Source organism: Erpetoichthys calabaricus, chromosome 3 (assembly GCF_900747795.2).
Source record: "Erpetoichthys calabaricus chromosome 3, fErpCal1.3, whole genome shotgun sequence".
NCBI classification, from domain to species: Eukaryota; Metazoa; Chordata; class Cladistia; order Polypteriformes; family Polypteridae; genus Erpetoichthys; species Erpetoichthys calabaricus.
The window spans coordinates 296,834,043-297,121,263 of record NC_041396.2 but is presented as its reverse complement, the minus strand read 5'-3'; the positions used below and the strand labels follow the sequence as shown (position 1 = coordinate 297,121,263).

The following is a 287,221-nucleotide window of genomic DNA, read 5'->3' as shown; positions in this document are numbered from 1 at the left end:
TCTCTGTATTTGCCTCCCCAGATATACCATCACTGACCCACCACTAAACCAGTCATGCTGAACAATGTCACAGGCAGCATAACGTTCTCCACGGCTTCTCCAGAACCTTTCATGTCTGTCACATGTGCTCAGGGTGGACCTGCTGTCCTCTGTGAAAAGCACAGGGTGCCAGTGGTGGACCTGCCAGTTCTCATATTCCATGGCAAATGCCAATCGAGCTCCACATTGCCCAGTAGAGGACGTTGGGCCCTCAGACCACCCCCGTGAAGTCTGTTTCTGATTGTTTGCTCAGAGACATTCACACCAGTGGCTTGCCTGCCTGTTGGAGGTCATTTTGTAGGCTCTGCCAGTGCTTATCCTGTTCCTCCTTGCCCAGAGGAGCAGATACTGGTGGGTCCAGCTGATGGGTTAAGGACCTTCTACGAGGGGCCCTGTCCAGCTCTCCTATAGTAACTGTCTGTCTCCTGGAATCTCCTCCATGCCCTTTGACACTGTGCTGGGAGACACAGCAAACCTTCTGGCAATGCCACGTATTGATGTGCCTGCCATCCTGGAGAAGTTGGACCACCTGTGCCAGCTCTGTAGGGTCCAGGTATGGCCTGATGCTACCAGTAGTGACACTGACTGTAGACAAATGCAAAACAAGTGACAAAACAGATGAGGAGGGGAAATGTCAGTGGCCTCCCTCCACCTGTTAAACCATTCATTCCAGTTTTGGGGGGTCGTCTCATTGTGGCCCCTCTAGTGCACCAAAGCAGCTGAAACTGATGAACAAGCCCCTCTGCTACTTCACTGACCAGATCAACAGCCCACAAGTGTCATTGACTTGATGCTATACTCGGATTAAAAAGGGGTCCTTTCATTTTTTTTTAGCAGTACACAATGGCTGACCCTGTGCTCTGCCCACACTCCAGGGTTGTGCAAAAAGACAGTTTCCTCTCAGACCAAATTCTATTAGATGGCACCCTGTTAACAAACCAGGATAGTGAGGAAGTGGAGCCAGGAGACTGAAATGACTCTGAATAACTGCTTCCAAATGACAGACTTGGAAATGATTTGTGAGATTCATGGGGACAATATTGAGGGACTCGGTCACTGCGTCCCAGACTTTATTAACTTGTGTGTTGACATGGTGGTCCCCTCAAACAAACAAAAAGCCCAGAATTACCAAGGAGCTAAAAGGTCTCCTGAATGAGAAAAAGTGAGCATTCGAATGTGGTGACAAAGAGGTCCTGAAGAACACACATCAAGTGCAAAAGAAAAAGCTGAGAAAAGGATAGCATCCATGTCTCACAGACAGGGAGCACCAGGACTCTAAAGACTTGGACCTTCGTCCTTTTGCAGAGATATCAGGACCACCACACACCCCTTTAAAGTGACCTCATGACCCCCCATGCTCTCCCAGTCCATCTACTGACTTCATAGGAAGAGTCACCAGAGTCATGAACATCACTGCCGAGGTAAGTAAATATCTTGACGAGGTCGACATTCTCTCCGCAGACAGACACACTGCTGATGTCTGTGCCCAAGAGGTCATTAAAGGCCTGGATGTTGGTTTTTATCAGGACACTCGCCAGCCCAGACACTCGGACTCTCGAGCGCCCCAATCAGAGCCTCCATTGACTCTACAAAGATCACAGCATCAACAGCAAAGTCAAGATCAGTGAATCTCTCTTCACCAACAGATGCCCCCCCAGCCGCTGGACCCCACAACCCTGACCAACACACAGTCCATAGAAGCACTGAACAGACCCCTGATGGACCCCAGAATCAACTGGGAAGAACGCAGAGGCTCCGCCTTCACTCTGCACAACACTCACAGTACCAGTGGACAGGCCGGCCATGATATCCAACATCTTTGGGGGGATCCAGTGAAGTCTCAGGATGTCCCACAGGGCAGCTTGATGAAGTGAGTTGAACGCTTTACGAAAATCAACAAAGGCTGCAAAGAAACTGCCGATATTTGTGTTTGCAGTCCATGAGAACCCTCAGTGTCAGGATGTGGTCGATGGTCAACTTCTCGTCGCTGGTAGGTCCTATTGAGGACGACCCTAGTAAGGACCTTACCTGGCACAGAGAGCAGTGTTAGCCCCCTATAGTTGCCACAATCCAGGCAATCACCCTTCCCTTTCTAATTAGGGATGACAAGTCCCATTTTCCAGTCAGTTGGGATGATGCCCGTCTCCCAAATGGAAGCAAAGATTGCTTGCAATGCCAGGAGGACAGCTTCACCACCAGCCTGGAGAAGTTCACCTCAGATACCACAGACCCCTGCAGCCTTCCTCCCCTCAGCTGGTTCACCACCTGTGCAATCCCAGTGAGACTGAGGGGTTCACAGCTAATTGGGAGATCAGCCTCAAAGATTGTGGACCCAGAGATATCCAACGTCCTAGCTGGAGGATCAGCTGCTCAAAGTAGCCTGCCCAGCGGTCACAACTGCAGTGTCATCCGTAAGGACTGTCCCATCAGGCCTGTCTCCTTTTCTCCTCCAACTAGAAATATAACAGCAGGTCATGTCGCTTGCAGAAGTTCTCAGATGATTCTGCACTAATGGGATGTATTGTAGGAAGTGACCAGGCAAGCAGACAACTCTGAGAAGCCAAGAAAGGCTGGAGTACCACCTTGGTATCCCTGATTAATAATAACTCAAGAGAGACAGCCTCTAACAGGAGTTAAGTTGTGAATTTCTCTGGCAGTGGTCCACTTCTTCCTCTAGAATAGTTGGTTTTACATCTGACTCCACCTTCTATGACCAAGCCGGCCGGCATAGTATTCTTGGGATCGGATGGGACGGAGTTTCTCGGGTGGTGGGCGAATTCAGTCGTCCCTCTTGGGCACTTCATCTTGGCTACGGAGGAGGAAGGAGAAGATAAGGTTAGTGTCGGTGCATCCTCTCGTTTTGGGGTGGTATTGCTTACCTCATCAGAACCAGGAAGATGGTTCCCAGACTGGCATGTGTGACAGTATCAATAAGGGGGATGAGACAGAGGAGAGGAATCGGGTGGATAATCCTGAGAATTGCCTTCAAGTTAACATCAGCAAAACCAAGGAACTGCTTACTGACTTTGGTGTGCCCCAGGGTCTCTATGTCCAGTCACTACTCAGGGAATAGGTGGTGCACTGCTACAAGTACTTGGGGGTCCACATCAATGGCCGTTTGGACTTGTCTTGTAACTCAGAGGAATTCTGAGCAGACTCCTTTTTTTTGTTCTTAAGAGACTGTATTCTCCTTTAATGTGAGTAACAACATCCTTCACATCTTCTACATGTCTGTGATGGCCAATGCGATTTTCTATGCAGTGGTGTGCTGAACTGGGAACATCACTTCAAGAGAGGCCCACTGAACCAACAAGCTAATTAAAAGGACACACTCTGGACCCCCTGAAGGCCGTAGAGGAGGAGAGAATTAAAACACAACTGAGTGCCATTATGAACAACGCTGCACATCCTCTCTCTGACACACCAACTCTCGGGACTTTGAGCCAGCAAATTATTCAGCATAAGTGTGTCATGAAACACGACAGGGGGCCTTTATACCAACAGCAATACACCTATATAGCGCCTCACTGGGACAGGGACTGCCAAGTCAGAAGTTTACTTTCATTTTAAATTTTCTTTCTTTTTAGTCATTCTGGTGTGTGATCAGGCTGGTGTGAAGAAAGCTTGGCGGAGGTGGTGGGGAGTGAGACTCCGGCACCCCTCAACGAGCACTCGACTTTCCCCCTACTGTGCTGTGTTCTGAAATTCTCTTAAAACAGACAGGAACTGGTTATCTGCTGAGTTCATAGGGTCTTTCGCCCGATGGTTTTAAATCGGCCGCTGACTCACCGGGCCGTGTGCTCACTTTCTGTAGTCTTCCCCCCAGAATGAACCTGCTTGATGAAGGAGGCTTTCTGTTCTTTTCATGTGAAGAACGAAGCTAATGCATGATGACCACCAGTGTCACTGTGAGTTCGAGTGCTGATGTGACAGCTGCAGTTTGGTGAAATGCTTAAGACTGTTCCTGTCTTCACGACAATAAAGCTGATTTTACATTGCAGATTTGGCTGATATCTTTATCCAAGAAGATATACAATATTTATGATATAATTAGTTACATATCTTTTGGTTGTCCAATTGGAGCCCAGGCAGGTGAAGTGACTTTCTCAGGGTCACACAGTGTCCCTCAGGGTGTGAAGTCCAAATCCTTAATGTTTGCACCACTTAACCACACTGCCTGCTAGATTTTCATAGAAATCTGGACTTACCTCCTTCTCTTCTCTCTCTCTCTCTCTCTCTCTCTCTATATATATATATATATATATATACTGTATACACTGCATATATATATATGTATATATATATATATATATATATATATGGAAGAGAAGGTGTGTGATACGGTTTGCATATATGCAGCTGGAGATCCACAAAGGGAGAAAAAATGAATCACGTATCATAAAATAGTTTTTTATTCCTGAGCTTTTAACCCCTGCTACCAGGGGTCTTCATCAGAGGATAATGCTTAGACTTACAAGAATCAAAGGCAATGAGTCTTGGCTATCAAATGAAAACGCCATCAACAGACACTTGGATGAAATAGTTTACTGTCAAATAATGCAAAGAGTACGCGACACGTGTTTTGCCCTCATTCTGGGCTCATCAGGCATACACACTCCACTGCACTCCCTCTCGGGAATCGAACCTCGGCGCTAGAGGCAAAGCCCCTAACGTTGTGCCACGGCATGTGGTTCATTTATTTGACAGCATGTAGATCGGGGTAATTACATTCATGGCATTCATAGTCGAACCACGGACGTCAGCGCCTGATGAGCCCAGAATGAGGGCGAAACACGTGTCGCGTACTCTTTGCATTATTTGACAGTAAACTATTTCAACCAATTCTATGATCTGCTCCTCACAAACTGAGGGCACCGTGGCGGATGTTAGCAGATTGCTGGCCAACCACAAGCGTTACCTGGTAGGTAACCACCCACACTATCAGATTGTGACACAGACTACGAATGCTGTGAATATATATAGTGTGACGTGTCTTGCCATTGCATGGGCTATAGGGAAGGGAAGCAGTGTTGGGGTGGAGTCTTGAGGGAACCCTGTTTGTAAGGGCTTGGGGCACCTCCCTAGAGAGAGATGAGTGACAGGGATCTGGGTTAATTAATGGGGCGTGATAAAAAGGGGTGTGTGGCTGGAAGTTTGAGTGGTTGGAGGCTGGAGAAAGTGAGGAGAACAGTATAAGGTGTAAAGAAGGGAAGTAACTGTTTGGAGAGTAAGAGAGGTAGATAGGACGAAGGTGATTAGTCTTTGTTATTTTGGAGGTGTCCCCGTGACCCAGACAATGGGCGGCTGTAGGGCACCATTTATATCGCAGCAAATTGAATAAAAAGCCAGTCGGCATTTTGGAAGACTTCCCCGGACAAGCGGCTCCTGAGTGTGTTGTTCGATGGGACGTCACAATATATATATATATATATACACCTCCTTCTCTCTTCTGCAAGTCTGTGACCCATACTTCGCCCTCGGAGTAGTGAAACAGGGCAGTGAGGAGGCCCCGCCCCAACCAGCTCTCTACTCCTGACGTCACCCTTGCCCCTCCCCTCAGCCCGCAGCCTCCATCTCAGGTTACTGTACTGCGAATATATCGATCCTGCAAGCGAACTCTGATTCTTAGCGCAATGAGAGAAGTCGCAGAATGAACCGGAATGTTCAAGCAAATTATAGAAAATGAAAGATCTAAATTTGTTAAGTAGTTCTATCGTTCGCTAACTAAGCGGAGTTAAGGTTACGCCCCGTGGCAGACGAGTGAGTGAGGAGGGATACGCCCCCCCCCCCCCCCCCCATGCCCGCAGTCCGATGAGTCTGTCTCGGATTCACACCAATAAATCGGTACCGCAAGCGAACTATGACACTTAGCGGGATCAGAACAGGCCCGCACCTAGGAAATTCTGGGCCCCAGGCAGCCAGTCGGCAGACATCCACCACACCCTCTCAGGTGCAAGAAGCAGATCACAGGGCCTGCAGGTCATGGAGCAGGTGACCTGCAATTTTTTATTAAACGCTCTCCTAGATTTTCTCGCCCAGCCGGTCCGCAGACAGGCGTATAAAAACATGGACACCTTCATTGGAACGTTGGAAAGACATAGAGTAGCAGCCCAGTTTGAGTGTTCATAGTAGTCTGTGTGCCAAAGCCAACAGGGGCACATTGCCCAGTCCCAGCCTACCTGCCACAATATGGAGTCCAGAGCCCATCCCAAGGAGAAGTGCACATCCAGCCCGCACTTGAGGAACACCATCCAAAACTGTCCACAACTCAGCAAGCTGATGGAGTGCAGCCGGGCTCGAGGTGAAAGGTGCTGTGCTTTCTATAACCCCTTATCTGTATCTTAGACAGGAGTGGTAGTAGAAAAAGGGCACAGGGTGACCACACTAACTGATACCAGTAGCAACATTTGCATTGTAGCTCACCATTATGTGTTACCGCGACAATGGCTTACAGTGAAAACCAGTCTAACCTGTATTCATGGCGAAACGCAGTGGTATTGATCTGCCTCCTGTATCATCATTTATAAGAACTCTGTAAGGACATTACAGGTGGTGGTGGTCCTGGGTAGAGACTGGTCAGAGAGTAAAAACAGTATCACAAAGATAGATACGAAAGACACCATATGATAGATAGATATGAAAGGCACTATATGATATAGATAGATAGATAGATAGATAGATAAATAGATATATAGTGCCTTTCATATCTATCTATCTATCTATCTATCTATCTATTTATCTATCTATCTATCTATATCATATAGTGCCTTTCATATCTATCTATCATATAGTGCCTTTCATATCTATCTATCTATCTATCTATCATATAGTGCCTTTCATATCTATCTATTTATCTATCTATCTACCATATAGTGCCTTTCATATCTATCTATCATATAGTGCCTTTCATATCTATCTATCTATCTATCATATAGTGCCTTTCATATCTATCTATCTATCTATTTATCTATCTATCTACCATATAGTGCCTTTCATATCTATCTATCATATAGTGCCTTTCATATCTATCTATCTATCTATCTATCTATCTATCTATCTATCTATCTATCTCTTATATAGTGCCTTTCATATCTATCTATCTATCTATCTATCTATCTATCTATCTATCTATCTATCTATATCATATAGTGCCTTTTATATCTATCTATCTGTCTATCATATAGTGCCTTTCATATCTATCTATCATATAGTGCCTTTTATATCTATCTATCTATCATATAGTGCCTTTCATAGCTATCTATCTAAGAGATAGATAGATAGATAGATAGATATGAAAGGCACTATATGATAGATAGATAGATATAAAAGGCACTATATGATAGATAGATATGAAAGGCACTATATAACAGATAGATAGATACTTTATTAATCCCAAGGGGAAATTCCCATACTCCAGCAGCAGCATACTGATAAAGAACAATATTAAATTAAAGAGTGATAACAATGCAGGTATAACCAATAGTAACTTTGTATAATGTTAACGTTTACCCCCCCGGGTGGAATTGAAGAGTCACATAGTGTGATGGAGGAACGATCTCCTCAGTCTGTCAGTGGAGCAGGACGGTGACAGCAGTCTGTCGCTGAAGCTGCTCCTCTGTCTGGAGATGATCCTGTTCAATTGATGCAGTGGATTCTCCATGATTGACAGGAGTCTGCTCAGCGCCCGTCGCTCTGCCACAGATGTCAAACTGTCCAGCTCCATGCCTACAATAGAGCCTGCCTTCCTCACGAGTTTGTCCAGGCGTGAGGCATCTTTCTTCTTCATGCTGCCTCCCCAGCACACCACCGCGTAGAAGAGGGCGCTCACCACAACCGTCTGATAGAACATCTGCAGCATCTTATTGCAGATGTTGAAGGACACCAGCCTTTCTTACACAGAGCATCAGTATTGGCAGTCCAGTCCAATTGATCATCCAGCTGCACTCCCAGGTATTTATAGGTCTGCACCATCTGCACACAGTCACCTCTGATGATCACGGGGTCCAGGAGGGGTCTGGTCCTCCTAAAATCCACCACCAGCTCCTTGTTTTTGCTGGTGTTCAGGTGTAGGTGGTTTGAGTCGCACCATTTAACAAAGTCCTTCATGAGGTTTCTATGCTCCTCCTCCTGCCCACTCCTGATGCAGCCCACGATAGCAGTGTTGTCGTTGGTGGACTTTTGCATGTGGCAGGACTCCAAGTTAAATCATTGTGCCTGGTAATGGATGGAGATAATCCACCCCAAACCATCTCCTCACCGTATACACAGCTGGCAACAAGGAATTACGTGGCTACCTGATGTGATGTAGCAGAAGTCGTGACGACAACACTAGAACCTTCAGCGCCCGGGCCGTTGACACTCTGCCAACTGAAGTCAGCCCGGATTCACTTAACACTTTACAGTTCCAGTTTAGGCAAATCCCATCATCCTTTAAATGGGAACAATTGAACGATGATTCCCTTCAATTTGCCAAAAATACAGCAGTCTCAATAAATGGTCAACGCACCTTACATCCGGAGCCCACTTTGTTATCAACGATTATTTATTATATTGGGTAGTTGAGCATGGCAGGCAGGTGAGGTCACCGTTATTAGCACTGCGGATCTTCCGGCAGCAGATCTGTGAACCTGTGCTGACAAAACATTAGAGAGTGTCACAACAAACAGACGCAAGAGGGGCAGCCACCCGTCTAATATTCCCTGAGCCAAAGCGTTACACCGCGTCATGTTCTCGAGCCAGAAATTGGTGGAGAGGAAAATGCAGGTCTGCAGCGGTGGAATGGAAGGCCTTGGTGATCAAATGGGCAGCAATACACCTGAGGTACTACCTCTTGGGCCACGAGTTTACCCTCGTCACTGATCTGTCACCGATCAAGACACTTTAGAGTGGATGGCAGGGCACAAGGAGTTCACTCGTTGGTTTCTGTCCTCTGTGGTCAAAGTTCTCTCAACGCCAATGCTGATGCTCTTCCTCGCATTCACGACCTCTCGGTTCAAGCAGCTCGACCCGATGAGTCTGGGTTTGTCATGTCACACACGTGCGCGTGGGACTCGGTTTACACCTCTATAGACCGGCCGAAGACCGCGCCTCTCAGTGACATCACCACGGCTCCACCCACTGATGATGTCACTTCAGGCACCCAGAACCATCTGACCATTTGAGTCACCAAAGCCAGAAAACGCTCAGACGTCGAAGTTCAGAGCAAAAGTCTCTCCCCCCCCCAAAAAAAATGAAGGCTCGCAATTAGCGCATCCCATCTTGTACGATATGAAGTTGCGCCTGCCGACGACGTCACCGTTGTGCAGTTCCGAAGGATCCCCATGGCAACGGGTGATGTGTGCACCCTTAAAATGGTAATTAGCAGAATCAAAAGAGGAAAATACGAGAAAACAACGCGGAACTTCAAAATAAAATACTTAACACCAGAAAACAATGGTCTGGGGAAGAGAGCTCAGCAGGCATAGAGAGATCATTAGTACCGCTTCATTTGATTCAAATCCGATCCACAGCTGTAAGAAAAACTGCAAACACTCGTGGATGTGGTAGTAGAAAAAGATATGATAAGAAGAGTCTGGGGGCGGCACGGTGGTGCAGTGGGTAGCGCTGCTGCCTCGCAGTTGGGAGATCTGGGGACCTGGGTTCAATTCCCGGGTCCGCCCTGCGTGGAGTTTGCATGTTCTCCCCGTGTCTGTGTGGGTTTCCTCCCACAGTCCAAAGACATGCAGGTTAGGTGGATTGGCGATTCTAAATTGGCCCTAGTGTGTGCTTGGTGTGTGGGTGTGTGTCTTGTGTGGGTTGGCACCCTGCCCGGGATATGGTTCCCTGCCTTGTGCCCTGTGTTGGCTGGGATTGGCTCCAGCAGACCCCCGTGACCCTGTGTTCGGATTCAGCGGGTTGGGAAATGGATGGATGGATGGAAGAAGAGTCTGGAAATCAACAGATTAGAAATCATATGTGCTGACAATGTCGAAGGAAGCAACGAGTCCTACCTGCAAAACTTTGGTGAAAGGAGCAGCCCCAGAGCAGTTTATACAGGTGCTGGTCATAAAATTAGAATATCACGACAAAGTTGATTTATTTCAGTAATTCCATTCAAAAAGTGAAACTTGTATATTAGATTCATTCATTACACACAGACTGATGTTTAATCAAATGTTTATTTCTTTTAATTTTGATGATTATAACTGACAACTAATGAAAGTCCCAAATTCAGTATCTCGGAAAATTAGAATATTGTGAAAAGGTTCAATATTGAAGACACCTGGTGCCACACTCTAATCAGCTAATTAACTCAAAAGCCTTTAAATGGTCTCTCAGTCGAGTTCTGTAGGCTACACAATCATGGGGAAGACTGCTGACTTGACAGTTGTCCAAAGGACGACCATTGACACCTTGCACAAGGAGGGCAAGACACAAAAGGTCATTGCTAAAGAGGCTGGCTGTTCACAGAGCTCTGTGTCCAAGCACATTAATAGAGAGGCGAAGGGAAGGACAAGATGTGGTAGAAAAAAGTGGACAAGCAATAGGGACAACCGCACCCTGGAGAGGATTGTGAAACAAAAATGTGGGGGAGATTCACAAAGAGTGGACTGCAGCTGGAGTCAGTGCTTCAAGAACCACCACACACAGACGTATGCAAGACATGGATTTCAGCTGTCGCATTCCTTGTGTCAAGCCACTCTTGAACAAGAGACAGCGTCAGAAGCATCTCGCCTTTGGACTGCTGCTGAGTGGTCCAAAGTTATGTTCTCTGATGAAAGTAAATTTTGCATTTCCTTTGGAAATCAAGGTCCCAGAGTCTGGAGGAAGAGAGGAGAGGCACAGAATCCACGTTGTGTGAGGTCCAGTGTCAAGTTTCCACAGTCAGTGATGGTTTGGGGTGCCACATCATCTGCTGGTGTTGGTCCATTGTGTTTTCTGAGGTCCAAGGTCAACGCAGCCTTCTACCAGGAAGTTTTAGAGCACTTCATGCTTCCTGCTGCTGATGAACTTTATGGAGATGCAGATTTCTTTTTCCAACAGGACCTGGCACCTCCACACAGTGCCAAAGCTACCAGTACCTGTTTAAGGACCATGGTATCCCTGTTCTTGATTGGCCAGCAAACTCGCCTGACCTTAACCCCATAGAAAATCTGCACAGCAGCACCCCAAAGTCCAGGCGGAGGTCCTGTGTGGTCCAATGAGTTTAACTTCTGACTGATCTGTTTTCATTTCTACTTGTAGAATGGGGAAATTCTGAAGGACTGGAAAATGGCAAATATCATCCCATCATATAAAAAGGGTGACCAGGGAGATCCAAGCAACTATGGGCCAGTAAGCTTAATGTGCATCACAGGGAAAATTAATGGAAGGAATTATTAAGAAGATTGACAAGAGTTTAACTAAACAGTCAGCATGGGTTCAGATGAGGGAGGTTGTGTTTTACTAACATGCTGGAATTCTATGAGGAGGCAACAAAAGGATGGATGGATAGATGGATATGAAAGGCACTATATAACAGATAGATAGATAGATAGATAGATAGATAGATAGATAGATAGATAGATAGATAGATAGATAGATAGATAGATAGATAGATTCTTTTCCATCTTAGATAGATAGATAACTTTATTAATCCCAAGGGGAAATTCACATGGATACGACCAGAGTAGAGCAGATGAGATTATTGATGTGGACTTTCAGAAAGCATTTGATGAGGTGCCACATGAGAGGCGGGCATCAAACTAAAAGAAGTGGGAGTTCAGGGTGTGGGGTGTAGGTGAATGTACAATTAGCTCAGACACAGAGGGTGATGGTGTGAGGGGCCTGGTCAGAATTAGGAGATGTTAAGTGTGGTGACCAGCAGGGGGCAGTGCTGGGTCCGCTGCCGTTTCTAATATACAGGGTGTCCATAAAGTCCATGTGCAGTTTAAAACAGTTGTAACTTTGGAAGTATATGTGATAGAAAGAATTCGTAAAAAGGATTAGAAAGCTTGATGTATCTAGTTTTTTTTGTCTTTACAAGTTTTATTTTTGCCCTATTTGGGGAACTGAAAAGCCACAGGAGTCTGCTGAACATGAAAGTGATTCTCCCAGAGTTAATGTGTGGTGTGCTTTGGGAAAAAAAAATCGAGTCATCGGGCCAGTCTTTCTTGAAGGGCATGTTGTTAATGGTGATAGCTATTTAGAAAGGCAGCAAAATGACTTTATTCGTCAACCTGAACAATCAGGACTGATAGACAATACAGTCTTTCAACAAGATGGTGCTCCTTGTCACTTTGCTTTGCATGTTAGTTTCTACAGGAGAAATTCCCTAACAGATGGCTTGGAAGAGGTGGACCATTTTCTTGGTCTCCATGTTCGCCACATTTGACGCCACTGGATTTCTTTTTATGGGGATGTGAAAACGAATGTTTATTCAACCAAACCTCGATCTTTAGAAGACTTTGCAAGTGAGGATAACCGATGTGATCGCTGGTATTACTGACAATCAGCTTGAAAATGTTTTACCGAGAACTACAGAATCGTATTACCCTTTGTATTAATAATGAGAGTGGACATGTTGAAAATTAACAAGAACAATAAAAAATTTAAGTGTCTCTTCTTTCTAATCCTTTTGTCAGATTCTATCACATATACTTACAAAAAGTTACAACTACAGTGACACCAAACTTATTCCGTTCCAGAACCCTGTTCAATTTTTCCCCTTTAAAACAAGAGAAATTGGATTAATCCGTTTCTGGGTCCCACAAACTCGAATTTTCAAAATGATTTTAACAGTAAATACACTGGATTGTAAGGTAAAATATTAAATAATATTTGAATAAAAATGTAAATTAATAAAACGAAAAATATAAAAACCCCTGTTTTTCATTAATCTAAACTAAGAGGAGTTTTTCTATCTCTTCCATACTTTTCGATCTCCTAGAGGTCAGTGTCGTAACCCCTTTCACCACACCAGCTGCTTTGATAGCTTCTTTATTTTTCAAAAATCGTACAAACAGTCAATTTAGGCATCCCGAACATAGTAGCGAGATCAGCCACACGTGTACCACTTTCATGCTTAACGATAAGATCTTTTCTTAACTTCAATTGTAGCTCTAACAGCTTTCCTCTTACTCTTATTTTCCTCACTACACTTTTTAGGACCCATGGCGAATACACCAAGTTGTTGTTATTAAAAAAAAAACCAAAAAACACACAAAACAGGCACAAAAGCATAAAATTAGCAGCAAAAATATCACACGAGATGCTTTCACTGCAGCTTCTGACAACGAACTGAACGACAAAGCGTATGAGTGGCCCGAGCGCTGGGGAAACGTACGCACAAACACACACGAACAACGTGCTGGGCATTCAGATTCCGGTGCAAAATTTGCTTGAATTCTTCATTCAGATTCCCAGTTGTTTGAGTTCTGGGGCGTTCGGATTCCAGGGGCAATACTGTATTTTCAATTGCACACGGACTTTATGGACACCCTGTATAGAAATGATTTGGATAGGAATATAAAGAACAAGCTGGTGAAGTTGGCAGATAGGTGGATTAGCAGATAATTTGGAATCCGTTATATCATCACAGAAGGACTTGGACAGCAGACCGGCTTGGGCAGATTTGTGGGAGATGATATTTAATGTCATGCCAACGTGGAGCTACCCGGGTTTAGCACAGTTAGAGTGGACAGAGATGCAAGTACCTGTGGTAAGCACAAAGGAGGAGGACTCGCTCTCTATGTTAATACACGGTGGTGTCACTCTGGACATGTTAACGTCAAAATCTCCACTTGCTGCAGGGATATCGAACTGTTGGCCGTAAGTTTACGTCCCTACTATTTGCCCAGAGAGTTTGGACATGTCATTGTTGTTATTGTATACATTCCTCCTCGGGCAGACGTGGAGTCAGCGAGTGACATCATCCATTCCGCTGTTGCTAAATTACAAACGCAGCACCCTGAGGCGCTTGTGCTAATTGCTGGAGACTTTAACCATGTGACGCTGGACAAAACATTGCCTGCATTCTCCCAGTATGTGGACTGTAACACCAGGGGAAATAAGACTATTGATTTACTTTATGCAAACGTTAAAGATGCATACAGCGCCACCCCGCTGCCTGCGCTTGGGAAAGGAGATCATAACCTGGTTCAGCTTCAGCCTCACTATAAACCAAAAGTTAGAGTCCTACCTGTAACCACACGATCATTCAGGAAGTGGACCCCGGAGGCTGAGAATACTCTGAGAGAATGTTTTGGAACTACAGACTGGGATATCCTGCAGGGATCTCATAGTGAGAACACTGAGGAAGTTGTTGACTGCACTACTGACTACATCAACTTCTGTATGGACATTGTAGTTCCAGTAAGAACAGTACGCTGCTATGCTAACAACAAGCCATGGATTACAAGTGACATCAAGGGCCTTTTGAATCAGAAGAAAAGGGCTTTTAAAGACGGTGATCAGCATGAGCTCAAGCGCGTGCAGAAGGAACTCCGAGTCCAACTCAGGGCGGCAAAGGAGCAGTACAGGAGAAAGCTGGAGCAGAAGTTGCAGAATAACAGCATGAAGGAAGTGTGGGATGGGATGAAGATCATCACTGGCTGCAGCTCGAAGCGGGGTACCACCATCGAGAGAGACGTGAAGAGAGCAAACCAAATGAACAACTTTTTTAACAGGTTTGACCACCCTAACCCACTCTCACTCTCACCTCGGAGTACTGCACCCTCCACACATCCTTCTGCTGATACCAGCATAGGAAAGACATCCCCACCCATAATTACAACAGCGCAAGTGAGCAGAGAGCTGAGGAGACTTCGTGCCAGCAAAGCAGCGGGTCCAGATGGAGTATCGCCACGACTGCTGAAGGTCTGTGCATCAGAGCTGGGGGGTCCTCTACAGCGCATCTTCAACCTGAGCCTGGAACAGGGGAGAGTCCCGAGGCTTTGGAAAACATCTTGTATCACCCCAGTCCCAAAGGTATCACGTCCTAGTGAGCTGAATGACTTTCGGCCTGTTGCTCTGACATCACATGTGATGAAGACCATGGAGAGGCTGCTGCTTCACCACCTTAGGCCACAGGTTCAACACGCCCTTGACCCTCTGCAGTTTGCATATCAGGAGAAGGTGGGAGCGGAAGATGCCATCATCTATATGCTACACCGATCCCTCTCTCACTTGGACAGAGGCAGTGGTGCTGTAAGAATTATGTTTCTAGACTTCTCTAGTGCCTTCAACACAATCCAACCTCTGCTCCTTAGGGACAAGCTGACAGAGATGGGAGTAGATTCATACCTAGTGGCATGGATCGTGGACTATCTTAAAGACAGACCTCAGTATGTGCGTCTTGGGAACTGCAGATCTGACATTGTGGTCAGCAACACAGGAGCGCCACAGGGGACTGTACTTTCTCCGGTCCTGTTCAGCCTATATACATCGGACTTCCAATACAACTCGGAGTCCTGCCATGTGCAAAAGTTCGCTGATGACACTGCTATCGTGGGCTGCATCAGGAATGGGCTGGAGGAGGAGTATAGGGACCTAATCAATGACTTTGTTAAATGGTGCGACTCAAACCACCTACACCTGAACACCAGCAAAACCAAGGAGCTGGTGGTGGATTTTAGGAGGCCCAGACCCCTCATAGACCCAGTGATCATCAAAGGTGACTGTGTGCAGATGGTGCAGACCTATAAATATCTGGGAGTGCAGCTGGATGATAAATTAGACTGGACTGCCAATACTGATGCGCTGTGCAAGAAAGGACAGAGCCGGTTATACTTCCTTAGAAGGCTGGCTTCCTTCAACATCTGCAATAAGATGCTGCAGATGTTCTATCAAACAGTTGTGGCGAGCGCCCTCTTCTACGCAGTGGTGTGCCGGGGAGGCAGCATTAAGAGGAAAGACGCCTCACGCCTGGACAAACTGGTGAGGAAGGCAGGCTCTATTGTTGGCATGGAGCTGGACAGTTTAACATCTGTGGCAGAGCGAAGGGCGCTCAGCAGGCTCCTATCAATTATGGAGAATCCACTGCATCCACTAAATAATGTCATCTCCAGACAGAAGAGCAGCTTCAGCGACAGACTGCTGTCACTGTCCTGCTCCACTGACAGATTGAGGAGATCGTTCCTCCCCAAACTATGCGACTCTTTAATTCCATCCGGGGGGGTAAACGTTAACATTTAACATTATACATAGTTATTGTCTGTTTTTCACCTGCATTATTATCATTCTTTAATTTAATATTATTTATTGTATCAGTATGCTGCTGCTGAAGAATGTGAATTTCCCATTGGGATTAATAAAGTATCTATCTATCTATCTATCTATCTATCTATCTATCTATCTATCACATGAAGTAAAACTGTGAGGTGCGAATACACAATGGGTGGTCGGAAAATCGAGAGTCCACCTTAAGAGAAGGATTTAGGAGTCGTAGTGGACTCTAAGCTATCGACTGCCAGACAGTGTTGAGAAGCCATTAAGAAGGCTAACAGAATGTCAGGTTATATAGCGCCTTGATGTGTGGAGTACAAGTCACAGGAGGTTCTGCTCAAGCTTTATAACACACTGGTGAGGCCTCATCTGGAGTACTGGGTGCGGTTTGGGTCTCCAGGCTACAAAATGGACATAACAGCACTAGAGAAGGTCCAGAGAAGAGCGACGAGGCTGATTCAGGGCTACAGGGGATGAGTTACGAGGAAAGATTAAAAGAGCTGAGCCTTTACAGTTTAAGGAAAAGAAGATGAAGAGGAGACCTGACTGAAGTGTTTAAAATGATGAAGGATTGAGACGGTGACTTTAAAATGAGTTCATCACAAGCACGGGGACACAGTTGGAAACTTGTGAAGGGGAAATTACTCACAAACTTTAGGAAGTTTGTCTACACAGAGAAGCACAGACACTTGGAATAAGCAACCAAGTAGTGTGGTAGACAGGGGGACTTCAGCGATCTTCCAAGCTCAACTTGCAGTGTCTGCATATTTTTGATTTTAATCCAGTTGCTTAATTAAGACACCAATCCTCACCATTAACAGATCTTACTTAATTATCATGGCTTGTTAGTGTTTCAACTCTGCCATATCAGGTCATTCTTAAATCACAAGGGGGCTCCGCCCCCTGCTCGCTTCGCTCGCCTACCCCCGGCGTTTTGAACCCGTGCCCACCGCACAGCCGTAGGTTGCTTTTGTATTGGCCTCTCTTTCAACCTCATGTAGCATTTTTATAGACTTAGCTAATGGGTGATTGTTTATGACCTTAGTGACGTTTCTCATTATAAGCTCCGTGCATTGTTTGTTTTCAGGAAGGTTCATTCATTGATAGATTGCGTAATGTGGATCTAAGATGTATATTTCTGCAAATTTGCATTCGTGATTTGTTTCAGGGTGCACTGTTCCAATGCGATGTAATATTTGTCCACATACGCGAAAGCAGTATGGGCCATTGCCAGCTGGTGGCCTGATATTTACTCCGGTAGATGCAAAAGCAAATGAACTATTGTAGGATCTAATGCAGTTCATAAAGTTTTTACTTTCAGGTACATCGTTAGTTAGAAGCTTCCGTAGATATTCAGGATATGAATGTAAAGGAGGCAGTCTAACTTGACCGTTTTGACAACAACGTGCAAACTCATTAGTTGTATTGCCAGTTGTTTCTTCAGGGAAGTTAAGTGAATGACAATGATTGCAAATGACATTCATTAATTCCAATAAATTTTCATTAATAGTGGACTCATTATAGAACGCGTTGTCAGCCAATTGGCGGAATTGTTTAGCAGGTGTTTGTCGTTACTGTCTTTGACGTTTATCTTTTGCCTGTGCCGTTTGAGAGGCGCGTTGTTGTATCTACAGTATTTGGGATGTGTTGTTTTGGAGCTGTAACTGCTTTGCTTGTGTTGTGTGAGAAGCGCGTTGTAGTCGCCGGCGTTCATTGTTTTTTTTGGAGCCGGGCCCATTTTTGTATCCCAGTCAGTCGAGCTCTCTCTTTTTGGAGCCGTGCCTGCTTGTTTTCCGGCATTTCAGACGCGCGTTGTAGACGTCTGCGTTCATTGATATTTTCCCGTCGGTCCTGTTTTTGTATGTCTGTCACTCGAGCTGTTTCGTTTTGAACCCGTGCCTGCGGGCTCGTTTCTGTACCTGTGTCAGTCGAGCTTTTCATTTTTGGAGCCGAGACAGTTTTTCTTCCGCGGTTTCAGAAGTGCGTTGTAGGCGCCTACGTTTGTTTTTTTTTTTTCCATGCGGGCTCGTCTTTGTGGTCCCGTTACTCGAGCCGTATCGTTTTGTACCCGTGATCGTGAATTCATGACTTGTCTGTTCTTTATCGTTAGTAATATGGGTAAGTAATAAGGATGATCGCACTTACTGTTAATATGGAGCGTTTTCTGTGGTTGTACGGTTAATAGTGCATCACTGTAATGAGATTGACCTATGTTGTATAGTTTGTACGTGTTAAGATGACGTATGTTTAATACGGAGCGTTCGTTTCTTCTTATCATCACCCAACAGGTGTTGCGCCTGTGTTATCTGTGGTTGTCCTGTTAATATTGCATCACTGTAATGCAATTCCAATATGTAGTGTAGTCCGGTTTCTTGTTGTTTATGTATGACGTCGGCTGTCTGCGTGCGGTTTTTTAGAAGTGCGTGGATTATGCTGTGTAGTGTGTACGTTGATTTCAGATGCAGGTTGTAGGCAAATGCTCCTATCGTAGTATTTGCCGTTTTCCGTACAACAATTCGCTTTCCGTACCATCTCGGGCTTGATTTGTGAACCTTTGTGGACTCCATAGTATGTCCCGTTTTACTGTGGGGCGGGGATAATGTGATTCAAATATGTTGTTTTGTCCGTATTTGTGGGGTTTCTGTATGATGTCGGGTGTTCGCTTGCGGTTGCTCTTTCGTTTTTGATTGGTAATCTCGGGCTTGATGTGTGACCCTTTGTGGACTCTGTAGTGTGTCCCGTTTCACTCGGGGGCGTGGGTCTGATTCCTCTTTTTTGTGTGCCATGGGCGCGTTGCCTCATTTCTTATTTATGTTAGTGTGTGTACTCCGTAGTCTGTCCCGTTTCACTCTGGGGCGTGGGTCTGACTCCTCTTTTTTGTGTGGCGCCTGCGTCTGACTTTTTTTTTGTGTGCAATGGGCGCGTTGCCTCATTTCTTATTTCTGTTAGTGGATGGGGGCTTTGTGTGGCGCCTGTGCACCATGTCTCCTGCGATTTCTGTTAGTTGGAGGGGGGGGCTTTGTGTGGCGCCTGTGCACTATGTCTTTTGCGTCCACGGGCAGGTCCCTGCGTCCATATCCGGTTTACCATTCTCGTTTAGTAATATGGATATATTGTGTTTCCTTTCTAAGGATATCATCCAAGTGATTTGAAGCCTAACACAGATGAGTAATTTCCAGTTCTTCGTTTTCTCTTCAGTTTCCTTCCGAGTATTTAATTAAACTAAATAGTGAACGATGAATACATACAGGTGGAAATGGAGACGAGTTAGATGGAGGACTGCTGGTTCCTTTGTCATTTGCATCCTATTGCTAATAAGCAGTTAATACAATGAATGCAACTGTATAAGACTAAAATGATCAAATAAGGTTTCAAAAATCTTAACAAGCGAGACCACTACAATGAAGCAGAAAAAGCCACTTGAGTAAGAAGTGCTTCATCAGCAATAAATGACTTCTCATGAAGCAACCAGGTGGCAACAAAAACCTACAGCCACTGCGGCCCTCCAGCCCTGATTTAAAGGGTCCAAGTCTTAATTTAGGGCGGAGTGGTGGCTCTGAGGCTAGGGATCAGCACTGGCAATCGGAAGGTTGCCAGTTCGAATCCCGTAAATGCCAATAGGGACTCTGCTCTGTTGGGCCCTTGAGCAAGGCCCTTAACCTGCAATTGCTGAGCGCTTTGAGTAGTGAGAAAAGTGCTATATAAATGCAAAGAATTATTAATTAGCAAAAAATAAATAAATTAGGAGCAAAAACTAGTCACTAATTAAGAAAACAGCCACTGTGGCTCTCCAGGATGGGAGAGCTGACCACCGCTGTTCTATAGGCAGTGAGTATGGTACTCTCTCAAGGACCCAGCAAGTGATTCCACAGGTTTATCTTCTCCAACACCCCATCAACTACCATTTTTATCTTCCTGTCCATCTGACCACACTTTATAATTATGCCAGACATTAATTAAGATTCTCTATTATTGTTCATTTGTTTCTTTCTTTCTTTCTATTATCATAAAGCACTTTGAGCTACTTCCATGAGAAAATGTGCGCTAGAAATAACTGCAGTTGTTGGCAGTTACTGTAAACGATATTTTAACCTGTGAACAACCATGATGGCACGGTTTTGGGCCTACTTAATGGTGTCATACCGAGATCCTTTGCACAGACACTCAACAGTGGGCAGAGAGATTCATCGAGTGACATCATCGCTTGCCTCCAGCCTCAAAGACTGCAAGCCACCCAATCGAGATCCCAGATGGAGAGACAGACTGAAGAGGGCTCTCCCGCCGAGTCATCTTTGGGATGGACCTGTGCCTCCCTTTGGTTGCTATGTGGCTTTTAGGTAAAATACATTCCAGCCACTGAAGAGCTCTGCAAAATATACTGAAACAATTTCAATTTAGCAAAGCTTTCTGGTTTACTAGGCGGCTCCGCTCCCTGCTCGCTTCGCTTGCCAACCCCTGGTCTTGGGTAACCCGAAATACATTTGAAAGAGATTACTGTCTGTGTTGGTAATTGTTACATATGTATCATGTCCACTGTCACGATATCTGTAGGTCTATGTAATATATGTAAATGAGAATAGCAGTCTAAGTGTTATGTTATGCAAGTATAGAATGTCTTTGAGTTTGCGCAGATCTATGTATGAGATATATTGGAGTGTAAAGGTGTAGATGACGTACATAGGATATCTTTACACACAACATTTGTAGTAAAGATGGCGTGTTGTCCTTGAGTGAGTATTGAGCCTGTGTTTTCTGTGGTTGTACTGTTAATATTGTATTACTGTAATGTGATTCACATATGTTGTGTTGCACTTACTGTTAAAATCACTTATTTACGTTAGTTGAGCTCTTTCGTTTCTGAGCCGTGGGTACCTCGCTTGCGGTGTATAGGCGCATGTGCCCTCCGTACTGTCTCAGGTGTGACTATGCTGTGCTTTGTGGACGTTTAGGGACTCCGTACTTTGTCTGGTTTGACTGCGGGGTGGAACGCCAAAGCCTCTTCTGTTTGTGTTTTCTGTGAGTACATGGAGCCGTGACCGTGTCTCCATTAGTTATACGTTGTTTACCGTTAGTAATATGGATATTTGCACTTACTGTTAATACGGAGCGTTTTCTGTGGTTGTACTGTTAGTAATGCATCACTGTAATGTGGTTCACATATGCTGTGTAGTTTGGACGTGTGAAGATGCCGTATGTTTAATACGGAGCGTTCGTTTATTCTTATTACCCATCTGGTGTCGAGCCTGTGTTTTCTGTGGTTGTACTGTTAATATTGTATTACTGTAATGTGATTCACATATGTTGTGGAGTCCGGATCTGTGTGGTTTATGCTTGCGGTGTGTTATGGACCATGCTGTGTAGTGTGGACGTTTAGTTCAGAAGTGCGTTGTAGGCGCCTGCGCCTTTCGTACTTTCCCGCGCCTTCCGTACTATCTTTGTGGACCTGTGGGGCCTCCGTAGCCTCTTCCGTCTGACTCTGGGGTGCAGCGCAGAATCCTCTTTTTTGTGTGGCTGTGTCGTTAGTTGTTAGCTATGGGCATGTTGTTGCTTCATGTCTTATTTACGTTAGGTGAGCTCTTTCGTTTTTGGGCCGTGACTCCTTCATTCGCGGTGGATCACACTACGCTTGAGGTTTATGAGACGCACGCCTGCACACTATGTCTCATGGTCCCATCACCGTGTACCTGCGTCCATATCCGGTTTATTCTCAGTTAGTAATAAGGATCAGCACATCTAACTGATTTGGAGCAAAGATCACAGAAAGCCAGAATCGGAGCGATTCCAAAGTCATCTGCTGGGGTCAAACGCCTGCCTCTGAGATTTAGAAAGGGATAAGAGACTTCAGATCAGTCACTTTTATGCTTTGTCAGTTTGTTCAGCTTAAAACCCACTGCTCTTACTTCAGGTGGACTCTGTCATGGGACCCTCCTTTTCATTATTTACTGTGCCTCCTTCCCCTTGACAATATCTTTTGTAAAATATGACATTAGCTTCCACTGTTACGCTCATGACACCCAGCTCTACCTCACTAGCAAACCTTATTGATTTCACAGCAGAAATTAAGTCCTGGTTTTCTTCAAATTTTCTTATATTAAACGGTGACAAAATTGAGGTTCTCTTCATTGGTACAAAATCAGCATTATCCTAAAAACTGATCATTTTTTGTTTTTATTGATAACCTGTGGGGAAGGGGAAACAGAGGAGTTAAGAGTCTGGGAGTCATCCTTGATATTATCTTTGTCTTTTCAGTTCCAAATCAGTAATATCTCCCAGTCTGCGTAACATTAATGGCATTCTCCAAACAGCACTGCTCTCCTTGTTCATAACCTTGTTACTTGTCTCTTGTTGTAATTCCCTTTTCTTTGGTCTTTCTTGCAAATCCTTTTATAGGCTTCAACAGATCCAGAATTCAGCTGCCCGCCCACATCATTACTAGAACCCCCTCTATTCACCATATCCCCTCCCGTCTTGCAGCTGCTTCACTGGCTTCCTGTTAAATCCACATTCAATTCAAAATTCTCCTGTTAACGTTTAACACTAGAATTACCAGAGCCTACGAAAAAACTCGTAAATCCGTCCCACCTTAAATCGCGTCTTAAATCCGTTTGCACCTCTCCACTAGAGTCCTTTGTCATCTAAATGTGCTGATAAACAAAAGCTACTAGCAGCCAGCTATTCCATCCCCCCCACCGACTTAGAACGAATTTCTCCTAGCTCATGCCTTGCCTTGATTTGATTATCTGGGATTGAAGTGGAGTTTTAGAGTGGAAATAATATAGTGTTATTTGGAATACACGCATTTCATGTGTGTTCCGTTCCGTTCAGTAGTCTGTGAAAACACATTTTTAAAACAAACGTTTTTCATATTCTAATAGTAAATGACAAAATGTAGGCATAAACTATATAACGTATGAAGCCTGAAGTCCATATATCAAAGAAACACTTTCACAAAAGGTACAAATAAGAGAACACGTGCGCTGTTATTCAAAAATATAACTGCAAAAAAAAAAAAGCCACCTCACCCCTCCATATCTGTCCAACCTCCTCCACGCTGCCATTCCCTCCCGTACCCTTAGATCCTCTTCCTCCATCCACTTGACTGCCCCCTTCGTGTGTCTTACCACCATGGGGAGCTCTGGAACTCACTACCATCTGAGCTTAGAAATACTGACTCATTCTCACTTTTCAAATCTAAACTTAAAACTCATTTGTTTAAGACTGCTTTTTCTCTTTGACTCCAATTGCTCTGTCCGATTTTAAATTTTGTATTTTAGTGTTGCTTATAATGTGTGTTTTATCTATTGTTCGGTGTGCTTGAGTGTTTAGAAAGGCGCCTATGAATAAATAAAATGTATTATTAAAGCTTAGGGCAACAGGGACACAATGAAGCACTGGGCCCTTTCTTGACAGAAGAGGTGAACAAGCTCGGAGCTGAAGGAAACAACAATCAATGCTGTCCAATCGACAGATAAACACACTCCGGGAAATTCGTTTGTGAAATAAAGTCTATTCCGGGGTAGCACATTGGCAAAGGAGTTCGTGCTGCTGCCTTACTATCCCAGCATTCCCAATTCTAGTTGTGTCTGAGAGGATTTTTTGTTGATGCTCGGGTTTTTTTCCTATGTCCCTAAAGACGTGCTAGTGAGGTCTAAACTGGCTCATTGTGAGCGAGTGCCTGAGTGAGTGGTGGGCACCCTACAAATTCACTGTCACTTTGTTCCTAGTTGTTTCCTGCTTCATGCCTACAGCACCCAAGTGGGCCTAAACTGAACTAAGCGGGTTTAAGAAGGTACAGAAAAGCAATCTGTATATGCCTTCTTCCAAGAAAATGGCCCCAGTTGCTGAAACACAGTGGCTTTATTCGTTTCTCATGTCCCACAATTCAGTGCTTAAATACAAAATACAATAAACCTAACAGGCACACCGCTGCAAAACATTACTGGTACTGCAAATGAACATTACCTTTGTTCCTAACTGCTTTTAAAACAAAGTCTTTCCTTAAAAAAAGAAATGTGTTCTCAGGGAATGAAAATCCAAAAAAAAAAAAAAATAAATAATTCAAATAATTCATCATTCTTGTCTTGTAGGTTGAGTTTTTGTTGTCTTCACTCTCCCTTCAGCCGAGTGGGAGATCAACCAGAAGCTCACTAGAGTTTCCCACCAGTCCTGTCTTTCCAAACGTACTGGCATGTTGATCTTAAAAGAGACATTCTATGCTTTAGCTGTGCTGGACTGAGGGTTCTGTGTTGCATGCAGTTGCTGGATCTTCATGTTCATCACTTCAACAACAGCTGAAGAGGGGGGGGGGACAAAACAATATATTATTAGCCATTTTCCAGGTTTACTCAGCTCAGCCAGTTACCCTCAAATCTTTTCTTCCAGTTACCTGCTGTCCTAGGCTTTGAGGTGAGACCCATTCTTTTCCTATCATCTGACACCACTGGCCAATCACGTCTTCTCTGGGCCTCACCGCCCCCACCCCACCTATCTCGGTGTACACCTTTTCAACCAATCATCTTCTGCCTTTCACTCCACCTGTCCAAACCAGTTCAGTCTATTTCTCCTAACGTATCACCATCACGTCAAATGCTTCTCTCGATATTAGAGGGCCCAAAAAAAGAATTGTACTGTAGAAAAGACAAGTGTGAGTTCTTGATGAGTTGGCTGAGGTGCTCAGGACTGGCCTCGTCTATGACTGGGTTATAACTGACTGGACCCTCGCAGACTTTGATTTTCTCCAGAGATGCTGCTGTCTGGGGTTTAGGTTTTCACCCTCCATTAACAGCTTGGCTTCTCACCAGATGTTCACCATCTATCTTCCCAATCTTTATTAACCATCAGAGATAGAAACATATGCAAAATCTCAGGAAGGCAGCTGGAACCAATGTGTGTGGCACCATCATAACTGGTCAGTCACATTCTCCATTTTAATGTCTAGTCATTCAACAACAGCCTCTTCAGCGTGTCTGCATAATATTAGATATACAGGTGCTGGTCATAAAATTAGAATATCATGACAAAGCTGATTTATTTCAGTAATTCCATTCAAAAAGTGAAACTTGTATATTAAGATTCATTCATTACTATCAGAGAAACATGGGCTCTCATAACACCTGAGCAGTGCCACAGACTGATCGACTCCATGCCACGCCGCATTGCTGCAGTAATCCAGGCCAAAGGAGCCCCAACTAAATATTGAGCGCTGTACATGCTCATACTTTTCATGTTCATACCTTTCAGTTGGCCAACATTCTAAAAATCCTTTTTTTGCATTGGTCTTAATTGATATTCTAATTTTCCGAGATACTGAATTTGGGACTTTCATTGTCAGTTATAATCATCAACATTAAAAGAAATAAACATTTGAAATACATCAGTCTGTGTGTAATGAATGAATCTAATATACAAGTTTCACTTTTTGAATGGAATTACTGAAATAAATCAACTTTTGTCATGATATTCTAATTTTATGACCAGCACCTGTAGTGCCAGCTACATGATTGGCTGTTTGCATTAGAGAACAACACACAACAAATGTCATGTTTTTCCAATATTACTTAGAATAAATTCAGAAAGTATTCAGATCCCTTCACTTTTTCACATACTTTGCATAAATTCAGAAAGTATTCAGATCCCTTCACTTTTTCACATTTTGTTATGTTGTACTCACATTAGGTACAACTGCTAAGTACCGTGCCCAAGCGTGACTGTCCCCCCATCCCTACCCCAAACTGACCTGCACTCACACTGCGCTTAATGTTCTGGGCCCGGGCTTGCTTTCATAATGGTCACGTGACTTTGTGTAAAGTCAAAACAAGATCTGAACACGGAGTGACAGCATGCTTGTCAAAAGTATTTTCCTTATTTTGTGTTTTTTTTTTGGAGTTGTGTAGGGCAGGATGACGCTCTACCATCTTATAGACTTAAGAGTGTGCAGAGAAGCGTTTTGCTGATAATTGTGCTGCACGTATGAGAAGATTCTTACAGAGACAAATGATATTAAGGGGGCAATTTGAAGCTTTTCTTGCCAACTACAATTCACGTTCATCTGTAAGTGGACAATAAAAACCGGTTTACAACTCAAATGGTATTGAATAAAATGAGAACCTGACTTGTTGCATCACTGACATCACTTCTGTTTTCTGTACTCGGGTACATTTAGCGACCACACTGTTCCGGAATTCTACTGTACCATGCCAAGGAACACCTCTTCCAAGTGGGCCAGGGCATGGTACAGTTGGCCCCGCACAGAGCAATCACATTAATCAAATGAACTAGAATTTGGGAGGTTACATTCAGACAAACGTGCTCAGGCACAGAACAAACCGTAAGTGTGAGTACATCCTTATACGAACATCGATTAAATTATTATTTTCCCCAACATCAAGCAACACTCGTTACCATGGAATGAGAAAGTAAGAACAGGATATTAGACATTTTTGCAAATTTATTAAAAAAAAAAAAATAAAATAAAAAAAAAATCACACTGGCACAAGTATTCAGAACCTTTGCTACAACACTTGAAATTGGGCTTTGGTGCATCCCACTGAGATGTCTGGACTAAACCTGATTTGGCCATTATTAGGAAAGGCACACGCCTGTCAACAGAAGATCTCACAGTTGAGCAAAAACCAAACCATACAGCCAAAGGAATTGTCTGCACAGCTTAGGGACAGGATTGTGTCAAGACACTGATCTGGGGAAGCCTAAAAAAAATTCCTGGAGCACTGATGGTTCTCAGAGCACACCGGCCTCGCATCTTTTTTAAATGGAAACTTTATAACAACCAGGACTCTTCCTAGAGCTGGTCATCCAGCCAAACTGCAATTGTGGGAGAAGGGCCTTGATAAGATAGGTGATCAAGAACCTGTACGAAGATGGAAGAAACTTCCAGAAGGACAACAATCCACTGCACCACTCTACTAATTTGGGCTTTGTGAGTGGCCACACAGTAAATGTTGGATCAGTACTAAAATCTTGACTTTGGACTGGACCTCAGTACCACTACCAGAATGGTTCCAAAGCAAATAATGGATAACTCCTAACGAACCCTTACGCCAGACTCCCTGATCCACTGCACAGTTGCTTTCCTCTTTGGTGCACTGCCCGATGGCACCAAACTAGGCATTAAGTCCCTCTTGACAGCCAAGATATCCCATTTCCAATTTGGGGGAATGTCTTGTGTAAAGTTCTGGGTGCACTGAAGTAAATAAGGGGCGAGATGCCCCACCATCACCACTCCCTAAACCTCCAATGAGATTCACCAGGCGGTGCAGATATTGGGAATTGAGAGGGAAACTGACATTTACTTCTGTTATAGAAAATTTGGAACTGCTGTTACCGCATTTTAAAATTTTCTATACTTTTTCAGTACCGGTATACTGTGTAACCGTACCAGACAGAAGCCTCTCCTTATTAAAGACATGGAAACTTGCCTGGCGTCTGCAAAAAGGCACCTGAAGGATTCTCAGACTGAAAAACAAGATTCTCTGGACTGATTAAACCAAGATCAGCATCATGTCAGAAGGAAACCAGGCTCCGCTCATCACTTGTGCAATACTGCTCTAACAATAAAGTATGTTGTTGGCAGCTTCATGCAATGGGGTTGTTTTTCAACAACAGAGGCTGGGAGACTAGTCAGATATGAGAAAAAGCTGAACAGAGCAAAGTACAGAGATATCCTTAACCCCTTAACCGCCCTGTGCCGGATATATCCGGCACCGTTGTTTTATTGCTAACGCCATACTGCCGGAATTGTCCGGCACATTTGCCTGTGGTTATGTGAATGCCTGGCACGTAGTACAACTGACAGTTTGGCGTGGGTATTATTACTACGTTTTATTTCGACAACTCTGCGCTTGTATTGGCCGATCACGTGATGTGATTCGAAAGTGAAAGCTGTGAATATGGCGAAAAGTAAACTGACTTCAAGTGAGGCTTTGCAGGCGATTTTGGACAGTTCTGATCATGATTGTAGCAGTTCTGAAGAAGATTTTAGCGACAATGATGATCAGCAACGTGCGCTGCATGATACTGTGAATGAAGACGCATCGGATAACGGCGATGAGTGGGTGTATCCCCAGCATCTCAACTGGACTGCTGCCCGAGGTGAACTACCTTTTCTGCATCCGTTTGAGGCAACGTGTGGCTTTACTGTTGATGTAAACAATTACACTGCTGAGCAGTTTTATGAGCTGTTTGTGTCACCTGATTTGATCAGACATTTTGCTAATCAGACAAATCTGTATGCAGCACAGTTTATTGAGAAAAATCCCAATTTACCTCCACATTCCCGTGTTCGTGCTTGGTTTGACACTGATGAAAACGAATGAAAAAATTCATTGGGATTTTTGATGTTGATAGGAATAATCAGAAAACCAGATATTGAGATGTACTGGTCTACAGATCCTATGTATGCAACACCTATTTTTGCAGCTGTCATGACACGTAACCGATTCTCTTTGCTGCTGAAATTCTTTCATTTGAATGACAACAGAAATGAGCCAGATAAGAAAGATCCAAACCGCGACCGCTTGTTCAAGCTACGTCCTTTGATTGATCATTTATTTGAAGCATTTCAGTTGCCCTACATGCCAGGACCGTCAGTTGCAGTTGATGAAAGTTTATTGTTGTGGAAGGGTCGCTTACAGTTTCGACAGTATCTACCATTGAAAAGGGCACGGTTTGGTATCAAGATGTTTTGCTTAGCTGAGAATTCAGGTTACATTTATAGATTTCGTGTATACACTGGCAAAGAGGATCCTATGAGTAGTATTTCAGCAGTGTTGCCAGATGAATGTAAGGACTTTGGACTTTCAGAAAAACGCTGTGGTGTCTGTTCAAAGAAGGGTCAGCGTAGAGACGTCAGGACCTTCTGCTCAAAGTGTCCCAGCAATCCGGAACTTTGTGCAGTTCCCTGCTTTGGCCTGTGGCACAGCAAACTCAAATACTGGGAATGAAACTATGATTGACTGAACTACTTTTGACTTTTGAATTACTTTTGACTGTTCCGTTTTGAAGTAGACAATAAATCCAGAAGCCTGAGAAAAGGTACATTTTGTGTTTTATTATGTGTTTGCCCATTTCTAGAACTTACACAACATTTAGTGGTCAATACTGCTTGAATAAATGTAAAAAATGTAAAAAAGTAAAAAAACAAATTGTTCAGATTTCGCCTGGCGTGGGGAATATTTAGGGAGTTGGCGGTTAAAGGGTTAAGGAGAACCTGCTTCAGAACACGCTGCACCTCAGACTGAGCTAAGTCTCCCATTCCAACAAAGACAATAACCCTAAGCACAAAGCAAACACAACACAGGAGTGGTACAGGGACAACTCTGGGAATGCCCTTGAGTGGCCCAGCCAGGGCCCAGACTTGAATCCAATGCAATGTCTCTGGAGTGACCTGAAAAACAGCTCTCTACCGACAATCTCCATCTACAGGTAAGCTGACAGAGCTTGAGAGGATCTGTAGAGAAGAATGGCAGAAAATCCCCAAATCCAGGGGTGTGAAGCTTGTGGCGTCAGACCCAAGAAGACTTCAGACCATAATACCAAGGGCTTCTATGAAGTACGGAGCAAAGGTCTGAATACTTGTTTTTTTTTTTAATTTTTAATAAATTTGCAAAAATGTCTAAAGACCTTTTTTTCCCCCCGCCACTTTGTTGTTCTGGGGTATTGAATGCTGTTTTAATGAGGAAAAAATGAGAAGTTTAGCATTAAAATGAGTAGGCTGGAATATTAGTCTGAATACTTTCTGAATCCATTCTATGCTCAGTATAAAACAGTGTCCAGATACAAAACTGACATTCTGTACTTTAGTCTCATAGTATTCTTTTCACCTACAGAACACATGATAACATACAGCCAGGTCCACAATTTCATAATTTTGTCTTTGTATACCACCACAATGGATCTGAAATGAAGAAATGATTAAGTGACTGACGTGTAGACTTAAAGCATGAATTCAAAGGGTTTAACAGAAATACTGTATGAGCCCTTTAGGAATGACAGCCATTTTTATACCTGGTTGCACCATTTACAGGGGCTCAAAAGTAATTGGACAATTGACTTACAAGCTGTTCCACAGCCAGAAGGGAGCAGGTCCTTTATTATTTCATTTACTATTAAGCTAGTTAATTCTCAATATGAACTCTTAATATGATGTCCAAAGAGCTGTCCGTGCAAATTAAAAACAGGCCATCTGTTGGTAGAGAAGACAAAACAAACCCTTTAGAGAGACAGCAGAAACACCAGGAGTGGTCAAATCAACCATGTGGTACATTTTTTAAAGAGAAGGAATGCACTGGTGAGCTCAGCAACACCAGAAGGTCTGGAAAATCACAGAAAATAACTGTGCTGGATGATTGCAGAATTCTTTCCTTGGTGGAGAAAAAGAAATTCATGACATTTAGTCAAACCAAGACCACTTGTCTGGGAGGAAAACCTGTCAGTGCCAAAGTCTACAATCAGGAGAAGACTTCATGAAAGTAAAGTAAGAGGGTTTGCAAACCACTGGTAAACCTTAAGCATAAGGAGGACAGATTGGACTTTACCAGAAAACATTAAAAACAGTTTTGGAGCAGTTTTCTTTGGACAAATGAAACTAAGAACAATATGTACCAGGAAGATGGATAGAGAAGAGAGAGAACCGCTCATGATCTGTAGCCTACTACATCATCTGTGAAACACGGCAGAGGCAGTGCTATGGCATGGGTGTGTGTGACTGCCTCCGGAAGCCGGTCACTGATATTGACTGATGATGCAGTATGAATGCTGGCAGAAGTAACAGGATGAATTCTGAAGTGCACAGAGCTGTCTGTACTGTATGCTAAGATGCTACAAATGCTACAAAACTGACAGGACGACACGTCACAGTACAGATGGACAAGAGCCAAAACAAACCGTGACAGCAAACCAAGTGCTTTCAAGGAAAAAAAAAAGTGGAATATTTTTCAAATGGCCAAGTCAATCAACTGACCTCAACCCAACTGGAAATGCATTTAGCGTGCTGAAGACAAAACTGAAGGCAGAAAGTCCAACGAACAAGCAGCACCTGAAGACAGCGGCAGTGAAAACCTGGCACTTGGAGATGGTCATGGGTTCTGACTTCAGGCAGTCATTGACAGCAAATGACTTTTAACCAAATACTGAAAATGATTTGTTATACTTGTGATTATGTTAGTTTGTCCAAATACTTTTTGAGCCCATGGAAATGAGGGAACCATGAATAAAAATGTCTCATACAATGTTTTTGTTAAACCCTTAGAATTAAAACTGTAAGTCTATACATACACTATAATGACATCTTGATTGCTTTGTTTCAAATCCATCATGGTTGCACACAAAGCCAAAATTATGTAAATTGTATCACTGTCCACATACTTATGGACCTAACTGTGTAAGAAAAGTAACCCATGTCATTACCCCAGAATTTCAGCCTCTCACTGCACAAAATGCTTAGTACTCTACAATAAAAACCTTAGTTTAGCAATTTCTAAATTCATTCCAAAACACACAAACTGGTAAAATACAGCTGACTCGATTAGGGTAGGAGTCCAATTTAAAACAGAAATTGGAACAAAAACCTGCAGCCACAGGGAGTCTCCAAAAGAGAATTTGAGAATAGCTGCACCAGTGCAACTGACACAATTGTCACCTCAGAGGTGCCTTCTATGTGGCATGTGTGTACCTTCTCCACATTCATAGGAGTTTCCTCCATCTCTGAAGCGAAGTTTGGCTCGCATTTAGTACAAAATGCCTTTAACAGTTATATGCAAACTTAAATTATTTATTACTGCATTGTCTTTGTGATTAAATCACACCAGGTAGATGGATCTATCAACTTATTCTAGAATGCTAACTAGAGAGAGAAGGTTTTTAATGAAGCTTGTCCTACAAACCTTGCTTCATGGCATGCTTCTCCTGTAGTGCGGGTTGAATCTTCTCAATTTGCTTTGTAAGGAAATCAATCTTCCGCTTGAAGAAGTCTTTTGATTCGTCAACATTCTGGGCCAAGGAGAACAGTAAAACAAGTTAGGGATTAGAAGCAAAATGACTCCCTGCTCTCAAGGTTTCTTTATTTAGTCATGTTTATACAAGAAAACATGAAATTTACCTTTCGAGTTGCATCTAATAACAGGCAGAAAGAAATACAACCAACACTCTGTCCTACATACACTCACATCTGTAAGAACCATACCTTCAGACTCTCAAGAAAGAAAAATACCAATAGGACTTGCTTTATGTATTGGTGTCTGGCAGGTGTAACTGTTATGAGGCTTTTGTCCAACATGGCTTCCCATCTATGACTCCCCAACTGCAGTTACTAAATGGTTTCCAATCGATGTGCGAATCAGTGGTCAATTCCTCTACTGAATCCAGCTTTGTTAAAATGAGATTACTCACTTCATTTATCAATGCACCAAGTGTAGATTACTTTTTAAAGAAAATATACAGAACTATAAATATTAAATTACTAACAGATGCAGACTAACCTCATGTCTGAAAGACATGGTGAAGATCTTGTGCGGTTAAATGTGAGAGTTTCTAACCTCTCCACAAGAGGGAGCCTGAAGGCTGTACAAGGCATTCTACATTTATGGATTAACTGCATAGGCAAAACCAAACTGGCAAAATGGTTGCTGACAAGCTTCTCATTTTCATACATTTACCATATTTATGCCTCAGAGATGTGATCAGGAAAAATGGCTGAATCATGCAGGTTAGGCTGACTAGAGATTTCAAATCGACCCTCTGCAAATGTGTGTTTGTGCATGAATAGGTCCTACAATGACTGATGCCCCATTCAGGGCTGTTTCCTTTAACTTCATCAAGTGCTGCTTGAATAGGCCCAGTTCCTTGCAGCCCTGAAATGATTAAGCAGTTCTGAGAATGTTATGCTCTTTGCAGAGTACAGCCTCAGAGCACCACAGGTTTCCAGCTGTAATGCAATGCCAGTAGTTGTTAATCCACTCATCATTTACATCTATGAACACAATAAAAACACAGTGGTTTCAATCCAATTAAAATAAACTGATAATTTCTTCTCTTGGTGCCACTGCTCTACTGCCAAGCTGTTTAGCTGCCTATGGAAAAGTCATCTTAAAGGAGCACTGAAATCTTAGGGTAGAAGAGTCCTGTCATCAGATTGGTCGGCCCAGCACTGACTCCACTACAGAACGGCCAATAGGGAGAAGTGTCTTGTTGGCCGAGGTTTCTAGAACTCTGTCTGGCTTGTCTGACTTTTTCTACAACATGGTTCTACAATTAACCGATGGACAGATATTGTTTTTATATTTGTGTTCGTTAGTTCCTACTTTGTTTTTAATGTGTTTGAACAGATCTGTATCCTCATATGTGACAGTTCTGTATTTAGTGAGTGGTAGAATCTATTCTTGCATTATGCCTTGTAGATTGGACTGTTGTATTTATGAGGTGGCCATGACAGACTGGCCATCTAGTTCTGTGAAGAGGGTTACTTGTGTTCCGTTTTGCGTGTTGCATTTACCCAATACATTGATATCCACTGCGCGCCCAACCTACTTGCAAGGGGTCTCTCTTTAAATTGCCTTTCCCAAGATTTCTTCTGTTTTTTTTTTTCCACACTTATATTAGCTTCACCTGTTTGCTGTCTGGTACAAATCTTGTAATCGATATTTAACCCACTTCCTATTGTCCAAATGACTTGAAATTTTGCACGCTTACTTCTGATGACAATACATGAATCAATAATTAGTTTCACTAATTGATCGATTAATCCATGTTAAGACATGAAATTTTCATATGAAGGATACTTCAAGATTTCACCAATAGATGGCGCTAGTAACAGAAATATAAAGGTAAGGTCCACTGATTCGGTCTATCCTTTTTGCATCTTGTATAAAGATGTGTGCATATAAACGCCAAAGGAAGTGTTAAAATATTGATTACAAAATTATACTAAAACACCCCAAGACTAAAAAGTTGAATATATATATATATATATATATATATATATATACACATACACATATACAGTGGGTACGGAAAGTATTCAGACCCCCTTTAATTTTTCACTCTGTCATATTGCAGCCATTTGCTAAAATCATTTAAATTAATTTTTTCCCTCATTAATGTACACACAGCACCCCATATTGACAGACAAAAAAAAGAATTTTTGAAATTGTTGCAGATTTATTAAAAAAGAAAAACTGAAATATCACATGGTCCTAAGTATTCAGACCCTTTGCTCAGTATTTAGTAGAAGCACCCTTTTGAGCTAATACAGTCATGAGTCTTCTTGGGAAAGATGCAACAAGTTTTTCACACCTAGATTTGGGGATCCTCTGCCATTCCTCCTTGCAGATCCTCTCCAGTTCTGTCAGGTTGGATGGTAAACGTTGGTGGACAGCCATTTTTAGGTCTCTCCAGAGATGTTCAATTGGGTTTAAGTCAGGGCTCTGGCTGGGCCATTCAAGAACAGTCACAGAGTTGTTGTGAAGCCACTCCTTCGTTATTTTAGCTGTGTGCTTAGGGTCATTGTCTTGTTGGAAGGTAAACCTTCGGCCCAGTCTGAGGTCCTTAGCACTCTGGAGAAGCTTTTTGTCCAGGATATCCCTGTACTTGGCCGCATTCATCTTTCCCTCGATTGCAACCAGTCGTCCTGTCCCTGCAGCTGAAAAACATCCCCACAGCATGATGCTGCCACCGCCATGCTTCACTGGGGGGACTGTATTGGACAAGTGATGAGCAGTGCCTGGTTGTCTCCACACATACCGTTTAGAATTAAGGCCAAAAAGTTCTATCTTGGTCTCATCAGACCAGAGAATCTTATTTCTCACCATCTCAGAGACCTTCAGGTGTCTTTTAGCAAACTCCATGCGGGCTGTCAGTTGTCTTGCACTGAGGTATGTGTGGAGACAACCAGGCACTGCTCATCACTTGTCCAATACAGTCCCCCCAGTGAAGCATGGCGGTGGCAGCATCATGCTGTGGGGGTGTTTTTCAGCTGCAGGGACAGGACGACTGGTTGCAATCGAGGGAAAGATGAATGCGGCAAGTACAGGGATATCCTGGACAAAAACCTTCTCCAGAGTGCTAAGGACCTCAGACTGGGCCGAAGGTTTACCTTCCAACAAGACAATGACCCTAAGCACACAGCTAAAATAACGAAGGAGTGGCTTCACAACAACTCTGTGACTGTTCTTGAATGGCCCAGCCAGAGCCCTGACTTAAACCCAATTGAACATCTCTGGAGAGACCTAAAAATGGCTGTCCACCAACGTTTACCATCCAACCTGACAGAACTGGAGAGGATCTGCAAGGAGGAATGGCAGAGGATCCCCAAATCCAGGTGTGAAAAACTTGTTGTATTTTTCCCAAGAAGACTCATGGCTGTATTAGCTCAAAAGGGTGCTTCTACTAAATACTGAGCAAAGGGTCTGAATACTTAGGACCATGTGATATTTCAGTTTTTCTTTTTTAATAAATCTGTAACAATTTCAAAAATTCTTTTTTTTGTCTGTCAATATGGGGTGCTGTGTGTACATTAATGAGGGAAAAAATTAATTTAAATGATTTTAGCAAATGGCTGCAATATGACAAAGAGTGAAAAATTGAAGGGGGTCTGAATACTTTCCGTACCCACTGTGTGTGTGTATATATATTATATATATATATATATATATATATATATATATATTTTCACGGCATTCGAAGTCTGTGTCACAATCTGATAGTGTGGGTGGTTACCTACCAGGTAACGCTTTGTGGTTGGCCAGCAATCTGCTAACATCCGCCACGGTGCCCTCAGTTTGTGAAGAGCAGATCATAGAATGGTTGCAATAGTTTACTGTCAAATAAATGCAAAGAGTACACGACACGTGTTTCGCCCTCATTCTGGGCTCATCAGGTGTACACACTCCACTGCACTCCCTCTCGGGAAACGAACCTCGGACGTCAGCGTCAGAGGCGATGCCCCTAACGTTGCGCCACGGCGTGTGGTTCGTTTATTTGACAGCATGTAGATCGGGGGTAATTACATTCACGGCATTCGAAGTCTGTGTCACAATCTGATAGTGTGGGTGGTTACCTACCAGGTAACGCATATATATATATATATATATATATATATATATATATACACACACACACACACACACACCCCTTACAAGGTTTTTTTTTTTTAGGCATTTTTTTGTTGTCTTCATAGGGAGTGGAGGCTGGTGGGCTGTCAAAACAGGGCCTGTTAAAGCCCACTGAGACATTCCTTGTTAGATTTTGGGCTATATGTGGTGGTCATGGTTTCAAACCCATTAACACTGTAATCTTAGCAGTTTACATTTGATGGAGGAAGGAAAAAAAAAAAACAAGACAACAATATTCCTGCAGAAAAGAAAGCTCTGGAGAGTTAGGTAAGGTTTATCGGACCAAAGCACAAATCTGGCAAACAAGGCCAAATTACCTATATACACTATATGGTCAAAGGTATGTAAAGACCCCTCCAAAATTTGTAAGTTCAGGTGTTTCAGGTGCATTCATTTTTAACTGCTGTAGAAAATCAAGCTTGGAGCGATGCAGTCTCCATTGACAAACATTTGTTTGTACTGAAGAGCTCAGAGACTTTAAGCACACTGTCACAGCATGCCACCTTCGCCACAAGTCAATACATGAAATTCCTACTCTGCCAGACAAGCTGTGGTCAACTGTAAGTTATATTATTGTGTACTGAAAGTGTCTAGGAGCAACAACCATTCAGCCACGAAATGGTAGACCCCACAAACTGACAGAGAGGGGCCACCAAGAGCTGAAGAGCATGAAAATCACTGCTCCTAAATTGCATCAATCACAATGGACTTCCAAGCTGCCTCTGGAAGGAACATCTGCACAAGAACTGTGTAAAGTACAGTGGGTTTCCATGGTAGGTCAGCTGCACACAAGCCTAAGATAACTACAGTGGAACCTCAGTCTGCGAGCATAATTCGTTCCAGACACGTGCTTGTAGTCCAAAGCACTTGTATATCAAAGTAAATTTCCCCATAAGAAATAATGGAAACTCAGATGATTTGTTCCACAACCCAAAACTATTCATATAAAAACGATTAATACAAAATATAAAGTAAAAATACATAAAACAAATTAACCTGCACTTTACCTTTGAAAAGAATCACGGCTGGTGTGAGTGAATTTCTAAACTCTTGTGAGATTGCACCCAACGGGACGACACGCAGAAGAGCATCCCAAAGCAATCGCAGTCTCCCAGCGCTGTAGCAGTTCGGCGTAAAAGCGAATCCGAAAAGATCGCGGACATGCTGTAAGCGCCTGCCGTCGATGGGTGATACAATGAACAAGGAACATTATAAATGTGCAGGGCCCTGCCTGACTGCTGTGTCTGTGTATAAATAACCGCGCTGTTGCTGTTTCAAGCTGAATAAAGATGGTGTTGCTAAAGTACTGAGACTCAGCTTCGTGTTTTAGGGTGCAAGACGGGGACTCGCACGTCACAGCATGCGCATGCACTCACACACACACACACACGTGAGTGAGCGAGCACATACACACACCACACACACACGCGAGTGAGCGAGCAAATACACACACCACACACACAGTCACAATGCTAATGCTGTAGTAAACAGTATACGCTTGTACGGATGCTGACTATATGAGTGAGGCATGCCAACTCAGACAGAGAATAGGAGACGATTGCCCACAATCCCGCAGAGAGAGAGAGAAGAACCATCAGCACAGTTGTGATCACGACGCTCAGCAGACAAAGCGTATACATACTACTCGTACTGCAAGACCTTGCTCGTTTATTAAGTTAAAATTTATTAAAAATTTTTGCTCGTCTTGCAAAACACTCGTAAACCAAGTTACTCGCAAACCGAGGTTCCACTGTATGTGTAATGCAAAGCTGGTAGACACTGGATATATGAAGCAGCGGAAGTATGTTCTCTGCAGTGTGCAGTGACGTCTCACACTTCCCTACCTGGCAAACCGATGGACCAATCTGGGTTTGGCTGATGCCAGGAGAATGCTTCCTTCTGGGTAGCATACTGTCTACTGTAAAGTTTGGAGGACGAGGAGGGTTAATGGCATAGGGCTGGTTTTAGTGGTATGGGCAAGGACCCTTGGTTCCAGTGAAGGGTGCTGTTAATTCTACAGCTTATGAAGGTCCTATTCATGCATGGCTGTGCTCCTATGTACAAAGCTAGGTCCATAAAAAAATGGTGGAACTCGAGTGGGCAGCATGGTGGCACAGTGGGTAGTGCTACTGCCTCGAAGTAAGGAGACCTGGGTTTGCTTTCCGGGTCCTCCCTGCGTGGAGTTTGCATATTCTCCCTGTGTCTGCGTGGGTTTCCTCCCACAGTCCAAAGACATGCTGGTTAGGTGCACTGGCGATTCTAAAATTGTCCCTAGTGTGTTTGCTTGGTGTGTGTGTGTGTGTGTGTGTGTACACTGCGGTGGGCTGGCGCCCTACCCGGGGTTTGTTTCCTGCTTTACGCCCTGTGTTGGCTGGGATTGGCTCCTGCTGACCCCCGTAGTTAGGATATAACGGGTTAGATAGTGGATGGATGGATGGAACTCGAGTGGTCTGCACAGAGCCCTGAACTCATCTACTGAACACAATTGCAATGCAATGAACTGAGAGTGTTGATTGTGAGCCAGGTCTACCCGACCAACATCTATGCTTGACTTCACAAATGCTCTTTTGGCTGAATGGACACAAATCCCCACAGATACACTTCAAAATCTCGTGGAAAGAACAACAGAAGCTATTGCTACAAATGGATATCCAGCTCCACATCAGGTGTATTTCTACAACATGCACTTTGTTTTCAGGAACCGTTGCGTTTCTGTATGATGTAGGGTTCGGGCCACTTGTGGTCACTGTCCACTTTCATGTGTTGCTTTCCCATCGCACAGCAGGAATTGCAACATTTATGCAACATGATGTGACGAGTGGTGCAAATGGGTGTTCACGGGGGACGTATTGCATCAATGCGGTGCACCATGAAGAAGGGTATGAAGAGTGTTATGGTGCGAAGTTCATATTCACGGGGGGAAGACTATTTGCTTCAATATGGTGCATAGCACCGTGCACCACACATCCAGCTATGAAGAGTGATGCAGCGCATCAAAATGGTGCCAGTGCTTGTGGTCAACCAATCAGCACAATTCATCGGCCGAGACCTCCCCACAATAGTTCCTGGTTGAACAAAAAAGTACATAACCTGGAACAGGAGCTTAAAAACAAAAAAAAAGTACCAGGAACTACAAATTGCATAAGTTCTTATGGTGGGAATGCTAACAAAGTTTCTGTGTTTCTAAAAAGTCCCCTTTTCCTGAGGTGGGTATATTAATGCCCTCGGTTTTAGAATGAGATGCCCAGCAAGCTCATACGGAAGTGATGGTTAGGTGTCCACCAACATTTGACCATATAGTGTATATGATTGCCTTGTAAAAAAAGAAGTGACAGTAGTCTATCAGCCTTCAAGTCTTCCTTGCATTGGTACCACATTCTAAATGAGTGCCGACCCACAAGAGTTTTAATTTGTTAGTGGAAATTGACCACTGCCACAGGCGATTCCCACATGCTAGCAAAGCCAACTCAGATTTGAAAACACTTCACTCAGTGCAAGCAGATTATTTAGATAGGATTAAGTACAATTAAGCAGATGCGAACGTAAAAAAATAAAATAAAAAAAACTCACCTTTTCCACATAATAGCCAGTTCCAATATCAACTAGAACATGTTCAACATCATTTAGTACTCCTGGTACATACATCTAGGAAGTGGGAGAGCAGTTAAGGAGTCAACAACCAAGTGAACAGACAGATGATGACACGCTGCCCTACTGTGCGATTCTCATCCATTCCCAGAACACTCCTTTGTTAGGTGAATATTATTAATGTCATCACATAATTACTATTAATTTAAATGAGAAAAAATTTTTATATGTTACCCTGGCTCCAGCAAATTGACCCCTATTTTTGTTCAAATAAAACCAAACTCTGTGAATACTGACAGAATTTAGAAACAATTTTTTTTTGTTTGTTCTTTATTTTGTCTTATACAAGTATCTTGTATTAGGAATTTGTTAGTTTTCGCATACCCCTTGGGGTCAGAGCGCAGGGTCAGCCATTGTACAGCACCCCTGGAGTAACTGCAGGTTAAGGGTCTTGCTCAAGGGCCCAGAAGAGTAGGATCTATTTTGGCAGTGACGGGGATTCGAACTGGCAACCTTCTGGATACCAGTACAGATCCTTAGCCTCAGAGCCACCACTCTGCCCCTAGATGTCATCAAAACAAACCCTAATAAGACATTTCCCTTTAATAAGCTCCTTAGTGTTACGTAAACCCCCAGGTAAAACAAGCCAAAAACAGAATTTTTTTCAACAAGAAACATGTTGGCATGTGTAACATTGTGTAATTTCCCCCTACTTTCTCCTGTATAAATCTATGGCTAACACAGTACAACACTACTGCTATGTGTAACACAAACATGTACATATCAAAATGTCAACTTAAACACAGTAGGAAAGGCCTTTCTGGTGTTCACTGAGTACATGTCGTCCATGTGACATGTTCTGAACAAGTCTCCAATACACAACCCGGTGTTGCAATGGGGACAGTAGAAATGTGTTTCTTTGCACACTTTTCCAATTTCTTTTTCTTCCTTGTGCACAAGTAGGTAGAATGTCAGTGCCTGATTCACATGATGAACATACCCCACTGTACTACTGTAGGCTACCACAGCACACGGTTCAGTGGCTTCCACATTTCCTCAAACATGAACACGGACAGTTGCTGCATTGTGAAAAGTGCTTAGGGTGCCAGCATCTTTCATGTCCTTTCAGTAGATCACAACCATTTTGCCATGCGCCTAATTGCACCACGGTGAGCCTTCTCGCAAACAAATTGACCAGGCATATCACAGCAGTTCAGTCATACAGTGCCGTGTATGCATGTTTCACTATCCATGTCAATATCTGATAACCAATTCACCTTGTCAGCACCATTACTTTATTCAACTAGTGGCTCAGTTTCTTCTCAACTTGGCTTTACAGCTCCTCATTGTATTTTTGCCTGAAGACTCCACCCCACTTGTGAATACTGATGAGTTACCATAGAATGGGGTAAAACCTATACTAACAGGTTGGCAGCATCATGTAATTTTAATCGACTAGATGGTGGCAGTATACTGTACCATGCATTATTCAGGCTTAAAACTGTACATTGGACCATGTTAGCTATATTCTGAGGGGCATTCAGGGGGTGGTAACCATTTTTACATAGAATTCTGAGGCCAAGAAACACTTGGGGTTAACATCCTGGAGATGAAGTAACATTTATGTGTGGCTTATCACTCCAAAACTCACCACCTTTAAACAGAATGTGCTTTTGATTTGTGACATGTGACAGCTGGCTGCCCCACAGACTAAAAATGAAGCATCAGCAGTGAGTACAACAAACAGGCCGTTCAATTATGCAGGCTGAAGTTGGGTGAACTTAGAAGGACTAAAAAGATGCAAGGGTGTTAGGGCTAACAGCTACAGTTCAAAAGTCATTCCAAAAGTCTTCATAAATACGATAATTCAGCTTCAATGTGGTTCACAAGATAAAGTGTTTTTTATTGTTCAATTACATGATGTTTCATAAAATGGTTGTTCATAAAGAAGTATATGCAGTGTACATCAAATCTGACATATAAAGTGGCATGTGCAATTGACTGGTATGCAATTCTACGATGTTGATCCTCTTTTAGGCCGCCAAACTTTGCACAGATTTTCCATATGAACAGGTGAAGCCCATAGACCTCTAGGAGGCATTTTTAGGATTTGACGCTGATATGCAAATTTGCTTTACACTTTAAGTTTAGGTACTAAAATCTTGAACACTGAGAAAATTAGAAACATCTGTACACCTGCTTATCCATGCAGTTACCTAAACAGTTAATCACGTAGCTCACGTGCACGCATAAAATCATACAGATATAGGTAAGAAGCTTTAGTTCATGTTCACATCAAACATCAGGATGAGGGTAAAAAAGGAGATCTCAGCAATTTCAATCGTGTCATCACTGTTGGTGTCAGTCAGGCTAGTTCTAGTATTTCGCTAACGGATAATCTTTTGGGATTAACACGTACAGCAGTCTGTTTGCTCAGAATAGCGTGAAATACAAACATTACCAAATGAGTGGCAGCTCTGTGAAGAGAATCACCTTGTTGATGAGAGAGGTCAGAGGAGAATGGCCATTGAGGTTTGAGCTGACAGAAAGGCTACAGTACCTCAGATAACCACTCCTATACAATGATATTGAGCAGGAAAAGAATGCACAACATGTCTAACCTTGACGTGGATGGGTTACAACAGAATAAGACGACACTGGGTTCCACTCCTGTCAGCCAAGAACAGAAAGTTGATGCTGCAGTGGGCACTGGCTCACCAAACTAGACACCTGGAAGACTGGAATAATGTAGCCTAGTCCGATGAATCTTGATTTCTACTGAGATGTATAGATGGTAAGGTGAGAATTTGGCACCAACAGCATGAATCCATGCAACCAACCTGCCCTGTGTCAACATTCCAGGCTGGTGGTGGTGTAATAGTGTACAGAATCTTTTCTTGACACACTTTAGGCCTGTTAATACCAAACAAATGTCACTTGAATGCCATGGACTATTGAGTATTGTTGCTGACCATGTGCATCCCTTCCAGCATGATCATGGCCCATGTCACAAAGCAGAAGTCACCTCAAACGGGTTTCATGAACATGACAAGAAGTTCAGCATTCTGCAGTGGCCTTCCCAGACAATGGATCTGAAACCAACAGAAGAAATTTGGGATGTGGTAGAATGGGAGGCTAGTGGCATGAATGTGCAGATAACAAATCTGTAGACGTTGTGTGATGTAATAACCTCAACATGGACTAGAACCCTCCAACATTTAGTGGACTCCAGATACAAAGAACTGAGGGTTTTCTGAAAGCAAAAGGAGGCCCTACCCAGTATTAACTCTTTTAGGGCGGATGTCGACTTTTGTCGACAGGAGGGGTTGAGGGCGCATGTCGACAAAAGTCGACATCCAGGGATAGAGGGCGACAATCAGCTGTTAATGGCGACAAATCTCACTGTCACGTCACAGGCATTCCCTCTGTGCTTGGAGGAATGCTAGACTCGTTGACTCGGCAAATAAACCTTGCGTGTGCGTGAGTTGCGAAATGTAAACAGGCAAGATGGCACCGACATGTGAAAAAGCAGCGAAGCAAGTGCAGAAAAGAAAACACTCGCATTATGCGCATTTGCGCATTATCGCGGAGTCGGACTCTTGATTTTTCAGAATCGGACTTTATTGGCAGTGATCAGGAGATCGAGCAAGAGAGTTAGAAGCAGGCATCAGCTGATCAGACACCAGCCGATGCCGCGCTAGCGGATCTGCTGCCAGTTGCGTGCCTTCGCGCAGCCGATGCATCTACGGCAAGGTTCGCATGGGATAAATACACAGACATTGATCCGTTGAGAGCTGATCTGGCTACCGGAGTTTACAAGACGGCATGGCTTGCTGTTGGACACGACAGATCACCAGCTGCTGTACTTCAGGCTGCTGTCTCCTGATGCTGCTTTTCAGCTACTGTCAGACGAGACAAACAGGTAGGCAGAGATTTTTTTGAATCGCGGGCTGCGTTTGCATCGCATTCTCGTTTTTCAAAGTGGAAACCCACAACGAAAGACGAGATGAAGCGCGCTGTGGCATTACAAATAGAGATGAGACAGAATTGGTGATATAACTTCAGGGAGCATTGGTCCAAACGTGTTTTGTCCCCTGGTGGCTTAGGTACGTGCTGCTGCAAAGTTTTATTCACTTCTGTAATAAACAGAAGCATATCCCATGGGGTGAGCCAGGCTATAATGCCATACATAAAGTTCATAAAGTTTCAGAAGATGAAAAGAGGTGACAATACGGTTTTCATGCTGGCAGAAAACTTGGTGGCAGTGGCATGGCATGATGGCAAATGGGTGACTTGTCTCTCTACAGTACACACTAACAATATATGTTAGAAAGTGCAGCAACAGACAATTGAAAAGTAGGCACCAAAGCAACACGTATTGTAAGGAGTGCAATGTGGCAATGACTGAAATTGGCTGCTTTGAGCGAGATCAGACTTTGCTGTGTAAAATGTATGTGATATGTATGTGAAATCATAGAGTATGCAGGCTCATGCAACATGCAAGACAGTAACATTTGTCAAAAGGAAATATTTTTTGTTGATTTGATATGTTAAACAATTGCTTTGTGTTCTTTTTTAAAAAATGTTAGTTTTTGGAAAAATATTCAGCCCTGGGAGAAAAGAAACAAAAAAAAAATTAGCCCTAAAAGAGTTAATAAAGTGGTCGTAAAATTTGATCAGTTAACGTACATATTTCTGTATATATAAAACATTATACACATACACCCACAGACAGGACCAAAACTATCAGTACTCTTCCACAATTTAGAAAGAATAATTTTCCATGAGTACTAGGGTTGTTGTACCATGTTAGCCATTATGAATGTAGTAAGAAGTCAAGCAGAATGACACCTTTTATTGGCTAACTATAAAGATTACAATATGCAAACATGAAAGGGGCCAAAGTTGCCTCATGTTTGCATATTGTAATGTTTTTAGTTAGCCAATAAAAGGTGTAATTTTTCTTGACTTCTCACTACAATATTCCACGAAATAAGAATCTGACAAAAGAAATTGTCGTCCACAATTGTTTACTCTATAGAGCAGACACTTCGCTTTTAATTTATGACTTAACAACATATTTAAAAAATAAAACAAGTTAAAATGGCCCAGACACAATTATTGAGACCCCTTATAGGTTAAAATATAAAACTGGATTGCAGTCATGTCTTGAGCAGGCTAATTTAATTATTTTCATTAGTATCATAGGTGCCTTCAATCGTATAATCAGTCATTCAGCCTGAATGGAGCAAAATCATCACTCAGCTGTGCTGCATCATTGTGTGCGTCACACTGAACATGACCATGAAAAAGACAAGCAGAGAGTTGCCTAATGAGGAAAGGAAGACAAGCAGAGAGTTGCCTAATGAGGAAAGGAAGAAGGTAACAGTCAAGCATGTTCAAGATAAATGCTACAGTACCATCTCCAAAGAGCATGTTTTTGTGACCATGGCGGCTAATATCAAGATGTTTAAGATTCATGGGACTGTAACCAACTTCTGTGGAAGTGACCACATAAGACAAAATGATCTGTTTGAACAGAAGGACAGACTGAATGATGGAGAAAGCACCAAGAAAGACATCTAGATGGATTCAGGGTGAACTCCAAGATCAAGGTAAAAAATCAGTTGCTGTCTGAATGAAAGTGGGCTCCTTGTTAGAAGACCCAGGAAGATCCCACTTCTTAATGACAAACAGAAAAACGTTCAACTTAAGTTTGTTTAAATGCAAGTTGACAAGGCACAGTCCTTCTGGGAGAATGTTCTTTGGGCAGATGAAAGTAAATAAGGACCTTTTGGTATGTCACGGCAGCTCTATGTATGTTCACAGAAGGAAAAAAAAATCAAACACGAAGGAGGCTCATTAACATTATGGGAATTCTGTGCTTACTCAGGCGAATTGAGTCATAAAATCAGAAGACTCTCAAAGGAAATCTGGGGCAAAACATATAGCCCATGGGCAGAAAGCAGGTGCAGACCACGGTTCCTCCAGCAGGATAATGTCCCAAAACATTCTAAGAGCAGCTGGAAAGAAAACATTGTAATGTCTCAAAGTGGCCTACTGATCAGTAACTATGAGAAGAGCTGAAACTCACAGTTAAATCCTAAGAGGACAGGAGCAGTCTTCTCAGAGATGGTCAAATTGCCAGTTTAGAACTCACATTCACAGCTATAGAAAGCTCTTGATTGCAGTCATTGCCTCAAAATGGCTTGCTACAAAATATTAGGATAGGGTCTCAATTTTGCCATAGCCACTTTCAATTGTTTTCATTTTTAAAATAATATGTTAATCCCTAAATCAAAAACAAAGGGTCTGCTCTAATTAATTTTGTCATTTTCAACTTATTTCACGGGAAACAGATTCAATTTTAAATAGTGGAAGGGTACTACCAATACTTTTGGCAACATCGGTAAAGTATGGAGCTCAAATTGAAAACGTGACCAAATGTTTTGCCTTAATACCTTTTCAGAAATAAATGGGAGCTCTAGGCCTTCTAAATGTATGCATTTTTTTCCCACTGTAACCTCGAGAGACAAACCTTCTCATATTTACACTCAGTAGACTATCTTCCATGCTTATCAATCTGCAAACTAGAAGTCCACATCTGGCTTCATGGAGAGATTCATAAAGAAAAGGATACTGAACTGGTTAATGGAACCAAAAGCTCTTTCCCTAAAAGAAAAGGAGAATAAGCAGTTAGTGGAGGATTTTAATAAAAAAAAACACACAAAACCTCTGTATACATAGATCTCCAAAGCACAGCAGCCTTTAACTACAGGTCCCCCAAACTATGGTAACGTTTGCTTGCTACACACTGGTAGATTAAAAAAAAAAAAAAAAAGGCAAAAACAGTAGAATTTTCTTGAATCATTCTAACGCATTCCAGCACATCAGGTTGCCACCTTTGTTACTTGTCTGACAAAGCACAGCATACGCCAGTACAGGTGAAAGTTCACTTGGTCTGCAACTTGCTATAGCTAAATTTGAATCTTTACATGCAATTGAGTATAACTTGTTTTAACAGTGTTTCTTTCAGCGACTTAATTTATATAAACAAGTGTGTATTGTAGAAAATGCATGCTATAATAGTAGAAGAAAGCAAAAATCAGATAGCAGCTACAGTTACTTTGTTAAAACAATAAGATGCTGCAGATGTTCTATCAGACGGTTGTGGCGAGCGCCCTCTTCTACGTGGTGGTGTGCTGGGGAGGCAGCATTAAGAAGAAAGACGCCTCACGCCTGGACAAACTGGTGAGGAAGGCAGGCTCTATTGTTGGCATGGAGCTGGACAGTTTGACATCTGTGGCAGAGCGACGGGCGCTCAGCAGGCTCCTATCAATTATGGAAAATCCACTGCATCCACTAAACAGGATCATCTCTAGACAGAGGAGCAGCTTCAGCAACAGACTGCTGTCACTGTCCTGCTCCACTGACAGACTGAGGAGATCGTTCCTCCCCCAAACTATGCGACTCTTCAATTCCACCCCTTTAAACGTTAACATTATATAAAGTTATTGTCTGTTTTTACCTGCATTATTATCAATCTTTAATTTAATATTGTTTTTTGTATCAGTAAGGTGCTGCTGGAGTATGTGAATTTCCCCTTGGGACTAATAAAGTATCTATCTATCTAAAATCTGTGTTTTGCGTTTTAATTGTAGCAACTCGACTTGGGAGTGAAGGGGTAGCCGTACACACTGAAGGAGCTTAAAAGGAGGTGTGGTGAACAGCGTGGCAGGTCAGACAATCTTACTTGGACTCGTATAATAAAAGTGTTTCTCAACCTCGGTCCTGGGGGCCACTGTGGCTGCAGGTTTTTGTTCCCATCAGATTCCTAATCAGTGACAACATCTGATAACACTGATCTCATTTAATTAGCTGGTATTTTTCATTTAATTCTACATTCAGAAAAGCACAGCAGCATGACTTTTACATTTATAAGACATTTAGAAATATTTCTGCTATTGCTATAGATTTAAATGCTGAATCTCTTTTGTTGATTTCATTATATGTTGCCCTTTCTCTGTACAGTTTTTCCCCTTTGCTGCATTTTATTAATGACAATTAAAAACGAGCAGTGCAGACATGCTGGCAAACAACACTGAATAATCAAAGGCTGCAACTACTTTAGCATCAGACACACTAATTAGTCAATGGATTAATTAAACAATTAGAAAACCTGGAAAAGTAGAATGAAAATCAAGATGAAAATATCGTTAAAAAGAAAAAAATACATTATTCCCATAGAACTGCTTGGTACATTTTAATATATATATATATTTTTTTACCTAACAGATTTCTAATTTCTATATTGTTCCCAAAACACAGAACTTGGTAAATAGCACATCACTTAATTAGCCCAGGAGTCCAATTAAAAACGGACGCTGGTTGGAACAAAAACCACAGGGGGGCCACAGGACCGAGGCTGGGGAACACTGATATAAAAGGAGGCATCTGGTATGACAGGAAGGGGAGCGGCGTCTTCCAAAACTTAGGCTCGTTTATACTTCACGCTCAGAACGCAGACACGCACGCATCATGGCTGCCATGTGTTCCCAGCGTTCATTTGATGCGTCCTCTGAGCAGGTCCTCAGAAATTAACACAACACACGCGCGAGTTGCAGTACCAGCAAAAAGTCGGGGGTGCCGTGTGATAAAAGTTGGAACATAACTTCAGAGTCTCTATTCACTATCTACATGTGACAGAAAGCCGCTATGCGGAAATTAGTAGGTTCGATGTGCGCACTTCGATGTGGTGAAGCAAAATGCTGACATACAGATGCATTCATGGTGCTTTTATATTCAACCGTCGCATATTCCCCATCGTAATGACACGATACATTTTAAAAGTCTCACATACCATCTTCTGTGCCGTCTTTTTTTTCCTGGGGCTTCCTCCAGACCGCACAGAACACATTAAATGTATCATATTCCAACTCTCTCCACATTTAAAATCCTTAAGATTTATACTTGATATCACTTTCATGATGAAATACATTAAAGTATGTATGTTAAATTTTACAGATAGTTAATTTTGTTTAAATAATGAACACTGTTAATAATTAAACACATAGGGTGACACGGTGGCAGAGCGGTAGCACTGCCGTCTTGCAGGGAGGCACGTCACTGGTATTTCTTGCTGGGTTTCCACAGTGTGCTCCGGTTTCCTTCCAAAGATATGCAGATTTGGCAACACTAAAATGACGCCAGTGTATGTGTGCGCTTGTATTCACCTTGCGAATGTACAGGTTATTGTTTGTACCATTTTGTTTGCCTGTTTTAAAATAAAAATTAAAAACTTCTCTTATTGCTCCATTGTTTAATTTTGTTCTCTTAAAAGTTAAAGAGCTACCAGTCTAGCCAGTGACAGCACAGAATAAGTTGTTTATTTGTCTGAAGTGAAACAGCTTGATAATTTGCTACTCGTCACACTCCATTCACTTACCTTTCGTACCATTCTGCTACAAGGACCTAACTAATTCTCCAAGTTACTGAATTATACCTTAAGAGTGGCTGTGAACACTTTCAGTGGTGGCACACTTATTAGACCACTACAACAGTACACCATTCTGCCCAGCTGGCAAGGTTCAGACAGTCTATGGGTTCATTCCAAAGGGTTACGGCGCCCCATGATGTTCACCCGTCTTAGATGTGGACAACTGTTGATAACTGGCCACAGCTTTACTCTCATTTTTTGAAGTTTTATTCAGTTTAGAGCTTTACATTATTGGTTTAATTTTCTATTGTTGTGCTAAATGATTGAACACTGAGGCTTTCTTAGAAGAATAAGACAAATGCAAAGTTTTGATCAAAGGAAACTTGCTATAAATTAAATATTAAAATCTTGCTGCATTATGAACTGGGGAAGAAAGAATAAATAATAATAATAATGCATTTTATTTATAGGGGCACTTTACTTTAGCAGTAAATCTCAAAGTGCAACATAAAAAGATTAAACAAAGGCAAGGCAAGATAAAAACAGATAAAACAATAATTATAGCATTCTTGTTAATAAGCTTTCCTAAATCGAAAAGTCTTTAGCCGTTTTTTTAAAACATCCCACAATCTGCTGTGTTCTTAGGCTCTCTGGTAGGCCATTCCAGAGCCGTGGAGCAGCGGCTGCAAAGGCTCAGTCTCCCATTGTATGAAGTTTGGTCACAGGGGGCGAAGGCGGTGGGTAATTGTAAAATGGAGGTTTCTTGTAGTGGATTGTAATATAAGGAGTTCTTTAAGATATTGTGGAGCATTTCCATGGATACACTGGTGAGTAAACAAACAGAGTTTGTATTCGATACGGAGATGGATAGGGAGCCAATGAAGTGACCGAAGGATTGGTGAGATATGTTCATATTTCCGCACCCTCATCAGGATTCTTGCAGCACAATTTTGAATTTGTTGGAGCTGTTGAAGGCTCGTTAGGTATCCCAATGAGGAGTGCATTACAATAGTCCAGTCTGGATGAGACAAAGGCATGAACCAGCATTTCAGCATCACAGAGGGAGAGGTAGGGACGGAGTTTGGCTATGCTTCGGAGAGTAAGGAATGCAATTTTACAAAGGTGATGGATATGTAGAAAGAAAGGGATTGATCTGAACTTAGCAACAAACAGAGAGGAATGGTGAGGAACAATAAGATGACCCATTCATCCAGCCAGAAGTCCACATGACCATCATCATCAAATTCTTCTGTGAGAACCCTGACTACAATGAGGACTGATTGAGGTCGTTTATGTTAGGTAGAATGCCTACAGGGGGCTGGGTGGTCTCATGGCCTGGAAACCCTGCAGATTTTATTTTTTTCTCAGGCTGTCTGGAGTTTTTTTGTTTTTTCTGTCCTTCCTGACCATTAGACCTTACTTTTATTCTATGTTAATTAGTGTTCCCTAATTTGAATTATTTATTTTGTCTTTTTTCTCAATCTTCATCATGTAAAGCACTTTGAGCTACATTGTTTGTATGACAATGTGCTATAGAAATAAATGTTGTTGTTCCCAAACAGGAAAGGGGGAAGGAGGAGGAGCTGGATGTGTACAGGACAGCTCACAGGTGGCCAAACTATTTTTGATACTTTCAAAGGCTAAGCACTTTCAACCAGCACATCATGATATTATTGGAAGGACCTCAACAACACAAAACACCACATCACTGGGTATGACAGGCCCTTAGGCCACCCGACTTGCCTTCATTCTCTTTGCTCAGGACGTTTACACACTCTTTAGCTTCCACATACTTCGTCTGGACCACCTTGAGCTGGGATATGGATGATGTTAAGAATTCTGTCTCCTGCAGAAATAAAAAGGAAATCTTGTTATGGGGTGGGAACAAAAGCAGCTTAAACAAGAAAACACCTTTTGGCCTACTGCGTGTATTACATTACTTAATGATTAAATAAGTTTAGACTATGCTTTTAACAAAATCTCCCTAACTAAAGGCTGAATATCCTGCAGCTATGGGTAAATAATTCTATTTATTTATTTCCTTGTGACTAATGTCTCAGAGGACAAGCACACTTAAGCTGCCAAACCTCTAGGTGTTGATTTTCAAAGGTAGTCCAAACTCTGACTATGTTACATTGAAAATCCTTTCAGTTTAAGCAAATGCAGATTAAGAGGGGACAGGACGGAAGTTTTTCAAAGTAATAAAAGAAATGAGTACAGTGGTTTCATACTGTTACTTTAAAATGAAATTTTTAAAAAAGGGCACAGATGGAAACATATGAAAAGGCAAGTTTTGCACAAAGGTCAGAAAGGTTTTCTTCACAAAGAAAACCGCAGACACATGGAACTAGTGATCCAGTAGTCTGGTGGAAAGTAGGATTCGACTTGATGTTGATTTGGAGAAATTAGGTAGATAGGATTGCCGATTCTTTTGGTTGTATGGCTTGTTCTTGTCAAAATGTTTCTAATATACTACTGTAAAAACTTCCAAAGGGTTCAAATAAAAAACAAGGAATAGCAGACAGGAAGAGATAATTAAAGGGAATGAGTAATTTTCCAATAAGAGGGTACAGGAAGTTTCAAAGCACATGATCTTAAGGCAAATAGCTGAATAACAGGAAATTAGAGCAAAGTAAAGTCTAAAACCAGAAAGATATGAGGAAGAATGCTAGATATACAGTGGGGCAAAAAAGTATTTAGTCAGCCACCAATTGTGCAAGTTCTCCCACTTAAAAAGATGAGAGAGGCCTGTAATTTTCATCATAGGTATACCTCAACTATGAGAGACAAAATGAGAAAAAAAATCCAGAAAATCACATTGTCTGATTTTTGAAGAATTTATTTGCAAATTATGGTGGAAAAAAAGTATTTGGTCAGTAACAAAAGTTCATCTCAATGCTTCGTTATATACCCTTTCTTGGCAATGACAGAGGTCAAATGTTTTCTGTAAGTCTTCACAAGGTTTTCACACACTGTTGCTGGTATTTTGGCCCATTCCTCCATGCAGATCTCCTCTAGAGCAGTGATGTTTTGGGGCTGTCGCTGGGCAACACGGACTTTCAACTCCCTCCAAAGATTTTCTTTGGGGTTGAGATCTGGAGACTAGCTAGGCCACTCCAGGACCTTGAAATGCTTCTTACGAAGCCACTCCTTCGTTACCCGGGCGGTGTGTTTGGGATCATTGTCATGCTGAAAGACCCAGCCATGTTTCATCTTCAATGCCCTTGCTGATGGAAGGAGGTTTTCACTCAAAATCTGACGATACATGGCCCCATTCATTCTTTCCTTTACACGGATCAGTCGTGCTGGTCCCTTTGCAGAAAAACAGCCCCAAAGCATGATGTTTCCACCCCCATGCTTTACAGTAGGTATGGTGTTCTTTGGATGCAACTCAGCATTCTTTCTCCTCCAAACATGACGAGTAGAGTTTTTTTCATCTGACCATATGACAATCACCCAAATGCTCTCTAGCAAACTTCAGACGGGCCTGCACATGTACTGGCTTAAGCAGGGGGACACGTCTGGCACTGCAGGATTTGAGTCCCTGGCGGTGTAGTGTGTTACTGATGGTAGCCTTTGTTACTTTGGTCCCAGCTCTCTGCAGGTCATTCACTAGGTCCCCCCGTGTGGTTCTGAGATTTTTGCTCACCGTTCTTGTGATCATTTTGACCCCACGGGGTGAGATCTTGCGTGGAGCCCCAGATCGAGGGAGATTATCAGTGGTCTTGTATGTCTTCCATTTTCTAATAATTGCTCCCACAGTTGATTTCTTCACACCAAGCTGCTTACCTATTGCAGATTCAGTCTTCCCAGCCTGGTGCAGGTCTACAATTTTATTTCTGGTGTCCTTTGACAGCTCTTTGGTCTTGGCCATAGTGGAGTTTGGAGTGTGACTGTTTGAGGTTGTGGACAGGTGTCTTTTATATTGATAACGAGTTCAAACAGGTGCCATTAATACAGGTAACGAGTGGAGGACAGAGGAGCCTCTTACAGAAGTTACAGGTCTGGGAGAGCCAGAAATCTTGCTTGTTTGTAGGTGACCAAATACTTATTTTCCACCATAATTTGCAAATAAATTCTTTAAAAATCAGACAATGTGATTTTCTGGATTTTTTTCTCATTTTGTGTCTCATAGTTGAGGTATACCTATGATGAAAATTACAGGCCTCTCTCATCTTTTTAAGTGGGAGAACTTGCACAATTGGTGGCTGACTAAATACTTTTTTGCCCCACTGTAATGGATACTAAAAAAAAAAACAAAAAAAAAACCTGGATACATCACAGCAAAAAACGAACACTAGAGGGCAATCCTACAGCATTAGAGTGCGTTTGAGGACCAAGAATGACAGTCAGGGTCAAAGATCAGACCCCAGGCCTATGGTTTGTGTGAAATAATATAAAATACAAATGATGAACAAGCTTGAATTGGGTCCGTTGATATTTTGCCTACCAAAGATGTTTTTATTAAAACTAAATTCTATTAAGCACCTATACAAAACCTACACCTATATTTAAAACCTATACAGCCAAAAGTAAGTGGACACCCCTCCAAAGGTATTGAGCTCAGGTGTTTCAGCTGCACCCGCTGTTTTCGGTGCATAAAAATCAATCACACAGCCCTGTAATTTCCACTGCAGAACACTGTGGTGTACTGAAGAACGCATGGACTTTAAACATGGCATTGTCATTGCTACCTTAAAAACAAGTCAGTTTGTGAAATGTCTGCTCTGGTAGATCTGCCCCAGTCAGTTGTACCTGCTATTATTGTGAAGTAGATGTATGAAGGAGCAACAGCTGCTCAGCCATGAAGTGGTGCACCATACAAACTGACAGAGCAGAGTCGCCGAATGTTAAAAAAAAAAAAAATGGAACAATGGCCTCTCCTCTGCAGCATCAGTCAACAGAGTTCCAAACTGCCTTTGAAAGCAACACAACAACTGTGTGTCAGTCAAGTCAAGTTAGGGAGCAGGCACTGGCACAGCGCATTCATGCACCCACCACACGACGAAACAGCTCAGGATCCTGGTTGGCAACCCCCCAAGTAGACAAGCGGTCCAGTCCCACCCTCCGGAAATGACCTTCTATCTGCCACAGCCAGGTGTTATGTGGGTGACCCTTTGGCCTGGTCCAGTCACTCGGGTCCTCAACAATGACCTGGATCACTCTCAGGGAATCGTGCCACATGGCCGTAGTACCGTAACTGACGCTCTCTCACAATGCCGGTAACGTGCCTCTTTCGGGACTTGTGACGATGAGGGTTCGCTCCACGCTCCCATTGTCCTTCCTGGAGCCCTGAACCCGACACCATTGGTAATGTCTCTGATGAGCTTGGAGTGAGGCACAACAAAGCAAGGGGATGGTGCAAAAAGTACAAAATGCTTTTAAAACAACAAAAATCAAAACAGTGTCCGAATAAATAGTGCAGTGTATTCAAAAATATTCAAATAATCCATTAAAACGGGTGAAAGGTGGAGGCTAAAACAATGGCTGGAAGCAGTCTCTTTAAAAACACAAAGCACGGTGCCTTCTTTTTTCTACCTGGCGGCTCCCCTGCTTCTCCCATCGGGCTTCGCGACAGGGGAGTTGCCCTACCTGCAGGTGCAGCTGCCTTCCACACTGGTCCGGTAGCCCTCCGATCCCTGGCTAGGTCGGGCACCATCCTGACCGAGACTTGGGTTCTTTCCCCAGCGGCCAGGGTGCTCATGCCGGGGCTAAACCAGCCGAAAGCCTCCACGACTGCCGCTGCCTTTCAATGGCCGGTCGTCTTCAATACCGGTCACTACAGCTCCGTGATCACTCAGCTGGAGCGACCGCTTTCTTCAGCCCCACCGAGTGTGGGTCAAACACTCCTGTGCAGGGGCTCACCTCCCAGCCGCCTGCCTTTGCTCCACCGAGCCTGCTCTCTCTCGCACCGTCTATCCTCTCCCTGCAACGTCCATCTCCTTTTCTTTTTCCTCCCTACTAGTTGCCGCGCGCTTCTATATATCACAGGGGCGTGGATCAGATGTGGCAATCAGCAGCTCCCAGGAACAATTACGGATGCGGACAACTTCTCACCTGTGCACTTAAGTGAGAACCGCTCGCATTACGAATTCCCCAGGAACCGCTTGGCCACACACACCACACCCCCGCGCTAATTATTTATTTTAAAAGTGGTCTTTTTGATGTGAGCTGTGGACCCGCTACACCACAGGACTCCATGAGCAATGCAAGGTCACACCAACGGTACCCAAGGATTCTCTGGAGAGACACATGGAGTCCAATCTTCATCTCGGGTCACTGGATAGCGTCCATGTCTCAGAAACAGGAAGCACCAGGACTCTAAAGACTTGGACCTTCATCCTTTTGCATAGATATCAGGAGTGCCACACACCCCTTTCCAGCGACCTCATGACCCCCATGCTCTCCCAATACATCTACTGACTTCACAGAAAGAGTCATCAGAGGCATGAATGTCACTACCAAGGTAAGTAAACCTCTCGACGAGGTCGACACTCTCTCCACAGACAGACACACTGTTGATGGCTGTGCCCATGAGGTCATTGAAGGCCTGGCTCTTGGTTTTGATCAGGACACTCGCAAGCCCAGACCCTCAGACTCCTCACTCAGTCTCGAGAGCCCCGATCAGAGCCTCCATTGACTCCGCAAGCATCACAAAATGGATTTCTATGGTCAAGCAACGGCACATAAGCCTGAAATCACTATGCACAATGCCAAGTGTTGGCTGCAGTGGTGTAAAGCATACCGCCATTAGAATGATAAATCCCACTTCACTATCTGCAGTCTGATGGACGAATCTGGGTTTGGCAGATGCCCAAAGAACACCACTTTCTGAACTATAACAGTGCCTACTGAAAAGCTCAGGGGAGGAGAGGAGTGATTAGGCTCAGGCCTTTGGTTACAGTGAAGGGTACTGTTAATGCTACAGCAGACAAAGACATTTGAGACAATTTTGCATTTGCAACCACTGTTTGTGGGAAGGCCCCTTTCTGTTCTAGGAGGGCTGTACCCTTTGCACAAAGCCAAGTCCAAAAAGACATGGAAGAACTCAAGTGGCCTGCACAAAGCCCTGACCTCAACACTACTGAACACCTACAAGAGGAAGTTAACACTGACAGTGCACCAGGGTGTCTTGTCCAACACCAGTAACTGACCTTACAATTGATCTTTTGGCTGAATGGGCACAAATTCCCAGAGATACACTTCCAAATCTTGTGAAGAGAAGAGTTATAGTTGCACAGGGTTTGGTTTTGGAATGGGATGTCCAACAAGCTCATACATGTGACTGTCAAGAGTACACAAACATTTGGACATATGGTGAAAGTTGCCTTATGTAACACCAGTTTCCTACTAGGTGAGTTGTAATTTTTCCCCTTCTTATTACTGACCATAATTTATTCTTAGATGGTTCTAAAGAATAGCTTTGGCATTTTTCAAGTTACAGTGGGTTGAAAAAGTATATGACCATCTCCAGAAAGCCACCGTATTTCCATCTTACATCTTTACAATGTATAAAAATCACAAATGCAGAGTATCACAGTAAACAATTATTTCTCGGTGAACATATTTTGAAACATTTAGAGCTTGGTGAACTACATAATGTAAATTGATAGTCATGTTGTGAAAAATGCTGCTGAAAAAGTAATGGAACCCTTCACATGACACACAGTCGATACTTGGTAGCAGCACCAATTACTGCTTGCAATCGCCTTGGATAGCCATCAACAAGCTTAGCACACCTGGATGGAGGCAATTTTTCCCCATTTTTCCTTGCAGAACTGCTCCAACAGGGCAACATTTGAAGGCTTTCGTTTGTGAACTGCAATTTTGAGATTACGCCATAAATTTTGAAATCGGACTTCAATCTGGCTAGGCCACTGTAAAACCTAGATCTTTTTGTCAAACCATACTTTGGTTCCTTTTACACGGTGTTTTGGGTCACTGTCCTGCGGAAAGTGGTAGCGTCATCCGAGTCCCAATTTCATAGCTGACGTTTAAAGGTTTTCTTCCAAAATCTGGATATACTTCTTACTACCCATTCTTCTTTCAATACGGACAAGGGAGCCAGTGACTGCCCTAGAAAAGCAGCCCCAAAGCGTGATGCTCCCCCCCACCATGCTTGATGGTAGGTATGGTGTTTGCCGGGTCATTGGCAGTCCCTTCCATCTGCCAGACAAACACCTTTGAATTTTGGTTTCATCAGACCAAAGTACATGACTCCAGAATGCAGGACTCTTGTCAAGATATCGGTTAGTGAATTTGAATTGAGCTTTCAGATGACATTTTTTTTAGTAGTAGCTTTTTTATGGCAACTCTGCCATATAGCCCCTCTCTGTGCCAAACCTTTGATATTGTAGTCTTGTGCACATCCACAACAGCTGCAGAGACTGAGCTTTGCAGGTCACGGAGAGTCACTTTAGGATTTGCTCTTACTTCTCTGACTAGATTTCTTGACATTTTCTTTGTTATTTTAACAGGGCGGCCTGACCTAGTTTGGTTCACTATGCTTCCAGTTGTCTTCCACTTCACTATGATGGCCTTTTCACAGTGGACATACTGAGGCTAAGGAGCTTGGCAATCTTCTTGGCACCATTGCCATCTTTAAACTTCTTAATCACAGTGGTTCACAAGCCATTACAAAGTTCGCTTGTCTTCATTTTTGTCAGTTTTTGAGGTTTCACCAAATAAGCCACTTGTACTGATTTCTCAGTTGTACGTTCCTAAGAACTGGCCTAAATAATCACTTAGAGACCAGTCAACAAGCTAGAGGATGCATTGCTTGACTGTTTACACCGGTTTTTCATTACTCTTATTGCATTGTTAACAATCATAGTCTCCAAGCCATTAGGGGTCGAATACTTATTCAACAGCAGATATGTTCTTTATCGCTGCATCATCATTTGATTTTCAGTGAAAATGTATTGTTCAAAAGGCCCTCATTTACATGTAACAGTATGAAACTGAAGATGTATTTTCAAAGTAAAATATTGCAGGAAATTTAAACTTTGTCTAGGGGGTCAAATACTATTTCAACCCACTGTATTTTTCACAATAATTGTATACATTCATTTCCATGGGAAACTCTTAAGGGAAGCAACTTAAACAAACAAAAACTGTGCCTGTTCTTTTAGTTTAAAATGGGATGTCCAGAGAATCAGTGTGAAAGTGACACATTATGAGCCTTTAAATCTTTTGGAAAACATTTGGTGAACAGGGCTACACCAGGCTGTGGGGCCTGTTCTTCTCAGGACTTCACTCGTAAAATAAAAGCGTGGGCGCTTTTGCTAAGATTTTATTGACCGATGAAAAGCGCCTACGATTTTATTTTACGAGTGATGTACGAGAGACTTATTTTTTTTACTTTTTAGTACACTTTCTAACTTAATATAAGCGTGGTTTTTAAAAAGTATTTTATATATATATATATATATATATATATATATATATATATATGTTATTTTCAACTTTTTAGTCTTGGGTTTGTTTTAGTGTAATTTTGTAATCAATATTTTAACACTAACTTTAATATTTCTATCCATTACTAGCACCATCTATTGGTGAAATCTTAAACTATTCTTCATATTAAAATTTCATTCCTTAATTAACAAGGATTAATTGATCAATTAGTGAAACTGATTATTGATTCATGTATTGTCATCGGAAGTGAGTAAGTGTGCAAAATTTCAAGTCATTTGGACAATAGGGAAGTGTGTTAAATATTAATTACAAGATTTGTACCAGGCAACAAACAGGTGAAGTTAAAATAAGTGTGGTAATAAAATAAAAAAAAAAAAAAAAGACCCTGAGAATAACCGCTACAAACCTGAATAACTTAATGGAAAAGATAAACACTTCCATTCACAAGTCTAGCATACACAACACTGGGTCCATGGCAGAACATGGTGCAGGGAGCTGCTATTCTCACGTCAGGTTGGCAACCCCCTATACTAGGCAGAAACGAGGACCTGTCCCACCCACCGAGAAATGACCATCTATCTGCCTTAGCCAGGTGTTACGTGGGCATACATGGACCTGGTCCAGCCGCTCAGGTCCTCAACAATGAGGGTCCTGTGAGCCGGACCACCCTCAGGTAATCGCGCCACATGGCCATAGTGCCGTAACTGCCGCTCCCTCACAATGCAGGTCATGTGCCTCATTCAGGACTCCATGAGCAACACAAAGTCAAACCAGTGGCACCCAAGGATTCTCTGAAGAGACACACGTGAAGGAGTCCAGTCTTCATCTCAGGTCACTGGATAGCGTCCATGTCTCACAGACAGGGAGCACCAGCACTCTAAAGACTTGGACCTTCGTCCTTTTACAGAGATATCAGGAGCGTCGCATACCTCTTTCCAGTGACCTCATGACCCCCCAGCTCTCCTGACTTCATAGGAAGAGTCACCACAGACATGAATGTCACTGGTCGACACTCTCTCCTAGACAGACACACTGCTGATAGCCATGACCATGAGGTCATTAAAGGCCTGGATGTTGGTTTTTATCAGGACCCTCGCCAGCCTTAATCTCTCAAGAGCCCCGATCAGAGAGCCTCCATTGACTCCATGAAGATCACAGCATCGTCAGCAAAGTCAAGATCAGTTAATCTCTCTTCACCAACAGATGCCCCCCAGCTGCTGGAGCCCACAAACCAGACCAACACCTAGTACATGCAAGCATTGAACAGAGAAGGAGCAAAAACAGACCACTGACGAATCCCAGAATCAACTGGGAAAAACGCAGAGGTTCTGCCTCCATTCTGCACAGCACTCACTGCCCTGTTGATTGCTGTCAAAAAACACTTCATTGCATGTCTTAAGTTTGCCGAAGACCACGTTGACACTGCGCAATACCATTAGGAAAATGTTTTGTAGACTGATGAAACTAAGGTTGAAGGGCATCCCACACCAACATGAAAACCTCACCACCGCAGTAAAGTGCAGTGGGGAGAGCATCATGATTTGGGGCTGCCTTGCGGCAAAAGGACCTGGATAGCTTACCATCATTAGGCAGTATACGAATTACTTCAAGTTTATCAAGGAATCTGACAGGTTAATATACAATTAATTTTTGTACAGCCCAAAATCACGCAAGTAGTGCCGCAATAGGCTTTAATGGGCCCTGCCTTGAAAACTGTTGTAGGGAAAAAATGGAAGAAACCTTGGGAAAGGCAGTTCAAAGAGAGACCCCTTTCCAGGTTGGGCATGCAGTGGATGGCAATACAATACACAGAACACAAGTCATCCTCAATACAATACAATAGAACAATAGAAATATTACAAGTACAGAGCAGAATTCAACAGTAGATGACTTCACATAATAGAATTTGGATTTGGTGGCAGTCTACCAGCTGATGCTCAGCAGAACTTGTGTGATGCAGCAGGACAAAAACCCTAAAGATCCAAGTACATCTACTACAGAATGGCTTTGTTCTGCCTTTTGGAGTAGCCAAGTCAGATCAGAGACCTTAACTCAATGGAGACATCTTGGAGTTGACCACAAGCGAGCCATGCGCTCTAGACAACATCCTGAAAGTGTGGCGAAGCTGAAGCAGTTCTGTAAGGAAGAATGGCCCAGAATTCCTTATGAACATTTAGCAGGTCTTCTGATCCGCAACTACTAGAAGTGCTTGTTTGCCATTATTAGTGCCAATGGAGGTTCGACCAGTTATTACATCCAAGAGTTCAATTACTTCTTCATTGTGAACGTTTGACGGGTGTGTTCATTAAAGACATGACAGATAATTGATGAGAAGATGGGGCCCGAGTTGCCCCGAAAGCTTGCATATTGTAATCTTTTTAGTTAGCAAATAAAAGGTGTCCTTTTGTTTGACTTTTCACTACATTCATAATGGCTAACACGGTACAACACCCTAGTACTTCTGACTTCGATGATGAATACCAGATCATTCCAAAGGGTTGACAGTTCTTCTTCCCATTGTACGTGAAGCCGGGAGTACATGTTAGGTGCTAAATTCATTTGGAGTAGAAAAATTCATAAATTTGTATATTCTGTATGTGGCTTTAACGTTCACTGGTATAACGCATTCCTTGCCGTTTCGATGAAAAACACTGAAAATGGGTGGGTGGGTGACATGATCGGCCTTAATACTTCATACTCTTAACAGGCAAAATTAAGAGTTGCGGTTTAATCAATAACATGTTAAAAATGTCTTAGGAAAAACGCTTTTAACGAGTATAACATAAACGTCAACAGCATTTATTTACATGTAGCGTTTACTTATAGAAAGCATTACGTTTAATTCGTCATTTCATTTTTGGATACAAACGGTAAACGAGTCACGTCATGCTAAAGTCCAGACGCTGCTTTATCTCGCATACATTTCTTACGGCTTAAAACAAAATAATCTCAACACCTGTACCTACATGTGGGACTTCAGCAGAATGTTAACGCCCCTTTCAATTCAACGGTCACCGGTCCTAATAAGGCGTCTTTTACCAAGCGACAAACCACACCAAGCGCCTCGCTGCTCTTCGCCCACCTGTGCCTCGTCCGTAAATGAGGAGAAACCCTCACCTCGACAAGCCCTGTGCTACTCATAAAAGCAACAGATATCATTGATAGAAATGTGACTCAACGAGCGTTCAGAGAACACTCACCTGATCCAACTGCCCCTTCAGCCCCTCCAACTGCGGCAAAGAAAGATCCGCCACATTCACCGCCATCTTGAGATCGAGAAGCCGGCGGAGGAAGCCGCGCTGGAAAGAGAGGAACTTGAGGGAACGCATTGGTGAGAGCGCCACCTTCACGTGGAGGACCTGAACAGTTAGTGGATGAAAGCATAACTACTGGTATAATACTGTAATATATAATGATATACATATAAAATCTTGGTATTATAATACTAATGTTTGATTAGATTTAAAATTCATAAATACAGTAATTGAATTAATTAATCAATTCACTGATTTATTCACCCATTCATTATTCAGGCATGCATACATTTGCATAGTGTAAGAATACAAGCCTTTCAGGCACATCTGCAGCTCTTGATTACACTGAACTGAACAATACATAGTAACAAGTAATACAAGAAATAAAAAAAATTCTTAATTCATACCTCTATCTATCTATCTATCTATCTATCTATCTATCTATCTATCTATCTATCTATCTATCTATCTATCTATCTATCTATCTATCTATCTATCTATCACATTATATAGTACCTTTCCTATCTATCTATCTATCTATCTATCTATCTATCTATCTATCTATCTATCTATCTATCTATCACATTATATAGTACCTTTCCTATCTATCTATCTATCTATCTATCTATCTATCTATCTATCTATCTATCTATCTATCTATCTATCTATCTATCTATCTATCTATTATTTAGTGCCTTTCACATCTATCTATCTATCTATCTATCTATCTATCTATCTATCTATCTATCTATCTATCTATCTATCTATATAGTACCTTTCCTATCTATCTATCTATCTATCTATCTATCTATCTATCTATCTATCTATCTATCTATCTATCTATCTATCTATCTATCTATCACATTATATAGTACCTTTCCTATCTATCTATCTATCTATCTATCTATCTATCTATCTATCTATCTATCTATCTATCTATCTATCTATCTATCTATCTATTATATAGTGCCTTTCACATCTATCTATCTATCTATCTATCTATCTATCTATCTATCTATCTATCTATCTATCTATCTATCTATCTATCAGGGCCGGATTTATATGAAAAGAGGCCCTAGGCTATTCCACTTATGAGGCCCTTTCACCTTCCATTTTTAAGTTTGTAAATTACATGAGAGATAATAAAATTTTGCTAACAATTTGAATGTAGGCCCCTCTTGATCTTGAGGCCCTAGGCTGAAGCCTAGTTAGCCTATAGGAAAATCCGGCCCTGCTATCTATCTATCTATCTATCTATCTATCTATCTATCTATCTATCTATCTATCTATCTATCTATCTATCTATCTATCTATCTATCTGATTTGCATAGCTCTATCATTATCAGATATACCAATGTCACAACCTGTATGGGTACCTGAAAGACCTGGCTGTGGCTCTTCTGAAGAAGGTTTAGGTTTATTTGTCATATATAGGTTAACACAGGGTCAACATACAATGAAATGTGTATGACGAGAAAAACAAGTCACTCAGCCTAGATCCAATAAAGCTTAAAAAAAGATTACAAGTTAAAAATAGACAAGTCATATAAAATAAAATGTGTATGTTTTAAAAGAAGTTATAGAGCAATATGAGTTGAATGAGCAGCAAGTACAAATGACAGTTATTGCACAGATAATGTTTTATAAGTGCAGATGCATATTACATAAAGTGCAGATGCATGTTCCAGTCAGTATTCAGAGTGTGTGCAGGTACAGTTTGTGTGTGAGTAGTGCAATGTAGATGTAATGTAAGTGTGTGTAAGTGTTCAGGTGTTGCTGTTGAGGAGTCGAATGGCCTGGTGGTAAAAGCTGTTCTTAAGTCTTGTAGTCCGAGCAGCCAGACTCCTGTATCGTCTGCCGGACGGTAACAAGGAGAACAGCTGGCGTGCTGGATGGCTGTGGTCCTTTATGATGCTGCTTGTCTTACGCAAGCACCGATGGAGGTAAATGTCTTCAATGGCAGGAAGACTCTTGCCCGTGATGTGCTCTGCTGCCTTCACCACTCTCTGTAGTGATTTCCGGCTGCTGGCAGAGCAGCTCCCATACCAGACGGTAATGCAGCCCGTTAGCAGACTCTCGACCACACTCCTGTAAAAGTTTGAGGTGATGTTGGCATTCATGCCAAACTTCCTCAGCCTCCTCAGGAAGTAGAGCCGCTGGCGAGCTTTCTTGACCACAGTGTCTATGTGAAGGGTCCACGAGAGATCCTTGGTGATGTTTACTCCGAGGAACTTGAAGCTGTTGACCCTTTCAACTTCTATGCCACTGATGTAGATGGCCTGGTGTTCTCTGCCTTGTTGTTTTCGATAGTCCACAATCATCTCCTTGGTTTTGCTGACGTTAAGAGACAAGTTGTTATCTAGGCACCAATTACTCAATGCCAGCACCTCCTCTCTGTAGGCCATCTCATCATTGTCTGTGATAAAGCCTATGATGGTTGTGTCGTCTGCAAACTTGATGATGGTGTTTGTGCCGTGTTTTGCAACACATTCATGGGTGAACAAGGAATACAAGAGGGGGCTAAGCACACAGCCCTGCGGCGCTCCTGTGTTTAAAATGAGTGATGAGGATGTGTGTTTGCCGACTCTCACCACCTGGGACCTGTTTGTGAGGAAAGAGAAAATCCAACTGCAGATGGTCGTCCCCAACCCAAGGTCGTCAAGCTTCAAGACGAGTTTTGAGGGGATGATGGTGTTGAATGCCGAGCTGTAATCTATGAACAGCATTCTTACATATGTATTTCCTCTTTCCAGGTGGGTGAGGGCAATGTTTATTGTTAGGTGTTGGTTTCTTCAGGATTATGTCTAATGTGGTTAGCTTAATTTATTTCCCCCTTTCTTCCAACATTTTCCGATTGCAAGCCAAAGTATCATTCCCTTTCTTCTCTGCTAATAAATAACGTTCTGCATTGGGTCTTTCATGTCGGCTGCTGTCTTTCCCAGTGCGTTGTTTTGGCACCTCCTCTGGTTCTTCTTGTTCAGCTTTCTTTTTTTCTTGCTTCTTCTTCTGCAACAAACTGCTCTTCCAGTTTAAGCAACTCTTCATTGGTCAATTTTCTCAGAACAACCAGATTATAAGAAATTTGTCAAATGAGAGGTGACCATTCAGACCATCAAGCCCATCTGTTTAGCTAATAGCTAAGCTGTCTCAACATCTCACTCAGATTCTTTTTAAAGGTTGTTGAGGTTTCTGCTTCAAGTCCACGTCTCGCTGGTTTGTTCCAGAGTCCCACAACTCTTACTGTAATGTGCTTCCTGGATTCTGCCCTAAATGCATTTCCACTTAATCTCCACTAGGTGTCCTCAAGTGCCTGATTCACCATCACACTGAAAGAATTCTGATGGATCTCCTTTATTGATTGAAGCCTCTGAGGATTTTAAACACCTGGATGAGGTCTCCACACGGTCTCCTCTGCTCAGACTAAACAGGTTTAATTCTCTGAGTCTGTCACAGTAGGACATGTCTTTCAGTCCCATGATGCACTTAGATGCACTCCTCTGCACAGCTTCAAGTATTGCTGTCTCTTTCTGGTACTGTGGTGCCCAGAACTGCTCACATTGGTCGTCTCACCAGTACATTATATAGTTTGAGCATGACATCCCTTGACTTAAACTCAGCAGTTTTTATGATATAACCCAGCGGTTCTCAATATGTGGGGCGCGCCACTGAAGTAACAAAAAAGGGGGCGTGAATGTTGCCATATGTGGCGGAATTTTGCTATTCGTAGGGAAATTTTAAACTCGGCAGCAAAAAATATAGGAATAAATTTTATTAGGGTTTCAAAAAAACGTTAGGGGGGCACGATTAAAACTTATGAAAACTCGGGTCGCAAATACTTAAAGGTTGAGAAACGCTGATGTGACCTAACATTTTATTTGTTTTTTAATCACTTCTGTGCATTGCTTAGTTAATGAAAATGTTATGCATCAACATAAACCCCTCCATCTTTTTCAGAGGTCTCATCTTACATTTATAATTGAAGTTCCTGTTGCCCCCGTGTAGCATTTTGCACTTTTCTACATTAAACTCCATTGTCCAGGTGTTTGCGCAGATCTGAAGCTTGTCCTGGTTGTCTTTTTGGATTCTTTGTGCTGCCTCCTCAGTGTCTGCCAGCCCTCCAATTTTATTGTCATCTGCGAATTTGAAAAGTTGAAATGCTAAGATCTGCATTGGGTGCGATGAGGATGGATAGGATTAGGAACGAGTATATTAGAGGGTCAGCTCAGGTTGGACAGTTTGGAGTCAAAGTTTGGACATGTGCAGAGCAGACATGCTGGGTATAATGAGAGAAGGGTGCTAAGGATAGAGCTGCCAGGTGTGGGGAACAGAGGAAGGCCTAAGAGAAGGTTTATGGATGTGGTGAAAGAGGACATACAGGTGATGGGTGTGACAGAACAAAATGATGAGGACAGGAGGATATGGAACAAGATGATCTGCTGTGGCAACCCCTAACGTGAGCAGCTGAATGAAGAAGAAAAAGAAGAACAGACAAATGACAGACCCCTGAGGGACTCCACTGATGACCTCACTCATCCTCCTCTTATTTGTACTCTATTCAGAACTATCTATTTGTGTATTGTAGAGCACCTTTCAAATGTATCTATTGTGATGAACAACCAGGACTCCTACTTGGCTGGGACGCCTTCGTAATGGAAGGACCTGGGGAAGGAGCTTGCACAGGACCACAGAAGGTAGCCCCCCTGGCTTGCTACGATGCTATGGATTTGCAGCATGGAAGATCAATTCTGTTGGGGCCAGTGGCCACCACCAGGGGGTGCAAGAGGAAAGGCTAAACCCTCCTTTGCAGAGCTGAGGAGATTGTGGGATACCTGGAACACTTCCGGGTGCTCTCTAAAAGGGGCCGCCTTACTTAATTTGGAAGCCTGAGTCGGGAGGTGGAGGATGAAGCTTGAGGGAGGGCTGGAGGTGGAGGAGAAGAAAAGGGACAAGAACAAGAAAGGGACTGTGTATTTGGTGCTTGTTGGTACCGTGCTGGAGTGGTGGGAAATGAGGGAAAAACGTTTCCCACTCTTAATAAACGTGTGATGTGTGCTGGACTTGGGCTCTTTGTCTTTGTGTTGAGTGTTTGGGGAGCTGTGCGCCCCTGGTGGTTGACACTATCTACCAAAACAGCCTCCGACAGCAACTTCTCCCAGCCATCCAAAAATAGTTTGGTGACCAACAATGCCTTGACGGAGCACTGGGCCATAAGGCAAAAGTGAGAACTAAGTGGCTTGGGAAACAAAACATCAAAATTTTGGGTCCTTGGCTAGGAAACTCCCAATTGAGAACTTGTGGTCAATCTTCAAGAGGTGGGTGGACAAACAAAAACACACCAATTCTGATTATACAAGAATGAACGGCGGCCATCAGTCAGGATTGGGCCCAGAAGTTGATCAACAGCCTGCCAGGGCGAATTGCAGAGGTCTTGAAAAATAAAGAAGGGCCAATAGTGCAAAAATGGACTCTGTGCGTAAACTTCATGTCATTGTCACTAAAAGCCTCTGAAACTTCTGAACTGCTTGTAATTCTACTTCAGTGTACCAGAGAAACATCTGACAAAAAGATCTAAAAACACTGAACTTTGTGAAAACCAACACTTGGGTCATTCTCAAAGCCTTTGGCCACAACATGTACATCTAGGAGAGTGTGGAGGAGACGCTTAAATTGAGAGAGGTTCGCCATCATTTTGGCTGGCTTGAGTGTCCATCCAGATTAGCCTTCCATCATGGGACCAAGATGAACACTCAATGCACTAAATGACTCCAGTCTGGAGGACTATGGAGGTGAAGATGGCTGAAAGCTCCCTCAGGTTGTGTTTTAACTCTGATGAAGAGCAGTCAGTGTGATGACCTCAATGACAGAAATTTAGGATAAGAGGACTACAGAACTGAGATGGCTGCTGAATGCTCGTGATGTGCACCTCGTTTGGATTACACAAGCAGCGCAGTGACAAAGTGAGAGGGGAAGGCCAACAGCAGCAAAAGAGGAAAGGTGAAGTGTGGGTGGCCAGCAGGTTGCAGCCAAAATGTGAGACTCAAAGAAGAAGAAGAAGAAGAAGAAGTGAAAGTCAGAGAGAGAGAGCGAGAGAGCGAGACGAGGAGGAAGGCCATCACCTTTTATCTTAAAGATGGGTTTCACAGTCAGCCGTGGGAGTGCTACATATTCAGAATTTCATCATCGATACGTCTGAGTAAAAGCGGAATCCACACAAGTGTCACCATCAGGCTTTGGACTGGATTTATTAAAAATGACTTGAGTATACGTTATGAAGTTTTGAAGGTCAAGAAATCCTTATTTCTTCTGTTCCCTCATATTGAAAATGATTCACATTTTCCTGTGGTGCTGTCCTGTTTTGCGTATGGGAGAGCTGTGTTCATGCCAATTCAGTTTATGGTTGTATAGCGCTATTCACTGAGTGTTGGCACAGAGTGGTGGGGAGAGTTCAAAGGGGGATACTGTGAGTACCATATGGGATGGATTGACATACTGACCTGAATGGATGATGGCTCCTTGCCCGGGAGGGAGGCCGTAATGGAAGGACAGAGATGGACTGACATCCTGACCAGGATGAGTGTTGGTTCCTTTCCCAACGGAAGGTCAAAGATGGAATGGCGTACCCACCGGAATGAGTGTTGGGTCCTTACCAGGACAGAATGCCAGAAGGTGTCTGCTGACTGGGGTTATGTGTTTCCCCCGGTACACATGGTGGCACCATCCCACTGGAGGAACTACTATATGAATATCTGCAGGGCAGGCTGGGAATTGTAGTCTCATGGGACAGCTCTGTCTGGGTTCCTGGAGGGTCGCCCCTTCTTTGAAGGACTTCTGCATGACCCAGAAGGGCTTCCAGGGTTGCAATGCTGTGACACTAGAAGTACTTCTAGGTCCAAGCATAAAAGAGCGCGTCTTCTCCTATAGATCAGTCAGAGTCAGGAGGAGAATGGACGAGACAACATGGATAGTGTGGAAGGAGACAAGAAAACATATTATTGTATTAGACTGTTGTGGATGTCCTGGCTCGGCAGGAACAGATAACTCAATTTATTGAGCTGAATTAAGAGTTGAGTGCCAAAGGCAAAACAAAACAAATAAAATATCAACAAAGCGACCACAACCCAAATGAGGGGCAAAATTCAGGCACAAAGTTGAAACCCATGGCAAGCCATGAAAATCAATCATAAGGAGAGAATCTCAATAAGAGTTTAAAGAATTTATCTTCAGCTTAGTGCAACCACTAACCTTTTATCTCATCTTGCTGATGAACTCGAGGTCACGTCCCCGGAGACCACACCCCTAGAAACGCTGGACGAACAACAGTTACGCGAAAAGGTGTCTTCTATAGAAGATGGCTATAAGACCCCAAAATTCAGCCCTGATCAAGACAGTGGAAGAGGATGTGAAGGTCTGTGAAGGTATTGTAAAATATAAACATCTTATGTTTGAACCCAGGACTGGTCTGTGTAGTTGTGTCACTGAGATTAGGAGCTTGGTGGTGCCCCCTATTGGTCAGAATACAAATAAAATCTTCACAAATTACTAAAAAGCAGGGACACAAATAGGGGGGATGCAGGGCAGGTGATGAATGGGGTCCATAAAGCACATTGCTCATAACATAGTGACCACATCTATTATCTGGCTCTTGTGGACTAAACTAAAGTGCTCCATCTTTAATCATACCACTTGCACCTTAGAACGGGTCATCCACCTGAAGCTAAGCATGTTCGGGCCCGGCCAGTACTTGGATGGGAAAAGCTTGGGTTGCTGCTAGAAGAGGTGTTGGTGAGACCATCAGGGGTGCACTTACCCAATGGTCAGTGTGTGGATCCCAATGCAACAGTGCAGTTACGAGGCCACTGTGCTGTAAATATGACCCCGTCCTTTGGATGAGATGTAAAATGGAGGTCCTGACTTTCTCCAATGGATCTTTCAGAAAGAGTAGGGTATAAATCGATGTCCAGGCTAATTTGCCCACCACCACATCTCTAAAGGGCTAACTATCTCTCTCACACTTTAACAGCTAATGTGTGGTGAGCATATTGGCCAAAAAATGGCTGCCGTTACATCATCCAAGTGGTGGATGCTGCACATTGTTGGTGGTTGAGGAGGTTCCTCACTCCCTAAAGTGTTTTGAGCCTAAGAAGAGAGCTATATACTGTCAATGTAATTAATTAATTAATTAATTAATTAACTCTTTCAGGGCTGATGTCGACTTTTGTCAAAATTCAGGGGTAGAGGACGGTGATCACTGGTAAACTGCAAAAAACTCACCCTTATGTTTTAGTTCGACTCTCATTGCTAGAAGGAAAGTTGCATAGCTTTGTTAATTTAAACTCGATTCCCTACACGTGTATGAGTAGCGAAGAGCAAACAACCTCTAAAATGGCACCGACATCTGGCGAGAGACCAGATGCAAATTTGTGCAAAGCAAAATACTCCATGGACATTTTACGTAATTTCGTTGAATAGAACTCTGACTTGTCAGACTCAGAGTTTGATGCAAGTGATCTGGAGATGGATATCAGAAATGAAAATGAGGTACCAGCATCATCTGATTGGTCCCCAGATGATTGTGGGGCTGAACACTTTCATGGGAGGGCCACCACATATTGCATTATACTACAAACACCACCACAACCCACCTGCTGTGCAAAGACAGCCATGCAGCAGGCCCACTGTGCATTCCTGCTGTCCATTGAGGTGCCCCCATGCAGCCACTGCCACCAGAGATGTAACAGACTTTTTAAGTTGATTTATGTGTGAAATCCATTGCTTTGTGTGCTTTTCAGAAAACTGAGTTTTTTGGAAAAAATATTCAGCCCTCAAAGAGTTAATTAATAAGGGTGGGCACACCTTCCCCCAGTTGCAACAGGGTGCCCCCTACCTGGTGCCCACTGGCGCGGCTGATCAGAGTAAATCACTCAGCTTTACAGGGGAGGGTAGGTCGTGGTGGGGCCAAAAAACGAATCTTATGGGAACCTCATGGGTTTTGTGTAAAACTGGTTAAGAAGTACATTTTAACTTTTTGAATCTGTTTGCCGATGGTCTCTGCTTTGTGGTTTTCTTGTTCTTCTTCAACTGGCTTCCTATTTTTCAAGACTCGGCCATAAGGGCTGTAGGCGCTGTAGTTTTCTAAGCAAGTGAGCGGAGACGTCTTTATTTTCAGGCCTTGAAAGTCTTTGCCTGAGCATATCATCAGGTTCTATGCTGTAAAGACTGGCGTAGGCTGGAGGTTGTTTCTTGCAGGGGTGTAACCCACCAATATAATGATAAACTTGGTTATGAATTATGAACACACAGGCACCTTGTCCTGGGGATTATTGATAGGGGCTTCCATGGATGTAAAAGATAAGGAACTACCGATAAGCCCGGTCAAAAAATTAGTCACCCCTGGCTAAATTTACTTTGACATTTATTGGCTTAGCAGATGCTTTAATCCAAAGCATCTTACAAAGGAGGTCAAGACAATGGAGTAACATCAGTCTAGGGACTGTTTTGAATTAATGTTGAAGGACAGGTTACAAAAGTTGATAGCCACAAGGGAGCAGCTGTGTCCAGCAGGGGAAGCTCTTTCTCCACTGGGATGTGTTTCTTAATGCAGAACAGACTCGAGCCAATACCACCGCTTTTGTACCCATGAGAGACAACAATTATGAAAGAAATATGGTACAAAAAGATACTATATATACAGTGGTGCCTTGGTCTGCGAGCATAATTCGTTCCAGAAAAGTACTTGTAATCCAAAGCACTCGTATATCAAAGCGAATTTCCACAATAAGTAATAATGGAAACTCAGATGATTCGTTCCACAACCCAAAAATATCCATCCATCCATCCATCCTCTTCCGCTTATCCAAGGTCGGGTCGTGGGGGCAGCAGCTTGAGCAGAGATGCCCAGACTTCCCTCTCTCCAGCCACTTCTTCTAGCTGTTCCGGGAGAATCCCAAGGCGTTCCCAGGTCAGTCGAGAGACATAGTCCCTCCAGCGTGTCCTGGGTCTTCCCCGGGGCCTCCTCCCGGTTGGACTTGCCCAGAACACCTCACCAGGGAGGCGTCCAGGAGGCATCCTGATCAGATGCCCGAGCCACCTCATCTGACTCCTCTCGATGCGGAGGAGCAGCGGCTCTACTCTGAGCCCCTCCCTGATGACTGAGCTTCTCACCCTATCTTTAAGGGAGAGCCCAGACACCCTGCGGAGGAAACTCATTTCAGCCGCTTGTATTCGCGATCTCGTTCTTTCGGTCACTACCCATAGCTCATGACTATAGGTGAGGGTAGGAACATAGATCGACAGGTAAAATTGAGAGCTTTGCCTTATGGCTCAGCTCCTTTTTCACCATGACAGACCGATGCAGAGCCTGCATTACTGCGGATGCCGCACCGATCCGCCTGTCGATCTCACGCTCCATTCTTCCCTCACTCGTGAACAAGACCCCGAGATACTTGAACTCCTCCACTTGGGGCAGGATCTCGCTACCAACCCTGAGAGGGCACTCCACCCTTTTCCGGCTGAGGACCATGGTCTTGGATTTGGAGGTGCTGATTCTCATCCCAGCCGCTTCACACTCGGCTGCGAACCGATCCAGAGAGAGCTGAAGATCACGGCCTGATGAAGCAAACAGGACAACATCATCTGCAAAAAGCAGTGACCCAATCCTGAGCCCACCAATCCGGACCCCCTCAACACCCTGGCTGCGCCTAGAAATTCTGTCCATAAAAGTTATGATCAGAATCGGTGACAAAGGGCAGCCCTGGCGGAGTCCAACCCTCACTGGAAACGGGTTCAACTTACTGCCGGCAATGCGGACCAAGCTCTGACACTGGTTGTACAGGGACCGAACAGCCCTTATCAGGGGGTCCGGTAAACCATACTCCTGGAGCACCCCCAACAGAATTCCCCGAGGGACACGGTCGAATGCCTTTTCCAAGTCCACAAAACACATGTAGACTGGTTGGGCGAACTCCCATGCACCCTCCAGGACTCTGCTAAGGGTGTAGAGCTGGTCCACTGTTCCGCAACCAGGACGAAAACCACACTGTTCCTCCTGAATCTGAGATTCGACTATCCAATGGACCCTCTTCTCCAGAATCCCTAAATAGACTTTTCCAGGGAGGCTGAGGAGTGTGATCTCTCTGTAGTTGGAACACACCCTCCGGTCCCCCTTCTTAAAGAGGGGGACCACCACCCCGGTCTGCCAATCCAGAGGCACTGTCCCTGATGTCCATGCGATGCTGCAGAGACGTGTCAACCAAGACAGCCCTACAACATCCAGAGCCTTGAGGAACTCCGGGCGTATCTCATCCACACCCGGGGCCCTGCCACCAAGGAGATTTTTGACCACCTCGGTGACCTCAGTCCCAGAGATGGGGGAGCCCACCTCCGAGTCCCCAGGCTCTGCTTCCTCATTGGAAGGCATGTTAGTGGGATTGAGGAGGTCTTCGAAGTACTCCCCCCACCGACCCACAACGTCCCAAGTCGAGGTCAGCAGCGCACCATCCCCACCATATACAGTGTTGACACTGCACTGCTTCCCCCTCCTGAGACGCCGGACGGTGGACCAGAATCTCCTCGAAGCCGTCCGAAAGTCGTTCTCCATGGCCTCCCCAAACTCCTCCCATGCCCGAGTTTTAAAAAATATTCATATAAAAATGATTAATACAAAATATAAAGTAAAAATACATAAAACAAATTAACCTGCACTTTACCTTTGAAAAGAATCATGGCTGGTGTGAAGGAGATGAGAGAGAGGAGAGGAGGAGGGTTATTGTGTAGGACGACTTTCACTCAAACTAACGGAATCCCTGCTCTCTGTTGGCTCACTGGAATCTTTTTCTTTTTTTGCGACTTTAACAAGGAAATCTATCCAATGACAGTTGCTTTTGCCTCCTTTCAAGGATTTTGCAGAAATGTGACTTTGCATTGTCATTAAACAGAGTCATCACTCGCACGGCTACAACCTTATTGGAACACAAAATAAAAGAATGCTTAAGCCAGCCACAGGGGATGCACAAACCAGTGTGTTTCTTCGTGCCAGTCCCAAGCCCGGATAAATGAGGAGGGTTACGTCAGGAAGGGTATCCGGTGTAAAATTTTGCCAAATCAATATGCAGACAACAATACAAATTTCCATACCGGATCAGTCGAGCCCCGGGTTAACAACGACCACCACCAGTACTGTTAGCCAACAGGGTGCTGCCGGAAATTGGGCTACTATTGGCCAAAGAAGAAGAAGGAGAAGAAGAGGAGGGAGACGTGTCCGGAGGCAGGAGGAGAGGAGGAAAGTAAAGAGAGTGGAACTGAGGGTAGGAACTTTGAATATTGGCAGTATGACTGGTAAGGGGAGAGTTAGCAGATATGATGGAGAGAAGGAAGGTTGATATATTGTACATGCAAGAGACTAAATGGAAGGGGAGTAAGGCCTGATGGATCAGAGGTGGATTCAAATTGTTCAATCATGGTGTGGATGGGAAGAGAAATGGGGTAGGGGTTATTGTGAAGGAACAGTATGTCTAGAGTGTTTGGGAGGTGAAAAGAGTCTCAGACAGAGTGATGATTATGAAGCTGGAAATTGAAGGTTGTTAGTGCATATGCACCGCAAGTTGGGTGTACAATGGGTGAGAAAGAAAATTTTTGGGTTCTATTCAATAAGGGCGCGCACAAAAAGGCGAGCTTCAAAAGGGCGACCTCAATTGGGCGCAGCGAATAAAGGCAAATACAACAAAATTATTACAGAAAATGTATTAGATAAAGGCAATGATTGAACGTATAAAAAGGCAAAAGCAAGAATATTAAAACATCCAATTAATTAATGCATGAACTTCTAACGAACTATTTCTAAAGCTCTCTATATTTCGTTGTTTTCTGCTCTTACTCATTGTTGTGTTACACTTGAAGCTGTAGATTATGTGCAATGCCACGTAGATATTTTATTATTATCTACTATTATTATCTATCTATTATTATCTAAATTATCTACTCGCCGCGTTCAATTGAGGTCGCCCTTTTGAAGCTCGCCTTTTTGTGTGCGCCCTTATTGGAGGATACTAGATTTTTGGAGTGAGCTGGATGAAGTGATGAACAGTGTACCCAAGGGACAGAAAGTGGTGATTGGAGAGGATTTCAATGGGCATGTTGGTGAAGGGAACAGAGGAGATGAGGAGGTGATGGGTAGGTATGGTGTCAAGGAGAGGAATGAAGAAGGTCAGAGGATAGTGGATTTTGCCAAAAGGATGGACATGGCTGTAGTGAATACGTATTTTAAGAAGAGGGAGGAACACAGGGTGACATACAAGAGTGGAGGAAGATGCACACAGGTAGATTACATCCTATGCAGAAGAGTTGATCTGAAGGAGATTGAAGACTGCAAAGTGGTGGCAGGGGAAAGTGTAGATAAGCAGCATAGGATGGTGGTCTGTAGGATGACGTTGGAGATCAAGAAGAGGAAGAGGGTGAAGGCAGAGCCAAGGATCAAATGGTGGAAGTTGAAAAATGAAGACTGCAAGGTTGAGTTTAGGGAGGAGGTGAGACAGGCACTGGGTGGCAGTGAAGAGTTACCAGACAGCTAGGAAACTACAGCAGATGTAGTAAGGGTGACAGCAAGAAGGGTGCTTGACGTGACATCTGGAAAGAGGAAGGAGGAAAAGGAAACCTGGTGGTGGAATGAGGAAATACAATAGAGTATACAGAGGAAGAGGATGGCAAAGAAGAAGTGGGATAGTCAGAGAGATGTAGAAAGTAGACAAGAGTACAAGGAGATAAGGCGCAAGGTGAAGAGAGAGGTGGCGAAGGCTAAAGAAAAAGGCTTATGATGAGTTGTGTGAGAGGTTGGACACTATGGAGGGAAAAAAGGACCGGTGGGCTACAGAGGGACCGAGCTGAGAAAGATGTGCAGCAGGTTAAGGAGATAAAGGATAAAGTTGGAAACGTACTCACAAACGAGGAGAGTGTGTTGAAAGAGTACTTTGAGAGGCCGGTGAATGAAGAGAACGAGAGAGAGAAGAGGTTGGATGATGTGGAGATAGTGAATCAGGAAGAGCAATGGATTATCAAGGAGGAAGTAAGGACAGCTATGAAGAGGATGAAAAAAATGGAAAGGCCGTTGGCAAGTGGAAGCATGGAGGTGTTTAGGAGAGATGGCAGTGGAGTTTTTAACCAGATTGTTTAATGGAATCTTGGAAAGTGAGAGGATGCCTGAGGAGTGGAGAAGAAGTGTACTGGTGCCGATATTTAAGAATAAGGGGGATGTGCAGGACTGCAGTAACTCTTTGCTCTGAGGATGTTGATGGAGAAGTTTAGAGAAGGCCAGAAGGAGTTCCATTGTGTCTTTGTGGACCTGGAGAAAGCACAGGACAGGGTGCCTCGAGTGGAGCTGTGGTATTGTATGAGGAAGTCGAGAGTGGCAGAGAAGTACGTAAGAGTTGTACAGGATATGTACGAGGGAAGTGTGACTGTGGTGAGGTCTGCGGTAGGAGTGACGGAGGTGGGATTACATCAGGGATCGGCTCTGAGCCGTTTCTTATTTGCAATGGTGATGGACAGGTTGACAGATGAGATTAGACAGGAGTCCCCGTGGACTGTGATGTTTGTTGATGACATTGTGATCTGTAGTGAGAGTAGGGAGCAGGTTGAGATATGCTCTAGAGAGGAGAGGAATGAAGGTCAGTAGGAACAAGACAGAATACATGTGTGTGAATGAGAGGGAGGTCAGTGGAATGGTGAGGATGCAGGGAGTAGAGTTGGCGAAGGTGGATGAGTTTAAATACTTGGGATCAACAGTACAATGAATAGTATGATCACCCCCCCCCCCCCTTTGATCATACGGACTTAGTCACCTCCACCCACCCCCCACTGAATGTGTTGCTATATATTGCCTTTGATTCTTGTAAGTCTAAGCATTATCCTCTGATGAAGACCCCTGACAGGGGTTGAAAGCTCAGGAATAAAACTATTTTATGATACGTGATTCGTTTTTTCTCCCTTTGTGGATCTCCAACTGCAAATATGCAAACCGTATCACAGACCTTCTCTTCCATTCATACATATATATATATATATATATACATACATATATATATATATATATATATATATATATATATATATATATATATATATATATATATATATATATATATATATACTGTATATATATATATATATTGTGACAGGCGACCGGCTATGGACTCCGGTCGTCACCCCCAGGCCGCTAGGAGGAGCCCTCCGGACAGCATATTTGTGCCCCGAGTTCCAGCAGGGCCTCATGGACTTTGTAGTGTTTTGACACAGCCCTGCTGGATACCCTGGGGGCCGCCAGGAGTCGCTGTAGGGGGGCTAGTGGGCTCTGTCATGCCCTATAACCCGGGAGTGCATCCCAGTCACGTGACTGGAAGAAGCGATGTGCTCCCGGGATGAAGAAAAGGACTTTGCCCTGACCCGGAAGGAAAACAGACTTGTGGGTTTGGCTTGGGGCCACTTCCGGGTCAGGGGCTATAAAAGGACTCTGGGTGAGCCCAGACATTGGAGCTGAGCTGGGAGGTAGGGTGGCGACGTGTCTGGGAGAGGAGGAGGATTGTATTAGAGAGAGAGTTTATTGTTTAATGAGTGTGGAGTGGAGGGTGCTTTGTGCACAGTATAATTATAAAATAAAATATTATTATACTTTCACCTGGTCCGAAGAGTGGTACCTGAGGGTTCGAGAGGTGGACGACACGCTTAACTGCTACACTGGCGTAGCCGACAGGATTCTCTGGCCGTCTGGAGGCAGAGGATCTGCATCAATAATCAAATTCGTTGTGGCAGAGAACCCTACAAAGGTCCCGCTAGTAACCGCGGAGGTGAAAACTCCACCTGCGACCAAGAGCGCTGCAGCTGAGAGCCGTCCTCTACAGCAGGCGAGTATGGGGAAGAAGACTGGGAAGAAGGCTGGAGTTGTCCAGAAGACTTCGGTCCCAGACCCGATGGAGACGCTGTGGACTTACCTAACAGGCGGTGAGGAGGATCAGGCACGGCTCAAAGCCGAGCAAACCCGAGCGGACAGACAACCGGAGCCGCGTAGAATCGCGACTCCCGACGATTATTACCGGGAGTTGGAGCGGGATCATCTACGGGCCGAGGTAAGTGCTGGAGGAGCACTCAAACCGCCGGAGACTGTTTATTCTCTGTTTGCAGAGGCCTGCCTGCACAAAGCGGACAGCGAGCATGCCTGCCTCAGACCCAGGCAAGATGGCCGCGACAAGAAGACGGCGAGCCAGTCTGGGAAACCGCAGAGGGGAAGCCCATATGCCGATACCGTCCACGTGACCTCGCGCGATGGATGCCGGGATGGGAAAGACCTCCTCGGTTCCTTAGGTGAGGACACGTCTTCCCCGACGCGTCTGAGCTCCCTGAAGGGGAAGGGGGCGGCGAGCGAAGCGGCGCCATTAATTAATAAAGAGGGACGGGACGTGACTGTAGTGTCTGCCGGCAAAATTAAAAAGGCAGACCGCAGCCAGCCGCAGGGGGCTACCCGTTCCTCTAAAGACTCCAAGTCCCAGAAGCCTTCGCGAAGCCCAGCAGAGCACGTGCCCGGAGGGGACGTGCTCATTGGTTCCCGGTCGGTAGGTGACCAAAATACGGAAATGTATGTCCCTCCGGCCGAATTAACTGACTATATGATACGGGATCTCGAAGAGATACTCGAGCCCGTACTGGGTTTCTTTCAGGGGATCGAGGACCTGAGGAGACGGATAGAGGAGCTGGGAGCCACGGTCGAAGCGCCGCTGAGGAAACTACAGGAATACCTTCGGCGGTTAGGCCGTGAAGCCCCGGCCTCGATTGATTCGGCGGTGCAGGTGAGTAAAATCTGCGCCGTATATAATAAGGGGACGCAGTGTGAATCGGCACCGCGTTTAATAAGTTGCGGTTGCCAAAGCGCTGTGTCTCCGACAGTTGAATGTGGCACGATGACGGAGTGCTCGGGTAATTGTCCGTTAGAACCGGAGCAGCGGTATCAGACGCTGCTCGGGACTAAGGCGGACGTTATAAGCCCGACCCGTGTGATAAAGGGGTTGCCGTTGGTTACCGATGAGGCGGGGGAAGCACCGATCGTCCCGAGACAGCTGAATAGTGCTGTTACCCGGAGCGATACGGTACTAATGACGCCGCCTCTGAGTTTACATAGGACAACGGGCGTGCAAACAGCAAAGAGGCTCTCTTTTTCCCATAGAGAGCCTCACGTTGTGCACAAGCCCCAGAGAAAGCAGGAGATCCCCACACAGAAATGCGGGTCTCCTAACAGGGAAGAGGATAGGGCAAAGAGCAGCAAAGCGGCTGTTAACCCCTCCTTGGCGGAGGACAGGGTGGAGCTGACAGAATTCCCGAGGTGCTTCAGGTCTCGGGAAGAGAGGCCACCAGGAGGACGTCGGCGGTGCTACAACTGCCGGCAACCGGGCCACGTATGGCGTAGTTGTCCCCGGAGGACAGGGGAGCGGTGGAACAGCAGATACACCGTCCCTCCAAGGTTCGCCGGGGGGTCTAGACAACGGAACCATGGCCCGGATCCCGCGCCCTCCTGGAGGAGGACGTCCCTCGCGGGAATCAACGCTCCGCCCCACTGCTCGTCGCTAAGGGGGAGGGACTGTGACAGGCGACCGGCTATGGACTCCGGTCGTCACCCCCAGGCCGCTAGGAGGAGCCCTCCGGACAGCATATTTGTGCCCCGAGTTCCAGCAGGGCCTCATGGACTTTGTAGTGTTTTGACACAGCCCTGCTGGATACCCTGGGGGCCGCCAGGAGTCGCTGTAGGGGGGCTAGTGGGCTCTGTCATGCCCTATAACCCGGGAGTGCATCCCAGTCACGTGACTGGAAGAAGCGATGTGCTCCCGGGATGAAGAAAAGGACTTTGCCCTGACCCGGAAGGAAAACAGACTTGTGGGTTTGGCTTGGGGCCACTTCCGGGTCAGGGGCTATAAAAGGACTCTGGGTGAGCCCAGACATTGGAGCTGAGCTGGGAGGTAGGGTGGCGACGTGTCTGGGAGAGGAGGAGGATTGTATTAGAGAGAGAGTTTATTGTTTAATGAGTGTGGAGTGGAGGGTGCTTTGTGCACAGTATAATTATAAAATAAAATCCAGCAAGGAATGTTGGCGGCAGAGTGAGACGCTTCTGACGTTGGGCTGGATCCTCACCATTATAAACACTCACATATTTACATATTCATACAATTCTTATCAGATATGGGCAACTTGTTTTACCAACTTGAAGCTACACATGAAAAGAGTATGGATTGAGACTTGAAATTTGGTATCACCAGACACCGTTTATCAGTGGGTGAGAAGGAACACAGCACGTGACCAGTGTCTTCATATACACAGGTGCTGACCCATTGACTACTCTGTTTGCAAGCATCAAGGGTTTGAACTTAATGTGTGTTGGTAGAGGGAGACAATATAGGAACCTGAACAGAGGAGTGACATGTGTCCATCTTGGCAGGTTGAATAATGGGCAGCTGCATTTTGGACCAACTACAGTGGCTTGGTAGCACATGCAGATCCTCCTGGTAGTACATGCAGGTCCTCCTGGTAGTAGTAAATTACAGTAATCCAGCTGTGGTAGGACCAAAGCCTGGACGAGAAGTTGTGTAGCATACTCAGTCAGATAAAGTCTGATTTGCGGATGTTATACTACGGTGTGCATGGACGATCTTATCTAACTCCTCCATGAAATAAAGCACACCTGCTGTTTGATCTAGCATGAACACCATCAGTTAGTATGGTCCTCTCATGCTCCTTAGCACATTGGGCAGCAAGTATTCTCCAATGGACACCATCAGCTGCAGTGAGTTCAGCTTCATCCAAGTGGTAGGTTGACAGTTTTTAGGTCCCCCAAAAAAGTTGTCCTCCAAGTGGTATGTGGCCTGCCTGGTTTTTTGTGTCTTCTTTGGTGATATCCAGCGTATGGCGAGCTTTGAGAATGTGTTGAGTGTGAAGACTTAGTATCTGTCTGGCTAAGTGCATCCTGCATTCTGTTATGATGTTTTCCAATGAGCACAGGCTACTCCGCTTCAGCACCTCATCGTTTGTATCATACTCTCTGTATGAGATGCTGAGGCATTGCTGGTGAAAGATATTGAGCTTGTGAACAATGCGCTTCAAGTTCTTCCGGGTGTAGCTCACAGTTGGGATACTAATCGTGGTGTACCATCAAGTTTTTAAAGCTATACTAACAGATGAGGATGACCAGATGTGGTGTAAACGCTGGAACACACCAGTCGCCTTACTGATCTTATATGTCATGTCCCTTTCCACATCACCATCATTTGACACTGCGAAAGTATGTGAATTTGTCAAATTAATTGATTACATGCTGCCCAACGGTTATTTGCACCCTGGATTTACTGTTAACCCACATGACCTTAGACTCATCCAAGCTGATGATTAAGCTGTTTGACGTTCAAGGTTTGCAGCCATAGCTTGTAGTGCAGGTTTAATTACGGCCAGTAGTATCCTGTTTTCGATAAAATCAAGATGTCTGAGTCCATTGAACACCACCTTGTGTGTCTGTCATTGCACTCCTCATAATGAAATCCATGAGAAGGAAGAACAGAAATGGTGAAGGAATGCAGCCTTGCCGTATGCCAGTTTCAATGACAATGAAGTCATCCTCTGTCTATCAACTGGAGTTGATATATAAATCCCCGAAGATGCTGACATACTGCATGAGGATTCTATAGGATCACATCACCTCCCATAGTGACATTCGGTGGACGCTATCAAAGTCCTTCTTGAAATCAATGAAATTCAGGACAAGTGGCTGTTGAAATTCAAAGTATTGTTTGACAATATCCCTTAAGGACCCCCTGCGCAAAACCCAGTTTGTTCCTCACACAGCAGCTGGTTCAAGGCATCCTGTATGCATCGCTAAGGACAACACAAAAGACCTTGTCTGGAACAGAGTTATGTGATGCCTCGCCAGTTAGTACAATCAACGAGATTGGCCTTCTTTGACAGCTTAACTATCACGCCCTTCCGCCAGCTGCTGGGGACGTGTTGAGCTTTCCAGCACTCGTTAAACAAATTGGCAAGCATAGTCACTATGTCGTCTCCACCATTCTTCAATAGGTCTGGTCGTTTGCGGAAGTAGGTGACGTCAATTTTCATCGACTCTTCCAGCACCAAATTATGAAGTTCGGTCAGATTGGATAATCATTCTACTAAATCGTCCCATGGAATTTTGGATGATTTTGGATGAACGCTTCAAAATGTTCTTCATAGAAGACTGGTATAGCCATTCTTAGTTCCCTTCTGGAGATGAAACACAAAAAAAATAACACATAGTCATCCAGTAACCCTTCTGGTTCAAGTGTGACATCACCTCAAGCCAAAGGACCAAAGTCCTTGTAACTGGAACACCTGAGAACATCAGAGAGCCGCTGACTCCCACATGAACAGCACCTTGCACCTAATCCACATACTGTATGATATTTAATGCAGTTTATAATGCAAGAAGAAACGTGACTCATCAGACCAGATAACACGTCTCCAGGTGTCAACAGTCCTGTGTTTGTGGCTCATTACTCATTGTAACCATGCATCCTTGTGAACAGCTGTTAACAAAGGCCACCACCGAGGTACTCTGCTCCAGATATCCATGGCATGCAGTTCCCTTCTGAGTGTTTGCTCGGACTGCATTGGCAGTCAGCAGCAGTTCTTGTCTGATTGTATTATCGTGGTATTACCTTGACTTACTCAAGTTCATTACCAGATGAGGGGGCCCTGCCTGGCCGGGACACCAGCTGGTTGGAAGGTCCGGAGGAGAGCATAATTAGGGCATTATCTTCCCTGGGACGCTAGAGGGCAAAACCTAACCCCCCGCGTTGCTGTGGGTCCATGGATTCCCGCAGGGCACACTGGGAGGTGGAGTTTGCTGCAGCCCTGTTGGGTTCTGTGGATGCCACCAGGAAGGGCTGTGGTAAGAGTAGAACCCTTTATGGCTGGAATGCTGCCACACCCGGAAGTGCTGTCAGAAGGAGATCATGGGACACCTGGAGCACTTCCGGGTCCTCTATAAAAGGAGCCAGCTGCCACTACTCTGGGAGTCAGAGTCGGGAGGAGTTGGATGAAGCATGCCGGAAGAGGAGTGGAGGCATGAGAGAGAGAAAGAGAGAGAAGAGAACGGAAGAAGAAGAAGGAAAAGTAAAAGTAAGTACTATGTATTGGTGCTTGTGTATTGTGTAGGGAGCGAGAGAAAAGCTCTTTCCCAACATACGAGGGCAATCCAAAAAGTAAGGTCTCCTATTTTTTTAGAAATACAAACAACCGTTTATTTTCTATAATGTGTACATCATTTTAAAGGTTAACAACTTATTTGTTTTTCTGCATAATCGCCATTTCGGTCGATGCATTTTTGTAAACGCTGTGGTAGTTTTAGAATGCCCATGTCATACCAGCTCGCCGCCATGTCCTTCAGGAAGTGTTGAACCTCATCTTTCACCTCTTCGTCGGAGCAGAATCGCCTTTCTGACAAATGTTCTTTCAACTTAGGGAACAGGTTGGTAGTCACTGGGTGCCAAGTCCGGACTATAGGGTGGGTGGGTGATGAAGTTCCAACCCCCGATCTTTACGCATGTTTTCCTCAACCTTCGCGACTGTCTCGTCGGAAATTGACGGTCTCCTGCGCGAACTTCGCACTTGGTGGTAGCGTTCAACGGGAGCTCCATTTTCAAGGACTGCCAAGCCAAGATTGAGCATCCCAGCAAAGCCGCACATGCTTGTTTGGGAGTGGAGGAAGCACCAATCACAACAGTGTGGCCAACAGCCGTACGAACAGTTTCTCTACATCCCCACTGCTTTGGAGACCTTACTTTTGGGATTGCCCTCATAATAAACAAGTGCTACGTGGAGAAACTTGTGCCTGGTGTCTGCTTGTGTCGGGTTTGGGCGGCTGGAGCGCACCCGTCAGGTCACAACACACACACATAGCTACTGTAATAGATGGCTGGCAGCTCAACCCGGCCAGGACGTCCACAGACTGGAAGGAATGGGAAAGGCAAATATTTTAGGACATTGCCTCCCCCGAGACTCTAGATGGCTGCTTCCCTACAGTATAGTGGTGCCCCGGATTCCCGCAGGGCACCATTGTATATGGAGTTCAGCATCTCATCCCTGCTGGGTACTGTGGGTGCCACCAGGGGATGCTGTAGGACACTGGGTGGCAAGGTTCTCACCGAGCCTGGAAGCACTAGTAGGTCACGAGGACAGAAGCTCCGAAGTACTTCTGGGCTGATTTAAAAACTTGAGTTCTTCATCTGACCCGGAAGTGCTGGCAAGTCACATGGATGGAGGAACAGAAGCACTTCCGGGTCGGGGACTATAAAAAGGACTACTGGGAACCCAGCAGGCGAGCCAGAGTCGGGGTGGATGGTGGATGAAGCTTGCTGGGAGAGGTGAAGGAGAAACTTATCGTGCTTGTGGGTTACTTGCCTGTTTACTGTGGCTGTGGTGCTTGGAGGGCACTGTTTAAAGAAGAAAAAGAATTAAAATATCTTCTTGGTGCTTTTACCTTCTGTCCTGCGTGACTGTCTGTTGAGTTTAAAGGGCAACAGTGACCCCTAGTATCCACACTACATACATACACTCAGACCCTAGCCCAAAAGTGCCATATTAATGATGTATACCCAGCCCGCCACTCCCTAGCACTCTAACCCCATAAGTGCCGTACCTGCACCTGTCCCTTCCCTGATATTAGAGACGCAACTGTCATGGTTATGTGACGCATTGCACAAACATCAAAAAACAAGGTGAAAAAATGAAATCAAACTTAAAAATGAACCTCAAAAATTAAATCTTGATAATAAAATCACCAAAATTACGGACACTCTGAACCACACAACGAAAAAAATTATGGGATAACCCTTATCTCGTACATACGTGCAAATATCTTGTACGTATGAGATACTTTTACGTATGTATGAGATACTTTCACGTACGTACGAGATGTTTTCACGTACATGCGAGATGTTTTCACGTACGTGCGAGATGTTTCACGTACGTACGAGATACTTTCACGTACGTACGAGATACTTTCACGTACGTACGAGATGTTTTCACGTACGTACGAGATACTTTCACTTACGTGCGAGATGTTTTCACGTACGTGCGAGATGTTTTCACGTACGTGCAAGATGTTTCACGTACGTACGAGATACTTTCACGTATGTGCGAGATGTTTTCACGTACGTACGAGATGTTTTCACGTACGTACGAGATACTTTCATGTACGTACGAGATGTTTTCACGTATGTGCGAGATGTTTTCACGTATGCACAAGATAAGGATTATCCCATAATTTTTTTTCACTGTGCAGTTCAGAGCTCTGTAATAGACCAACTTACATGTATGCAATAAGTTGTATATCACAGCATGAAGAGATGTAGCCAATATAAACAGGCAAAGTTCAAAACCAGAAGGTCAAAACACGCTACTATTCTAAATCAGAGTTAAACTGTTTGTACCTGTTAATGCTCTTTTTAGCATTCTTCGGAGTGCGTTTTATGTACAGTAGAATCTCAGTATCCGCAAATTTGGTTTCCATGGTTATTCAGTTAGGTGGTGGCTTACAGTGGCCAGAAAATATTAAATTGAAAATTCCAGACATAAACAATTCATAAGTTTCAAATTGCACGCCATTCTGAGCAAAAGTTTTCACCACCTTGGATACACAGCGCCGCATCCGTCTCACCGCATTCTGTGCAGAGTGCATGAAGGAAATCCAGCATGGAAACATCTGTTTGACGTAATTTTCACTGTTCAATTGAAAAAGAGAGAGCACAATTATAATAATGTAGAATTTGTTTTGTGTTAGAGACAGCATGCTAGGACTGGCATCCTGGCCGGAGCAGAACTGGGATCCTTACCTGGCAGGGATGCCAATAGTGTGGAAGGACATGGTGTCACAAGAACGAGACATACTCCGATAAAGGTTTGGGGCTCCCACCCGTATAATCTGGTATCCTGGCTGCAAAAGTCGTTTTTATGCAAATGAAAAGCACTGATGTGCATACGATTGAGTCCAAGACAAGACTGAGGAATTACAATACAATACAATACAATACAGTTTATTTTTGTATAGCCCAAAATCACACAGGAAGTGCCGCAATGGGCTTTAACAGGCCCTGCCTCTTGACAGCCCCCCAGCCTTGACTCCCTAAGAAGACAAGGAAAAACTCCAAAAAAAACCTTGTAGGGAAAAAATGGAATAAACCTCAGGAAAGGGAGTTCAAAAAGAGACCCCTTTCCAGGTAGGTTGGGCGCAGAGTGGGTGTCAAAAAGAAGGGGGTCAATACAATACAATGCAGTACACAGAACAGAACAATTCCTCAATATAGTAAGAAATAAAAAATATAAATTTTAGAAGTACAGAGCAGAATTTAACAATAGATGGTATATCCCCATAATAAGATTTGGATTTGTGTAGAGTCATGGAGACCTCATCCTTTATGCTGCCTCCCCCATTTGGCCATTCCATGGCTGAAACAGTGCTGGGCCAGCCAATCCGATGAAAGGACCCCTCTTTCCCTCGATTCCTGCAATCCTCCATCTGGGGTGACTTTTCCTTAGGCAGGCAAAACAACTTGGCAGGTGGGCCGTGGCACCAAGTGCCACATTTGAGTACCGAGAAGAAAAACAGAATAAGTGAGGGTTAGTATACAATTATAACTGTCATGTTACTTATGACTTAATGACTAACAACAGAGATGCAGTCTGTACAGTTAATCAGCAGCTCTAGTCAGGGTGTGCTAAACTGAAGTCGTGAGTCTTCAGCCGGGATTTAAAAGCTGAGACAGAAGGGGCATCTCTTATAGTAGCAAGCAGACCATTCCACAGTTTAGGGGCCCTGTAACTAAAAGCTCAACCCCCCACTGTTATTTTATTAACCCCTTAACCGCCCTCTGCCGGATATATCCGGCACCGTTGTTTTATTGCTAACGCCATACTGCCGGAATTATCCGGCACATTTGCCTGTGGTTATATGAATGCCTGGCAAGTAGTATAACTGACGGTTTGGCGTGGGTATTATTACTACGTTGTATTTCGACAAGTCTGTGGTTGTTTTGGCCGGTCATGTGACGTGATTCGCATGTAACAGCTGTGAATATGGCGAAACGTAAACTGACTTCAAGTGAGGCTTTGCAGGCGATTTTGGACAGTTCTGATCATGATTGTAGCAGTTCTGAAGAAGATTTTAGCGACAGTGATGAGCAGCAACGTGCACTGCATGATACTGTGAATGAAGACGCATCGGATGACGGCGCTGAGTGGGTGTATCCCCAGCATCTCAGCTGGGCTGCTGCCCGAGGTGAACTACCTTTTCTGCATTCATTTGAGGGAACGTGTGGCTTTATTGTTGATGTAAACAATTACACTGCTGAGCAGTTTTATGAGCTGTTTGTGTCACCTGATTTGATCAGACATTTTGTTCATCAGACAAATCTGTATGCAGCACAGTTTATTGAGAAAAATCCCAATTTACCTCCACATTCCCGTGTTCGTGCTTGGTTTGACACTGATGAAAACGAAATGAAAAAATTCATTGGGATTTTGATGTTGATGGGAATAATCAGAAAACCAGATATTGAGATGTACTGGTCTACAGATCCTATGTATGCAACACCTATTTTTGCAGCTGTCATGACACGTAACCGATTCTCTTTGCTGCTGAAATTCTTTCATTTGAATGACAACAGAAACGAGCCAGATAAGAAAGATCCAAACCGCGACCACTTGTTCAAGCTACGTCCTTTGATTGATCATTTATTTGAAGCATTTCAGTTGCCCTACATGCCAGGACCGTCAGTTGCAGTTGATGAAAGTTTATTGTCGTGGAAGGGCCACTTACAGTTTCGACAGTATCTACCATTGAAAAGGGCACGGTTTGGTATCAAGATGTTTTGCTTAGCTGAGAATTCAGGTTACATTTATAGATTTCGTGTATACACTGGCAAAGAGGATCCTATGAGTAGTATTTCAGCAGTGTTGCCAGATGAATGTAAGGACTTTGGACTTTCAGAAAAACGCTGTCATGTCTGTTCAAAGAAGGGTCAGCGTAGAGACGTCAAGACCTTCTGCTCAAAGTGTCCCAGCAATCCAGGACTTTGTGCAGTTCCCTGCTTTGGCCTGTGGCACAGCAAACTCAAATACTGGGAATGAAACTATGATTGACTGAACTACTTTTGACTTTTGAATTACTTTTGACTGTTCCGTTTTTGTAGTTGACAATAAATCCAGAAGCCTGAGAAAAGGTACATTTTGTGCTTTATTATGTGTTTGCCCATTTGTAGAACTTGCACAACATTTAGTGGTCAATACTGCTTGAATAAATGTAAAAAATGTAAAAAAAATGTAAAAAAGTAAAAAAACGAAAATTGTTCAGATTTCGCCTGGCGTGGGGAATATTTAGGGAGTTGGCGGTTAAAGGGTTAATCCTTGGAACTATAAGCAGGCCGGCATCTTGAGATCTTAATGTGCGCTCAGGTTTGTAAGTCATGATAAGTTCAGACAAGTAAGCCGGACCTCGACCATTTAATGCTTTATATGTTAAAAGAAGGATTTTGAAATCTGCCCTAAACTTAACCGGGAGCCAGTGTAAGGATTTAAGAACTGGAGTTATGTGTTCGTATTTTCTTGTTCTTGTAATAATTCTTTATTAGGACAAATTAGGACAAAGGGCAGGGTTTTAAAGGGGAAGACAGGAAGTGAGGTCATAAGGGTCAGGGACGTGTTCGTTCTCCATTGGTTCGGGCCCGGACGTGACGTCAGAGGGGCCGGAGCCAGTAAGGTCTCCTTCCATTGGCTCGGTCCCGGAAATGATGTCATGAGAGCCAGGTGGAATCTCCTGGGAATGGTCTGCAGGCAAGAGAGAAAAAGAGTCAGTGTACTCTGCCACTTCCCGACATATCTCAGAACTGCCATCACTCAAGCCCTTTAGCTGCCTCCTATGCGCATGTGTGTGACAATGGGAAGACACTTTATTCAAGACACTGTCTCCCCTAACATCCTAGGTAGTAGCCCTACCGAGCTTTGGTACTGCTATGGAGAGTCCACAGGGCATACTGGGAATTGGAGTTTTTTTGGCCAGCCCTGTTGTGTAATGTGGGTGCCTCCAGGGGGTGCTGAAAGGATTTACAAGCCCTATACTTCGATGGGCTCCAGATGTACCCAGAAGTACTCCCAAGCCACGGTATCGGGACACCGGAAGTGCTCCTGGGTTATATATAAAAAGAGCAGCCTCCTTTATCCAGGTGATCAAGAGTCGGGAGTAGGAAGACAAAGCGTGCTGGAGGAACGAAAGAGAGACGACAGAATTGCAGAGAGAGAATAAGAGTTGTGGTTGTGGTGTGAGAAATGCTTACATGTAAGAGTTTCACAGAATAAAACCCTTTAGTTTAAGGAGAACTTGTATCCGAGCCTTTGTGTCGGGAGTTTGGGGAACTGGAACTCCCCCCAAGGCCGTCTTAACGCATGAGCATTCTGGGCAGTTGCCCGTGGGCCCCATGCTAATCTATGTATGTTGTGACTTGCTGAGCGGTTGTGTAGGTAGGGTCCCCAGTACACTGCTTTGCCCAGGGCCTATAATGCTGTTAAGACGGCCCTGAGTCCCCTTGGTGGTCATATCTTTATATATAATACGCTACTGTGGCTGTCCGATTGACTGTCCAGGATTTTAAATCACCTGTCGCTTGCAAACCGTTTGAACTATTGACCTGAAATTTGGTACACGTATACTACGTGACGTCTACTATCCACTTTCGGGGTGATGATTGACCTCCAAGGTTATTCCTCTTTTTATTTTTATTTTATTTTATTGTAGAATCAACTCTCGACAGTGACCAGCAGGGCGGCCGTGTGGCGCATGCGTACGGGCGCCGTTCTAATTCCCTACCACCTTCCCCTAACTCTTCATATCTTAAATCATTCTTGAGGCAGATTGAAGGCTTAAGTGCCAGCTTAAGTGAAAAAATGAAGTAACTACATCACAAACACTGACTTCATCAGTTTTAATGCAAAAAGATGCCGACGAACGAAGAGAAGAAGCGGGGCGCTAGGGTGGAGAACAGAAGAGCTGCTCAGGAAGCAGCAAGCGCATCAACCTCTGAGCAAACGAATGATAAACGTACAGAACAAGAAAGAGGATGACAACTAGAAATGCTCAAGTCAAATCGTTACTGGTTTGTTAATATTTGATGTTGGAAATGTTCTGAATAATTTATCAATTAAACTTTATCACAGGTATGTAATAAATGAAAAATGGCTTATAGAGAGGGTTTGCTACTATCCATGGTTTCAGACATGTGCAGTAGGCCTTGGAATGTACTGTATTACCTGTAGATACGGGGTTACTCCTGTATTAGCATTTACTGGTTTATGGGTCACCCTTTTAATAATATTTGGATCACCTGTTCACAACAGCTACATAGAAATGCAAAAGCCAAGAGCATCATAAAATTTCAAAAATACAAAGACAAAACAAAGCCAATAACAGAATGATTATCACGACACAGAAAAAGGAAATACAGTGGGGCAAAAAAGTATTTAGTCAGCCACCAATTGTGCAAGTTCTCCCACTTAAAAAGATGAGAGAGGCCTGTAATTTTCATCATAGGTATACCTCAACTATGAGAGACAAAATGAGAAAAAAATCCAGAAAATCACATTGTCTGATTTTTGAAGAATTTATTTGCAAATTATGGTGGAAAATAAGTATTTGGTCACCTACAAACAAGCAAGATTTCTGGCTCTCCCAGACCTGTAACTTCTGTAAGAGGCTCCTCTGTCCTCCACTGGTTACCTGTATTAATGGCGCCTGTTTGAACTCGTTATCAATATAAAAGACACCTGTCCACAACCTCAAACAGTCACACTCCAAACTCCACTATGGCCCAGACCAAAGAGCTGTCAAAGGACACCAGAAATAAAATTGTAGACCTGCACCAGGCTGGGAAGACTGAATCTGCAATAGGTAAGCAGCTTGGTGTGAAGAAATCAACTGTGGGAGCAATTATTAGAAAATGGAGGACATACAAGACCACTGATGATCTCCCTCGATCTGGGGCTCCACGCAAGATCTCACCCCGTGGGGTCAAAATGATCTCAAGAACGGTGAGCAAAAATCCCAGAAGCACACGGGGTGACCTAGTGAATGACCTGCAGAGAGCTGGGACCAAAGTAACAAAGGCTACCATCAGTAACACACTACGCCGCCAGGGACTGAAATCCTGCAGTGCCAGACGTGTCCCCCTGCTTAAGCCAGTACATGTGCAGGCCTGTCTGAAGTTTTCTAGAGAGCATTTGGATGATCCAGAAGAGGAATGAAACCAAAATAGAACTTTTTGGCAAAAACTCTACTCGTCGTGTTTGGAGGAGAAAGAATGCTGAGTTGCATCCAAAGAACACCATACCTACTGTAAAGCACGGGGGTGGAAACATCATGCTTTGGGGCTGTTTTTCTGCAAAGGGACCAGGACGACTGATCCGTGTAAAGGAAAGAATGAATGGGGCCATGTATCGTCAGATTTTGAGTGAAAACCTCCTTCCATCAGCAAGGGCATTGAAGATGAAACGTGGCTGGGTCTTTCAGCATGACAATGATCCCAAACACACCGCCCGGGTAACGAAGGAGTGGCTTCGTAAGAAGCATTTCAAGGTCCTGGAGTGGCCTAGCCGGTCTCCAGTTCTCAACCCCATAGAAAATCTTTGGAGGGAGTTGAAAGTCCGTGTTGCCCAGCGACAGCCCCAAAACATCACTGAGATCTGCATGGAGGAATGGGCCAAAATACCAGCAGCAGTGTATGAAAACCTTGTGAAGACTTACAGAAAACATTTGACCTCTGTCATTGCCAACAAAGGGTATATAACAAAGTATTGAGATGAACTTTTGTTATTGACCAAATACTTTTTTTCCACCATAATTTGCAAATAAATTCTTTAAAAATCAGACAATGTGATTTTCTGGATTTTTTTTCTCATTTTGTCTCTCATAGTTGAGGTATACCTATGATGAAAATTACAGGCCTCTCTCATCTTTTTCAGTGGGAGAACTTGCACAATTGGTGGCTGACTAAATACTTTTTTGCCCCACTGTATAAACAATGGCAAAAAAGGCTCAATAAATGCGAAAATAACCAAGTCAGGGCAGCATCCCCGCCTGTATCATAACACAAACCTCCTTCTGTGTCTTCAACTACAGCAATGGGTCGCCTTGGCTTCACTCAACGATTAAAAGGAGCTTAGTGCCACTGGCAGCTTCTCACAGGTCCTGATAGTGAAACACACACACACACACACATTCTGCAGACCACAAGCATCAGCGTGAAACCACAGGCGCCTCCTGGTTCCTGTCTCTTAATTTGCTCAGCCGTAATGTTCCATTCGTCACGTCTTTCACCAGAAACTTTGCCTATGTGAAAGGCTGCCCAGAATCGGGTGACTGTTGGAAGTCCACAAATAGGCAACGCAATCTGACGATCGGCCAGATAAGTGAGTGCCAGCCGAATCTGCTTTTGTGGTGAGTCACTTCCGGCAGCCTTTTGTCACACATATAGTATCGAGTCACTTCTCAAAGTGTCACTGGCGCTTGAGTATTGAGTTACATCTGTGATTTTACATGGGCTTTGTCAACTGGTAGGTCTCCGACTGACACCATTCATAGGTGTATAGCGTCCTTATCGTCATGTGAACTGATTCAGTGAAATTCTTACCTGCATGTGCCAATTAAAGTGTAATACCTCATCAGTATCTGGTGCCATCATAAGGGAGCAGAACTGACCAAAATCTAAATTTCTGTCAATTCCTTGCTGGAAAACGGTCCATCCATCCATTATCCAACCCACTATATCCTAACTACAGGGTCACGGGGGTCTGCTGGAGCCAATCCCAGCCAACACAGGGCGCAAGGCAGAAACAAACCCTGGGCAGGGCGCCAGTGCACCGCATACTGGAAAACCCTAATAACATATTTGTCATAAATGCAAACAGCATAACTTAATGGTAAATGATAGTGAAGGCAAGGTGGAGAAGAGTGGTGAATAATGCAGAAGGCTCCTCCACAAGATCTTTTTATATAAAGCCTGTGACTGGAAGGGGTGTGGCTTCATGGACAAAGGAAGTGACCTCATTGGTCTTCTGGGATTTTCTGTCCTCACTGGGACTATCCCTGTCACTGCAATGTCTGGTCACCCTAGTAAATCATAGTGACAGTAAAAGAGTGAATCATTTGTAAGTACCATGGAGGACAAGTGGGCATGCCAGGCTGGAGGAGACACATCATGAATGGACCAGTGGAGCCCAGAGGCCAAGAACAGTTCCATTCCCCCATACGACAGGTGGCAGTGGTCCTCCCAAGACATCTTGTTTTGGACACCCGCAGGGGTACATGGGAATTGGAGTCCAGAAATGCAACCCTGTCTGGGGTCTTTGAGTGCTGTTAGAGACCGCTGTCAGGGGAGGAGGACGTCCTTGGTTTCCAGTGCTTCCAAGAAGTATACCCAGGTCCAGTCTTGACTTATAACCAGATGAGACGCGCAACAGGAGGAGTGGAAGGAGTGAACAAAGATATGCTTTATAATTATGGTTTGCTTGTTTCTGCACATTTGGTGATTTGTTTGTAATAAAATCCTTCATTTGAAACTGGGACTGTGTTGGGCACTAATGTGTCTGAGGTTTGGGGCTCAGTGGTGCCCCTTGTGGTCACACATTATAAACTGCAGATAATGGTTTAGTGTAAGGGCAGCACCGGGTAAATGTTTATTTGCTCTGCGCACCACTACTTACATGCCACAGGGTACTTCATTCATATCCTGACAACCTTTGGTTTTTCATGTTTCCATTTTACACTTTTATGGTTAAGGTGATCATTTAACTTACCTGTTACGACATAAACCTCTAGAGTAGTGAGATTCTGATCCACAGTTTCCCTTCCATTTGCACTCTAGCAACTGAGACAACTTGCTGATGCAGAACAAACAGCCAATGACATTAAATTCCTACCAGCGCACGCCGTCTGCTGGTGTTTCATTAACTTGTACTGGGGATCTGTTTGCCATCAGTAGCATTTCTCAGAGGAGAAAAAGAGGAAAGTTCACAAGTTGGTGTAGGAACCATCAAGGTAAAATTGAAACAGTGAAGTAATTCATAGTTGGAACAGCACAGAATGTTTCTCCGTTGTAAGGTAGACGAGTTTGCAAATTTGTTGATGCTTATTTTGAAATTTCAAAACTTTATAGTGTGCGTTCTGAATGAAAATTGAACTGACTCAACAAATTTCATGATAGAATAAGTGTGACAAAAATATTGGTCCACAGGGAGCCGAGTTGTTTCTTGCGGAAGGACAGACAGACAGCCACCTGGACGGGAGGCTCCTAACAGGCAGATAGGCATCCCGGCCAGGGAGGCAGATAGGCATCCCGGCCAGGGAGGAGAAGGGGATCAGACCCAGAAGGAAAGACCAGAAGGGATGGACGGACAGCCCACTAAAAAGGGAAGATGTCACTGGGAGTTTTTTACTCCCCCAGCACGCTAGATGGCAGCAGCCTGGGATATCAGTGCCCAGTAGGAAGCCAGCAGGGCATGCTGGGGGATGTAGTACGGCAGAGCAGCCCTGCTGTGGTCACAGACAAGCTCCCTGTTATAATGGACTTTCGCATGACCCGGAAATGCTTCCATCAGGCAGTGGTCCTGGCACCGGAAGTACTCCCTGGTCCTTACCCAAGTGAGTCGGAGCTGGGAGGATGTGGAGCAACACTCAACTGGAGGAGGGCAGTGCGGTGGTGAGAGGAATTGGAGAGAAGAATTGGTTTGTGGAGAGAGAAACCTGTCCTTGTGTTAACTTGTGGAGGTATTGTGTATTGCCACAAACTCGAACAAGAGCCATAGCAAGGTTTGGGGCAGCCACCCATATATATCGTTTTCCTGGTTGCAAAATTGCAAACAAGTGATAGCACTGATGTTCACAAACCAGAGTCCAAAACAGAACTGAGGGGATAGGGGAAAGGTGGAGGCTTTTAAAGGTCAGTATAGGAAGTGACGTCAACAGGGCCAGGTGGAATTTCCTGTGAATGGTCTGCAGAAATGCGAGAAAAAGAATCAGTGCACTCTGCCACATCCTGGTCTGATTCGGAATCGCCCTCATTCAAGCCCTTTATGGTGTAATGCACACACCTTTATTTGAACCCGGGGCTATGTGTAGTCATGTTGGGGGTTTGGGGCTCGCTGACACCTTCCTTTGTATCAATTGTGTAAGGATAATTAAATACCTTTTATTTTATATACGAAACTACCCATCCCATGTGGCTCCACCCGCGTGGTAGTGAAACAGGACAGTGAGGAGAGCCCCCCGCCTGGCTCCCCACTCCTGATGTCACATTTTCCCCCTCCCCTTGACCCGCAGCCTCTGTCTCGGATTCACGCGAATATATCTCTCCCGCAAGCCAACTATGATCTTAATGCGATGAGAGAAGTCACAAAATCAACCGGAATGTTCAAGAAAATTATAGAAAAAACCTGATCTAAATCCGTTAAGTAGTTCTTTCGTTCTCTAACTAAGCGGAGTTAAGGTTACACCCCAGAGGCTGACGCATGAGTAAGGAGGGCCAGCCCCCCTCCCCTTGGCCCGTTGCGTCTCTCTCGGAATCGCGCAAATAAATCGGTACCACAAGCGAACTAATAGCGCGATGAGAAAGGTCGCAAAATCAACCGGAATGTTCAAGAAAATTATAGAAAAAACCTGATCTAAATCCGTTAAGTAGTTCTTTCGTTCTCTAACTAAGCGGAGTTAAGGTTACACCCCAGAGGCTGACGCATGAGTAAGGAGGGCCAGCCCCCCTCCCCTTGGCCCGTTGCGTCTCTCTCGGAATCGCGCAAATAAATCGGTACCACAAGCGAACTAATAGCGCGATGAGAAAGGTCGTGAAATCAACCGAAATGTTCAAACAAATTATAGAAAAAAAAAAACAATCTAAATCCGTTAAGTAGTCAGTCATGTCATCAGTATCCACAGGGTCACGGGGGTCTGCTGGAGCCAATCCCAGCCAACACAGGGCGCAAGGCAGGAATAAATCTCCGGGCAGGGTGCCAGCCCACTGCAGGGCACACACACACAAAAATTTTTTGAATCACCAATACACCTAACCTGCATGTTTTTGGACTGTGTGAGGAAACCGGAGCACTCAGACACAGGGAGAACATGCAAACTCCATGCAGGGAGGACCCGGGAAGTGAACCCAGGTCTTCTAACTGCGAGGCAGCAGCGCTACCCACTGCACTGCCGTGCCGCCCCCGTTAAGTAGTTCTCTCGTGAAAAGCAGTCAGACATACAGACAGGCAGATTTTATATATATAGAGATGTGCATTGGAGTTTACTGTGGCTCGGGTTTGGGGCTCAATCCACAGGTTACAGCAGGAAGTACAAGTGTAACTGATGAAGCTTGATCTGGTTGACCATCAACATCGTATACCGGAGCACACATTGACATGGCAAATGGCTTCAAACAGAGGAGACCGACGGATTACGTTGTCCGCTGTTGCTGTACAGTTGGATATCAGCTATCAGTCTCCACAAGATGGGAACCCAAACAGCTTACTGATCTGCACAAAGAACAGACACCATTCCTGAAACGTTATGAAGAAGGGTTTTGGAGCAGACTGTCACCAGAGATGAGAGCCACAAACCAAGAGACAAAGCATGCAGTGGAAACACCCGTGGTAGTGCTGCTGCTTTGCAGTAAGGAGACTGTGGAAGATTGTGGGTTCGCTTCCCGGTTCCTCCCTGTGTGGATAGCGCTTTGAGTACTGAGAAAAGCGCTATATAAATGTAATGAATTATTATTATTAATTCCGGTGAAGAAGAAATTCAAGGGACAGCCCTCCGCCAAGAACATTGCAATGAACTTCATTTGGGACATGAAGGCTCCTATTCTAGAGCATTGTCATAAACATGGACACTCAGAGTACTGTGCTATGTTCAAAGCAGACTTGCTGCTCCATGGCAATGCACGTTCCTATGCCGTTCCTCGGTGCAAGCAACGAAACAGCTGTGGTTTGAACGTCTTCCACATCCCCCCTTGCAGCCCTGATCTAGCAACATGAGACTATCACATCCTCATGTCACTTAAAGAGGTTCTTTGTGGTGGCAGGTCCACCTGTGATGATGAAGTTGAGGAAGTGGTGCAGACCTGGATTTTGGAGAGAAAGCGTCTTCTCCCAAGGAATGAAGAAGACAGTGCAACGATACAAGAAGCACATTGACTGGCAGGGAGACTTTGTGGAGAAGTGACAGAAGTGACGTGGTCCTCTGCTCACACTTACTGGGGTTAAAGTGTAAGGTACCTTTACTTTTTGTTTCTCCCTCGTTGTGTAAAAAGGCTGCACTTGAGTCAAGGAGGATGAGGATGGAGAGTTGAGTTGAGTCAGCTGCACAAAGAAGGTCATTACTGATCTTAGCCAGGGCAGTTTCAGTGCTGTGTTTGGGGGCAAAAATTCAGTCTGGAATATTTCAAAGCAATGATTATGATGCTTCTTTTAAATGAGAGTAATTCCATGGCAGACCTGGGGATGACGGAGTGCGCTGACCTTTTTTTCTTGCTTTCCTGCAGACGGTTCATGGGAAATTGCGCTCTGATGGCATCACTTCCGGTTTCGGCCCTTCTGAATATGTCACTTCCAATCCTGAACCCATGGAGGAGGACCCTTCCAGTTCCGGCCTTTTTAATGATGTCACTTCCAGTTCCGGCCCTTCTGATGATGTCACTTCCAGTTCTGGCCCTCTTAATAATGTCACTTCCAGATCTGAGCTTTCTGGATCCGCCCCAAACCGTTGACATCATATCCTGTTTTGGTCTTTAAAACTGCCATTTAACAAATAGTTGATCAGTTCTGTTTCGAACTCCGTTCTGAGCACATCAGTGCTACCAATTTACCCTTTTGCAGCCAGGGAATATTATACAGGTGGCTGCCCCAAACCATTTTATGACCCTTGCATCTGCTTTTTGTGACAATGGTCATTCTAATAAATGAAGTATACATCCCTCCAGTAATAAAGCCACTTAGTGGGCGGAGCCTATCCCTTAATCATTGACTACAAGGCCAGAGCCCCCCCTGGACAAGGTTAGCAACCAGCCCTGGAAGGCTACCAGTCTGCTGCAGGGCACAATCACTTATGCAGGGCCAAGTCGCCAAATAAATTAAGGAATTTGAGAGGGAAACTGAAGATCGTTGTGAAAAGCCCCCCCAGAACACAGGGAGTACATGCAAAGGGTACACAGACACTCACCTGGCTGGGGTTTGCTTGCAGTCTCCTGGAGTTGTTAAGCAGTTGTTGTGAACTGGAGTCAGGACCATAATGAGAAAGCAGTGTGGGGCCTTCACTCCTGCTGCATGATGGGAATTGTAGTCTCCATGTCTGACCAGACTATATTTTTTACTTGGGCTGATGGAGAAGCACATGCAAAGTTTTATGAAAATCAGTTTACAGTAATCCCTCGCTACTTCGCGGTTCACTTTTCGCGGATTCACGACTTTGCAGATTTTATATGTAAGCATATCTAAATATATAACGCGGATTTTTCGCTGCTTCGCGGGTTTCTGCGGACAATGGGTCTTTTTACTTCTGGTATTTGCTTCCTCAGTTGGTTTGCCCAGTTGATTTCATACAAGAGATGCTATTGGCGGATGGCTGAGAAGCTACCCAATCAGAGCACGCAGTTAAGTTCCTGTGTGCTGCCGCTTGGTTCAGCGATGGAGTGCTGCATTAACCAGGAAGTTTCATCTCACTCATTCAGCATTAACGTGCTCTTGCTACTGCATTCGGGGGATTATCACCTTCATCGTCATCATTTTTACTGCGCAGCATATTCATCACCATCATCACGTCATATATAGCTACGTGTACTTCGCTATACAGTAAGTGTAAACTTATCTACCGATTTCATATTGCTTAGCAGTTGTCCCTATTATTAATAGAGTAAAGGGTGGGTTGTAAACAATACAGGGAGGGTTTAAAAACGTCCAAATACACGTTAAATAATTTAATAAATATGGTGTCCCTACTTCGCGGAAATTCAGTTATCGCGGTCGGCCTTGGAACCTATCTCCCGCGATAAGTGAGGGATTACTGTAATCATTTTTGTCTGATTGGTGAACAAAGAGACGTTAATCAGCTTACAGTTTTATTTATCTGGCGTAAGTGCCCAAGAGGACGGGCAAGAAGTGATCCAGAATGGAACGACAGGCAAACTTGCCAGCTCTGTGCCTGGTTGGAATAATAAAATGGATGGACCCGCAGAAGGCAGAGGCTAGGAACAGTTCCATCCCCTATACAGCAGGTGGCACTGGTCCTCTGGTAGCATCCCTGTTTGGACACCTACAGGGGTGCTTGGGAGTTACAGTCTGGAAGTACAACTCTGTCAGGGTCCCTAGGTGCCAGTAAAGGGTGCCGTTTTGGGGGGACAGACCTCCCCACTTCCTATACAGCCCAGAAGTGCTTCACGGCATTGGCACAGGAAGCATTCCCAGGTCTGCAACCTCACATTGGGGAGTCAAAGTCGGGAGACAGCAGGCAACACTCAGCTGAGGACAGAAGAAGGAAGAATTTGTTTATTTTGTGTATTGTGAAAGGGTGATTGTTGGTTAGCTGAAAATTGTGCTGGGCATTACTGTGTCTGAGGTTTGGGGCTCACCAGCGACCCCTGGTGGTTACACTAGATTTGGGAATGGATTTGTCTGTGACGAGGTTGCTGAAGTGGTGGAGGTCTCCAAGCTTGAGCCACGCTCCACTGCAGTTCTCTATGGTACCCCATTCCACCTCCAAGCATGCAGCCCCCTCCAAAGAGTCCTTGTCCCGAGTAAATTTCCTTTAAACGTCTGTTTTTATCTCCTAAGATGTGCAGGCTGGGTGATTTTGAATTGTGAATTTGAGTATGGATGTGGCGTCCTGTCCAGGTATGATTCCTGCCTTGCACTCAGTGCTGCTGTGATGGGCTCCGGCCTCCCACGGCCTTGAACTGGAGTACACATGCTATGCTATTGCGTTTTTCACTAAAATCAAGAGTAAAGATGTTAAGTTTCCAATTTATTCATTGCAGTGTGTAACAAGGAACTCTCATATCCACAATATGAAGAGAAGTAGAAGAAGATCTTCTCAGACGTCACAGAATCTCCACATCTCTTGCTTTGCTTTGTGGTTGGCGCTTCATTTTGCTTCCTCTTTGTCTGCCTTTGGTAGTTCGTCAGAGCGGCAGGCCGGAGAGAGAAGAAGAGCAGCACGCGGCACCCTGAGAAAGCGAACAAGAGAGCAAGTGGGTGAGTGAACCTTCCTCACTCAACGACCGGTTGGTGCTGAACTGGAGTTGTTTGGATTGTGGGGGGTGAGGGAGGATGATGAGGGTGAGAGGAAGGTGGTAATTGTGCTTACCATCAGGAACCCCCACCCGGCCGCTGATAGCTGAACGCAGGTGTGCTACTTAAAATTGGGAGCGTCTCGATCTCAGGCTGGGGGACCGGCAAACTTCCTTTCATAGCCACAGAGAAGAAAGCGAGGAGAGGATCGATGCCAGTGAGTGACTCGGCGGGTTCACGGGTGACGAGATGTCCACTGTCTATCCAGGGAGATCGCTTGGCTTTCTTGTTATTTTCAGATGCACCCGGCGTCTCACTACGAGGTGGGCTCATCCAACAGGTCCCACCACGCAAACTCCTCTCTCTCTCCTCCAGCTCTCCTCTTCTGCCTCGTTGTTTGTTCTCTTCTACCATCTCCTTCTGCTTTTCCCCACTTTGAGTCCATCATGGTGACTCATCCTTTGGTCGTCTTAGCACTGGGTGCGGCCGATTGCTTGAGGTGCTTCTTTATGTGACACGCTGTGGCAAAGAAAGGAGACGTTGTGGTGAGAGCAGCTCAGGCCATGTGTGGCTTTTTAAACAAAATGGCTCAAGTCCTGCCCATCTTTGGACTTTGTTGAACCCTCGAGGCCGGACATATCTCCTTACCCTCTGTGGCTATGAACCGTTTCAGTTTTTACATTTACACGTTGCCATTTTTAGCCCCTTTATGTGTCTACATGTGGCCTCGTCTCTGCCTGTGTGAGGTGGGCATGTTCTCTCTGGCCTATGTGATTTCAGATTCTATCATGGCAAGTGCTTATGTCAGTTCTCTCTGTGTCTATATGGTGTAATAACAAGCAGGGACCACCAGACTTGTACCCCGTACACTTGAAAATATTCAAAACAAAAAAAATCAAAATGACGTCTGTACAGGCAACAAGTTCAAAACAGAGGTGACATAGACAGGTAAGATGGTGGGTATATACAGTATGTTGGAGACAAATGATGTCATCAGGAGGAGGGGTCTTGGTAGGTGGAAGTGTCGTCATTAGGTGGTGGGTTCTGTTGGGGGTCTGCAGAGTTTTACTGGGCAGCGCCACCCCTTGGCTCGGCTGAGAAACACTTATTTGCAAGCCTGTGTGTGTCAATGGGTTCAAATCTTGATCAGGCATCGCTTGTGTGGGCTGTGTGTGTGTGTGTGTTCTCATCTGTGTCTATGTGGGTTCAAATTTCATCCTGGACACTGTGTGAGGTGTGCAAGTTCTCTCCACGTCAATATGGGTTCAAATCCCAGTCTGGGTATTGCTTGTGTGGGGTGTGTATGTTCTCTCGGTGGCTATTGGGGTTCAAATCCTGGTGTCGGCTCTGTTTGGGTGCAGTGTGCAGGTTCCCCCTGTGTCTGTGTGGGCTCAAATTCCAACCTGGATGTTGCTTGTGCAGGGTATGAATGTTCTTTCTGTGTCTGTTAGAGTCCATACTAGGGGGCTCCACCTCCTGCTCGCTTTGCTCGCCAACCCCTGGTGTTGGGATATGACAAAGAGTGAGATGTATGAATGAGATATAGCATAGTGTGAAGGGGTGGATGATGCATATAGAAAGCAAACAATAAAGGGTTTGGCACAGTGTAAAGGTTTATTGGAAAATGTCCTTGTATACAACATTAGTAGTAAAGATGGTGTCTTGTCCTTGAATGAGTTTTCCTTGGCATGGAGCACTTATAACCTTAACTTTAACGTCAGATGAATGTCAAACACGTGAGAAGGCCACATAAAGTTGTCCATGTCCAAAAATGGGTTCAGAGAGGTAGATGCCAACCTTGTTTATGGTTTGGCCTTGTGATTTGTTGATGGTCATGGCAAATGCAGGTTTAATGGGGAACTGTTGCCATTTAAGTGTAAAAGGTAATTCCAGGTCAGAACTTGTAAGGTCAATTCTAGGAATCAGAACAGTATTGTTAGCATGTGATCCTGTAAGAAGTGTTGCTTGAATAACATTGTGTGTTATGGTGTTGATGACTAAACGTGTGCCATTGCATAAACCCTGTTTAGTGTTAAGGTTTCCTAATAGCATGATTATTGTTCTGTTTTTAAGGCTAAGATTGTGTTGTGGTAATCCGGCCGGGTAAATAGTGTTTAAATATTGTAAGGGGAAATTAAGATGTTCATTGTCGTCATCAGAGTCAAGTTTGTCAGAGCTTAGAAAGAGCCGTGCCTCTCCAGGAAGTAATGCAATGACCTGGTTATTAATGTGATCAACATTAATATTTTTTGGACATAATATAGTGCGTTGTGTTAAAAGGGGTATTTGGTCTAATGAGACCGCTGTTCCAAATATTTCTGTAACTAAGTCGTCGCAGATGAAGGGTTGAGGAATTGTAATAATATCTGGGTGAAGTCCATCTGTATTGGTGAGTGTACCATCTCCCAGTTGTAATAACCAATTGTTATATTCTGGATCTGGACATCGCATGTTTTGTACCAAGTATATCTTTAGAAAGCAATGCCAATTGTTTGCGTAATATTTTTTGTTCCGCGGTTTTAGAAGCGCGTAGGCGCTGACGTGAATTTTTTTTTTTTGATGCGGGTTCGTGTTTGTGGTCCCGTTACTCGAGTCGTCTAGTTTTGTACCTGTGATCGTGAATTGATGACTTGTTTGATCTTTATCGTTAGGAATATGGATAAGTAATAAGGAGGATGGCACTCACTGTTAATATGCGGACTGTTCGTTTCTTTGTATTATTACCAATCAGGTCTCGCGCCTGTATATGTATTGTAGTTCGCTCTCGTGTTGTTTATATGACGTCGTCGCGTATTTTAAGGTGGACTGAACAATAGCTGAGAGCATAGCATGTGGAGCAATAGCTAAGCACTGTCTAAAATGTCCTTTTAAGAAAAGTCCCTTTCCTCCAAAGGGAATATTATTATTCATCAACGTTTGTAGAAGTTTATGAATGGTGTTGAGTAAGTGACTGGATGCCATTGTACATTCATCTATAATTAATAGTGTGGCAAGACGGATGTCACGTGTATTGTTACTGTGCATTGTCATAGTGGATACCGATGTTTCTGTGATTGGGACCGGTATTTGGAATAATGAGTGACATGTGTTTTTGGAGCCGAGACATTTTTTCTTCCGCGGTTTCAGAAGCGTGTTGTAGGGGCTGACGTGATTTGTGCATATTTGCGTTCTTGATTTGTTTCAGGGTGCACTGTTCTAATGCGATGTAATATTTTTCCACATACGCGAAAGCAGTATGGGCCATTGCCTTTTGGTGGCCTGATATTTACTCCGGTAGATGCAAAATCAAATGAACTATTGTAGGATGTAATGCAGTTCATAAAGTTTTTACTTTCAGGTACTTCGTTAGTTAGAAGCTTCTGTAGATATTCAGGATATGAATGTAAAGGAGGCAGTCTAATTTGACCCTTTTGACAACAACGTGTAAATTCATTGCGTCTACGTTCATTGTGTCTGTCCATTTGGGCTCGTCTCTGTAACTGTGTTAGTTGAGCTTTGCGTTTTTGGAGTCGAGACATTTGAGATCGACCTATGCTGCATAGTGTGAACGTGTTGAGATGACAAATGTTTAATACGGACGGTTCGTTCAGAAATGGGGCTTTGTGTGTCATTTCTTATTTATGTTACTGTGGTCGTGGGTCTGAATCGTTCTTTTTGTGTACGTTTCGTGTGCTATGTCCGTAGTGTGTCCCGTTTCATGTCCAATGGGCTTTGTGTGGCGCTCGTGGCTTCTTTTTTTTGTGTGCTGGGGGCTTGTTGCCTGAGTTTTTATTTCTGTTAGTGGAGGGGGTGTTTGTGTGTCGTGGGTCTGAATCGTCTTTTTTGTGTGCGAACCGTTTCGTGTGCTATGCAGCGCCTGCGTGCGACTCCTTTGTTTTTGGTGTTCTAGGGGCTTGTGGCCTCATTTCTTATTTCAGTTACTGGAGGGGGATTTGGGTGTCGTGGGTCTCAATCCTCTTCTTTGTGTGTGTCCCGTTTCATGTGCAATGGCTTCGTGCGTTTACGTTGCATGTCCCTGCGTCCATCCGGTTTACCATTCTCAGTTAGTAATATGGATTGCAGCTTCGGCTCTGTTTGTGTGTGGTGTGCTTGTTTAGATTTCAACCTGGGAAGTGCTTATGTAGCGGTGTGTAGATAGATAGATAGATAGATAGATAGATAGATAGATAGATAGATAGATAGATAGATAGATAGATAGATAGATAGATAGATAGATAGATAGATAGATAGATAGATAGATAGATAGATAGATAGATAGATAGATAGATAGATAGATAGATAGATACTTTATTAATCCCAAGGGGAAATTCACATTCCCCAGCAGCAGCATAGTGTATGTTCTTTCTGTAACTATCTGGGTTCAAATGCTGGCCTCGGCTCTGTTTGTGTGTGGTGTGCAGGTTCTCTCTGTGTCTATAAAGGTTCAAAGGTTCTCTGTGTCTATAAAGTCTGCGCATGGCATGCGTCAGGGTTGCTTGTTCTTTCCGTATCAATCTGGGTTCAAATTCCAACCCTTGGTGTTGCTTGTGTAGGTTGTGCGTGTGCTCTCCATGTCTGTGTCGGTTCAAACCCCAGCCTGGACTCTGTGTGTGAGGTGTGCAAGTTCTCTCTGTGTCAATGTGGGTTCAAATCCCAGTCTGCGTATTGCTTGTGTGGGGTGTGCATGTTCTCTCTGTGTCTATAAAGGTTAAAATCCCAGCCTGGACACTGTGTGTGGTCTCTTTGTGTCAGTGTGGGCTCAAATCCCAATCTGGGTAGTGTTTGTGTGTGGATGTTCTCTCTAGGTCTGTGTTTATCCTTCCACATCCCAAAGATTACAAATTTGGCTGGCTGATAGCTCAAAATTACACCAGTGTGTGTGTGTGTGTGTGCATGTGTGTGCGTGTGTGTGTGTGCGTGTGTGTGTGTGTGCTCTGTGTCGACCAGCCTCCCTTGAGGATTGGTCACTGCTGCAGCCTTAAAGTTGAATTAAGTAGGTTTACAAAATTAGTGAGCAGACAAGACATTCTGTGTGCTAAAAGCCACACTTCATAATGGCTGATCCTGCACCTTGTCACTTTCATCACTCGACTGGCTGCATTGTAACAGCTTTTATATCCTTCAGTTTTTAGGGCTTTTTTGAACTAAATCAGTAAACTAAAACACTTGGACACAGCATCTCTTCACAAAAACTGAGGCTGAGCACCCCAGAGTGCTCCTCTCCTCTCCAAGTTCATCCAAAAAACCCTGAAGTCGTAAAATATGTCGTGTCGTCTGTGAAAAGCTTGAATGTGAAACGCCTCGGCCACACCTCTGACCACACCGTCCACATGCTTTCTGGGCACGCCCCCTATTTGTGGTTCCCTAGCAACTTGAACTGCAGCAAAGTCACATGATGAGAGAAGCACATGAGCTTAGCCTCACTCTGACAATGCCAGTGCCGAGCCCCACTTCATAGTGCCTTCCAATTCTATCTGTCTCTTATGTAACGCCTTTTCACATTTGTCTGTCCATCTGTTATATAGTGCCTTTAAAATATATCAATCAGACCGTAGCCTTCGGAGACTTGGTTAGTCTGCTCTCTTGAGCATCTATCTATCTATCTATCTATCTATCTATCTATCTATCTATCTATCTATCTATCTATCTATCTATCTATCTATCTATATATAGTGCCTTTTCACATCTATCTATCTATCTCTCTATCTATCTATCTATCTATCTATCTATCTATCTATCTATCTATCTATCTATCTATCTATAATATAGTGCTTTTCACATCTATCTATCTATCTATCTATCTATCTATCTATCTATCTATCTATCTATCTATCTATCTATTATATAGTGCCTTTCACATCTATCTATCTATCTATCTATCTATCTATCTATCTATCTATCTATCTATCTATCTATCTATCTATCTATCTATCTATCTATCTATATTATATAGTGCCTTTCACATCTATCTATCTATCTATCTATCTATCTATCTATCTATCTATCTATCTATCTATCTATCTATCTATCTATCTATCTATCTATCTATTATTATAGTGCCTTTCACATCTATCTATCTATCTATCTATCTATCTATCTATCTATCTATCTATCTATCTATCTATCTATCTATCTATCTATCTATCTATCATATAGTGCTTTTCACATCTATCTATCTATCTATCTATCTATCTATCTATCTATCTATCTATCTATTATATAGTGCCTTTCACATCTATCTATCTATCTATCTATCTATCTATCTATCTATCTATCTATCTATCTATCTATCTATCTATCTATCTATCTATCTATCTATCTATCTATCTATTATATAGTGCCTTTCACATCTATCTATCTATCTATCTATCTATCTATCTATCTATCTATCTATCTATCTATCTATCTATCTATCTATCTATCTATCTATCTATTATATAGTGCCTTTCACATCTATCTATCTATCTATGTATCTATCTATCTATCTATCTATCTATTATATAGCGCCCTATAGAGCGTTTAAGTCGACTTTTTCTTGTTTGTTTTCTGCCCTCCACTGACTTCCCCACAGCCCCTCGTCTCCTAACTGGTGATGCAGTGGTATTGTCCACCACCAGTCTGCTTGTTCTGTGAAGGCCTCATTCTGCCTTTATGGGATGTATTAGTTACAAGTTGTCATTGCTGAGTTACTCTGATTTACTGTCACTTGCACAGCCTTACACTCTGTCGTGCATCACTTGAAAACACTCCAACTCTTTTCATGGGTATCCTCGGAGGCCGTGCTCTATTTACGTAGCGTGTGTCTATAATTAAACCTCTGGGGCTCCATAGCTATCTTATGCCACCTCAGAGGCTAAGTGTCATTTCGTTAGTGTGTGCCTTAGAATAAAACCTCAGAGGCTGTCGACCTCAACATGCGTCACATGGAATTCCAAGCCGTCTCACCAAATATGAATATTCAGTCTGCAAACCTAAATCCCAGCTTCTAATGTGTTTCCACAGAAAAGAGCTTTAGAGTTTTAACTGTAATGATAGCAGATATACAGCGGCATTCAAAAGTTTGGGCCCCCTTGCTTAAAATGTCTGCTACTGTGAATACTTAAGTGAGCAGAAGATGAACTGATCACCAGAAGTCATACAGTTAAAGATGTTTTATGCCAGATTTGTGATTTGTTTTTGTTTTATACAATTGTACAGTTAAAAAAGGAGTGGAGCACCATGCAAATGTTTGGGCACCCCTAGATATTTGAGGTCTCAGATCACTTTTCTCACAGGTGGTCTCAGACCTTCATGAGCTCGGTAGGACAGCCATGGCTTGGTCACAGTCATCATTAGGAAACCCCCAGTGATGCAAATGTCAAAGCTGTAGAAATCCTCAGACTCCTCAAACCTTGTCTGTGCAATCAGCAGCCATGGGCTCCTCTAAGCAGCTGCACGGCACTCCAACAAATAAAAGAACTGAGGCTCACAAAGTAGGAGGAGGCGACAAGAAGACAGCACAGCGTTTTCAGGTCACCGTGTCCTCAGTTTGTAATGTTATTAAAAAATGGCAGTGAACAGGAATGGAGGAGGCCAAGTTGAGGTCTGGAAGATCAAGAAAACTTCCTGAGAGATCTGCTCAGTGGATTGCTAGAAAGGCAAATTAAAAACCAAAGTCCTTCAGGAAGATGGTGGTGGTGGTCCACTGTTCTACTGTGCAGTGACACCTCAACAAAGAGGACCTTCATGGCGGAGTCAGCAGAAGAAAACCTCTCCTGAATTCTCGCCTGAAGTTTGCCAATGAACATCTCAACAAGCCTGACACATTTTGGAAAAAGAGTCCTGTGGGCTGATGTCGTCAGAATAGAACTTTTTGACCACAATGTGCAAAGAGAGCAAAAAGAGAACTGAAGTCCAGGAAAAGAACACGTCTCCAACTGTTAAGCATGGCAGCACATCCATCAGCTTAGGTCTTTCGTTTCAGCCAGTGGCACAGGGGGCACGTCATTGGTGGAGGGAAGAATGGAGTCAAATAAATATCAGCAAATTCTGGAGCTAAACATCACACCATCTGTAAAAAAAAAAAAAGCTGAAGTTGAAAAGAGGATGTGGGTCCTACAAACAGGATAATGAGCCGAAACAGACCTCCAAATCTACAATGGGATACCTCAAGTGGCACGAGGTGACGGTTCTGCCATGACCCTGTGAAGCCTAAGGGTGCGTACGGCGGCCCTAACCCGACACAGACAGACACGGGAGGCACAAGTGCAAGCACACGCTTTATTTAGTCTTCTTCTTCTCGTGGGAAGCGAGCCCAACACAATCTCTCAGTCTCACACAATTCTTCTCTTCTTCCTTCCTCCTCCACTCAACAGCAACTTTGATTTCTGGAGCACGTTTTCATACAAATACTGGAGCTCAAAGTGCATACAGGATGAAGAAAGAGAAAATGTATAAAAACTAGGGGGCTCTGCCAACCCCCATGTGCACGGGCCCACGCGCTCGTCATTTCCCAGATCTGCCACTTGCGACAAATCGTGCTTTACTATTGGATAAACACAAATGTCAACTCAATATCAATTTGATATCCCCGTCTTTCGAAACTATTATCACTGACAATTCGTCACACGTTGGTTTATTATAAATGCGTGCGTGATCTTTCAGATTCATATAGAAATCCAAGAAAACTTCTTTGTCCGTGATTTTTAAATAAATTTTGTATAAAGTGCGATACTTTTGGACGTATGGATTTATATTCATTATTGGATGTAGAATTTCTAATATGTCCAGTCGTTTAACTCTATGTTGCATCGCTTCTTCATGATCATAAATATAAACCTGACTAAATTGTGGTTTCTTTGAAATTAAACTTGTCATAGCGTTAATTGTTGCGGGAACACAGATTCTCATAGCATTTGGTCCATTACTGTGTAAATCTACGTTTTGAGCATTGAATGATGCGAATGCGAGCAGATTATTGTCGATTCGGATATTTTGCCTGTAGTGTTTGTGGATTTCACTTTCACCCAATAACAAATCATTTATTTCTCGCGGATAGGCCTCTTCATTGGTAGGCAACACTACTTTTCCCTGATTGCAACACAAATTAGACGATCTACACGTCTCCGACTTAAACTTTAAAGCCAAATAATCTCTACATACTTCTGTCATATCACCTATGTCCATACATTTGATTTCTTTTCGCTCTTCCGTTATGTCACCGAGTAATAATTTCCGTTTGTTGCCGCTAATACAATCTTTACTATCAGTTTTTTGAGACTTTTCAAATTTTAGTACTTTCATTATCTCTAAACTGCTCTGTATGCGTATCACGCCACCATTTTTGAACCCCTTAAGAATAGTCTACTTTGTCATCTACTCTTTGTCTTTTATTTCCGGCCCCGGCACAGTTAAATCTCTTGGCACAAAAGTGGGACTTGAAATTATCTCTCTGAAAAAGTCACGTCTTGTCCCAGGATTTTTTTATATAGTGGAGAGATAAGATTCGGCAATACTAATTCCTGCATATATTTGCGTATAAGTCGGGTCTTGAAACCTCGAAAAATCGATCATAAAATCAGACCCCTACTTATACACCCATTCAAAAATGCGGCACTTAAATTATTTTTTTTTACATCTTTTTGCCTCCTCCAATCTCGCTCCAGTTTCTCAGACGCATCGATTTTTGTTGCAGCAGTGCAGTTACCAATATATTTCGCCACTTCAATGACTGTTAATTTAAAACCAGCTTAATACTTTCTTCTGATCGTACGCTACATCGCAGATAAGGGATGCTCTTACGATAAAGGTGTATGAGGGTGTGAGATACAAAAAACACAAATCAGTGCAAATGTCGCTTCAGAATAGTTCAGGTATTGCTGTGTGGTCACGTAGGCACAATACGTAGAAATTAGGGCCGTGTGCTCCGTGGTGACTCTCTCAGGTGGGTGTTAGCATATCGTAATCTCTTGGACCAATAATGTGAGTTTTGCGCATTCCACTTATACAGCCGGCATTATAAAATAGAGGAAATTATACAGTAAAATGAAGCCCTGACTTATCCGCGGGAGAACTTAAACGTGAGTATACAGTATATGATAACATAGAATAAAAGTAAGGTAGGGAGGACAGAAAAAACAAAAAAACAGAAACTCCGGGGTGCCGAACAAAATCTGCAGGGGTCCCGAGGCCACGAGACCACCCAGCTCCCCCCACTGGCCATTCTACCTAACATAAATGATCTTAATCAGGCTCCGTGCAGAAGAATTAGATGATGATGGTCATGTGGACTTCTGGCCTTTAATCCATCAATGGAGGGACTGCATGGCACCCTGATCAGGTGGTGGAGCGCAGACCACAGAAAAACTGGAAAAGAACAGCAGAGAAAGTAGGGTTGAGCACAGATTGCGGAGCCATGATAGAAATGATAATTTAGTGCATATGCAGAATATCAGAGTTACACTAAAATGAAGCGCTGAGAGAGCCGTGCTCACATAAGGGGTCTTTAGCAGTTTGTTAAAGTGCTCCACCGTGTCAGCCTGATGAATTTCTATCGGTCAGCTATTCAGATTTGAGGTGCATAACAGTAGAAGGCCTCACCACTTCTTTTAAGTTTAGCACTTGGAATTCTAAGCAGACCCTCATTTGAAGATCTAAGGTTACAATTTGGAGTGTAAGGTGAGAGGCATTCTGGGATATTGGATGGAGCAGATTATTAAAGGGCTTTGTAAACCATCAGCACTCCTCCAAGCAAACTTCGTCTCCCTCCTCCCGACTCTGGCTCCTTTTTATAGGGCACTTGGAAGGACTCCAGGGGCCCAACGAGCTTCTTCTAGCAGCACTTCTAGGTGTGTTGCCAAATAAGGCCCTGTAAAAGTCCAGTAGGGTTGAGCTCCCATGCTCATGATCCGTGGTCCCGCTGGAAACCAAGGGGGCTGTCCTCTGTCCTGAAAATACTCTCTCCCCCTCTCCTTCCATACTCTGGGCATTCCATCTGCCACAACCCTCACAGACCCCCCAACCTAAACATCATTGAAAATCTGTGGAGAGACCTCAAAAAAGAGAGAGCAGTGCATGCAGGAGAGCCAAAGAATCTCACAGAATTAGAAGCCTTTTGTAAGGACGAATGGACTAGAAGACCCCAATTATAAACTTGAAGACTCTTAGCTGGCAAAAAAAAGCGTTTACAACCTGTGATACTCATCAAAGGGGGTCTCACTAAATACTGACCATATGGGAGGCCCAAACTTTTTTCTTCAGGCCCTTTCCATTTTTTTCTTGGTATTTTTTTACCTCTGAATGATGGCAATAAAAATGTAATATGCTTAAAATATTAAAGAAATGTGTCGTCTGTAACTTGATGACTTCTGGTGATCAGTTCAGTTAACTATTCACACCAACAGACATTTTAAGCAAAGGGCCCAAACTTTTGCATGCCACTGTATTTAATAACCAGTAACGGCACATTACTATAAAGATAACGCGCAGTGAACACACTTGACTTGAGCATTCTATACTCCAGCAGCACCTTACTGATACAAAAAACAATATTAAATTAAAGAGTGATAACAATGCAGGTAAAAACAGACAATAACTTTGAATAATCTTAACGTTTACCCCCCGGGTGGAATTGAAGAGTCGTATTGCGTGCGGGAGGAACGATCTCCTCAGTCTGTCAGTGGAGCAGGATGGTGACAGCAGTCTGTCGCTGAAGCTGCTCCTCTGTCTGGAGATGATCCTGTTCAATGGATGCAGTGGATTCTCCATGATTGACAGGAGCCTGCTGAGCGCCCGTCGCTCTGCCACAGATGTCAAACTGTCCAGCTCCATGCCTACAATAGAGCCTTCCTTCCTCACCAGTTTGTCCAGGCATGAGGCGTCCCTCTTCTTTATGCTGCCTCCTCAGCACACCACGGTGTAGAAGAGGGCACTCGCCACAACCGTCTGATGGAACATCTGCAGCATCTTATTGCAGATGTTGAAGGACGCCAGCCTTCTAAGGAAGTATAGTTGGCTCTGTCCTTTCTTACACAGAGCATCAGTATTGGCAGTCCAGTCCAATTTATCATCCAGCTGCACTCCCAGGTATTTATAGGTTGTCATCCTCTTTCTTCCTCTGTACATTTATCATTTGTTTGCTCAGAGGTTGATGCGCTTGTTGATTCCTGAGCAGCTCTTCTGTTCTCCACCCGAGCGCCCCACTTCTTTTCTTTGTCCGTCGGCATCTTTTCGCATTAAAACTGATTAAGTCATTGTTTGTGTTGCAATTACTTACTACATTTTCCTTAATTTTTCATTTAAGCTGGCATTTAAGTCTTCAATCTGCCTCATGAATGATTTAAGATATGAAGCGGTAGGGATGAGAACAGCGCCCGTATACGCATGAGCTGCCCGGCCACCCTAGAGCGCGCTGCCGAGAGTTGATTCTACAATAAAATAAAAATAAAAATAAAAAGAGGAATAACCTTGGAGGTCAGTCATCACCCTGAAAGCAGACAGTAGACGTCACGTAGTATATGTGCACCAAATTTCAGGTCAATCGGTCAAACGGTTTACGAGCTTACAGGTGATTTAAAATCCTGGACAGACAAACAAACAGCCACGGTAGCGTATTATATATAAAGAACTAGCTGTCGCCCACAGCTCCGCCCGTGTAGTAGTGAAACAGGACAAACTTTAAAAATCAATAAACAAAAAGGTATCGCTAGCTAAGCGGAGGCAAGGTAAGCTCCAAAACATGGCAAGAGGTAGAGCACCTCAAACGGAGGCTGGCGCATGAGTGAGGAAGGCCCCACCTGGCTCCCCATTCCTGATGTCACTCTTCCCCCTCTCCTCGGCCCCTGTCTCTGATCAGCGCGAATGTGTTGCTCCTGCAAGACACCTTCATGCGTCGTAACCGAAAAGTCAACGTGGCTCAGTGGTGCATGTGCACTGTAGCAGAGATGAACGCGAATGACGCCGTGTTTTGTGAGTTGTCGCGTCTGAGTTGGTGGCCGTGGCTCTGTGAGTTGTCGCCCTATCCCATTTGGTGGTTTGGCCGTCTTGCGTGATTTCATGGGTGTCTTGCTTGCACAGGTAGCAGCTTAGTGAATTATATATATATAGATGTAGACATCTTAACTGTATGGAAGCACTTCCAGGAAGTCTTTCTCTCTGCAATAATAATAATAATAATAATAATTCAGTACCCTGTGGCAGCACCCAAGGAGCACGACAGGGTTGTCCCTCAGGACTACAAATCCCATGGGTCCTTGAGGGTGTCCACACTGGGTCCATGCCAGTGGAGCACTACCATCTGTCATAATTGGGAATGAACTGCTCTTGAATCTCCCCCCGTCCATCAACTAATCGTTCCCCCAGCCCCATACCTGCTGGGTTATGCCTCCTTCCATTTTGGCTTCCTGGCCGAGCAAGGGTCCACCATAACACTTACAGTATACACTGACCAACTACAGCACTGGGGCAACCCAAAAATCAAAGTGAAAAGCAAAGTATGGATTGAATTAACCCTAGTATCTGGCTGCAAGATAATCTCTTCTTGCACCACATCACATTTATACTGGAGGTTTGTGTGATGGTACCGATGTGACGACCGCGGTCATGTGACATGTGATTTGTGTCATGTAAATAATAAACAGGGGAAATTGATGTAAAGAGTGAAAATTCAGTGGGTCCCACCACGACCTTGGTGTGCGAAGGTGGAGGAGGAGAAGATCTTCCATCTGGGCACCTCTGAGGAGTTGTTGGAGAATCTCAGTCCTGAGATCCAGGATCTGGAATGCTGTTTGCAGCATCAGGAATGGGGGGTGGTGGGTGGAACTGGTATCTAACATCTGCTGAGGTACATTGGCCTAGGTTTGGGATGTGTGGTATACCTGATGCTGGAAAAGAACCGAAAACAAACCCATAAAATGGTACGATACCAACATTGGGATTTTCTGTACTGGAAGTAAATGTCAGCTTTCCTCTCAATCCCCACCCCCCCCTTCCCTCAACACTTGCTAGTGCAGTTCTGGAAAAACATCAGATTCATAGACTTCATGAAGTAAAATGACATGGGGAACCCATGGGGAACAGATAATTCCAAAACTCACCCTCTTACTCCAGCCTTCCTGGTGCTCACCACAATTGTTCACCTCCCTGGTGTGCCATCCTATACATTTTCATCTATCCATCCATTATCTAACCCGCTATATCTTAACTACGGGGTCACGGGGGGCTCTGCTGGAGCCAATCCCAGCCAACACAGGGCACAAGGCAGGAAACAAACCCCGGGCAGGGCGCCAGCCCACCACAGGGCACACACACACAAACTAAGGACAATTTAGAATCGCCAATGCAGCTAACCTGCATGTCTTTGGACAGTGGGAGGAAACCCACCCTGACAACATGCAAACTCCATGCAGGGTGGACCCGGGAAGCGAACCCAGGTCTCCTAACTGCAAGGCAGTAGCGCTACCCACTGTGCCACCGTGCCACCTGTGATGTTCTTACTTAGCCAAATATGTGCCTTACCTGTCTATGTGTGTGTAAAGAATGCCGATGAGATATGAAACATAACCAGTAGTCAATGTGCATGCTGGCTGCCAATTAAATAGTCAATAAGCGACTCTTTGCAGTTCATATATTTGTAAATCTGACTCTGAAGGAGTCATCAGACATGAACCTCACCGCACGTCACTGCACAGGGGGACAAAATGATGAATGTCTAGGACTGCAGTGCAATGCAAAACAAACAGAACTCAAAAATATCAAAGGTCAAATGTTCAGTGCAGTTAGTCGCCGTTCAAACTATTTGGCCGTGTGAGACTTGAAGGAGTGTGAAATAGCAAAGGGTGAAGCAGAAGTAGCAATATGAAGCAAACAGCCTGTTGGCTATCATGAAACATCTGTGCATAGACCATAACAGAGGTTTAAACAGAGAGAGACGCTGAACATCAAGATGAAGCAGAGGCCCATGGTGGTGCGACTCGGGCTATGTGGGTGTGTGCCACGGCCAACGAGCTGGGCAAGACACCGGGTAATTGGTGTGGCAGAGAGCTGATTGTTTGATTAGGTCAAAACCCCCCAGACCCCCCATTCAGCACTCCAGGCCTTGCTGGTAATTAGGACTCCGCATCCGCAGGTGGCTAAGGAGAAATCCTGAGCCAGAGAGGGGTCTCACATTGGAAAGGAAAAGAAAGACAGAATCAGGGAGTGCGCCAGTGTGGAGGTCGAGTGGTCAGTGGCATGTGAGGGAGCGGAAAGGAGGCGGCGCTCCAGGGTAGATCGTGTCCCCTCTGGACAGCCGTGAAGAGCCTCCTAGGGATCCCAAATAAAATGAAAACCCATCGGCGTGTTTAACACGGCATCATTAGGATTCACATGTATTGAAAATCTGACATACTGCATATTCTGAAAGATCTGAATGCCCCAACAGCGCCACGTGAAGTCATTGAAGACACACCCAGACTGATCTACAGACACGGTGTGACACAATAACGGAATGTGAATTACCTGAGAGGAAAGAAAAGAAATGTCTGGTGTGACGGTCTCTGCTTTTGTGTATGTGTGGTTTGTGTGAGCCTGTCCTCGAGTGTCACTCAGCATGATACGTGTGTGTGTGTGTGTGTGTGTGTGCAGCTGTTCTAAACTATGTCACTTGCAAATTGCTTCTTTCGTCACATCGCTGCTTCTTTTTTTGGTGCAAACTTGACTGCAGCTCTGCTCTGAGGTGACCTGACCACAGGAACAAAGAGATAAAAAATGGAGAACAAGAACAAGAGCAAGAGCAAGAGCAAGAGCTGTGTGCGACAGCAAATACCTTTACATTTAAGCATCAATCTATCAATTATATAGTGCCTTTCATAACCTATCTATCTCTCTATCTAATATAGTGCCATACCATTCCATTTTCTAATCCTGAGTGGGGTCACGGTAGTGGGGGGGAGTATGTGTGAAGTCAATTCCAGCAATCATCAGGCACAAGACAGGAATAATCCCTGGACAAACTGCCAGTCTGTTACAGTCTGAAAACACACACGTCAGGGGGCAATTGAACTGTGGGAGGAAATCAGAGCAGCCGGAGGGACCCCAGGCAGACCCTGGGAGAAAATGTAGTATCTATCTATCTATCTATCTATCTATCTATCTATCTATCTATCTATCTATCTATCTATCTATCTATCTATCTATCTATCTATCTATCTATCTATCTATCTATGATATAGTGCCTTTAATATCTATCTATCTATCTATCTATCTATCTATCTATGATATAGTGCCTTTAATATCTATCTATCTATCTATCTATCTATCTATCTATCTATCTATCTATCTATCTATCTATCTATCTATCTATCTATCTATCTATCTATCTATCTATCTATCTACCTATTATATAGTGCATTTCTATCTATCTATCTACACTCTAAAAAGAGAAAAAGGGCTATTTTTGATTTAAGGTAATTTTAGTAGTTGTAATGAACTATATTAATATGTTTGTTCACCTAACGTAATTTTTTGCCTTACTTCAAATTGAAAAACCTCGCTGTCGTTTAATGAAACTTGCTCTATTTAGTCTAAAGCAAAAAATCACTTTGGAGACCTTGCCGGCTCCGACCCCTGTGATGTCACGTCCGGGCTCGCACCAATGGCAGAAGACCTACATGAGCCCAACACCTTTGACTTCACTTCCTGTCTCCCACTTTAAAAGCCTCCACCTTTTCCCTATTCCGTCAGTTCTGGTTGGACTCGGTTTTGTGCACATCAGTGTTGTGTTATTTTGAAAAGCAACTTTGCAGCCAGGAAACCAAACTACAGTAATCCCTCACTTATCGCGGGAGATAGGTTCCAAGGCCGACCGCGATAACTGAATTTCCGCGAAGTAGGGACACCATATTTATTTAATTATTTAACGTTTATTTGGACGTTTTTAAACCCTCCCTGTATTGTTTACAACCCACCCTTTACTATATTAATAACAGGGACAACTGCTAAGCAATATGAAATCGGTAGATAAGTTTACACTTACTGTATAGCGAAGTACACGTAGCTATATATGACATGATGAATATGCTGCGCAGTAAAAATGATGACGATGAAAGTGATGATCCCCTGAATGCAGTATAAAGAGCACGTTAATATTGAATGAGTGAGATGAGATGAGACTTCCTGGTTAATGCAGCACTGCGTCGCTGAGCCAATCAGCAGCACACAGGAACTTAACTGCGTGCTCTGATTGGGTAGCTTCTCAGCCATCCGCCAATAGCATCTCTTGTATGAAATCAACTGGGCAAACCAACTGAGGAAGCAACTATCAGAAGTAAAAAGACTAATTGTCCGCAGAAACCCGCGAAGAAGCGAAAAATCTGCGTTATATATTTAGATATGCTTACATATAAAATCCGCGAAGTCGTGAATCCGCGAAAAGTGAACCGCGAAGTGGCGAGGGATTACTGTATACGGGTGGCTGCCCCAAACCTTTATATGACTCTGTCTCGAGTTTGTGACTATACATCAATCCATTTTCCAACCCGCTAAATCTGAACACAGGGTCACGGGGGTCTGCTGGAGCCAATCCCAGCCAACACAGGGCACAAGGCAGGAACCAATCCCGGGCAAGGTGCCAACCCACCGCAGGACACACACAAACACACCCACACACCAAGCACACACTAGGGCCAATTTAGAATCACCAATCCACCTAACCTGCATGTCTTTGGACTGTGGGAGGAAACCCACGCAGACACTGGGAGAACATGCAAACACCACGCAGGGAGGACCCAGGAAGTGTACCCAGGTCTCCTAACTGCGAGGCAGCAGCGCTACCACTGCGCCACCATGCTGCCCGACTATATATATATATATATATATATAACATATATATATATATACATTTTATGTATACTATATAATGTTATGTAATGTTCAAAATATAAGGTGTATTTAATATACTGTATGTACATATAATTATTTCAAATAGATATGTTATGTATAATTTATAAACATTTTTTGTGAAAAGCTTATAAAATATATTGTGTATTTAATATGTATATATATGTATTTTTTCTGAAATGTTTGTTCTGAATATTTACAGAAAAAACATGTTCAAGGAATGACCAAAAAATTGATTTTTGTGTTGCAAATATTCAGTAATAAATCTAAAAGAGTTTTGCTATAGCTGGTTCAGTAACATTCACCACCATTAGATCAGTTTAAAAACATGTTTCATGTTTGAAGGCACTGTACAAAATGTAGCACTAATTTTAAAATAAATTTGCTTCCATTGTTTAAAGCAAAACATTGTTGTGGTTTGTTTTATTAAAAACAATTTCACCCTAACAAATAGTGAATTCAACACCATATAAAGAACATATTTAGTTGAGTCCAGTTAAGAATTTAAGTTGGCATTACAGTGAATACAATAATGGACAAAATTTTAATTTGAGTTCATCCATCCATTATCCAACCTGCTATATCCTAACTACAGGGTGACGGGGGTCTGCTGGAGCCAATCCCAGCCAACACCAGGGCGCAAGGCAGGAAACAAACCCTGGGCAGGGCGCCAGCCCATCGCAGTTAATTTGAGTTTTTAAAGAACACTATCTATCTATCTATCTATCTATCTATCTATCTATCTATCTATCTATCTATCTATCTATCTATCTATCTATCTATCTATCTAATATATAGTGCCTTTCACATCTATCTATCTATCTATCTATCTATCTATCTATCTATCTATCTATCTATCTATCTATCTATCTATCTATCTATCTATCTAATATATACTGCCTTTCACATTTATCTATCTATCTATCTATCTATCTATCTATCTATCTATCTATCTATCTATCTATCTATCTATCTATCTAATATATACTGCCTTTCACATTTATCTATCTATCTATCTATCTATCTATCTATCTATCTATCTATCTATCTATCTATCTATCTATCTATCTATCTATCTATCTATCTATCTATCTATCTATCTAATATATACTGCCTTTCACATCTATCTATCTATCTATCTATCTATCTATCTATCTATCTATCTATCTATCTATCTATCTATCTATCTATCTATCTATCTATCTAATATATACTGCCTTTCACATCTATCTATCTATCTATCTATCTATCTATCTATCTATCTATCTATCTATCTATCTATCTATCTATCTATCTATCTATCTATCTATCTATCTATCTATCTATTGTGACGGACGGCTGGCTGCTCAACCCGGCCAGGACACCCAGAAAGGATAAAGACGGGGGGAAAGCAGTTACAGAGGGACAATGCCTCCCCAAGAACGCCAGATGGAGATGCCCCTGCAGCATAGTGGCACCCCAGATTCCCACAGGTCACCATGGGAGTTGGAGTCCGGTTTCACAGCCCTGCTGGGTGCCATGGGTGCCACCAGGACACGCTGCAGGGAGGCTTGAGAATTTATATTTCCCGTATAGCCCGGAAACACTCATGAGTCATGGGGAAGGAACCACAAGAGTACTTCCGGGCTGAAGAAATCCACAAATCTCCATCGGACCCGGAAGTGCAGACAAATCACGTGGTTAGAAGGACAGAAGCACTTACGGGTCAAAGACTATTTAAAGGGCTCATGGAGACTCACCAAGCTGAGCTGGAGTTGGGTGGGAGCAGGACAGAGCTTGGCGGGAGGAGTGGAGGAGAGATTTCTGAACAGTGGTTGTTACTTTGTTTATGTATGGTGGTGGAGGTGCTTTTGGGCACTGCATTAAGAAGAAAAACCATTAAAGATGTTCTTGGTGATTTTACCCTGTGTGCAGTGTGTCTGTCTGTTGGTTTAAAAGAGGCAGCAGCGACCTCTAGCGTCCACACTATCTATCTATCTATCTATCTATCTATCTATCTATCTATCTATCTATCTATCTATCTATCTATCTATCTATCTATCTATCTGTCTGTCTGTCTGTCTGTCTGTCTGTCATAAAGTGCCTTTCACGTATACAGTATCTATTCTATAGTATCTTTCATAGTTTTATCAATAATGTAATGTCTTTCATACCTATCCATTTATCTAGGAGGTATATAGTGCCTTTCATTTAGTATTGTCTATTAAGGGCAAAGGTGCAATGGTTGTAAGGCTGCTGACTTGCAACTGAGAAGCCGAGGTTCAATTCCCAGGTGCTCCCTGTGTGATGTTTTGATGCTCTCCCTGTGTCCACATTGGTTTCCTCCCAGAGTCTATAGAGGTGGATTGACAATGCTAAACTGGCCTGATGGTGTGGTGTGTGTGTGTGTGTGTGTGTTTACCCTGTGATGGTTTGGCACCCTGTCCTGGTGTTGTTTCTGACTTGCACCTGATGGTTGCTCTGATAGTCTCCAGCTGTCCCACAACCCTGCCCTCTATAAGCAGGTTTGGATTGTGGATGGATCTGTGTGTCTTTGATATCTACCTCTTAATTATATAGTGCCTTACATAACCAATTTATCTTAAAAGTTGTCTGTCTGCTCTCTGTCTGTCCTTCCCCATCCTTTCCTGTCTGCACACCTCTGGTCCATCCATCCTCCGGTCACAACCCGTTATATTCATATGTGACCTGTGCTTGAACTTGGACATAGGAAGTGCTCAGTGTAACATTTAAATGGAAACAATGGGCATCCTGTGGGCAGACTCCGAGTATCAAATGAACCATCTGTGGATGGCATGTTCATTCTGTGATATGGAAGAAAAAACAGTTAGGGTTATGTGGTCAAAGTGTGCAGCTGGTGGAATAAATGCATACGTGTGTGGAGGAAACATGTCTTACATGAAATAATGTGGACATACTGAGGACCACCAACATGTGAAAGCTTTGATTTTGGTGACACATATAATTTTCCAGACAGATCCGATGGTGGAGCATACAGTGGAGGGAAGAAAGACAGAAGTTTAAAGTGTAAGGATGATGGACAGATCTGGGGTAAACAGCATGTGACGCATCTTCTTGTTGCACGCATGCTGGTGTAAACATCTTGATGGCAGCACAACTAGAAATTGAAACGATGACCCGACCTTCAAGGTCTAATAATTTGACTTATGGTGAGGCAGATGTGAAGCTAATGGTGCGAGGCTTTTTGATAATTAAGACAATCCTGTATGGTTTATTCCCTCTGGGCACCACTCAGGAGAGCCACATCATTCTGAGATGGGCAGCCCTCTGCTTTGGTGAGCTGAGACTGGCAGATTTATGGGGCACTGAAGCATTTCCAAGATGTACAAACCTGGGTCCGTAGAGGGCGTCCATCTCAAATAACCCACCCTTGAACTCAGTGAGTGATCCTTTCTTTGTTTTTTTTGTCTTCTTCACAGATCATGATGTCAAGCAATCAGCTGATGGAGATTCTGCTGCTGACCACCATGGTGGCGGACCATGTCGTCGCACAGACAGGTTTGTCTTATCATGTCATTACCACCTCGTTCAGAAGTCTGACTGTTGTCTTGTAACGTGTCTCCTGGTCAGCAGGTGGAGAGGAACAAGTGCTCCTCTAGTCCAGATGGTTCCAAAATTAGCCTGACCAGTAGCTACTGACCATTCAAGCATAGCTGACTAGCAGATACTAACTGATTGTTGAACTCAAGAAGGCCAGTAGATGCTAAGTGCTTGAGTTAGGATGGCCAAAAGATACTGATGACATGTACTCACTTAGTTCTCGTGGTGGAGTGGTGGCTCTGAGGCTAGGGATCTGCACTGGCAATTGGAAGGTTGCTGGTTCAAATCCCGTAAATGCCAATAGGGACTCTGCTCGGTTGGGCCATTGAGCAAGGCCCTTAACCTGGAATTGCTGAGTGCTTTGAGTAGTGAGAAAAGTGTTATATAAATGCAAAGAATTATTATTATCAAAGAATTAGACTAACCAGAAGGAGCTGGTCACTCTAGTCAGGCGGAGCAGTAGGTGCTGATTACTTGAGTGGTGCTAACCAGCAGATGCTGACCACTAAACTCAGGGTGACCCGTAGGGTAGACTGGCCAACAGGTAATGAGCACTCAGGACAGGTTGACCACTAGATACAACATCCTCTAGTCATGTTGACCACTAATCGTGTGAGTCATGCTGGCCAGTAAATAGCGAGTGCCTGAATCAGGCTGACCAGGTGTTACTGTGCTTTTAGGAGGGCTGGTCAGTAGATTATGATGCTTGACCCAAATTGATCATCATATACTAAACACTTAGGTAAGTCTGGCCAATAGATTCTGAGCTCTCGAGTCAGACTGACCAGTAGGTATTGACCGCTCAGACCAGAATGATCAGTAGATCCAAGTCCGATTAACTGGGTGATATCAACTCTCAAGCCAGGCTAACCATTCAAGTCAGAAAGATCAGTAGATACTGTGATATCTGGGTCCGTGGAACTCAAAAAACAAGCCAGGTCTATAAAGAAAAGAAAGGGAGAGGAGGACTGTAAACCCCTGGTCCAAAGAACAAAACAGCACTTCTAATAGTCATAACAACGTTTATTTAAAAGAAGGAAAAACAGCAAACAGCAATACATTCCCAAAAATGCCTGGATGAATACAAAATGAACCTGGGAAGACACAACCCAAAAGTGAATAAATTCCAAACCTGAAATCCACAATTAAAACCAAAGACAAAAGCAAAAGGTTCACAAACCTACGAATGAAAGCGATACATGGACAAAAATCACAAAAGAGAAAAGAATCCAAGATGAGCAGAACAGCACAGGCAGCAGCTAACGACTCAGCAGCAGGCTGGGGCCTCTCATGGCCTTTATAAGGGGATCAAGTAGCGAGTGTCTGCTGTGGTGAATCGGGGGCCCCCACCCCCTTGGACTCAACGTGTAACAGCAAGGACAATAATTAATGAAATAAAAATAAGAAGGCATTTTGACATTATGAATATGTAAGACACTACTATCCATCCATCCATCCATCCATCCATCCATCCATTGTCTCCCGCTTATCCGAGGTCGGGTCGCGGGGGCAGCAGCTTGAGCAGAGATGCCTAGACTTCCCTCTCCCCGGCCACTTCTTCTAGCTCTTCCGGGAGAATCCCAAGGCGTTCCCAGGCCAGTCGAGAGACATAGTCCCTCCAGCGTGTCCTGGGTCTTCCCCGGGGCCTCCTCCCGGTTGGACGTGCCCGGAACACCTCACCAGGGAGGCGTCCAGGAGGCATCCTGATCAGATGCCCGAGCCACCTCATCTGACTCCTCTCGATGCGGAGGAGCAGCGGCTCTACTCTGAGCCCCCTCCCGGATGACTGAGCTTCTCACCCTATCTTTAAGGGAAAGCCCAGACACCCTGCGGAGGAAACTCATTTCAGCCGCTTGTATTCGCGATCTCGTTCTTTCGGTCACTACCCATAGCTCATGACCATAGGTGAGGGTAGGAACATAGATCGACTGGTAAATTGAGAGCTTTGCCTTATGGCTCAGCTCCTTTTTCACCACGACAGACCGATGCAATGCCCGCATTACTGCGGATGCCGCACCGATCCGCCTGTCGATCTCACGCTCCATTCTTCCCTCACTCGTGAACAAGACCCCGAGATACTTGAACTCCTCCACTTGGGGCAGGATCTCGCTACCAACCCTGAGAGGGCACTCCACCCTTTTCCGGCTGAGGACCATGGTCTCGGATTTGGAGGTGCTGATTCTCATCCCAGCCGCTTCACACTCGGCTGCGAACCGATCCAGAGAGAGCTGAAGATCACGGCCTGATGAAGCAAACAGGACAACATCATCTGCAAAAAGCAGTGACCAAATCCTGAGCCCACCAAACTGGACCCCCTCAACACCCTGGCTGCGCCTAGAAATTCTGTCCATAAAAGATATGAACAGAATTGGTGACAAAGGGCAGCCCTGGCGGAGTCCAACTCTCACTGGAAACGGGTTCGACTTACTGCCGGCAATGCGGACCAAGCTCTGGCACCGATCGTACAGGGACTGAACAGCCCTTATCAGGGGGGGCCGGTACCCCATACTCTCGGAGTACCCCCCACAGGATTCCCCGAGGGACACGGTCGAATGCCTTTTCTAAGTCCACAAAACACATGTAGACTGGTTGGGCAAACTCCCATGCACCCTCCAGGACCCTGCTAAGGGTATAGAGCTGGTCCACTGTTCCGCGACCAGGACGAAAACCACACTGTTCCTCCTGAATCCGAGGCTCGACTATCCGACGGACCCTCCTCTCCAGGACCCCTGAATAGACTTTTCCAGGGAGGCTGAGGAGTGTGATCCCTCTGTAGTTGGAACACACCCTCCGATCCCCAGAGGCACTGTCCCTGATGTCCATGTGATGTTGCAGAGGCGTGTCAGCCAAGACAGTCCTACAACATCCAGAGCCTTGAGGAACTCCGGGCGTATCTCATCCACCCCCGGGGCCCTACCACCAAGGAGTTTTTTGACCACCTCGGTGACCTCAGTCCCAGAGATGGGGGAGCCCACCTCTGAGTCCCCAGGCTCTGCTTCCTCATTGGAAGGCATGTTAATGGGATTGAGGAGGTCTTCGAAGTATTCCCCCCACCGACCCACAACATCCCGAGTCGAGGTCAGCAGCGCACCATCCCCACCATATACAGTGTTGACACTGCACTGCTTCCCCTTCCTGAGACGCCGGATGGTGGACCAGAATCTCCTCGAAGCCGTCCGAAAGTCATTCTCCATGGCCTCCCCAAACTCCTCCCACGCCCGAGTTTTTGCCTCAGCAACCACCAAAGCCGCATTCCGCTTGGCCTGCCGGTACCTATCAGCTGCCTCCGGGGTCCCACAGGACAAAAGGGTCCTGTAGGACTCCTTCTTCAGCTTGACGGCATCCTTCACCGCCGGTGTCCACCAGCGGGTTCGGGGATTGCCGCCACGACAGGCACCGACCACCTTACGGCCACAGCTCCGGTCAGCTGCCTCAACAATAGAGGCACGGAACATGGCCCATTCGGACTCAATATCCCCCACCTCCTTCGGGATGTGGTCGAAGTTCTGCCGGAGGTGGGAGTTGAAGCTACTTCTGACAGGGGGCTCTGCCAGACGTTCCCAGCAGACCCTCACAACACGTTTGGGCCTACCAGGCATGACCGGCATCCTCCCCCACCATCGAAGCCAACTCACTACCAGGTGGTGATCAGTTGACAGCTCCGCCCCTCTCTTCACCCGAGTGTCCAAGACATGTGGCCGCAAGTCCGACGACACGACCACAAAGTCGATCATCGAACTGAGGCCTAGGGTGTCCTGGTGCCAAGTGCACGTATGAACACCCCTATGCTTGAACATGGTGTTCGTTATGGACAATCCGTGACGAGCACAGAAGTCCAATAACAAAACACCACTCGGGTTCAGATCAGGGGGGGCCATTCCTCCCAATCACGCCCTTCCAGGTCTCACTGTCATTGCCCACGTGAGCATTGAAGTCTCCCAGCAGAACGAGGGAGTCCCCAGGAGGTATGCCCTCTAGCACCCCCTCCAGGGACTCCAAAAAGGGTGGGTACTCCGAACTGCTGTTCGGTGCATACGCACAAACAACAGTTAGGACCCGTCCCCCCACCCGAAGGCGAAGGGAGGCTACCCTCTCGTCCACCAGGGTAAACCCCAATGTACAGGCTCCAAGTCGGGGGGCAATAAGTATACCCACACCTGCTCGGCGCCTCTCACCGGGGGCAACTCCAGAGTGGTAGAGAGTCCAGCCCCTCTCAAGGAGATTGGTTCCAGAGTCCAAGCTGTGCGTCGAGGTGAGCCCGACTATATCTAGCTGGAACCTCTCAACCTCGCGCACTAGCTCAGGCTCCTTCCCCTTCAGAGAGGTGACATTCCATGTCCCAAGAGCCAGCTTCTGTAGCCGAGGATCAGACCGCCAAGGTCCCCGCCTTCGGCCACCACCCAACTCACACTGCACCCGACCTCCTTGGCCCCTCCCATAGGTGGTGAGCCCATGGGAAGGGGGACCCACGTTGCCTCTTCGGGCTGTGCCCGGCCGAGCCCCATGGGTGCAGGCCCGGCCACCAGGTGCTCGCCATTGAGCCCCACCTCCAGGCCTGGCTCCAGAGTGGGGCCCCGGTGACCCGTGTCCGGGCAAGGGAAAACGCCGTCCAAAATTGTTTTTCTTCATAGGAGGTTTGTTTAACCGCTCTTTGTCTCATCCCTCACCTAGGACCAGTTTGTCTTGGGTGACCCTACTAGGGGCATAAAGCCCCGGACAACAGAGCTCCTAGGATCATTGGGACACGCAAACCCCTCCACCACGATAAGGTGACGGTTAAAGGAGACACTACTAATTAGAATTTAAAATAATATAAAATAATATAAGGAAGGAAAGGAAGCAACAAAATATTCAATAACATAAAATAGAAAGGAATTAATAAAAAAATACACAAAATAAAAGAAAAGAAAACAAAAGGCCTGGTGACACCTGACCTGAGCCAGCCTGGCCAGTAGAAGCTGAAAACACACAGCTGACTAGTAGGCACTGACCACTCGTGTCAGGATCACCAGCATATCCTGACGACTCAAGTGAGGATTGACCAGCAGATCCTGATGACTGACATCATGCTGACCAGTAGATCCTGAGCACTTGAGCCATGCTGACCAGAAGATTCCTAGCTTCTAATCGAGCTACCAAGCAGATTATGAATGCTAACATGAGGCTGGTAGGTACTGACCATTTTTTAGTCAGGATGACCAGTAGATGCTGAGTGCTTGCCCAAAAGGCTGGTTAGGAGATCCTGAGCAGTTGAGTTAGGCTGATCAAGAAATTCTGGGCTCTTAAGTATGAATGAATGAATGAAGGCTGACCAGTAGATACTGATGACTGAAGTTAGAATGACCAGTAGAAGCTGAGAACTTTAGGAAGGTTAGGATGATCTACGAGTATATTATCAACACTTGGTTAAGATTGACCAGTGAATACTGATGACGCAAGTCAAGATGGCCAACAAATCCTGATCAGTTGAGCTAGGCCTATCAGGAGATTATGAGCTCCTAAGAGGGCTAATGAGCATATTATGAATATTAAAGTGAGGCTTAAACAGTTGATACTGACCATTTAAGTCTGGATGACCAGTAGATAATGATGACTTAAGTCGGGATGACTAGAAGATCCTGAGAGCTTGAGTTAGTCTAATCAGGAGATTCTGAGCTCCTTAGAGGACTAACAAGTATATTATAAACAGTCTGACCAGTGGATACTGATGACACAACTGAGGATGACCAGTACATGTTGAGCACTGTCCAGGAGATTCGGAGATCCTAAAGTGACTGACAAGAACATTATGAATACTCAGCTGTGGCCGAGCAGAAGATACCGATAACTGCAGTCAGGATGACTAAGAGATCCTTAGCACTTGAGTTAGGCTAATCAGGACATTCTGAGCCTCTAATTATGACTGTGCGGTTTTCTAGGTGATACTGATGACTAAAGTCAGGATGACCAGTAGAAATCAAATACTTGAGCCAGGTTAGGCTGGCCTGGGTTCCTAAGGTGGCTTATGAGCAAACTATGCATTATCAGTCAAGTCTGAACAGTAGATACTGATGATGCAAGTTAGGATGACCAGTAGATGTTGAGAAATTGAACCAGACTGACCAGGAGATTCTGAGCTCCTAAGGTGAATGACAAGCACATTATGAATACTCAGATGAGGCTGAGCAGTAGATACTGATGACTCCAGTCATGATGACTAGGAGATCCTGAGCACTTGAGTTAGGCTTCTCAGGACATTAGGAGCTCCTAAGTATGAATGTGAGGTTTTCCAGTTAATACTGATGACTGAAGTCAAGGTGACCAGTAGAAGCTTGAGCCAGGTTAGGCTGGCCTGAGCTCCTAAGATGGCTTTTGACCATTCTGGGCATAATCAGTCAAGTCTAACCAGTAGATACTGATGATTCAAGTCAGATTTGCACCGTGGTCCTGAAGCCACACAATTTTGTCTCAGCCTGTCCTATGTATTTGGATGGGATGACAATAAAGCAACTTGAACTTGATCTTGATGACTAGAAGATACAAAATATTTGAGGCATACTGACCAGCAGATGCTGAGCACTTGAGCCAAGCTGACTAGGAGATTTTGACAATCTATTGATTTTAATGGATATGCTATGAATACTCAGGTGAGGCTGAGCAGCAGATACCGATGACTGCAGTCAGGATGACTAGGAGATCCTGAGCACTTGAGTTAGGCTAATCAGGACATTCGGAGCTTCTAATTATAATTGTGAGGTTTTCCATGTCATACTGATGACTGAAGTCAGGATGACCAGTAGAAACTGAGTACTTGAGCCAGGTTAGGCTGGCCTGGGCTTCTAAGGTGGCTTATGAGCGTAGTATGTATTATCAGTCAAGTCTAACCAGTAGATACTGATAACACAAGTCAGGATGAGCAGTAGATGCTGAGCACTTGAGCTAAACTGACCCGTAGATGCTGAGCACTTGGACCAGACTGACCAGGAGATTCTGACCTCCTAAGGAGGCTGACAAGAACATTATGAATACTCAGCTGTGGCTGAGCTGTAGATACTAATGACTGCAGTCAGGATGACTTGGAGATCCTAAGCACTTGAGTTAGGTTAATTAGAACATTCTGAGCTCCTAATTATGATTGTGAGGTGTTCCAGTTAATACTGATGACTGAAGTCATGATGACCAGCAGAAACTGAGTACTTGAGCCAGGTTAGGCTGGCCTGAGCTCCTCAGGTGGCTTATCAGCATATTAAGCCTTATCAGTCAAGTCTAACCAGTGGATATGGATGACGCAAGTCACGATGACCAGTAAATATATAATGCTTGAGACGGACTGACCAGTAGATGCTGAGCACATGAGTTAGGCTGTCCTGGGAGATTTTGAACAAGTACAGTATGAATGCAAGGCTGATAAGTTGATACTGAAATTGAGAGCTGATCTCCTAAGGAGGCTAAAGAGTATGAATGAATAGTCAGTCAAGTCTAACCAGTAGATGATTATGAAGCAAAGATGACCGGTAGGTACAAAACACTTGAGTCAGGCTGACCAGGAGATTCTGATTCTGACCTCCTAAGGGTGTCTAACGAGTATGTTATGAATACTCAGGTAAGGCTGACCAGTAGATACTGATGATTCAGGTCAGGGTGACTAGTAGATCCTAAGCGCCTGAGTTAGGACATGCCGAGCTCTTAAGTAAAAATGTGAGGTTGCTCACTTCATACTGATGACTGAAGTTAGTAAGACCAGAAGAAACTGAATTCTTGAGCCAGGTTAGGCTGGCCTGAGCTCGTAAGGTGGCTTATGACCATACTACCCATAATCAGTCAAGTCTAACCAGTAGATACTGATGAGTCAAATCAGATTTGCACCGTGATCCTGAAGGCACACAATTTCGTCTCAGCCTGGACTGTGTATTTGGATGGGATGTGTCAAATGACAAGACAAGAGCCAGAAAAAGATTTGGGGCAGCCTCCCGTATACCTGAAGCCCAGTTGCAAATTTGAAACTTGGTTGCACAGTAGAGCATGTTTGAATCCAGAGCAGAACTGACTTGGGTGAGGCAAAGTTGGCGGTTTTAAAGGAAGCCAGAGGAAGTGATGTCATCAGGCCCAGGACCTGAAGTGACGTTGTCTCGCCCAGGACTGGAAGTGATGCCATTGGGCGCATGACCTGAAGTGACGCCGTCTCGCCCAGGACTGGAAGTGATACCATTGGGCCCAGGACCTGAAGTGACGTCGTCTTACCCAGGACAGGAAATGACGTCATCGGGGCCAGGCGGAATTTCCCTTAACTGGTCTGCAGTGGAAAGAGAGAAAGGATTGGCACACTCCATCACCCCCTGGTCTGGCGTGGAATGACCCTCATTTGAGCGCTTTATCTGCCTCCCATGTGCACGTGTGTGACAGATGACAATAAAGAAACTTGAACTTGAACTTGGATGACCAGTAAATACAAAATACTTGAGCCGTGCTGACCAGCAGATGTTGAGCACTTGAGCCAGGCTGACCAGGAGATTTTAACAATCTTATCGGGTATGCTGACCAAGAGATATTGACAACTCAAGTCAGGGTGACTAGTAGAGCATCTGAGCGCTTGAGTTTGGCAGATTCAAAGTGGGGCTAACGAGTCTATTATGAATGCATGGCTGACCAGGTGATACAAGTCAGGATGACCAGCAGAAACTGATCTGAGCCCCAAAGGGGGCTAACGAGTATATTATGAGTACTCAAGTGATGCTGACCAGTAGATATTGATAACGCAAATGAAAATGAATAGAAGATACTAATGACACAAGTCAGGATGACCAGTAGATCCTGAGCACTTGAGCCAGGCTGGACAGGAGGGGGCTAAAGACTATCCTATGAATGGCCAAGTGGGGCTGATTAGTAGCTACTGATGACGCAAGTCACAATGACCACTAGGTACTGAGCGGTTGATTTAAGGTGATCAGGAGAACACGTCTGACCTCAATGCAAGGCTGACCAGTAGAAACTGATAACTCAGGATGACCAGTAGATCCTGAGCACTTGAGTGTTTGGCTGATCAGGAGATTTTGAGCTCCTAAGGGGGCTGAGGAGCACAGAATGAATGCTATAGTGAGGCTGACCACTTAAGGCACGGTGACCAGTAGAAACTGAGCATTTGAGCCAGGTTACATTAATCCATGCTGCTAAGGGAGGTAATGAGTATATTACGAAAACGCAGGCAACTCAGGATGACCAGCAGATCCCAAGCATTTGAAAAAGGCTGAGCAGGAGATTCTGAGCTCCTGAAGGGGCTAACAAGTACATGGAGATTCACTCAAAAGAGGCCCTGAATATTCTGTAATAACTCTCACTAGGATGAAGAAATCTGAATGAAACAACGACCAATGTGCTCCTCAGTATATGGAGCTTCGAACAAGCCGGTGTGATATAGACACTGTATAGTGCCTGACCCGACACAGACTCACACTGAGGCACGTATAAAAACACAAAGACTTTATAGTTCTTCAGCTGGAGGGCACGTCTTCCCCGTGAACCCCCCAGCCACAACACAGTCCAAGTAAAGCACTAAGCAAATCACCACAAATGCACCCTCTGGCACCACCACTCCTCCCCTGAAGCTTCGTCCTCTCCTCCCAACTCTGGCCCCCTGAGTGGTGGCTGCTGGCCCTTTTTATAGCCCACCCAGCAGGTGCTTGATCACCTGCCTCTGATTGCACTTCCAGGCGGGGCTGTAGAGGTGTCCAGGCAGACTCAGGGACCCATGCAGCACCCTCTTTTGGCCACCCCAGATCCTAACACGGTTGTGGAGAACTCCATCTCCCATGAAGCCCTGTGGGAAAATGAGGCACCATCATCAGCCAGGGAGGCTGCCACCAAGCATCCCGGTGGAGGTACTGAGATGCCCATGGTTGCTCCCCCAGGACATATGTAGAAGGGGCGTCCCAGCCGGGCATGGGACCACACCGGGATGCCCCTGCGTCAGAGCAATGAGATAGGCCCTGGACAGCCGTTGTGTCGTTTAACCTCTGTTTGAAACTTCTGGGTGCCTGCCGCCCGTACCCCTTCACTCAGTCACCTCCTCAGGATGGTGGTGTACAGTATTGAGCAGCACGTCTTCAAGGTGCGAACCTATCGGGTCACCAATTCGTTTAAGCGATGTGAGAATCAACTGGATGATCGTGAGTTAACGGAACGTTACTTCCAGCAAGATGGAATGAGGTGTCACACATCGGCAAGGAGCATGGCAGAAATGGAGTCCTTCTTCGGCAACAGGGGCTTTGGCCACCACGGTCGCCAGATCTGACACCACCAGACTTCTTCCTTTGTGGTCTGCTCATAGGAAATGTCTAACGGAACAACACTGTGGAAGATCTGAAGGAAAACATCCAACGTGAAATTGCTGCTATTCCCCACCCGACACATTCAGGAACATGGAGTGCCACATAGACATGTGTCTGGCAGGAAACAGAAACCACTTCCAGCAATCGATTCCACATACCTCATGGTAGATAGTGTATTTTTTTGGTTCAGATTGCTTCATCCTAATGGGAATTACAACAGACTATCTTTCGAGTGAATGTCCCTGTATATTATAAACACTATAGTTAGGCTGATCAGTAGATGCTGAACAGTTAAGTCAGGATGACCAGTAGATTCCGAGCACTTAACCCTAGGAGAGTCTGAGGAGCTAACAAGTACTGTATATTATGAACGGCTGTATATTAGGATAATAAGTATATTAGATGCTGAAAACTCTAGCACAGCTGACTTCTCAAGTCAGAATGACCAGTAGATCCTGATGACTCAAGTGAGGTTGACCAGTAGATATTGAAGATTCACATCACGCTCACCAGTAGAACCTCAGCACCTGAGCCGGGCTCACCAGGATGATCTGAGCTCCTAAGCCCATTATGAATGCTAAAATGAAGCTGATCAGTAGATGCTGATCACTTAAGTCAGGATGGCCAGTAGATACCAAGCACTTGACCCAGGCTGACTAGAAGATTCTGAGCTCCTAAAGGGGCTAATAACTACTGTAGATTACGAACTATTATTAGGATAATAAGTATATTAGATGATGAAAACTCAAGCACAGCTGACTAGTAGACACTGACCACTCAAGTCAGAATGACCAGTAGATCCTGATGATTCAAGTGAGGTTGACCAGGAAATAATGATGACTCACATCACGCTCACCAGAAGAAACTGAGCATCTGAGCTGGGCTCACCAGGACGTTCTGAGCACCTAAAGAGGCTAACAGCTACTGTAGATTATGAACTATATTAGGATAATAAGTATATAAGATGATGAAAACTCAAGCACAGCTGACTAGTAGACACTGACCAGGATGTTCTGAGCTCCTAAGCCCATTATAAATGCTAACATGAAGCTGATCAGTAGATGCTGATCACTTAAGTCAGGTTGACCAGTAGATACCGAGCACTTGAGCCAGGCTGACTAGGAGATTCTGAACTACTAAAGGGGCTAACAAGTATATTATAAGCACTAAAGTTAGGCTGATCAGTAGATGCTGAACAGTTAAGTCAGGATGACCAGTAGATCCCAAGCACTTAACCCTAGGAGAGTCTGAGTCTGAGGAGCTAACAAGTACTGTATATTATGAAGGGCTGTATATTAGGATAATAAGTATATTAGATGCTGAAAACTCTAGCACAGCTGACTTCTCAAGTAGATCCTGATGACTCAAGTGAGGTGGACCAGTAGATACTGAAGATTCACATCATTCTCACCAGTAGAACCTCAGCACCTGAGCTGGGCTCACCAGGATGTCCTGAGCTCCTAAGCCCATTATTAATGCTAACATGAAGCTGATCAGTAGATGGTGATCACTTAAGTCAGGATGGCAAGTAGATACAGAGCATTTGACCCAGGCTGACTAGGAGATCCTGAGTGGTTGAGTATGGCTGATCAGGACATTCAGCAGGTTAATGGGAATTTAATGAACATTCAGGAGCTCCCTGAGCCGGACTAACCTTTAAATGTGGAAGCATTTATGCCAGGATGACCAGTCAATACTGAGTGCTTGAGCCAGGTTGATGTGTAATTCCTAGAAGCCCCTTCTCATATCTGGAGAGCTTTGGTTCATGGAGTTATACTCACCCTGGTTTGGGTCAGCCCTCTGGTCTTCTACTTTCTGCTCACTTCTGCCTCCTATCTGTGGTGTGGCAGTCCCTTCAGGAGTCACTGACCACTCAGACTCTTCAGATGTGTGATGCTCTTTTTCTTCTCTACCCTTCAGCAGTTTGCGTCCCTCAGCCGACTTGTGAGGAGTGCATGATGAAGCCGGGATGTGCTTGGTGTTCTGAGCGGGTGAGTCTCTCATCATGTATTTTCGGGGTCTGGAGGATGCTAAGCTGACTTTACTTTATATGACATGCCACCCAACCCAATCCTGATGGACTGGCTGGTTCTGTCCACGCACTCAGCTCCATGTGCATAGGTTATGGTTATGTCACGAGTTACCCAGGGCTCTGTTTTATCCATCCATCCATCCATTAGCCAACCCGCTACATCCTAACACAGGGTCACGGGGGTCTGCTGGAGCCAATCCCAGCCCACCGCAGGACACACACACACCAAGCACACACCAAGCACACAATTTAGGATCGTCAATGCACCTAACCTGCATGTCTTTGGACTGTGGGAGGAAACCCATGCAGACACAGGGAGAACATGCAAACTCCACGCAGGGAGGACCTGGGAAGTGAACCCGGGTCTCCTAACTGTGAGGCAGCACTGTGCCGCCCATCTTCAATTTTATTTATTTTTCAATTAACGTTAATTGTATTGTATCTATAAACCTATTTCTGTCTATCTGGCAGTTTCTCTTTTTAGCTTATTCAGTGTTAATGTTTGTGATACGCCATCTGTTGGAATTTTTTTTGTAGTGTATACAGTATGTCATGTTTCAGTCAGTGGTGGGAAGTCATGTTTCTGGTCTTTTTTATTAGTTTCTATGCTATATATATATATGGATGCTTCCGCTACTTTTGTTTATTTTCTGTTTTGTTGCCGATGAATGTGTAATGAACCTCGTGGGACCACCTGCCAATCACCGCTAGGAACTCCCCTATAAATATGGAGGGTCTCCCAAATGCGTGTTTACTTGTGTTTTCCTGTACTTCATACTTTTTGTCATAACTGCATTTTTGAACCCGTGCTCTGTTTACGACCTTGTTTTGGGTTCTGGATTGGGACTGTCTAGGAATCTGGCCAGGGATTTAAAAAGACCACCAAATGATTTAAAATCATTCATTCCACTGTAAGGAAAATCATCTATAAGTGGCGTGGATTTCAAATGACTGCTAATTTGTGCCAGGACTGGCTGGTTGAGCAAATTCACTCCATGAGCTGACCATTTGAGTCTCCAAGAACCCCAAAATTATCATCACAGGATCTGACGTTAACTCTTGAAAAAGTTGGTGTCAAAGTGCATGCATCTTCAGTCAGCATGAGATCGCAGCAATATGACCTGCACATGAGGTGAGCCAGGAAAAAGTCAGAGCATTAGAGCAAGACGACAGGGTGCCATTGAACATTGGGGCAAAGAGCAGGCCTTCTGGAACAATGGGCTCTGGGCGGAGGAATCAAAGATGGAGCTGTTTGGCCACAGTAACTGAAGACATGTCTGGAACAAACGGAAGGCAGCATTTCATAAGAAGAACCTCAGACCACATGTGAAGCATGGTGGGGGAAACGTTCTGGTCTGGGGATGCTTTGCACCTTGCAGTTATTGAGTCAACTGTGAATTCTGCATCACATCAAAGACAGATAGATAGAGAGAGGTGAAAGGCACTATATAATAGATAGATAGATAGATAGATAGATAGATAGATAGATAGATAGATAGATAGATAGATAGATAGATAGATAGATAGATAGATAGATAGATAGATAGATAGATGTGAAAGGCACTATATAATAGATAGATAGATAGATAGATAGATAGATAGATAGATAGATAGATAGATAGATAGATAGATAGATAGATAGATAGATAGATGATGAAAGGCACTATATAATAGATAGATAGATAGATAGATAGATAGATAGATAGATAGATAGATAGATAGATAGATAGATAGATAGATAGATAGAGGTGAAAGGCACTATATAATAGATAGATAGATAGATAGATAGATAGATAGATAGATAGATAGATAGATAGATAGATAGATAGATAGATAGATAGATAGATAGATGTGAAAGGCACTATATAATAGATAGATAGATAGATAGATAGATAGATAGATAGATAGATAGATAGATAGATAGATAGATAGATAGATAGATGTGAAAGGCACTATATAATAGATAGATAGATAGATAGATAGATAGATAGATAGATAGATAGATAGATAGATAGATAGATAGATAGATAGATAGATAGATAGATAGATAGATGTGAAAGGCACTATATAATAGATAGATAGATAGATAGATAGATAGATAGATAGATAGATAGATAGATAGATAGATAGATAGATAGATAGATAGATAGATAGATAGATATCATCTGAATCACTTTGACATGAACATCCCAACCAGGGGAGAGAAAGGTGCCAGACCCTGAAGAGATAGCCAGAATAAATGGATGGACAGCCCATACGAAGTTGATGTTGCTGGGGACTCTTTATTCCCCCAGGACCCTAGATGGCAGTGGCCCTAGATTTCAGAAACCCAGCTGGAAAGCAGTAGGGCATGCTGGGAGATGTAGTCCGGCAGAACAGCCCTGCTGGAGTTCCATGGGTGTGCCACAGGAGGGCACTGCAGAGAGATGTCCTCTCTGCTATACAGAACTTCTGTATGACCCGGAAGTGCTTCCAATGGGCAGCAGCCCTGGCACCAGACATACTGCCGGGATTGCAATAAAAGAGACAGCACACCCTTGTCCAGGGACTGGGTCAGAGCTGGGAGAATGTGAGGCAACACTCAACTGGTGGAGGGCAGTGCAGTGGAGAGTAGAGACGTATTGTGAGGGACTGTAAAGAAAGAGAACCTGTGCTTTGTGTTTAACCGAGGATTGTGGAAAATAAACCAACCTTTATTTGAACTGTGTTTTGGGTTTGGGACTCGCTGGTTCCCCAGTTCCATCACAAGGGTTATGGACTGGCCTTGATTTGAATCCCATTGAAATGTTATGGGGGGGATGTGAAACGGGCAGGACTTACAGGAAAACCTACCAACATTTTTGCAACTGAAGGAGTTTTATTAGTAGTGATGAGAAATTTCACCGAGTTGATGTCAGGGACTGGTGGCTGGTGGGCGGTTATGCAAAACGCCTACAAGAAGTCATTTCTGCTAAAGTGGGTAATACCAGCATCTGAGTCCAAGGGTGGGCTTACCTTTTCCCCATCCATTTGTATTTTGGTTGACTAAAAGGCACCTTTGCTTTGTGTTTGTCTTCATGTACCTGCATCACCTTTAGCTGTGGCCATTGTCTGCGTGAAGATCTACTGCTTGCCTGTTCACATTTGTCAGCAGTTTCCATGGGGGGCACTCACTTTTTCACACAACCGCCAAGAACAATTCGAGCACAGCTGGGCAAACGTATTTTAACAGAAACCTGCCACCCCATAATAGCAGACGTGCCTGACCTACATTTTCACTGACGAGGCCTTCTTTCCTTTTTCTTAACCCAAGCCCGCCACCTCAAGCTTCCTGTTCAGGCAGAGGGGCTTTTGGTGGGGGAGGGGCATTGCGGAGCCAGAAAATAAGCCAAACTGAAAATAACTGAACTGCATAAAGTGCTGCGGCAGGCAAAGTGCAGGCAGGCAGATAGAGGTACCACGGATCTGATGTGCTATCTGATGTGCGTCACAGTCTAATTTGTGACCTCCTCTTGACTTGGTGGGCCGCGCCGTTGCATCACACGGTGGGCGTGTCCTACTGGACTTGCTGCTGCTGCCGCCCCTCCATTCCCACAATGTCTTTCTTCTTCTTCCTCCCCCCAGAACTTCACCAAGCCCGGTGAGTCGGATACCAGCCGCTGTGACTCAGAGCAGAGCCTCCTGCGCCGCGGCTGCAACTCCACGCAGATCCACAACCCCAAGAACAAATTGCATGTGAGGAAGAACCGGACTCTCAGCCACGGCAATGGATACACCGTGCAGCTGATGCCTCAGCACCTCCGCCTCAAGCTGCGGCCAGGTAACGTCTTCACTCGGGCCCGGGGGTCTCTCCGCTCTCTGATTCCAATATCCCAAAGTGACTAAGACTTGCCCAACTCTTCCATACAAAAGGTCCAAATAATAATAATGGTGTCTCCAGTCTCCCATTCCCACTTGAAAAAGTGACAAGCGTCCCTGCAGTCCAATATTGCCATGGCCATGCTGGTCAGCTCCTCTCTCAGGGTCGGGCCACTCTGCCCTAATCATGTCATATGACCAGAGGTGATCAGCTGGCCAAACATGAGACACAAAGAGCCAGGATGTGCCCAGCCTCCCATACGTGTGCTTTACCTCGCATTTCTAGAACCAAGTGGCCCAGCTATGTCCACCACCCTGTGCGCGAGAGCCAATTACAGCGCCTACAGGAAGTGGTCATCACTGTGAAGGGGTTACGATGGGTACATTGCATTCGTTTTTCTTTGTGTTTCCCTTTGTATTTTTATGCGCCTAAATTGGTTTTTATATGGCCAGGGAATCCGATTTTGACATGAGCTTCTGTCCACCCGCCCTCCCTCACCACATAATCATCCTTTGGTTTGTGCACACGCATGGCGGTCTCATAGTGGGAGTGTCAGCCATTACCTAGACCAGGAGTTCATAAACAGTCTGGCCCTTTTAAGTCTCATTGAGACCCCTTCCTTGTTGAATGCTGGGACGATCGTCAGGACATGGGGTCCAATTGAAGTTCATGGATGATCGTCTGGTTGGGGGGAGTATAATTGAGGATGATCTTCAAAGCAATCAATCCATGGTGACCCACCGCGACCCACTTCACCAACCATCCATAACTCATCAGCTTGAAATACAACGGGGACTCGCGACCCAATGGTGGCAACGCACAAACCAAAATGACTTTAGGATACCCGCCCGGTGTTTTACTAATTTTAACAATCAAAGTTTTAGTTTTAGTTTTTATTTGGTTCTAGTTTTTCATCATTTTCTAATTATAATTTATATTTAGTTTTTCTGTTTTTATTTAGTTTTAGTTTTGGCCATTTTCAAATTTTGTTTCTTATTTAGTTTTTAATTTTATTTTTTAGTATTTAATTTTAGTTTTCACCATTTTCAGTTTTATTTATTTTTACTTTTTTTTAGTTAGTTTTGAGTTTAGTTTCTTGTTTCAACATTTTCTAATTTTAGTTTTTATTTACTGTTTCATTTTATATTCTATTTTTATGTAGTTTCAGTTTTTTGCCATTTTGTAATATTAGTTTTATTTAGTATTTTTTAGTTTTAATTTAGTTTTAGTTTTTTACCATTTCCTAAGGTCCTTGTACTTTTTGGTATTTGAAATTTCACTTTAGAAGCAAAAGCAAAAAAGCGAAAATGAAAGGAATTTTCAGATTTAGATTTTTGATTAAAGAATAAAATGAGGGATAATAAGGTATTGTTTAATTCTACGGTAACAAATAGCAGTCATAAACTTAAACTTGGTCCGTGTACTTTTTGGTATTTGAAATTTCATTTTAGAAGCAAAAATGAAAAAACGAAAATGAAAGGAATTTTCAGATTTTGATTTTTGATCAAACAGTGAAATGAGGGAAAATAAGGTATTTTTTAATTCTGTGGTAACAAATAGCAGTGATAAACTTAAAATTTCATATACCTTTCTCGATTTATTTGTGATTCAAATAATGAAAGTGTAATAACTCAAAAACAACAAAACAGACGCAATTTCGTTGTCTGAAACCGGAGGTACTTATTCTTCTGCACAATTTTTGACGACACGTATGAACAGTCCTCCTCCTCACAACACATCGACCGATGGCCTTGAAGGTACACTGCATGGCATCAGCAGAGGATGGATCATTACGTTGTTTTTCTAAACAGTAAAAGAGTGACACTCCGGGACGAGGACATAACTGCAGAAAAACTGAGTCTTTCAGACAAAAATACAAGCTTTGCAAACTTTGCTTCATTAATGTGGCATTTCTGTTATGAACGTTATTGTTGTTAATTACTGTGAAACAGCTAACATTTGGTGATTTCATTTACTAACACTAAGTCTGGCAATTTTTATAGTGCTAGCATTTTGTATGGTTGCTCATTGACTTTTACCAGCTACTATAGCTAGTAAATGTTTCGAGTATTAACAGTGCGCACAAATGTAACACACGTTAGGAGAGCAACGTGATTTATAGAAAGTTTTCTTGACATGTGTTACACTTGTCAATGAGCAACCATTCACACATTTACACACATTCAGAATTTCTAGAATGTTGCAATGATTCAGATGTTGAGTATTTTTTGCAGTGTCCATTTTGTAATCCCATTGTAACGTTCAATTCCCCACATGTCTAGGGGGTGTGGCCTCTGAGATGGTGACTAATGCTTAATTGGCACAACTGGGAATTCATTTTCTTATCCAATCTACAGATACCAACTCCCTCAAAAACACCTTGTGCAAAACTCTACTCACATGTAGCATTCGGTTTGGACATCTCGCTTGTTCTCACAGCCTCAAATCTTGTCCCTCATTTTAGCTTTGCTTTCCTTTTTGCTCTTGTACCCTTTCTGTTCTTCTGCATGCTCAAAATGTTTATCTGCCAGTGCACTGACAGAACACATATGACCCGAATCATCTCTACCTGAGCAGTGAAAACAAGTTTTACCTCAGGTTTGGGAAGCCCCTCCTTCTCCACTCAGGACATCAAACCATCTGACTTATCTTCTCTTCAGTCCAAGTGCACCTTCAGCTGAATTTGGACTACACAACAACAAGTCTCTAGATCTCTGACTTTCTAAGGAACAGCCATCAGATGGTGATGATGGGTGATTATCAGTCAGGACCCCTGATCCTATCCTGATCCTCTGTGCCCACAGCCATGGGTACCAACCTCTTTCGGGATATCTAGATGTTCATGATCAAGAAGGACCAGTAGCAAGTGAGGAGGTAGACCAGACTTTTTATGCAAAAGCATGATGGGAGTTGCAGTGCCATAAGTCAGTCCTGCTAGGTCCCCCATGGGTACTGCCAGGGGCTGCTGCCATCTAGCAGATGGGAGATAAACATATTCCAAAATAGGAGTCTTCCCCCACTGGAATATGTTTATCCCCCATCCGCTAGATGGCACTATCCCAGTACCTCGCTAACCATGTGGACACCTGCAGGGCATTATGGGAGTTGTAGTGCCGTGAGTCAGTCCTGCTTGGTCCTATGGGTGCTGCCAGGGGTTGCTGTGAAGATTCATGATCCCTGTTTCTCAGGGCTCCCACTTGACTCACCGTCCACACGTGTGTTTCGTAACCGCTGGTATGTCGCAGGTTTGCCATCATTGGTTTGCAATGGTGGGTCATGCTATGCTCTCAGCCACGCTGTATGTTTCCCCATTTCTAAGTGAGATCGTTTCACAAAGGGGAATCTCGCTTGTTTCATCCAGTTGTGGTGGTTTGGAGTTGCGGCCTAGTGGGTCGTCAATCAATTTAAAAAAGGCAAAACTATAAAGGTTGAGAAGCACTGGTGTAATGCAGGCGGCACGGACCTAATGGATAAGAATTAGTCATGCAGAGTACCGACGATCAAAACGAACCTTAAAGGGCCCTCCAAGAGTCAGAAGACATACGAGACCCTGTGAAATAATCATAATAATAATAATAATAACGACGATTTATTACTGTGGCTGGTTTGGGCGATTTCTAGAACATTGTTACCCTGTTGATTTCCTATGGCTATAGGCCGCAAGTACAAATCGTGTCAACTCGATTGGCCATAAATCTCAGCAGGACTACATTGTATGCTGTGTTGTTTAGTTACGTCTCATTATGAGTATGGATGGTACACCAAGAGAGGGTCCTGCCATCTACACTGCATGGCAATATCACTTCAGTTCAGTATTCATTCTCGATTCTAGAAGGGAAAACTATTAACTGAAAACCCCCCATTGAAATCCACAGAAAGTGTCAGCTGATCGCGAGATTCGGACGGTGGGCTGCAGCGAAGGGTACCTGCACATCTGCCCGAATCGACCTTCTTCGCTAAGCTAAAATCAGAACCACTCGGTTTTGCAAACAAATGTGCACTTGCATGTGTGTCATGAGCAAAGACTTGTGTGGTGCGTAACCAGTACGGGGTGTCACTGAACCCCAAACCCCAGACACAATCACATCCAAAGCAATCATGGCCTCAAATACAGTCCTTTTGTATTAATAAAAATGATCTCCGCAAGAAAAGCCAAATTAAACAGCCCAGAAAACATCTTATTTCTTCACTCTCGTCCCGTCAAGCCTCATCTACTTCCTCCCGACTCGGTCTACCGGTTAAGATGATGCAGCTCCTTTTATCTTTGATCTGCCAGTACTTCTAGGTCTAGGACATGGTCCATAGGAAGTAGTTCCGGGTTACACCAAAACTAGGGACCATATCTGCCTGCAGTGCCCCCTGGTGGCACCCACAGAACCCAACAGGGCTGTTTTCTGGAACTAAAATTTCTGAATGGGACCTGAATCCCTTTAAAGTATAGGGGACATGCCGGTGTGTCTCCAGGTCCTGCCGTCATGCTAGCCTCCCTGCTGGGTAAGAATTCTCATACCCATCTGGTCAGAGAGCCTGTCCTTTCATTTTCTTTTCTCATGGTGTCTCATCTGGGCAAGGAATCACCTTCTGGAACGCCCATCCATCTCCTGCAGCACTCACTCAGGTAAAAGTCAAAATTAAAAGAACAATTTTTAATTTTTTCATTTTTAATGTTCTTGTCTTTATTTCGTTCATTTATATTTCGGTTTTAATTAATGAAAGTATTACTTTTTTCATTAACAGATGTTTCGTCTTTATTAATGAGAAAAACATTGGCAAGCAATACAGCATGAAAATCCTTAAGGCGTTGCAAAAAGACGCAGGAAAAATTCATAACTGTCTGGAAACACCGTCTTACAAAAGAAAACAAAATTAAAAATGAATTCTGTGACCTAAAAAATCTATGATCAAATATAAACAACAACAAATTAGGCTCGGAAAAACATAAAAAAAAATTAATAAAGATTTCCAATCATAACAAGAATGGGCACAGAAACTACAAATAAGAAGACATGGATATCAGGAATTACAAAAGAGTGGCACAACGTCTCAAGCTAAAGTAGCGTAGCTTAAACTGCGTGTTTGACTTACTGTAGGTCAAAACATAAAGAGAATTACAGAAGTTCATAATGTGGAATTTATGCTCTTTATTAAATGCATTAAATTTAGAATTAAAAAAGTTGGTTAATTTGGGCCAGGGGTTTATGTCTCCCCTCTCCCATAAGTAATTATTACTGTGGGCGTTTTCAGTTTAGGCCTTGGCCCATATGAAGAATGCAGAACTTTTTGACGTTGTGAGCAGTGCAATTCTTTAAATGAAGTGATTTTCAAATGAAAATAAAGAACTCCAAACAGGTGTGCAACACCATCTAGCTAGTTGGGTCTTTTTGTCTTTCCTTCCCAGTCCTGGTCTAGATCTAACTAGACTTCCACTCTCCTAGACCTCAACTGGAGCTAATGGTTGTCCATATCTGTGTCCACTCAAACTTTCCCGATGCCATCTTCCTCTCCATTAGGTGAGCCCATGTCCTTCAAGGCCCAATTCAAACGTGCTGAAGGCTACCCCATCGACCTCTACTACCTGATGGACCTTTCATACTCCATGAAGGACGACCTGGAGAAAATCAAGAACCTTGGGCAGGAGATCCTCAGTGCCTTAGAGATGGTCACTAAATCTGTTCGGATCGGTGAGGACCATTGGTGTTGTGATCAGTGAGAACACAAGTGGTGTGGTCCTCTAGAGTCGGGCCACTTCCTGTGGGTGGACAGTCACACCAACATCTTTGTTTCTGTGATTGGCAGGTTTTGGTTCCTTTGTCGATAAGACGGTGCTGCCTTACGTCAGTACGGTGAAAGCCAAACTCAAGAACCCCTGCCCCACACGACAAACCACCTGCCAGGCACCGTTCAGTTTCCGAAACGTTCAACCACTGACCAGCAGAGTGGAGGATTTCAAAAAGCAAGTCAGCGAGCAGATGATTTCGGGAAACCTGGACCCCCCGGAGGCTGGCTTTGATGCTATGATGCAGGCGGCCGTTTGCACGGTAAAGTCCTGATGGTTTGGACACCCTGTAGTTTGGCCGTGCTTTGCACTTATTGTCTCTCATTTTCCGTTTCCACAGGAGCAGATTGGCTGGGGTAACGTGACACGACTGCTTGTGTACACCTCAGACGATACTTTCCACATGGCGGGTGACGGGCAACTTGGAGGAGTTTATGTCCCCAATGATGGAGCCTGTCACTTGAGCCGTGAGGGCTTGTATGAGAACAGCACTATCTACGTAAGTGGCATTTGTACTCCAGGTATCCCGTACCACCTAAAGAACCCTCCACACTATCCAGTGGCACGCTGACTTATGCTTTCTTTTCTCGTAGGATTACCCTTCCGTCGGACATATTGCTCGGGTCCTCTCCCAGAATAACATCCAGCCCATTTTTGCTGTGACTGAGAAGAGCGTTCCAACATATCAGGTGAGAGTCGTACACTCTGCCACTGGGAGAGGGAATAACCAATCACCCTGAGGGTTTGTTTCCTTATTTAGAGTCTGGGACTTCTTCTTGAAGGAAATATGGCCTTGAACCTGCAACATGTGGTCTTGGTTACCTCCTTCATGTGAGAATTTTAGAACAATTTGACAAGAACAAACTCTTTAACCCAACCGAGCTCACTAGTCTGTTCGCCTCATTTCTCCAAAAGGTTCCAAAAGTTCTCTGGTCCACCACATTACTTGGTCACGTATTTTAAGTATCTATGGGTCTCTGTGAGAAGAAAAACATTTTTATCATTTGTGTCATATTTCTGTGAGGGGGAGTCAAGCTAAAGTTAGAAAATGGGATTTATCAGAAAATGGAGCGAACCTTCACAAAACTGATGCTGTCATTTCTCAGTGGAGTCTCCACCCTTCTCAATGCACCTAGAAGTGCCGGGATTCCAGCAGAATAACAGGTTTTTGTCTCATCCTCGCCACCTCTCATGCATTGCTTTCTTCACGTCGTCATCTGTCCTGAATTGACAACCACCCAGCGGTCCAAAAAGGTGATAATCACGCAGTGCCAAACCTGGAAACTAAGGAGGATGTAGCAATACCTCCAACTTCAGATTCTCCAGACCAGCCTTGATGTTCTTAGCAGTGTGTGTGTCATTGTCTTGCAGCAAGTCCCCCCCACTTGGATCGAAGAGCAGGCTTCACGTTGGTCTCCACCAACTCACAGTAACTCGCAGTAGTGACTGGAGTACCCCTCGGCATGTTGTGTTTCACAATAACTCTAAAAATATGGAGGGTCTCCCACAGTTCCTGTCAGTTCTTTTCAAATGCGCTTATAGAGTTTTTGGTTGAGTTTCTGCGTGTTTGTTGGAAACTTGTTGAGTTGTTACACTTGAAACAGTTGGAGACTTGTGAAGGGTAAATTTCACACAAACATTTAAGGCGGAGTTTATACTTCATGTGACGGGTGCTCCAGCTGGACACTCCTGCTACGTAAGTGTTGTACTGTTTATACTTGCGTGCGTACTTTACGTAAATCTGGAGGAATCCACCAGGTGGCAGTGTGAGATATCATCACGGTCAGAACAGGTTCGGCTTCGCTGTGTTGTGAATTGTCTGGACCACCCATTCAGTTCCGATGACACCTTACCGCAGTATCTCTGATAAGGATGTTTAGTGATTAAATCCATCAATCCAGAGATGCGCCCATTCCAGCAAGCAATGGGCACGAGGCAGAAACAATCCCTGGACGGGGCATCAGCTTATCGCAAGGTGAATACAAGCACACACATACACTGGCGTCATTTTAGTGTCACCAAATCTGCATACCTTTGGAAGGAAACCGGAGCCATCTGTGGAAACCCAGCAAGAAATACCAGCGACGTGACTCCCTGCAAGACAGACCGTGTCGTCACAACATGTGTAATTTAACAGCATTCATTATTTAAACAAAATGAATGATTTATCTGAAATTATAACATACATACTTTAATGCATTTCATCATGAAAGTGATATCAAGTATAAATCTTAGGATTCTAAATGTGCAGAGAGTTGGAATATCATACATTTAATATTGTTCTGTGTGGTGATCTATTGCTGTTTGCCGCTGCTGTCGGGTCAGAAGGAAGCACTAGAAAAAAAAGACGGCACAGAAGATGGTATGTGAGACTTTTAAAATGTATCGTGTCATTACGAACGGAATATGTGACGCTTGAATATAAAAGCACCACGAATACATCTGTATGTTGGCATTTTGCTTCACCACATCAAACCATTCATCAAACATCGAAGCGTGCACACCGATCTCGTAGGATCCTCAGAGTGACTTTCTGTCACAAGTAGAGACTCTGACGTCACATTCCGACTTTTATCACACTGCGCCCCCTGACTTTTTTCTGGTACTGCAACTCGCGCACGCGTCGCATTAATTTCTGAGTACCTGCTCAGAGGACACGTCAAATGAACACTGGGAACACGTGGCAGCCATGATGCGTGCACGTCTGCGTTCTGAGCGTGAAGTATAAACGAGCCCTAAGAAGTTTTTCTTCATACAGAGAGCCACAAGCAATAAGCGACCAAGTAGTGTGGTGAACAGGAGGACTTTAGGACACTCATTTTTTTTGAGGAATTAGGTGGTTAGGACTGGTGAGCTTTGGTGGGCTGAATGGCCTGCTCTCGTCCCAACTGTTCTATTGTTTGCTCTGCCTTGTGCTTAATGTAACCTGTTGGATTTTTGTGACTTTCTGCTGTGTGTTTGTCTGGAATTGTGATTTGGGATTTTGTTCACGGGGCGGCACAGTGGCGCAGTGGGTAGCCCTGCTGCCTCGCAATTGGGAGACCTGGGGACCTGGGTTCGCTTCCCGGGTCCTCCCTGCGTGGAGTTTGCATGTTCTCCCCGTGTCTGCGTATGTTTCCTCCCACAGTCCAAAGACATGCAGGTTAGGTGGATTGGCGATTCTAAATTGGCCCTACTGTGTGCTTGGTGTGTGGGTGTGTTTGTGTGTGTCCTGGGGTGGGTTGGCACCCTGCCTGGGTTTGGTTCCTGCCTTGTGCCCTGTGTTGGCTGGGATTGGCTCCAGCAAACCCCCGTGACCCTGTGTTCGGATTCAGCGGGTTGGAAAATGGATGGATGGAATTTGTTCACTTGGATTGTCTTGTGTTTTAGGAAACTCCATTTTGTCTGTCGTGCTCTACAGAGCTTCAATCTTGTGCTACAGAACATTTTGGTTCACAATAATTCTTTTCTTTTTTATAAAGACTCTGCGTTTACCCATTTTATCTAGCTGGGGTTTGGTTTCATATCCCCCTCCAGTGGTCATTTTTGGAATAGCACTGCCAATCGGAACAGAAAGGGCAAAGAATCTTAATAAAGGAAGGTTTATTTCACAAAAATCAGAAGATTTAAGAAAATACTCAAAGAGCGAAAAAGAGACAGCAAATACAAGAAATACAGTGGTGGCCAGTGACACAAATGTTGTGTTTTGCAAAATTTGCAGCTCCAGTTTTTGTGATGGCAGGTCCCATTGTTTATTGTGCATATGCATGTTAATTCATTTCAAACAACTTTATTAGCATAAAAAGTTCACTTTATCACAAGTGTCCATTTTAACTTATGTTGGCCCTGGCACAAAACGATCAGCTGTAAGTGTCCAGCAAGCACCAGACCTGTCTGCTATAGAATGGTGTTGGCACCAGTGCCCAGTATTGCCAGCAGGTGGGTGTGAGTGAGTGAGGCCAGGACTTTTGGACAACAGCCCCGTGTCAAGAAGGGCAGCAAAGAAGACACTTCCGTCCAAGATAAACATCAAGTCCAGACTGAAATTCTGCAGGAAATGCAAGGACTGGACAGCAGAAGACAAGTTCTGTTGTCGGATGAATCCTCTGTTCTGACACATTGGGACATCTGGAATATCGATTTTCTGCTACCGTGAGTCCTGTGTTACAGTGAAGCATCCTGGGACAATCCATGTGTGGACTTGCTTCTCATCAAAAGAGTGGGCCCACTCACAGTTCTGCCCAGGAACACGGCCATAAATAAAGAAAGGCATCAAAACGTCCTCCAAGAGCAACTTCTCCTAACAATCCAGGCACCATTTGGTGAAGATTTGTGTATTTTCACGCATGATGGAGTGCCATGTTACAAGGCAAAAAGTGATAACAAAGTGGCTCGGAGAAAGTTTGGACCCGTGGCCAGGAAACTCTTCAGATCTTAATCCCATTGAGAACCTGTGGTCAATTCTCAAAAAGTGCGTGGACAACCTACTAATTGTGATCAACTCCAAGCCCTGAAAAGGCAAGAATGGATCAGCATCAGTCAGGATTTGGCAGAGCAAAGTGCAGAAGTTATGGAGAAGAAGGGTCAACACGGTCAAGACTGACTCTTTACATACATTTGATGTTTTTACCAGTGAAAGCCTTTGAAACTTATGAGATGTTTAGAGTTGTTCTCCAGTATACAATAGAAATGTAAAAAAAAAAAAAATCTGAAAATGCTGAAGCAGCAAAGTTTGCTAGACGTAACATTTGTGTCACTGCCAACACTTGTGGCCACGACTGCAGTAATAGCAAAGAGAGAAACTCACCAACCATCAATCACATACAATGTTGGACTGCAATTCCCACAAGCCTTAGTGGGGCTGGGAGTAATCACTGAATGGCCCCGCCTCTTGGGGAACCGCCCACAAAACACCAGGGCCATGGCAGAACAAATGACCACATATAGAAACCAATCGTAAAAAACGAAATTGATGTACAAATACAGAGCATCCAGAAAGTCTTCACAGCACATCACTTTTTCCACATTTTGTTATGTCACAGCCTTATTCCAAAATGGATTAAATTCATTTTTTTCCTCAGAATTCTGCACACAACACCCCATAATGACAACGTGAAAAAAGTTTACTTGAGGTTTTTGCAAATTTATTAAAAATAAAAAAACTGAGAAATCCCATGTCCATAAGTATTCACAGCCTTTGCACAATACTTTGTCGATGCCCCTTTGGCAGCTATTCCAGCCTTAAGTCTTGTTGAATATGATGCCACAAGCTTGGCACACCTATCCTTGGCCAGTTTCGCCCACTCTTTGCAGCACCTCTCAAGCTCCATCAGGTTGGATGGGAAGCGTCGGTGCACAGCCATTTTAAGATCTCTCCAGAGATGTTCAATCGGATTCAAGTCTGGGCTCTGGCTGGGCCACTCAAGGACATTCACAGAGTTGTCCTGAAGCCACTCCTTTGATATCTTGGCTGTGTGCTTAGGGTCGTTGTCCTGCTGAAAGATGAACCGTCGCCCCAGTCTGAGGTCAAGAGCGCTCTGGAGCAGGTTTTCATCCAGGATGTCTCTGTACATTGCTGCAGTCATCTTTCCCTTTATCCTGACTAGTCTCCCAGTCCCTGCCACTGAGAAACATCCCCACAGCATGATGCTGCCACCACCATGCTTCACTGTAGGGATGGTATTGGCCTGCTGATGAGCGGTGCCTGGTTTCCTCCAAACATGACCCTTGGCATTCACACCAAAGAGTTCAATCTTTGTCTCATCAGACCAGAGAATTTTCTTTCTCACGGTCTGAGAGTCCTTCGGGTGCCTTTTGGCAAACTCCAGGCGGGCTGCCATGTGCCTTTTACTAAGGAGTGGCTTCTGTCTGGCCACTCTACCATACAGACCTGATTGGTGGATTGCTGCAGAGATGGTTGTCCTTCTGGAAGGTTCTCCTCTCTCCTCAGAGGACCTCTGGAGCTCTGACAGAGTGACCATTGGGTTCTTGGTCACCTCCCTGACTAAGGCCCTTCTACCCCGATCGCTCAGTTTAGATGGCTGGCCAGCTCTAGGAAGAGTCCTGGTGGTTTCGAACTTCTTTCACTTACGGATGATGGAGGCCACTGTGCTCATTGAGACCTTCAAAGCAGCAGACATTTTTCTCTAACCTTCCCCAGATTTGTGCCTCGAGACAATCCTGTCTCGGAGGTCTACAGACAATTCCTTTGACTTCATGCTTGGTTTGTGCTCTGACATGAACTGTCAACTGTGGGACCTTATATACTGTAGACAGGTGTGTGCCTTTCCAAATCATGTCCAGTCAACTGAATTTACCACAGGTGGACTCCAATGAAGCTGCAGAAACATCTCAAGGATGATCAGGGGAAACGGGATGCACCTGAGCTCAATTTGGGGCTTCATGGCAAAGGCTGTGAATACTTATGTACATGTGCTTTCTCAATTTTTTTATTTTTAATAAATTTGCAAAAACCTCAAGTAAACTTTTTTCACGTTGTCATTATGGGGTGTTGTGTGTAGAATTCTGAGGAAAAAAATGAATTTAATCCATTTTGGAATAAGGCTGTAACATAACAAAATGTGGAAAAAGTGATGCACTGTCAATACTTTCCGGATGCACTGTACATAAATATACAAATAATAAGCATAAACAGTAACAACTCCATACATGAACAAAAAAAAAAAGATTTTTTTTAAGGTACTGACCCTAATTTAAACAACTCTGGTTACTTGTCTGCTGATTCCTCAGTTGTGACTTTTGTTCGGTTCATTGATTACATTTCATCTCCTGATCCGTTATTTTAAAATTGCGTTTTTTTCAACTGCCCATCTGTAGAACATTTTTGACAGTCCACAAAAATCAGCCACTGTGAAGACTTTTCAGTTCACATTTTGAGCAAAAAATGTTACATCAAAACTCTAAGGGGACTCCACTCCCTGAGATATAATGTTAGTAAATCTGGATGCTCTAAACACATAGGGGGACCCGTGCCTCCAAACTAATGTTAGTAGATCAGGACCCTACAAATGTGAAGAAGGACCCCGCTCTCCCATCTAATATTAGCAAATCATGATACTCTAAACTTGAAGGAGGACCCAGCTCTCCAAATTAATGTTAGTAGATCATGAAGCTCTAAGTGCAAAGGAGGACCTGTGCCTCTAATCTAACGTTAGTAGATCTGGACACTTAAAACATGGAGAGGGGACCCTGTTCTCCAATCTAATATCAGTAAATCATGATGCTCTAAACTCAAAGGAGGTCCCCACTCTCCAATCTCATGTTCTGGACACTCGAAACCCAAAGAGAGACCCCACTCTGCAATCTAATATTAGTAAATCCGAACCCTTTGAACACGGGTTGGGACCCATATCTCCAATCTAATTTTAGTAAATCATGATACTCTAAACTTGAAGGGGACCCCGCTCTTCAATCAATGTTAGTATATCTGGATGCTCTAAACACAAAAGGGTCACCGCTCTCTGAACTAATGTTAGTCAGTTTTGACGCTCGAAACATTAAGGGGGAACACAGCTCTCCAAACTAATGTTAGCAGATCATGAAGCTCTAAATGCAAAGGAAGACTTGTGTCTCTAATCTAATGTTAGTAGATCTGGACACTCAAAGCACGAAGGGGAACCCCACTCTCCAGTCAAATCTTAGTAAATCTGAACTCTTTAAACACAAAGTGGGACCCATATCTCCGATCTAATGTTAATAAGTCATGATGCCCTAAACTCTAAGGGTGACCCCACTCTCCATTGTAATATTAGTAAACCCATCCATCCATCCATCCATTTTCCAACCCGCTGAATCCGAACACAGGGTCACGGGGGTCTGCTGGAGCCAATCCCAGCCAACACAGGGCACAAGGCAGGAACCAATCCTGGGCAGGGTGCCAACCCACCACAGGACACACACAAACACACCCACACACCAAGCACACAGTAGGGCCAATTTAGAATCGCCAATCCACCTAACCTGCATGTCTTTGGACTGTGGGAGGAAACCGGAGCGCCCGGAGGAAACCCATGCAGACACGGGGAGAACATGCAGACTCCACACAGGGAGGACCCGGGAAGCGAACCCAGGTTATTAGTAAACCATAACACTCTAAATGCTAAGGAGGTCCCATGCATCTAATCTAATGTTAGTAGATCTGGACACACGAATCATGAAGGGGAACCCCTCTCTGCAATCAAATATTAGTAAACCATAACACTCTAAATGTGAAGAGGGGCCTGTGCCTCCAGTCTAATGTCAGTAGATCAGGACACTACAAATGTGAAGGAGGACCCCGCTCTCCAATCTAATGTTAGTAAATCTGGATGCTCAAAACCCAATGGGGGACCCCACTCTGCAATCTAATATTAGTAAATTGTGATGGGGGGCACCTTGCACACCAATTTAATGTTAGTAAATATGGAAGCTCAAAATGCGATGGACTCACAGATCTAATGTTAGTAAATGGAAACTCCGAGGGGGACCCCGCTCTCCTATTTAATGTCTGTAAGTCATGACACTCTAAACGCAAAGGGAGACCCATGCCTCCAATGTTACTAATTTTCATTGCTAGAAATGTGAAGGGGGGTCTCCCACTCTCTGATCTAATGCTAGTAAATCAGGATGGTAGAATCTTTGTCCTATCAAGATGTCAGATTTAAAAATATCAGATCAGCACTTACTGTACGGATTTCCACTTCAGGCAGTGTTTGGACAAATGATGATGCAGAGCAGATCCATTTATGATATTATCTACCCCCCTGGTTCACAAAGATTTTCCCAGTCTTCTGCTGCTTTCAGACCCTGCCATGTTATCATTACAGGCAGTACAGATAACAATGAATACGCTGTAATTAATAATGTCCAGCACATCAGTTACCAGGCCTCTGACAATATTCTTCTCCATTTTTTCCATTTCATCTCTGGATTTTTTTTTCTTTGCAGGAACTCAGCAAACTGATCCCGCAGTCAGTGGTTGGCGTTCTCCAAGAGGACTCCAGCAACATCGTCCAACTGATTTTTGATGCCTACAATGTGAGTACGTGTGACATGAGCCTTTAAAAGGTGAGTTTAAGCCCACTGTTGACCTCCCCTGAATGTTGTCTCCACAGAACTTGTCCTCCACTGTCTATCTGGAGCACCAACAACTTCCTCCTGAGCTGCAGGTCACCTATGACTCCTACTGTGGTGACAACAACATTCTGCGGAATCAGAAGAGGGGCGAGTGCACTGGAGTCAAGCTGAGCCAGGAGGTGAGTGTGAGGGGACACAGTGGCCTCTTCACCGTCTTTTGTATGAATAGCCTCACCACCCCAAAAAATTAAAAAATTCACCATTGTTATCTTTGTGATTATACTTGTGAGGTGTTACAGTAGCAATGTCATGAGCCTCAGATATTCAAGAAAGGCCTGAATACTAAAACAAAGGCCCCTCTCCTACAAACTCAGAAAGACCAGAGGCCTACAAATCATGAAAAATCAACTTCTGAAGATATCTCACTAATTGGCTTTGAAATTACAAACTTTAGTTTTGTTACTGCCTTGCTGTTTATGTTTATCAGTTAGATAGATAGATAGATAGATAGATAGATAGATAGATAGATAGATAGATAGATAGATAGATAGATAGATAGATAGATAGATAGATAGATAGATGTGAAAGGCACTATATAATAGATAGATAGATAGATAGATAGATAGATAGATAGATAGATAGATAGATAGATAGATAGATAGATAGATAGATAGATGTGAAAGGCACTATATAATAGATAGATAGATAGATAGATAGATAGATAGATAGATAGATAGATAGATAGATAGATAGATAGATAGATAGATAGATAGATAGATAGATAGATAGATAGATAGATAGATAGATAGATGTGAAAGGCACTATATCAAAGACAGGTAACTGTGGCAAGTTCAGCAGCAACGTCTTTTCTTTTTTCCATTCTGCTATGGTGTGTGAAGTACGATTCATCAGACCAGCTTGGCTTCAATTCTTCTTGTGAGGTTCACAGCTCTGGTGCCACCTGACAGAGCGTCGTGTCCTCTAAAGTTTCTCTCATTACGTCTCAGGTGTGATGCTTTATGACTCGGCTCCACATGCTGTCTCTTACTGAGATTGTGGATTTGCTCTCACTCAAACGTTATCAGTGTTCAGGTGTGGTGCAGTTTTCAATAAATAAGTTAGGATTACTGTGCAATAGCAATAACAAGCAAGCAATAACTAAGGGGTGTTATTTGATTCCAATTCCTGCCCATCTTCTGATTCTCAAGCATTGCTTCCTGTCTGCTTTTAGTCGGGCACAGCAGTTCTCTCCCAGGCCAGTGTCAGTGTGGAGTCTGCATGTTGTCCATGTGTCCACAAGGGCCTTCTGTAGGTATTTTCTGTACAACCCCACCCCAAAATATTCCAACCAGGTTGACGTTGCAACTCTGAATTGTTGCAATGTGGACTTTCACATATTGGGTTTCTGTTCTACCTTCTGCTCAATACTGCCACAACAGACCTCCCCATGGCCTTTATGGAAAGACTGAAGAATGCAGGCCGGGATTCTGATTGGTCAGTCCATCTCCATCATTCTCTCTTAACTGTATGACAGTTCTCACTGAGTTCATTTGTAATGCATGCCTGCTTTCCCATCACTCCAGATAAACTTCACTGTGACGGTGACAGTGACAGCCTGCTTTAAGGAAAGTCAACATATTATCATCAAGCCCCAAGGGATCAACGAGGAGCTCCATATTGAAGTCAGCAGCCTGTGTGGGTGTAACTGCAAGGATTTAGAGGTCAATTCTCCTTATTGCAGTGACGGCAATGGAACCTTCCAGTGTGGGATCTGCAGGTAAGTGTGGGAAGTTGGGGGGGCAGAAATGTATACCAATGCTGGGATAAGAGACTTGGAGATCTTACCTAATGAGCAGATACCATGTAATGAAGGAGATGCCTCAAGCACAGATGTACAGGATGTAGAGCTGTGGGGACATCTTGAACTAAAAATAGGGAGGCTAAGAACCTGTAGGCCATGTGCAGGGCTGTAGGACCTCCCATGCTTATCAGAGATTACTGTATATACTTGCGTATAAGTCAGGTCCTGAAACCTAAAAAATCGATCATAAAATCAGACCCCAATTTATATGCCCATTCAAAAACAAGTTATTTTTTTATTTTCATCTTCTTGCCTCCTCCAATTTCACACCAGTTTCGCAGACGCATCGAATTTTGATGCAGCAGTGCAGTTACCAATTTCTTTCGCCACTTCAATGACTTTTAATTTAAAACCAGCTTCATATTTTCTTCTAATTGAACGCTCCATCGTAGATAAGAGATGCTCTTATGATAAAGGTGTATGAGGGTGTGAGATACAAAAAACACAAAACAGTGCAAACGTCGCTTCGGAATAGTTCAGGTATTACTGTGTGGTACGTAGGCACAACACATAGAAATAAAGGCTGTGTGCTCCGTGGTGACTCTCTCAGGCGGGCGTTAGCATATCGTAATCTCTTGGACCAATAGCATGAGTTTTCCACATTCGACTTATATGACTGACATTATAAAATACTGGAAATTATACGGTAAAATCAAGTCCTGACTTATCTGCTGGAGAACTTAAACGCGAGTATATACAGTATATCGATCTATATGTCTATGTATTATATAGTGCCTTTAATATCTATCTATCTATCTATCTATCTATCTATCTATCTATCTATCTATCTATCTATCTATCTATCTATCTATCTATTATATAGTGCCTTTCTTATCTATCTATCTATCTATCTATCTATCTATCTATCTATCTATCTATCTATCTATGATATAGTGCTTTTCATAGCTATCTATCTATATTATATAGTGCCTTTCATATCTATCTATCTATTGTAGCAGTCGGGGGCGCTAGAGCTCCCTTGAACCCACAGATACCACTCCAAACACCAGGTAAAACTACAGTATAAGTATTATTTATTTTATGATAATACTGTGCATAAAGCACCCTCCACTCCACACTACACATGCAAGTACGATAATCACTAATCAATAACAATCCTCCACTCCCAGACACTACGCCACCCTACCTCCCAGCTCAGCTCATTGTTTTGGTCTCCCAGAGTCCTTTATATAGTCCATGACCCGGAAGTGTTTCTTTCTTCTGTCCATGTGACCGTGAACACTTCCGGGTTGGATAAAAAGCTCCTTTCTTCAACCCAGAAGCACATCGTTCCTTCTGGTCATGTGGCCAGGACGTACTTCCAGGTTATAGGGCACATAGCAGTCTGAGAGCCTCCCCACAGCGGCTCCTGGTGGCCCCCATGGTATCCAGTAGGGCTGCACATACAAATTACGAGGTCCATAAGGCCCTGCTGGAATTCAGGGAACCTCCATGCTGTTGGGAGAGCTCCACCTGACGGCCTGGAGGTGTTGGCCGGAATATATGGCCGGCAATCCCTCACACTATCTATCTATCTATCTATCTATCTATCTATCTATCTATCTATCTATCTATCTATCTATCTATCTATCTATCTATCTATCTATCTATCTATCTATCTATCTATCTATGATATAGTGCCTTTCATATCTATCTATCTATCTATCTATCTATCTATCTATCTATCTATCTATCTATCTATCTATCTATCTATCTATCTATCTATCTATCTATCTATCTATCTATCTATCTATCTATCTATGATATAGTGCCTTTCATATCTATCTATCTATCTATCTATCTATCTATCTATCTATCTATCTATCTATCTATCTATCTATCTATCTATCTATCTATCTATCTATCTATCTATCTATCTATTGCATTGTGCAATCCACTGTTTCCAGTGAGGTAGCTAAAGACGGTGGAGATGTGCACAGACCTCTGGTACACTCTATAGAGATGTCCTAGCTTTAAAGACTATAATGGAGATTAAAAATTGGAATTTTTCAGCTTATGTAATACAGCTACACTCTAGAGGTCAAAAAGGAAAACTAGCATTGCTTTTAATTATGTGTGTTTAAAGAAGAGTTTCGAAAAATGGTTTGGATTAAAGCGGAGGCAGGTGCAGATGCAGTTGAATGAAGGCAAGCATCAGAAGTGCTGTGGAAAAAAAAGTTTCCTCCATTTTCAAAGGAGTTAGTCACGGAGCCCAGATGAGAATGTCGGCCATTTCTTTATTTGCGCACAGTTATACACAATTATCTTAGTCCGTGGAGTGAACAATCAATTAAACAATTCATCTGTTTTTATACTTTCACCTTATTTACTACATCACGTCATCTGAGTCTTAACATGCAGAACCTTATAATCTCCTCCAGTCAATTAACTCCACCAGTCATTTCTGACTCCTGTCGACTCTCCCATTATTCTGAACACTGCTTTGTTAAGAGGGGTGCTTAGCGGATTCTCCCATTGATCTTAGCACCACTTAAAAGGAGGGGTGTATGGGCTTTCCTATCAGTTTATCCCCACTTTCAGAAGGGGTGTTTGTTACTCATTTACCTGATTCTAGCCTTGGAAAATTACATTGGTAGTTTCTCTAAGACGAAGCAAAGACCTCCTGCACTTTTAGCTTTATGCTACACTTAGTTAACTCTTGAGTTACATTGAATTCTTTTCATTGTGTTTAATAATTCATACTATTATAATAATTTCAGGTCCCGCGAGACAAGACTTTTTGACAAGTCCCGCCCTCCTCTCAAACATTTACAACCAAGCCCACGGTCCAATAACTTCTCATTCGTGTTAATGCTATTGTCAGACACAGTTCTTGCGCTCTCAGCTCGAAGTGGGGTTGGAAATAAAAGACAAAGAGTAGAAGACAAAGTAGAACGTCGTAAAGAGATTCAAAAACGTTGGCACAATAACCATGCAGAGCAGGTTAGAAATTATGAAAGTACTAAAATTCGAAATTCTCAAAAAACCGATAGCAAAGATTGCCAAAGTGAAATCCACATACGCGAGCAGCAGACACATGAAATGGCTGGCGCATAGCACAGGCTGGTGGGGTTGGCAAGTGAAGCAAGCACAGGGCAAAGCCCCCTAGTTTATATATACATATATATACTTGTAACAAATTGTAAAAGATTATTATATATTAACTAAAAATTCCACAGAAGGACTAGCAAGAAGGGGAAGCATTTTAGACAACTGATTGCGTTTGCTTGCACACTCAATCATCCGGGATTAAGGTGAGGAACTCTGTTAAGGTTTTCTTAAACACCTCCGTTTACATGCTCAAGAACACTTATGGAGATCTCCTGTGGCAAGAACGCTCAGATATCATTAAACTGTATTAGTAAGAGTTAAGTGTCATCATCAGCTACCGGAAATCCGAAAGCAAGCGCAGAGAATGTGATTCCTTCCTTCGTGTGCTGTGAAGTAAATAACATCCGTCCCCTTTTTATACCCCTAACCTGAGCTTCTGATGATTTGTGGTATGAACATTGGCCGCTGCCTCACCCAGTTACAGTGTTTCAACGTTTCAATAGCAAATAGCTGGACTAAAACTAAATGGACACTGTATCAATATGTCTCTGTTGCCGATTTGCACTTATTTCAGTCTTTTCTGCTCAGCTGTGCAGTTAAGCCCTGCAAAGGACCGCCATACCGTTACATGTGCTTCTTGTCTTATACCAACTGTTGCTGGGAGAGGAACAATGCAGATATGTTTCGATTAGATTATCCTTTATCCTTTATTTGAACCAGGAAGAGGAATAATGCAATCGCCCAAACATTTACTTCTGTAAAACGGATTTTTCTGGGCGTTTCCACAGTTTTCTACTTGTGGCTGCTGTGTGAAGTTAACACATGCACAGAGTGTGCCAGACATGCGCAGGCCATGAAATCTTTAACAGTAACTCGGTTAAGGGTTTACATGACCTTATAAACGGGTTACTCACGGAGAAATGTATGTCTGTTAACATGGTTCCTCAGAGATCAATATTCCGGTTTTCTCGAACTGGAATAAGTGTTTATATGGCACAAGTGGATAAATGAATTAATAAAGCTCATGTAAACATACTCATGGCAGGCTAATTTTTAAGTCCATTTTAGAAGGGTTCCACTAGATCAGCGTTTCTCAACCTTTAAGTATTTGCGACCCGAGTTTTCATAACAGTTTTAATTGCACCCCCCTAACGTTTTTTTTTGAAAGGAGCCCACTAATACCAGTTTGTTCTTTTTTAATTAATGATATATCATAGACTCATATTTTATTATACCTACTTAACTTTTATCTAACTCTATATTTATTTTTCTAGTATCAGAATGTAGTTTAAGTTAATTTGTTTTGGTTTCAATAGATGTATTTTTCATATTTTCGATTCTTGTTTTCTTTTTTTCACATCTTCACGCCCTCCTTTTTGTTACTTTGAGAACACAGTTTGAGAACCACTACAATAGATCTTCTTCTTCATCATCATCCTCTGCATCGTTTCCCACTTCCATGTCGGGTCGATGTGTTTGATCAACTGTCTCTTTACACCTCAGTCCTGCACCTCCTCGCCAGTCAGACCCTTTTCCATCAGATCTTCTTTCATTTTCTCCATCCACCTCCACTTTGGCCCCATCCCTCTTTTGCCCACATATTCCTTGTCTCTCCTCATCACATGTCCTGTACTTTCTTAGATGTCTCTCCCACTTTTGTTGTACCCCTGGTTGTCTCGTTTCTTATTCTCTCCTTTTTTAGACTCCACAAATCCATCATCACGTTCTCTTTTCTGCCACATCCATCTTCTCCTCCTGAACTTCCTTTACTGCCCACGTCTGAGCTCCATACATCATTGCTGGTCTTAAAAACCTCACCTCATTTTTCGCCTTAATTCTTCAGTCACACAATCCTCCTGATACCTTCTTACAACTGATCTGTTCTTCTTTTTAAGCATCAGCTAAACAAATTGATGGGATTAACAATGCATTTTAACAGTGTTGAATTCTGGGAAAAGTAAATGATATGAGAATCTTGTGAAGGACATGTAAATGATAAGCAAAATGTTAGGAAGAAGTGTTATCTGTTGGAGGGTTTATATACTTACTGTTAGCTCAGATAAACTAACCAGTGTGTACAGGTGCTGGTCATAAAATTAGAATATCATGACAAAGTTGATTTATTTCAGTAATTCCATTCAAAAAGTGAAACTTGTGTATTAGATTCATTCATTACACACAGACTGATGTATTTCAAATGTTTATTTCTTTTAATGTTGATGATTATAACTGACAACTAATGAAAGTCCCAAATTCAGTATCTCGGAAAATTAGAATATTGTGAAAACGTTGAATATTGAAGACACCTGGTGCCACACTCTAATCAGCTAATTAACTCAAAAGCCTTTAAATGGTCTCTCAGTCGAGTTCTGTAGGCTACACAATCATGGGGAAGACTGCTGACTTGACAGTTGTCCAAAAGACGACCACTGACACCTTGCACAAGGAGGGCAAGACACAAAAGGTCATTGCTAAAGAGGCTGGCTGTTCACAGAGCTCTGTGTCCAAGCACATTAATAGAGAGGTGAAGGGAAGAAGGACAAGATGTGGTAGAAAAAAGTGTACAAGCAATAGGGATAACCGCACCCTGGAGAGGATTGGGAAACAAAACCCATTCAAAAATGTGGGGGAGATTCACAAAGAGTGGACTGCAGCTGGAGTCAGTGCTTCAAGAACCACCACGCACAGACGTATGCAAGACATGGGTTTCAGCTGTCGCATTCCTTGTGTCAAGCCACTCTTGAACAAGAGACAGCGTCAGAAGCGTCTCGCCTGGGCTAAAGACAAAAAGGACTGGACTGCTGCTTTCTGATGAAAGTAAATTTTTCATTTCCTTTGGAAATCAAGGTCCCAGAGTCAGGAGGAAGAGAGGAAAGACACAGAATCCACGTTGCGTGAGGTCCAGTGTAAAGTTTCCACAGTCAGTGATGGTTTGGGGTGCCATGTCATTTGCTGGTGTTGGTCCATTGTGTTTTCTGAGGTCCAAGGTCAACGCAGCCATCTACCAGGAAGTTTTAGAGCACTTCATGCTTCCTGCTGCTGACGAACTTTATGGAGATGCAGATTTCATTTTCCAACAGGACCTGGCACCTGCACACAGTGCCAAAGCTACCAGTACCTGGTTTAAGGACCATGGTATCCTGTTCTTGATTGGCCAGCAAACTCGCCTGACCTTAACCCCATAGAAAATCTATGGGGTATTGTGAAGAGGAAGATGCAATACGCCAGACCCAACAATTCAGAAGAGCTGAAGGCCACTATCAGAGCAACATGGGCTCTCATAACACCTGAGCAGTGCCACAGACTGATCGACTCCATGCCACGCCGCATTGCTGCAGTAATCCAGGCCAAAGGAGCCCCAACTAAATATTGAGTGCTGTACATGCTCATACTTTTCATGTTCATACCTTTCAGTTGGCCAACATTCTAAAAATCCTTTTTTTGCCATCCATCCATCCATCCATTTTCTAACCCGCTGAATCCGAACACAGGGTCACAGGGTCTGCTGGAGCCAATTCCAGCCAACACAGGGCACAAGGCAGGAACCAGTCCTGGGCAGGGTGCCCACCCACCGCAGGACACACACAAACACACCCACACACCAAGCACACACTAGGGCCAATTTAGAATCGCCAATCCACCTAACCTGCATGTCTTTGGATCGTGGGAGGAAACCGGAGCGCCCGGAGGAAAACCCACGCAGACACGGGGAGAACATGCAAACTCCACGCAGGGCGGACCCAGGAAGTGAACCCGGGTCTCCTAACTGCGAGGCAGCAGCGCTATTGGTCTTAATTGATATTCTAATTTTCCGAGATACTGAATTTCGGACTTTCATTAGTTGTCAGTATAATCATCAACATTAAAAGAAATAAACATTTGAAATACATCAGTCTGTGTGTAATGAATGAATCTAATATACAAGTTTCACTTTTTGAATGGAATTACTGAAATAAATCAACTTTGTCATGATATTCTAATTTTATGACCAGCACCTGTATATACTTATAGAAAGATGAGGGGTTCTGGGAACTTTGTTATTGATCTTGTTTCTCATACGAGGTTGTTTCATAGTTGGCACCCTGCCCGGGATTGGTTCCTGCCTTGTGCCCTGTGTTGGCTGGGTTTGGCTCCAGCAGACCCCCGTGACCCTGTGTTCGGATTCAGCGGGTTGGAAAATGGATGGATGGATGGGTTGTTTCATAAGTTTTGAGACTTTTTTAAATAGATCCAACATGGTTTGGTCAATTCCAAAGAAAATTTTTACTCACATAACCTCGTCATTTGGCAACACTTCAGTGCTGTTCAACATACTCTCCCCCGATTTCAATGCACTTTTTCATGCGATAAATCCAATGATCAAAACGGTGACGAAAATCAGGTTCAGTCAGTTGGTCAAGTTGCTCTTCCACCGCAGAAATGAGGCTGTCCCTGTCCTCAAAATCCATTCCTTTCAGCTCCTTCTTCACCGTCGGGAACAGCCAGAAGTCACAGGGTGACTAAATCTGGTGAATAAGGGGGAGGATGAAGGACTTCAATCCCAGATTTGGCGAGGAACTCAACAGTTTTGTTTGACTTGTGAGGCGGCGCGTTGTCATGGTGAAGGATGAAGTTTTTCAAGGTGCGATTAGGGCGACCTCTAGTGAGATTTTTGAAAACTTCTAGAAGGCACAGGGTTGTGAAGACATCAGAGTTCATCGTCGTGCGTTCAGGACATGGAACTGAAGCAACAATTTTTTTGTAGCCAAAAAAGACGGCAAACATGGTCCTCTTGGCTGACCTTTGGCGCCTGGCTTTCAGTGGAGGAAGGCAACCTTTTGGACCCCACTTCGAGCTCTTTTTCTCATTTCCATCTGTAGCTGGGTGGGCCAAAAATTTATTAGAAGATGTGAAAGGATTGTAGAGCAATAGAAAAAAATTTCGTCCGCCTCCAATGACAGCAAGTGACCGAGTCTCAAAACTTATGAAACAACCTAATTAGCTTAAAACAACTTCAGGCTGACAGGTAACACAGGTCAAGCATAAATAATCAGTTATCCTGATTTTTACTAATCCTTAACTCAAATGAAGAAGTGAACTTTCAGCCATTGTGTCGATTACCCATGAGTAGGCCGTGGTGGGTATCTTAGCCAGGACATCGGGATACACCCTACCATACCATGTGTACATTTTCTAACATTTTATGTTCTTATTAAAGCGGAATAGCAACCCTGCAAGTCCTTGAAAAGTTCACTTAGTAGTTGAATATAAAATAAGATGTTTAAAATGATTAAATTGTTTTATTAATAGCATTACTCCAGCCTGGCTTTTTTATGCCAATCTTTACCATGCGTGCCACTAAGACATGCACTGCAGTAATCACTGGAGGACTCTTTCAGGTTCGGTAACCACTTCACCAGCTCTATGACTTTTCTGTTTGCCCACAGCTGCAATAAAAACCGTCTGGGGCGGCTCTGCGAGTGTCTGCAGGATACGGGTGAAGAGGATACGAAGGATCTGGATGCCAGCTGCCGCAACGGGAGCAGCTTAGTGTGCAATGGACATGGCCGCTGTGAATGCGGTCAGTGCGTGTGCAGCGGGAAACACCGAGGCCAGTACTGCGAGTGCGACGACATGAGCTGCCCACGCTCCGATGGCAAGCTCTGCGGGGGTAAGTGCCATAGCCGTCACAACAGAAGGACGGGCCTACACCACACATCCTCCATCCCACACTTCAACTTCTTTCTTTTCGACACTCTTTCACTCTCTCTGTTATGTCCCTGTCATTTGGTTTCCACCTGCCAGGCACTTTATTGGCTTGACATAAGAGGAGACCTGATAAATCATTACAAATTAAAAAACAAAGAAAGGTAGCGGCACAACCAACCCATATGTTGCCAGACTATAACAAGTGCCACCCTCAGAGTAGGGCACCTCACTGGTGCTCACCCATCACACTGGCGGCATTTCGTCTGCTATGTCACCCCACCTGAAGAATCATAAAACCCGCTTGAAAATGAACGGTTAAGTTTTTTTAAAATAAAACTAGGGGGCTCTGCCTTCTGTTCACTTCACTCGCCAACCCCCGGGGGAGTGCTATGTGCTAGCCATTTCACGGCTCTGCCGCTCGCGTATAGGGAAGCGGATGTAAAATTTAAACAGATTGTTATTTTCATGGGAATTGTTACATATGCATAATAGAACTAACTAAGTTACATTACAGCGAGTAATTAACCGTAGTTAGAAATAGTAAAATGTAATAAATTTCATGTTGCGCTCGAGGTATTCATTGCGTTATATGTTATCGTTCATTTTGGCTTTGAAATTAACACGCAAATACTTTTTAAACTTACAATTTTACTGTAAAACTTCAGTAAAAGCAATATTTGGAATTAACTTTTCGTCAATATCGCATTGAATTTTGATTCTGTGTTTGGACTTTCATTGGGACAACGCAACATATAACTGCCTGTGAGTGAATATCGTTTCTTTCTCTCTAATAAATACACCAACTTTTTCAAATGTTTGTCCCTGTGATTTGTTAATTGTCTTTGCAGAAGCTATTCTAACGGGAAACTGTAAACGTTTACTACGAATGGCATATCAAGATCTCCCTTCTGGAGGGGTTAGCCAGAATTGCTTGTGATGGCATCCAATTTTTCCACCATCCTCTTTTCCACAACAGCCTCCAGAGTGTCCCAGGCCAGTCCTGTAATGGAGATGGCCTTTCTGATAAGTTTTTGAGGCATTTTGCGTCGCTTGAACTCCGATTGCTTTCCCAGCAGACCACCACATAGAACAATACTAAAACCAACCGGTAAAACATTTCCAGCAGCTTGCTGCACAAATCAAAAGACTCGAGTCGTCTCAGAAAAGTACCGTCTGCTTTGGCCCTTCTTGTATGGTGCTGCTGTGTGTTCAGACCATTCCAGTTTGCTGCTTATATGGACCCCCAGGTACTTGAGGCTCAGCATTACCTTCACATCCTCTCTCGGTCTCATGGGGCTCTTGAAGCACCAGAAGTTCAACATCAAATGTTTTATCTTGTTGATGTTGAGCTGCAGGTGGTTTTCCCAGCACTACAAAGTCCTCCTCCAGTCTCCTGCAGCTCCAACTAACCTCCTTTAATCAACACAACCTATAATGGAGAAGTCATCTGAGAACATCTGCAGGTGGCCAGAGCTGGTATTAAACTGGAAATCCATTGAGTAAAGGATAAATAGGAATGGAGACTGGCTGCTCCAGTATTACACCCCACCATCTCTGTTGGTCAGATAGTCCACAATCCAGGAGATTGTGGGGGCATCACAATGCAAAAACTGTGAGTTTGTTATTTCTTTCTGTATAATGTTGAGCTCTGGGCGGCATGGTGGCGCAGTGGGTAGCGCTGCTGCCTCGCAGTTGGGAGACCTGGGGACCAGGGTTCGCTTCCCAGGTCCTCCCTGCGTGGAGTTTGCATGTTCTCCCCGTGTCTGCGTGGGTTTCCTCCGTGCGCTCCGGTTTCCTCCCACAGTCCAGAGACATGCAGGTTAGGTGGATTGGCAATTCTAAATTGGCCCTAGTGTGTGCTTGGTGTGTGGGTGTGTTTGTGTGTGTCCTGCGGTGGGTTGGCACCCTGCCCAGGATTGGTTCCTGCCTTGTGCCCTGTGTTGGCTGGGATTGGCTCCAGCAGACCCCCGTGACCCTGTGTTCGGATTCAGCGGGTTGGAAAATGGATGGATGGATGTTGAGCTCTGCCCTGGAATTGAGGTGGACATGCAGTGCCACAGCATTGTCAAGAGCATAAGCCACAGTGCCCAGATGGAGGCTGCAGTCCTTGTGACCTTCTGCTCCTGTCTGTATATTCCTCTGTAGAATATTAGAACATTAGAACATTCAGTCCAGCAAAGGTTGTCTTTCCTATCCACTTAATTCTCCTGAAAAATATCAAATCGAGTTTTGAAAGTCCCTAAAGTCCTACCGTCTACCACACTACTTGTGACTTACTCCAAGTGTCTGTGGTCCTCCTTGTGAAGAAAAACTTCCTAATGTTTGTGCGAAATTTCCCCTTCACAAGTTTCCAACGGTGTCCCCGTGTTCTTGATGAACTCATTTTAAAGTCACCGTCTTGATCCACTGGACTAATACACTTCATCATTTTAAACACTTCAGTCAGGTCTCCTCTTCATCTTCTTTTGTTTAAATTGTAAAGGCTCAGCTCTTTTAATCGTCCCTCATAACTCATCCCCTGTAGCCCTGAATCAGCCTCGTCGCTCTTCTCTGGACATTTTCTTGTGCTGTTGTGTCCTTTTTGTAGCCTGGAGACCCGAACTGCACCCAGTACTCCAGATGAGGCCTCACCAGTGTGTTATAAAGCTTGAGCAGAACCTCCTGTGACTTCAAGGCGCTATATAACCTGACATTCTGTTAGCCTTCTTAATGGCTTCTGAACACTGTCTGAACATGAGTCCACTACGATTCCTACGTCCTTCTCATAAGGTGTACTTTCGATTTTCAGATCACCCATTGTGTATTCAGAACTCACATTTTTACTTCCTATGTGTAATTCTTTACATCTACTGACATTAAATTTCATCTACCACAAATCTTCCCAAGCCTGTCTGCTGTCCAAGTCCTTCTGTAATAATATAACAGTTTCTCAATTATCTGCTAATCCACCTATCTTGATATCATCTGCAAACTTAACCAGCTTGTTCTTATCCAAATCATTTCTGTATATTAAAAATAGCAGCAGCCCCACACTGACCCCTGCTGGTCACCACTCTTAACATCAACAAATTCTAATGAGGTTCCTTGCGCCATCACCCTCTGCTTCCTGTCCCTGAGCCAATTCTTCACCCACCTACACCTCACCCTGAACTGCCACTTCTTTTAGTTTGATGCCCAACCTCTCATGTGGCACCTCATTAAATGCTTTCTGAAAGTCCAGATAAATAATCTCATAAGCCATTGTCTCATCCAGACTGGATTATTGTAATGCACTCCTCATCAGGATACCCAACAAGAGCCTTCAAAATCTCCAACAAATTCAAAATAGTGCTGCAAGAATCCTGATGAGGGTGCGGAAATATGAACATATCTCACCAATCCTTCTGTCACTTCATTGGCTCCCTATCCATCTCCGTATCGAATACAAACTCTGTCTGCTCACTCACCATGGAAATGCTCCACAATATCTTAAAGAACTCCTTATATTACAATCCACTACAAGAAACCTCCATTTTACAAATACCCACCGCCTTCGCCCCCTGTGACCAAACTTCATACAATGGGAGACCGAGCCTTTGCAGCCGCTGCTCCACGGCTCTGGAATGGCCTACCAGAGAGCCTAAGAACACAGCAGATTGTGGGATGTTTTAAAAAACGGCTAAAGACTTTTATATTTAGGAATGCTTATTAACAAGAATGTTTTTATCTTGCCTTGCCTTTGTTTAATCTTTTTATGTTGCACTTTGAGATTTATTACTAATGTAAAGTGCCCCTATAAATAAAATGCATTATTATTATTATTATTATTATTATTATTATTATAAGCTCCACTTTGATTATACCCTTTTGTTGCTTCCTCATAGAACTCCAGCATCAAGTTCATGTTAGTAAAACACGCACTCCCTCTTCTGAACCCATGCTGTCTGTACATTAAAACTCCTGTCCTTGCCAGGTGTTGCTCAATCTTCTCCTTAATATTTTCCTTCCATTAATTTTCCTGTGATGGCACGTTAATATTACTGGCCTATAGCTGTTTGAATCTGCTCTGTCACCCATTTTATATAACACACAGGTGTTGGACTCCGGTCCTCGAGGGCCACAGTGGCTGCATGTTTTCATTCTAACCATCTTCTTCATTAGTGAGCCGTTTTTACTGCTAATTAATTTATTTTGCATTAGTTTTAATTAACTTGACTTAGGACCCTTAATTGTCTCTTTTTCCTTAATTAGCAGCCAAACAATAATGAGACATCAAACAAGCCACCATATGACCAGCTCACCTGTGCCCATCACAAAATATCTGAAAATAAAGAAAGGCGAAGGTCTCAGTAAGGTTGATCTCTCAGGTCACCAAAAAATTTTGCCAATGTTCTTTAAAAAACAGAAAAATCAACAAATTTGGAAATATCTGCTGTGGCAGAATGAGAGCGGCAACAAGCAAGAATCAGCTTCTCATTAAAAGACTGGTTGGAGTGAAATTGGTTTGAAATCCCAGTTTAGCTGCTCATCTGTTGGCTCGTTTCACGTCTCATTTCTGTTTGGCTGCCATTTAATGAAGAAACAAATCAATTCAGAGGACTGAATCCTTAAAAACAGGGTCTATTGAAATGAAGGGACAAGGAGTTAATTAGCAGTGAAAACTGGTCACTGATTGGGAAAAGGGTTAGAACTAAAACCTGTAGCCACTGCGGCCCTCCAGGCCCAGAGTTCGACACCCCTGATTATAACAGGATAATATTTGCCATTTTCCAGTCCTTCAGAATTTCTCCAGTGCACAGTGACATCCTAAAAATAAGTGTCTTGGGATTATATTTGTACTCTCTAACCTCCTTAAGCACTCCATGGTAAACATGATCTGGTCCTTTTGATTTGTTTAATTTCAGCCTATTTAATCTGAGCAGCTCTTCTCCCTCCACGATTTCCAAATCCCTCTGTACCTCCTTAGTAGTCCCTGTTACCGCTGGGAGGTTATCCACTTCCTCACTTGTGAAGACCTCAGAAAAATGCAAGTTTAGCGCATTCACTATTTCACTGTTTATTTTAATTCCCCTTTACTATTCCTGATGCTCTTATCCTCTGATAAGACAGACCGTGCCAAGATGGAGGCCGTTAACCTCATGACCTCCTGGTCCTGTCCGTCTTATTCTCAGATCATCTACAGAGGCCTTCTCCTTACACTCGTTCTTTTTGCTGTGTTTTAGGTAATGGCCTGTGTGGTTGTGGGACCTGCATATGCAATGAGAATTTCACAGGTCCTGCCTGTGAGTGCTCTCTCTCCACAAATGACTGCCAGAAAGCTGGCAAGACATGCAGCAATAATGGACGATGTCGCTGCAATCGCTGCGAGTGCAACAGTGGCTACTTGGGGAAGTTCTGTCAAACGTGTACTTCCTGCAATTGTGAAAAGTATCAGTAAGTACCTTAACACACTCAGGGAAACTCAGGTGGTAACTTCCACCATCCTTGTTTATATGCCGTAACCTTACAGCACAGATAAGTGTCCAGCTTGCCTTGTAGTAATAGAGTTGACCACTTTGCCTTACCAGTGCTCTGTATTTCAGGGAATGTGTGGAGTGCCATATTATCAACAAAGGAAGTCCAAACCCAGAATGCCATGAGAAGTGTGAGAAGACTGGCGTGACAAAAGTGGTAGAAGATTTCAGTGACAATTTAAAGGGGCAGCCCTGCCGCCTGAAGAATTTTAACTATGACTTTTCCTTCAGCATAAACAATGAGGGAGATGTCCATATTCAGTATGCTGAGCGACAGGGTATGAAGCTGTTGACGGGAAGGAGTGTGTGTGTGTGTGTTTGTGTGTGTGGATTAGCGTGCCCCTTCCAGGGCTGATTCCTGGGTGGTTAAGTGCCACCACTCAATGGCCAACTACAGAGAAGATGGATGTTTAGAGTGATTGTTTTGTTCATTGAATTTTCTTTTTGTTTTAATTCAGGTATGGTTGATCGAACAATTGCCATTGTGGGTGGTTCATTATCTGGAGTCGTGCTGATTGGACTTGTCATTATCATCATTTATCGCATATGCATTGAAATGTATGACCGGCGAGAATATCGTCAGTTTGAGAAGGAGCGACAAAAAGCCATCTGGAATGAGGTAAATGTCCCCTTTTTTCTCTGTTACCCTAATAAGCTTTCATATGACACTCAGACGGTGGGCTACATCTCGCCTTTTCATGGTGACTTTGATATCTGACAACTTCTTTTTTATTTCGGGCACTGTGTGACTTTGTGAACTTGAGTTTTCGAGTTTCTCCGACACACTATGTCACTCGATCAACTTCCTTTTGTTGCTTATATAACTGTTTAAACCAACAAATTGTATGTTTTTCTTTGCCTCCACTTGGTATTCACTGAAATCCTTCTATTTTCCCCCGTGCTTTTGCCATTGTCTTTTCACAGAAGGCTGAGCTTAAGGGCTATTTATATTGATTTGCATATTCAAAGAGGCGTAATTCTGGGAGGAGTTGAGGCGGGACAGAAGGCGCGTGCACGTGCGTTACTTTTCACGCTGACCGGGATTTATGTAGCGAAAGAACGTGGAAGCTGGCGTTCGCACAGATTTATGCATCTGGATTTTTTTATGCGTAAGCACATTTCCGGTTTTCTGCTTACGTCATCTTATAGTGTGAATTCTACGCACGATGTTATGCATGAGGCCCCAGGAGATGGGCAAAGCAAGAATCGTAATCAGAATACAATGCCAGAGTTGTTCATCAGATTAACCTATAATGAGATCGTAAACTTTTTACGTAAATCCAAAGCAGTAACCGATACTCTTAAGTCAAATGAACATCCAAGAACAAAATCACTAATAATAGTATTTAGTTTTGGTTGGTATCCAACATTTCAGATTACTTGAGAGTGCACAATGCCAATCTTTATATCCTCTCATTATGCAACTTTTCACACGATTTTCATTCATAGTTGATGTTTCTGTTAACAATGCAGCACACGCACACTGGGTTGTTTAATTCAGTGCATTATTTCTCACTTTTGATTTTGCCATAAAACTTGACCAAAACTTGACAGTCCCCCTTGGTCATTTTGACTTGCGAATACTTGATTGTTTAATTAAATAGTGGGGCCCCCCCTTGATCATTCTACCCACAGATGCATCATTTCATCAAGCGATTCTGGTTGGTTCAAGAGGCCCCTTCCTGTCACGGGACCTGCGGCGCACACTCAGAATGCCCTGATGTTAGATCCACCCTTGGGTCAGTCACAGCGGTTCTTCTTCTCCATTCACCTCTGTCTGCCGTAACTCCTTTATATATTGGTTTAGTGTATCCATTATCTTTTCTTCAGCCTGTCACAACTCAGAATGTCCGTGTACTTTTGCCTTCATCCTCATTTTCACATCGTCATTTTCCTCTTTGTGCTGCACATGGCCAAACCATCTCAGTCGGGCTTTGAGCAGTTCACCTGTAATACCAAGGGGCCTGCAAATCTCCTCTTTTCCTTTCTTATCATTCGGCGAGACTCCTAGAGTCCATCTCAGCATCCTCATTTAATTTCTTTCCAGGTTTGCCTCCACTTTTCATCTTAGTGTCCATGATTCTGCTCCATAAATCAATGTTTTATATACCTGCCCTTTAACTCTAACTGACATTGTCTTTCCACACAGAACTCCAGTCAAATCTTTCCACTTCCACCATGCAGCACTAACCCTGTGTGTCACATCCTCCTCATTCTCTCCTTTAGCACAATCACTGATGCTAGATATTTAGCTGTTTCCACTTGTGTATCCAGCGTGGGGGCACTCTTTCCCCCCTGGGATGTGTTTCTTGATCCAGAACTGATTAGAACCAATACCATCCCTTTTGTACCCATGGTGGAAAATAATTACAAGAGAGAAATATGGTACAAAAAGAGATATATGTATTTAACTTGCTTTAAAAGATAATGTTCATTTCCAGAATTTATACATGTATTGACGATTCTAAATTGGCCCTAGTGTGTGCTTGGTGTGTGGGTGTGTTTGTGTGTGTCCTGCGGTGGGTTGGTACCCTGCCCGGGATTGTTTCCTGCCTTGGGCCCTATGTTGGCTGGGATTGGCTCCAGCAGACCCCCGTGACCCTGTGTTTGGATTCAGCGGGTTGGAAAATGGATGGATGGACATATACATATACATATACATACTGTATACATATACATCTATATATATTCAGGCCAGAGAGAAGCCAAGTGGGAGAATGCTGACAATCAGATGTCCCATCCAGCAAGGAATGTCAGCAGCATAGTGAGTCGCTTCTGACGTCGTGCTGGATCCCCATCTTTATAAACACTCACATAAGAACTGGCTAGTCATTAATACCTTCACCTGTTCTCATCATTTATCACTGACTGGGTTTTTTAACCATATTGGTCAAGCAGACATCAGCACTTTTTAAAATAACCTGCCTGTGTGTCCTCCACATGTTTTCTGCCCATCTCCCTAACCTGACTTACAGCTGTCATTTGTCCATCTCTCTGGCAGTCTCTCTCTCTGTCTCGGCTGAATTGCAAATCTTTGAGAAGTCAAGCAAAATGACCCCTTTTATTGGCTAAATAAAAAGATTACAATATGCAATAGGCCCTAAAGAAGGGCCCTGAGTTGCCTCCAAAGCTTGCATATTGTAATCTTTTTAGTTAGCCAATAAAAGGCATCATTTTGCTTGACTTCTCAGTACATTCATAATGGCTAACACGGTACAACACCCTAGTACTACAAATCTTTGAAATAAATTTCACAATTATATTGGCATAAAATACCTTCTTACTATAACTAGTTTTATCCTATTTCTTCTGCAGCCGCTAATTTATAGTAGCTCATCTGTTTTTGAGCATATCAATCTCCTCCAAAGTCCTCCATTTTCTAATGCCTTTTGTTATTGAACCTTCCCTGCGGTTTAGCAGCGGACAGTCAGATCATCAGCAGATAGCACATTCCACGGAACTTCTCTTGGGAAAAATTCACTGACTGCATCCATGGCAATGATGAAAAGTAATGGACTGAGACAAGACCCCTGATGTACACCAACCTAGATTTCAAAGAAAGCCGTTGCTTTCACTTCCACTTTTAACCGTCATTTTAGCTCCATCATACTAGGATTTAACAAATTAAATTAATTTCTCAAGAAATTCTCAAGAAATTCCTTTCCTTCTGACACTCCAATACACCACCTCTCTTGGTATTCGGTCAAAAAATTTAACTAAATCAACAAAGGTTTAATGCTGCTTATTACAGCGCCTTGTGAAAGTATTCATCCCCCTGTGTCTGTCCTGTTTTGTTGCATTACAATCAGGAATTAAAATGGATTTTCAATGGACTTAACAATATAGTCCAATTTGCTGACGTGAAGCAAAAATAAAATGCCTTACATAAATAAAAATCGGTAGTGCTCTCCCCTCGACTTTCTTGTATACACAGATATGGAGATGGATATTTGAAGAGTAAACCGCAACACAATGATTATATTTTTATATTATGTACATTAAAGAACGATCAACAAGAAATCAAATCAAATTAATAATATATTGAGCAATTATGAGTAAATTTGAATAAATCGGACTCTGCAGCTGAATGAATAAAAGCTGAAGTACCACTTCCGGTTAGCGGAAATTGCCCAAAAGTTGACAGAAATCTACATTTTGTACTTAATACTTGTATGCAGAATTTGGTTGACCAAAGTGAAAGTGTACTCAAGTTATCGTGTTTACGTATGCACGCACGCACACACGCACACACACAGACATAATTCCAAAAATGGTATTTTCGGACTCTGAGAGGTCTAGCATACTGAGATTCATCAAAATCTCCAAATGGAATTTTTGGAGGATTCCAATACTCTCCCTATACTTTGTATACGAGAAAATCAGGGAGGTCTGAAATGTCGAGATTCATCAAAATCTTGACATCGAATCTTTCGACGATTTCAATACTTTCCCTATACAGTACTTCATATATGAGAAAGTAAAAAACAAGTAAAAACTGAACAGTTGTGAGTGCATATGTATTCATCCCGTTTGTTATGAAACCCATAAATAAGATCTGATGTAACCAATTAATTTCAGAAGTGGCATAATTAGTTGAGTAGGGTCCACCTGTGTGCAATCAAGGTGTCACATGATCTGTCACATGATGTCTGTTCTGAAAGGCCCCTGACTCTGCAACACCACTAAGCAAGCAACATGAAGACCAAGGAGCACTCCAGACAGGTCAGAGTCAAAGTTGTGGTGAAGTGAAGATCAGGGTTGGGTTAGAAACAAATATCTCAAACTCTGAATATCCTGTGGAGCATCTTTAACCTCCTCAGCATTAGACCTGAGCTTCACTGAGGCTGTAAAAACAGTGCTAAAAGCGTTAGTCCTGAGCATCACTTGAGCAACTGTATAGCTGCATCTCATGTAAGTGTTAGACCCGAGGATTACCCGGGCTGTAAAAGTGCCAACAGCGCTAGTGCTAAGTGTTGCTCAGGAAACAACATAGGTGTGTCTTGCGTAAGCATCAAACCTGAGCATTACCTGAGCAATGGTTTTGACACATCTTCTCCTAGCCTCATAATGGTGTCTCGTAAGGAACGTTTTCCAGCAGTCGAGATGTTGCACGTTCTTGACAGTGATACAAGCAGTAAGGACGAAGTGAATCTGTCTTCAGGCAGTGAAATTGAAAGTGATCCTGATGAATCCATCTGTCAATTTCCCGTCCCCTTCTCCCCACACTGGTGAACAAAACCCCTAGATACTTAAACTTCTCTGCTTGAGGCAACACCTCCTCCCCATCTGGAGTGGGCAGTCCAATCTTTTCTGCCTGAGAACTATGACCTCTTACTTGTAGGTGCTGATCCTCATTCTGGCTGCTTCACATTTGGCTGTGAACCATGACAGTGCACTTCTGAAGTCACAGCCCAGTGGAGCCAACAGGACCACATCATCTTTAAAAAGCAGAGGTCACTAAACTGGACACGCTCCACACTTTGATTGTGACTTGAAATTCTGCCTATAAAAATTATGAACAGAATTATTTTGAGAGGGCAGCTCTGGTGGATTCCCTTACCCAGAGGGAATGAGTCTGACTTACTCCTGGCAATGCAAACCAAGCTCTTGCTCTGACTGCACAGGGACCAAATATCCCGCAACCCCGTACAATACAATACAATACAATACAATTTATTTTTGTTTAGCCCAAAATCACACAAGAAGTGCCGCAATGTGCTTTAACAGGCCCTGCCTCTTGACAGCTCCCCAGCCTTGACTCTCTAAGAAGACAAAGAAAAACTCCCAAAAAAACCTTGTAGGGAAAAGATGGAAGAAACCTCAGGAAAGGCAGTTCAAACAGAGACCCCTTTCCAGGTAGGTTGGGCATGCAGTGGGTGTCAAAAAGAAGGGGGTCAATACAATACAATACACAAAACAGACCGAATCCTCAATACAGTATAAAAATAAAAATTTTACAAATATGGAGCAGAATTTAACAGTAGATGATATCACATAATACAATTTAGACTCCCGAAGCATCCCCAACAGGACACCCTAAGGATCATAGTCATAGACCTTTTCCAAGTCCGTAAAACACATGTAGTTGGGAGTTGAGCATATTCCTATGAACCCTCCAGAATCTTTTTAAAAAGCTGTTCTAGTGTTAAATGACTAGAACTGGATCCGAGGTTCAACTAACAGCCGGACCCCCTCCTTTCCAGAACCCTGGAAAGTCTATGCTTGTCTGTGCTTTACTAATGGTGCTCTGTGTTTTTAAATGTGCCTCCATTCTGTGTACTTGTGGAGCCCAAGGAGGCGGGGCCACCCGATATCAAATAATGTTAGCTTCTTCTGGGCAGGTCAGCGAAGGTCTTGTCCTGCTTTATGGGTCTTTTAGAGATCTCAGATCCGCTTTTGCCATGCTTGTGACTCCGTTTCACAACAACAGGAGATGCTAGGAGTGAGCGAGAGTGTGGCATAAGAGAGGAAAGCTGTGAAAAGAGACATGGAGAGCTTAGGGTAGGGGTAAAAGTCTGGTGGGGTCAAGTTCAATGAGCAGGGAGGCCGGCTGTCACCATTGGCTTCTAACAATAAAACATTTCTCTATTTGTTTTTCAGGCCAACAATCCACTGTTCAAAAGTGCAACGACTACAGTGATCAATCCTCGCTTTATAAATGACTAATTGAAAAGGGGAACCACCTACCAGCTCCACCAATGATACCTCCTTGCACTTTTTAGAAACATTTTGGATGCCGACAAGGTTGTTTGCTCCTTCATAGATCCTGAAATGTGTTGAAAGGAACATCAGGTTGAGATCAAAAGAACACAGGGGCTACCAAAAAAACAGACTTGTGTGAAATGTCATCTTAACCTGATTCCATTGATCCCCTGTGTCCACCATTGCCAAAGTGCTGATTTTTTTTTTTTTACATTATCGTTTATTAAGTACTTGAATTGTCTTTAATAAGAGCTCATGTTATGCAAATAGGCTATTCATTTCTTTATATATTCGAAAAATGTGTTTCAAACAACATCAAGTGGAACTTTACTGCCAGGAACTGAGACCCTCAGGATTTATAGGGTGGAGGGCAGTTCCTGGCAGTGATTGGCAGGTGGCCCCACTTCTTGGGGGACCACACCACACAACACATGGAACACAACTCAGACAACTTACATACAAGATCAAATATAAAGAATAATGCACATACTCAACAAAAGCAACATTAACATAAATAAATGTCCCAAAAATTAACCAAAAAAGACAAGAACACCAGCCACAGGAAGAACCATGTCAGTCAGGGTTTGACGGTGACATCCTCCTCTAGTGGAAGTGCTTTTGAAACTTCTTGGTACTTATGTGTTTTGAGTCTCCTTGTCCACAACATCAATTCAAACGTATTGGTAGCCCTCAAGAAAATAATAGATAGAATGATTCTAATTTTTCTTAAATGTTTGGAGAAATTGCCAGGGTTTGACAGTGATATCCCCCTCTAGAGGGCATAACACAGGCAGCTTACATACATCAACAAAATCAAAAAAAAAAAAAAGAATAATGCACATAATCCAAAAAAGTAATTTTAACATAATCAAAAAATCAAAAATGAACAAAATGAACACCCTAGCCGAGACCTGGCAGTTGACTGTAGTTAATTTTTGCATAGCACCTTTCACAAAGTGCAGGCACAAACAAACAAATTCACAGGTAAAGATAATGACAAACTTTACAAATAACAAATTACATTATGAGTGCACATAAAGATAAGAGATCTGTTTAAAGACACAGTAAAACAAATGTGTTCCGACTGTCCATTACATCAGTGTTGAACGATGGCCGTCTCACAACAGAGGAGAGGACATCAAAACTCAGTCAGCAGAAGAAATAAACCTCTGGGGATCTAAAAGACAAAGTCAGAGATGGTGACAGTCCTGGAGACCCCAGCCTTCCAGTCATTCTGTGCTGCCATGACTAATGTAACGACAGAATGTCTCCTTCCTTTGATCCCAAGGCTCTCCATTATCTCAGATGTCTTTCTGGAGACTCTAAAACTACATTTCCCAGAGTGCACTACGACTGTTTGCCAGCTCAGAGCATTGCTGATATGATAGCACTATGATTCTCTCACTTACATTTTTTTAAAATTATTTATTACATTTTTGAAATGTAAAGTTTGAAAATATAAAGTGGAAAATAGTCCTGATAGCTATTAAATTGGCCCTAAACATAAAGAATTCTCATTGTTATATTTTTACATTTCTTCCAGTTACATTTGTGCTCTCTAAATTGAAACAGGAGGACAACGATTTGTGTGTGTGTTTTGTTTTGTCTCTATTTGCTTGCAGAGTTTTCTTTTGTAGGCTTTTACAATTGTATTTCAAGTTAAAGAATTTTGATATTTTGTTGTACTGTGTAAGAGGAAAGCCGACACAAAAATATTTATAATACATTATTAGTCATTAGTCTGCGTAGATTTAATTTTTTTCTATTGAAAACGGTCCAATAACACTCCCTCGTTTAGTATTTTTGACTTGGAGTTGAAATATTATTTAAACCATTGATACAGTAATGCTTGAACTTGTTTTCTTTTACCAGAAAATGTAAATTTAACCAAAATGTGTCTCTTCTTAGCTGAAATAAAGTCTAATTATTCACTGGTGTGAGTGTTTTGAAAGAAATACTGCATGAAGAAAATGTAATCTGCTAAGATGAGCCATTTCAACACTCCGTTTCCTACTTACATTCAGAAACAAAGATCAAGATATCATGAACTCTGAAAAACCTATTAGCTGAAACTGTGTAGGAAAATGTCAGAATTTGAATTGTGTTTATATCAAGCAATCCAGGGAGCCAGTGCTGGAATGGTGGGCAAAGCTAATGCCCCGAATGAATTTTGAAATGGATTTTCCCTCCCACTACCGTCCCTACTACCACATCAACTGGAATGGTCAATAATGAGTCCACCTCTGACCATGGTGACCAAGTGAGGAGACAACTGAGGGAACTACACACAGGAAAGGCTGCAGGATCAGATGGAGTCAATCCTTGACTTCTTAAGGCCTGTGCTGACCAACTTTGTGGTGTTCTCTGTCATCTGTTCAGTCTGTCCAGACAGTGCCACTGCTGTGGAAAATATCCTGCATTGTAAGGTGGGCACATCTGCACCTAAGCAGTGGCCCTTATGTCACACATCATGAAGAGGCTGGTGTTGGACTATAGGAGTCCTCTTGTGGTAGACCACCTGGACCCGCTGCAGTTGGCCTATTGGACAAAGACTGGAGTGGAGGATGAAATTATCTGTCTGCTCCACAAGTCTTATTCTCACCTAGACAAAGCTGGCAGCACTGTGAGGATTCTGTTTGTTGATTTCTCCAGCACCTTCAATACCATCCAGCCATCCTTGTTATGTGGTAAACTTTGAGACATGCAGATGGGCATGCCTGTGGTATCCTGGGTAATGGACTATTTGCCTGGCAGACCACAGTTTGTGAGACTCAGGGACTTCACTCTGTGCACCTCCGATTATAAATATAACAGCAGGTCATGTCATTTGCAGAAATTATGCACTTATGGGGTGTATGGATTAACGGGGATGAGACAATGGAGAGGAGTCAGGTGGAGAACTTTCAGAATCATGTGCAATTCAAAGTCAGCAAAACCAAGGAAGTGCTTATTGACTTTCGCCACACCTAACAGCCTCCATGTCTGATCACGATTCAAGGAGTGGATGTAGAGGTGGTCCATTCCAACAAGTACTTAGCGGTCCACATTAATGACTGGTTTGGTCTCAGAACACAGCAGAACTACACAAGAAATGGCAGAACAGGCTCTTTTTTCTCAGGAGACCAAAGCCCTTTAATATGGGTAGTGACGTCCTTCACATCATCTACAATTCTAAAAGAAATACTCCACTCGACAATGATATTTGTTAGGTTACTTACCCCATGTAGTTTGAACTAGTGGCTAAAAAATGTAATCTCATGTTTTAATAGAGAAAACAGCGATTCAAATTGAATGGGATCCAAATCTGGAAAATGGTAAATGCTGTGATAAACATCCATGGAAAAAAAAGAAAAAAAAAATCTGTCCGTTTGTCTGTCCAGGATTTTAAATCACCTGTCGCTCGCAAACCGTTTCACCTATTGACCTGAAATTTGGTGCACATATACTACGTGACGTCTACTATCTTCTTTCTTTAGCTTCGGACGACACGGTGGCGCAGTGGTAGCGCTGCTGCCCCACAGTTAGGAGACCCGGGTTCGCTTCCCAGGTCCTCCCTACGTGGAGTTTGCTTGTTCTCCCCGTATCTGCATGCTTTTCCTCCGGGTGCACCAGTTTCCTCCCACAGTCCAAAGACGTGCAGGTTAGGTGGACTGGTGATTCTAAATTGGCCCAAGTGTGTGCTTGGTGTGTGGGTGTGTGTGTGTGTCCTGTGGCGGGTTGGCACCCTGCCCAGGACTGGTTCCTGCCTTGGGCCCTGTGTTGGCAGGGATTGGCTCCAGCAGCCCCCCGTGACCCTGTGTTCAGATTCAGCGGGTTGGAAAATGGATGGATGGATGGAAAAATAGCTTCACTTCATCCAGGGATGCTTGTCTAGAACATTCTTTGAAAACTCTCTGGTCAGGACTATATGGTGTCCAAGAGTTGAAGGCCTCTGGAACTCTTGAAGGTAACATTGGGGTATCTCAGCCATGTCTCATGGTTCTTGTCTCAGGCCTATCATTTATAGAGGTAATCAATTGAAAGGATCTCCCATGACTTCTGTTAGTCGGGACTGGAGTAGAACCAGGCAATCACCTGAGAAAAGATGGACAAGGAAGACATCATAGTGCTTGATCAGGGCTTGTCATTCTCCCTTTGTGTATTCTTGATCTTTATATCTTTTACCTTTCCTTTCAAAAAATCCCTTTTTTTAATATTTTTTTATCACTTTTCTATCCTTTTCCCTAAGATTTTGTGGTGTCACTCTGTTTTCAGCATCTGCTCAAGAGCATCCCATGGTAGCGTAATAGATATATAAGAATGGCACTATATTACAGGTTGATTAAAAGACAGCAATGAACACTGTTATAGATAGATACAGTCAGTCAGTAAGTCATTGTCCAACCCACTACATCCTAACACAGGGTCACAGGGGTCTGCTGGAGCCAATCCCAGCAAAGCAAAGGGTGCAAGGCAGGAGCAAATCCCCGGGCATGGCGCCAGCCCACCGTATAGATAGATACAGCTTTATTTTACTTTTTTCCCAGGGGGAAATTTATCTTTTTCCAGTAGTTTAAGAAATATTACAACAAACAACAACCACCACCTACCTTAAACACACACAAGAATTACAAAAAAAACCCCAAAAAAGATCTTAATAAGCATTATAGAATAGTCAAGGTAATAAATTATTAAGGAATATTGAAGGGCAATTATGATGTAAAGTTAATAATAATTCTTTACATTTATGTAGTGATTTTCTCATTACTTAAAGCATTTTACATAGGGAGTGGGGAGCCACTTCAACCACCGCCTATGCGTTGCCCCCACCTGGATGATGAGACGGCAATCATTATTGCGTCAGTACACTCACCACACATTAGCTATTAGGTGGTGAAGTGGTGAGAGAGTTAGATAGCCAATGAGTGACAGGGGGTGATTAGGGGGACAGAACAGACAAGGCCATGGTGGAAACATTAGCCAGGACATCAGGATAAAGCTTACTTTTTTCAAAAGATGTCCAGGGATCTTTAATGATCACAGAGAGTCAGGACCTTGGTTTTACATCTCATCCATAGGATAGTGTCTTATTTACAGCACAGAAGTATTGCACTGTGGCATTGGGATCCATATTCAGACCACAGGGTAAGTGCCCCGTGCTGGCCTAACCAACACCTTTTCTAGCAGCAACCCTAGCTTTTACTAAATGGTCTCCCATCTAAGTCCTGATCTGGCCTGCACTGGCTCAGCTGCAGGTGGATTATGTATTTTGAATTCAAGGTGATATTGCTACAGACTACAAACTATCATATTCCTATTACTAATACCAATTATCCATCCATTCGGTATTCAACCCACTATATCCTAACTACAGGGTCACGGAGGTCTACTGATATGGAGGACTATTTCGGACAAAATTAAATAAATAAATAAATGCGCAAATAAATTAAAGTTCTGTGAAATGTGAGCATAAATAAATAAATGTATCATGAAATGAAGCCTTAATAAATAAATGTGCCATGAAATGAGAGCATAAATAAATAAATGTGTCACGAAATATGTTTTTTGTTGCTTATTTATTTATTTCATTTTGTCCGTAACATTCCTCCAAACCATCATGAAATACGACTTGAAATAAAACTGTCACTTTCACTCGTCAAAGTGGAGAGGGTGGGCTCTAACACACCCTCTAGTTATTGATTTGTTGAGTGTTACCTTCAGCCTAGAGTAATCGAACTATGAGCCATATGATTCTCAAGGTACCAAAGCGCATGCTTAAAGTTGTGCTTGTGAGTGTCCATGGCGAATATGACTGCTACAAAAAGTTGCCCAGAGTCGCTACGTGAAGCGGCAGTTTCAATTCAGGAAGCTCTAACCTCTTCATCCCCTCAGGAATCAGCACATGAGGTTTCAGCTGTAAGTGCCCCACTTGATAGCCGAAGACCTACCCCCACTTTGTCGAGTACTCACTCTACTCCTGTTCAAGATATACTACTGTATTTTAGGTGGCTGTGCTAATAGCGCTGTAAATTTGCAATAGTTATTTGTCTGCAAAATACAAACCTGCCTACAAGTAAACAGAAAGACCTGACGGTAGCCACATCACAAACGAAATATCAGTTGCTAAATACTGAAGAGCTATTAAATCTAACAGAAATATTTTGTGAATGTCGCACAATAGTTGAGTTGGAGCCATCATTTTATAAACATACTCGCCTCTTTATATTCACTTTGTTACAATGAGTATAATTGAACAGTGGTTATCTTAAAATGCAGTTTTCACCTACTGTCAAGTGATTTTGGTAGACTGAGAATGCAGAAATTAATTTGATGCAAAGTATGTGGAGGAAACAAAACAGGTTTATGTGCATTTTTAGGATAATAAACTTTAATATGAATAGTTGTTTTTCTTCTCACTTAACGGTATGTTATACACATATATTGTTGCAAGTGTTTGTTTTAGTACATTCAGTAACCCACAGCAGAAAGACTGTGGAAACAATTTTGAGTTAATTTTTCATGCTATTAAATAGCTTTCCGTTACTAATTTCATATGTTGTTATGCATTTATTTTTCCTTGTTTTCTCATTATGTGACTGTATTTCATTTTTTACTTTTTTCTTAATTATTTTTCTATGTTTACCAATATGTTCTATTTTCTTATATCACATTGTTTATATTTTTCATGTAATTGTATTTTTAATTTTTTATTCTATGTAATTGTTAGTCTACTACCTTTGCCTTTTTCTGCTTTTTCTACCACTTTTTATATTTAAAAATTTGATTCATTTTCATTTCAGTTTGTATTCTTCATACAATTGGTTTCTGGGGTTTTTTTTGTTGTTGTTTTACCTGTTTTTTCCCCCCTTTTCGTAATTAAACAACACGTTTCTTTGTTTTTCACCACCCCCCATAATTACTGTTTAAAGTAGGTTTTAAACATTTATTTATACTCTCTCTCTCTCTTTCTCTAAGACCTGTGGTTCCTTGCAGTTTAGTGAGCATATTTTTGATACAGTGTTTCCTGGTATCCTGATTCAGTTTTACCCTTCTGTAGTTATTTGTAGTATGTTGCTACTTCTAGCTTTCCTAAACAATCCTCAAAACATGGTGCCCACATTCCAGAAAGGATGATTCTCCTCTACATTTAACTGGGCTTTCAGTGTTGCAGTGAAAGAAATACAGTGATGAGCACATTTATTGAACACATTCAATTTTATCTTGTTAAAAACTATATTGCTGCATGTCAAAAATTAAATGTGTTGCTTCTTTTAATTAACAGCAGAGGTAGCACGGCTATTTGCCCCGTATGGGGGCTCAAACAACCCAAGGAGGCAATTTAGGTCTACTAGAAGGATGCCTTCTCCAAGTATAGTACATCACATAATGTACACACATAATTTCTGTTGTCTAAGTGACCAGACTTCTACCAAAATACCAAGTGTGTTTGTCAAAGCGAGCCTTGCTGCCTCTGGACTTGGAGAAAAGAGGATCTCCTTCACAGGTATGTAATATTATTAGACCACAAATAAGTAGCCCAGTTAACATAATGTAAAGTATGGAAGGAGAGAAATAATTTTGGTTTTGCAGAATAATGTCAGCAGTGTGAAAAGATCATAAATGTGAAAATTACATGGTTAAGTAAAATGTGTGATATTTAATTCAAACTGGAACGTCAGTCTTCTTGCATTCTTCCATTTCTCTGCAACAATTCTCTCTCTGAAATATGTGATATCTTCGGCAGAATCCATTTCATCGGCAGTAGTAAGCATTTTTCTAATTAATTCTTGTGCTATCTCGTTTACTTCCATCTCACACACAGCCATGTTGAATTAGGCATAGCCAATCTACAGAAGTCGATTAACCAATCAATAACTAGAGGGTGTGTTAGAGCCCACCCTCTCAACTTTAACGAGTGAAAGTGACAGTTTTATTTCAAGTCGTATTTCATGATGGTTTGGAGGAATGTTACGGACAAAATGAAATAAATAAATAAGCAACAAAAAACATATTTCGTGACACATTTATTTATTTATGCTCTCATTTCATGGCAAATTTATTTATTAAGGCTTCATTTCATGATACATTTATTTATTTATGCTCACATTTCACAGAACTTTAATTTATTTGCGCATTTATTTATTTAATTTTGACCGAAATGGTCCTCCATATACTGAAGCCAATCCAATACCAATCTCTTACATATATTTCTCTTCTGGTTCGTCCTGCTTCCACTTCAAAACCGGTCCCGGCCACACGCAGCCGACTCGGCATTTCTCGATTCCTATTCGTCCTCTTCCATGTCATGCACTATACTGGCCTGCTTAGCGTAATACTCCAACAAGTACTCGAGGTGCTGCCACAACGGTAAAGTAGCTTTACCACCTTTGCGGGAGCCACCTGTGTCTTTACAACAGCTTCTTACACAGCAAACATCAGAAACTAAAAATGATCGTGAACACATTCGAGAATACAACTCTTCTCTAGCGTTTGCTTCCATGGGTACACAGATAACTCAACCTCCTGGCCACGGACATATGCTATTTTAAAATACACGGGCTAACACTTCTACCTCTCCAGGATATGGACAGTTGTATGTTTTTGACACAGCGCAAGCTACTGAAGTACACTTAAAAAATAAAGCAAACTCTGCATGCAGCGAAAATGTACTTCTCCAGCTCTATTCCATGCTCAGAACCATCAACCCCTTCGCTAAATCATACAAACACATGCATGAAATCGCTCAGTCCAATCCAACAGCATCTGTACGAATGGTTTTCAAGGAAAACCCTAAGCAGGTTTTACGACGACACAATGGCCCGACATGTCACACCGATGTTGCAGCAATTTTCGTCAGAGAAGATGGCGAAACGCCTGCCGAAAGGGACATTTGCATCTATCCCATTGGCAACTCCTGTAAACTGATTTCCACGCTCAATATGAATTGCGATCCTATGGTTTACCCACTTTTATTCCCTTACGAAGACATTGGCTGGCACAAAGATTTACAACATGTTCCCGATAAAAGAACGGCCAAGCGAATCAGGCTTACTCAATGCCAATTTTACGCGTACAGATTAGCAATGAGGAATACATTTAGTACTTTGCACTCCAGTGGCAAACTATTCCAACAGTACGTCGTAAATGCGTATGTTTAAACAGAGGGCGCGCGTCTCAACTATCTCAGAGTACATCAACCAGATCTGCGCGTGGAACTGTTAGACCCACTGCAAGGAAACGCTGAAAATAACGTACGTGTAGTCAAAATGATCATATTACCGTCCACATTTCCAGGAAGTCCAAGATACATGCAACAAAACTATCAGGATGCCGTGGCCATAGTACATAAATTCGGAAAGTCTGATTTATTTACCACTTTCACATGTAATCCTGCTTGGCCAGAAATTCTACATGCACACTGCGTCTTTCAAGAAGTATTTCTTTCTTCTTGATTTCTGAATTCCTTTCTCACCGTTTTCCGTTCCTGTTCTTACACCGGGCGTCGGCTAGTTATTATTATATTATTTACCCACTATTATTATACCTATACTAATTATTGTTAAATGCAATACCATAATATTAAAATGACCTTTCTCAGCACCACTACCAAAATAATATACTGAATAAGTTGAATAACATTCTTTTCCAGTTGCCTGTTTTCAAAACCTAGATATTCACTCTCGTTTCAAAGAAAACACGCTTCTATATTAAACTACATTTCCCACGATGCCTTGCGACAAGGACGTGTGCGGCGTTACGACCGTCTGATTGGACGTTTCTATTTTTTGAACGTTGAAGGAGCGCGAGCGTATCGCTGGTGAGTTTATGACGTTTAAACAACCTTCTTTTCGCCGATAAACTGTCGTCGAAAATTCTCTCGGTGTGAAGGAAGAAAGGAAACATAAAGGAAATCATAAGTGAAGGCAGTGTTTGAGCGAACTGTATTGAAGATTCGCTGGGAGTGAGGTGCGTAGCCGAGCGGTACTGTTTTAAATTGCTTTGCTAATGGAAACACTCCGCCGGCGTATCGAGTATTCAGCCTGAAATTGTACAATTTGCTCTCTCTTATGGTGTCATTGCTGGTTTGTTTGTATGTATGTATTCGGCGTCGACGATGATGCATGGTGACGAACAATGTTTGTCTTTTGGGGTTTAAGCCTCGGAGGCGAGAACAGAGTGCGTATATCGCCGGGCCCAGCTTTCACAAACGTAACAGTACAAACTAACGAAATACATCTAAAATCGTTTGGTCGTTCGATCAGGTTTTGCAGATGAAATTCATGCATACGTCAATTAAAAATCAGAAGGGATCAAGAGGTTTATACGATTGCATTGCAGTGTTCAAGTGTTGATGTTTTACTGCGTATGTTACTGCCAATCCTTGCCAGTAGGTAGGCGTTTGAGGTACTTGGCTCCTGACATGGCGTAGTGCCCGTTATCTGGCAGCACCATATAACAGGGCCCTTTGAGATGATCTGCAGGAGATCTGGGGCATTAGGATAGTGCTTTAGTTCTGCCATGTAGCGAACACAGATTTAGGTTGCCTGCAGAATTCAAGCACAGCCTCATAGCTCGGCATTGAACCAGCCACACAGGTACGTGTATCTTGCGTGGGCGTCCAGATGTCTTTAGTTTGTTCGTTTTCCATTTACATAATGTGACTGTAGAGGCTGCGCCTGTAAAGTATTGTTCTCAATTTCTGTCTGCAACCATTATGCACTGTAGTTTTCTTTACTGTGCTGAAGAAATGGATGCTCTAAACAATTTTATTAAACTGATGTTTTCAACTATGTAATTAAAACTAGGGAAGCAGCTTAATTTAAGTTGTCTTAGGATAATCATGAAATGTACTAAGGAAACAAATGTTCTTGTGAGTTGTTTTTTTAATAATATGTTCTGTGCCATGTTATAACGCTATCTTCTTATTTCAGGCTGAAGTGCATTTTGGTCATGAGGTGGTTTAAGCAAGATGAGCTAAACAGCCGCACAAGCTCTCTGAAGGATGCTGAGGATCTTCACACACAGTTACAGGTAGAGAGCTGTAGTTTTTTGATTTTTATATTTATAGATCAAAGTCAATAACATCCTCGGGTCATACAGCATCTCTGCCACTGTAATGGATTTGGGAATACATTATTGCCAGTTTAAGGATAAATGTGGTATTTTTCAAGCCAGTTATTTTTTCACAAACATGCTATACATGCATTTGCCATGCAAAATTGTGTTCTAAAGCCGAACGGTTTCTATAAATATTAAGCCTGCTCTGATGCTTTACAAAAGAGCATATGGGGCACAGAGGACAAGCTGAAAAACTTGCCAAATATGTCAAACTTTTCAAGCCAAGGCTGTTGTCAAGTAATGATAGATACTTTATTAATCCCAAAGGGAAATTCACATACTCCAGCAGCAGCATACAAAAACAATATTAAAGAGTAATAAAAATGCAGGTAAAAACAGAAAATAACTTTGAATAATGTTAACGTTTACCCCCCCGGGTGGAACTGAAGAGTTGCATAGTTTTGGGGAGGAACGATCTCCTAAGTCTGTCAGTGGAGCAGGACGGTGACAGCAGTCTGTCGCTGAAGCTGCTCTTCTGTCTGGAGATGACACTGTTTAGTGGATGCAGTGGATTCTCCATAATTGATAGGAGCCTTTTGAGCGCCTGTCGCTCTGCCACAGATGTCAAACTGTCCAGCTCCATGCCTACAATAGAGCCTGCTTTCCTCTCCAGTTTGTCCAGGCGTGTGGCACCCTTAGGCGTAGAAGTGGGCACTCACCACAACTGTCTGATAGAACATCTGCAGCATCTTATTGCAGATGTTGAAGGACAGCAGTCTTCTAAGGAAGTATAGCCAGCTCTGTCCTCTCTTGCACAGAGAATCAGTATTGGCAGTCCAGTCCAATTTATCATCCAGCTGCAATATATATTATATTATTATATATATTATAATATGCAAGATATGCACCTTCTGTGTTTCTGATGCTTGATTGTGACAACAAAAGGGATTTGGAAATAGTTATTTTGTCACTTCTTCCTGGTGCTATTTTTGTATAGATGTATACTATTTGCTTGTGTGAATTCTCACATAAATGCCAAAGTAAATCGAAACAAAACCATAACATGTAGCACAAACATTTTACTGTGATTTTTGTCTCTTGGGAGAAAAGCACACCTCCAGGAGGTGAAAGGTCATTGCAGAAGTAGATTAAGTGTTAACCTATCCTGCACGGCTGGTCTTCTTTTAAAATGCTTGAATCTCATAAGATTAGTGTTGTTTATTTTTTAGTTCAAAAATGGCACATATAGTTATTTTACCATGCGTGTATAATTACAAAACACAGATCAATTCTCAACAACTGTCAAGGCTTGAACTGTCTAGGTGTATTTATTTTTAATCTTCTCCTCCAATTTGAATAGCCAACACTGTAAAGTGCCAGTCTGGGCAAGATATTTTAATTTTTAGAAACCGTTAACTTTAGACCACAGTTTCACATGGCAAATCCTTTTATATAGCATATTTGTGAAGAAATAACTTTAACTTGAAAATTACTGAACTTTGCATTCAAGGCATCGGGCTAAACGAAGAAATAAAAATGTGTTCCCCAGCATTTACTTTAATGTCTCTTCTCTTATTGCACTTTTTTTAAAACCCTGTTCCCATTGCTAAGTTTTAGCCTGTTGGGCACTGCAAAATAATGCTTTGATTCTGTTTTATACCTGTTGTGCTTTGGCATTATATAGTTCAGTGAAGTTTATGGGTTCAATGACTGCCAATATGTGCCTGGTATAAACATTCACATTTCCTTTTCAGGAGAGTGGTCTGTGCTATGCTCTTTTATAAAAACCTTTGTAAATGGCGTTTTGTGCCCCTTTCAATGCTTGTTTGTTCATCAGCAAAGCGTGGAATAAACTTGGCTAACACTGTCTTTGTTATGCCATTTATACATTAGCACAAACTGGGCAGTAAGATTACTGAATAGCTGTTCTTCACTAGCACTCATAAACTACACTGAACTTTAAATTCAAATGCTAATAAATTTTCTTGATGCGTTCATTCTGTGGTATGAGGCATCTGTACCGAGTCAGCAGTTTATACTGAAGTGCACTTTAAGCAAGCATGCAGTTTGTTTTTGCTGTGTTTGATCTGAAGTGTGTTTTTTCCATTTGTCTGTCTTAAAATGGTACAGATTAATTTTGAATTTCCCCCGAGTGTCATTTAACTTTTTCAGGACTGATGTCTACTTTTGTCAAAAGGACGAGTTGAAGATGGTAACCAACTGTTATGTTTTAGTTGGACTCTCGTTGCTAGAAGGAAAGTTAGCTTCATTGGGTTGGCCAAGATTTCTGCGCTCGTGTGAGTAGCAAGGCGCAAACAGCAAAAATAGCACTGACATCTAATGAGAGATCAAAATGATTGCATAAAGCAAACTACTGCGTGGATGACGTTTTGCCTATTATCTCTGAACTGGACTATGACTTTTGATACAAGTGATCGAAAACGAACGTGAGGTTCCAGCTTCAGTTGACTGGTCCCCAGCTAATCATGGTGCTGAATGGGTTCATGTAGGTGATGCACCTTTGGCAATGTTCACCAGGGAGGAGTGCCACTTAACAATGATAAGAGGTAGAAACTACTGTAGATTGCAATGCACTGCGACCGTGATCACATGAAGACAGCTTGGCAGCAAGCCTGCTGCATATTCTTGTCAAACTGGCTGCCACAGCATGCAGCAACAGACGTTTTATCTTGATTTCTGTGTGAAACCATTGCTTTCCGGAAACTGTTTTTTTGAAAAAATATTCAGCCCCCAAAGAGTTAAAGAAAATGTCACAATGTATTGCTTGCTCCCTTTCTATCCTACCACAGCCAGGAGAGCCATTCTAAACCCCTTTATAGTGGATGGATAACTCGTACCAAAAAAAATATATATTGCAAAAAGCTTCATTCTAATATGGTCAAGAATTTGCTTGAGTTTATCCAGATAGTGTCTGATCTGTTTAGAAGTAGATGATAGCATTTCAGACTTGGCAACCAAAGGTTTGAGTCAACTACAAATCATGAGAGAATATGTGGCAGTGAGCTCAGCCATCATTCATCCGCAGAATCAGTATCATGTTTTATAAAACAGAGGAGATCTTTTAGTCCATTATGCTTATTTGATATCTAGTAAGTTAGGTATTGTAGGTAATGAAGATAAACATTGAGGTAAGATAGTTTTACTTAGTAATCATGTCGCCAGAGCGTGGTGTCCTGTTATTGGAACATGCAAATAAGAATTCCACTCTACTCTGTCTGTGAGCCTATAAAACTATAAGAGTTCCGCTCTTTCATTACCATATTTAGAAACTCGGCTTCAAATAGATGTTGTAGATCAGGGGTCACCGAGAGCTACTTTTACCGAATGAAAATGGCCAAGAGCTCCTCATGTTTTCTAACGTTTAATTCTCATAGCTTATTTCAACCCACACAAACTGAATAAGCTAGTTTTTTTTTTTTTTTGTTCTTTATTTCGCCTTATACAATTTCTTGTATTAGGAATTTGGTAGTTTTCGCATACCCCTTGGGTCAGAGCGCAGGGTCAGCCATTATACAGCTCCCCTGGAGCAATTACAGGTTAAGGGCCTTGCTCAAGGGCCCAGCAGAGCAGTGGCCTTTTTGGCATTGATGGGGATTCGAACCGGCAACCTTCGGGATACCAGCGCAGCTCCTTAGCCTCAGAGCCACCACTCCGCCTGTTTTGCCTGAACATTTACAAAATGTTGGTGTTCACAACTCACATTTAGCAATAAAACATTACAAAATATTTAGTTCACCTGCAAGTGCATTTTTGTATGTCTATATGCATTTTCTAGTGTATCTCACACTATTTAATTAAAACATGAATGCTGTCAAAACAAAACAATGCAATTCTTAAACCACAGATCTGACTTATTCATTTGTCATTTTGTTCCATGTCACTATGTTTTTTTTATTCACTTTATAAAATCTATGTCTGTCTGTCCTCTTTTCACGAGAGAACTACTTAACGGATTTAGATCAGGTTTTTTTTTTTTTTTCTATAATTTGCATGAACATTCCGGTTGATTTTGTGACTTCTCATTTTGCTATGTATTATAGTTAGCTTGCGGTACCGACGTATTTCCGCGAATCCGATGAACAAGCAGCGGACCAAGGGGAGGGGGGCCTTCATCACTCACTCGCCAGCTTCAGGGTGTGTGCCTTAACTCCGCTTAGCTAGCGAACGAGAGAACAATTGAATTCAACTTTGTTTGATATTTAAAATAAAGTGTTACTTTGGTCTTGATGAGTTTGAGTCTGGATATTCTCTTAAGTGTATGCCATGTTGAAAGATAGATTGCAATTTGGATCGTGATTTTGTGTTAAAAGGATCGTGATATGATTTTTTGGAAAGATCACCCACCCCTAATTTGACTAATCAAGTTTTCAAATTATGTAGGATTCATTAACCCTACTTGGAAAGGGGCTGCGAGCTACCGGTAGCTTGTGACCGACGTGTTGGAGACCCCTGTTCTAGATTCACCTGAAAATTAGTATGGAGAAGTGCTTTCTGGCTTACACTTCCTCTTAATTTCCACCAGCGTCATGTAGTGTCTGATTCACTCTTCAAATTAATCTTTTTCAGCTTATTAATGCATGTAAGATTTTGGATTAGGGAACAACAACATTTATTTCTATAGCATGTTTTCATACAAATGATGTAGCTCAAAGTGCTTTACAGGATGAAGAAAGAAGCAAAGAAAAAATATAAAAATTAGGCAATACTAATTAATATAGAATAAAAGTAAGGTCCGATGGCGAGGGAGGACAGAAAAAAAAAAAAAAAAAGAGACCTTGTCTGTTCAAGTCCTAAAGAGGTTTAATTTTATTAGGCAGTCAGAAGACCTGTGCTTAACTTCAACCAAATGTGAAGCTGAATTTATCTTCACCGCTATAAGAGCTTTTGCTGTTGGTTTTTTTTTTTTTTTGTTTGTTTTCTGTAAACATCATGACACAATACAAAAGTGTGCTCATGCTAGCAACTTGTCTTGTATTGATTTATGTTCTGAAAAGAGAGTAATTGGTGTAGTCTTTCTTTAAAAGAGGCAGTTTAGGCTATTTCATTTAACTAACATGGTAAGGAATGGGCAATGAAATTAAGAGATTTACTATATTCTGGAAGTTATTGAGGTTTTCAAAGCAGCTATCCAGTGTTCAGGTGCAAATGTAAATCCATCTTACTGAAAAAATAGGTCCTAGTAACAATTATCAATCAAGAAATCTCCTCAGTACCTCATAAAAACATGGAAAGTAGACTTCAAAAAATATGTACTTGTGTGTAATTAATGATCAAAACAACGTCCGGCTTGAGTTGAAGGAAAGGACCTGCTTGACAAATTAGCTGTAAGACTTCAGTGAGGGAATTATGTTAAAAGGTAGCAGCAGAGGATATGACTTGAGAAATTTCTTTCTAGTTAGCCAATAAAAGGTGTCATTTTGCTTGGCTTTTCTCTACAACCAAAAAAATTCAATTTTGTACCACAGTTAATCATCAAAGTAGAAGCAATCCATATTGGTGGTGACTAAAAAACGCAAACAAGCTGGAGGCAGGAGTGCTCAAACTGAAATCATTTAAGCTGTGGTGTACTTTCACACCTTTACTAGGACTGTTACTATTTCTATATATGTTTAGATAAGTTCTGCTTTGACAGGATAAAGGAATTCAATCTTAATTATTTCTTTTTTCCTTGATTAGCAACCAAACCATATTAAGACACAAAATTTACCAACACATAAACAACAACCTGCGTCCATCACACAGTAACTGAAAATTAAGGTGAAGGCCTCAGTAATGTTGATCTGCTCAGGTCCACAAAACATTTTGACAGTGCTAATAAAGCTAATATGCTTTTCACATGTTCACAGAATTCAAAGAGAGTTTCTGTTCACAGGTTGTAAGGTTACAAAACAGCCAGCCATAACCATAATATGCTGTACGTGTTTGTGTTTATATGCAGTTGTATATATGATTTTAATGTTTTAAATGTAATTGTGGTCAGGACGTCCTGTCTGTGGTTAACATTGCCAAATGTGCAGGCTGTGCAGCTCAGCAAAATCCTCGTTTTTAATTTTAAATAGGTATGCAGGTCTTAAGTAAAATCGTTCTGGGCTCTTTCCACGTTCTTGGATGAAAGACTGGTAACCATCCAGATGCCCTTGTCTTCCTAGATCTGAACGCCCTGTAAATGCCACATGTGAGTTCTGCTGAATGACACCTATGAAATGTTCTTCGATGTAAATGTTTTCTTCCTAATCTTTGTTTCACCTCCTGTCTCAAACAGAGTACATTTTTTTTTTTTTTCAAGTAAAGAACTGTTCTGGGAGAACGTTTTGTATTGCAAAGAACCTTTAACACACACTTTTGCAAACTGATCTAGTAGGTTGCTTTTGAACAAGTGAAAAACTGCTGACTAATCAAGAATGAACAAACATCAGTGCTCATCACTATTTTTATAATTAACTAGCCATGCTACCTGTCAAACAGTTAATAGATAGATAGATACTTTATTAATCCCAAGGGGAAATTCATAATAATAATAATAATAGAACCTCCAGTGCCTTTCCTGCATTTGTCTGAACCTCTCATAACCAGTGCTTCATTTATTGAGCGCATTCCTGTAAAGCCTCCTTCTCAGACTCTCATTGTTTTTGAGGTAACATTTTTGCCTCCTGGCATCTTTTATTTTTTTAAAGAGTGAAGAAAGGGGTGTGTGTGGGGGAAAAATTAAATTGGAAATATTAAAGAAATTTGTACTCAACTAGGACCTCTTTGAGTTAGGAAGAAAGTTGTTCATTGTGTCTTTTATATTCTCTTCAGCATATGCTTGAAGAGGGAGCATTCCTGTTATAGCAATCTGTTATCTACTAAGGGACCATGCCCTGGGCAGAGGTTGTTAGCAAATGGACCCAGAACAGAGACAGAACGTCATTCTTCTAGGTAACAATTTTCATAACAGTACTGAATAACTGCATACTAATTGGTTCAGTAGCTTGCGTTAATTCTGATTGGCTCAAGAAACATGGAATGGTTATAGCAGAGAGCATAACCAGCTTACATACACCAAAATAAAAGTTTCATTTTTACTATAGTCTTGACCTTACAGTACTTTTCAGTACTTCTTGAGTTCCTGTGTATGTGACATCTGCCAAGTGTTACTGGGTACATGCTAGTTAGCCAACGTCTTGAACCCTCACCCAGAACCACCTTGTTCTTTGTTGCCCACTTAACCTTTATCTGGTTTCCTGATATGCTTGAACAAGTGCTGACATTTATTAACCCTTTTATACTACTAAGACTGAGGCTATATTTTTAATGTGGATAGAATACCAAAACACTGTGCAATAACTATATTACCCCAAAATGACTATGATCCCCAAATCTCATTTTTCTTCCACATTAGCAACAGGATAAGAAAAATGCAACATCAAAAAATAAATAAGTTCCCATCCCACTGACACCCTCCACCACCCTTCAGAGATGGCTGAAGCAAAAAAAAGTGAAGTACAGGAAACGTGTCCTACACATCCCGATTTATAACAAAATAAGCAATTTTTAATGTTTTTAATAAGTGCAACTCCTTTTTCTAAGGATGAATTTGTGGGTGAAGAAGAGAAACTGATACTTTTTATTTGTAAGAGCACATCTGTCAGTATGCCTCCTATGTTTTCTTTCCTCCTCCTGTGTCTCGCAGTTGCACTTCCTCTTTCCATACCGTTGCCAAAGCCAAACTGACCGATTAGGTTGCTCTGCGGGAGTGGACACGCATAGACAGACTGTATTGTTTATTTAGTAGGTAAATGATTATTTAAATGTGATGATGGTAATAATAAGGAATAATAAGGAATTAAAAATCTATTAAGCTGGTTTATGCCAAATATACCTAGCAGCTATATTCATGTCTGTGAATTAATTTAAGATGGATTTTTCTAAAATACATGCAAAATGAGTATTGGAGTGGATTTATTGTAACAATGCGGTCTAAAACAACCAAACAAGCCTAATTATTTGGCCTGGATTCAAGTCTGACTGCAGACATCTAGTTTTATGTTAAGTCCATCATTTTAATTCAAAATTCTTTTTTTTTCTTCTTTTAAGCCTTTTTAATTTAAATTTTTTTTTTTTTAAGAATTATTTTAGTTTTATTTTTTCATATCCTGATGTTTTCAAATTCTATATATAAAATTATTCAATATTTAAATACCGCACACATTCATATGCCTACTTGAATTATTTAGTCAAAATTAGTCGATAGATTAATCATTTGTGGCTGCCCTGCGTGTTTGCTGTTCTAAATGACGTCCAGTTAGTTCAGTTTGCCTCAGGTGGACTCCAAGTGCTAGACGCATCATGCTGGAAAATTTTAAAGCAGATGGGAGGGATTTGAGAGTGTAAAGCAAAGGGTATGAATACTCAGGAGAGATTTCGGTTTTTGATTTTTCATAAATTTGCAAATTTTTCTGAAAAAGTTTTCACTTTGTCATTCTGGGTTATTGATTGGTGATTGATGGGCAAAAATGGTAAACCCATCCATTTAAATTAAATGTACATCACAAAGTGTTTAGAAAGTGAAGCATTTTGAGTACGTTCTGAATCCACTGTGCCTAAATATGTATATAATTGAGGATTCTGGGCTGCATAAATGGGGGTGTGTCACCCTTGAAGATCAGAGTGCATTTATTTTAGTTAGTTGTGGTGTTTAGCAAGGTGGCTTGAGATTGGAGTGTGTTGGTTAATATATGAGCTCAAATGGCCCTTCAGCCCCTGATCCCGTCTCTTTTTCCTGTGTAGAACACTTCACCTTTTTCACTCCTTCCACTGTATTTCTAGTGGTACTGTTCTGCTGACAGGCTTCATTTTTCATGCATGACAAGCCACAACTCTGCGCGCAATCTTTTCTTGACTCCAAGTCGAGAAAGGGATGTGGTGCATTAGAACAGCCCCCTTGTTACAGCTTTATTATTGACAGATATCGAGTAATTTAAAAAAAAAAAAAAAAAAAATCTGACATTTTCAGATTCCAATAATGTCACATTTTTGTGCTATTTTCCCTCTCAGTATTAATACAATTGAATTTAGTTGACAATCTAATCACATTGTAATGTACTTTCTTAGCAGATACGTAGATATGCTATTGTACTTAATATCTTTTTTTAACTAAATGGGAAGCCAGTGTTATTGTTTGAATGATTGAATCAGTCAACTTTATGCATTTATTTATTTATTTATTTTTTTTAAGATATTCACTCCCCGGCCATTTTATTAGGTACACCTGTTAAACTGCTCATTAATGCAAATATCTAATCGGCCAATCACATGACAGCAGCTTAATGCATTTAGGCATGTAGACATTGTCTAGACTACCTTCTGAAGTTCAAACTGATCATCAGAATGGAGAAGAAAGGGGACTGAAGTGACTTTGAATGTGGCTTGGTTGTTGGTGACCATGGGCTGCTAAGAGTATTTCAGAAACTGCTGATCTACTGGGATTTTCACGCACAACCATCTCTAGGATTCACAGAAAATAGTTTGATAATATCCAGTGACCAGCAGTTGTGTTAGTGAAAATTGCCTTAATGAGGTCGGAGGAGAATGGCCAGACTGGTTTGAGCTGATAGAAATGCAACAGTAACTCAAATAAGCACTCGTTACAACCGAGGTATGCAGAGGAGCATCTCTGATCGCATAACACATCAAACCTTGAAGCAGATGGGCTACAGAAGTAGGAGACCACCACAGTGCCACTCCTGTCATCTAAGAACAGGCAACAATTCACACGGGCTCATCCAAATTGGACAATAGAAGATTGGAAAAACGTTGCCTGGTTTGATCAGTGTTGATTTGCGCTGTGGTATTTGGACGGTAGAGTCAGAATTTGGCATTGACAACATGAAAGCATGGATCCATCCTGCCTTGTATCAATGGTTCAGGCTGCTGGTGATGGTATAACGGTGTGGGGGATATTTTCTTAACCCACTTTGGGCCCCTTAGTACCAACTTAGAGTTGTTTGAATGCCACGGCCTACCTGAGTATTGTTGCTGACCATGTCCATCCCTTTGACTGCAGTGTACTCATCTTCTTCTGATGGCTACTTCCAGCAGGAAAACACGCCATGTCGCAAAGCACACATCATCTCAAACTGGTTTCTTGAACATGATGGAGAGTTCACTGGACTCAGATGGCCTCCACAGTCACCAGTCACCAATACAGCACATTTGGGATGTAGTGAAACAGGAGATTCACATCATGGATGTGCAGTCGACAAATCAGCAGTAACTGTGTGATGCTATCATGTCAATATGAACCACAATCCCTGAGGAATGTTTCCAGCATCATTTTGAATCTATGCCATGAACAATTATGGCAGTTCTGAAGGGGGTCCAATCTGCTGCTAACACGGTGTACTTAATAAATTGGCCAGTGAGTGTAGAGAGAGAGAGAAAGATGCAGAGCAAGAGAGACAAAAATTTCAAAATGGTTGGAGGGGGTGAATACCATTTATAGGCACTGTAGGTGAAAGCCACAAGTCTTCAGTCTGAACACCTAAGAAGTTCAGTGACATTCCCAAGAGACTACTGGTCATCACAGAGTAACCACAACCACCTTGGTTGAACAGGCGATTAATCGAGACTAATTGAATGAAATTCCATTATTAATTACAATTTAAAAATGTACAGCCCTGACATGAGTGTTAATACGTGTGTATAAGAGGCCCTGTGGAGTGTACAGATTCAACACAAACCAGGAAACAATTTTCTTTACACAAATATTTATCAGAATGAAAAACTGAGTCAATTAACGCAGAGACCATGAATTTCCAAGGTGAGTGTCGCATCTTATAGTAATTATTGAAATATGAAAATTTTTCATATTTTGTTTACAGCTCAGTCAATAACGAGGGGGACGTGTGGGAATGAAAAGCCTTCTCCATCAGAAGCCACTTGCCTTTTTTTTTTTTTTTTTTTTTTGCTAATTCCAACTGAATGCTTTATAGAATCTCATAATGATTGTTGTTTTCTCCTTTTTTTGTTTTTACTGTAGGGCTTCCTCAATGGAGTACAAAAGGGAACTGCCCATGGACAAAAAAAGCTCGACCAGAGTGTGGTGTGTGACCGCATAATCCGAGCCTGCATTCACAGTATTGGGGCTGGCACTAAAAGCTCCGATCACTTGGATTGCTTGGTTAAGCTAGCCGACTTTGCGTTGCAAGGGTACTTGAATTCAAATGTACAACAAACCCCCTTTTACATTGAAAGGATCCTTTTCCATCTTTTGAAAAGCCTCTCTCTCCGGAATGCACAAGAAGCATGCAGGAAGTATGGAGATTACCTGCATGAGCAACTGGCATCCTATGTGGATGTTTCAGAAGAATATAAAATTTTGGTCAAGAGCTGCTTTGCTCTGCTATGGAAATATGCAGATTCCCTTGCAGGGAATGGGTGTGATTTTCACATTTGCTTGTCACTCAGGTTACAAGCGGTGAGATTTTTAGTTCTACTTGAAGGTATTGCAGAATCTGGAGAAAATAATACAATAACCTTTCCTTCTTTGGTGGCACGCCACGTGGAGATAGCCTCTTCCAGATATGAAGGACAGCAGTGTGTTTTAAGTCGACAAGATATCAGTTATTTGATCAAGCAGGTTGACTGTTACATTTTCCAGTCTCTATTGCAGAGCAAAAAGACATCCGGCGTGGAAAAGTGCTTTGTCCTATATGAGGTGGCCCTGCAGAACCTGCGTAGACTTTGTAAAGGTAGCCGCTGGAGAGAGGCCTCTACATATCTGCAGCATGTGGAGGACTCCTTTAAGACTAGCTTTAGCCATGACTTGGAGTGTTTGACTGCCATGTTAGTGCTAATGCACTGTGGGAAGACAACAGTTGAGGATTTATCCATGGGCTTAAAGTGTGGGACTCATCTGACCAAAGCTCTGCACATTCTGCTTTCATTTTCCCCAAAGGGGATCACAGAGAGACAGGCTGTCATCGAAGGGTGCAGTTTTGTTGCCTGGGCTCTTGAGTTCTCAGTAAAGAAGAATGAGAACAAGAGTGCAGAAGTCAGCCTTTGCAGCCAGGACCTTCTTGGACTTTTTGGTTTCAGTGAGATGTATTTGCAGATCCTGCAGCAGCAGAAAGATGCAGTAAGTGCTTCTATCCTACATGTGGTTTTATTATGCCACTAAAACCATATTATACTCTGCTCATGTTCTTGGTGCAGGTTACTGGAGGGGAAGGAGCCAAACATGCCTCGAAACGAATACAGGTTTTCAAAACATTAGCGGTCATGCTTACTTGTAATCTGGGTCATCTTCATTGCTATTTAACAGAAAACATATGCAGAGTTCAATTAAATGTCTATATTAGGGGTTCTTAAACTTATTAATCTGGGGACCAAAATTAGAAAATTGGTACCTTTTCTGGGACCCAAGAAGATTATTATTATCAGAAGTGCCATAAAGAGATGAAACTATGGGCATATAGTTTATAATATTTGTGTATATGTGTGTATAAAAATAAAAAATCATTGATTGCTTTCTTTTAAGCATATTTTCTCACATGAATATTAAGAGGAAATTCAGCATGGTGGTGCAGTGGGTAGCGCTGTTGCCTTGCAGTTAGGAGACCCGGGTTTGCTTCCCGGTCCTCCCTGCGTGGAGTTTGCATGTTCTCCCCGTGTCTGCGTGGGTTTCCTCCCACAGTCCAAAGACATGCAGGTTAGGTGGATTGGCGATCCTAAAATTGTCCCTAGTGTGTGCTTGGTGTGTGTGTGTGTGTGTGCACACCCTGCGGTGGGCTGGCACTCTGCCCGAGGTTTGATTTCTGCCTTGCGCCCTATGCTGGCTGGGATTGGCTCCAGCAGATCCCCATGAACCTGTGTTTGGATATAGCGGGTTAGATAATGGATGGATGGATAGATGGATATTAAGAGAAAATTAAGAGTTTGTATATGATACGCTACCGTGGCTGTTAGTTTGTCTGTCCGGGGTTTTAAATCGCCTGTAGCTCGCAAACTGTTTGACCGATTGACCTGAAATTTGGTACACATACACTATGTGACCTCTACTATCCGCATTCGGGGTAACGATTGACCTCCAAGGTTATTCCTCTTTTTATTTTTATTGTAGAATCAACTCTCTGCAGCGGCTGTGCGGCGCATGCATACGGGCGCCGTTCTCATCCCTACCACCTTGGCCGTCACTTCCCCTACCTCTTCATATCTTAAATCATTCTTGTTGCAGATTGAAGACTTAAGTGCCAGCATAAGTGACAAATTAAAGAAAACATACTAAGTAATTGCAACACAAACACTGACCTAATCAGTTTTAACGCGAAAAAATGCAGACGAAAGAAGAAGCTGGCCGCTAGGGTGGAAAAAAAAAAGCTGCTCAGGAAGCAGCAAGCGCATCAACCTCTGAGCAAACAAATGCTAAATGTACAAAGAAAGAGTAGGAAAACTAGGAAAGCTCAAGTCAAGTGTATTCACTGCACGTTATTCTGCAGTGCGCCGATACTGGTTAATAATAAGAGAAAAGTGGGTAATTAGCATATTGTTAAAATAATACTGTTTATCCTTATTCCAAATCTGTTTATTCAGAGCAGAGTAATGGAGCAGCTGGGGCCTATACTGTGCAAGGTAGGAACAATCCCTGAACAGAATGCCATCCCATCTCAGAGTAAACACACACTCAACAGCACCACCAATTCGCCTAACCAGTCCTTGGACTGTGGGAGGAAACCCACACGGACACGAGGAGAACATGCAAACTCCGCACAGAGCATATCTGGAACTTGAGCCTAAAGTAACTATTATCCTTCAAAACGGAAAAAGATTTCCGAGTTGTTTTAGTGCCAGTGGAAATGCTAAGTAAAGCTGGGAAAAAGAATTTGTTGAGGTGTGATGCGAGGATATGATTTTTTGAAAGCATAGTATGAAAGGTCTCGTAACATTGTCATTTGACTCATGGCAGCAGTTAGGGAATGAAGGAGTTAAAAAATTAATTTAGCTAATTTAATCTAAATAACATTAAAAAGAAAAACCATTTTCAAATGACCTCCACTGTTAAACTCTTTGCAAACTCGTTTAGAAAAATGCATTAACATTCTCTGGATTCAGTTTAACAGTTCAATTAACCGAAAAACAGCTCAATTATTCTTAAAAAATATATACACAATTTGCATTTTATATAAATATTGTAATAAATCTGAATAATTCGGTGAACAATCCAGTTTGACATGTTGAACTCTTGTGGCTAACATCATGTTGAATGTCTCACCCTGTTGATATTCTCCAGTGTTTTTGTGGTTCTCAGTGGTCTAACAAACAAGTCTTTCACACTACCAGTCGATTTGATATTTATCAAAACTATTTTAAAATAGTGTGACAAGAAGGAATTCTGCTTCAACACGACATGTTAAACTTAATACAAGTTAATACAACTTTGCACTTTGGTTGCAGAATTAGATTCAGTGAATGTTGTAAAGGTGAACACTGAGGAATTCACCAGTCGTACATAACCACTGAAACTTCACTTGGCATAAAACTCTGCCACAACACTGTGTGTGTGTGTGTGTGTGTATATATAATATATATACACCCTCGCTCTCTTGACTCACTGCTCACAAAACCCCGAAAACCATCACATCCTTGATCCGCACTCACGATTTTCATTTTGATGTTTCAAACCGTGGCCGCAGCTCCTTCACCTCACAAGCACATCTGCCTGTCATTTACTTCCTATCACTTTCTTATACACTGCGGTGGGCTGGCGCCCTGCCCGGGGTTTGTTCCTGCCTTGCGCCCTGTGTTGGCTGGGATTGGCTCCAGCAGACCCCCGTGACCCTGTAATTAGGATATAGCGGGTTGGATAATGGATGGATTGATGGACTTTCTTATACATGTCTTTGCTTTCAGTCTTCTCACTTTCATTGATTGTTTTCACTGGTTGTGAAATGGGAGGTGGAAATACTTGCATTTTAGTGGCACAGAAATGAAAGCTCTCCATGATGTGTCAACGGCATTGATTCACATGCTGCACTGCCACAGATCTTACGATTGATCGCGAGAGGTTTATCACTCATACAGAATTTGCGCCTGGACAAACTTGGTTAATTTTACCTCACAATTAAGTGGTGACCCATCGCAGATATTTCCACGACCCGACCCATAGTTTAACAAGCACTGGTCTATATTACTGCTGACTTCAGTGCACACAGCGATTTGGACAAATACACTTGTATTTATGTAGTCCTCTCAATAGAAACTTAAGATTAAATATTTTTCTCGGCCATTACTACATACTTTATGGTACAAGTAACATACGAGGGCAATCCCAAAAGTAAGATCTCCTATTTTTTTAGAAATACAAATAGCCGTTTATTTTCTATAATGTGTACATCGTTTTAAAGGTTAAAGACTTATTTGTTTTTCTGCATAATCGCCATTTCGGTCGATGCATTTTTGTAAACGCTGTGGTAGTTTTAGAATGCCCATGTCATACCAGCTCGACGCCATGTCCTTCAGGAAGCGCTGAACCTCATCTTTCACCTCTTCGTCGGAGCAGAATCGCCTTCCGGACAAATGTTCTTTCAACTTAGGGAACAGGTTGGTAGTCACTGGGTGCCAAGTCCAGACTATAGGGTGGGTGGGTGGGTGATGAAGTTCCAACCGCCGATCTTTACGCATGTTTTCCTCAACCTTCGCGACTGTCTCGTTGGAAATTGACGGTCTCCTGCACGAACTTCGCACTTGGCGGTAGCGTTCAACGGGAGCTCCATTTTCAAGGGCTGCCAAGCCAAGATTGAGCATCCCAGCGAAGCCGCACATGCTTGTTTGGGAGTGGAGGAAGCACCAATAACAACAGTGTGGCCAACAGCTGTACGAACAGTTTCTCTACGTCCCCACCGCTTTGGAAACCTTACTTTTGGGATTGCCCTCGTATAATAATAGTAATAATAATTCTTTATATTTATGTAACATTTTTGAGTACTCAAAGCACTTCAGTGAGTGGGGAGCCACTTCAACCACCACTAATGTGTAGCATCCACCTGGATGATACGATGGCAGCCATTTTTGCACCAGTACCCTCACCACACATTAGCTATTAGGTGGTGAGAGAGCGAATTAGAGACAGGGGATGATTAGGGGGGGCACAATGACTAGGCCATGGTGGGAAATTTAGCCTGGACATTGGGATACGCCCTACTCTTTACAAAGGATGTTAAGGGATCTTTTATGACCACAATGGGGCAGGGCCTTGGTTTTATGTCTCATCCAAAGGACAGCACCATTTTTACAGCACAGTGTCCCCATTACTGCACTGGGGCATTGGGATCCACATTCAGACCACAGGGTAGGTGCCCCGTGCTGGCCTCACCAACACCTCTTCCAGCATCCAGCAGCATCCCAAGCTTATTCTTAGATGGTCTCCTGTCTGAGTACTGGCCAGGCCCAAACTTGCTTAGCTTCTGGTGGATGACCTCTTCTGAAGTGTGGGTTGTATAAAAAATATCCTGTTTAGGCTGAGTATTCTTTGAAATTCTTACTGCTTCTACTCTGTATGTAAAATGCTTTTAGATCTGCATATCGACATACATCACACTTAAATACTTATTTCAGTCTGAAAATGTAAACTTAGATAACATATCCTTTGAGACGCATGTTTCATATATTTGCAAGAAAACAAAGACTGAAAGTAAAGTTGCACTTAACCAGACACCCTAATTATCAGGTAGCTAATTTAGATTTACTTGGCTTATAATTGTTCAGGGGAAGAGGAAGAAAAGCTTCTCCTAAGGCCTTCTAGCTTTAATTTTTGTCAGTTGTGAACTAAAGGGTATTTAATGTTGAGCATTTAATCTTCGATATGCTTTCAATTGACAAAAATTAAAAAGTGAAATTAGTCCTATGTGTAATCTTAGGAGCTCTGCAGTGGCTCATTGGATTTGATTTATATTGTTACTGTGAATCTCATCACCCAAATCCTTGTGCTGTGTGTTGCCGAAGGGTTTTTCTACTTTTTCCTTTCTTTATTTTTGCAGATGTCTTCCTTACAGATGGAACAGCACAAAACGTTGGATAAAGTCTGTTATCAGCACCTGCGCTTTTGTCTGGGATCAGTCTACAGTGCCTTGGGCTCTTCTCAGGTAAGTTAACAAAAGCTTTTTTTTTTTTTGGTGGTGGATGGTCTCCATCCATCTTTGCAACATTTTTCTGACTCCCTTTTCAGGCATCAGATAAATTAATTTTCATCCAAAGTAAAACTAACCTATGTAGAATCTGTATATTTGAATGTAAATATTAGATCCATCCATTGTCTCCCGCTTATCCGAGGTCGGGTTGCGGGGGCAGCAGCCTGAGCAGAGATGCCCAGACTTCCCTCTCCCCGGCCACTTCTTCTAGCTCTTCCGGGAGAATCCCAAGGCGTTCCCAGGCCAGTCGAGAGACATAGTCCCTCCAGCATGTCCTGGGTCTTCCCCGGGGCCTCCTCCCGGTTAGACGTGCCTGGAACACCTCACCAGGGAGGCGTCCAGGAGGCATCCTGATCAGATGCCCGAGCCACCTCATCTGACTCCTCTCGATGCGGAGGAGCAGCGGCTCTACTCTGAGCCCCTCCCGGATGACTGAGCTTCTCACCCTGTCTTTAAGATTTGTAAATATTAGATGCCCATGGTTTTAGTAGATACAGTATCTTAATAGCAGATCATATCATTCATTGACATGTGTCCTGATGTTGATGCGTCCTGTTCTTTTCAAGTGCCGGTGTTCACTCTTGCTTTCTGTCTCTATTTCTTGCCTTTAGATAAAGGTGCCAGAGGACATCACTACAGCTGTCAATTTCTGTAAGCATGCAGCTGGTATCATGATGAACAGCCTACAGGGGTTCTCTGACCAGCTTGAATATGCAGAAGAAACAGGTAGTGTCACGTCTTTCTTGTCTTTTTTTTTTTATGAGGTTATCCAATCATCTGTTGCTCTTGTGGCTTTGTTTTTTGGCATGTAGGTTTATGCTGTGAATAGGAATTCCAGTACATTTGAGGCCTGATATTTTAACTTTGAGCTTTGATTGTCAAGCTGTGAGCATATATTGTAGCTTGTAAAAAGGTACCACTGAAAAAACACATTTATTCAGCTATCTTCCTGTAGAGAAGCTGCTCATTTTTTTTGACAAATTCTGTGCGCCAAACAGCATGACAATAATTTGCATATTGATGACCTGCATACTTTATCATTGCTCTGTGTTTCACTTGTGTAATTAAGTTGCTTGAGGATCAATGGTTGAAAATCTGTTGTCACTTGTCAACAGTATATTGACCAATTGTGAAGATTAATGTAACTCATGATAAACTGTCATCCGTTCAAAGGTTGCATCCTGCCTTGCATAGTTTATTTATTTATTTTTTTTTATATTTTCAGTTGAGTTACTATCTTTGAAATGTGCATGGAACATTTATACTTTATTTTTCCCCCCACTTTGCAGCTTACTTTGTGAATAACCTGACACGGGTGCTTTATAACCAGAAACTGTACCAGCAAGCTCTTGAGCTCATTGAAACATTTTGCCAAAAACTTCAAGGGATGTGCAGCCCTGTCCTTTCTCCAGAAAGGGTAAGAGAACGTTTGTGGTTTTCATTGCTGGCAATCTTGAAGTTACTTAACTTGCATTTTGTTTGTTTTAAGGGAATGTTTAATATGATGTGCAAAGAAAAATGTGGAATTTCAGTAATCCTAGTTTGGTCATTTTCATTACTGTTCAATTAATTTTCTGCACATTTTAGAGGTAACATTTTAAAATTACCTCACCCAGCTGGTAACGAATAGATTTTCTTAACCTGCCTCTAAGGACTGGCTTTGCATGAGAAAACATTTTAGCTACATTACCCTGTGACGACTCCTTAATCTATTAATCTATTAATCCATTAATAATAATGCATTACAGAATTCATTTAAAAATGTATGTATTAAACAGGCATGTTTATTTAAACTATTGTAGTACAGTGTATATCTCTGTTATAAAAAAAAATAAAAAAAATCTTGTGACGAGACGTGATCTTCTGAAGAGAGACACTTCAGAGAGGCAGTGACACTTTCACTTCCCGCGACACGGTCAAGTCATGGTCGAGTTACGTCATATTGACATCCATTGGAAGCATGTTCCCGTGAGATGGTGACCTAGGCAAGGAAAGTAATAATCAGCCCGGAATACGTGGAATTGAAAACCTTGCAGGTCCAAACGGGGTCAGAAATAAAAAGACAGAGTAAAAGACATACTGTAGTAGAACGTCATACAGATGTTCAAAAACGTTGGCACCATACACATGCAGAGCAGGTTACAGATTATGAAAGCAGTGGAATTCGAAAGGCTCAAGAAAAACCTTGGTGTGATACACACGCAGAGCAAGTTAAAAAAAATATGACCGTACTAAAATTCGAAAGTGTCGAAACAAAATAAACTACAGATCGCATTTGCGCAAACAAATGGAAATTATTACTAGGTGAAATAACGGAACAGCAAAAAGATTGAATATATGGAGATGGGTGATATGTCGGAAGTATGTAGAGATTGTAAGGCTTTGAAGTTTAAGTTGGAGACTTGTAGATTGTCTAATTCGTGTTGCCATCAGGGAAAAGTACTGCTTCTTCCCAATGAAGGTGTTTCTGCAAGAATTAAAAGATTTGTTGTTTGGTGAAAGTGAAATCCACATACACTACAGGCAAAATATAAGCGTCTACAATAATTTCACGTTAGCATCATTCAATGCACAAAACGTTGATTTTACACAATAATGGAACATATGCTATGAGAATCTGTGCTCCCGTAATAATTACAGCTACGACAAGTTTAATTTTGGTCAGGTGTATCTTTGTGATCATGGAGAAGCGATGCAACATAGAATCGAAAAAGTTAAATGATCTGACGTAATAGAAATTATACAGTCAATAATGGATACAAATACATACGTCCAAAAGTATTGCACTTTACATGAAATGAATCTGCAAAACACGGCCAAAAATTTTCTTGGATTTCTATCAAAGACAGAGTAGATATTCGTGTATATCCAAAAGCAAAGCATGATTCGTCATTTATGTCAAATACAGTGCCACATGCCGACCCTTTACTCTTTCTTTTGCTTTTCCCAGATGGCGAAACAGGATGGTCGTACAATATGAAACAAATGCATTCAGAAAAACGAATGACACCCACACATTATTTAGGGTCAAAATTAGCGATACGTTTCCATGTATTTAACCCACTTCTATCATCTTGACGTCTATCGCAACATTACATTATTAATGCTTATGTAAAAGTCGCAGCTAATCCTCTCTTCTTTATTAAATCGAATCAAGCTAAACTTAGAACGGAACATATGCAAGGTCTCATTGATTACGTTCAAAATTCAAATATCAATAGTTCAGAGAAATTCAAAATAGGTAAAGCAGTAATATTAACATTATATCAAGGTAGTCCAAGAGCATTGCAACAGTTATATCATGATGCAATGGCAATATCAGAACAATCGGTTGACCAGATTTATTTCTTACAATGATGTGCAGTCCACAATGGCCAGAAATCCGCAGCTTCTTGAGAGCAATGCCACCGGCTACATCGGCTCTGGATATTCCCACTTTCGTAGATTGTTTTATCAGAAAGTCTTACTTTTATTGAATGAACTCGAAACGGTGTTAAGGCAAAAAGGAGATCTTGATATGCCATTCGTATTAAACTGTTTACAGTTTCCCATGAGAATAGCGTTTGCAATGACAATTAACAAATCACAAGGACAAACATTTGAAACAGTCTATTTATAAGAGACAAAGAAACAATATTCACTCACGGCCAGTTATAAGTTGCATTATCACGCTGTAAGACCAAACAAGGAATCAAAATTCAATGTGATCTTGAAGAAAAGTTAATTCCAAATATTATTTTTACTCAAGTTTTAAAGTAAAAAGTGAACATAATGCATATGTAACAATTCCCATGGAAAGAAACACTTTAAATTGTATTTCCTCAGGACCAAACCCGGGGGTTGGCAAGCGAAGCGATCAGGGCTTGGCGCCCCTTAGTGATTAATTAACGATGAAGCTGGACAGATTTCTTGCCCGTGACCAGAAGTTTGAAAAAATGATGTCGAGAATGACTGTGTACCGTTTCTAACTAGTATATTTCTTACAGCTTGACTATTTAAATAATATTTTTCTTTTTTTAATATATCTAGAGGTCACAACTCTGTATTGATATTGGGGTCTAAAAGTAGAGTTGAAGAGAATTTGAGTTTAGTTTATTCTCCATGTGTTGTTGTTTAACCTCCCTACATATTCAACTGACACATTTATGCTGTAAATGTATAAAGTCTGCTCCCACGTGCCCAATTTATTGTCCACAGGTTGGGGAGTTTTGTTCAAAGAGGTGTAGAAGAGGAAGTACTGACACAGGCACTAACTAACAACACCTCATCACACTTAGATTGTTAAACAAAATAAACAAGATTGTTTATTTGGTGTTCTGTGATGGGTCCCCTGACTTCCACGGTTGGCCTCTGGAAATGCCGCTCTTTCTATGTACACATACTTATACAAGGGTAAGTCAATAATTATCCACACTTTTGTGATAGTTTTTTTTTTTTTTTTTTGGTTTGTTGTACAGCTTTCCTCCCACACGTGTGGAAACATGGTGTCTGTGGTCATATTTTGACCGTGATCAGTCAGTTTCTCTTGTTATTTACTTGGAGTACATATGGCCAGTCCACTCTCAGTTTGCACCAAAGAACAGCATCCTTCAGTGATCTGCGTTTTATGGTCTGAATCTGTACCAGAGGCTGAAATCCATAGAAGGCCTTCTGCCCAATATGAAGACAATGTTTCTCCACAGCAGTATTTGTGATTGAATGATGTTAGGCATGAAGAAGGAGCTGGATGCCCATCTGCATTGACTACAGACTGCAACATTGAGCAAGTCTGTACCATGATTCTGATGGAACAACAAGGATTTCAGCCTCTTGTGCAACTTCAGCTTATGAAAAGTGGATCTCTGCTCTTCTTTGGTGCAAATGGAGAGTGAAGCAGCCATGTTTACACTTGTAAAACAACAAGAGAAACTAACCGATTAACTTTGAAACTTTGCCAGTGTGACTACAGACATACCATATTTCCACGTGTGCTGGGAAAGTTGTACAGCAAGTCGAAACAAAATCGTCACAAAAACACAGATTATTATTGACTTGCATACATATTTTGGAGTGTGTATATAAACACTGTGATGGATGGCCAGGGATCATGCCCTACTATACACTGGCACATGAGAAGGCAGCCCCACTGGGTTGCATTGGGGCCACGGGCTTGGGGCTTAGAAGCTCATACCTGTTGTGGTCTGCGGCCACCACCAGGAGGTGCCTGGACAACTCCGGAAATTAGGTCTGCAGCACTTCCGCCACACCCAGAAGTGCTTCCGGAAGTTAATCGGGAAGCACCTGGAGCACATCTGGGTGCATTATAAAAGGGGCTGCCTCACTCCATTCAGGGAGCCAGAGTCAGGTGGCAGAGGACAGAACTTGCAGGAGAGGAGTGGAGGAGGCAAAGGAAAAGAAGTGAAGTAAAAATGACTGAGTATTGTGCTGATTTATACATAGCGTTGTGTAATTAAGGAAGAGTATAATAAACATGTGTGTTTGTGGACATCGTGTGTCCTTGGTATCTGTCAGAAACTGGGCTGATCTTTTACAATACAAACATGAAGGTTTTTTGGTGCATCTTTTTTTGGGTATTACTCTTAAATGGGCCATTAAAATCATATAAACCAATTTACTGGCCCATTTACTCCACCACTTCACTCCATGGTGGTTTTCCTGCCTTTTAAAGTTACCGCTTAGATGTTAATGAATGTTTCAACATATTGTAACCAGCATGGGGTGTTGAAGCACCCCAAATACAACCACAACTACACAAGTCTCTGGTTCAAACATATGATTTACTGTTCACAAATGCCTCTTACAAGCTTCTCCAAACCTTGCACAAATACAATTACAAAAGTTTTTTTCCTTGTCCAGACACCTCCCCCCCACCCCCCCCCCCCCCCCCCCCGCACCCCCCCAAACCTCGTCTTCAGTGAGCTTCATCCTCTATCATCCGACTCAGACTCCTCGAGTGAGAAGGAGTGGCTTCCTTTATATCAGACCCACGAGTACCTCCAGTGATGCCACATTGCATCTGGGCAGCACTTCCATGTCAGGCAGAACCTCCCTTCTGGACTAAACACCATTCCTGCCATTTATTGAAGTTGTAACACTAATGTGATGGAACTTAGAAACCCTGTAATTTGGATGACTGTGTAGCCAAAGATATTTTAAAACAGTTGATCTACTGTTTGACCGTTACATTTGTAGATCCGGGTGTATTTGATTACTTTTACAGAAGCTTTAAAGATCTTTTCATGTAACAGATGTATATGGGGTCAAACTACTAATTGTAAACCTTGACTGTTACAAAAAAAAATGCATTTTTTTCTGAACTTTTTAAAAGTGATAGTGTCATGCATATTGTACTCCATAGTCACCCTTTCCTCCTTCTGACCTCAGCTTCACAGTACATATGTCTTAGCCGCACAGTGCTGCAGGAAAACCTCTGACTGTGAGAAGGCCCTTGACTATATAGTGGCTCTCTTATTGGCTCTTGGAGACAAAGTGACAGACCACATGTCGGAGCCAGTGACTCTGTGGGTCAGAACAAAGGCAGATGCTGTCAAAAATGGATCTGAAGATTTGAGGCTGAGGTAAGTGTTTTAAACCAGGGGTCGCCAACACCAGTCCTGGAGGATCACCGTGGCTGCAGGTTTTCATTCTAACCCTTTTCAAAATGAGTGACCTGTTTTTGCTGCTAATTAACATCTTTTGAACTAATTTTCATTGATTTGCTCTTGAAGACTCGGACCCCTTGTTTTTTTCCTTAATTAGCAGCCAAACAATAATGAGATACAAAATGAGCCAAAACAACTGGTGTCCATCATACAGTATCTGAAAATAAAGACTAAGGACTCGGGAATGTCTATCTGCTCAGGTCCCCAAAACATTTTACCATTGCTCTTGAGAAAAGAGAAAATCAACAATTTCAGAAATGTCTGCTAATGCACCACGAGAGCAGCAACAAGACATGAAATTAAAGAATTGGTTAATTAACAACAGAAATTGGCACCTAATTAAGCAGCTTGTTGGAGTGAAATTGGTTGGAGTTTGAGGCCCTGACTTAGGTGGTCTTCTGTTGGCTCACTCATTTCACATTTCACTTCTGTTTGGGTGCCATTTAAGGAAAGAAATGAAGCAATTCCGAGGAACAATGAAGAAATTCAGGAGAACAAATCTTAAAAAAGCAATTCAATTAAAATGAATTCACAATAATTTAATTAACAGAACAAACAGGACACTCAATTTAAAACGGTTAGAATGAAAACCAGTAGCCATGGTGGTTCTCCAGGACCAAACTTGGCGACCTCTGTTCTAAACTGTTTTGATAATTGTATCTTTATATGGCTTACCAAGCTTTCTGTATTTATAAAGTTTTACAAATGAATGGCAAAGATTGTAGCCCTTTAATTTCATTTTTTTACCTAGAGCTTTTAAGAAGCAAGTCTCTTTCATAAACTGTTCAATAGTTATTTATATTTTAGTTTTGAATGCTGCCTTCCCTTCCCTCATTGTTTTTGCAGACATTCTAACGTGTTCCAAATCCTTTTTTATAACCGTATGTGTTTTTGATTTTGTGCTGTTTACCCTTTTAATAAGAATCCTTCAGGATTTGCAGTGGTGCTAACGTCTTGTAATATCCTGAAGTTGAGTACTGTGAGGAGGAATAAGGCCTTCCTCTTAAGTCACGTCAATGACATTTCTTACCTTCATGTTAGGACATTAAGAGATGGCCTGGAAGGGCGGGTTTCCAACCAAACTGTGCTGCTTGCCCTTTTGGAAGAGGAGCTGCGGGCCTATAAATCTTTTCATGGGGATACTGCACAAGAACGACATAACACACTCTGTGATCTGCTCGACATTTGCCATGAAGACAGTGACCGGCAGCATGAGCGTGCCGTCTACCTGTGCGAACTGGCTCAGGTTCTGTGCTATAATGACATGTCTGAGCAGACAGATTGGTGAGTCCTTTAATAAGCCTGGTGATTTATGTACAGTATATGATTTTATTCATTTTAATTTTTGTTTGTGTTTTATTGATGCCATTTATATTATGATTCCTATAAATAAGATTTTAGTCTTGGAGTTTTCACCTAGAAACAATTATTAATTTATATCTCTCTAATGCTGTATTTTTTTTTTAAACCCATTGTTCCAGCTCTCCATTGGACTGTGTAGAAGAATCTTTAAGACTTCTCAGCCTGGTCTCCGAGACATCAGAGAATGCAGATCGCCTACTTGATGACAAGGCCCAGTCATCCCTTTGGCATTATATATGTACTGTAGAGAAGCATTTACTTGAGGTTAGTGATATCTGTTTGGGGGAAAATAATTATTTTCTGCAGCATTTGAGAGTATCTTAGTCAAAAGTCTTCAATTTGCTTTGTGTCATTAGATAGTTGACCATCTCAATACAGCGATACAGCTCTTATTTGTGTGTCTATGTTACTGGAGTTGGAGTTTTGTTTGACTTCAAAATCTGAGAATGAATCTTAGCACCCTGTGTTGGTAAAATGTAAACCACCATGGTATTTAATGCAAAATGAGAAGGGCATTAAGAATACACATATAACAAACACTAAACCACTCCTAGACATTGCAACAAGAAGAGACCTGAGACATTGCAAAGGTTTGGGGCAGCCACCCATATAATCTGTATCCTGGCTGCAGAAAGTAAAAGTTTCAAGCAAGTAGTAGTTACAAGCCAGAGTCCAATACAGAACTGCCCTCCAGTGGAAGGCAGTGAGGTTTTATAGGAGGTCAGGGAGAAGTGATGTCGTCCTCGGGACCGGAAGGAGCGTGTCCTGAGTCAAGGCAGTGGTTCCTGGTGGGATTTCCTGGGAAAGGTCTGCAGGGAACTTAAGAACGAGCGTTACTGCCTCCTATTCACACGTGTGTGACAACATCACCATGAGAGCAGGAAGAACCAGTTGGAACTAATAAGCTTTTGTTCATGATCCACAATCTTTCCAGAGGACTGACAATCAATTTAATCAAATCAAATTTGTATGTTACGTACAGTACAATTTGATTAAATCAACGTTATTAATCCCAAGGGGAAATTCAGTTGCATACAGCAACAGAAACATAAAAATACAAGGATATAGACTCACGAGACAGGGCAGACAATACAGCCAATCAGTTGAATAGTAAATAAGTTTAAAAAAAAAAAAAAAAAAAACTTTAATGAGTACATTGTTTGGAAGCGCTGAAATGCCTAATGGCAGTGAGCAGAAAAGACCCCCACAGGTGGTGCTTAAACACAGTGGAGGAATGAACCTCTTAAAAAGTTCTGAAAGTGCTTCAGAAGGGTGCCTACTAGAGTGGATGGCATCCAATTTTGCCTTCATCCTCTTTTCCACAACAGCTTCCAGTGTGACCAGGGTTCACCCTGTGATGGTGCAGGCTTTCCTGTTAAGTGTGTTGAGACATTGCATGTCTTTTGAGCTCAGGTTGCTTCCCCAGGAGACCACACTGTAGAAAACACTGGCTACTATGGACTGGTAGAACGTTTTCAGCAGCTTGCTGCATACATCAGAAGACCCGAACCTTCTTACAAAGTGCAGTCTGCTTTGGCCTTTTTTTGTCCAGTGCCACAGTGTTGTCGGACCAGTTGGGTTTGTTTTTCATGTCAACCCCCAGGTACTTGTAAAATGTGAAATGCTTAGCTGCTCATCATCAAGACTGTCTATTACAAAGAATATAAAAAAGACAAACAAGAAATACATGACTCTGCAAATCTCCGTCTCCATCTCTCTCTGTCTCTACAAACACACACAATGGCAACAGTAATGTGCAAAATATAAATAATATAAGCAATTTAATAATCTTTTGAGCTATGATTGAAGATCATCCTTAGATATAGTTACCATAGTTTTGGTACAACTTCCTTGGAAAGCAACACTGAGCTTTTACTGAACTTAAGCAAGATAATAAAAAAAAAAGATATTAAAGGTGGATATTTTGAAAACAGGTAATTCCTGCATTTCTGTCTTGTTTCTGCTTAAAACAATTGTACAAGAAAGCCAAAAATGAAAGATGGAATATGCCAGCATAGCTGCTTAAAGGTAGTCATATAAGAGAAATACACAAGCACAGCACAAAATCGCCTCAAAGCGTTTTTCTCAGTTGACTGCCCATATCTGGGCCTTGACGTTTATAATTCATTTTTATAAGCTGTTACTAAATGAAATGCTAAAAGTTTTATGTGTTCATTACAGGCCACCATTTTAAGTGAGTTGTTTAAATAAAAGAATATCACCGGTTTCATGGAAAAATGAACTTGTACTTCTGCATATTCTAAAGGCTGAGAGCTTTGAGTAGTGAGAAAAGCGCTATATTAATGGCTTTTGTTGGTAGAAAACTGATTAGCGCAGTTTTTAAATAAGTTTGCGTAGTTTCCATTAAATGTCACTTTTTAAAGCTCAGGACTTCAGCAGTACCTTTTATATTCACTGTCCCACTGGACAACACAGTATAACAGTCTATAAACTTTTTTTTTTTTTTAATTATTATTAACCATGCTTAAACTCTGTTGCAGATCTCTTCCAACTTATTTTTTCTATAGTGCTCTTCACTGAGTGCAGGCGCAGAGCGCTCTTAACAGTACTTTTGAGTCTTGTGGATGAACTTTGCATATTTTTATGTTAATGTAAAGTTTTTCTTGGTTGTCTCACAACTGTTCCGTAGTCCTGTTGTGAGATGGTTTCGCAAATTTAAACCGACCTCATATAATCAAACATGGGTGTATTTATAAATGTGTTTTTTTTTTTTTTTTACCTTGTGTCTAATATTTATCACACTCGTTATAGGTCCTGGAAACAGATAATCTGAAAATTGTTGTTTTTGGTGTTGAGATGTAGGTGAAATTTATATTGTCATGTTAATGCCTGGTATTGCTTTTTTTCCCCCACTTCTGCAAGGCTGTGGAGCTGGATAAGCACCTTCGAAGTGTCAGAACAGAGATGGATTTAATAATGGAGCCATTTCAGCCTAATGATGTTCTGTATGAGGACAAGCAGCAAGACAAAGAGTTTGTATTTGAGGGTATCAAGCTCAACCTTGTGGAGGAAGCTGGTAAGCTTATTAGACAGCTGTACCAAACTACTACAAAACTGCAGAAGACTTGAACCCCCTATTTCATTTACCAATAACATCTGTGTTGCTTCCTTTTCAAACTTGGCAACTTAATTTTATGAATTACTCTCAGATCTAGATGTAATATATTACTGAAATTAGTCGCTTAGTTAAAAACTCATCTGCCTTTATAGTTAGATTGAGTTGTGTCCTTTGATGGCCAAGCATATGAATTATTTTACTCATTTATTGTGATTGGAGTGGCAGCCTGTGTGCACAAGATGGTACACTTTTAGTATTTAATGCTGTTTAATCTTGAAAATAATATGGGAGTATCTGTCTTGAGTGTTTATATCCTTGTTTAATTATTGAATTAAAGATACTAAATATTTTTCTTTCTCTCTGTTAGAGCAATGCAAATTATTGGATGAGTCTCTAAAGCTGTGGAAAGATCTCCATTCAAAATGCAAGGCTCCTGCAGTTCGCAGTTTGAAGCAGACACTCTTTTCAATTCGGATCATGGCAGCTTTGTATCGACTGATAGGCAAGGTGCATTCAACAGATGATTTTCTCACAAGTTGCAGTCTAGATTTTGAGCTATAAAAATGTTCTTGGGTTTTTTCCTAGTCACTTTCAGCTGCAGAAAATGAGCAGTGTTACGTTTGCTGGGGTCATAACTTTTTGTTTTTGTTTTTTTGTTTCCCACCTAGCCTCTTCAGTCCCTTGAAAGTTATTTGTTGGCTTGCAATTTTTCTAAGTACCTTTGCGATGCTGTGATATCTACCAACTCGTTCTGCCACAGTGCCAAGCTGCTGCTGGAAATGGATGCTCCAACCTTGGCTGAGGTATTTGCTCCTGTGCATGTGCATTTGAGAAGATTAGAGTTCATGTGTGTTCATAAACTGTTGATTCAGAATATGCATGGACAAACAGTGAACTGAGTTGACATTGAGCTGTCCCGTACTGGAATATTAAAATATTTATGGCTTTCTCGATTTTGTGAACTCCTTGTAATGCAGTTCTCTTTTGGTTACCTATCTACTGTTGGAGCTGAAACAAGCAATTGATGCTACTGGGTATCAAGGGAGGTTACATATTCGGTTACCAAATCAATAAGTACCCATTAATCTGTACAGTTTTTTAAATTATTAAAAATTCTTTGTATGGTTCCTGGTATCTATCCAGTATGTTACCAGTTTCAGGGAGAGGAAAAGGTTCCTCCCATGCTGGAAAAAAAGAAAAGCAGACAATGTTTTGGCTCTATAGCCTTCACCAGCTGATACTTTCCCTCTATACATGTTTTGTTTTTGCCCTGTTGTGGGAATAATCCTTTATTTTTTCCTTTTGCACTTACAAAAATCCAAAAGCATATACTTTTCAGATGCTCGTATTTTTTTTTCAATATATTTAACAGGGAAATAATGCCCACACATAAAGGTGATATACCTGAATAAAACCACAAGGAAATGTTGCCTTTTCAATGATTTCTTTATGTATACTACGCTACTGTGGCTGTTCATTTGTCTGTCCAGGATTTTAAATCACCTGCTCGCAAACTGTTTCACCTATTGACCTGGAATTTGGTGCACATATACTATGTGACGTCTACTATCCGCTTTCAGGGTGATGATTGACCTCCAAGGTTATTCCTCTATTTTTATTTTATTTTACTGTACAATCAACTCTCGGCAGCGGCCATATGGCGCATATGTACGGGCGCCGTTCTCATTCCCTACCACCTTCATCGTCACTTCCCCTACCTCTTCATATTTTTAAATCATTCTTGAGGCAGATTGAAGACTTAAGTGAAAAATTAAAGAAAAAGTACTAAGTAATTGCAACACAAACACTGACTTAATTAGTTTTAACGTGAAAATATGCTGTCGGAAGAAGAAAAGAAGCGGGCCGCTAGGGTGGAGAAAAAAAGAGCTGCTCAGGAAACAGCAAGCACTTCAACCTCTGAGGAAATGAATGCTAAACATACAGAGAAAGAAAGAGGATGGAGACTATGAATGCTCAAGTCAAGTGTATTCACTGCACGTTATCGTGCAGTGTGCTGTTACTGGTTTTCAATAAAAAAAAATATCAATAGATGTAATGGTCTACTGTGGGAAAAAGTAAGTACACCCTCGGCCTCAGAAGTTGGTATTGCCCTTTTTTAGCAGAAATGACTTCTTGTAGGCGTTTTGTATAACTTGCCAGCAGTCTCTTGATATTGACTCAGTGATATTTCTGACCATTCCTTCACTGGGCTGTGGAGTCAGTCTGTAAGAAAATGTACCAACTTGAACTAAATGTAAATTGTAATATAACGTGTTAAAATGTCAGTTTCACTTATAGTTCTTCAATTTAAATTTTTTCTTTTAACCTTTTGGTAAAAATAAGGCCTCTTCTGTTAGTTTGGTAAGTATTATTTAATCTAAAAAAGCCACAGGTGGCATCTCTACAGCTTTTAAACCCAAACTTTAACAGTTTAGGGTGCTAAAAGTGGCCTGATTCACAGTGTGAGTGATTAAGTGCCTTGCAGCTTGTATGTTGTGCATTTTTCAGTCAGCATAGTAAATATATCAGTCTAATTAGGAATGGAGCAGTCAGTCGGAGATACCATGTATTGAGGAGTCGGAGTCATAGGTTTTGCATAACAACTCCACAGCCCTCTTCCTCCATGCAAATTTCCTTCAGTTGCAAGAAGTTTTTTTTCTTCCATATTATTCCATGTCAAATCCCTTCCACCTACTAGATTTCGATAGGATTTAAATCGGGGTGTTGACTAGGCGATTCCATAACCCTTTCAATTATGACATGATGACTCCACATAAGTCAGTAGCAAAGAGAACATTAGACCATAGATATCCGCTATTTAAATAAGACCAGTTCCAGCTGCATGCTCTCTCTAATGAGGTTCTAATTTTGGCACCTAATCTGGAACACTCTATTCTAATTTGATGGACGTAAACTGGTGATAAATGTAAGTGTGTAATTACTTTTTCTGTGTGACAGATCCACATTTTTGTTCATTTAGATTGAGAGGTGTACACCATATCAGTTGTTGTGCTATTTGTTCAATTATATCACCTTTATCTGTAAACACTGTTTGCCAGTTCAAATGTGTTAAATGTCAACGGTTTCCAAGGGGTGAACTAACATTTTCATATGACTGTGTATGCTGACTTAACATTTCACTAATTCCATTAATTTGAGGAATAAGACAGCTAACCTCTTATTTTTTTTTTATAATGCTGCACCAAGAGTTATTTTTCCTCTCTTTGCCCCTCAGTATTCAAGGCAGCGAAATGTTTTATAATCACTGTTTTTAGGTAGCTTGATGTAGGCATTTTGCAGCTCTGTGTTGCATCCTACTAGATTTAGTAGCACTTTTGTGCTTTTTATTTAAAATTTTGCAAATAATAATAATACTGCCCCCAAAGCTTCCCTCCAACCCCAGGGATGATTCTAAAAACGCCAAGACTATCAAAAAAGGTGTTTTTGTTTTGTGAAACATTTTAAAACCAGAAAACAAATCAAATCTTGTTTTTTAGGAGTGGCACAAATCTTTTTTCAGAAGTTGGTGTAAATTATTGAATGTGATTTTTTTTTTTTGAGGACCATTTTTTCATTGTGCTGCTTTCTTTCTTGTGGATGTCTTGCTCAGGACTTTCTCAAGCCTTGTTCAACTTTTATAATACTCCTGCCTTTTTGAGACTCTTGTCGTCTCTGTATCCTTGCATTCTCTGCCATTTACTTAACAGTACTAACTATCTGTTTCAAACTACAGGAGCAGCTGGTCGAGGCCGAATCATTCCTCAAGCTAGTTGACTCGAAATGTGAAGGGTTTGCTGTGCTGGATCTGACATGTCAGGCTCTGCGGAGTCAAATCTGCTGTGCTGCTGGGCAGGTAAGAGGCCTTTGTTTTTTTAAATCTATCTAAATGTATTCATCCAAAGCTCCACTCCTCAATTTTTGTTTAGTGATTTAACTCCATACACTGTGTGTGTGTGTGTGTGTGTGTGTGTGTGTGTGTGTGTGTGTATTTACAATCTAAGCAGTGACTTGATTTAGAAGTCAGTGTTTAAGATATAAACAGAAATTTTATCATCCTTCTACTTGCTTGCAAGATGACAATTTTTTTAATGTTTCTGTTCAGAATAATTCAGCAATGCTTTAACACTTTGGTTTTTAAAGTCACATTTGCTATACAGTAATCCCTCGCTATATCGCGCTTCGCCTTTCGCGGCTTCACTCCATCGCGGATTTTATATGTAAGCATATTTAAATATATATTGCGGATTTTTCGCTGCTTCGCGGGTTTCTGCGGACAATGGGTCTTTTAATTTCTGGTACATGCTTCCTCAGTTGGTTTGCCCAGTTGATTTCATACAAGGGACGCTATTGGCAGATGGCTGAGAAGCTACCCAGCTTACTTTTCTCTTTCTCTTGCGCTGACTTTCTCTGATCCTGACGTAGGGGGATTGAGCAGGGGGGCTGTTCGCACACCTAGACGATACGGACGCTCGTCTAAAAATGCTGAAAGATTATCTTCACGTTGCTATCTTTTGTGCAGCTGCTTCCTGAAACGACCTGCTGCACGGTGCTTCGCATACTTAAAAGCTCGAAGGGCACGTATTGATTTTTGATTGAAAAACAAACTGTCTCTCTCTCTCTCTCTCTCTCTCTCTCTCTCTCTCTCTCTCTCTCTCTCTCTCTCTCTCTCTCTCTCTCTCTCTCTCTCTCTCTCTCTCTCTCTTTGTCTGCTCCTGACGGAGGGGGTGTGAGCTGCCGCCTTCAACAGCTTTGTGCCGCGGTGCTTCGCATACTTAAAAGCCAAACAGCCCTATTGATTTGTTTGCTTCTCTATTTATGTGACAGTCACTGCTCCTGACACACACTCCTTTGAAGAGGAAGATATGTTTGCATTCTTTTAATTGTGAGACGGAACTGTCATCTCTGTCTTGTCATGGAGCACAGTTTAAACTTTTGAAAAAGAGTCAAATGTTTGTTTGCAGTGTTTGAATAACGTTCCTGTCTCTCTACAACCTCCTGTGTTTCTGCGCAAATCTGTGACCCAAGCATGACAATATAAAAATAACCATATAAACATATGGTTTCTACTTTGCGGATTTTCTTATTTCGCGGGTGGCTCTGGAACGCAACCCCCGCGATGGAGGAGGGATTACTGTATATAAAACACAAAACTTTATATAGTGCATTTCATAGGAGAATGCACACTATACAGTATGACCAAAAGTATGTGGGCACTCCTCCAAATTACTGAGTTCAGGTGTTCCAGCCTCACCCATTATAAAGAAGCATAAAATTAAACGTATAGTCATGCCATCTCCATTGAAAAACATGGGTTGTACTGAAGAGCTAAGTGACTTTAATTGTGGCAATGTCACATGATGCATGATCAGCCTTGTTTAACTACAAGTGCTATTATTGTGAAATGGAAGTGTCAGAGGACAACAAAAACTCTGTAAAAAGTTGGTACACCGCACAAACTCAGAGTGAGGCCACAGAGTGCTGAACCAGATAAAAATGGCCAATCACCTGTTGTGTCACTTACAGCAAACTTCCAAACTGCCTCTGGAAGTAACTTCAGTGCAAGAACTTTGCAACAGGATCTTCCTGAAATACACTCTGCCCACAAGTCTAAGATCACTACTCGCAATGGCTTGCACCAGCTTGAGTGGTGTAAAGCACACTGGTATTGGACTCTGGAACGGTGGAAACTTGTTTCCTGGAGTGATGAATCAAACTTCATTATCTGGTATTCTGATGGACGAATCTGGGTTTGGTGGATACCAGGAAATCTCTACCTTCCACACTACGCAGTGGCTATTGTAAAGATGATGGAGGAGAGATAATGGCCTAGGGCTGTTTATCAACATTTGGGCTTGGACCCTTTGTTCTAGTGAAAGGTACTGTTAGTGCTACAGTATACCAAGACATTTGAGACCATTGTGCTCTTCCAACTTTGTGGCAACAGTATGTGGAAGGCCCTTATTTGTTCTAGCATGGATGTACCCCTGTGCACAAAGCCAGGTCCATAAAGACCTGCAGGGACTTGAGTGGCTTGCACAGAGCTCATATCTCAACCCTGTCAAACACCTTTAGGATGATCTAGAGCACTGACTGTGAGCAGGTGGTCTTGTCCAACATCAGTACATGTCCTCACAAATACTCTTTAGGATGAATTGGCACGAATTCCCACAGACTCACCCCAATATCTTATGGAAAGCCTTCCTAGAAGAGGGGACCCAACTCCATTTTAACCCATAAACAGCTGGAACCGACTACAGTCGGTTCCCAGTGCAATTTGCCAGCATGCCAGAGCCAAGTATCTTCGGTGACATGCATTTGCTGAATGCCGCAACCAGCTGTAGTTGGTTCCCAGTGCAATTTGCCAGCATGCCGGAGCTGATCAGTCAGTGCCATACATTCATGAGCTGGCTGCTCAATGACCGCTGCTGCCCCCTATCGAATCAGTATCACTGTCCCTGAAATTCAGCCACTGCACTAGACTGCCCTGCAGGCATCAGCGTTGGCTTGTGTGCAGCCAGTTCAAGCACAGTTGGCTTGGTGATTTACTGAATTCCATCAATGGCGTCAGTTGCACCTTGTACAGATAAGAATAGATTGCTGCAGTTTTAATTTTTATAGTTCGTTGGCAATGTTTAAAATGATTAGTGTTGCAGTAATTGTGATGCTCTTTACATGAAAAAAATGTGTTCCATTAACATTTTACTTGGTGAATTGTGACGTTTCATCAAAAAGTGCAGCAAAAAAGTATTTAGCATCCAGGGGTGCAATAACCTCCCAGGTATGAGGCAGTTTAAGGGTTAATGCCCATTGTTTGTTTTTGAATGGAACGTCCTACACGCTCCTATTGGTATAATGGTCTGGTGTTCACAAACTTTTGGCCATATAGTGATTCTTTTTATTTGACAAATGTAATCATTACAATTAATTATGTTCTGTCAGAGTTTAACTAGGGGGCTCCGCCCCCTGCTCGCTTCGCTCGCCAACCCCTGGCGTTGGGGCATGACAAAGAGTGAGATGTATGAATTAGAAATAGAATAGTGTGTAGGTTTGGATGATGCCTATATAAATAAAAAATAGAGTGTTTGGCATAGAGTAATGTTTTATTGGAATATTTCTTTGTATACAACATTAGTAGTAAAGATGGTGTCTTGTCTTTGAATGAGTCTTCCTTGGCATGGATCATTTATAACTTTAACTTTAACGTCAGATGAACGTCGAACACGTGAGAAGGCAACATAAAGTTGTCCATGTCCAAAAACGGGGTCAGAGAGGTAGATGCCAACCTTGTCCATGGTTTGTCCTTGTGATTTGTTGATGGTCATGGCAAATGCAGGTTTAATGGGGAACTGTCGGCGTTTCAATGTAAAAGGTAATTCTAGGTCAGAACTCGTAAGGTCAATTCTAGGAATGACAACAGTATTGTTAGCATGTGATTCTGTAAGAACTGTTGCTTGAATAACATTGTGTGTCATGGTGTTGACGACTAAACGTGTGCCATTGCATAAACCCTGTTTAGTGTTAAGGTTTCTTAATAGCATGATTATTGTTCCATTTTTAAGGCTAAGATTGTGTTGTGGTCATCCGTCCGGGTTAATAGTGTTCAAATATTCTAAGGGGAAATTCAGATGTTCATTGTCGTCATAAGAGTCAACTTTGTCAGAGCTTAGAAAGAGCCGTGTCTCTCCAGGAAGTAATGAAATGACCTGGTTATTAATGTGATTAACATTAATATTTTTTGGAAATAATATAGTGCGTTGTGTTAATCACATATGCGAAAGCAGTATGGGCCATTGCCTTTTGGTGGCCTGATATGTACTCCGGTAGATGTAAAAGCAAATGAACTATTGTAGGATCTAATGCAGTTCATAAAGTTTGTACTTTCAGGCACATCGTTAGTTAGAAGCTTCTGTAGATATTCAGGATATGAATGTAAAGGAGGCAGTCTAATCTGACCCTTTTGACAACAACGTGTAAATTCATTATTTGTATTGCCAGTTGTTTCTTCTGGGAAGTTAAGTGAATGACAATGATTGCAAATGACATTCATTAATCCCAATGAATTTTCCTCAATAGTGGACTCATTATTGAAGGCGTTGTCAGCCAACTGGCGTAATCGTTTAGCAGGTGTCTGGTGTTGATGTCCGCGACGGGCATGTTTTGCTTGTGGCGTTTGAGTGCCGCGTTGTTGCATGTCCATTATTTGTGACGCGCTATTTTTTACTTTTAATTGATTCGCCTCCGCTTTGCGAAAACTCCGTTTCACTCTACGGCATGCATTGTTTGTATCGAGCCTTGTCCGTTTTTGTATGTCGGTCAGTTGAGTTCTCTGCTTTTGGAGTCTTGCTTGCTTGGTCAAATGCGCGTTGTACTCGTCCGCGTTCATTTATTCTGTCTCTTCGCTCCCTTTTTTGTATGTCTGAGACGCGAGCTCTTTCTTTTGAAATCGTGCTTGTTTCGATGCAGCACTTTGAGACGCGCGCTGTATGCGTCTACGTTCATTGTGTCTGTCCATTTGGGCACGTCTCTGTAACGGGGTCACTTGAGCTTTGCGTTTTTTGATCCAAGACATTTTTTCTCCCGGAGTTTCCTTTGCGCGTTGTATGCGCCGCCGTGTATTTTCTTGTTTCATTCGTGTTCGTGTGTTTGGTCCCGTTATCCGATCCGAATCGTTTTGTACCCGTGACCGTGTATTCATGTCTTGTTTGTTCCTCAGCGTGCGAAATATGGATAAGTAATAAGGAGGATCGCACTCACTGTTAATATGGAGCCTTTTCTGCAGTTGAACGGTTAATAGTGCTTTATTGTAAGGAGATCCACCTATGCTGCCTAGTGTGAAGGTGTTGAGATGACGTATGTTTAATATGGACGTTTCCTTTAGATATGTGGCTTTGGGTGTCATTTCTTATTGATGTGGGGGGGGGGGGGGGGGGGGGGGGGGGGGGTGGTGGTGTTGATTTTTGTTGCGCGAGCGTCTTCTTTCTTTTTGTGTTCCAGGGGCTTGTTGAATCCCCCTCTTTGTGTGTGTCCCGTCCGTTGCTTGTAGGGTGTGTGGGGTGCTTTTGTGTTTTTTTTTTTTGTGTTCCAGGGGCTTGTTAAATCCCCCTCTTGGTGTGTGTCCCGTCCGGTGCCTGTGGGGGGGGGGGGTGCCTTGCTGTTGTGCGCGAGCGTCTTCTTTTTTTTTGTGTGCTAGTTTCGTGTGCAATGGGTTTCGTGCGGCGCCTGCTTTTGACTACTTTTTTCTGTGCCTTTTCCTTTTTTCTGTGCTCTTGGCGCCTCATTTCTTTGACTCCTTTTTTCTGTGGTCTTGTCCGCCTCTCGCGGCCCCTCATTTCTTGGGGCGCCTGCGCAGTACGTCTTTTTGCGGCTACGGCCCATGGCCGGATGTCCCTGCGTCCATCCGGTTTAGCATTCTCGGTTAGTAATATGGATAGGCAGTTCAGTGGTTGGGATGTGAATAGTTGGTTTGTACAATGTGGTTGTATATGTGGTTGAGGTCCATCCATTCAAGCTGACTGGTTAATTTAACTATCTGGTATTTGCCTTGGTTCTTCTTTTTTGTTAATTTGTTAATTTTAAAATCTGTATATTAATGACATTAAGAAACTTTGGATACAAGCAAGCAGCCCTCAATGGTAGCTTATTTTCTATAGCTGTTCATTCCCTAATGTCCAAGTTATACACTAGGAGGTCAATCCGTTTACCTGTAAAACAACTGTTTCAAACTCTCTAGAAATCCTGAGTGCTGCTTTGAATGATGGCGCTTCTCTCATGCCTCAGCTGTGAAGTTTTCCACCTTCTGCTGCATACACTCTTACATTGTATGTTTTTTTTTTTTGTTTTTTTTCCCCTAGGTCCTTTCAATGTATTGTTTTTTTCTATCTTTTGTTTAAATGTGTCTTGTTTTTCTATTCAGGTAGAGGAAGGGGTGGCTTATTTACATCAAGCACTGCAAGGCCTAAGCATGCAAAAACCAACTAAGAGCTGGTGTTTTGTGAAAGCAGACATTTTGCAAGTGTTGGTGGCTTATCTGAGCCTACCTAGTGAAATTCTTTCCACCCAGCTAAGGGAGAAGCTAACTGTGCATGGTACGTGTTGTCCTCCTTTTGCTACCCTAAAGTATTTATCACAAATGCTTTGAGAGATTTTAAAATTGTATTTATTAAGACACACTTTATATTAGTGTGTTTTACATTCTGTTGTGGTATCTTTGTTTCCTAACTCTGAATATTTCTGTAGGGTGGCTCTCCCCCGAAGTTGCCCTCTGGGAAAGTAGGAAACTACAGTGTGACATCGTCGTCTCTCTCCTGGGTAATGGGGTGTTTGGAAACTACAAGCTTATCACAGAAGCGCGTTTTGTGGATCAAGGTATTTAATTTCTGTTTTCAAATTTTGTTCTGGTAAACGTGGGCTCACTTTGCATCTCATTGTAGTCTAGCTGCTGGTGAAGGAAAGAAAAACACAAAGCTTATGAATCTTAAATAGAAAGTCGATAAAATGTATTTGAACATAGTTAGGTCAATAAATATTTGGACAGAGACAACTTTTTTCTAATTTTGGTTCTGTACATTACCACAGTGAATTTTAAATGAAGCAACTCAGATGCAGCTGAAGTGCAAACTTTCAGCTTTAATTCAGTGGGGTGAACAAAACGATTGCATAAAAATGTGAGGCAACTAAAGCATTTTTTAACACAATCCCTTCATTTCAGGGGCTCAAAAGTAATTGGACAAATGAAAAAATGTCCATTTCTAATACTTGGTTGAAAACCCGTTGCTGGCAATGACAGCCTGAAGTCTTGAACTCATGGACGTCACCAGATGCTGGGTTTCCTCCTTTTTAATGCTCTGCCAGGCCTTTACTGCAGCGGCTTTCAGTTGCTGTTTGTTTGTGGGCCTTTCTGTCTGAAGCTTAGTCTTCAACAAGTGAAATGCCTGCTCAATTGGGTTAAGATCAGGTGACTGACTTGGACATTCAAGAATTTTCCGCTTCTTTGCTTTAATAAACTCCTGGGTTGCTATGGCTGTAAGTTTTGCGTCATTGTCCATCTGTATCATGAAACGCAGCCCAATCAATTTGACTGCATTTAGCTGGATTTGAGCAGACAGTATGTCTCTGAACACCTCAGAATTCATTCAGCTGCTTCTGTCCTGTGTCACATTATCAATAAACACGAGTGTCCCAGTGCCACTGGCAGCCATCACACTGCCTCCCTCCACCGTGTTTAACAGATGATGTGCTATGCTTTGGATAATGAGCTGTTCCACGCCTTCTCCATACTTTTTTCTTGCCATCATTCTGGTAGAGGTTGATCTTGGTTTCATCTGTCCAAAGAATGTTTTTCCAGAACTGTGCTGGCTTTTGTAGATGTTCTTTAGCAAAGTCCAGTCTAGCCTTTCTATTGTTGAGGCTTATGCGTGGCTTGCACCTTGAAGTGCACCCTGTATATTTACTTTCATGCAGTCTTCTCTTTATGGTAGACTTGGATATCGATACGCCGACCCCCTGGAGAGTGTTGTTCACTTGGTTGGCTGTTGTGAATGGGTTTCTCTTCACCATGGAAATGATTCTGCAATCATCCACCACTGTTGTCTTCTGTGGACGTCCAGGTCTTTTTGCGTTGCTGAGTTCAGCAGTGCTTGCTTTCTTTCTCAGGATGTACCAAACTGTAGATTTTGCCACTTGTAATATTGTAGCAATTTCTTGGATGGGTTTTTTCTGTTTTCGCAGCTTAAGGATGGCTTCTTTCACCTGCATGGAGAGCTCCTTTGACCGCATGTTGTCTGCACAGCAAAATCTTCCACATGCACGCACCACACCTCAAATCAACTCCAGGCCTTTTATCTGCTTAATTGATAAGGACATAACAGTGGACTTGCCCACACCTGCCCATGAAATAGCCTTTGAGTCAATTGTCCAATTACTGTTGAGCCCCTGAAATGAAGGGATTGTGTTAACAAAATACTTCAGTTGCCTCACATTTTTATGCAATCGTTTTGTTCACCCCACTGAATTAAAGCTGAAAGTCTGCACTTTAACTGCATCGGAGTTGTTTCATTTAAAATTCATTGTGGTAATGTACAGAACCAAAATTAGAAAAAAGTTGTCTCTGTCCAAATATTTATGGAGTGGTTGCTTTAGCAACACTAATTAGTTATCGCTGTGGCCATCTGCGAAATGAGTTTGACACCTCTGTCCTTCATGGATGGATAATTAAGCTTGATTATACTAATGTTCCATTTTCAAACTGACCCATGTACACTTTTTGGCACATATTGTAGTATTTGCAAAATTATAATCATAAAAGTATCTTAAAACTGCAGGAAATATACAGTTCATAACAGTTTTTACAGCATAATAGAAAACTGACTTGGTGATTTTGTTTTGCAGGCAAAAGCAGTTCATGTTTGCTTTATTTTCAGTCACACCAATAATTTAACAATATTTGGATTTCAGAAATAGAATCTATTGGGTAATTTTGATTTGTTGCAAGATTTTTATGCTTTGTCTCAACCGGTTTTTAAAATCAACTTTAGGAAAAATCAGTCTAGTAAACTGAGCTTAGTTTAGGAATAAAAGCAAAGACATTTCAACAAAATATAACGGCTTGCTGTCAATGGAAGAGGAGAAATTGAACTCCGGTTAATTTTGTTTTCAAACTTGAATCCTTAGAATTAAGCAGTCAAAGCCTTACAGATAAGCTTCCTGATCATTCACCCACAATACATGCTGTTGTCTCTAGATTTAGTGGAGTCCTCCTGTATCTGTTGCTATATGCACATAAAGGTGGAAAGGTTACATGGAGATACTAAATGTGTTTTTAAATACCCACATTATGTATGAGATCCTGAAGAGTAGATTTTTGGGACTTTCAGTTCCAATCTTGCACTCTACAGAATGTCTCTTGTCAAAGAAAGCCAGCTTACTTAAACAGCTGCCTTGCTTTTTGTCTAACTGTAAGCAGTGCTGCCACATAATAGTGCTCTTTGTAGCAAGAGCGCAGCCAGCCAGTTTCACAAGCAACTAATTACACGTTGGTGATGGTACCGTGTGGAGTAGGAAATAACTTTTCATTTACATTAATTTGCTTAGCAGGTGCTTTTATCCAAGCAGTTTACAATAAAGGTCAACATAATTCAGTATTAGTCTGAAGAACTGTTTTGGATTAGGTGTTGCAGAGCAAGGTATAAATTTATACATCACAAGTGAAAAGCTCAGAACAAAGTGTACTTCCTTAGTTACAAAACTATCAGCCATTATCAGAAATTCACCATACAAGAAGGTCTTTAAACGCTTCCTAAACACATTTTTGGGAAGGGTGGGGTAAGATTTTTCGAATGGAAGTGGGCAGATTGTTTCACCAGTGAGGAGCTACACATGACTTTTGCCATCTTTATGTATAAGGCTTTTAATTAGAAAGAGCCCGTTTCTGGTAAGTGTAGAAGTTTGTTTTTTGTACTTTAGTGTTTTAACATTTGTTTAACAATGCCCAGGTTGTTTACCTATTTAGTGCATTTACATCTGTTAGAAATTGTTGCAATATTAATTAATGATAATACCCAAATAACTATAGTATGCCTTTATTGTTTTAGTTAAATCTGTGGAAAGCACCTTGAGTTGCATGTAAATGTATGATAAGGTGCTATATAAAGTTATTTTCTGTGAAACTAGGGGCTTTGCTCACCACACCCCCCATGGCCTGCACTGTGCACCAGCCACTTCGCGTGTCTGCCGCTCACGTATGTGGATTTCACTTTCACCAACCAAGAAATCTTTTAATTCTCATGGATACGCCTCTTCATTGGAAAGAAACACTACGTTTCCCTTATGGCAACACGAATTAGATGATCTTCAAGTCTCCGACTTAAAGTTTAAATCCGAACAATATATTCAATCTCTTTTTTGCTGTTCTTTCACCGAGTAATAATTTCCATTTGTTTGCACTAATGGGATCTTTACTACCATTTTTTGAGACTTTTTTATTTTAGTGCTTTCATTGTCTCCAACCTGCTCTGCATGTGTATCATGCCAATGTTTTTGAATTCTTTACGATTTTCTACATTGTCATCTACTCTTTGTCTTTTATTTCCGGCCCCGGGCACATGTAAATGTCTTGGCACAAAGTCTTGTCTCGCAGGACATGAACATATCTCTCTGAAAAAGTCTCGTCTCGTCCCAGTATTGTTTTTTATTATAATAGAGCAATAAGTAAAGAAAAGCAGTATACATTTTTGTCTAAGTTCCAACTAGCATACAAAAATGAGTTATTAATATTCGCATGAATAAAGTTTTTTTGGAATCCAAGTGACAACTGTATTGTGTGTGACCAGGTGCAGGAATGACTCTTTCCCAGGCAACAAGAAGAAATTTTGGGATGCCAACCGGGTTGTCCCTTTTCTTGTCTGTGAATCATTCTCTAGTGTGCGTCCCGTACATAGGAACTCAAAATAACAAATAAACGCTTTTATAGGAATGCAGTTGTTTCAAGTGGAGTTCCATCCAGTGGGTTGCTCTGGCCAGTAAATGACATCTTCTTCCGGGATACCCACCGTCGTATGGGGTGGGGGTCAAGTTCCTTAACTGGGTGGCTTCTCTGTGCTGCGGATAACAAGGTTAGCAGCAGTGCCCCCTGTCTCTCAGCGGGTTATTACTTGCCTCAGTTGAGCCTGTGAGGAGGTCCTCTGACACACATACCTGACATATAAGAGAAATAAACAATTAACAGCAATTATGTCCCTAAGTAGAATGAATATTGAAAGCTTTAGTTGTTAGTGGGTTGAATGACATTGGTGCTTGGTACGTTTGCTAAAGCGGTGCTTCTAGGAGGTCAAAGCAGGGTGCATGTACTGGTGGAGATGCTCATCTGTGTGTGTATTTGTGAGTGTGTGTGTGTGTGGATTTTTTTTTTTTTTTTTTTTTAAATTAATTTTTTAGTCTTGAGTTGCATATCTACGTAGATTTGAGTATGATCTTCTTGTATAATATGCTACTGTGGCTCTCCGTTTGTCTGTCCAGGATTTTAAATCACCTGTAGTTTGCAAACCGTTTGAACTATTGACATGAAATTTGGTACACATATACTACATGATGTCTACTATACACTTTCGGGTTGATGATTGACCTCCAAGGTTATTCCTCTTTTTATTTTTATTTTATTGTAGAATCAACTCGGGGTGGCCATACCATGCATGCGTCGGACATCGCTCTCATTCCCTACCATCTTCGCTGTCACTTCCCCTACCTCTTCATATCTTAAATCATTCTTGAGGCAGATTGAAGACTTAAATGCCAGCTTAAGTGAAAAATTAAGGAAAACATGAAAGAGGATGAAAACTAGGAATGCTTAAGTCAAGTGTATTCACTGCACGTTATCGTGCGGTGAGCCGTTACTGGTTAAAACATAATTGGGAAATCTGTTACAATTAATGCACACACTGCATCCATTGGACCTGTCTCTTCAGTTTTTCCTTTGTAACTTATGATACCTCATTGGTACTGAGCAGTCTTGGTTTTAAGCCATTGGTCAGTAAATTTAAGTTTACCTAGAAAGAGTTTGTAACCCTCAGTTTTTTTCTTGAAAAATAAATGCAGATTTCATATATCTTAATCTCACAGAATATTTCAATACTCTGGTCAACCTTTTCAGGTTTCCTATATATTTGTTTAGTGACATACAGTACTTTGTATTTATATTTATGGTCTTTCCCTTTGTCTTGTCTCCAAGGCGAAAATCAGTTTCATAAATGGCTGGTGCTGGCTGATGTCCTGGCGAGCTCCCAGAGTCTGATCTCTCTCAGTAGCCGAGCTGGCTCAGCTTGTGAAGCAAAGGCCATGTGTCTGGAATCCTTGAAGCTCACCACTAAACTCCAGCTTGTGCGACAGTGAGTGTTTTGTTTTATTCTTTTCTTTCTAAGGAGTGGCTTGATAGTGATAAGAGACAAAACATCAACAAAATGCAGATCATTGAATAAGATTTTTGTTTTTAGGTTACAGTCCTAAGTTCTGCCAAGAAATAGATATAGTGAATATACTATTACTGTTGTCATTTTTGTATAATCTTCCTATACTGTCTAAAATTTTTAGAATTGTTACTTTAACAGCTGAATAAATAATGAAGGAATTGTGTTTTAAGATCCATTTTGTGTAGCTCACTTGTTTTTATCTGAACTAAATGATTTAGCAACGCATTAGAGTCTTGCGTGTAATACAGTGGGAGCATTACAAGTCCTTTTGCATGTTTATATTTCCATATTTGCTATCTCTAGTATTTACTTTGGCTTTTTATGGTCTTATGTTAGTTGCAGTCTATGCATAATAAAGGCAAAGCCCTCACTGACTCATCACTAATTCTCACACTTTCCATATAATTGGGAAGCTGAAAATTTGCGTTCTCATTACTTGCAGTGTACTTACAAAAGTTAGGTATGTTTCATGTCCTATTGCAACCCTCAAGGAGGGGGATATGGTGTACTCCTATAATTGTATATATAGATAGGGGAAACCTCTCCTCACTATTTATGCGACTTTCAATATACATAGGAAGCCCAAATTTCCCATGCTCATCCTTTACACTGTACTAAAAACACCCTTTGCCTACTCCTAGTACTCCTTCACGCGAAAAAGACAACGATGCACCTGCTGAAGATACTGCACCACCTTGTCACGCTTGGGTCACAGATTTGCACAGAGACACAGGAGGTTGTAGAAAAAAAAAGAACTTTATTCAAAGCACTGCAAACAAACATTTGTCTCTTTTCAAAAGTTTAAACGGGCTCCATGACAATTCAGAGATGACAGTTCTGCCAGGAGCAGAGAATGTCTGCGAGAGAGACGGAGAGAGAGAAACAAAACAACCAATTCCAAAGCTGCACAATACTTTTAAGTAAGCAGAGTACCGCGTGAGAGGTTTATCGCATGTTCTGGCGCAAGTAAGAAGGGTAAGGAGCAATGTGAAGGTAGACTGTCAGCTGTTTCAGGGATTTTCCCAGGGGCTTCTGTGTCCTCTGAGGGTGCGATCAGCGCTCCAGCTTACAACCTGAAGACTCTCCTACTGAGCTCGTGCCTTCATAGGTTAGTGGTTGTGTGTAAGAACTGTGTGTGTGTGTAATTAAATGTACAGTACAATAATAATATATTTGTAACGTCTAATGTCTTATTTTCTTTTATTTTGTCTAATATATTGGGTAATACGAGTGTAATGGTGACTAAAGGGTGTTATTTCATGTCTAGAGGGCTCTAATAATGTTAAAAAATGTATTTAGAAGGTCGTAAACAGGTTTTCTATACTCTAACTGTGAAAATATTCGATTTATAAATAAAGAATCCTACTTCGCGAAAATTCATTTATCGCGGTAGAGTCTGGAACGGATTAATCGTGATAAACGAGGGTTCACTGTATACATTAACGACATCCTGTGCTCATGTTCCTCCTCACTCGCTTCCTTACTTTCCTCAGCTGTTCGTCGTGCCTCACTGCTCCCTTCTTCTTTACTCCACCGCTTCAAGCCTGTTATTGTTCACCTTGCTTCACATCTTCCTGCTGGTGACTCCTGCCTTTTCGTTTACTCCACCAATTTACTACGAGACATACAACCACCATAAGTGTGTAACGGCATCAGGCTTCAGTTCATATCTCTGCACAAGAACCTCATTGAGGCAACTGGCTTAACTGGAACTGGCTCAGGGGAGACTGGATTTATTCCTCGCATCCCTCTCATACCCTCTGACCTCCCATTCCAATTCAAACGCCTCCAATTTCCAGTAAGGGTCTGCTTTGCTATGGCAATAAATAAGTCACAGGGCCAGACTGTAAAAAAAAGGTCGCCATTGACTTGACACAAGATTGCTTCTCACATGGCCAACTGTACGTTGCATGCTCAAGAGTAAGCTCAGCAGACAGCTTGGTCATTTTACAGCCCGAGGGCAGAACTGCAAATGTCGTTTACAAAGAGATCCTTACATCCTAAAAATGTGCATTTCTCATACACAACATTTGCAATCATAAATAAAACTCTTTACAATCATCAAATTCACTCTCAATACTAAAATAAGCCTACGACAATTACATTTACAATCATGTCATTTTTAAAATATTTTCTTTTTTATAACTTCTTTAACACACTACTGCTCCGCTGCGAAGCGTAGGTATTTTGCTAGTAAAGAATAAAATGAACAGCCATTCTAAACAGACATAAATGGTATAATGTTAAGCAGTCTGAATAAAGAAGAGAAATCCTTAACCCTCTAACTTGGTAGCCTGTTATGGGTGAATAAATGACAGCAGTAAGTAAATTTTCTGGATTGTTGTGTTTCACACATGAATCTGCCAGGGACAGTGGAAACACACAAGCTGCAGAAGTGGTCTACAACTGTACTGTGCAGGTTTTCGTCCAAAAGAAAATACAATGATGAGTTAGTGTAGGCAAATACAGGGTCTGATTATTTGTTTTGTATAATATACTTGAATTACAAAAATACGTTCAAATGATGCTGATTAATAATAACTGGAAAAAAATGTTTAGGCAAATATACAGTACCAAGGATGCAAAGACATTTGTCGCTTTGTTCAGTAATTTGAAGTTTATATACCTGATACAATGAATTTCTTGCGGTCTTAAACCAGTGAGAGTAATACATTATAAAACAGCAGACCCAAAGACAATGTTAATGTCATTATACACAATTGTGCAACATACAAATTTATTTCTTATAGTAAACGTACACAAAATATTTTCGCAGTTAAAGGTTTGGAATCCCACTGAAATTTTCCTATTTTTGATAAACAATGGATATTTGTTTTAAATAAATAAAGGTCCACTATATAGCGTGTGGTGGGTGTGACAATATGTAGCCGAAAATAGGCGGTCACTCTTCCAAATTGAGTTCAGGTGTTTCAATAGTACATGATGTTAACAAGTGCCTAAATCAAGCACAAACACTATGCAATCTCCATTGATAAATATTGTCATTTGAATGGATTATACTGAAGAACGAAGTAATTTATGTGTCAACTTTGACACAAGTCAATACATGAAATTTCGGGCTCTGTTAGATCAGCCCCAGTCAACTTTTAATTTCTATTATTATGAAATGGACGTGTAACCAGGAGGTGGTACACCACTAAAACTTGCAAAGAGAGGCCGCCAAGAGCTAAAGCACCTAACTTGTTTGCACCTACTTCTTTGTCTTGTCTTTGCACAATGTCTTGTCTTGTTTGTGTTTTAATTTTAAATTTAAATTTTAATTCGAATTTATTGTTTGCACATCAAGTTGTTACACTATGGACCTTGAGCTTTGCAATTTCGTCTATCTTTATACTTGTATATGGTTGAGATGTCAATAAAGTTAACTTGGACTTTTGTAAAAATGATCTATCCTTTGTGGCATTACTCAAAATGGAGGTCCAAACTCCTCCTTGGAGCAACATCAGCACAAGGATCTGTGTGTCAGGTGCTTTGTGATTATGGGTTTCCATTGCCAAGCAGATGCACTCAAGCCAAAGATTATTATATACAATGCCAGGTGTGCACTTCAGTGGTATAAAGCATGCTACTACTGGACACTGAAGCAGTGAAGATGTGTTCTCCGGAGTGATGATTCATGCTTCACTATCTGGCAGTCTGATGGATAAATCTGGGTTTGGCTGATGCCTGGTGAACACTACCTTGCGGACCACATAGTGCCTGCTGTAAAGTTTGTTGAAGTGCTATTGGTCTGCGGCTGTTTTTCAGTATTTGGGTCACCCTCTTGTAAGGGTACTGTTAGTGCTACAGCAGGCCAAGACTTTTTGAACAACTCCAGTTTTGTGGCAACATTTTGGGGACGGTCCAAAGCCCAAATAAGCTTTTGGCTAATTGGGCCCAAATTATTTCAGGAAAACCTCCCAAATCTTTTGGATGCTGATACAGCCACAATTTTGGGTGACAGTGGTCAACTCCATATTAATGCTCATGTTTTTGGAATGGCTTGTCCGGCAAGCTTATGGTGTGATAATAAAGTGTCCATAAACTTTTGGTCATGTGTACCATTAAATTGATTTAAAAACTATTTCCAAGACATTAATAATGTTTTAAAATTTTACTGTTTGAACCTCCATTGTCTAATATATCCATATGGTCTTCTACTGAGAACCGTAAATTCATGGAGTTAAAGAGTAGTGTGGTAGAAAGTGCTATTTTAGGGACTTTAAAAATTTTATTCAATGTTATGTTTTGTAACAGATTAGGTGAATAGCATGGGAAACCTTTACGTTGAATTATCTGTTATTGTCACAATTCTTCTATAGAGATCCATTAGACATTGCTGTAGGTTGTGTTTTTCTGAATCTGGATACCATGATACATTTCTAAGCTGAAGTTTTCTGATGTTGTTCACACATGTTGTCAAGCCTGGAGTGTGCAGGGAAATAATTTTACTGAGTGTTAGCATAGGATATTGCTGGGCCAAGTTTTTTGATAGTCTTGTCTTTGCAATGTTCACATATACAGTATTGTTGACTGGGAATTTTACTTGTAAATTTTTGATATTGCTGCATGTTTAAAAGCATCTCCCAAGTGCTTGGTCATGTTGGAGTGTGTTCTATTTTCATTTTTAAGAAAATTTTCCAGAAGTTGTTTGTTCAACAATGTTTTAGTAAAATTAATTTTTTTTCCCCCCAAGGATGTTTGTTACTTTTTGCTGTTGTCCGGCACTGGTCATCATAAACACCTCTTCTATTTAACTTTATCTTCGTTATACATATAAACTTGAAATTAAGATATTTTTTTTTCCCAAGGCCATCACTACAGACTATATGGGATAAGTAATATATTGAATATCATTTTTGGGTGGAGTATTCTATCAAGTACCAGTTTAAGTATTTAATGCTTAAGACCACTCTAGAAGCTAGGAACAATCTGTTGTCTTTTCTGAATAGTAAGCTTCTTGATCCAAATGCCATACATGACAATCTCCTTCCTATTGTACAGGTGCTCAGAGTTCATCATCTCTAAGGCAGAGTTAGAGCTTCAGAAAGGTGAGACTGAGCTGTGTCTTTTGGATCTCAACAGAGTCCGTGACCTCCTGGAGTTATGCACAGGTCAGTATGAACATGGCAATCCTCTTCTTTGTGCCTTGCCTGAACCTCCCTTTAGACTGTCAGATTTAAGCTTACCTGTCAGGTCTGATGTTAACATAATTTCTCCAAACCACTGGCATATTTTAAGTTCTACAGTGGGTATAGAAAAGAATCCCCTCCCCTTCAAAATATTCCCATTTTTTTTGCTTTACAGCCATAAATGAAACATACACAAAAAATATTTCTTCCCAGCTTGCATTTACACTGCCGTCTCTTTCTTGAAATTTTATGAGCTGCTTATTTTATTTGTACATTTAAATAACTTCATTTTTTTTTTCTGTTTTTGGCATCAAAGGCCATTTTTTTGCCTAGGTAACTTGCAGTTATGACTATACCTACACATTTGTTTTTAAAATGTGCTGTCTGTATTAAAATATTGGTGGTGGTTCTGGCACTTTTGGGATACAAGGTTCTCATGCTTACACAGGAAATCATGAAATTTGTCTTCTCACATCCAATAACAGACAAGTAAAATACAGAAGAGACATATTAAAACAAATTCTAAAATATTTATATTATTTGAAAACAAATTCTTTGCTACTGACTTCTAGCAGTTTAATATGTTTTTCCTAAATGGTTATATGTTACATATAAAAACCTCTGCACTTCTGAAAATTTTATTACCTCTGTTGTTCCTTATTAAAAAAACATAACCAGTGGGAAGAAAGGAATTATTGGAGCGATTTATGTGGTTCTATATTTTGTGGCGGAAATTACGCTCTTAAGGTAAAGAGTAAACCAATAGGTGCCTTCAACAAAAATCATCAGAAGGACTTAAAGTTGTTCATTGCCATCATCAACTGACCACAGGGGTTCACCTCCAATGGGATACATGAGGTCAAAGTTACTCCTTTTCACAAAACTTCAAAGAAATGGGGATTGGTAATATAGCCACGTGGATTGTCGTTTTATGCATTTCGAGGTTGCTGATTATGAGTTTGCTTGTTTGATATTTGATTCTTTACTGATAGTCCTAGCCCTCAAAGAGCCACTCGCAGAAGGTGCAAAATGTCAAATTTATACATAAGCATGTGGAGTATCATTTTAGGCTATATAATCAGTGATTACGAATATCACATTATTTTTGTTTGTTTTTTTCCCCTATTACAATCTGTTTAAATTGAAACACTAATTTTATATACAGTGGAACCTCTAGATACGAATTTAATTTGTTCCAGCACTGAGCTCGTATAGCAAATTTCTCGTATCTAGAACAAACTTCCCCATTGAAAATAATGGAAATCCAGTTAATCCGTTCCGCACTCCCAAAAATATCAACATAAAAATCAATTTTCCTAACAAATAACACTGATAAATAATATATACTGTAGTTTACCTTTAATAAATAACACTGGTAAATAATATAACTGTAGTTTACCTTGATGAAGAGTCCTGGCTGGCTTGAGGGAGACGATAGGGAGTAAGTAAGTTAATTTCAACGGCCATGGCTTCCTTTTTTTTTTCTTTGCAGCACTATCTGAGGCAACAATCTTCTTGAGAGGCATCGTGGAATAATTATTTTCACGTTAAATGCAAAAAAAACAATGAAATCACAAGCGCACGCTACGGGAGAACAAGGAACACTGAGTGAGTTGACGGGCGGGCAGCGTCGGCTTGGGTGAATCCCCGAGTCGAGGCGGATCGGGAAATGCGTCCCGCATACCCACAGCCTGGCTCGTTACGCGAGCCAATGCTCGTATTTAGATCCGAATTTTTCACTCATACTTCCCTCGTATCTTGAATTTCTCGTATACAGAGGTGATCGTGTATCGAGGTTCCACTGTATTTAAAAATATTGACACAACTTTTCTTATTTGTTTTGTAGTTGTGCTTCATTATACAAATTTCTTGTTTACACTACAAATTAGGGACAGTTTATTTTAATTGAATCTTTTTTCTTTATAAACTTAAGAAATAATATGGTACAATTTGAATTTATATTATAACTAACAAACATTTTTTTTTTTTTGATTGAAAATTTTTTTTTAGATTCAAAACCAAAAGAAAACAAACTTTTTTTGTTTTAAACTTTTCCAAGAATTATATTTTTTGTTTTTCTTTGAGATTATATTTGTGCATTTACTCTCCTGTTTAAGCAAGCCGCTTAGAAATAAGGTGTGAATGACAGGTTCTAAATGAATGCTTCATTGTTAGCATTGACTTGTCCTCTTGCAAATCCTGTCCCCTTCAATTGTATAAAGTATAAGGCCACATATGAGCCATTGAACCAAGGTAGATGCTGTGATTCTGGTGATGGCGTGTGTGTATATACAGTCATATGAAAAAGTTTGGGAACCCCTCTTAATTCTTTGGATTTTTGTTTATCATTGACTGAGCTTTCAAAGCAGCAATTTCCTTTTAATATATGGCATGCCTTATGGAAATAGTAGTATTTCAGCAGGGACATTAAGTTTATTGGATTAACAGAAAATATGCACTATGCATCATAACAAAATTAGACAGGTGCATAAATTTGGGAACCCCAACAGAGATATTACCTCAATACTTAGATGAGCTTCCTTTTGCACATATAACAGCCTCTAGACGCTGTCCTCTTATAGTCTTTGAGTGTCTGGATTCTGGATGGAGATATTTTTGACCATTCTTCCATACAAAATCTCTCCAGTTCAGTTCAATTTGATGGCTGCCAAGCATGGACAGCCTGCTTCAAATCATCCCATAGATTTTCGATGAAATTCAAGTCGGGGGACTGTGACGGCCATTCCAGAACATTGTACTTATCCCTCTGCATGAATTCCCTTTGTAGATTTCAAACTGTGTTTTGGGTCATTGTTTTATTGGTATATCCAATCCCTGCGTAACTTCAACTTTGTGACTGATGCTTGAACATTATCCTGAAGAATTAATCAGACCTCACCTTTAACAATGGCCCCAGTCCCAGAACTAGCCACACAGCCCCACAGCATGATGGAACCTCCACCAAATTTTGACAGTAGGTAGCAGGTGTTTTTCATGGAATGCAGTGTTCTTCTGCCATGCAAAGCGCTTTTTGTTCTGACCAAATAACTCCATTTTTGTCTCATCAGTTTCCAAAATGAATCTGCAGCAAGATGTTCTTGCAGATCTTTGGAAGTGATCTGTGGGTTGTCTGTAACCATTCTCACAATCCTGCTCATATGCCGCTCCTGTATTTCTCTTGGCCTGCCAGACCTGCTGGGTTTAAGAGCAACTGTGCCTGTGGCCTTCCATTTCCTGATTCCATTCCTTACAGTTGAAACTGACAGTTTAAACCTCTGAGAGAGCTTTTTGTAGCCTTCCCCTAAACCAGGAGACTGAACAATCTTTGATTTCAGATCTTTGGAGAGTTGCTTTGAGGATCCCATGCTGTCACTCTTCAGAAGAGAGTCAAAGGGAAGCACAACTTGTAATTGACCACCTCAAATACCTTTATATCTCATGATTGGACACACCTGTCTATGAAGTTCAAGACGTAACGAGCTAATCCAACCAATTTGGTGTTGCAAGTAATCAGCATTGAGCAGTGACATGCATTCAAATGCAAAATTACAAGGGGACTAAAATTATTGCACAGCCAGTTTTTCACATTTGATTTAATTTCATACAACTAAATACTGCTTCACTAAAAATCTTTGTTCGGAAAACACCGCAGTACTCAGATGTTCCTAGGAAATGAAAGACAGACCACTGTTATCTTTTTTTGTTGAAAGGAGAGTCAATTATTATGCAGGCTGAGAGGGGTTCCCAAACTTTTTCATATGACTTTATGTATATAATAAATAAATAAATGTATATTGTATGTGTGTGTGTGTGTGTGTGTGTGTCTTCTCTAACCAGCTACATCCTTGGGTTAAAGTCAAAAATCTTAAATTCATTCAATCTTTTTGACCATGGAAACATGGTAGTGCACATACAAGGTACTGTGTCAACACAATTTACAATATTTCTATTATATGTGGAAATGCTGCCATAGTAGATAACTTTGAAATTTATCACTTCATTTCTTCAAGTTAAAAGAAGGGCTTAAAGTTTACAGATTCTTGTTAAAAGCCCATTATGTAATTTTATTAAAGCAGCAATAATGAATGAGAGTTTGTGTTTTGGCTTCATTTGAGCAAATCCTCATCAACTTCTCAGAAAAGAGACCCTTCTTAAAGAATGGCTTCAATTAGCTTCAGAATTTTATTTAGAATCTTAAAGGCTTGAGGGCATAACAGACTCTCTGTACACTGCACTTGTGTATGGGAGGAAATGTAACATAGTTTTGCAATTTTTTGCGTTACTTAATTTATTTACAATCTGTCAGCATTCTGCATTACAGTTCTTTTCAATATGTTTATTTTCTAAGCAGTGAAGAAAAGGAAGCACTTTGAACTTGTTCATTGTTTAGAGATTTAACGTGTATAGGAAAATTAAAACAATTTATTTCAGTTAGTGCACTTATTTATCTTTATTTTTTTCAAATCTAACTTGATCTAACATGACTTGCATCATGACAATGCAACATATAACTGCCCGTGAGAGAATTTCATTTCTTTCTCTCTAATAAATCGAGTTTTTCGAATGTTTGTCTCTGATTTGTTAATTGTCTTTGCAAAATCTATTCTAATGGGAAACGGTTAACTTTTTTTTAATACAAATGGCATATCAACATCTCCTTTGTTGTCTAATGTTATCCGGGGAAGATGTACTACATGACCTTTCTTGGACACATCCTTCTTTCAATAGTAATTCAGGCGGTGGAAGACCGCACGGTGTTAATGGTTGTAGTTATTTTTCGGGATATTGTTTCAGCATAGTCTATTGATACGTATTTAACCAATCGATAATTCATTTGACTTCATCGTTTCTCGGTGCTAGGATTGCCTGTGTACTCATTTTTTTTCTGTTGATAACCCTTCGTGGGGAAATTCATCAGTAAAATTTGGACATATGTCTTCTTTTATTGGGAACTTAAAGTGAGGAAAACATTAAAATTTATAATAACCGAGAGAGCAGAAACTGTGTCTGTCAAAAGCATTCACATGAATGAGAGTTCGTGGTTGAATATAATTGTCTTGCTGCAGGATTTTTTTATACAGTAGAGACACAAAAAAAAAAGTGTTCATCAGATATGTTCATTCAAAAAGTGTCACAAAAGAAAATTGTGAAAACGTGGTAATTGTTTAGTGTAGTTTTTATATTATGTCTTTGTAATAACCCCGGTGCAAAGTTAATAAACCCCCATCCAACTTTACCCCATAATAGTGATTTGTTTTTTATTCATCTTTTGACACTTTTAGATCATGAGCCCAGAACTTGGAAGAAGGCTGAAATGAAGATCAAGCCTAAGAAAACTGGCACCTTAAAGAAACAAGCTGGCACTTCCACCTCCTCAGTTGTCCCAGGACGACAGACAGATGATGAATTCCTCCACAAGCGTCCACTTTGTTGGGTAGAAACGATTAATGTGGAGCCTCAGGGGCCTTCCAGTCCAGCTTTTAAACCCAAACCACATAAATGGCTGTCCTTCCTTAGTCATCCATCACAGTGTGACTGTCCAAGCTGCTCTGATCCCACACTGGCACGCATCTCTGCTCGCTGGGCAACAGCCTATGCTGAAATGGAAGCCAAAGCTGGAAACACAAGGGAGAGCCGTAAGCTTTTCCTGGCTGGCTTGTCGCGCTGCCGAAGTCTTGGGCAGAAAGTCAGTGTTTCAATATCTGCCATTTTTGGTAAGAATCAAAAGTGTGCAGAAGTGTTGGGCTTTTTAAGTGATATTGCGGCAAGGATTTACTTGGGCCTGGCTTTGTCTACACTTGGTGGTCCGCCAGAGAAAAAGACCTGGGATTTGTTGGAGGCAGGTCTGTCATTTCTTTCCTCCAAGACCTCCCGCTTACGTGACCTGGAGCACATCAGAGCAGGTCTTCTTGTCACTAAAGCAGTGTCTGCCATTTCTGCTTTGGCTGCCAAACAGAATTGTAGCTTTGAGGATGTCTTCATCAAAGTTTGGGCATGGAAGCCCTACAGCAAGCCCTTCCCCACACAGATGCCAAGTAAAACCGTGAAAGCACAGAAGACTGATCCATCAAAGAACAAAAAAGTGGTTGCTCCATCTACTGCTAAAAAGCAGACTTGTGCAACAGATGATGCGTGTTCCTTTGATGCCACTAAGCCGCAAACATCTACTTCCCCTCAGCCTAGCACCCCAAGGTGTATGGGGAGCCGGGGGTCTAAGCAAGCTGCAGCTAGCACTGCAAAGTCCAACCAGAAGACAAAGATGCAGTTCCAGGTTTTTGATGAGTCCTCCCCAGTCCGGACAGCACCAGCCGCTCCCAAGCAGTCTACCAAAACCAAGTCTCGCTTTAAGGTGTGTGTCTTGTGGTCGGGTCTTTGAGAATTCACTGTTTTATGTTCTTGCTTGAACTGCTGCCTTATTTAATGGATATTTTTGGGGTTTTTAGATGCATGCAGTCAACAGTTAATTCTTCTGTAGCTGGCCCACCGATAATTTGGGCATAGCCCACAGGAATCGTAGCTAAGTGGTTACATTGGAAAACACCAGCTCATAGGTTCAGCTAACACCCATGTTCATTGTTTTAACCCTAAATTACAAATTTCTTTTACATGCAGTCAGTAGTACAACTATGTAGACATTAACAAATCATCCAAAAGTTTAGTTGCACAATGAAGTTCTGAAATGTCTGATATTTGAAGTTTGGGATAGTATAAAATAGCAGAGTTTGACTGCAGTGATTCAGAATCAGGTTTGTACGTCAATGTTTTCAGCACACCCAAACACCGAAAGTTGCAAGTAGATTATCAGTTATACTTTGAACTTGTTTCCTGTTATTAAAACAAGTAGTTTTCCTTGAGTGGTGTTAAATTATCGTGGGAAATTATAAAACCCAGAATTGTAGTGAGAAGTCCAGCAAAATGACACCTTTTCTTGGCGTACTAAAAAGATTACAATATGCAAGCTTTCAAGGCAACTCAGGCCCCTTCTTCAGGCAAGACAACACGCTAGTACTGAAACCCTGAAACAAAAGTATCTGTCTAAAAACCACCTCTCCAAAATAAATAATTTTTTCTAGATTGTTTTTAGTGACAGCAGTGATGCTGAAGAAGTAGAGAAAAAAGCAAATCCACCCCAAAAGAGACAACTACGGCGGCGTGTAGTAAAGGATGCAGCAAAGCTGGACACTGCTGGGCATAATGTTAAAAAATCGTCCCTGCATGGACAAGATGAAGGAGTGACCCCTGAAGGAGATACGGAGATACTCAGGAGAGATTTGGGCTGTGATATAGACTCCCTGAGCCTAGGAGAACCGAAGGGCCTCAACCTCCATTCGCTGCATCTTGCTCTGCCGTCATCTAGTGTGGGTAAGTCCTGTCTATCCATGATTCTTCTCCTGAAATTGTAAATCATTCAGTCAATATTTTATTTGGTTTATGCCAATAAAAACACTATCACTAAGTGATTTTTTTTTAAATTTAAATATTAATGTGAAAACACTCAATTGGAATGTAATTTGAAAGAAACTGAGATGTCTAAGACTGTGTGATTCCTCACTGAACTTGAGGCCAGTTGTTTGTTGTTTTTATTTTTGCCATGACCCTTTTTTGTTCACTTATAGTAGCTTGTAGCAGGTCTTCTCCAATACTTGCTTCATTTTTAATGGCAGGTGATGTTTAATAGCTGCTAATTCAACTCTTGACGTGTTCCCATAATTAAGATGGGGTGTCCAACTCCTGTCCTGGAGAGCTGCAGTGTCTGCAGGTTTTCATTCAGTTTTCTTAATTGGTGGTAAATTAAGGGGTCCAATTTTTTTTTTTGTTTCCCTTTAATTAGCAGTCTATTAATAATACGATACAAAACGAGCCATCATACAATCAGCTTTCCTATGTCAATCATTCAATATCTAACAATGCAGAAAAGTAAAGGCCTCAGTAACGTTGTTCTGCTTGGGTCCACAAAACATTTTGACAGTGCTCTTTGAAAAAAGAATCAAGAGTTTTGGAAATATCTGGTGTGATAGAATGAGAGGAGCAACAAGCCACGGAATTTAAATAACCATTTCAATTAACAAGAATTGGCTTCTAATTAAGAAACTGGTTGGAGCTGAAGGCCCTGACTTAGCTGGTCATTTGGTGCTCCACTTAACAGCTCATTGTTGTTTTGGCTGCCATTTAAGGAAAAAAGAAGCAATTCTGAGTATTAAAAAAAAAAAAAAAAAAAAAAAATGAGACAGTTAAACGGAATGATAAAGAAGTCATCTAACATTAGAAATTTGTCACTGATTAAGAATGTAACAGGAATTAAAATCTGCAGCCACTCTGGCTCTCCAGGGTCATAGTTACACACAACTGGATTAAGATATGAAGACTTAACCCCATTTCTCAGAGGCCACCCTCTTTATTTGAAAATAGCCCTTGAAAATAAAATATGAATCATTACATCTATTGTAAAATTAACTTTTCTTCCTCATACATGTATACTGTATATTGCAAATATGTGACATAAAATCTAAATGCATGGTTTGAAACGAGAGTCACATTTGCATGTCGATTTTTATTCCCTTATTATCTGTGATCTAAAAGGCATGCACTGTACAGTTTTAGCCCAACTTTAGCTCCTGACAGGTATTTTAAATATATATAAAATCATGGGAAAGTCGTAAAGTCGCTACACATAAGCGTGAGACGCATTCTGATACAATCTGACTGGCTCATAGGCTCCTCATAGTTTTAGTGACATGTTAAAAATAAATAAATAAACTGTGCATTCAGCTAGAGTTCATCAAATCTGAGAGGTCTTATGAACTAATCGGGAACAAATTCTGATTGCAAGCATGGACACATGGCACAGAGGACAGACTAGTTGAGTTGTGACAACAGGACCATCCACCATATGATGATTTCTTCCAAAAAATATCATGGTGGTGTTTTCACAGAAGAAATTAATAAGGAACATTGCCCAGCAGCTACAAAGCCCTGGTAGCATTGCATGTTTGTACTTTTAACAGATGAGCATAACATTCCTAGCTTCTTGCTGGAAATCTGAAGTTTCTATCTCCTTCCCTATTGGAATCTTTATTTTTTAATCTGACTGTTATGGAAGTCTGAGCAGCTGTGATTAATGGGTCATCTGCTTCAAATATTACAGTATGGTGTACTCTGGTGACAATTCTGAGAAGCCATTACCATTGCTGTCTTTCTATCTAAATTTTAAGTCAGTGGGGCCTGACATGCATCCATGCTATGTTTTCCTCCTGGGTTTTGTGCAGGCAGTTTTCTTTTTACCCTTGTGGAGTTGATGGACAAGGAATGGTTGGGTCACCAACCTGGTGAAACCCCATACAGTGAAGTCAAACAGCAGAAAAGAAACAAAATGAGATGTTGCTGAAAATGTTAATGAGACTATTGTCATATTTGTCTGCAAAATAATTAAGAGTTCCATCTCTTTAAGACTTGCTAAGGTTTAAATGACAACCTCCTTCCGGCAGACCACTGACAAATACAGGACTGATCCCAGAATGGATGGCGTATGGTACATGCTTTGGGGGCGGAGTTAGGAATAATCTTCTTGGAATTGTTCAGAGCTGTGGAAGAGAAAGGAGGGATTTGGTGTCAGCGCCCCCTCTTGCTACTGTGTGGTATTGTCAGTCTTAACTCTGAGCCTTTAGGGTGCTGCCTCTTCACACATGAATGACACCTTTAACAGGACAAATTTTGTTGGGGGAATGGAGTAGGGTGCTATTTTTACTGTTTTAACTATCATTATTGCCTTCTTTTGAGTTTGTGTTTTATGAAATGCCTGGTGATTCTGTTTTGTTCTATTTCCCATTATTGTTAAAACTCCAATGAATTAAAATTAAACAAAAATAAACAAAACAGAAGGGTATAATATTTGCCTTTTTAGTAGATTAACTCAAAATCAATTCAAGGAAAACCACTTCCTCCACTGAATCCATTTTTCACTTTGTCAAAGTGCATGGGTATCAACGCCTCGTCTAATGTTCTTGCCATGCAACTGTTCAAACGGACTTTAGCTTTATGTGGGCCTTCAAAATTGAATTGTGTAAGCCTGCTTCCAATCCGCTATCCATGCAATTGAACTGTTAGGTGTCAGAAGGCACCCAAACTCCTGATGTCCTAACTAACACGTGAGAATCTCACAAGCGTATGCCTGCTGTTACCTGAGTGTACTTGGCTTAATGTGGAATAAATCATAAAGTACTAGTTGGAGATTCATCTTTAAAATATAGGTCTGTAGGAAGATGGCTAAATATGAACTTGAAGGTGATTTATAGACATTCAAGAGTTTAATGAGGTAGACAAAAAATGTATTTTTAATTAGTAGTCCCTATATTTGTTGAATTTAAAAAATTGATCTGGATTTCAATTAGAGGCCAGTTATCAAACTATAGTACCACTTTCCCACTTGTACCTAATTCCTATATTTTATTGCATTCATCTATTTTTGTGTAGGTTACATTTTAGAGCTCAGTTGGTTTCTGCTCTCTCTGGATCCTGTGCTAAACCAAGAACACTTCGGTCACTATGATTTCAGTCTGCGCCATGCAGAGGAAAAGCCTGTAGTCAGTGCATTATCTCTCTGTGCTCTCTTTTTATACACTTTTGTTTGTGTTTGTTTATAATAATAACAATATTAATAATTCTTTACTTTTATATTGCACAAAGCGCTTTAGTAAATGGAGAGCCACTTCATCCACCACTAATGTGCAGCATCCACCTGGATAGTTGCAATGGCAGCCATTCTTGCACCAGTTTGCTTACTACACTTGAGCTATTAGGTGGTGAAGGGGTGAGAGAGAGTGAAATGGAGACAGGGGGATGATTAGGGGGCAAGAATGACTAGGCCATGTAGGGCAGTTTAGCCTGGACTTCAGGGTACACTCTACTCTTTACGAAGGATGCCCAGGTTTACAAAACTAGACCCCGGTTTTACATCTCATCGAAGGGCAGCACCATTTTTACAGCACAGTGTTCTTGTCATTGCACTGTGGCATTGGGATTCATGTTCAGACCACAGGGTAAGTGTCCCCTGATAGTCTTACCAACACCTCTTCCAGCAACCACCCAAGCTTTTTCATAGTCTCCCATTTGAGTACTGGCCAGGCCCAGAAATGCTTAGCATCAGGTGGATGATCTCTTCTGAAGTGCATGCAGCATAGTATGTTCAAAATTAAGTAAAGCAGTAACAATTGTACTGGACTCCAGCTGACATGCAAGTACTTATTGGAAACTTTGACATTTACATATTATCAGCTTTGCTAAAGTTAGAAGAAATGTGTATGTAGCAAAATACCTCACATCCACTTCATTAAAGAATTTGAAAATATTTTATCTTTTAAAGTTTCAATGTAAATAGCTACATAAATAGTTCCTGTTAGAATTTTTTTTTTATGTTAAATAAAGCCCGACACCATGTCATTAGCCTCATTCTGGTTCTTGGTCTTAAAGAACAAAACACTAGCAAGTGATTCTTAGATCAGGCTACACACCTTTTATTTACGTAGTGAAAGGTCAGAATCCAGAGCAATCAGTAGATCATAATGTGATTGTCGCATTTCTTTTAGATGAAAGTTGGTTCCCAATTTCTGCATATGGTTTAATCTAGCAATTCTCCTGTTTTCCCTCCCACATACCAGGATCGTGCTCGTTAGGGTTAATGAGGAATTCTAAACTGGCTTAGCGTGAGCGGTCCCTGTGAAGGACTGGCCTGGCATCTTGCGCCCAAAGCCTGCCAGTCTAGGCTCCGATCTGTTGCATCAGTGAAATTGGATTAGGTTAGTTTGAAAATGTTTTGTTATTTAATTAGTTGCTCCCTTCAAGCAATTGGGTTAAATTGGATTTAGTTAAGTGGATTGACAAGCACTACAGTAAGCAGACACCCTAGCAAATGTCACAGACATAATGCAGTTATGGATGGATATGTGCCAAATGAATTTGTTTTTTGACCTTGGTAGTAAAAATATTCAATTAACTTAAAGTATGGCAGCCCAAAGGTCCTGAGAGCTCCTCCGTATATTTAAAGGATTACTTAAGATTAAATGTTCTGATTTCTTCCACTGGAAGGAGTGTATTGTATTTGATTTAATAGCCTTGATTGTCTGTGTGACGTGTAATTTATAAATCCAACAACAAACAGTGTAAGCCTGGAGCTAAAAGATGCAATTCATCACAAGGAACTGGGTATCGTTTCTGTCCTCAAGAAAGCAATGGACATGTGTGGGTTTTAAAAAAAAAAAATTTTTAAGTTAGTATGATATTGGGTCATTTAGCATACTGATGCACAAAATAGGGCTGAAACTATATAACTGAGGTCTCACTTGGAATATTATTGTGCCCGCCACTAATATTGGTACCCTTGGTAAATAAAAGCAAAATATTCTGTGAGAGATTCTACATTGATCCACTTGATCCTTCATTCAAAATAATAACAAAAACAAATCTAACATTTGATTGAACTAACAGAACGGAAACAAATTCTTGTCAGTTTTCTAAATTATTTGTGCCACAGTTATTGGTCCTGCTTTATTTATTAGAGAATTACAGAATTCTCTACAGATCCTTCAGGTTTTGAGGTCCACGTTTATGGACTCTTGTCTTCACCACAAATCCCACAAGATTTCAATTGGGGCTTGGGTCTGGTTATTTGGATGGCCATGGCAAAACCTTTATTTTGGTTGGTCACTGAACAATTTTTGAACTGTTCTGTCTGAAGATCCGACCACGGCCCATTTAAAGATTCTTGGCCCGGGCAGTCAGGTTTTTATTTAATTTCTGCCGATACTAGGTGGAGTCCACGATGCCATGTACCCTTACAGTTTGTCCAGGGCCTTTGGCAGAAAAACATCCCCACGACATAACAGGTCCACCACCATACTTCACAATGGGGATGAGGTACTTTTCTGCATAAATCTATGCCAAACTCTCCTCTGAATAGCTTTAATTTTTTTTCCTCATCTGACCGTTAAATTTGATACCATTTGAAAGTTGCAGTAACATCTGGAAAACTGTTGGCTTTTGAGTTGTTTTCTGGCAACCTTCCCAAACAAGTTATTGCTATGTAGATGGTGGTGTTCATAGTTTTGGAAACTTTCTGACCCCGAGGCCCAACTAATTTCTGCAGTCTTTCCAGATGTAATCCTTGGGGATTCTTTGGTCCTTGAACCATCCTCCTCACTGTTGGTGCGGTCAGTATAGACAGATGTCTTTTCTTGGCCAGTTCTTAACATCTCCCATCACTTAATATCCTTCCCTGACAGCAGAACCTTTTCAGCAGTCTAGCTATTTTCTGATAGCCATTTCCTGATTTGTGCAGCTTGACCTCCTTTTGTCGCACATCATTACTGGGTACTAAGTTCTCTGCGTTGTGAAGGGTGACTAAGCGAAGTAGCCAGGGTGTCAACTCATATTTACAGTAGAACCCTGCAAAGTCACAGTTCAGAGTTCGTGGCCTCAGTCGTTCGCGGATTTTTCCTTAGAACCTAACTAATAATTGTTAGTGGAAACCTCAAATATCCTCCACGTTATTCATTTCTCCTTGCTGCTGATTGGTTGCTGCTCTGTGACGCACGTTCTGCAGATGAAGCCCAGCATTCCCGTATCATAACAGTTCACCACGTGTAGCTATCTCGAGTGTTTCGCTGAGCGTTCTTGTGTTTTTAGTTCTTCTTAAAGCCCTAAGATGACGTCCAAACGCCCTTCACCTTCTAAGGCTTCTGCCAATGAACCTAAGTGCCAGAAGAAGTATAAGACACTCCAGGAGAAGGTTGAACTACTGGATTTACTCCCAGAACTAAAAAGTTATGGGGCAGTAGCCACCCGAGGAGCTGTAAATCCTCTGCTGTGCCGTGCATTCATCATCTTCATTACATATCTTCATCGTACTGCACAGCTAATTCATCATCATTTTCAATCAATATCATTCATTATTGGTGAGTAACTGTACATTTTACTATATTTTTATTAAATTAAATTATTACGTATTTACCCTACTTATACCAAAGAAACGACAGCACATACCAAAGAAAATGCACTTGCATGAATTACAGTACATATAGGGGTAACATCGGTATTTTACATTCGAGCATTGCAGGACACATAGCAGTGCAGTACTGTACAGTATACGGCTAACCTTTACATTTTTTTTTTTTTTTAGGGTAATGCATTAAGCGGAGTCTGAAATGAAATTAAAGTGTTTTGGGGGCATATTTAGGGTTTAAACTATAAAAATAGGCATTTTTTTTGACCATCCAAAATTGGTGGCTTTTTGCAATTCACGGGTGCTCTAGAAACGTAACCCCTGCGGATTTCAGGGGTCGTCTGTATACATCATTGAAACAGAAAGGCATGACTGACTACTTAAGAGGTCCTTCTCACTCAGATGAACTTAGATTTCCATTTATATTCAAGTTTTATTTTGGTTAGATTTGAATTCTATAACTTTCCAGGTGTCCAAGTTATTCTGTCACACATTCTGTATATTAGAAAAAAAATGTGTTTATGATAAGAATTTCTTTTTCCTTTTAAGATATTTCACTTCAATTAAAAGTTAGATTAGTGTTAATATTTTGAATGAAAGGTGAACAGGATAAACAACCATTTTTTCCATTGCGTATTTTGCCTTTATTTACTAAGTGTGCCAGTGTTGGTGAAGGGCACTGTACAAGGTATGACAGTATAACTCCAGGAAGGAACCAGAATGTGTGTGTATCTGAGCACTAGTGGCTTCTGTCACCTCAGCCTCTTCTGCAGCTATGCATTTACTTAGACGACGTTGCCATTGCTGGGAACATCCTGGAACTCTGTTTCTGGAATGCCCTTAAGTTCCTTTGTCATGCTGCACTAAATTTCAGAAATGTCTGAAAATTTTCATCTTTTCATAGCATTTTTTAATTTTAGGAAGAGCCAGAAATCACATGGGGCTATTCACAAGTCAGGTAGTAGTAGTATGGATTATCCAATTTGGTAATTGTTTTGTTAGCCAGGAAGTTGTGGACACTGAGTTCATCATGGCTTGGGATGTTGTCATGATGAATGATCCATTTCTGGCATTGTCAGTCACAGCTTCACGGCCTTCCTTGAACCTCTCATGCCACTCAGAGACACTTGACTTTTTCATAGCAGGCTTCACCATACACCACTTTCAAAAATTCCAAAGTTTCAATAGCTGTTTGTAGCATGAGCGACACAGCCATTTTAAATTGTCTGCAATTTTGATCTCCATATTACAAGAATGTCATTTGTACATGGTGTGACTGAAATGTGTGCAAATCCCCTCAAATGAATTTTTGCAATGTGCACTTTAAAGTTTACAAATTGAACTGTTCAGACGTGATTAAACTGTGGAGCAGAAGGGGAAATCAAGGAAAAACGTGTCTTTGCTCCAAACATTATGGAGGGCACCGTAATTATGCCAAGACAAGACTAGAAAAGTCCTACTAGATTAGGGTTGCCAGATGTCCCTTATATACGGGGCATATGCCATATACAGTGGGGCAAAAAAGTATTTAGTCAGCCACCAATTGTGCAAGTTCTCCCACTTAAAAAGATGAGAGAGGCCTGTAATTTTCATCATAGGTATACCTCAACTATGAGAGACAAAATGAGAAAAAAAAATCCAGAAAATCACATTGTCTGATTTTTAAAGAATTTATTTGCAAATTATGGTGGAATATAAGTATTTGGTCACCTACAAACAAGCAAGATTTCTGGCTCTCACAGGCCTGTAACTTCTTCTGTAAGAGGCTCCTCTGTCCTCCACTCGTGACCTGTATTAATGGCACCTGTTTGAACTCGTTATCAATATAAAAGACACCTGTCCACAACCTCAAACAGTCACACTCCAAACTCCACTATGGCCAAGACCAAAGAGCTGTCAAAGGACACCAGAAACAAAATTGTAGACCTGCACCAGGCTGGGAAGACTGAATCTGCAATAGGTAAGCAGCTTGGTGTAAAGAAATCAACTGTGGGAGCAATTATTAGAAAATGGAAGACATACAAGACCACTGATAATCTCCCTCGATCTGGGGCTCCATGCAATATCTCACCCCGTGGGGTCAAAATGATCACAAGAACGGTGAGCAAAAATCCCAGAAGCACACGGGGGACCTAGTGAATGGCCTGCAGAGAGCTGGGACCAAAGTAACAAAGGCTACCATCAGTAACACACTACGCCGCCAGGGACTCAAATCCTGCAGTGCCAGATGTGTCCCCCTGCTTAAGCCAGTACATGTGCAGGCCCGTCTGAAGTTTGCTAGAGAGCATTTGGATGATCCAGAAGAGGAACGAAACCAAAATAGAACTTTTTGGTAAAAACTCTACTCGTCGTGTTTGGAGGAGAAAGAATGCTGAGTTGCATCCAAAGAACACCATACCTACTGTAAAGCATGGGGGTGGAAACATCATGCTTTGGGGCTGTTTTTCTGCAAAGGGACCAGGACGACTGATCCGTGTAAAGGAAAGAATGAATGGGGCCATGTATCGTCAGATTTTGAGTGAAAAGCTCCTTCCATCAGCAAGGGCATTGAAGATGAAACATGGCTGGGTCTTTCAGCATGACAATGATCCCAAACACACCGCCCGGGTAACGAAGGAGTGGCTTCGTAAGAAGCATTTCAAGGTCCTGGAGTGGCCTACCTAGTCTCCAGATCTCAACCCTATAGAAAATCTTTGGAGGGAGTTGAAAGTCTGTGTTGCCCAGCGACAGCCCCAAAACATCACTGCTCTAGAGGAGATCTGCATGGAGGAATGGGCCAAAATACCAGCAACAGTGTGTGAAAACCTTGTGAAGACTTACAGAAAACGTTTGACCTCTGTCGTTGCCAATAAAGGGTATAAAACAAAGTATTGAGATGAACTTTTGTTATTGACCAAATACTTTTTTTCCACCATAATTTGCAAATAAATTCTTTAAAAATCAGACAATGGGATTTTCTGGGTTTTTTTTCCCCATTTTGTCTCTCATAGTTGAGGTATACCTATGATGAAAATTACAGGCCTCTCATCTTTTTAAGTGGGAGAACTTGCACAATTGGTGGCTGACTAAATACTTTTTGGCCCCACTGTATATATATTTATATCTTATATATATAGTAATATAGAGAGATTTTAAGAGTATCCCATATTTCTAATTTTCTAATCTGGCAACCCTATACTAGATTGATTCCAGTATTCTGTGAAGGAAGAGAGAAGGATTGTAAGATTGTCAAGTTAGACAAACACAGATTGATGGCTGACATCGAAGAAGTGTTTAAAGCTATGAAGAGAATGTGCTCTTTAATAAGAACACAGGAGTGATAGAAGGTTCAGGGTATATTTCACACAACTGTTAATCACATTGAAGAGCTGCAAATGATTGAATTGGTGGCTTTTTTGAAAGATGCACCTTACAGAATTTGACTTTTCAATATGTAAAAGCACACACAAACACAAAAGGACGCAGTGAGGTATGCAGGGCTAAATGGCCTGTTGGCTGAAAGGTAGTTTTTTCTAAAATTAATAAAAAAATAATATATTGTACCTTAGCAATTGCAAATAGTGAAAAAATGTACAGTTGTTATTAATCACTTCACTCCTAGAGATAATTTTTGGGAGTTTGGGCTTTTTGTTTTAATTGTAATTACTAAGTATGGCGTCAAAGCACATTTCTAGGAGGCATGTAATATTAATGGAACAAAATTACTATAATTTCAAAACTGCTGCACTTCTAAATTGATAGAATTTAGTAAAAACAAAGGGCAAAGACTTTCAGTATATGTCCTTTAAAGGGAAGCAAAAAAAGAACTTGCCTCACGGTGTTCTCAGTTTCTTGAGTGTTTGCCCATGATTTAAATTTGAGGCAGTTGGTATAATTTACACTTCTCCAGCTGCTCAAACTTCTACTGACAAAACTTTTTCCCTCCTCCTTCCTATCCAGATGATCTAGATGTGGAGTCGACGATGTCTCTCCTTAGACAAGCATTTGTGGCTATACACCACTGCCCACCTAGTGCCCTTTACGCTCATTTGTGCAGCCTGCTCGCACTTTCCTATGGTGATGGGGACCCATACACCACAGCATTTCTTCACGCAGAGTCGTTATCTGTCACCCTTCGACACCAGATGATGAACAACTTGTACAGTAAGCTAAGGTAAAACAAACCGTTTCTGTCTACTGCATTAATGTCAAAAGGAACCCACTGAGAAAAACAATTGGAGTTTTTTTCATCAGTGTCTGCTATTTTGACCATTCTGTGACTAACCAGGCCTTTCTCCACTTCTGCTCTGTGTAGGAAATTAAACAAGTCGTCATCTTCCTCGACTGCTGATCTGTCTGACCAGATGCGTGACCTGCAAGTCTCTGAGACTGACCACAGCATGCAGTACCTGACCAAGCTAGAAAAAATGTTTGTCTTCCCCTGTGCCAACCCAGAAAGCTTCCCAGAAGCACATAGTGAGCTCTTCAGGGAGCAGCTGAAGCTCATCCCTGAAGGTTGGCAGCATGTAAAAGGTTGCTGAGGTGAAGTGCTGTGTTGCTGATGGCCTGATGCTCATAAATTTTTCTGCTTCTTTCTATCCAGGGCTGACTGTGTGCATGTTGTCAGTGGTTGGCGTACATCCTAGAGTTACTCAGGACACCTTGCTGCTGACCAGACTACAGAGAGGCTGTGCACCACTTAGTGTGCGCATCCCAACAGTGCAAGCACAGGTGAGTCTCTATTGGCTTATGTATGCCCTGGATGTGCCTGCGTGTGTCTTAAGAGATTTCCCATCACACGCTGAACCAAACTTTGCCTCTTGATTAGGTTTGATAGAAAAGAGAAAATCATTTTAGACATTTGAATTGTAGGAAGTCCACACTCAAGGAATCCATCCATCCATCCATTTTCCAACCCGCTGAATCCGAACACAGGGTCACGGGGGTCTGCTGGAGCCAATCCCAGCCAACACAGGGCACAAGGCAGGAAACAATCCTGGGCAGGGTGCCAACCCACCGCAGGACACACACAAACACACCCACACACCAAGCACACACTAGGGCCAATTTAGAATCGCCAATCCACCTAACCAGCATGTCTTTGGACTGTGGGAGGAAACCCACACAGACACGGGGAGAACATGCAAACTCCACGCAGGGAGGACCCGGGAAGCGAACCCAGGTCCTCAGGTCTCTCAACTGTGAGGCAGCAGTGCTACCCACTGCGCCACCGTGCCGCCCCACTCAAGGAATTCCTTTCATAAGTAAACTTTGCAATTCCCCCACAGCAATTGCTGCTGTTTTAGAGCACAGGTTATATGAATCTGAGACAAATTTTCAAAGGAGCGAAAATTCTGTTCATTTTAATTATATTGTAATAGCACAATTTCAGTGATTCCTCCAGGTTGTGCATGTTTACCTTCCCACCAATCTGGGTCTCTGCTTAAACTCTGATTTGGTAGTTTTTCACCAGATTCCTGATGCACTTTATGTAAAGAACTACTTTCTGGTTTATGTTTGAGATGTACTTCTTGTTAGACTCTTGAGATTTCCTTGAGCATGTGATTTAATGGAAACTAAACTTTACCAATGCATTTCAGAATTAATAGATTTGTTGTCCAAACAACTGTTTCCAACAGAGTAAGAGAACTGAAGCTCTTTGACCTAAATCAGAGTACAAAACCCCTGTATTTTGTAAAATAAAGTTCAATGGAGAAGTACCCATGTCTTGTTTCATGTTGTTCTCCTATAGACTTTAGTATCCCTTGATTTCTAATGACAAGATGTTATGATATAAATAAAACAACAAATAAAAATGCTATTTCTTAAAATAATTAAAAGTGAACATTTATTATTGTGTACAGGTTATTATAAAATAATTGTGTCAACTTGAAAGGCTGGACACAAGATGTACTAAACGGCACAAACGTAGAGCAGGCTGTTTTAAGTTCATTCATTAGCTTTTTGGTTTGTCAGAAGAATGGGGACATTGTTTATTAAAAAAAAAAAGTTTTGTACTAATCTATAATGCTCCACAAAATATTAGAAAAATATAGACGAGAACAGGCTATTCAACCCACCAAAGCTTGCCAGTCCTCATCACTTAATTCTTCTAAATAACAATAATGCTGTGGACAATAACATCGTCAAGTTTTGAAAGTCCCTAAAGTCCTCCTGTCTACCACACTACTTGGTCACTTATTCCATGTGTCTGTGGTTCTCTGTGTGAAGAAAAACTTACTAATGTTAGTGCAAAATTTATCCCTAAAAAGTTTTAAAGTCTGTCCCTATGTTCTTAACCCCCTTAGTGTCAGACCCGGGTATCGCTCGGCTTGTAAAAACAATGCTAAAAGCATTCGTCCCGAGTGTCACTTGGGCCACAGTATAGACGCGTCTTGCCCAAGACCCGAAATTTATTTGGGCTGTAAAAGTGCCAACAACTGTTACTCAGGCAACGGTATAGGTATGTCTTGCGTAAGCGTCAGGCCCGAGCTTTACCCGGGCGATGGTCTTCTCCTGGCCTCATAATGGTGTCTCGTAAGAAATGTCTCTCATCAGCAGTGATGACAAAGTGAATCTATCTTCAGGCAGTGAAATGGAAACAGACAATGAAACCAAAAATGATTCTGGGAATCTGCAAGTTACACTCATGTCAATTGCACATGTGAAGTGTGCTGTTCATATTATTTTTATTCATCATTATTATTATTTGTATCATTATACTTTCTACACTTCTGTCTTTGTACTTTTAGTGTTTTGCATGTTTTACAGTAGAAAGATGAAGATTTAATTAAAAAAAAAAAAAAGCAATCCTTTTCACGTGTTTTTTGAGGAAAAAAAATGTAATGCTAAGAAGGCTTTAAAATGGTCTCGGCTCACTGGACTAATTACACTATCATCGTAATTTTAAACATTTCAATTGTGTCTCCTATTAATCTTCTTTTATTTAAACTGTAAAGGCTCAACTCTTTTAATCTTTCCTCATAACTCATCCCCTGTAGCCCTCAATCAGTCTAGTTGCTCTTCTCTGGACCTTTTCTAGTGCTGCTATGTCCTTTTTGTAGCCTGGAGACCAAAACTGCACAGAGTACTCCAGATGAGGCCTCACCAGAGTGTTATAAAGCTTGATCAGTTCCTAGGTTGTGGTGGGTGCTTTAACTCCAGCCACCATTTAAAAAAAAAAAAAAAAAAAATTAAAAAAAAAAAAAAAACCTCCCACTGTTCCAGTGTGGTACTGAGGTGTGTCAGCTGTAGCACTCATGTCCCAGTCCAGGTGGTCCATCACGTGGTGCTCATGCTCCCAACCTCTCTCCATTGTTTATTCCATCCTAACATTTTTACTTCATGCTCGTGTTACTTTACATTTACTGACATTCAGTTCCATCTGCCACAAATTTGCCCAAGCCTGTTTGCTGTCCAAGTACCACTGTGATGATTCGACAGATTCTCGATTATCTGCATCTCCACCTAGATTGACATCATCTGCAAACTTCACCAGCTTGTTACTTATACTCCTTTCCAAATCTATATTTTATAAGAAAAGTTCAATCCAAATTTTTATAGAAAAATGTCTTTTTGTGTCTCTTATATGACACATGGATAGAACTGCCAGGTAAGAGGAAAAGAGGAAGGCCTAAGAGATCTATGGATGTGGTGAGAGGGGACATGCAGGTGATGGGTGTGACAGAAAAAGATGCAGAGGACAGAAAGATGTGGAAAAAGATGATCAGCTGTGGCAACCCCTTATGAGAGCAGCCAAAAGAAGAAGAAGATATGACACATGGATATTAATAATCTCTCCTGCTGGAATGCACAAAATAGAAAATCTGTTTGAGTACTTTACCACATGGTGTGCTGAAGTTAATAGTCAGCCTTATAAATTATTTCAAAATGATTCTCAAAAATTGTTAAAGTAACTTTTTTTTTTTTTTGGTCATAGTGTTTGCTCTGTAGCTGTGAATTCTGGCCCAATTTCAAGGCCGGATAATTTTTGTGTATTGTCTGCAAGATATGGGTTTTTCCGGCAGAACTTTCTGGTTTTCATTGGCAGTCAAAACCATCTGTTTTGCAAATAGACTTCTTAAGAATGTTTTGTGTGTAAATATGTGTGGCACTCTTCCCTCCAGACTGGATTCCAGTCTGTAATAGGTGCATGGCCCCAACTTGTCAGTGGCTGCAGCTACTAATGGGATTAACTACTGTTCGACAAGTTGTTAGATGCACTGTAATATATTTTTTAATAACATTCCATTTTCAGGCTTGCTTAATCCACTTTAGGGTCAGGAACTAACGCCACACTGTACATCAGTCCATCACAGTACTTGCTTTTATTAACTCAAACTAGTTAAAACAAGTTGGTTTTAAATTAACACACATTTATAAACAAGGGTAAATCTCTGCAGTTTTGTGATCATTTTGTTGGGTTTGGCTGTATAGCTTTTTCTAAGCTTATGTGGAAATATGGTGTGCCTGTGGTCACCGTAGTAAAGTTTCAACCTTGATCTGTCCGTTTCCCTGGTTAATTCCTAGGAGTAAGCACATCCGCCCTGCTCTGCGTTTGCACTAAAGGCAGCGAGAAGTGTTCTCCTTTTAATGGGCTGAAGGTGTACCAGGAGCCAAAATTCATAGTAGGCTTCCTGCTAATCTGGAGACAATTTATTTTACCACAATTTCTATGTGTTTATGATTAGATCGAAAACTTAAAAAATGGTCTGACAAGCATTAAATACGAAGAAGAAGCAGAACACACATCTACTACCAACAACAACCTTGAACAATTTCATACCATAATTCTGATGAGCCAACACGGATTTTGTCTTTGGCGCATAAAAAGTGGATCATTGCTCGTCTTAGTGCAAAAGGAGAGCTGTGTGGCCATGTTTGCTCTTAGAAAACAACAAGAGAAACTAAAGAGCAGAGGGGTATCAGGGAAGATCCAGAGAATGTTGATCGAGTCTGAAAATATATGAGAAATACTTGGGATCACTGAGGAGCCGGTGGGATACTGAGGAGACATGGTGGTCAGGAAGAGGGCCCTTGTGAAGTAGTGACACCAAGTGGTTGGGGTCGCTCCCTGCTGAAAATCAAAGTGGAGCAGGTGCAACCATTTGCTCCTAGAGGTCCCTAAGACCCCATATGAAAGCAGTAGGAGAAGGAAGCCAGGCTTATAAGTTATCCATGGACACCGAAGAATGGCAGAAGGGCTCAAACCAGTCAAAAGGTTGAGAATGCTTGCTGGTTGACTTTTGCAGCTGAGCAGACTTGCTAAGGTGAGCTGCAGTGGTGTAAAATTGGATGGGTGCACTGGGATACAACTTTTAATGAAGTTTTGATTCTGAATGTTTTAAACTGCTTTTCATGTTTACTTAGATTGGATTTTAACCTTGATGTGTGCTTTGGTTTTTAGGGGTTATTTATTGATGCAGCACACTTTATTTTGCTTTGAACGTTGTTTGGATTGTTTGAATAAGAACACTATTTTACACCAACCTTTGCTGGGCTTCACCCTTAGTTCACTAGTCCATCCTTAGTTTGTGAATATGGATGTCCTGGGTTCAAGAGGAGTATGGCAGCTGCAGGGCACCCCGTATCCATGATAGTTTTCATGTAATATGCCCAAAGATGTGCTCTTTATGTTGATTTTAAAGTTTTTGCCGTATGAATGTGCATGTGATCCTGGCACTGATTTGGTGCCTGATTCTTTTTGGATAGTATCTGGCCACTTGCAACCTTAATTTGGAATGAACTGCTTTGAGAATGTGACATACATACACTTCTGTGTAAACCTTTGGACACTACTGGCCCAATTACATGTGTTGTTGACATTTGAAGTAAACATGTAAATACAACTTCAAAGCCAAAAATGAAAACTAATTTTTTAATGAAAATGTTAATGTACAGTTCCCATTTATTCAACTAAATAAAATAGTATATTAAAATGTCATTTGCAATAGTTTAGGTAACCTTTTAGTTGTAAGTTTTTCCAGAACTTGTTAGCTCATTAGTCTGGTCATTAAGTTTGTTCACTAGGTGTTTAGTCTGGTCAAGAATCGCCATTAGGAATTATCAGCTGATGACATTTCCAGTCTCCATTGAATGCTTTAACTCATCAAACATTGTGCAATACTCGATAATCCTGGGCTCTTCTAAGCAACTGACTAAGGATATCTGAAAATTAAACTGGTTGATGCCACCAAACCTGGAAAATGCCATAAAAGGACAGAGCGTCATTAAGAAATGGCAGATAAGGTGGATCTGTGGAGTTAAAGACAAGGACTGGAAGACCAAGAAAACTGACAGAACCGCAGAGAGGCAAAGCAAAACTGCAAGGGACCTGATGAGAACAGAGTGGTGGTGCACTGTGCAACATTATTTACATGGCCATCTTGGAAAAGCTGTCACATTGAAACCTTATGTGCAGTCTTAACATCTGCATAAGACAGAGCCAGTTAGGAACCAAGGGCTGTGGATAGATGACATTAACATCCAACTCTTTAACCACAACCATGAAAGGCTTGTTTGGAGATGAAAAGGAGAAGCATTTGAAGAAAATAACAGTTTGCCAGTTTTTAAGTAATGGGTTGGATCTAATGATGCTTTGGGGTTGTGTGCCAGATATCAATAACACAGGAAACCTTGTGTGAGTACTGGTAAGAATGGGTTCCACTAAATCTCAATAAATCCTCGAGGAGAATGTCGGCCTGTCAGTCAGGATAATGAAGCTGAAAAAAGGATGGCTTCTAGAACAAGACAACAATCCAACACAGACTTTATTTAATCTATAATAAAGTACCTCAAGAGAGTCACGGTAAAGGTTTTGAAATGGCCCTCACCATCTACAGACTTGAACATCTTTGAGAGTCTATGGGTTATGTAGATCTTAAAATGTGCATTGCTTGCAAGATGATATAAAAATCTCACAGCTGGAATTGATCTGCAAGGACGAATAGGGGGAAAAAATTCCAAAACAAGAATTCATAGACTCCTAGCTAGCTACAAAAACATTTGCAAGCTGTTATTTTTGCCAAAGAGTGTTTTAGTAATGACTTAGTGAGGCACCCAAACTTAGCAAATGCCACATTTGTAATTTTTATGTTCATCAAATAAATTGTAACTGTACATTAAAATTTTCAGAAAAATGCTGCTGTTTTAGTTTGTTTGCTGTTGAAATTGTATATTATATTTTTGTTATCAATAAAATGTTTATTGACTAGGGCTGTCTGTACTTTTGCACAGCACTGTACCTGTACAATGCAGAATTCAAGTCTATCTTTAGTGATTGTGCTGGCAGTACCTGCCATTGCACCTATAATGTGAAGTGATGATAATTGAACCTTATGGAGTGACAATGATGATTATTTCTACAGATATCTCTAAGTTCAGTACTACAAGAGTTTGATGCCATCCAGAAACATCAGAAGGAGATCAGCAATGTCACAGACAAGGCAGAATGGTGGGAAGGCCGCTGGGAACAGGAGGAAAGAATGAAGGTAAAGGTAGAATTTACGGGATTGGAACTAGACATATCCAGACAGGTGACTCTGTAACATGAGGATTATCTGTCTTATTATGTTTTTTGTTCCTCATTAGACCCTTCTAAAAAACATGGAGTGCATTCTGGGATGTTGGAAAATCATGCTCCAGCCAGGATGTAAGGAGGCCAAAGTTTCAAAGCAAGCTGTCAGTCTGCAGAAGCAGTTGAATAGTTTGGGATTGAACATTTCCCTGGAACTACTTGAGGTAAGATCCTGACTTCTTAGTAGAGAATGAAATTGTTGAATGAATGAAAGTGTTTGAAGTGTCTGAGAGACTGCTTTATCTTGGAGGTACTGTTGGGTCACTTTATTCTCTCTTCCAGACTCTTATTAAATATACATAAGCATAGTGTCCCAAGTCCCCACTGTAGCCCTAATATTTATAATTAGGAACCTGCTACAAACCAAAACAAGGAAGACAGAAGGTTTACACTTTTATTCCTGCTTTATAGATAACTTAAGATTCTTAATGTGTTGAAGAGGAACAGAGTAATGACTGCGACAAATTATACCAGATATAAACTGGATAAATGAATCTATGCAACTGGTATGCCCAGATAACCAGGTGGCTCTTTGTACAGGGAGATTCACTCGAAAGAGGCCCGGAATATTCTGTAATAACTTTTGCTAGGACAAAGAAATCTGAATGAAACAATGACCAATGGCCTCTTTCGGGTGAGTCTCCCTGTGTTAGTAAGCTGAATGGTCTCTGATTTGGCATGGTCTCAGGATGGATGGAATAACAGAAACTGAGCTTCTCTCTTAGCCTGAATTCTAGTGTTGTTTCCTTGATGTACCTTTTAGACCTATGGGATGTCATAGTGCAGGGCTGACTCATTTGGTTTGGGTCTCGTGTCCTTTGACCAGTCATATTCAGGCATGATTCTTCTTAGCTTACATCTGTCTCCATCCATACATGCCCTAGAAAATGTGTACTCAGCACTTTACTGCAGTCCCCTAGCCTCAATTAAACTTTTTCTGTCTTTCACTATCTGTATCGTGTATGTAGAGGTCAGTTTATACTGGTTCTGATCTGGTATTCTCTGAAAAGAACAGACAAACATAATGGTTCTGGGATGTGTTTCCTGAGAATGATCAATCTTAGCAATTAGCAAGCAATTTTATGATGCACATACCTATTGGAGGCCACTTTTTCATACATTTCCTAAAACCTTTCTCAAGCTGCCACTTTGAGTGAACATAAAGTTCTACTTTGTTAACCCTGCCTCTCAAGTCACCTACAACAAAGCATCACAAGTCGATTGAAAAGCAGTAGATTGGCTCTGAGGCTAGGGACCAGGGGGCCCCCTGCTCGCTTCGCTCGCCAACCCCTGGTGTTGGGTAACCCGAAATACATTGATGTATGTATGAGATATATTGGAGTGTACAGTAATCCCTCCTCCATCGTGGGGGTTGCGTTCCAGAGCCACCCGCGAAATAAGAAAATCCGTGAAGTAGAAACCATATGTTTATATGGTTATTTTTATATTGTCATGCTTGGGTCACAGATTTGCGCAGAAACACAGGAGGTTGTAGAGAGACAGGAACGTTATTCAAACACTGCAAACAAACATTTGTCTCTTTTTCAAAAGTCTAAACTGTGCTCCATGACAAGACAGAGATGACAGTTCCGTCTCACAATTAAAATAATGCAAACATATCTTCCTCTTCAAAGGAGTGCGCATCAGGAGAGAGAGAGAGAGAACAAAGCAAGCAGTCAAAAATCAATAGGGCTGTTTGGCTTTTAAGTATGCGAAGCACCGCCGGTACAAAGCTGTTGAAGGCGGCTGCTCACACCCCCTCCGTCAGGAGCAGAGAGAGAGAAAAACAAACTGAAAAATCAATACGTGCCCTTTGAGCTTTTAAGTATGCAAAGCACCGTGCAGCATGTCGCTTCACGAAGCAGCTGCACACAGAAGGTAGCAACGTGAAGATAATCTTTCAGCATTTTTAGACGAGCGTCCGTATCGTCTAGGTGTGCGAACAGCCCCCCTGCTCACACCCCCTATGTCAGGATCAGAGAAAGTCAGCGCAAGAGAGAGAGAGAGAAAAGTACGTTGGGTAGCTTCTCAGCCATCTGCCAATAGCATCCCTTGTATGAAATCAACTGGGCAAACCAACTGAGGAAGCATGTACCAGAAATTAAAAGACCCATTGTCCGCAGAAATCCGCGAACCAGCAAAAAATCCGCGATATATATTTAAATATGCTTACAGATAAAATCCGCGATAGAGTGAAGCCGCGAAGCGCGATATAGCGAGGGATCACTGTAAAGGTGTAGATGACGAACAAAGGAAGTAAAGAACCCATAGCATGGCACATTAGAAAGATTTATTGGAATATTTCTTTATACACATTTGTAGTAAAGATGATGTGTTGTCCTTGAATGAGTTTTCCTTGGTATGGAGTATCTACAACTTTAACTTTAATGTCAGATTATCGCCGAACTCTTGAGAAGGCTACATAAAGTTGTCCATGTCCAAGTACAGGCTCAGAGAGGTATATGCCAACTCTGTCCATGGTTTGTCCTTGGGATTTGTTGATTGTCATGGCAAATGCAGGTTTAATGGGAAATTGGCGTCGTTTAAGTGTAAAAGGTAATTCCAGGTCATAACTTGGAAGGTCAACTGTAGGAATCAAAACAGTATTGTTAGAATGTGATCCTGTAAGTACTTTTGTAGACTTAGCTAATGTGTGACTGTTTATGACTTCAGCGACGTTTCTCATTATCAGCTCTGTATATTGCTTGTTTTCAGGAAGGCTCATTCGTTGATAGATTGCGACATCTGGATCTAACACGTAGATTTGTGCATAGTTGCGTTCGTGATATGGTTCAGGGTGCACTGTTCCAATCCGATGTAATACTTGTCCACATACGCGAAAGCAATATGGGCCATTGCCAGCTGGTGGCCTGATATTTTCCCCAGTAGATGCAAAAGCAAATGAACTATTGTAGGATCCAATGCAGTCCATAAAGTTTTTACTTTCGGGTACATTGTTAGTTAGAAGCTTCCGTAGATATTCAGGAAAGTCATCTAAAGGAGGCAGTCTAACCTGACCCTTTTGACAACAACGTGTAAACTCATTAGTTGTAGTGCCAGTTGTTTCTTCAGGGAAGTTAAGTGAATGACAATGACAGCAAATGATATTCATTAATCCTAATGAATGTTCATTAATAGTGGACTCATTACAGAATGCGTTGTCAGCTAATTGGCTGATTTGTTTAGCGGCTGTTTGTCGTTCCTTTCTTTGCCGTTTATGTATTGCCTCTGCTGTTTGAGAGTCGCGTTGTAGGTGCCTGCGTTCATTAATTGTATTCAGGCGGGCTCGTTTCTGTATGTCTGTCAGTTGAGATGTTTCGTTTTGGAGCCGTGACTCCTTTGGTTGCGTTGTTTGAGAAGCGTGTTGTAGGCGCCTGCATTCATTGTTTTTATCCAGGCGGGGTCGTCTTTGTAGCCCCGTTAGTCGAGCTCTTTTCTTTTTGGAGCCGTGCCTGCTTTGCTTGCGGCATTTCAGACGCGCGTTGTAGGCGCCTGTGTTCATTGATTTTATCCAGGCGGGCTCGTTTGTGTATCTCCGTCAGTTGTGGTGTTTCGTTTTGAACCCGTGCCTGCTTCGCTTCTGCAGTTTCAGATGCACGTTGTAGGCGTCTGTGTTCATTGTATTTGTCCATGCGGGCTCGTTTTTGTAGCTACGTTAGTCGAGCTGTTTGGTTTGTCGACCTGTTTGACATTTTCTGTGTTGCAGTTGGTTAAGAGAGCTGCAACCTTTGACCACTGACTGTTCAAAATGTTTAAAGAACATAAATATTAACTTATGAATCTAATTGTTAACAATCTAAATGATTAAAATTAACATCACAATTTAGCTAAAAATGTCAGACTGTAAATGCTTTATTGTATTTTGTCCCATGAATATTATAATCTCTGTTAATGTTCAGAGAGCTGTCATACTTTGAATTTAATGTGTTAATGTGTGGTGATCACTGCCCATTCCTTTGGTCCGTACAAGAGAAAGTTTGCTTGAGAAACATATAGCAAATAATGAATAGGTCGTCAAACACATAAGTTACAATGGATTTAACATGCTACTTTAGTTACGTTGGGGTTCGCAAAACACGTTAATGATCGCTCTTATGATGGGGCTTTATGACTTTCATAGCATTACAACGGAGTTTGAGAAACACTCTTAAATTAATGATTGATTTTATGATGGACCTTACGATATTCTTAGCATTATGATGCTTTCAGGAAACACACCCCCTGACATCCTGGTCTGAAACAGAAAAGTCTGAAACAGTAAAACCAACTTATTTTCTGCCCCATCCAGGCCATCCTGCCAAGATGGCAGCTGCTCAGTCCAAAAGAGAAACAGTCCCTTGCTGCTGGGCTTTGTTCAAAGCAACCTGCTGAAGCACATGCCCTTCTGCAGGCTGCGGTGGATGAGCTAACCAACAAGAGAGTGCAGTCCAAGTGTCACCTTGTGCTCATTCTGGATAAGGTAACTTGTTAAGTCACAGCTTTGATACTCTGAGAAGAGAATGGATGATTAAAGCTGTCCTCTTTTTATTTTCAGCACCTTCAGAAGTTGTCATGGGAGAACATTCCCAGTCTTCGTAGCTGTTCAGTATCTCGTTTGCCTTCATGGCATTTTCTCATGAGTTATGTGGCCATGAAGCAGGTAAGAATGGGGTTTGATGTGTACAGTAGCTGGATACTGCCTCAATGACCTGGTCTTGGTGTGTGCAACTTGTCATGTGTTGTTTCAGCACTGCTCCCAGTCAGTTCTGGTAAAAGGTGTTGATCCTACAAGTGGATTCTATGTTCTCAATCCCCAAGATAATCTTCCAGGCACAGAGGAGCGGTTCAGAGACATGTTTACCAGGTGCGTTTTAGCCATGTTTTTTTTCTTTTGAAATTTTTAAGTCACAATTTTACAGCATAATAAAAATAAACATTTGTCATTAGAGTGATTTTTAATTTTTTTAATTTTTTTTTTAATCCCTAATACTCTGCTAAAATGTGATTCTTGCACATTTTGACTATACTTTTTCAAATACCGGCTGGCGCCCTACCCAGGGTTTGTTTCCTGCCTTGTGCCCTGTGTTGGCTGGGATTGGCTCCAGCAGACCCCCGTGACCCTGTAGTTAGGATATAGTGGGTTGGATAATGGATGGATGGATGGATTTTCAAATACCAAATTCTTATTGCCTGTTAGGCACTGTTTATTTTTACCATTAATTTATGATACTCATTTCCACTAGAATGAATCGTGAATTCATTCCAAATTTGTAGAATTCGCACTTTTGCTTTATGACATTTACTGAACCAGTTCCCCAGCATTCACACCATAGAAATCAAGAAACACATATGCTGCGTTGATTTTTAAAGTACGAGTTGCATAGATTAAAATTTTAGCTAAATAAATGTTAATGGAAATGCTGATGAACTCTCTTTGAGTTACCTTAAATACTATCCTAGCAAATTTAATTTTGCATGGGTCAGTGATTAGTGCTACTGCCTCACAACTTCAGAGTCCAGAATTTAAATCTTGGGCCTTGGCACACTGCCTATGTAGAGATGGCACCCTTTTCAGCTGCCCACATTAGTTTTCCTGCTTCATCCTGGGCTGATCTCCCAAATGTGATCTATGTTGGCGAGACAGACTCTGCCTCCATGTGACTCTGAAATAGATAAGCAGGTTAGAAAATGGATAGACAGAGGTCATGGTAATGTTTCCTGTTTATTTGCTTTCTATTGTTATTTTCACACTAGTCACTGGTTCCAGGCAATTTACTGTCAAGTTTGTTATTCCACAGGAGGTTATGTGAGTTGGTGGCTTTCTAAAGTTCAGACCCTGATATTTTGCTTTTATCATGCTGCAACCCACGACCACCGAGGGTTTAGAAACACTGGCATAGGACATGCAATGCTAAGTTGATACGTTGTTTAAACAGTAAATGCAGTGTCTATTTAAAGTATTAACCAGCTTGGAAGTTTTCTTCTTTTATTGTTATGCAACATTGAATCACAATGGATTTAATTTGGATTTTTTGATATTGATCAACAGAAGACTCTAATGTCAAAATGAAAATTGGTCTATGCAATGTGGTCCAAATTGGTCACAAAATGAATGATAACATAAGTATTCATATCTGCATTTATCAGATGGCACCCATGACAGACTTGAGTCTGTGTACTCGGGTCTCTGTCTCTCAGCTTTGCACATCTGGGCACTGCCATTTTTGGCCATTCTTCTCAAGCTCTGTCAAGTAGACTTTAGTCTGATGGCCATAAAGCTCAACTTTGGTCCCATCAGACCATAGATTTCATATGTGTACACCCAAGTGCAGTTTTTGTCTGCCTGTCTCTTTAATTGCATCTACTGTGGCTTGTAACTCCTTCAGAGTTCTTAAAGAACTCTTGGTGGCCTCCCTCACTCGTTTTCAGTTTTTGTGGTGGCCTGCTCTAGCAGATTTACAGCTGTGCCATACTCCTTCCATTTCTTAATGACTATTTAACTGGAGGTCCAGTGATTTGGGTATTTTCTTGTCTCTGTTTCTTTTGTCTTTGTTGTGTAGGTTAGCCCACCATAGTGATTCGTCACAAGCTGGCCCTTTCTCATACAGGCACATTTACACTACAATCAATGGTAACCCCAGACAAGTGACTAAACTAATTCTGTGACTTCCAAAACCAATTGGCTTCTTGACTAATTGATTTTAGGGGTGTCATATTAAAGGGGGTGCATGCTTATGTGATCAGTTATTTTGTGCTTTATGTTTGTAAAAGTGTTTTCACTTTACCATTTAGAGTTTTTTTTTCTTCTGTTGATCGGTGCCAAAGTAAATCCCCTGAAATTCAATGTTGTTTGACGATAAAATGTGAAAACTTCCAAGGAGGGGAATACTTTTTATAGGCCCTGTGTATGACGACACAAAAAACAGACCAAATATAACATAATTGTTTATAATGGTCACAATGTTTTTTGCATATCTAATAATTATTATGCAGTTTAAATACTGCAGAAGAATTTCTGGCTTTAGCCTTTAATTGTACATTAAGTTGCATGCTGTTTCAGAAGTGGCACACTGCTTTAAGGCACACAGACCACCACTCTTAATGTATTAGGTGAAAACCTGCAAGAGGTAAATGACAGAAACCATTTATTCACACGGACCTTTCCTTTTTCCAATGTGGGTAATAGAGTTCTTACAGTGCCTTGCGAAGTATTCATTCCCCTCGGTACTTGCCCTTTTTTGTTGCATTACAATCTAGAATTAAAATGGATTTTCATTTGGATTTTATGTAATGATCTTAGTCTAAATTACCGTGTTTTGTGCACTATTGTTCACAAAGCAAGAGCTTAAAATTGGTAATCTACTCCAGTTTCCTGTTCAAAAACATCCCACAGATGTTCAGTAGGACCGTTCTCTAATTGACCCAGGCTAGCCATGCCAGTAACAATTTCTGATTATATACTGCTCAAAAAAATCAAAATCAAAAGGCACACTTTTTAATCCAGGTATAGCATCAAGTCAATGACACTTGTGGGCTATTGATCTGGTCAGTGAAGTAGCAGAGGGGCTTGTTCATCAGTTTCAGCTGGCACTAGAGGGGCAACAATGAGACGACCCCCAGAACAGGAATGAATTGGTTAACAGGTGGAGGGAGGCCACTGACATTTTTCCCTCATCATCTGTTCACTCGTTTTGCATTTGTCTACGGTCAGTGTCACTACTGGTGTCATACCTGGAACCTACAGATGTTGCACAGGTAGTCCATTTTCTCCTGGATGGCACATCAATATGTGCCTCCCATTGCCAAAAGGTTTGCTGGGTCTCCCAGCACAGCCTCAAAGGCATGGAGGACATTCCAGGAGACAGGCAGTTACTCTAGGAGAGCTGGACAGGGCCCCTCGTAGGTCCTTAACCCATCAGCAGGACCCACTGGTATCTGCTCCTTTGGGCAAGGAGGAACAGGATGAGCACTGGCAGAGCCTAGAAAATGACCTCCAGCAGGCAGGCAGGCCACTGGTGTGAATGTCTCTAAGCAAACAATCAGAAACAGACTTCATGAGGGTGGCCCGAGGGCCCGACGTCCTCTAGTGGGTACCATAGAGCTCGATTGGCATTTACCATAGAATAGCAGAATTGTCAGGTCCACCACTGGCGCCCTGTGCTTTTCACGGATGAGAGCAGGTTCACCCTGAGCACATGTGACAGATGTGAAAAGGTCTGGAGAAGTCATGGAGAACGTTATGCTGCCTGTGACATTGTTCAGCATGATCTGTTTGGTCGGGGGGGTCAGTGATGGCTAGTCTGGGGAGGCAAATACATGGAGGGATGCACAGACCTCTACAGGCTAGACAACGGCACCTGGACTGCCATTAGGTATTGGGATGAAATTCTTGGACCCATTGTCAGACCCTACACTGGTGCAGTGTGTCCTGGGTTCCTCCTGGTGCACGGCAATGCCCGGCCTCATGTGGCGAAAGGATGAAGGAACTGATCCCATTAACTGGGCCCCACCCCCCTCGCCTGACCAAAGTCCAATAGATCACCTCTGGGTGGGACATTATGTTTCGGCCTATCTGACGCCTCAGACTGTCCAGGAGCTCAGTAATGCCCTGGTCCAGATCTGGGAGGAGATCCCCCAGGACACCATCTGTCATCTCATTAGGAGCATGCCCTCCCACGACCCCCAATCCCCCCGAAGTTGTCAGGCATGCACACAAGCACGTGAGTATGATTTGGAGTTGCTTCAATGAAACTTTGTCCAAATGGACTCGCCTGCCTGCCGCATCATTTTTTCCCTTTGATTTTTGGGGTGTCTTTGAATTCAGCCCTCTGTAGGTTGATAATGTTCATTATTATCAAACGATGTGGCATCCCTTTGTTTCTAACCCATTACCCAGTCCATATCAGTTTAGATATCCAGCAGGATTTTCTTTCCCATTGAGATCTGATGTGTTTTCAAGTGTTCTTTTAATTTTTTTTGAGCAGTTTATATTTGAGCAAAGCATAGAACTAAGGCTTATTGCCCTGTAATTATTTAGACTTCACGTCTTGTTGACTTGAGTCGTTTTGGCCACTACACAGTTATCGGGCACTTACCCCATTTTAAAAGTGAGTGTGTAAATATGCCAAATAAAGGCTTTTTAAATAACATTGTCCATTTTTTGAGTACAACTGGTAAAATCCCATCAGGCCAGCGGGATTCATTAGCTTACTTCTCACCCAAGAGCCTGAAGCACATCTGAAGCTATTTTAAAATCTGTAAATTCCAAACTTGTTTTATATTTCTGCCTGAGGTATTCCATTTATTATCTGAATGAAGGATTTATTTAGTGCATTTGCTCCTAGCTGCTCATTTTCAATTATTTTTTTTTTCTGGAGAAGTACTGGAAAAAAATGTTTTCTATTGATCCTATAACGAGCAATATTTTTGAGCCCTTGCTGCAGTTTCTGATATTCCTCCATGAATTCATTTTTCATTTTAGCTTTTTTTTTTTCACCCTGTTTATTTCATTCATTGTACAAGGCTGTGGATGAACTCATAAACTAGATTATATAAGATCTAAACAGTAGGCCGGAATTAGATGGACAAGGCAGATATGCACTACAACAAGGCCCACAACTGTTGCTTCTGTCTGATGAGATGCATCCCTTTTAACAAGTGTGATGAGCTACTTGGGTAGTTGTACCATTTTATATAATCTTTTACACTGACAGAGTAACACAAAATGCCTGAAGAAATGTAATAATAAGGGCAGCTTCATTAGTTACTTTGAGCGTTGCCTTAGACTTGGCAGGAAATAAGATGATGGCAGAATGAATGGCCAGCATTGCAGTTGCTGCCTGCCTTTTTCAAGCCACGTTCTTGAGCACCGTTAATCCCATGGCTTATTTCACCTTCATATGCTAGTAAGAGCTAGTGGCTAAATAGTGCCTCCTTCCATCATGCCTAGCTTAACCCCTGCCAGTTATGACTGATGCACTGTAGTTTGTAGTAGAAAAAATTTTAACTTCAGATTTTCATGCAGGTAAAAACAAAAATCTCGTGTTACTCACTCCCATAAATCTTTGGCTTTCCTGGTTTATCTACACACTGATAATTCTGAAAGTAATTATTTAACAGTATTTGGGGATGGGAGGGCAGTATTTGTTTTGCTTGTTTTGAGCAAGTGACTGGATAAAATGACATGATTAACATGAGTTTATTTCTCCTTTATGGATGTTTCTCATACCATTTGCTTTTTTCTGCACTGCAAGCTTTGGATTCTTTTATGTCGAACTTCTTTATCTGTATTCTTCATGAAAACATTAGCGTAAATTTTTTTTCTCGACCGCCACTACGGAGTTCATGGGGTATGCATCATTTTTGGGAGGAATATTCCTTTAAGTCTAAGCTTCCTTGATTTGTACTTGACCCAACACCTTTCTTTTCCATATTCAAGAAAAGATACAACAGCACTTGAGAAATCCCAGGGATCAGTGAAGAGACCAGTGGTGTCCATTCCCAGTCTGGGGGTACCCATGAGACTCCAGAGTTTTTGTTCCAACCAGTTCCATAATCATTGAGCCATTTGAGTTTTAATGGACTCTATTGTTTAATTACCTGTTTTGTTTTTCCTTCTTCTGCATTTAGAAAGGACCAGTAGTTTGAGATTTGCATTCCTGTGAATTAGAAGTATTTGTACTTTTGCCATAGTTTTAAGTTATTAACTCTTTTGTCGCTTTCCTATTTATTCACATTTTGTCTCTAGAATTTGCTTCTTTAATTCCACCATAATGCAGAATTTAGTAGAGAAGGCATTGATAAGCCAGGTTGAGCTGAGTGAAGAGTTCTTGTCATCATTGTTTTTATAATCTGTATTACTAGACCTTAAGCATGTTTTCTATTTTTAACAGTACCAAAGCTGAAAGATTTATAGGCTGTGTGATTTGTAGAAGTGGTAACTTCCTGGAGACGTCTCTCCGGGGCATGCTTGCAATGGTAGAACACCCTTTGAATTGGCTGTGTGACTTCATGTTCTCTGATCGTTCATTTTTAATCTCTACAGTAATCCTCAATGGAATGGGGTCATTGGCTGCTGTCCCACTACCGAACAAGTCCAAGAAGCTTTGGTCAGCCGGGATCTCTATATGTGAGTTTCTTCTGATGTCCTTAAACCTTTTCTTTGTTCCCCTGCTTGTATTTGAGATTTCTGATCTGTCTGTTTTTACAACTCTTAACAGCTATGCTGGACATGGAGCTGGCGCCCGGTTTTTGGATGGCCAGTCGATTCTCAAGTTGCACTGCCATGCTGTGTCGTTACTTTTTGGCTGCAGCAGTGCTGCTTTGGCAGTAAGAGGAGAACTAGATGGGACTGGGATTGTTCTTAGGTACCTGATGGCTGGATGGTAAGAGTTGCAGTGTTCTAGACATGAAACGTTTCACCCCGTACAGGTGCCCAGTAGAAAACATTTAGTCAGTTTAACCAAAAATAAGTCTACTTCATATGGTAGCCAGTAATTTAACTAGGTTAATTAAAGGCAATGGAATTTGTATAACTGAGGGGAAACACCCAGAGGAGTAATGAAGTATAACCTAAAAAAAATAAAACACCCTGACATGCTGAGGTTTTACTAAAGAAATATATGTAAATTGGTCTCGCCTAATTTGGTTTGCGTTTTATTATAGAAAAAATTCATTATGAAGCAAATGTGTTTTAGGTTAACTGCAACCTAAGTATTCTAGGCATATCTAACATGAAATTCTTAACAGGATTTACCCATATGGAATTAGAAGTACAAATAAGTTTGATTTGAAAAATGTGCATAATACTAATCAATGTAATTTTTTTAAAAGGGGCCCCATTTGGCATCAACAATATATGCCTCCTGTATTTTAGGACTTACAAACCTGAAACACAAAGGAGACAGAAAAAGAACAGTAACACTTAAGGTACAAAGTACAGAACAAAGGCCACTCACTTGTGATATTAATGTAGTTATTAACAGTTAATAATGCTCTTACATAAAACATTTATCTACTATATAATAAAACACTCACATCTGTGTGTCCAGTCCCTTTATGCAATGGGATTGGTCAGCTTGGCTTTGATTGAAGAGATGAAAGAGGAAGTGCAAGTGTGAGACACACGAGTCTCCTTCAAAGACAGCAAGTATAAACGTGAACAGGATGTGAGAAAGGCTTGAAAATAATGACCAAGTCAGAGAAGCAGGCTTTATGAGAACGCCCCCAAGAGGGGGAGCAGCAGTGATGACGAGACGTTCAGACATGTGCGAATACCAAGGAAAAGCGCTGAACGTACACGTAAGGCAAGAGACAGCAAATATTATTAAATTATTGTATTACCTGTATTCGACAGGTAGAGTGGCTAGTGTTATATAAAATGTCATATTAATGGAAAGGTTTTCTGTAGTGCCATACCACTCTTTGTTCTTGTGCTACAAAGGTAGAGAATCACAACGTCTCCAGAGACCAACCCCCCAACGAAACTTTGTAGTCGTACAAAACTCGAATTGATGTCATTTTAGTAGAATTAAGTGGACAGGACTGTGGTGCTTTGTTGGGCTGAATGGCCTGGTCTTGTCTAGATTGCTTTAATATGTTAATATCCAAGATGCTTTAACCATGCAGAAGGTCAATTCAACCATGCTGTTTCACAGACCACCCGCCAAATAATCCCATAGCACTCCAGTTCTGGATATGAATATAAACGTAATGATAGGACACAGGTCTTCGTTTATGCCTCAGTGCATCCTGTTTTTGTTCACAAGAGTGTTTTCTGAAGACATTTTTTTGTAATATCCATCCATCCATTTTCCAACCCACTGAATCCGAACACAGGGTCACGGGGGTCTGCTGGAGCCAATCCTAGCCAACACAGGGCACAAGGCAGGGACCAATCCCGGGCAGGGTGCCAACCCACCGCAGTTTTTTTGTAATATTTTACTTCTAATACACATGCTGTTTGGATGTGAGCATACAAATGGATGACTTCATATGGTCATTATGTAACACAAGTAGCTTGAGACTTTTTCATGGTTATTTTAATGTTTGCAGTTGTCCAGCTTTGGTCACCATAGACCCCTTTTACAGTATATCAAACTTTTTCTGTGTTCTGCTTGAAAACATGAGATTACATGGAGTAGATACAGTAACTTAAAAAAAATATTTTTGGTTTTTGTGGTGAAGCATTCCCTTAATCGTCATTTGTTGAAACTGCAAAGGTTCAACTCCTTTAATCTTTCCTCATAGCTCAGACCTATCAGGCTAGTCGCTCTTCTCTGGACTTTTTCCAGTGCTGCTATGTCTTTTTTAGTAGCCTGGAGACCAAAACTGCCCATTGTACTCCAGGTGAGGCCCCACCAGTTTGTTCCATAACTTAAGCATAATCTTCCTTGACTTGTATTTCACACATCAGGGCGCTATATAGCCTATTAGCGTTCTTAATAGTTTTTGGTCATTCTCTGGATTTACAGTAGATAGTGAAAAATCCACAATGACTGTTATCGGGGTACTTTCATGTGGTAGACCTCCTGTTGTGTATTCTTATTTTGTCATGTTAATGTCATGTTAATTTTTTTTTTTTAATAGCTACTACCCAGGTTTCAGTGTGGTCTTATCTTTATGCCTTTTATTTTTCATTTTAGTCCCCTCGTCCTTGGAAACCTCTGGGATGTGACAGACAGAGACATTGACCGTTTCATGAAAAGCATGCTTGAGAAGTGGCTGAACGCAGGCCCTGGAGCGTCCATCATGGACTATGTTTTACAATCCAGGGAGGCACCCAAGCTCAAGTGCCTCATTGGTGCGTCTCCCATCGTGTATGGGCTGCCTGTAGCCTTGAAGTGAGGTGCCTCTCCTGTTGGCTGACCAGTGTGGAACTATGAAAAGGTGACGCCCTAGGGTTGGCATGTGTAATACAATCCCATTGTGCAAATAGCACATCAGGTCACTGCCTAAGAAAACCATGTTGCTATAACTCTGTGCTCTGTGTGTGCGTGTGTACGCTGATAGAAGGAGCCCTGTGGTGCCTTATTTATTTTAACCCCCAAAGTTTTCATATTTATATTAAATGTTGTCTCTTCACTTGTGGGCCTTGCATTGTACCCTGTGAGCTAACGTTGCCTGCCAATGCAGCTTGCTGTCTGGTGCATATCAACAAAGGTGCTGCTGGTGTTGATGTGTCTGAGTGCTGCTATTTTAAACATGCACAACATTTTAAAACTGATGTAAAGATTGTTCTTGTTAAATAAAGAGTTCATATTTTAATTTGAGGCCTCTTTGTGACCTTTCTGGGTCAAAAATATAGTAAGCCAAGTCTTTGAGTGATGTTTGAGCAGGGCTGGGCTACAGTAGCTTCTGTTTAATTTTTCTCTATAAATTCTTTGAGCCAGTGATAAGAGTCCTTGCTCACGTCTCTCTCTTTGACATCTTTTTATGTCCAAAAGAGCATGCATTGGGGAGCTGGAATGCTTGATATCAAAATTGTGGCTTTACTTGGCTTGCATCTTTGACCAGATCACTAACTTATGAAAAGTTGGACACCAGTGATTGAGAGGCCGCCTTCACACTTTTGCGTTTGCCTGTGTTATTTCCTGTAGTCGTGTAACACTGGTGATCCCCAGCACACCTGTAAAATCATTCACATCACCCTGGGACACATAGAATGTTTTTAGAAAATGAATAACTGCTGTGTTTTCTGCTTAAAGATGCGCCATTGTGCACATTTAAGGCCTAGTCACAGACTTCATGTACATATTCTTAGCAAGTTGTGGAGTGCTCTTGTGACTGCTGGTCCTGTAGTCTGACATTCCTGGTAAATCGGTCCAACTAGTCCAATATTCACCCCATTTAAAAATAATTCTCTTAAGTCGTGGAGGTTGGCTTGTGTGTGTGTGTGTATATGTAAGCTGACAACTGTTGAATGCTCACTGTGAGGTACAGTGCATATAATGCAGTGATGTTGAATAAGGAACAGGAGTCCCTTAGATATTAGACAGAAGTAAGGTTTGGTACGTTTTTATGTACCATGACAGAAACTTGGGGATGTGTGAGAGATTGGAAGGGTCATAATTGTGGCTGACCCAACAGCATTTGCACACTACCAGCCCTTGACTTTGGAAATTTGGAACAGTTCTGAAAAGTCATGATGGAGTCATGTAATTTGTCATCTTCTTTGAAGGCTGCCCATATAATCTGACATCCTCCAGTGACTGAGATCAGTAACTGCAGTCATCATGTTTAACATCTGCCCTGAATAGTGTAAGACAAAGTTGGCATTGCCCATTCAGCTCGGCTTTCGTGGTACACCAGGCCAGTTAAGAAAGCAGATGTAACAAGGATCCAGGCATCCAGCTACAAAACAAACCCCACTTGCATTCCAAACTGACTGAACTCCAGCTTGTACCAGGATCTGCCTGGGCTTCATTTGATAACAAAGGTGTAAACAGAGGTGACCTGACATCTCTCCAAAAGCCCCTCTTGAGTCAGAAGGCACAGAATGGACTCAAGCAAGGACAACGACCTAATAAAAATTTTATATTTAAATACCACTTTTCTCACTACTCAAAAGCTCTTCAGTGAGTGGGGAGCTACTTCAGCCACCGCTAATGTGTAGCATCCACCTGGATGGCAGCCATTATAGCACCAGTACCCTCACCACACATTAGCTGTTAGGTGGTGAAGAGGTGAGAGAGTTAACTAGACAATTAGAGACCGAGGATGATTAGGGGACCAGAGTGATTAGGCCGTTGTGGTAAATTTAGCCAGGATATCAGGATATACCTAACTCTTTTTATAATGCCTAGGAATCTTTTATGACCTTGGTTAGAATCGGGATCTCGGTTTTACATCTCATTTGAAGGACGCAGCCATTTTTACTGCACAGGGGAGTTGGGATCCACATTCAGACCATGGGATAAGTGCCCCCTGCTGGCCTTCCAAGTACTGGCCAGGCCCGAACATGCTTAGCTTCAGGTGGCTGATCTGTTCTGAAGTGCTGTGGTATGGCTGAAGAAGAAGACCTCTCTGTCTCTGTGTGTCTCGGGACAGGGAAGGGAACTCTACAAAATGACTCAAAACATCTGAATCCTGATCTCACACTAAAACCTATGAATCACTTGCTTGAAGAGCCAAAGAACTGTTATCTTTGTGAGCCCGAGAGTCGAGATCCAGTCAGCCAAGCTTAGCACTGAGCCTTGTCTGCTTAGGAACAGCCATTACTTCAAGTAGGGAACTTCAGCATCTAAACTCTCGAGCCAGAAAGAGTAATGCCTGTTGTAGACAGCAGAAGGCAACCTGAACAAGTGACCACACAGACAAGGCTCATGCAGCAAAGAGAAAGAGTGGTACTCCAACACATGAAGAATCTTTCACTTGAACCCAGAGCAACAATAAAGCAACAACTCCACATAATATTGGAAATCATCTGTAAAGGCCTGGTATTGTAAATATATTAATCTGTGCAAAGATAAAATAGAACTCTTCTATTTTCAGCTGCTCCAGTTAGGGGTTGCCACAGTGGATCATCTTCTTCCATATCTTTCTGTCCTCTCCATCTTGTTCTGTTACACCCATCACCTGCATGTCCTCTCTCACCACATCCATAAACCTCCTCTTAGGCCTTCCTGTTTTCCTCTTCCATGGCAGCTCTATCCTTAACACCCTTCTCCCAATATACCCAGCATCTCTCTTCTTTACATGTCCAAACTAACGCAATCTCGCCTCTGTGACTTTGTCTCCCAACCGTCCCACTTGAGCTGACCCTCTAATGTCCTCATTTCTAATCATATCCATCCGCGTCACACCTAACGCAAATCTTAGCATCTTTAACTCTGCCACCTCCAGCTCTGTCTCCTGTGCCACCGTCTTCAGCCCATATAACACAGCTGGTCTCACTACTGTCCTGTAGACCTTCCCTTTCACTCTTGCTGATACCCGTCTGTCACAACTCACTCCTGACACTCTTCTCCACCCATTCCACCCTGCCTGCACACTTTTTCACCTCTCTTCCACAATCCCCATTACTCTGTACTGTTGTTCCCAAGTATTCCAACTTGCCCACCTTCGCCAACTCTACTCCTTGCATCCTCACCATTTCTCTGTCCTTCCTCTCATTTACACACATGTATTCTGTCTTGGTGGTCATACTGACCTTCATTCCTCTTCTCTCTAGAGCATATCTCCACCTCTCCAGGGTCTCTTCAACCTGCTCCCTACTCTCACTACAGATCACAATCTCATCAGCAAACATCACAGTCCACGGGGACTCCTGTCTAATCTCGTCTGTCAACCCGTCCATCACCATTGCAAATAAAGGGCTCAGAGCCGATCCCTGATGTAATCCCACCTCCGTCACTCCTACTGCAGACCTCACCACGGTCACACTTCCCTCGTACATATCCTGTTCAACTCTTACATACTTCTCTGCCACTCCTGACTTCCTCATACACTACCACAGCTCCTCTTGAGGCAACCTGTCATATGCTTTCTCCAGGTCCACAAAGACACAATTCAACTTCTTCTGGCCTTCTCTAAACTTCTCCATCAACACCCTCAGAGCAGACATCACATCTGTGGTGTTCTTTCTTGGCAAGAAACCATACTGCTGCTCACTAATCATCACCTCACTTCTTAACTGAGCTTCCACTACTCTTTCCCATAACTTCATGCTGTGGCTCATCAATTTTATCCCCATGTAGTTACTGCAGTCCTGCACATCCCCCTTATTCTTAAATAACAACACCAGTACACTTCTCCACTCCTCAGGCATCCTCTCACTTTCCAAGATTCCATTAAACAATTTATCAAATGAATCTCTCTATCTCTCTAGTTATCATATTTCTAGATAGATAGATAGATACTTTATTAATCCCAGGGGGAAATTCACATATTCCAGCAGCAAAAATATTAAATTAAAGAGTAGTAAAAAATGCAGATAAAAAAACAGACAATAACTTGAATAATGTTCAACGTTTACCCCCTCTGGTGGAATTGAAGAGTCGCATAGTTTGGGGGAGGAATGATCTTCTCAGTCTGTCAGTGGAGCAGGACAGTGACAGCAGTCTGTCGCTGAAACTGCTCCTTTGTCTGGAGATGATCCTGTTCAGTGGATGTAGTGGATTCTCCATAATTGATAGGAGCCTGCTGAGTGCCCGTTGCTCTGCTACGGATGTCAGACCGTCCAGCTCTATGCCAACAATAGAGCCTGCCTTCCTCACCAGTTTGTCCAGGCGTGAGGCATCCTTCTTCTTAATGCTGCCTCCCCAGCACACCACTGCGTAGAAGAGGGCACTCGCCACAACCATCTGATAGAACATCTGCAGCATCTTACTGCAGATGTTGAAGGATGCCAGTCTTCTAAGGAAGTACAGGCGGCTCTGTCCTTTCTTGCACAGAGAATCAGTATTGGCAGTCCAGTCTAATTTATCGTCCAGCTGCACTCCTAGGTATTTATAGGTCTGCACACAGTCACCTCTGATGATCACGGGGTCCATGAGGGGCCTGGGTCTCCTAAAATCCACCACCAGTTCCTTGGTTTTGCTGGTGTTCAGGTGTAGGTGGTTTAAGTCGCACCATTTAACAAAGTCCTTGATGAGGTTTCTATACTCCTCCTCCTGCCCACTCCTGATGCAGCCCACGATAGCAGTGTCATCAGCAAACTTTTGCACGTGGCAGGACTCTGAGTTATATTGGAAGTCCGATGTATATAGGCTGAATAGGACCGGAGAAAGTACAGTCCCCTGCGGCGCTCCTGTGTTGCTGACCACAATGTCAGATCTGCAATTCCCGAGACGCACATACTGAGGTCTGTTTGTAAGATAGTCCACGATCCATGCCACCAGGTATGACTCTACTCCCATCTCTGTCAGCTTGTCCCTAATGAGCAGAGGTTGGATGGTGTTGAAGGCGCTAGAGAAGTCTAGAAACATAATTCTTACAGCACCACTGCCTCTGTCCAAGTGGGAGAGGGATCGATGTAGCATATAGATGATGGCATCTTCCGCTCCCACCTTCTCCTGGTATGCGAACTGCAGAGGGTCGAGGGCGTGTTGGACCTGTGGCCTCAGGTGAAGAAGCAGCAGCCGCTCCATGGTCTTCATCACATGTGATGTTAGAGCGACAGGCCGGAAGTCATTCAGCTCACCAGGATGTGATACCTTTGGGACTGGGGTGATGCAAGATGTTTTCCAAAGCCTCGGGACTTTCCCCTGTTCCAGGCTCAGGTTGAAGATGCGCTGTAGAGGACCCCCTAGCTCTGATGCACAGACCTTCAGCAGTCGTGGCGATACTCCATCTGGACCTGCTGCTTTGCTGGCACGAAGTTTCCTCAGCTCTCTGCTCACTTGCGCTGCTGTAATTGTGGGTGGGGATGTCTCTCCTATGTTGGTATCAGCAGAAGGATGTGTAGAGAGTGCAGTAATCCGAGGTGAGAGTGGGTTAGGGTGGTCAAACCTGTTAAAGAAGATGTTCATTTCGTTTGCTCTCTTCACGTCTCTCTCGATGGTGGCACCCTGCTTCGAGCTGCAGCCAGTGATGATCTTCATCCCATCCCACACTTCCTTCATGCTGTTGTTCTGCAACTTCTGCTCCAGCTTTCTCCTGTACTGCTCCTTCGCCGCCCTGAGCTGGACTCGGAGTTCCTTCTGCACGTGCTTGAGCTCATGCTGATCACCGTCTTTAAAGGCCCTTTTCTTCTGGTTTAAAAGGCCCTTGATGTCACTTGTAATCCATGGCTTGTTGTTAGCATAGCAGCATACTGTTCTTACTGGAACTAAAGTGTCCATACAGAAGTTGATGTAGTCAGTAGTGCAGTCAACAACCTCCTCAATGTTCTCACTATGTGATCCCTGCAGGATATCCCAGTCTGTAGTTCCAAAACATTCTCTCAGAGTATTCTCAGCCTCCGGGGTCCACTTCCTGAATGATCGTGTGGTTGTAGGTAGGACTCTAACTTTTGGTTTATAGTGAGGCTGAAGCTGAACCAGGTTATGATCTCCTTTCCCAAGCGCAGGCAGCGGGGTGGCGCTGTATGCGTCTTTAACGTTTGCATACAGTAAATCAATAGTCTTATTTCCCCTGGTGTTACAGTCCACATACTGGGAGAATGCAGGTAATGTTTTGTCCAGCGTCACATGGTTAAAGTCTCCAGCGATTAGCACAAGTGCCTCGGGGTGCTGCGTTTGTAACTTAGCAACAGCAGAATGGATGATGTCACTCGCTATCTCCACGTCCGCCCGAGGAGGTATGTACACGATGACAACAATGACATGTCCAAACTCTCTGGGCAAGTAATAGGGACGCAGACTTATGGCCAACAGTTCGATGTCCCTGCAGCAAGTGGAGATTTTGACTTTAACATGTCCAGAGTGACACCACCGTGTATTAACATAGAGAGCGAGTCCTCCTCCTTTGTGCTTACCACAGGTACTTGCATCTCTGTCCGCTCTAACTGTGCTAAACCCGGGTAGCTCCACATTAGCATCTGGGATGGTGTTATTTAGCCACGTTTCGCAGAAACACAACAAACTGCATTCTCTGTAGGTCCTTACATTTTTCACCAGCGCAGCCAGTTCGTCGATCTTATTTGAGATTGAGTTCACATTCCCCAGAATCACAGAAGGCACCGAAGGCTTAAAACGCCACTTTCTCGCAAGCTGCTTCACTGGCATTTGTTCTCAGCGCTCGAAGTTGAGTACTTGAATATGCGAGTCTCGGCGTGTTAAAATCCATGCCCACGTTGTAAAAGTAAGTGTGTCCAGGGAAGGAATCCACATAAAATAAAGTGGTAGGAGTGATCAATAAATAAAAATAGAAAAATAAAAGTAGAAAAATACACATACATATACAGTCATACACGGAGCTGCTGAAAAGGCTGCCACTCTCGGCGGCGCCGGATGTCAATAATATAATCTATAATCCTTGTTAATAAATTGTAGTCTTCCTTAAAACAAGTGTGCCTTAGTTACCTGTATATATTTCTAAAGGTGGGAAACCTGCTCACTACAACAGAGAAGGATAAGGTAAATAAAGTAGGAGCCTTACTGAAGCATTGAATTAATTCCACTTTATTATGGAACTCTCCTGTGTGGCTGCCTTATTGATTTATTATTCATCAAAAAATCCAACAGTAGAAGTTGTATAATGTGACACTGGCTTTATTATGTTCTTTTTTTTCCACTTTTTCCTACCAACAGTCTGTTTCTTGATTCCTGCTGATGAGGCTGTGCATGTGGACCACAAACCCAATATTGTTGCTGACTCCAATGCATCTTTGGATTAACGTGTGTTAAAAACTCACTGCAGTGCTCAAAACATCCTTGAAAAATGCATCAGTGTGTCCTTTTTATATGGGATCTGTTGCTATTGTCACACAACTTAAGGATCAAACATAAAGGAAGCATTCATGAGATATACAGTGCATTCAGAGAGTAGAACAATCCCTTCATTTGTCGCACATTTTGTTAGGTTGTTGCCTTATGTTAAAATCATTTAATGTCATTCTTTTTTTTCCTCTCATCATAACCGTAAATGCCCCAGAATGCCAAAGCAAAAGCAGAATTGTAGAAATTTTTGCAAATTTATTTAAAATATTCTGATGGGCCTCACAGCTGATTCTCTCTGTTGATTAGGTTTCCTTGGTTTATCTGGCACTTTTCTCCACATGTTCTGGTATTGTCCCCCTGTGTTTTCCTTTTGGACACACGTATGTCACCTACTGTCTTCCTTTCTCTTCTGCACTATTCCTCTGTTACCTCAAATCTTTCTACTTTTAGACCTTTTTAGGCTTCTGCTCAAACTCTCTGAACGCAACTTATTCTGTCTCTGTACCCTGGCAGCCAAAATAATTTTTGCCTCCTGCTGGAAGACACCTGAATGTATCACTGTTGACAACTGCCAGTCCTCCTTCTACAACTTAATACAGTAGTCTGCAGCGCGGATCAACGGTGCTTCCAGTAATGTAATTGAATCCTGGTTAGCCGCGGCTCAGTTGTGTAAATTTCAGCGATTCTTTTTATTTATTTTTTTTTGCTTTGTGCCCTTCCCACCATAATCTGTCATGTATGGGGGAGGAGTGAAAGATTTAGATTCATCAAAAAGTTTTGATCTCCAGTTTTCAACTGACCTTGATGTTTTGGGCCTCTTGATCCTGAAAATAGTGATAGCTCGATGATGGTCATGTGTCTGTGTGTCACAGTGTCTTGAGGACGGTCTAGAGCTGAAACGGCTGGATAGAAAAATACCAAACTCGAAACGTAAACCTGTTAAGAGATGACGACGTGCCGATTAGTTTTTGAGCCAAATCGTGCAAGAGAAAGAGGCTCTCTAGAGGAACCCTCAAATACCGTAATTCTGCAATTCATTACAAATGATTGCTATCATAATGACCTCTTTTATGATCCTACAGATCAACAACAACAACATTTATTTATATAGCACATTTTCATACAAAAAGTAGCTCAAAGTGCTTTACATAATGATCAGCATCAGCGCGGTGAATAAAAGAGTAAATGTTAGAGTTTGGGTAACTTGGTTCTAGGAAAGCCTACTGATGCTCACATTTGAATTATTTTAAAATCCTTTGGCTCAAGCACGGTGGGAAAGGGTGAGAGTGGGTGGGTTGGGTTACTTTGTATGCAAAATCTGTTTGATATATTCTGTCAAATAGTCTTTACTTAGTAAAAAGTTGATCACAAAACAAAATATTTAAAATAAATGGAAATATCACATTGACACAAATTATTTAGACCCTTTACTCAGTACTTAATTGAATCCCCTTTGGAGTCTTCTTCTAGTGAACAGTTATTTTCGGATCTCAGCAGAGATGTTTGATTGGGTTCTAGTTTGAGCTCTGGCTGACCCACTCAAGGACATTCACAAAGTTCTCTCTCAGCCACTCCTGTGTTGTCTTTGCTTTGTGCTTCATTGAACCTTCAGCCCAGTCTGGTGGCCAGAGTGTTCTGAGCAGGTTTTCATCAAGGATATCTCTGAGCTTTGCTCCATTCAGCTTTCCTTCTGCCCTGACTAGTCTCCCAGTCCCTGATGCTGCCAACACCATGCTTCACTTTTGGAATGGTAGTTGAAGATGCAGTTAATTTATGCCTGCACTACATTCTTCAGCACCTGGGGCCTCATGTATAAACGGTGCGTATGCACAGAAATGTTGCGTACGAACGTTTCCATGCTGAAATCGCGATGTATAAAACCTGAACTTGGCGTAAAGCCACGCACATTTCCACGGTAACTCATACCTTGGCGTATGCAATTTCTCTGCTCAGTTTTGCAGACTGGCGGCACCCAGCGTCAAAGCAGTGCTACTGTTCCTGTGTGGTTACCCTTTCTTTCTTAGCTCCACATTCCTGGCGCGCCTTTATAAATATACACCGAAACTAACTGCATATTGTTTATTAGTGTAATGCATCTGATTGTAATTAACCTGCAGCAATATAATGGTCCAAGGAATAGCCATAGTATTCCAAATACCATAACTGCTTTAGTGTTGTTACGCTCACTGCATCTTCTTCTTCTTTCAGCTGCTCCTGTTAAGGGTTGCCTCAGCAGATCATCTTTTTCCATATTACTCTCACTGCACCACTCGGAGTATTTATATCACTGTATCTGAGTGGGGAAGCACAGCAGCAGCTGATCGGAAAGAGAAATATCGGTACACAGCATGAAGCAGACGCTGACTCAGACACGGCAAAACGCTTTAGAGACTTCCCAGTACGGACTTCGCGGTTTAGAAAAAGTTTCATCCCAAGAACTCTAAACGCACTCAATCAGTCCATCAAGTGCTCCTTGTAGAACTGTTTACTTATAAGTACAATCACCTCACTGTAAACTTGCACTACAGTTATAATATTGCACAACCTGCGCCACTTTATAAAGCACGTATTTACATATGATGATGGTATTCATTTTTAAGATGAAATGCAGCAAAATATGTTGATTATATTATACAGATAAAACTTTAACTTCATTTAAATAATCTGTATTGTTAATAATTAAACATGTGAGGACACGGTGCCGCAGTGCTAGCTAGTTCAGGGATTGTTCCTGCATTGCGTTGTATTCTTGCGTTGACGCGACACTGGAAAGATAGACGGATAGAATAATTAAACATGTACTACGAAGATATTTCAATGTTCCTTAAAAGTTTTGAAGAATCGCCGTTCTAAGCTTACAAATGGCTTCACGTCTATTACAGAGCTGATTGTGTGGCGATTGGGTATTTGGAGAAAGAAAAGTAAGGACAGGAATTGGAGGTTAGTACGTTTGAAAGAGACAGTACTGCTGTGATAAATTATTTCATCGAAGGTCGCACATGCCGCAGCAAGCCTCTTGCCTGAGATATGAACAAGCACTGCGCCACCGTGTTCCCATGTTTAATAACATGCTTTCATTCCTATCATCATGAAAAAGATATCACATATACATGTCAGTATTTTAATTATTCAGAGAGCTGTAATATCACGAATGTAATGGATTATGTGTCCTGTTGGAGAAAGAGAAAGCCCGTTTAAGAAGCACATAGTGATTCACACACAGAGCACAAAGAAGATCAAATACAGAACAAAGCATTTAAAGTCCTACTTTAGTTACAATGGGATTTGAGAAACTAGTAAATTAAACGATTTTAAGATGAAGTTTATGATGTTCTACTTTAATGGCAAAATAAACTACGTGATTAAAGTGGAAATTTCGAGATTAAAGTTGACATTTTGTGCTTTTTTCCCACTGTGTGCCTATTTTTTGTCTGTACCCTAATAAGCTTTCATATGACACTCAGACGGTGGGCTACGACTCGCCTTTTCATGGCGAGTTTGATATGCGATTTCTTTTTTATTTCGGGCACTGTGCGACTTTGTGAACTTGAGCCTTCGAGTTTCTCCGACACTCTGTCACTCGATCAACTTCATTTTGTTGATTGTACCACTGTTTAAACCAACAAATAGTACGTTTTTCCTTTGCCTCCACTTGGTATTCGCTGAAATTCTTATATTTTCCCCTGTGCTTTTCCCATTGTCTTTTCACAGAAGGCTATTTATATTGATTTGCATATTCAAAGAGGCGCAATTCTGGGCGGGACAGAAGGCGCGTGCACGTGCTTTACTTTTCACGCTGATCGGGATTTATGTAGTGGAAGAACGTGAACGTTTGCGTACGTATAGATTCCTGCATCTGGATTTTTCTGTGCGTACGCACATTCCCGCTTTTGTGCTTACGCCATGTTATAGTGTGAGTTCTATGCACGGCGTTATACATGAGGCCCCTGGACTTGCCTAACACCTATGTGAGGGTTTGGTTTGTGGATTTCTACTCAGCCTTCAATACCGTTGTTTCGGAGTTGCTTTATCGTAAACTAATCCAGTTATAGGCTGGCGTGGTGGTAGCGCTGCTGCCTCGCAGTAAGGAGACCCAGGTTCGCTTCCCGGGTCCTCCCTGCGTGGAGTTTGCATGTTCTCCCCTCGTCTGTGTGGGTTTCCTCCCACAGTCTAAAGACATGCAGGTTAGGTGCATTGACAATCCTAAACTGTCCCTAATTTGTGTGTCCTGCGGTGTGGGCTGGCGCCCTGCCTGGGATTTGTTCCTGCCTTGCACCCTGTGCTGGCTGGGATTGGCTCCAGCGGACTCCCGTGTTTCCTTAGGAGGCATTAGCTCTCCGGAAATGTGTTCTTTTGAAATTGCAGCATGT

The 287,221-nt window shown here is 42.3% G+C and overlaps 3 protein-coding genes across 5 annotated transcripts; 2 read left to right on the top strand and 1 right to left on the bottom strand.

Moving 5' to 3' along the window:
* Positions 1–24,059: 24,059 nt before the first annotated feature.
* On the bottom strand, positions 24,060–62,078 carry pfdn5 (prefoldin 5). The gene is made up of 6 exons (XM_028796236.2): positions 61,986–62,078; positions 51,112–51,214; positions 46,573–46,604; positions 39,915–39,989; positions 32,121–32,226; positions 24,060–24,512 (listed from the first exon to the last, which is right to left on the bottom strand). Exons 1-6 carry the CDS (start codon positions 62,049–62,051, stop codon positions 24,433–24,435), a joined length of 462 nt encoding a protein of 153 aa, XP_028652069.2. The 5' UTR covers positions 62,052–62,078; the 3' UTR covers positions 24,060–24,432.
* Positions 62,079–100,229: 38,151 nt separating this feature from the next.
* itgb7 (integrin, beta 7) lies at positions 100,230–177,543 on the top strand. Of its 2 annotated transcripts, none has more exons than XM_051925053.1 (16): positions 100,230–100,361; positions 121,670–121,748; positions 134,018–134,085; positions 137,730–137,930; positions 143,480–143,645; positions 143,761–144,002; positions 144,081–144,239; positions 144,334–144,429; positions 152,666–152,755; positions 152,833–152,973; positions 154,378–154,571; positions 163,133–163,356; positions 168,596–168,806; positions 168,956–169,164; positions 169,345–169,505; positions 175,487–177,543. In XM_051925053.1, exons 2-16 carry the CDS (start codon positions 121,673–121,675, stop codon positions 175,550–175,552), a joined length of 2,304 nt encoding a protein of 767 aa, XP_051781013.1. In that variant the 5' UTR covers positions 100,230–100,361; positions 121,670–121,672; the 3' UTR covers positions 175,553–177,543. The 2 variants fall into 2 exon arrangements, with proteins under 2 accessions (XP_051781013.1, XP_051781012.1); XM_051925052.1 differs by having other exon boundaries at positions 134,015–134,085.
* A 7,778-nt stretch (positions 177,544–185,321) lies between these two features.
* Positions 185,322–275,764, top strand: espl1 (extra spindle pole bodies like 1, separase). Of its 2 annotated transcripts, none has more exons than XM_028798571.2 (30): positions 185,322–185,384; positions 186,499–186,598; positions 197,667–198,764; positions 203,662–203,766; positions 204,423–204,537; positions 205,101–205,228; positions 210,196–210,389; positions 211,515–211,757; positions 211,955–212,099; positions 214,719–214,872; positions 215,282–215,421; positions 215,583–215,717; positions 218,648–218,767; positions 224,828–224,999; positions 225,151–225,279; positions 230,636–230,792; positions 235,878–235,987; positions 241,288–242,354; positions 243,079–243,367; positions 253,938–254,151; positions 254,293–254,492; positions 254,581–254,708; positions 261,344–261,466; positions 261,567–261,716; positions 265,841–266,011; positions 266,087–266,191; positions 266,280–266,395; positions 272,576–272,659; positions 272,751–272,915; positions 275,175–275,764. In XM_028798571.2, exons 2-30 carry the CDS (start codon positions 186,518–186,520, stop codon positions 275,374–275,376), a joined length of 6,240 nt encoding a protein of 2,079 aa, XP_028654404.2. In that variant the 5' UTR covers positions 185,322–185,384; positions 186,499–186,517; the 3' UTR covers positions 275,377–275,764. The 2 variants fall into 2 exon arrangements, with proteins under 2 accessions (XP_028654404.2, XP_028654403.2); XM_028798570.2 differs by lacking the exon at positions 185,322–185,384 and adding an exon at positions 185,391–185,533.
* The last annotated feature ends 11,457 nt before the right edge of the window (positions 275,765–287,221 follow it).

Excerpts from the sequence above, each read along its gene's own strand:
- itgb7 (XM_051925052.1), top strand. The coding sequence starts at position 121,673 with ATGATGTCAAGCAATCAGCTGATGGAGATTCTGCTGCTGACCACCATG. Across the intron at positions 144,430-152,665 it reads AGAGCGTTCCAACATATCAG|GAACTCAGCAAACTGATCCC; the intron begins GTGAGAGTCGTA and ends TTTTCTTTGCAG. Across the intron at positions 152,756-152,832 it reads TGATTTTTGATGCCTACAAT|AACTTGTCCTCCACTGTCTA; the intron begins GTGAGTACGTGT and ends TTGTCTCCACAG.
- espl1 (XM_028798571.2), top strand. The coding sequence starts at position 186,518 with ATGAGGTGGTTTAAGCAAGATGAGCTAAACAGCCGCACAAGCTCTCTG. Across the intron at positions 210,390-211,514 it reads TCTGAAGATTTGAGGCTGAG|GACATTAAGAGATGGCCTGG; the intron begins GTAAGTGTTTTA and ends CCTTCATGTTAG. Across the intron at positions 254,709-261,343 it reads TCCCAACAGTGCAAGCACAG|ATATCTCTAAGTTCAGTACT; the intron begins GTGAGTCTCTAT and ends TTATTTCTACAG.
- pfdn5 (XM_028796236.2), bottom strand. The coding sequence starts at position 62,051 with ATGGCGGTGAATGTGGCGGATCTTTCTTTGCCGCAGTTGGAGGGGCTG. Across the intron at positions 51,215-61,985 it reads TGAAGGGGCAGTTGGATCAG|GAGACAGAATTCTTAACATC; the intron begins GTGAGTGTTCTC and ends TTATTTCTGCAG. Across the intron at positions 32,227-39,914 it reads CTGGCTATTATGTGGAAAAG|AATGTTGACGAATCAAAAGA; the intron begins GTGAGTTTTTTT and ends TCCTTGGCCCAG.